Source organism: Pseudophryne corroboree, chromosome 1 (assembly GCF_028390025.1).
Source record: "Pseudophryne corroboree isolate aPseCor3 chromosome 1, aPseCor3.hap2, whole genome shotgun sequence".
Lineage (NCBI taxonomy): Eukaryota > Metazoa > Chordata > Amphibia > Anura > Myobatrachidae > Pseudophryne > Pseudophryne corroboree.
The window spans coordinates 1,052,924,119-1,053,212,476 of NC_086444.1; positions in this window are offsets into that span (position 1 = coordinate 1,052,924,119).

Sequence of the window (288,358 nt, forward strand, 5' to 3'; positions counted from 1 at the left end):
GCTACTCTGAGTAAACTCAGGCTTACTAGCCTGCAATCACAGATGAACATCGCGACCGATGGTTGCTATGTTAATCCAGAACTGCGATTGCATTACAGTTTAGAGATCGCAAATGCAGGAAGGCGGTGGCATGCACCTCCACCTGCAATTGCATTGCTAAGTTTTGCATTTGCAAAGCCCTATGTTCCCTACCACATGTACACGCACACACTTACACACTAGAGTTAATTTATGCCAAGAACCAATTAACCTGTGGGAGGAAACCAGAGCACCTGGTGGAAACCCACACAAGTATGGGGAGAATATACAAACTCCACACAGAGCCATTGTGGAAATCAAACCCACAACCTCAGTGCTGTGAATAAATGGAGTCATCTGTAACTTTATTATACATAAATTACCTTTAATATGAGAGAACTCCACCCCTCTATAATACACTTTCAGATTATCGACACAAGTTCCATTCTATGACAATACCAAGCACATCCTACATTAAGTTAGACCCATACCAAAATTCTGAAAATACTTGGGGTTAAATAAAATGAACCAATTTCATTTTTATGCAATTACTCTATAAAAAAATATGTATACAGTATTTAATTCTTATATGCCTCCTGCCTTCACTCCTTATATAGGCATGGATTCAGCTTGTGTTTAGGGAGGCCAATCCCGGGGCATTTTTTCAATCCCGGGAAACGGGATTGAAAAATGCTCAATCCCGGGATCCCAGGATTGAACCATGGCCCTCATTCCGAGTTGATCGGTCGCAAGGCGAATTTAGCAGAGTTACACACGCTAAGCCGCCGCCTACTGGGAGTGAATCTTAGCTTCTTAAAATTGCGACCGATGTATTCGCAATAATGCGATTACTAACTACTTAGCAGTTTCAGAGTAGCTCCAGACTTACTCTGCCTGTGCGATCATTTCAGTGCTTGTCGTTCCTGGTTGACGTCACAAACACACCCAGCGTTCGCCCAGGCACTCCCACCGTTTCTCCGGCCACTCCTGCGTTTTTTCCGGAAACGGTAGCGTTTTCAGCCACACGCCCCTGAAACGCCGTGTTTCCGCCCAGTAACACCCATTTCCTGTCAATCACATTACGATCGCCGGAGCGAAGAAAAAGCCGTGAGTAAAAATACTTTCTTCATAGTAAAGTTACTTGGCGCAGTCGCAGTGCGAACATTGCGCATGCGTACTAAGCGGATTTTCACTGCGATGCGATGAAAAATACCGAGCGAACAACTCGGAATGAGGGCCCATGATTCAATTTTTCTCCCACCCCGCCACGCCTATTTCAAATTTAGATTAAAAAATAAATAAATAACATACTCACTACAGGCATGAGCACAGTCTGGCGGCGTCCTCCTCCATTTAAGGTCAAAGAAGGCGGGCTGGAGGGCAGCCACGATGCAGACCAGATGCGGCGGTCCGCCGGAGGGAAGGTGTGCGGATGCGCAGCGTGACCTCGCTGACATCACGCCGTGTACAGCCGGGCAGCCGGGGCCGGCCTCCTCCACTGATCAGGTGGGCTGGAAGGCAGCTGAAGAGTAGATGCTGCGGGCCACCGGAGGAAAGGTGTGAGATGCGCACGCCACGCACAGCCAGGGCCGGGCAGCGTCTGAGGCTGAGCCGAGCGCTAGTGCTCAGCAGCGCTGCCTGGACAAGAAAACCAAAATGCGCATGTGCAGTTTAATCCTATGAATCCCGGGATTGGAGGCTCCAATCCCGGGATTCAAATCCCGGCATTTTTGGCCTCAAATCCCGGGATCCCGCCGATCCCGGGATTGGCCACCCTACTTGTGTTGTAGTCTTGCGAAAAATCGCAAAACTAAAACTCCTTTCTCTAGCATGCCGGGTCCTTCGCTAATTGCATTTTAAGGGAAGCCCCTTGTCAGTTGCTGGTCCGACAGGTTTTGGATCGCAGTGGCTGCAATGAATGTTACGCAGCCTGCCCCACAAACGGTCCGGACACACCTCCGTCGCCCGGACTGCACCCCTGCATCACAGAATCCAAAACGCCGCCCACACCGGGACTTACACTGCGTGCAATCACAATCTTAGACTTCACGCATGCCCGCAGTGGTGTGCATGCTCAGAAGTGCGGAATTCTCTTCTGCTAACGATACTGAATCGGGCCCGTAACGTCTCATTAATGTGTGCAACCTGTTCTCTTTTATGCTTAATTTTAATGTGTACTTTATTTAAGTCACGTGCTCTCCCCTCACATATATATATTTAAGTTGTACCCCCAGTCTCCTCTTAAATAATCAATTTGTGTCCCCTGCCCAGCCTTATATATTTATCTTGCGCTTCCAGTTCTCCCTTATATAGTTAACATATGCCACTGTCCCAGCGTTAGATAATATTGTTCTGCCACCTACACCCCACATTTATATTTAACTTGTGCCCATCCTTCCCTTATATATTTAAATTGTGCCGCTATCTAATCTTAAATAATATATTAATGTATGATTTTATTAATTTGTCACATGCCCCCATACATATTTAATTATATTGTCACTTGTCCCGTGATATGTATTTAGTTTGTACCCACATCCCCCCTTTTATATTTAAGTTGCGCCTCCTGAGTGACCCCGTTTATATTAAAATTGTGGCCCTTTTCCTCCTTATATTTAACTTATGCCCACTAACCCCCCTTTTATATATTTGTATAACTTGAGCTTCCTGTCCCCCCTTTTACAATATCATTATTTAACTTTTGCCCCGTTCTCTAATATATGTACTGATGTTATGAAACCTACCTTGCTCTTCTGCTGTGCTGTAACTTGTATTTATTATGTGCAGCCGCACACCATACAGGGTAAACTGAAGAGGCTTACTGTATGTGCTGCCAGTGCCACAAGCCACATCGAGTGCGGGGGCGGAGCTTCAGGTAGTCTGGGGGTGGAGCCTCGGGCGTGACTGGGGGCGGAGCCTCAGGCATATATGGCAGGGGAAGCAGCCCGTTCTGGACAGGCTTTGGGGTAGTCACTGTCAGAAGTCGGACTTTAGCCAGCCGATCAGGATCAGGGGTAGAGGTGAGTGAGCTGCTGGTGATAACAGGATTTTTTTTTTCTCCTGTCAACACTGGCTGCACTAGAGGGAGCCTGTGGGCCTATTTTCAATGGGGGGCCTGGAGCTGCAGCTCCATCAGCCCCATTGTTAATCCGGCCCTGACTGTATATCGACATTGATTAACAATCAGGTAGAAATGTATTTCATCTTTTAAAATATTATACCTTATCTAATTACCAGCCCATCAAAATGATGGACCAACATAACAGCAATGTCAACACACAATTGAATTGCTCCATCGGATGCCATCTAGTGGTAATCAGCGCTCAAGATACTTGAATTACTCCATAGAAGTGAGGCGCATCATTAGTCATTTATTATATAGGATTGTTCTACTCATAACTAATGATGAGCGGGTTCGGTTTCTCGGAATCCGTACCCCCCCCCCCGAACTTCACCCATTTTACACGGTTCCGAGGCAGACTCGGATCCTCCCGCCTTGCTCGGTTAACCCGAGCGCGGCCGAACGTCATCATCCTGCTGTCGGATTCTCGCGAGATTCGTATTCTATATAAGGAGCCGTGCGTCGCCGCCATTTTCACTCGTGCATTGGAGATGATAGGGAGAGGACGTGCAGCGTTCTCTCAGTTTCTGTGTTCAGTGTGCTGCAAATATCTGTGCTCAGTGTGCTGCAAATATCTGTGCTCAGTGTGCTTACAAATATATGTGCTCAGTGTGCTGAAAATATGTACGTTCTCTGCCTGAAAAACGCTCCATATCTGTGCTGCATTGTAGTAAGTAGAGATGAGCGGGTTCGGTTTCTCTGAATCCGAACCCGCACGAACTTCATGTTTTTTTCACGGGTCCGAGCAGACTCGGATCCTCCCGCCTTGCTCGGTTAACCCGAGCGCGCCCGAACGTCATCATGACGCTGTCGGATTCTCGCGAGACTCGGATTCTATATAAGGAGCCGCGCGTCGCCGCCATTTTCACACGTGCATTGAGATTGATAGGGAGAGGACGTGGCTGGCGTCCTCTCCATTTAGATTAGGGTTGAGAGAGAGAGAGAGAGATTGACCTGAGGCTGTGATACTGTAGAAGAGAGTGCAGAGTTTAGTGACTGACGACCACAGTGACCACCAGACAGTGCAGTTGTTTGTTTTATTTAATATATCCGTTCTCTGCCTGAAAAAAACGATACACACAGTGACTCAGTCACATACCATATCTGTGTGCACTGCTCAGCCCAGTGTGCTGCATCAATGTATATATATATATCTGACTGTGCTCAGCTCACACAGCTTATAATTGTGGGGGAGACTGGGGAGCACTGCAGTGCCAGTTATAGGTTATAGCAGGAGCCAGGAGTACATAATATTATATTAAAATTAAACAGTGCACACTTTTGCTGCAGGAGTGCCACTGCCAGTGTGACTAGTGACCAGTGACCTGACCACCAGTATATATAATATTAGTAGTATACTATCTCTTTATCAACCAGTCTATATTAGCAGCAGACACAGTACAGTGCGGTAGTTCACGGCTGTGGCTACCTCTGTGTCGGCACTCGGCAGCCCGTCCATAATTGTATATACCACCTAACCGTGGTTTTTTTTTCTTTCTTTATACATACATACTAGTTACGAGTATACTATCTCTTTATCAACCAGTCTATATATTAGCAGCAGACACAGTACAGTGCGGTAGTTCACGGCTGTGGCTACCTCTGTGTCGGCACTCGGCAGCCCGTCCATAATTGTATATACCACCTAACCGTGGTTTTTTTTTCTTTCTTTATACATACATACTAGTTACGAGTATACTATCTCTTTATCAACCAGTCTATATTAGCAGCAGACACAGTACAGTGCGGTAGTTCACGGCTGTGGCTACCTCTGTGTCGGCACTCGGCAGCCCGTCCATAATTGTATATACCACCTAACCGTGGTTTTTTTTTTCTTTCTTTATACATACATACTAGTTACGAGTATACTATCTCTTTATCAACCAGTCTATATATTAGCAGCAGACACAGTACAGTGCGGTAGTTCACGGCTGTGGCTACCTCTGTGTCGGCACTCGGCAGCCCGTCCATAATTGTATATACCACCTAACCGTGTTTTTTTTTTCTTTCTTTATAGTCATACTAGTTACGAGTATACTATCTCTTTATCAACCAGTCTATATTAGCAGCAGACACAGTACAGTGCGGTAGTTCACGGCTGTGGCTACCTCTGTGTCGGCACTCGGCAGCCCGTCCATAATTGTATATACCACCTAACCGTGGTTTTTTTTTCATTCTTTATACATACATACTAGTTACGAGTATACTATCTCTTTATCAACCAGTCTATATTAGCAGCAGACACAGTACAGTGCGGTAGTTCACGGCTGTGGCTACCTCTGTGTCGGCACTCGGCAGCCCGTCCATAATTGTATATACCACCTAACCGTGGTTTTTTTTTCTTTCTTTATACATACATACTAGTTACGAGTATACTATCTCTTTATCAACCAGTCTATATATTAGCAGCAGACACAGTACAGTGCGGTAGTTCACGGCTGTGGCTACCTCTGTGTCGGCACTCGGCAGCCCGTCCATAATTGTATATACCACCTAACCGTGGTTTTTTTTTCTTTCTTTATACATACATACTAGTTACGAGTATACTATCTCTTTATCAACCAGTCTATATTAGCAGCAGACACAGTACAGTGCGGTAGTTCACGGCTGTGGCTACCTCTGTGTCGGCACTCGGCAGCCCGTCCATAATTGTATATACCACCTAACCGTGGTTTTTTTTTCTTTCTTTATACATACATACTAGTTACGAGTATACTATCTCTTTATCAACCAGTCTATATTAGCAGCAGACACAGTACAGTACGGTAGTTCACGGCTGTGGCTACCTCTGTGTCTGCACTCGGCAGGCAGTCCATAATTGTATACTAGTATCCATCTCCATTGTTTACCTGAGGTGCCTTTTAGTTGTGCCTATTAAAATATGGAGAACAAAAATGTTGAGGTTCCAAAATTAGGGAAAGATCAAGATCCACTTCCACCTCGTGCTGAAGCTGCTGCCACTAGTCATGGCCGAGATGATGAAATGCCAGCAACGTCGTCTGCCAAGGCCGATGCCCAATGTCATAGTACAGAGCATGTCAAATCCAAAACACCAAATATCAGAAAAAAAAGGACTCCAAAACCTAAAATAAAATTGTCGGAGGAGAAGCGTAAACTTGCCAATATGCCATTTACGACACGGAGTGGCAAGGAACGGCTGAGGCCCTGGCCTATGTTCATGGCTAGTGGTTCAGCTTCACATGAGGATGGAAGCACTCAGCCTCTCGCTAGAAAAATGAAAAGACTCAAGCTGGCAAAAGCAGCACAGCAAAGAACTGTGCATTCTTCGAAATCCCAAATCCACAAGGAGAGTCCAATTGTGTCGGTTGCGATGCCTGACCTTCCCAACACTGGACGTGAAGAGCATGCGCCTTCCACCATTTGCACGCCCCCTGCCAGTGCTGGAAGGAGCACCCGCAGTCCAGTTCCTGATAGTCAGATTGAAGATGTCAGTGTTGAAGTACACCAGGATGAGGAGGATATGGGTGTTGCTGGCGCTGGGGAGGAAATTGACCAGGAGGATTCTGATGGTGAGGTGGTTTGTTTAAGTCAGGCACCCGGGGAGACACCTGTTGTCCGTGGGAGGAATATGGCCGTTGACATGCCAGGTGAAAATACCAAAAAAATCAGCTCTTCGGTGTGGAGGTATTTCACCAGAAATGCTGACAACAGGTGTCAAGCCGTGTGTTCCCTTTGTCAAGCTGTAATAAGTAGGGGTAAGGACGTTAACCACCTCGGAACATCCTCCCTTATACGTCACCTGCAGCGCATTCATAATAAGTCAGTGACAAGTTCAAAAACTTTGGGTGACAGCGGAAGCAGTCCACTGACCAGTAAATCCCTTCCTCTTGTAACCAAGCTCACGCAAACCACCCCACCAACTCCCTCAGTGTCAATTTCCTCCTTCCCCAGGAATGCCAATAGTCCTGCAGGCCATGTCACTGGCAATTCTGACGAGTCCTCTCCTGCCTGGGATTCCTCCAATGCATCCTTGCGTGTAACGCCTACTGCTGCTGGCGCTGCTGTTGTTGCCGCTGGGAGTCGATGGTCATCCCAGAGGGGAAGTCGTAAGCCCACTTGTACTACTTCCAGTAAGCAATTGACTGTTCAACAGTCCTTTGCGATGAAGATGAATTATCACAGCAGTCATCCTACTGCAAAGCGGATAACTGAGGCCTTGACAACTATGTTGGTGTTAGACGTGCGTCCGGTATCCGCCGTTAGTTCACAGGGAACTAGACAATTTATTGAGGCAGTGTGCCCCCGTTACCAAATACCATCTAGGTTCCACTTCTCTAGGCAGGCGATACCGAGAATGTACACGGACGTCAGAAAAAGACTCACCAGTGTCCTAAAAAATGCAGTTGTACCCAATGTCCACTTAACCACGGACATGTGGACAAGTGGAGCAGGGCAGGGTCAGGACTATATGACTGTGACAGCCCACTGGGTAGATGTATGGACTCCCGCCGCAAGAACAGCAGCGGCGGCACCAGTAGCAGCATCTCGCAAACGCCAACTCTTTCCTAGGCAGGCTACGCTTTGTATCACCGCTTTCCAGAATACGCAGACAGCTGAAAACCTCTTACGGCAACTGAGGAAGATCATCGCGGAATGGCTTACCCCAATTGGACTCTCCTGTGGATTTGTGGCATCGGACAACGCCAGCAATATTGTGTGTGCATTAAATATGGGCAAATTTCAGCACGTCCCATGTTTTGCACATACCTTGAATTTGGTGGTGCAGAATTTTTTAAAAAACGACAGGGGCGTGCAAGAGATGCTGTCGGTGGCCAGAAGAATTGCGGGACACTTTCGGCGTACAGGCACCACGTACAGAAGACTGGAGCACCACCAAAAACTACTGAACCTGCCCTGCCATCATCTGAAGCAAGAAGTGGTAACGAGGTGGAATTCAACCCTCTATATGCTTCAGAGGTTGGAGGAGCAGCAAAAGGCCATTCAAGCCTATACAATTGAGCACGATATAGTAGGTGGAATGCACCTGTCTCAAGCGCAGTGGAGAATGATTTCAACGTTGTGCAAGGTTCTGATGCCCTTTGAACTTGCCACACGTGAAGTCAGTTCAGACACTGCCAGCCTGAGTCAGGTCATTCCCCTCATCAGGCTTTTGCAGAAGAAGCTGGAGACATTGAAGGAGGAGCTAACACGGAGCGATTCCGCTAGGCATGTGGGACTTGTGGATGGAGCCCTTAATTCGCTTAACAAGGATTCACGGGTGGTCAATCTGTTGAAATCAGAGCACTACATTTTGGCCACCGTGCTCGATCCTAGATTTAAAGCCTACCTTGGATCTCTCTTTCCGGCAGACACAAGTCTGCTGGGGTTGAAAGACCTGCTGGTGACAAAATTGTCAAGTCAAGCGGAACGCGACCTGTCAACATCTCCTCCTTCACATTCTCCCGCAACTGGGGGTGCGAGGAAAAGGCTCAGAATTCCGAGCCCACCCGCTGGCGGTGATGCAGGGCAGTCTGGAGCGACTGCTGATGCTGACATCTGGTCCGGACTGAAGGACCTGACAACGATTACGGACATGTCGTCTACTGTCACTGCATATGATTCTCTCAACATTGATAGAATGGTGGAGGATTATATGAGTGACCGCATCCAAGTAGGCACGTCCCACAGTCCGTACTTATACTGGCAGGAAAAAGAGGCAATTTGGAGGCCCTTGCACAAACTGGCTTTATTCTACCTAAGTTGCCCTCCCACAAGTGTGTACTCCGAAAGAGTGTTTAGTGCCGCCGCTCACCTTGTCAGCAATCGGCGTACGAGGTTACATCCAGAAAATGTGGAGAAGATGATGTTCATTAAAATGAATTATAATCAATTCCTCCGCGGAGACATTGACCAGCAGCAATTGCCTCCACAAAGTACACAGGGAGCTGAGATGGTGGATTCCAGTGGGGACGAATTGATAATCTGTGAGGAGGGGGATGTACACGGTGATATATCGGAGGGTGATGATGAGGTGGACATCTTGCCTCTGTAGAGCCAGTTTGTGCAAGGAGAGATTAATTGCTTCTTTTTTGGGGGGGTCCAAACCAACCCGTCATATCAGTCACAGTCGTGTGGCAGACCCTGTCACTGAAATGATGGGTTGGTTAAAGTGTGCATGTCCTGTTTTGTTTATACAACATAAGGGTGGGTGGGAGGGCCCAAGGACAATTCCATCTTGCACCTCTTTTTTCTTTTCTTTTTCTTTGCATCATGTGCTGATTGGGGAGGGTTTTTTGGAAGGGACATCCTGCGTGACACTGCAGTGCCACTCCTAAATGGGCCCGGTGTTTGTGTCGGCCACTAGGGTCGCTAATCTTACTCACACAGTCAGCTACCTCATTGCGCCTCTTTTTTTCTTTGCGTCATGTGCTGTTTGGGGAGGGTTTTTTGGAAGGGCCATCCTGCGTGACACTGCAGTGCCACTCCTAGATGGGCCCGGTGTTTGTGTCGGCCACTAGGGTCGCTAATCTTACTCACACAGCTACCTCATTGCGCCTCTTTTTTTCTTTGCGTCATGTGCTGTTTGGGGAGGGTTTTTTGGAAGGGCCATCCTGCGTGACACTGCAGTGCCACTCCTAGATGGGCCCGGTGTTTGTGTCGACCACTAGGGTCGCTAATCTTACTCACACAGCTACCTCATTGCGCCTCTTTTTTTCTTTGCGTCATGTGCTGTTTGGGGAGGGTTTTTTGGAAGGGACATCCTGCGTGACACTGCAGTGCCACTCCTAGATGGGCCCGGTGTTTGTGTCGGCCACTAGGGTCGCTTATCTTACTCACACAGCGACCTCGGTGCAAATTTTAGGACTAAAAATAATATTGTGAGGTGTGAGGTATTCAGAATAGACTGAAAATGAGTGTAAATTATGGTTTTTGAGGTTAATAATACTTTGGGATCAAAATGACCCCCAAATTCTATGATTTAAGCTGTTTTTTAGTGTTTTTTGAAAAAAACACCCGAATCCAAAACACACCCGAATCCGACAAAAAAAAATTCGGTGAGGTTTTGCCAAAACGCGTTCGAACCCAAAACACGGCCGCGGAACCGAACCCAAAACCAAAACACAAAACCCGAAAAATTTCAGGCGCTCATCTCTAGTAGTAAGGAGGACAGTGCAGAATTTTGCTGACCAGTGACCAGTATTATATAGCAGTACGGTACAGTAGTCCACTGCTCTATCTACCTCTGTGTCGTCAAGTATACTATCCATCCATACCTGTGGTGCATTTTAGTTGTGCGCAGTATTATATAGTAGGAGGACAGTGCAGAATTTTGCTGACCACCAGTATATAATATATAGCAGTACGGTAAAGTAGGCCAGTGCTCTACCTACCTCTGTGTCGTCAAGTATACTATCCATCCATACCTGTGGTGCATTTTAGTTGTGCGCAGTATTAAATAGTAGGAGGACAGTGCAGAATTTTGCTGACCACCAGTATATAATATATAGCAGTACGGTACAGTAGTCCACTGCTATACCTACCTCTGTGTCGTCAAGTATACTATCCATTCATACCTGTGGTGCATTTCAGTTTTGCACAGTTTGCTGACCACCAGTATATAATATATAGCAGTACGGTACAGTAGGCCACTGCTCTACCTACCTCTGTGTCGTCAAGTATACTATCCATCCATACCTGTGGTGCATTTTAGTTGTGCGCAGTATTATATAGTAGGAGGACAGTGCAGAATTTTGCTGACCACCAGTATATAATATATAGCAATACGGTACAGTAGTCCACTGCTATACCTACCTCTGTGTCATCAAGTATACTTTCCATCCATACCTGTGGTGCATTTTAGTTGTGCGCAGTATATATAGTAGAGGGACAGTGCAGAATTTTGCTGACCACCAGTATATAATATATAGCAGTACGGTACAGTAGGCCACTGCTCTACCTACCTCTGTGTCATCAAGTATACTATCCATCCATACCTGTGGTGCATTTTAGTTGTGCGCAGTATATATAGTAGGAGGTCAGTGCAGAATTTTGCTGACCACCAGTATATAATATATAGCAGTATGGTACAGTAGGCCACTGCTGTACCTACCTCTGTGTCGTCAAGTATACTATCCATCCATACCTGTGGTGCATTTTAGGTTTGCGCTGTATTATATAGTAGGAGGACAGTGCTGAATTTTGCTGACCACCAGTATATAATATATAGCGGTACGGTACTGTAGGCCACTGTTCTACTTACCTCTGTGTCGTCAAGTATACTATCCATCCATACTTGTGGTGCATTTTAGATTTCCACAGTATTATATAGTAGGAGGACAGTGCAGAATTTTGCTGACCACCAGTATATAATATATAGCAGTATGGTACAGTAGTCCACTACTCTACCTACCTCTGTGTCGTCAAGTATACTATCCATCCATACCTGTGGTGCATTTTAGTTGTGCGCAGTATATATAGTAGGAGGACAGTGCAGAATTTTGCTGACCACCAGTATATAATATATAGCAGTACAGTACAGTAGGCCACTGCTCTACCTACCACTGTGTCGTCAAGTATACTATCCATCCATACCTGTGGTGCATTTTAGTTGTGCGCAGTAAATATAGTAGGAGGACAGTGCAGAATTTTGCTGACCACCAGTATATAATATTTAGCAGTACGGTACAGTAGGCCACTGCTCTACCTACCTCTGTGTCATCAAGTATACTATCCATCCATACCTGTGGTGCATTTTAGTTGTGCGCAGTATTATATAGTAGGAAAAAAGTGCAGAATTTTCCTGACCACCAGTATATAATATATAGCAGTACGGTACAGTAGGCCACTGCTCTTCCTACCTCTGTGTCGTCAAGTATACTATCCATCCATACCTGTGGTGCATTTTAGTTGTGCGCAGTATATATAGTAGGAGGACAGTGCAGAATTTTAATGCCCACCAGTATATAATATATAGCAGTATGGTACAATAGGCCACTGCTCTACCTACCTCTGTGTCGTCAAGTATACTATCCATCCATACCTGTGGTGCATTTTAGTTGTGCGCAGTATTATATAGTAGGAGGACAGTGCAGAATTTTGCTGACCACCAGTATATAATATATAGCGGTACGGTACAGTAGGCCACTGTTCTACCTACCTCTGTGTCGTCAAGTATACTATACATCCATACATGTGGTGCATTTTAGGTTTCCGCAGTATTATATAGTAGGAGGACAGTGCAGAATTTTGCTGACCACCAGTATATAATATATAGCGGTATGGTACAGTAGGCCACTGTTCTACCTACCTCTGTGTCGTCAAGTATACTATACATCCATACATGTGGTGCATTTTGGTTTCCGCAGTATTATATAGTAGGAGGACAGTGCAGAATTTTGCTGACCACCAGTATATAATATACTAGGTGCTTCATCGCGCCCTACGGGCGCTCTTCACACCGTCGCAAGGGGCTACGCCCCCTTAACCCTTGCATGCCTTTCTGGGGTTCAATATTTGTGTTATATGGAGTATCACCTGCATTCCTTTGTTAGTGGTTAAATATTGCACAATGAAAGGGCGTGCGATGGTGAAGGAGGCGCAGCCCCTTGCGACGGTGTGAACAGCACCTGCAGGCCACAATGTACAGAATGTAGCGGGTGCGGGGGGTACTGCGGATGGTGTCTGTAGATGCTGCGGATGGAGGGGGGGCGGAAGTGGGGGTGGGGCCCGGATGGGGAAGGGTTGGGAGGTGCTGCGGGTCGGGGAGGGGCAGAGGAGTGGGGGATGCAGATGGGGGAGGGGTCCGGAGGCACTGCAGGTGGGGGAGGGGCAGGGGTGCCATGGGTGGGGGAGGGGTAGGTGTGGGGATGTTGCAGATGGGTGAAGGGTTCCGGAGGAGCTGTGGGATGGGAAGGGGCGGGAGTGCCACTGGTGGGGTAGGGGTCCGTAGACGCCATGGGTAGGGGAGGGGCAGGTACGGGTGTTGCGGCAGATGGGGAAGGAGGTCCGGAGGTGCTGCAGGTGGTGGTGGGGCAGGTGCGGGGGTGCCATTGGTGGGGGAGGGGTGGGTGAGGGGGGGACGCGGATGGAGGAGGGTGTCTGCAGATGCTGCGGGTAGAGGGGGGCAGGTGTGGGGGGAGACATATAAGGGGGGTGAATGGTGGAGGGGGCCTGGAGATTGCTGGGGGTGGTGAAGGGGCGGAGGAGTGGGAGCCGCGGGTGGTGTAGGGGGTCTGGAGGCACAGCATGTGGGGGAGGGGTGGAGTGTCGCATGTGGTGGAGGGGAAGGTGCGGAGGTGTGGTGCATTGGGGAGAGGTCTGGAGGTGCTGCGGGTACTGTACCTGCCAAAAAGGTAGTTGGAGGGTATGCAGTAACAGGGTCAGAACAGGGGTGACAGGATCAGAACAGGGGTGACGGGGCCAAGACAGGGGTGACGGGGCCAGGACATGGGCGACGGGGCAAGGACAGAAATGACAGGGACAGGATAGGGGTGACAGGGTCAGTGTAGGGGCGGCAGGACCAGGACAGGGGTGACAGGGCCAGTATAGGGTTGACAGGGCAAGCACAGGGGTGACAGGGCCAGGATAGGGGTAGCAGGGCCAGCATAAGGGTGACAGGGCCAGGATAAGGGTGAAAGGGCCAGGATAAGGGTGAAAGGGCCAGGATAAGGGTGGCAGGTCAAGGCCAGAGGTGACAGGGACATGACAGAACACAGGGCACGGGAGAGATTGGTATTAGGGACAGAACAGTGGTGACAGACAGATGTGTCTTACCGGAGTCACTGCTGCTGGCTGCTGCTGCTGGTGGAGACTTGGCATGGCTGACTCTCTTAGGCTGTATTCCTGCTTCCTCTGCCCGTCCGCATCACTCACCCCCCTCCTCAGTCACACACCGCAGACCTCGCGCAGCTGCCGGGCACTGTGGTAAGGTGAGACTGGGAGTGACTGGTTAGCCCCCAGGAGATGCTGCGGCTGGAGGGAGGAGGGGGTCATAGCATGCACGTAGCGCGGACCTCACGGCTGCTGGGCACTATGGTAAGGGGAGACTGGGAGTGACTGGTTAGCTCCCAGGAGACGCTGATGCTGGAGGGAGGAGGGGGTCAGAGCCTGCAAGCAGCGCGGACTTCTGCAGCGCTACCCGCCGGCTAAAGTGTGTGAAGGAGCTGGGCGCAACTCACTGCGGGTGGCAGCGCTGCAGCTAGCGGTGGGGTCGCAGGGGCTGGAGATAACAGAGGCAGTACGGAAAGTGCACAGCGGCTGGTGACCCACAAAACTACAGCTAAGAAGCGTGGAGTGTGCCAGAATGTGACGCTCCTCCCCACCAGAGAGACCCTGCTGAGTATGCTGATGTGGGGGTCAAGTATGGCATACCCCCTCACACACCCCCATACCTCCCAAATGTCCCAATTTTCGCGGGACAGTCCCATTTTTTGGGGTCTGTCCCGCTGTCCCACCCGCGGGTCGCAGTGTCCTGCGGTGGGGGGGGGGAGCAGTTGGAAAGCTCCTGTACTCGCTGTTCTGCTTAGCAGAGCAGCTGTGAATAGTGGAAACAGAGGGAGAGGGGGCATCAGGGGGTACGGATTAAGGGGGGGTTCCAGCAGCAGAGCCGGATTAAGGGGGGGGGCAGGCGGTACGTACCGTTAGCCCCACAGTTTTAGGGCCCCCCCCGGCTCGAGTAGCTCTGTCCCAGCTCAGAAGCTCCCCCGTCCTGCCAGCAACAGCGGCAGCATTGTGCTGCAGTCAGCACACGCTGCTGCATATTGGCAGGTCTGTGGTGTTACAGGGAGGCAGCAGTCTCCCTGCTTTCTTCTGCCTGTGCAGGTGTGTAGGGGGGAGCGACCACCTTCTCTGGATTTAGCCCTAGCTGAGGGGCCAAAATTCCATAAAAAAACCCAAAAATAAATAAAATCCCGGAATTTGCATAAGGAGGCGTGGCTTCACGGGGCGCGATTAGGCCACGCCCCCAACCCCACAGCAGGCACAGCAATGAGATAGGGCTCCCCTGTCTCAAGTACCCTGTGCCCCCCGGACTCATAATCAGCCCCTGGGGGCATGCCAGCAGCTCACAGAGCGCTGGGCATGCCCCCTCACTGACGAAAACGGGGGCCCTCCCGTGAAGCCACGCCCCTTTTCGGTGTGTGTGTGTGTGTGTGTGTGTGTGTGTGTGTGTCTGTGTCTGTGTCTGTGTCTGTCCCTCCTTCTGCCTGAAGAAAGCTCATGAGGAAAGCTGGGACTGGGAGGTGTGCACCCCTGCCTGTGCCATGTCCATACTATCTGCTTCTGCAGCTGCTCCTAGTGTCCTATAGATTTGGCCAGATCTGTGACTCATTTGACTAACTCCGCCCACTGCTGTGACTCCGCCCAGCGTTAGCAAATGAATCACAAGATCACAGATCTGGGCTATTATATAGGAGATAGCAGTACGGTACAGTAGTCCACTACTCTACCTACCTCTGTGTCGTCAAGTATACTATCCATCCATACCTGTGGTGCATTTTAGTTGTGCGCAGTATATATAGTAGGACAATGCAAAATTTTGCTGACCACCAGTATATAATATATAGCAGTACGGTACAGTAGGCCACTGCTCTACCTACCTCTGTGTCGTCAAGTATACTATCAATCCATACCTGTGGTGCAATTTAGCTGTGCGCAGTATATATAGTAGGAGGACTGTGCAGAATTTTGCTGACCACCAGTATATAATATATAGCAGTACGGTACAGTAGGCCACTGCTCTACCTACCTCTGTGTCGTCAAGTATACTATCCATCCATACCTGTGGTGCATTTTAGTTGTGCGCAGTATATATAATAGGAAGACAGTGCAGAATTTTTCTGACCACTAGTATATAATGTATAGCAGTATGGTACAGTAGGCCATTGCTATTGATATAATACTGGCATATAATTCCACACATTAAAAAATGGAGAACAAAAATGTGGAGGGTAAAATAGGGAAAGATCAAGATCCACTTCCACCTCGTGCTGAAGCTGCTGCCACTAGTCATAGCCGAGATGATGAAATGCCATCAACGTCGTCTGCCAAGGCCGATGCCCAATGTCATAGTAGAGAGCATGTAAAATCCAAAAAACAAAAGTTCAGTAAAATGTTCCAAAAATCTAAATTAAAAGCGTCTGATGAGAAGCGTAAACTTGCCAATATGCCATTTACGACACGGAGTGGCAAGGAACGGCTGAGGCCCTGACCTATGTTCATGGCTAGTGGTTCAGATTCACATGAGGATGGAAGCACTCATCCTCTCATTAGAAAAATGAAAAGACTTAAGCTGTCAAAAGCACAGCAAAGAACTGTGCGTTCTTCTAAATCACAAATCCACAAGGAGAGTCCAATTGTGTCGGTTGCGATGCCTGACCTTCCCAACACTGGACGGGAAGAGGTGGCGCCTTCCACCATTTGCACGCCCCCTGCAAGTGCTGGAAGGAGCACCCGCAGTCCAGTTCCTGATAGTCGAATTGAAGATGTCACTGTTGAAGTACACCAGGATGAGGATATGGGTGTTGCTAGCGCTTTGGAGGAAATTGACAAGGTGGATTCTGATGGTGAGGTGGTTTGTTTAAGTCAGGCACCCGGGGAGACACCTGTTGTCCGTGGGACGAATATGGCCATTGACATGCCTGGTCAAATTACAAAAAAAATCACCTCGTCGGTGTGGAATTATTTTAACAGAAATGCGGACAACATTTGTCAAGCTGTGTGTTGCCTTTGTCAAGCTGTAATAAGTAGGGGTAAGGACGTTAACCACCTAGGAACATCCTCCCTTATACGTCACCTGGAGCGCATTCATCAGAAGTCATTGACAAGTTCAAAAACTTTGGGTGACAGCAGAAGCAGTCCACTGACAACTAAATCCCTTCCTCTTGTAACCAAACTTCTGCAAACCACACCACCAACTCGCTCAGTGTCAATTTCCTCCTTAGACAGGAACGCCAATAGTCCTGCAGGCCATGTCACTGTCAAGTCTGACGAGTCCTCTCCTGCCTGGGATTCCTCCGGTGCATCCTTGAGTGTAACGCCTACTGCTGCTGGCGCTGCTGTTGTTGCTGCTGGGAGTCGATCGTCATCCCAGAGGGGAAGTCGGAAGACCACTTGTACTACTTCCAGTAAGCAATTGACTGTCCAACAGTCCTTTGCGAGGAAGATGAAATATCACAGCAGTCATCCTGCTGCAAAGCAGATAACTCAAGTCTTGACAATTATGTTGGTGTTAGACGTGGTTCCGGTATCCACCGTTAGTTCATATGGAATTAGAGAATTTATTGAGTTAGTGTGTCCCCAGTACCAAATACCATCTAGGTTCCACTTCTCTAGGCAGGCGATACCGAGAATGTACACAGACCTCAGAAAAAGAGTCACCAGTGTCCTAAAAAATGCAGTTGTACCCGTATGTCCACTTAACCACGGACATGTGGACAAGTGGAGCAGGGCAGACTCAGGACTAAGTGACTGTGACAGCCCACTGGGTGGATGTATTGCCTCCCACAGCAAGAACAGCAGCGGCGGCACCAGTAGCAGCATCTCGCAAATGCCAACTCGTTCCTAGGCAGGCTACGCTTTGTATCACCGCTTTCCATAAGAGGCACACAGCTGACAACCTCTTACGGAAACTGAGGAACATCATCGCAGAATGGCTTACCCCAACTGGACTCTCCTGGGGATTTGTGACATCGGACAACGCCACCAATATTGTGCGTGCATTACATGTGGGCAAATTCCAGCACGTCCCATGTTTTGCACTTACATTGAATTTGGTGGTGCAGAATCATTTAAAAAACGACAGGGGCGTGCAAGAGATGCTGTCGGTGGTCTGAAGAATTGCGGGCAACTTTCGGCATTCAGCCACCGCGTGCCGAAGACTGGAGCACCAGCAAACACTCCTGAACCTGCCGCGCCATCATCTGAAGCAAGAGGAGGTAACGAGGTGGAATTCAACCCTCTATATGCTTCAGAGGATGGAGGAGCAGCAAAAGGCCATTCAAGCCTATACAGCTACCTATGATATAGGCAAAGGAGGGGGAATGCACCTGACTCAAGCGCAGTGGAGAATGATTTCAACGTTGTCCAAGGTTCTGCAACCCTTTGAACTTGCCACACATGAAGTCAGTTCAGACACTGCCAGCCTGAGTCAGGTCATTCCCCTCATCAGGCTTTTGCAGAAGAAGCTGAAGAGATTGAAGGAGGAGCTAAAACAGAGCGATTCCGCTAGGCATGTGGGACTTGTGGATGGAGCCTTAATTCGCTTAACCAGGATTCACGGGTGGTCAATCTGTTGAAATCAGAGCACTACATTCAGGGCCGGTGCTAGGGTGTTCGGCGCCCCCCTGCAAACTATAAATTTGCGCCCTCCCATATTCCTTTGGCGCGCGCCGGGAAAAGGGGTGTGGTCTCACAAGTAAGGGGCATGGGCACACAATAGTACCCCCATTTAAAATTACGCCACAATGTAGCACAATCTTATTAATATTATACGTAATGCTCCACCCGTAGTAGTAGCGTCCTTATATGTAATGCACCCCAGTAATAGTAGCATCCTTATACATAATGCCCCCCAGTAGTAGTAGTGTCCTTATACATAATCCCCCCCAGTAGTAGTAGCGTCCTTATACATAATGCCCCCAAGTAGTAGTAGCGTCCTTATACGTAGTGCACCCCCAGTAGTAGACGTGTCCTTATACGTAATACCCCCCAGTAGTTGTAGCGTCCTTATACGTAATGCACCCCAAGTAGTAGAAGCATCCTTATACGTAATTCCCCCCAGAATTAGTAGCGTCCTTATACGTAATGCCCCCCCCAGTAGTAGTAGCGTCCTTATACGTAGTGCACCCCCAGTAGTAGCAGCGTCCTTATATGTAATGTCCCCCCAGTAGTAGTAGCGTCCTTATACGTAATACCCTCCCAGTAGTGGTAGCGTTCTTATACGTAATGTGCCCCCAGTAGTAGTACCGTCCTTATACATAATGCTCCGCGCAGTAGTAGCATCCTTATACGTAATGCCCTCTCCTCAGTAGTAGCATTGTTATACGTAATGCCCTCCCAGTAATAGTAGCGTCCTTATACATAATGCCCCCATGTAGTAGTATCGTCCTTATACGTATTGCCCCCCCAGTAGTAGTAGCGTCCTTATACGTAGTGCACCCCAGTACTAGTATCGTCCTTATAAGTAATACCCTCCCAGTAGTAGTAGCGTCCTTATACGTAGTGCACCCCAGTACTAGTATCGTCCTTATAAGTAATGCCCTCCCAGTAGTAGTAGCGTCCTTATACGTAGTGCACCCCAGTACTAGTATCGTCCTTATACGTAATGCCCCCCCAGTAGTAGTAGCGTCCTTATACGTAGTGCACCCTAGTACTAGTATCGTCCTTATAAGTAATGCCCCCCCCACAGTAGTAGTAGCGTCGTTATACGTAATGCCCCCCCAGTAGTAGTAGCGTTCTTACATGTAATGCCCCCCCAGTAGTAGCGTCGTTATACGTAATGCCCCCTCAGTAGTAGCGTCCATAAAGCGCATGCACAGACATACCTCACACACACACACACAATTCACACATATATACACACACATACACACCCACCATATACACACACACACACTTCTCTCTCACCCTCCACTTACCTAAGCCAGCCAGTCTCCCTCTGTACAGCAGCCTGGTCCGTGTAGCTCCGCCCCCTTCTGGACTGTTTAGCCACGCCCATTCCGTCCCGTGTAGCTCTGCCCCCTTCTGTCCCGTACTCGGCGCTGTCACACAGCACAGGTGAGGGGAGGGAGGAGGCTTTTCATGCTGCAGGTGTCATACAGTGACAGACAAAGCACTGGCAGCTGCACCAGCAGCAGGGGGGACAGGACGGCGCAGCAGGGAAGGGATGCAGAGCAGGGGAAGCGCCTATCCGTCCCAGCGCCTCCCTGCACTGCATCCCTTCCCTGAGCGGGTAACGCCGGGCCTGACTACATTTTGGCCATCGTGCTCGATCCTAGGTTTAAAGCCTACGTTTTATCTTTCTTTCCGGCAGACACAAGTCTGCAGAGCTGCAAAGACCTGCTGGCGAGACACTTGTCAAGTCAAGCGGAACGTGACCCGTCAACAGCTCCTCCTTCACATTCTCCCGCAACTGGGGCTGCGAGGAAAAGGCTAAGAATTCCGAGCCCACCCGCTGGCGGTGATGCAGGGCAGTCTGGAGCGAGTGCTGACATCTGGTCCGGACTGAAGGACCTGCCAACGATTACTGACATGTTGTCTACTGTCACTGCATATGATTCTGTCACCATTGAAAGAATGGTGGAGGATTATATGAGTGACCGCATCCAAGTAGGCACGTCAGACAGTCCGTACGTAGACTGGCAGGAAAAAGAGGCAATTTGGAGGCCCTTGCACAAACTGGCTTTATTTTACCTAAGTTGCCCCCCCTCCAGTGTGTACTCCGAAAGAGTGTTTAGTGCAGCCGCTCACCTTGTCAGCAATCGGCGTACGAGGTTACTTCCAGAAAATGTGGAGAAAATTATGTTCATCAAAATGAATTATAATCAATTCATCCATTGAGACATTCACCAGCAATTGCCTCCAGAAAGTACACAGGGACCTGAGATGGTGGATTCCAGTGGGGACGAATTAATAATCTGTGAGGAGGGGGATGTGCACAGTGAAAGGGGTGAGGAATCGGAGGATGAGGAGGAGGTGGACATCTTGCCTCTGTAGAGCCAGTTTGTGCAAGGAGAGATTGATTGCTTCTTTTTTGGTGGGGGCCCAAACCAACCAGTCATTTCAGTCACAGTCGTGTGGCAGACCCTGTCGCTGAAATGATGGGTTTGTTAAAGTGTGCATGTCCTGTTTATACAACATAAGGATGGGTGGGAGAGCCCAAGGACAATTCCATCTTGCACCTCTTTTTTCTTTCATTTATCTTTGCATCATGTGCTGTTTGGGGACAATTTTTTGAAGTGCCATCCTGTCTGACACTGCAGTGCCACTCCTAATGGGCCAGGTGTTTGTGTCGGCCACTTGGGTCGCTTAGCTTAGCCATCTAGCGACCTTGGTGCACCTCTTTTTTTCTTTGCATCATGTGCTGTTTGGGGACTATTTTTTAAATCTGCCATCCTGTCTGACACTGCAGTGCCACTCCTAGATGGGCCAGGTGTTTGTGTCAGCCACTTGGGTCGCTTAGCTTAGCCATCCAGCGACCTTGGTGCACACCTTTTTTTCTTTGCATCATGTGCTGTTTGGGGACTATTTTTTAAATCGCCCATCCTGTCTGACACTGCAGTGCTACTCCTAGATGGGACAGGTGTTTGTGTCGGCCACTTGGGTCATTTAACTTAGACATCCAGCGACCTCAGTGCAAATTTTAGGACTAAAAATAATATTGTGAGGTGTGAGGTGTTCAGAATATACTGGAAATGAGTGGATATTATGGTTATTGAGGTTAATAATACTATGGGATCAAAATGACCCCCAAATTCTATGATTTAAGCTGTTTTTGTAAAAAAAAACCGAATTCAAAACTAGAGATGAGCGGGTTCGGTTTCTCTGAATCCGAACCCGCCAGAACTTCATGTTTTTTTTCACGAGTCCGAGCGACTCGGATCTTCCCGCCTTGCTCGGTTAACCCGAGCGCGCCCGAACGTCATCATGACGCTGTCGGATTCTCGCGAGGCTCGGATTCTATCGCGAGACTCGGATTCTATATAAGGAGCCGCGCGTCGCCGCCATTTTCACACGTGCATTGAGATTGATAGGGAGAGGACGTGGCTGGCGTCCTCTCCGTTTAGACACTTGATTTACTAATTTTGGGGAGCATTAGGAGTACTCAGTAGTGTACAGTGCAGAGTTTTGCTGATAGTGACCAGTGACCACCACTTTTATTTATAATCCGTTCTCTGCCTGAAAAAAGCGATACACAGCACACAGTGACTCAGTCACATACATACCATATCTGTGTGCACTGCTCAGGCTCAGGCCAGTGTGCTGCATCATCTATATATATTATATATCTGTCTGACTGCTCAGCTCACACAGCTTATAATTGTGGGGGAGACTGGGGAGCACTACTGCAGTGCCAGTTATAGGTTATAGCAGGAGCCAGGAGTACATAATATTATATTAAAATTAAACAGTGCACACTTTTGCTGCAGGAGTGCCACTGCCAGTGTGACTAGTGACCAGTGACCTGACCACCAGTATATAATATTAGTAGTATACTATCTCTTTATCAACCAGTCTATATTAGCAGCAGACACAGTACAGTGCGGTAGTTCACGGCTGTGGCTACCTCTGTGTCGGCACTCGGCAGCCCGTCCATAATTGTATATACCAGTGACCTAACCGTGGTTTTTTTTTCTTTCTTTATACATACATACTAGTTACGAGTATACTATCTCTTTATCAACCAGTCTATATATTAGCAGCAGACACAGTACAGTGCGGTAGTTCACGGCTGTGGCTACCTCTGTGTCGGCACTCGGCAGCCCGTCCATAATTGTATATACCAGTGACCTAACCGTGGTTTTTTTTCTTTCTTTATACATACATACTAGTTACGAGTATACTATCTCTTTATCAACCAGTCTATATATTAGCAGCAGACACAGTACAGTGCGGTAGTTCACGGCTGTGGCTACCTCTGTGTCGGCACTCGGCAGCCCGTCCATAATTGTATATACCACCTAACCGTGGTTTTTTTTTCTTTCTTTATACATACATACTAGTTACGAGTATACTATCTCTTTATCAACCAGTCTATATATTAGCAGCAGACACAGTACAGTGCGGTAGTTCACGGCTGTGGCTACCTCTGTGTCGGCACTCGGCAGCCCGTCCATAATTGTATATACCACCTAACCGTGGTTTTTTTTTCTTTATTTATACATACATACTAGTTACGAGTATACTATCTCTTTATCAACCAGTCTATATATCAGCAGCAGACACAGTACAGTGCGGTAGTTCACGGCTGTGGCTACCTCTGTGTCGGCACTCCGCAGCCCGTCCATAATTGTATATACCAGTGACCTAACCGTGGTTTTTTTTTCTTTCTTTATACATACATACTAGTTACGAGTATACTATCTCTTTATCAACCAGTCTATATATTAGCAGCAGACACAGTACAGTGCGGTAGTTCACGGCTGTGGCTACCTCTGTGTCGGCACTCGGCAGCCCGTCCATAATTGTATATACCAGTGACCTAACCGTGTTTTTTTTTTCTTTCTTTATACATACATACTAGTTACGAGTATACTATCTCTTTATCAACCAGTCTATATATTAGCAGCAGACACAGTACAGTGCGGTAGTTCACGGCTGTGGCTACCTCTGTGTCGGCACTCGGCAGCCCGTCCATAATTGTATATACCAGTGACCTAACCGTGGTTTTTTTTTCTTTCTTTATACATACATACTAGTTACGAGTATACTATCTCTTTATCAACCAGTCTATATATTAGCAGCAGACACAGTACAGTGCGGTAGTTCACGGCTGTGGCTACCTCTGTGTCGGCACTCCGCAGCCCGTCCATAATTGTATATACCAGTGACCTAACCGTGGTTTTTTTTTCTTTCTTTATACATACATACTAGTTACGAGTATACTATCTCTTTATCAACCAGTCTATATATTAGCAGCAGACACAGTACAGTGCGGTAGTTCACGGCTGTGGCTACCTCTGTGTCGGCACTCGGCAGCCCGTCCATAATTGTATATACCAGTGACCTAACCGTGGTTTTTTTTTCTTTCTTTATACATACATACTAGTTACGAGTATACTATCTCTTTATCAACCAGTCTATATATTAGCAGCAGACACAGTACAGTGCGGTAGTTCACGGCTGTGGCTACCTCTGTGTCGGCACTCGGCAGCCCGTCCATAATTGTATATACCACCTAACCGTGGTTTTTTTTTCTTTCTTTATACATACATACTAGTTACGAGTATACTATCTCTTTATCAACCAGTCTATATATTAGCAGCAGACACAGTGCAGTGCGGTAGTTCACGGCTGTGGCTACCTCTGTGTCGGCACTCGGCAGCCCGTCCATAATTGTATATACCACCTAACCGTGGTTTTTTTTTCTTTCTTTATACATACATACTAGTTACGAGTATACTATCTCTTTATCAACCAGTCTATATATTAGCAGCAGACACAGTACAGTGCGGTAGTTCACGGCTGTGGCTACCTCTGTGTCGGCACTCGGCAGCCCGTCCATAATTGTATATACCACCTAACCGTGGTTTTTTTTTCTTTCTTTATACATACATACTAGTTACGAGTATACTATCTCTTTATCAACCAGTCTATATATTAGCAGCAGACACAGTACAGTGCGGTAGTTCACGGCTGTGGCTACCTCTGTGTTGGCACTCGGCAGCCCGTCCATAATTGTATATACCACCTAACCGTGGTTTTTTTTTCTTTCTTTATACATACATACTAGTTACGAGTATACTATCTCTTTATCAACCAGTCTATATATTAGCAGCAGACACAGTACAGTGCGGTAGTTCACGGCTGTGGCTACCTCTGTGTCGGCACTCGGCAGCCCGTCCATAATTGTATATACCACCTAACCGTGGTTTTTTTTTCTTTCTTTATACATACATACTAGTTACGAGTATACTATCTCTTTATCAACCAGTCTATATATTAGCAGCAGACACAGTACAGTGCGGTAGTTCACGGCTGTGGCTACCTCTGTGTCGGCACTCGGCAGCCCGTCCATAATTGTATACTAGTATCCAATCCATCCATCTCCATTGTTTACCTGAGGTGCCTTTTAGTTGTGCCTATTAAAATATGGAGAACAAAAATGTTGAGGTTCCAAAATTAGGGAAAGATCAAGATCCACTTCCACCTCGTGCTGAAGCTGCTGCCACTAGTCATGGCCGAGACGATGAAATGCCAGCAACGTCGTCTGCCAAGGCCGATGCCCAATGGCATAGTACAGAGCATGTCAAAACCAAAACACCAAATATCAGTAAAAAAAGGACTCCAAAACCTAAAATAAAATTGTCGGAGGAGAAGCGTAAACTTGCCAATATGCCATTTACCACACGGAGTGGCAAGGAACGGCTGAGGCCCTGGCCTATGTTCATGGCTAGTGGTTCAGCTTCACATGAGGATGGAAGCACTCAGCCTCTCGCTAGAAAACTGAAAAGACTCAAGCTGGCAAAAGCACCGCAAAGAACTGTGCGTTCTTTGAAATCCCAAATCCACAAGGAGAGTCCAATTGTGTCGGTTGCGATGCCTGACCTTCCCAACACTGGACGTGAAGAGCATGCGCCTTCCACCATTTGCACGCCCCCTGCAAGTGCTGGAAGGAGCACCCGCAGTCCAGTTCCTGATAGTCAGATTGAAGATGTCAGTGTTGAAGTACACCAGGATGAGGAGGATATGGGTGTTGCTGGCGCTGGGGAGGAAATTGACCAGGAGGATTCTGATGGTGAGGTGGTTTGTTTAAGTCAGGCACCCGGGGAGACACCTGTTGTCCGTGGGAGGAATATGGCCGTTGACATGCCAGGTGAAAATACCAAAAAAATCAGCTCTTCGGTGTGGAGGTATTTCACCAGAAATGCGGACAACAGGTGTCAAGCCGTGTGTTCCCTTTGTCAAGCTGTAATAAGTAGGGGTAAGGACGTTAACCACCTCGGAACATCCTCCCTTATACGTCACCTGCAGCGCATTCATAATAAGTCAGTGACAAGTTCAAAAACTTTGGGTGACAGCGGAAGCAGTCCACTGACCAGTAAATCCCTTCCTCTTGTAACCAAGCTCACGCAAACCACCCCACCAACTCCCTCAGTGTCAATTTCCTCCTTCCCCAGGAATGCCAATAGTCCTGCAGGCCATGTCACTGGCAAGTCTGACGAGTCCTCTCCTGCCTGGGATTCCTCCGATGCATCCTTGCGTGTAACGCCTACTGCTGCTGGCGCTGCTGTTGTTGCCGCTGGGAGTCGATGGTCATCCCAGAGGGGAAGTCGTAAGCCCACTTGTACTACTTCCAGTAAGCAATTGACTGTTCAACAGTCCTTTGCGAGGAAGATGAAATATCACAGCAGTCATCCTACTGCAAAGCGGATAACTGAGTCCTTGACAACTATGTTGGTGTTAGACGTGCGTCCGGTATCCGCCGTTAGTTCACAGGGAACTAGACAATTTATTGAGGCAGTGTGCCCCCGTTACCAAATACCATCTAGGTTCCACTTCTCTAGGCAGGCGATACCGAGAATGTACACGGACGTCAGAAAAAGACTCACCAGTCTCCTAAAAAATGCAGTTGTACCCAATGTCCACTTAACCACGGACATGTGGACAAGTGGAGCAGGGCAGGGTCAGGACTATATGACTGTGACAGCCCACTGGGTAGATGTATGGACTCCCGCCGCAAGAACAGCAGCGGCGGCACCAGTAGCAGCATCTCGCAAACGCCAACTCTTTCCTAGGCAGGCTACGCTTTGTATCACCGCTTTCCAGAATACGCACACAGCTGAAAACCTCTTACGGCAACTGAGGAAGATCATCGCGGAATGGCTTACCCCAATTGGACTCTCCTGTGGATTTGTGGCATCGGACAACGCCAGCAATATTGTGTGTGCATTAAATATGGGCAAATTCCAGCACGTCCCATGTTTTGCACATACCTTGAATTTGGTGGTGCAGAATTTTTTAAAAAACGACAGGGGCGTGCAAGAGATGCTGTCGGTGGCCAGAAAAATTGCGGGACACTTTCGGCGTACAGGCACCACGTACAGAAGACTGGAGCACCACCAAAAACTACTGAACCTGCCCTGCCATCATCTGAAGCAAGAAGTGGTAACGAGGTGGAATTCAACCCTCTATATGCTTCAGAGGTTGGAGGAGCAGCAAAAGGCCATTCAAGCCTATACAATTGAGCACGATATAGGAGATGGAATGCACCTGTCTCAAGTGCAGTGGAGAATGATTTCAACGTTGTGCAAGGTTCTGATGCCCTTTGAACTTGCCACACGTGAAGTCAGTTCAGACACTGCCAGCCTGAGTCAGGTCATTCCCCTCATCAGGCTTTTGCAGAAGAAGCTGGAGGCATTGAAGAAGGAGCTAAAAGGGAGCGATTCCGCTAGGCATGTGGGACTTGTGGATGCAGCCCTTAATTCGCTTAACAAGGATTCACGGGTGGTCAATCTGTTGAAATCAGAGCACTACATTTTGGCCACCGTGCTCGATCCTAGATTTAAAGCCTACCTTGGATCTCTCTTTCCGGCAGACACAGGTCTGCTGGGGTTGAAAGACCTGCTGGTGACAAAATTGTCAAGTCAAGCGGAACGCGACCTGTCAACATCTCCTCCTTCACATTCTCCCGCAACTGGGGGTGCGAGGAAAAGGCTCAGAATTCCGAGCCCACCCGCTGGCGGTGATGCAGGGCAGTCTGGAGCGACTGCTGATGCTGACATCTGGTCCGGACTGAAGGACCTGACAACGATTACGGACATGTCGTCTACTGTCACTGCATATGATTCTCTCAACATTGATAGAATGGTGGAGGATTATATGAGTGACCGCATCCAAGTAGGCACGTCACACAGTCCGTACTTATACTGGCAGGAAAAAGAGGCAATTTGGAGGCCCTTGCACAAACTGGCTTTATTCTACCTAAGTTGCCCTCCCACAAGTGTGTACTCCGAAAGAGTGTTTAGTGCCGCCGCTCACCTTGTCAGCAATCGGCGTACGAGGTTACATCCAGAAAATGTGGAGAAGATGATGTTCATTAAAATGAATTATAATCAATTCCTCCGCGGAGACATTGACCAGCAGCAATTGCCTCCACAAAGTACACAGGGAGCTGAGATGGTGGATTCCAGTGGGGACGAATTGATAATCTGTGAGGAGGGGGATGTACACGGTGATATATCGGAGGGTGAAGATGAGGTGGACATCTTGCCTCTGTAGAGCCAGTTTGTGCAAGGAGAGATTAATTGCTTCTTTTTTGGGGGGGGTCCAAACCAACCCGTCATATCAGTCACAGTCGTGTGGCAGACCCTGTCACTGAAATGATGGGTTGGTTAAAGTGTGCATGTCCTGTTTTGTTTATACAACATAAGGGTGGGTGGGAGGGCCCAAGGATAATTCCATCTTGCACCTCTTTTTTCTTTTCTTTTTCTTTGCATCATGTGCTGATTGGGGAGGGTTTTTTGGAAGGGACATCCTGCGTGACACTGCAGTGCCACTCCTAGATGGGCCCGGTGTTTGTGTCGGCCACTAGGGTCGCTAATCTTACTCACACAGCTACCTCATTGCGCCTCTTTTTTTCTTTGCGTCATGTGCTGTTTGGGGAGGGTTTTTTGGAAGGGACATCCTGCGTGACACTGCAGTGCCACTCCTAGATGGGCCCGGTGTTTGTGTCGGCCACTAGGGTCGCTAATCTTACTCACACAGCTACCTCATTGCGCCTCTTTTTTTCTTTGCGTCATGTGCTGTTTGGGGAGGGTTTTTTGGAAGGGACATCCTGCGTGACACTGCAGTGCCACTCCTAGATGGGCCCGGTGTTTGTGTCGGCCACTAGGGTCGCTAATCTTACTCACACAGTCAGCTACCTCATTGCGCCTCTTTTTTTCTTTGCGTCATGTGCTGTTTGGGGAGGGTTTTTTGGAAGGGCCATCCTGCGTGACACTGCAGTGCCACTCCTAGATGGGCCCGGTGTTTGTGTCGGCCACTAGGGTCGCTAATCTTACTCACACAGCTACCTCATTGCGCCTCTTTTTTTCTTTGCGTCATGTGCTGTTTGGGGAGGGTTTTTTGGAAGGGCCATCCTGCGTGACACTGCAGTGCCACTCCTAGATGGGCCCGGTGTTTGTGTCGGCCACTAGGGTCGCTAATCTTACTCACACAGCTACCTCATTGCGCCTCTTTTTTTCTTTGCGTCATGTGCTGTTTGGGGAGGGTTTTTTGGAAGGGACATCCTGCGTGACACTGCAGTGCCACTCCTAGATGGGCCCGGTGTTTGTGTCGGCCACTAGGGTCGCTTATCTTACTCACACAGCGACCTCGGTGCAAATTTTAGGACTAAAAATAATATTGTGAGGTGTGAGGTATTCAGAATAGACTGAAAATGAGTGTAAATTATGGTTTTTGAGGTTAATAATACTTTGGGATCAAAATGACCCCCAAATTCTATGATTTAAGCTGTTTTTTAGTGTTTTTGGAAAAAAACACCCGAATCCAAAACACACCCGAATCCGACAAAAATAATTCGGTGAGGTTTTGCCAAAACGCGTTCGAACCCAAAACACGGCCGCGGAACCGAACCCAAAACCAAAACACAAAACCCGAAAAATTTCAGGCGCTCATCTCTATTCAAAACACACCCGAATCCGACAAAACATTTTCAGGGAGGTTTTGCCAAAACGCGTCCGAATCTAAAACACGGCTGCGGAACCGATTCCAAAACCAAAACACAAAACCCGAAAAATTTCCGGTGCACATCACTACTCATAACATACTGTAATCACTGAAGAGCAGGTTGGGTAAATGTATTTAGCAAACATGCACATTACATGTTGCACATGAGTTGAAAATAAATAAGATATCAATTTTAAAATTATCATTTCAATGAACATTCCCATTTATCCTAAGGCTGAAAATCTAATGTATAATACTCATGTTCAAACTGCTTCATTCAGGATTTGGAACAATGTCATATAAAGCGCCAAATTATTATGCTGTCAGATTGCCTGTAACAACACTTGAATATAAAGTTCAAACATAAAACTCATATCTACCTGTCAAGGGAGTTTTCTGTATAACTGAATGTTAATGCTATGCTTTCTGAATTTTATGTAACTTTTAGTTTCACATACAAATGAATGTAGGTTTAAATTAAATGTAAATGCAGAAGGTTATGTATGTGGTATACAGTGAAGGTTGGTGGCATAGGTGTAATTTTTATTCTGCAAACATTTCATATATTTATATATATATATATATATATATTTCTATATACAGTATCTATAAAGTGTGTATGCATGTGTGTAAATAAATACATAATCCCACCTATTTCTGAAGTTTCAAAGCTGCAGCCCTACAGTGTGAATGCTGTATCAATGCATTTTGCACCTATTATAAACCACCATGGCTTAGAATAACAGCATGGAATTGACGGTAGGGATGCAAGTTGTTGCTACTGATGAGAGGAGTTGGCCACATGGGGCTCATTAAAGAAATCCTCTTACACTATCCGCATAGTTAGACTGACCTCAGATTTGAATATTAATCTCTTACCACATTTCCATAAGAGAATGATACTAAACAGAGATGATTCTAACTATGCAAAGTAAGATGAAAGGTGGGGATGCAGTCATGTGACCGACGCTCGGGATCCCAGCGGTCACCATGCTGATGCCAGGATCTCGAGCAATCAAAATGCTGGCAGAAAGAATGCCGACCCGCAGGGACTATTCCCACTCGTGGATGTCCACCACAATCATAGGGGGATATTCAATTGTTTGAAAAGTCAGTTGGGTGTCTGTTTTTTCCTATCTAATAGACAGGAAAAAACAGACACCCAACCGACTTTTCAAACATTTGAATACCCCCCCATAGAATGGGAATAGAACCCAACCCAACAGGTGATATAGTTGCATATGCGTGAGTATGGGAGTAAACTTATTTAATCTATTGAGCAAAGGTTGAGCTTTTGATAGTTTGTGCACAGATCCTTCAGCATAGCCATCTTCTTACCATGACCATGCCTTGCTGGCTATGATGAGCAGCTGTTCTATGTCATTCAATAACTTCAGTTCAGAGCAGTGTAAAGCAGAATGAAATCATGCAATGAAAGCAATTTAAGATAATCAAAATAAATAGCTCAGTTTCTTATGAGAATTGACTCACACGAGTTACAGGTAATATTTCTTTTTTTTTTGGGGGGGGGTTGGAAGTTGCATAACATTGGGGGTAATTCTGAGTTGATCGCAGCAGGAACTTTGTTAGCAGTTGGGCAAAACCATGTGCACTGCAGGGGAGGCAGATATAACAAGTGCAGAGAGAGTTAGATTTGGGTGTGGTGTGTTCAATCTGCATCTAAATTGCAGTATAAAAATAAAGCAGCCAGTATTTACCCTGCACAGAAACAAAATAACTCACCCACCTCTAACTCTCTCTGCACATGTTAGATCTGCCTCCCCTGCAGAGCACATGGTTTTGCCCAACTGCTAACAAAGTTCCTGCTGCGATCAACTCAGAATTACCCCCATTGTCTGATAACTTTTGCATTTCAATGACTTTTCGGGTTTAGGATGTTATGCTGTTGAATAATGTAATTTACAGCAACACCAAAGTTTTGTAAAGGGATTTCCAACAATTTGTTACGAACTGAACCCCTCAATCTGAATATATTGGAGATATTTATTACAAATAGGTTTGCAACATGGAACCCACTTCAGCGGGATACAATGTGCTGCCTTATGGTGTTAAACCCCTGACTATGAGCCAGATCTGTAATAAAGATCACACAAAAATGGATCCAGGGCTTATCTGTTGTTGGAAGAGGGAGTAGTGGACTAAGTGGATTTTAATGAGGAGTCTTGTGTCGTGCACAAATGGCACCAACCACTATAGCCATTTTTGGCGGAACCTATGATCATACCAAGGGTGGCTCTTCCAGCTGCCCCAGCAGCAGGTATGGGACCAAAGTGGACATATGTTCCTCAGGCCAACATACCACCAGATGTTTTATGGTTGCCTATTCCAACCCTGTTGGTCCAGTAGTGCAGCTGGTCATAGTCTAGTCTGTTCACAGAAGTAGTATTGATCCTTCAGGCTTCAGAAGTCTACTGTTACCCAATACAGTCTCAGTGAATGTCATGTTTAAATGCAGAAAGGAGGATCACAAATTAGGTGTGGTGATTACCTGTAGAAATAATCACCAATAATGTTTTCAAGTGACTGTATATATATAATTTTGTATTCTTTCAACTTAGATGTGACAAAATGGCTGACAGGCGATGTCCTGCATTTGACCTCCATGCATCTAGGCTGGGGGAGATCTACAGACCATAAAGTTAGAGATGAAAGCAATGACCAGACCAGAGGTTATAAATACTGATAAGAGGGAGATGTCAGGGAAATCACAATTTCTCCTGTGAGATGACCTCAGAGTTGTGTATTGTCCAAAATATAAATTATCTGTGGTCGGGGTTCCTGACATGATGTTGTAAAAGGGGATTGCATTTCTACATCAAAAGCATGTGTTCAAAGCTGATATTGCCAAGCTCTTGACATTGAGGTATGATAAGCCGAATTAGTTTGTTATGTCAACAGGGAGGCTCTGTAAACAGACCAGGGAAGTGGTACAAATGCCCTGACTGGAATGTTCAGGAATCCTATTACCTGGCTAGCATCATAAACCTCTGAAACTTCAATCCACAACTCTATGCTTAGGAAGATGTGACACCCAGATCCCAGACATCACTCTCTTTGAAAGAAATTCATACAGTATGCCTTTGGGCTACACCTCCCCACTTCCTGTTGCCAAGCACCAACAGTATGTAAAAATGGTGTATGTTTATTGTCCAGCAGGGAAGTGGTTAAAAAATCCTAAGGTGGGGGTCTGCTGCAGTTGAGGGCTATATCTGTCCCTCTCACTGGGACAGAGAGGGCATCTCTTGGGGACTCAACTATATGTTGGAGATGACCAGGGCTATTCTGTGAAACTCCCCCACAACAGAACCATCTAACTTCATTTGGTTAAGTGTGTTAGGTTTCTGTCTTTTTTTATTTCTTTTCATTTGTTGAGATTGCTGTATTCTGTGTGTGTTTTTAAAATATTCTTAATAATCTTTGTAATATATTTTTGTAACTAAAGCTCTGAAGTATTCTTGAAATGAAACATCTAATTTTTAGTTCTGATTCTGTGATTCTTATGAACCAAGGTCTAGTGTGGCCCACGTCAACCTACTTTTCTAAGTATTGCAGTGTGTGTGTGACAGGTAGAAGCGAAGGCTACCTTGCATTTAGACGCTAAGTTTCCTCTTGCTGGTGGCAGCTAAGGTGTTTGATTAATCCTGTGTGTCAAAAGTGATCCCCACGTCGCATGTGGCAATTCTCAGATTGGCGTATTTGTAGAATTGGCTGGCAGCGTCATGACAGTGTATGATATGAGGGTCTGGGTGAGAAAAGATTCCTTAGCCTGGAATAATTTTCCATAGTTTTGGAGGGATGCCCACACCTTGATGCATACTAGTGTCGAGCCGAGTTGGGGCTGACAAACTGCGGAGGGAGCCTAAGAATCCTACAGCAGATACAGACCCTTCCTTCCTGGGAAAGATACAGAAGGCCTCTGAGTTCCTGCTCACCCGCTGTTCCCACCAAAACATTTCAACTATTTAAGTCTTTATCAACCTTTACAAAAACCAGATTTTGCCTGGAAGATGGTCCATTATCCATGTAGATTTGAGACTCCTTTGTCACTACAGTCCGGTAAACAAGTACATTTGCTGATGGTGGATGTTTTTACTGATATATACAATTGTTATGTGTTCTAATAAATTAAATTTACTACACTATGAGGAAAAATATCTATTTTGTTGAGACCATCATACTTGCGAGAAACCACATGAGCATGAGATGACTTTAACATGGTACAAAAATTGATATCTTGTGAGTAGGACCAATAACATCACCTAAATATTTTCTTTGAAAATTACTACACAGAAAGTGTGCTTTTCCCGCTTATAACTTGCTGTGTCAAGGTCAGAACTAACAAGAGAGAACATTTAACATTACATTGGACTAGATATGAATTCAATACATCTATATTGCTTTGCTACATTGTGTTACTAAAATATATATATGTATATATATATATATATATATATATATATATATACCAATAGAAGGATGACACTCTGAAACTGAAAAGATTGATGACAACTTTATGTGCTATGGTATATACTGTACAGCAGAACAAGTGAAAAAGTTGAATAACAGAGAAAGTCACTAGTTACTGTTGAAAGAGCAGTGCATTACTGTGCAAACTAGAGTATCGTCTTCCTTTTCTATAGAGAGGCTTTATACCCTATCCCAAGATGGCCACTGAGATCATTACTGTATAAGGTGACTTGGTGGGTGGCGGATCCTACTTAGCTCCTATGAGAGACCTTGTTAATACCTGCGCTTCTATGAGAGACCTGGTTAATACCTGCCATAAAGCTGTTCCAGCATTCCTGCTCCACTAACAGTTTGCAGTATATACTTACTGGCTGGTGAGCTGTATGAAACCAGCTCCACTTAAGCTACCCTCCATCACTATTATACATGCAACAGTTTATGGCTGTACGTGCTATTTATCAATAAACCAACCTCTCTGGTTAGCTAACTGGGTTGATCATAGTTTAAGTCCTCCACTGGTGTGTGCCTATATAACTGCAATATCAACACCTGCACACACATCATTTCCATCAGTTATAACTAGTGATGAGCGGGTTCGGTTCCTCGGAATCCGAACCCCCCCGAACTTCAGCCTTTTTACACGGATCCGAGGCAGACTCGGATCTTCCCGCCTTGCTCGGCTAACCCGAGCGCGCCCGAACGTCATCATCCCGCTGTCGGATTCTCGCGAGGCTCGGATTCTATCGCGAGACTCGGATTCTATATAAGGAGCCGCGCGTCGCCGCCATTTTCACACGTGCATTGAGATTCATAGGGAGAGGACGTGGCTGGCGTCCTCTCCATTTAGATTAGAAGAGAGAGAGTGAGAGTGAGACACTTGATTTACTGGAGCTTAGGAGTACTCAGAGAGTGCAGAGTTTACTAGTGACTGACCAGTGACCACCAGTGCAGTTTTATTATATTATTATTTAATATAATCCGTTCTCTGCCTGAAAAAAAACGATACACAGTGACACAGTAACAGTATACCATATCTGTGCTCAGCCTCAGTGTGCTGCATCATCTATGTATATCTGACTGTGCTGAGTGCTCAGTGCTCACACAGCTTAATTGTGGGGGAGACTGGGGAGCAGTAGCAGGAGTACATATTATTTAACAGTGCACACTTTTGCTGCCAGAGTGCCACTGCCAGTGTGACTGACCAGTGACCACTGTCTGACCACCAGTATATTGTGATTGTCTGCCTGAAAAAGTTAAACACTCGTCGTGTGGTGTTTTTATTCTATAAACGCATTCTGCTGACAGTGTCCAGCAGGTCCGTCATTATATAATATATACTTGTCCGGCTGCAGTAGTGATATATATATTTTTTTTTAATATCATTATCATCCAGTCTATATTAGCAGCAGACGCAGTACGGTAGTCCACGGCTGTAGCCACCTCTGTGTCGGCAGTCGCTCGTCCATCCATAATTGTATACCACCTACCTGTGGTGTTTTTTTTTTTCTATCTTCTTGATACTACTAGTAGCTTACTTTAGGAGTCTGCAGTGCTGCTGACAGTGTCCAGCAGGTCCGTCATTATATAATATATACCTGTCCGGCTGCAGTAGTGATATATATATATTTTTTATATCATTATCATCCAGTCTATATTAGCAGCAGACGCAGTACGGTAGTCCACGGCTGTAGCTACCTCTGTGTCGGCAGTCGCTCGTCCATCCATAATTGTATACCACCTACCTGTGGTGTTTTTTTTTCTTTCTATCTTCTTGATACTACTAGTAGCTTACTTTAGGAGTCTGCAGTGCTGCTGACAGTGTCCAGCAGGTCCGTCATTATATAATATATACCTGTCCGGCTGCAGTAGTGATATATATATATTTTTTATATCATTATCATCCAGTCTATATTAGCAGCAGACGCAGTACGGTAGTCCACGGCTGTAGCTACCTCTGTGTCGGCAGTCGCTCGTCCATCCATAATTGTATACCACCTACCTGTGGTGTTTTTTTTTTTTTCTATCTTCTTGATACTACTAGTAGCTTACTTTAGGAGTCTGCAGTGCTGCTGACAGTGTCCAGCAGGTCCGTCATTATATAATATATACCTGTCCGGCTGCAGTAGTGATATATATATATATTTTTTATATCATTATCATCCAGTCTATATTAGCAGCAGACGCAGTACGGTAGTCCACGGCTGTAGCTACCTCTGTGTCGGCAGTCGCTCGTCCATCCATAATTGTATACCACCTACCTGTGGTGTTTTTTTTTTCTATCTTCTTGATACTAGTAGCTTACTTTAGGAGTCTGCAGTGCTGACAGTGTCCAGCAGGTCCGTCATTATAATATATACCTGTCCGGCTGCAGTAGTGATATATATATATTTTTTATAACATTATCATCCAGTCTATATTAGCAGCAGACGCAGTACGGTAGTCCACGGCTGTAGCTACCTCTGTGTCGGCAGTCGCTCGTCCATCCATAATTGTATACCACCTACCTGTGGTGTTTTTTTTTTTTCTATCTTCTTGATACTACTAGTAGCTTACTTTAGGAGTCTGCAGTGCTGCTGACAGTGTCCAGCAGGTCCGTCATTATATAATATATACCTGTCTGGCTGCAGTAGTGATATATATATATATTTTTTATATCATTATCATCCAGTCTATATTAGCAGCAGACGCAGTACGGTAGTCCACGGCTGTAGCTACCTCTGTGTCGGCAGTCGCTCGTCCATCCATAAGTATACTAGTATCCATCCATCTCCATTGTTTACCTGAGGTGCCTTTTAGTTGTACCTATTAAAATATGGAGAACAAAAATGTTGAGGTTCCAAAAATAGGGAAAGATCAAGATCGACTTCCACCTCGTGCTGAAGCTGCTGCCACTAGTCATGGCCGAGACGATGAAATGTCAGCAACGTCGTCTGCCAAGGCCGATGCCCAATGTCATAGTACAGAGCATGTAAAATCCAAAACACCAAATATCAGTAAAAAAAGGACTCAAAAATCTAAAATAAAATTGTCAGAGGAGAAGCGTAAACTTGCCAATATGCCATTTACCACACGGAGTGGCAAGGAACGGCTGAGGCCCTGGCCTATGTTCATGGCTAGTGGTTCAGCTTCACATGAGGATGGAAGCACTCAGCCTCTCGCTAGAAAAATGAAAAGACTCAAGCTGGCAAAAGCACAGCAAAGAACTGTGCGTTCTTCGAAATCACAAATCCACAAGGAGAGTCCAATTGTGTCGTTTGCGATGCCTGACCTTCCCAACACTGGACGTGAAGAGCATGCGCCTTCCACCATTTGCACGCCCCCTGCAAGTGCTGGAAGGAGCACCCGCAGTCCAGTTCCTGATAGTCAGATTGAAGATGTCAGTGTTGAAGTACACCAGGATGAGGAGGATATGGGTGTTGCTGGCGCTGGGGAGGAAATTGACCAGGAGGATTCTGATGGTGAGGTGGTTTGTTTAAGTCAGGCACCCGGGGAGACACCTGTTGTCCGTGGGAGGAATAGGGCCATTGACATGCCTGGTCAAAATACCAAAAAATCAGCTCTTCGGTGTGGAAGTATTTCAACAGAAATGCGGACAACATTTGTCAAGCCGTGTGCTGCCTTTGTCAAGCTGTAATAAGTAGGGGTAAGGACGTTAACCACCTCGGAACATCCTCCCTTATACGTCACCTGCAGCGCATTCATCATAAGTCAGTGACAAGTTCAAAAACTTTGGGCAACAGCGGAAGCAGTCCACTGACCAGTAAATCCCTTCCTCTTGTAACCAAGCTCACGCAAACCACCCCACAAACTCCCTCAGTGTCAATTTCCTCCTTCCCCAGGAATGCCAATAGTACTGCAGGCCATGTCACTGGCAATTCTGACGAGTCCTCTCCTGCCTGGGATTCCTCCGATGCATCCTTGCGTGTAATGCCTACTGCTGCTGGCGCTGCTGTTGTTGCTGCTGGGAGTTGATGGTCATCCCAGAGGGGAAGTCGTACTCGTAAGACCACTTTTACTACTTCCACCAAGCAATTGACTGTCCAACAGTCCTTTGCGAGGAAGATGAAATATCACAGCAGTCATCCTGCTGCAAAGCGGATAACTGAGGCCTTGGCATCCTGGGCGGTGAGAAACGTGGTTCCGGTATCCATCATTACTGCAGAGGCAACTAGAGACTTGTTGGAGGTACTGTGTCCCCGGTACCAAATACCATCTAGGTTCCATTTCTCTAGGCAGGCGATACCGAAAATGTACACAGACCTCAGAAAAAGACTCACCAGTGTCCTAAAAAATGCAGTTGTACCCAATGTCCACTTAACCACGGACATGTGGACAAGTGGAGCAGGGCAGGCTCAGGACTATATGACTGTGACAGCCCACTGGGTAGATGTATGGACTCCCGCCGCAAGAACAGCAGCGGCGGCACCAGTAGCAGCATCTCGCAAACGCCAACTCTTTCCTAGGCAGGCTACGCTTTGTATCACCGCTTTCCAGAATACGCACACAGCTAAAAACCTCTTACGGCAACTGAGGAAGATCATCGCAGAATGGCTTACCCCAATTGGACTCTCCTGTGGATTTGTGGCATCGGACAACGCCAGCAATATTGTGTGTGCATTAAATATGGGCAAATTCCAGCACGTCCCATGTTTTGCACATACCTTGAATTTGGTGGTGCAGAATTATTTAAAAAACGAGAGGGGCGTGCAAGAGATGCTGTCGGTGGCCAGAAGAATTGCAGGACACTTTCGGCGTACAGGCACCACGTACAGAAGACTGGAGCACCACCAAAAACGCCTGAACCTGCCCTGCCATCATCTGAAGCAAGAAGTGGTAACGAGGTGGAATTCAACCCTCTATATGCTTCAGAGGTTGGAGGAGCAGCAAAAGGCCATTCAAGCCTATACAACTGAGCACGATATAGGAGGTGGAATGCACCTGTCTCAAGCGCAGTGGAGAATGATTTCAACGTTGTGCAAGGTTCTGCAACCTTTTGAACTTGCTCACACGTGAAGTCAGTTCAGACACTGCCAGCCTGAGTCAGGTCATTCCCCTCATCAGGCTTTTGCAGAAGAAGCTGGAGACATTGAAGGAGGAGCTAACACAGAGCGATTCCGCTAGGCATGTGGGACTTGTGGATGGAGCCCTTAATTCGCTTAACAAGGATTCACGGGTGGTCAATCTGTTGAAATCAGAGCACTACATTTTGGCCACCGTGCTCGATCCTAGATTTAAAACCTACCTTGGATCTCTCTTTCCGGCAGACACAAGTCTGCTGGGGTTCAAAGAGCTGCTGGTGACAAAATTGTCAAGTCAAGCGGAACGCGACCTGTCAACATCTTCTCCTTCACATTCTCCCGCAACTGGGGGTGCGAGGAAAAGGCTCAGAATTCCGAGCCCACCCGCTGGCGGTGATGCAGGGCAGTCTGGAGCGACTGCTGATGCTGACATCTGGTCCGGACTGAAGGACCTGACAACGATTACGGACATGTTGTCTACTGTCACTGCATATGATTCTCTCCCCATTGAAAGAATGGTGGAGGATTATATGAGTGACCGCATCCAAGTAGGCACGTCACACAGTCCGTACTTATACTGGCAGGAAAAAGAGGCAATTTGGAGGCCCTTGCACAAACTGGCTTTATTCTACCTAAGTTGCCCTCCCACAAGTGTGTACTCCGAAAGAGTGTTTAGTGCCGCCGCTCACCTTGTCAGCAATCGGCGTACGAGGTTACATCCAGAAAATGTGGAGAAGATGATGTTCATTAAAATGAATTATAATCAATTCCTCCGTGGAGACATTGACCAGCAGCAATTGCCTCCACAAAGTACACAGGGAGCTGAGATGGTGGATTCCAGTGGGGACGAATTGATAATCTGTGAGGAGGGGGATGTACACGGTGATATATCGGAGGATGATGATGAGGTGGACATCTTGCCTCTGTAGAGCCAGTTTGTGCAAGGAGAGATTAATTGCTTCTTTTTTGGTGGGGGTCCAAACCAACCAGTCATTTCAGTCACAGTCGTGTGGCAGACCCTGTCACTGAAATGATGGGTTGGTTAAAGTGTGCATGTCCTGTTTATACAACATAAGGGTGGGTGGGAGGGCCCAAGGACAATTCCATCTTGCACCTCTTTTTTCTTTCATTTTTCTTTGCGTCATGTGCTGTTTGGGGGGTGTTTTTTGGAAGGGCCATCCTGCGTGACACTGCAGTGCCACTCCTAGATGGGCAAGGTGTTTGTGTCGGCCACTAGGGTCGCTTAGCTTACTCACACAGCTACTGTTAGGCGCCGGGGTCCGCTCGGCCGTGCGGCCCGGCGCCTAGCAACCAGGGACGCCGTGCGCGTTCAGCCGCCGGCTCCCTGGCAACGCTAAGACGCCGGGCGCACGGAGCCGCTCTGACCTTAGCAACGGGGACGCCACGTTCAGCCGCGTTCCCCGTTGCTGGGTCTATTCTCATTACCCTGATTATGTGCTGGCCGTGCAGCATGCAAGCTGCACGGCATTTCTATTTGATTGTCCTGTCTGGATCCTGATTGGAGGGTGCCTGAATAAAGGCACCCTCAGGACTTCTTACAGACGCCGGTGATAGCTTCCTGTTTGCCTGTGTCTGCTGCAGAGAGTTCCCAGTCCCGGTCTTTTCGGTTGTTCCTGTCCTCAGAGATCCTGTACTCGGAAGTTACCATCTGTTCCTGGAGTCTGACCGAGCACCTTTAACATCTGGTGGTGTTCGTGAGTCGCGGCGCAGCCGTGTGTTGCGGCTTGTCCGCTTCTGTTTATTATTTTGTTTAATTGTGTTCTGGAGCTTTGCGGAGGATTCCGCTTCCACAGATCCACTCTGGTGTCCGGCGGTGCCGGATAGGAGTGTCGGATCAGTGGATCCTTGGTTGTCCTTTTTCCTGGCGGCTAGTCCGCACATACCTTTTGATTTAGTTAGTTAGCTTGTAACCCCTGGCCGGGTTGCTTAGTCAGAGGGCCCCTTGTTATCACCCTGTCTCGGACTTCCCCTTGTCTCCCATTAAGACCTGCGGGGGCATCGGGGTTGGGCAGACATAATCCGCCCTTCGAACGCGGCTGCCATGGGCTCAAGCAACCATAGTCTCGCAGGGGATTTCTGATAACACGGGCGAGACAACGGAGTTAGGGCGCCAGGGGTTACTAGGCTATCCAGCTCCCACAACCAGCTTATTTTCCTGTACTCAGATCCCTGCCATAAGATCTCCTCCGGTCTGGAGTACAGGAATCATAACATTATCACCGGCCAACAAAAGAAAAGATTTAACTTACAGTAAATTTTTTCACTTTTTAGTTGGGAGATTTTTGTCGGCCTTATGAATCCCACCGGTGTTGGGCCAAACCCTGGCCAGCTTCTTGTTAGTCAGATTCAGGAACTTACTCAGATGGTTCAGGATCTGTCCCTCCGGGTGAGGTCACAGGAAGATCTGTTACGGACTTCCCCGAGGGTCATCCCTGAACCAAAAATGCATCTGCCTGACCGTTTTTCTGGGGATAGAAAACAGTTTTTTAATTTTAAAGAATCTTGCAAACTGTATTTTCGTTTAAGACCAGTTACCTCAGGTACAGAGGCTCAGCGGGTTGGGATTATTATTTCTCTACTTCAGGGGGATCCTCAGACCTGGGCTTTTGGTTTAAAGACAGACGATCCGGCCTTATCGTCTGTAGACGCCTTTTTAAAATCTTTAGGGCTATTGTATGACGACCCTGATAGAGAGGCGTCCGCAGAAAGTCAGTTGCGTGCTCTTAGACAGGGTAGGAATCCCGCAGAGAATTATTGTACGGAGTTTCGCCGTTGGTCGAACGACTGTGGCTGGAATGACCCAGCCCTGCGCAGTCAGTTTCGCCTCGGCTTATCGGAATCTATAAAAGACAGTCTCCTCCAGTATCCCGCTCCTGAGACCCTCGATAACCTCATGGAGATATCTATTAAAATAGATCGTCGGCTCAGAGAGCGGAGGGCTGAAAAAGGGGCATCTGTCGGGTCCTCTCCCTGGGTTCCTTCCATTCCTGTAGACATAGAGGAGCCTATGCAGATTGGTCTCTCCGGAAGAAAGAACCAGGAGGCAAAATTATGGTCTGTGTTTATACTGCGGAGGTAAGGGACATTTTGCCCGTAGTTGTCCAAACAAGTTGGGAAACTTCCTGACCAAGTGAATTGTGAGGGGGTTCACTTTGGTCTGCAGCTCATCTCCTCAAATAATTCACTGTTGGTTCCTGCTAAAGTTTCCTATGGCAGCCTCTGTTCCTCTGTCTCTGCTTTTGTGGACAGTGGAGCTGCAGGAAACTTTATGGATTTAACATGGGCCAAGGCCTTAGGTATTCCTCAGCTAACCTTAGGTAGGTGTATCACCATGCATGGTTTAGATGGGAGTCCTTTATCCAATGGGGTTATTTCTCTATGTACACCTCCTGTTTTGCTCTCGGTGGGAGCTCTGCATTCTGAAAAAATTGAGTTTTTCCTTACCCATTGTCCAGCAGTTCCTGTGGTTCTGGGTCATCCTTGGCTGGCCTTTCATAATCCCGTCATTGATTGGCAGTCTGGGGAGATCCTACAATGGGGTACCATCTGTGATAAAGAATGTATTACGCTTCCTATCCGAGTAGCTGCCGCCAGTTCCGCACATATTCCTGGGGAATACCAGGATTTTGTTGATGTGTTTTCCAAGGGCAATGCGGATATTTTGCCTCCCCATAGGCCTTATGATTGTGCCATTGAGTTAATTCCTGGTGCCACGTTGCCTAAAGGAAGGTTATATGCATTGTCTGGTCCTGAAACTGTGGCCATGAATGAGTATGTGAAAGAAAGCCTTGGGAAAGGGTTTATCAGGCCATCTAAATCCCCTTTAAGTGCAGGTTTCTTCTTCGTAGAGAAGAAGGATGGTTCACTCAGACCCTGCATTGACTTTAGAGCTTTGAATAAAATCTCAGTAAAGAATACTTACCCTCTGCCGCTGATCTCTGTCCTCTTTGATCAGCTACGTTCGGCTGTTATTTTTTCTAAGATTGATCTTAGAGGAGCATATAACCTCATCAGAATCAGGTCAGGGGATGAGTGGAAAACGGCATTTAGTACTCAGTCGGGCCACTATGAGTATCTGGTCATGCCATTCGGCCTATCTAACGCTCCGGCAGTTTTCCAGGATCTCATTAATGATGTGCTCCGTGAGTTTCTGGGAAGATTCGTCGTGGTCTATTTAGACGATATTTTGATATATTCTGACTCCGTGGAACAACATGTTACCCAGGTGCGTCAGGTGCTAAAGAGATTACGTGAAAATCACTTATATGCCAAGCTGGAGAAGTGTGAATTTCATGTCACGGAAGTATCCTTTTTAGGGTACATTATTTCCCCTCGGGGATTCCGAATGGAACCAAAAAAGCTCCAAGCCATCCTTAGTTGGGCGCAACCCACCAATTTAAAAGCAATTCAGCGCTTTTTAGGGTTTGCAAACTACTATAGAAGATTTATTCACTCTTTCTCTGACCTAGTTGCTCCCATTGTGGCACTTACTAAGAAGGGAGCAGATCCTACCAATTGGTCATGTGAAGCGGAGTTATCTTTTCAGGCCTTAAAACAAGCCTTTGTCTCAGCCCCTGTCCTTAGACATCCCAACCCAGAATTACCTTTCATTATTGAGGTGGATGCCTCGGAGGTTGGAGTAGGGGCTATCCTTTCTCAGAAGGATCCAGATTCCCTTGAGTTACATCCTTGTGCCTTTATGTCCAGGAAATTCTCATCTGCAGAATCCAACTACGATGTTGGTAACCGGGAATTGCTGGCTATTAAATGGGCTTTCGAGGAGTGGAGACATTGGCTTGAAGGAGCTACCCACACCATTTCAGTTTTGACTGATCACAAAAATCTTCAATACATTGAATCGGCTAAACGACTGAATGCCCGACAGGCTCGTTGGGCTTTATTTTTTACTCGTTTCAAATTCATTATCACCTTCAGACCAGGTTCCAAGAATACCAAGGCAGATGCCCTGTCACGCAGTTTCCTTCCGGTTCAAGACAACAGTCCTGTTACTCCCATACTTCCGCCTTCAGTCATTCAGGCAGGTCTCACACAGGATGTATTTTCCCAATTAAAGCTGCTTCAACATCAAGCTCCGGGAAATACTCCTGCTAGTCGTCTTTTTGTTCCTGAGTTTTTGAGAGCAACTGTTTTGGCGGAATTTCATGATAGCAAAGTTGCAGGGCATCCGGGAATCGCTAAGACTTTGGAATTAGTATCCCGCTCAGTATGGTGGCCTGGTCTTTCCAAAGACATTAAAGAGTTTGTTTTTTCGTGTCAGGTCTGTGCACAGCATAAAGTTCCCCGTTCTTTGCCTATTGGTCAACTTATGCCCTTGAAAGTTCCTCTTAGGCCATGGTCGCATATCTCCATGGATTTTGTGGTGGATCTCCCTCTGTCAGCCGGATGCCGAGTCATATGGGTGGTAGTGGACCGTTTTAGCAAGATGGCCCATTTTATTGCTCTTCCCCGATTGCCATCTGCCCAGGGATTGGCAGTCTTGTTCCTCCGTCATGTTTTCAGACTTCATGGGTTACCCACTGATATTGTTTCTGACAGGGGTCCACAATTCATTGCGCAATTTTGGAAGTCTTTTTGTGCTTCATTAAAGATGAAATTATCATTAACCTCCGGCTATCATCCACAATCCAATGGACAGACTGAGCGAGTTAACCAATCTCTAAAACAATATTTGCGTTTGTACTCGGCCAAACTCCAAAATGACTGGTCTGAGTTTCTTCCATTGGCGGAGTTTGCTTATAATAATGCCTGTCATTCCTCCACCAATGTGTCTCCATTTTTTGCAGTTTTTGGTTTCCACCCCAGAGCTAATTCATTTTTTCAACATTCCTCTGTCTCCTCTCTGGCCCTGACCTCTCATCTTAAACTTATTTGGAAAAAAGTGCACCTGTCTCTCAGAAAAGCAGCTTTCCGGGAAAAAAAAATTTCTGACAGGCTCCGGCGGCCGTGCACTTTTAAAGTAGGAGACAGGGTGTGGTTGTCGACTCGCAACATCAAACTTCGACAAACCTCAGCCAGATTGGGTCCTAGATATATTGGACCATTTCTCATTATCAAAAAAGTCAATCCAGTTGCTTTCCGGTTACGTTTACCAAAAACTTTACGGATCGGAAATACCTTCCATTGCTCATTGCTTAAACCATATGTTTCGTCCAGCAGATTTCCTCGTAAAAAATCTCAGGGGAGATCACCAGTTAATGTACAGGGTCAGCAAGAGTTCTTGGTTGAGAAGGTTCTCGATTCCAAGTTGTCCCGGGGTTGGCTTTATTTTTTGGTGCATTGGAGAGGTTATGGGCCAGAGGAAAGGTCGTGGGTCCTGGATGAAGACCTTCATGCCCCAAAGCTCAAAAGGGCATTTTTTCGTGAATTTCCTCTGAAACCTGGCTTTAGGGGTTCCTTGACCCCTCCTCAAGGGGGGGGTACTGTTAGGCGCCGGGGTCCGCTCGGCCGTGCGGCCCGGCGCCTAGCAACCAGGGACGCCGTGCGCGTTCAGCCGCCGGCTCCCTGGCAACGCTAAGACGCCGGGCGCACGGAGCCGCTCTGACCTTAGCAACGGGGACGCCACGTTCAGCCGCGTTCCCCGTTGCTGGGTCTATTCTCATTACCCTGATTATGTGCTGGCCGTGCAGCATGCAAGCTGCACGGCATTTCTATTTGATTGTCCTGTCTGGATCCTGATTGGAGGGTGCCTGAATAAAGGCACCCTCAGGACTTCTTACAGACGCCGGTGATAGCTTCCTGTTTGCCTGTGTCTGCTGCAGAGAGTTCCCAGTCCCGGTCTTTTCGGTTGTTCCTGTCCTCAGAGATCCTGTACTCGGAAGTTACCATCTGTTCCTGGAGTCTGACCGAGCACCTTTAACATCTGGTGGTGTTCGTGAGTCGCGGCGCAGCCGTGTGTTGCGGCTTGTCCGCTTCTGTTTATTATTTTGTTTAATTGTGTTCTGGAGCTTTGCGGAGGATTCCGCTTCCACAGATCCACTCTGGTGTCCGGCGGTGCCGGATAGGAGTGTCGGATCAGTGGATCCTTGGTTGTCCTTTTTCCTGGCGGCTAGTCCGCACATACCTTTTGATTTAGTTAGTTAGCTTGTAACCCCTGGCCTGGTTGCTTAGTCAGAGGGCCCCTTGTTATCACCCTGTCTCGGACTTCCCCTTGTCTCCCATTAAGACCTGCGGGGGCATCGGGGTTGGGCAGACATAATCCGCCCTTCGAACACGGCTGCCATGGGCTCAAGCAACCATAGTCTCGCAGGGGATTTCTGATAACACGGGCGAGACAACGGAGTTAGGGCGCCAGGGGTTACTAGGCTATCCAGCTCCCACAACCAGCTTATTTTCCTGTACTCAGATCCCTGCCATAAGATCTCCTCCGGTCTGGAGTACAGGAATCATAACAGCTACCTCATTGCGCCTCTTTTTTTCTTTGCATCATGTGCTGTTTGGGGAGTGTTTTTTGGAAGGGCCATCCTGCGTGACACTGCAGTGCCACTCCTAGATGGGCCAGGTGTTTGTGTCGGCCACTAGGGTCGCTTAGCTTACTCACACAGCTACCTCATTGCGCCTCTTTTTTTTCTTCTTTGCGTCATGTGCTGCTGTTTGGGGAGTGTTTTTTGGAAGGGCCATCCTGCGTGACACTGCAGTGCCACTCCTAGATGGGCCAGGTGTTTGTGTCGGCCACTAGGGTCGCTTAGCTTACTCACACAGCTACCTCATTGCGCCTCTTTTTTTCTTTGCGTCATGTGCTGTTTGGGGAGTGTTTTTTGGAAGGGCCATCCTGCGTGACACTGCAGTGCCACTCCTAGATGGGCCAGGTGTTTGTGTCGGCCACTTGGGTCGCTTAGCTTAGCCATCCAGCGACCTCGGTGCAAATTTTAGGACTAAAAATAATATTGTGAGGTGTTCAGAATAGACTGAAAATGAGTGGAAATTATGGTTATTGAGGTTAATAATACTTTGGGATCAAAATGACCCCCAAATTCTATGATTTAAGCTGTTTTTTAGGGTTTTTTGAAAAAAACACCCGAATCCAAAACACACCCGAATCCGACAAAAAAAATTCGGTGAGGTTTTGCCAAAACGCGTTCGAACCCAAAACACGGCCGCGGAACCGAACCCAAAACCAAAACACAAAACCCGAAAAATTTCCGGTGCTCATCACTAGTTATAACATTTAACAAACAGTTTTCAATAAAGGCTATCTGACTATATTTGCAACTTAGATGATTTGTGGACTAATGTCCAATAAAATGACTCATGCAACAGTAAAGCTACTAAGTCACATGATGCATCTCTTTTACTCAATAATGTACTTCATTTGCCTTTATTTTCCCACTGCTAATGCATTAAAATCATAAGTTATACAAACCCTGTACACCCCTAGTGGATTTGCGTGCTATCGCTGTGCAATAAAGATGCTAACCTGAGTAAAACAAACAAGAGACTGTGCCTGATATGACGGAGTCGCGCAATGCATCCCACCACTAAGTTTGTGAGAAAAGAGCAAACCCCAAGTCCCCAGTACACTACAGGTCTGTTAGTATGAGGCTATTGTGCAAAAAAGTTACTATGTGGTGCTAAAAAGAAACATAAATGTTAAAGTAAGAAATTGGATATCTGTAGTACAGTATGGCATCTAAAGTATGTTGCGCCAAGCATTTCATGCCACGTGGCGCAAAAATTCTAGGATATGATTCAGTGACTTGCGGTGAGGTCAGGGACTGGGGAGGCACTGCAGCTAAACACCCCCCGCGGGAAAAAAAATGCAGTCCCCCCACACCGCTAAAACCGGCACCAGGCAGAACCAGCTAGGGGGGGTAATGCCATAGCAGGGGAGACACTCAGTGTGGGGTCCCCCTGCCATGCCATTATACACCCCCCAAACCAGTCAGCCCAGGGCTGGTATTCCTCGGAAAGTGGGGCCCCCAAAAAATGGAAATGTGGTCCCCCCTCCCGAGCAATAACCAGCACTGGGCTGATAGCCCAGTGCTATGCCCCGCACCCCTGGTGGCGGTGGGTGCGGGGTTCATTGTATGCTAATACTGTTCTTTTCAGGTGGCCTACAGGTCCCAGCAAGCCTGCGCCAGCATGCTGGCACTTGGAGAACCACAAGTGCCAGCATGCCCGGACATAAATGGCCCACTGGCACCTGTAGTCCACCTGTAAAAAATAGTAATATTGTTCTTTACAGGTGGCCTACAGGTCCCAGAAGCCTGCACCAGCATGCTGGCACTTGGAGAACCACAAGTGCCAGCATGCCCGAACATAAAGGGCCCGCTGGCACCTGTAGTCCACCTGTAAAGAAAATATAAAAAAAAAACCACTACACATACTTTAAAAAAAACCTTTATTAAACAGGGTCTTCACCTGGGGGCGGCAGCCTTTAAGCTCTTTTGCGTGGCCGCCGCCTTCCATGGGCTTCTGGCGTCTTCACCTGGGGGGGCGCCACCTCCCCAGGGCTTCTGGCGTCTTCCTCCGGCGTCTTCACCTGGGAGGCGGCGACCTGTAAGCTCTTTTGCATGGCCGCCTTCCCAGGACTTCCAGCATCTTCACCTGGTGGGCGGCGGCTGCTAAGCTCTTTTTCATAGCCGCCGCCCATCCAGGACTTCCGGCGTCTTCGGTCTTCAGGAGCTCTTCTCAGCTCCTCCTCCGCCGACGGACTGACAGCTGCTGCCTCGCGCTGACTTATATAAGTCAGCGGAGGGGGCGGGGCGATGACGAGGAGAGCCATGATTGGCTCGCGGCGGCCATCTTGAATTTAAAAAATGACGCTGAGGCGCCATTTTTGAAATGGGTACTGCTTCCGCTGCCAAACTCTGCTGAACTGTATGTACTGCCGCGTCCCACCGCCACTACCGCCGCTACCGCCGCCCGCCTCATTGCAGCCAGCACCTCCGCCGCCCAGCCCGCCGCATCCCGCACCTCCGCCGCCCGCGCCACCGACGCCCACACAGTGATTGACAGCGGATTCAGTGACGGATCCGCTGGCCAATCACTGTGGCCTCACTGACAGGGGACGTGCTTTCATAGGTAGAAAGCACGTCCCTGTAGGAAAGCGGCACCTCTAATGGTGCCGCTTTCCCATGCAATTTCAATGGGCTTTTCCTGCCCATTGCTAGGCCCCGCCCTCGCCCGCCCCCTGCTCCCATATCTTGTATCAATCACTATGGGAGGCACCACGATCGGTGCCTCCCAAACTGATTTTACACAGTTTAATCATGAGTAAAATAATAAAGAAGATACTTATGTGTCATAAGTATCTTCTTTGTATTATTTTACTCATTAATGACAGGGGAGGCACTGCCTCCCCTGCCTCCCCTGACTGCACGTCCCTGATATGATTACACATCTCTATGAAACTTACAATCATATACTGTACATGAGGAAAAAATATTCATTATAGCCAAGAAAAAAACAAAAACATTACATATGGATATTAACCAACCTTGAACATTAGTATAACAGTATTTATTCATCGTTATATTTTAAAGGGTTATCAGAAGGGCTAAGCAACTTACAACTACAAAAACAAGAACACGCATTTGATACAACTGCAGCATAAAAGAATGCAAAGGTTATCAGCATGGGTTTGCAGCCAAAGATCAGCCCTGCATTGTATTGCTACAGAGTCCCAACTTCAATGGGTCTCTCATGCTATTCACTGCCTGTAACTGGAGTGAAATGTAAGTTCGAAAAAAGGTATCAGTTGTCTTCCTTTTATACATACATATATATATATATATATATATATATACAGCATATATATATATACAGCATATATATTTTACATTGTACTGGAAGTCACTATAAAAACAATACTCATTATGCTTTTGATCAAATATTTAATATGCTTTCTAGTTTACCACACACAGAAACAAAACAAATTAAAAAGCACATACTGTACTGTACAATGTTGGTAGTTGTTGCTTTAACATACAAGTAGATCATGAAGCAGTGAAAAGTAGGGATGTGCGCCGGCCCAAATCATGGGTTTTGTTTTTTATTTTGGATTTGTATATCCTTCATGTTTTGGATCTGTATTTGCTTTTGCCAACACTGCCCTTGCAGGTTTTGGTTTTAGATCTGTATTTTTTTTTATACAAAAATCATAAAAACAGCTAAAATCACAAAATTTAGGCCTGTTCCTACAGTATTAGATGTGCGGCTGGCACTTTTCGTGTTTTGTGTTTTGGTTCTAATTCTACTTTCGTGTTTTGGTTTTGGCTTGGTTTTGTCAAAACCACCCTTTCGGGTTCTGGTTTTGGTTTTGGATCTGAATGATTTTTGAAAAAAACATAAAAACAGCTAAAATCACAGAATTTGTGGGTAATTTTGCTCCTACGGTATTATTAACCTCAATAACATTCATATCCACTCATTTCCAGTTTATTCTGAACACCTCACACCTCACAATATTGTTTTTAGGCCAAAAGGTTGCGCAGAGGTGGCTGTATGACTAAGCTAAACGACATAAGTGTGCGGCACAAACACCTGGACCATCTAGGAGTGGCACTGCAGTGTCAGACAGGAGGGCAGATATAAAAAAAGACCCCAAACAGCACATGATGCAAAGAAGAAAAAGAGGTGCACCGAAGCTGCTGTATGACTAAAACAAACATCTTGCTCATCTAGGAGTGGCACTGCAGTGTCAGACAAGATGGCACTTTTCAAAAACTAGGCCCCAAACAGCACCTCATGCAAAGATGTAGAAGAGGTGCAATGAGGTAGCTGTATGACTAAGCCAAGCAACACAAACAATTGGCCCATCTAGGAGTGGCACTGCAGTGGCAGACAGGAGGGCAGATATCCCCAAAAAAGGCCCCAAACAGTACCTCATGCAAACATGTAGAAGAGGTGCACTGAGGTAGCTGTATGACTAAGCCAAGCGACACAAACAATTGGCCCATCTAGGAGTGGCACTGCAGTGGCAGACAGGAGGGCAGAAATAAAAAAAAGACCCCAAACAGCACATGATACAAAGAGGAAAAAGAGGTGCACTGAGGTTGCTGTATGACTGAGCTAAGCAACACAACCACCTGGCCCATCTAGTAGTGTCACGCAGTGGCTGAATGTCGAAAGTGGGCTGCAATTATTCGGTCCACTGACAGCATCTCCTGTACGCCCCTGTCATTTTTAAAAAATTCTGCAATTGGTGGACTTATACAGCAGTACCCCAGGACTAATGCAGCAGTACCCCTGGACCCATACGGCAGTGTCAGATAGGATGGCACTTTTCAAAAACTAGGCCCTAAACAGCACCTCATGCAAAGATGTCGAAGAGGTGCAATGAGGTAGCTGTATGACTAAGCCAAGTGACACAAACAATTCCCTCTGGAATTACACGTCCAAATCACTGGAATTATACATCCAAATCACTGGAATTAAATGGCAAAATCACTGGAATTATACATCCAAATCACTGGAATTAAATGGCAAAATCACTGGAATTATACGTCCAAATCACTGGAATTAAATGGCAAAATCAGTGGAATTATACGTCAAAATCACTGGAATAAAATGGCAAAATCACTGGAATTATACGTCTAAATCACTGGAATTATACTGCAAAATCACTGGAATTATACATCAAAATCACTGGAATTATACGTCAAAATCACTGGAATTATACGTCAAAATCACTGGAATTATACGTCTAAATCACTGGAATTATACTGCAAAATCACTGGAATTATACATCAAAATCACTTGAATTATACGTCAAAATCACTGGAATTATACGTCCAAATCACTGGAATTACATGGCAAAATCATTGGAATTATACGTCCAAATCACTGGAATTATACATCCAAATCACTGGAATTAAGTGGCAAAATCACTGGAATTATACATCCAAATCACTGTAATTAAATGGTAAAATGGAGGTTGAGGGCTTCCATCGTCATTGTGAATGATCACTGAACTGACTGATGCACAGGACACTACCACTGGTCTGATGCAGGACAACACAGCAACACTGTAAGGGACTTCTTATTATTATACAGCAGCACTGGACATATGGCAGCAGTGTATACCACTGTGACTGCCTGGTCACTGGAATGACTGATGGCTGATGCACAGGACACTACCACTGGTCTGATGCAGGACAATACAGCAACACTGTAAGGGACTTGTTGTTGTTGTTGTTATAATTATTATATGGCAGCAGTGGACATATGGCATCAGAGTATACCACTGTGACTGCCTGGTCGCTGGAAAGACTAATGGCTGATACACAGGACACTACCTCTGGTCTGATGAAGGACAACACAGCAACACTGTAAGGGACTTCTTGTTGTTGTTATTATTATTATTATTATTATTATATTGCAGCAGTGGACATATGGCTGCAGAGTATACTGCTGTGACTGCCTGGTCACTGGAATGACTGATGGCTGATGCACAGGACAATACCACTGGTCTGATGCATGACAACACAGCAACACTGTAAGGGACTTGTTGTTCTTGTTATTATTATTATACAGCAGCAGTGGACATATGGCTGCAGAGTATACAACCACTGTGACTGCCTGGTCACTGGAATGACTGATGGCTGATGCACAGGACACTATCACTATACTGATGCAGCACAATACACCACCACTGAACTGATGCAGCAGAAAACGGCAGCAATGGACATATGGCAGCAAGAGTACACATCCACTGTGACTGTCTGGTCACTGGAATAACTGATGGCTGATGCACAGGACACTACCACTTGACTGATGCAGCACAATACACCACCACTGAACTGATACAGCACAACACAGCACCAATGGACATATGGCAGCAAGAGGACACAACCACTGTGACTGGACAAATACAGCACAGGACACGGACACTGAGGGAACGGAGACACGTCCTCTCTCTACACTCTCCAATGCCGGAGTGAAAATGGCGGGGACGCGCGGCTCCTTATATGGAATCCAAACCACGCGAGAATCCGACAGCGGGATGATGATGTTTTGCCTCGTTCTGGTTTCCGAGTCAGGCGGGAAAACCCGAGCCTGACTTGGATCCAGGCTCGAATGGGGAAGTTCGGTACGGTTCGGTTCTCTGAGAACCGAACCCGCTCATTTCTAATTATTAACCTCAATAACATTTATTTCCTCTCATTTTCAATCAATTGTGACCCCCTCACAGCTCACAATTTTGTTTTCATCCAGTTTAGGCTAAAAGGTTGCACCGAGGTAGCTGGATGACTAAGCTAAGTGACAGCAGTGGGCGCACAAACATGTGGCACTTTAACTTCCAACATGGCACATATAGAAAGCAGAATAGCACTGCAGTGGCAGACAGGGTGGCAGTTTAATAAACTATGAAAACGTTCGTCGTTTGCACAAGAAGACAGTCAGCAATGCTCCAAACAGCACATAATGCAAAGAAATAAGGTGCAAGATGGAACTTTCCATGGGCCCTCCTAGCTACCCTTATGATGTGCAGTATATATTGCCTCTAAAGGTGGGTACACACTGGAAAGATATATCTGCAGATCAATTGATCTGCAGATATATCTATGGATGGATCGGGCAGTGTGCTGTGCATACACACTGCCCGATCCGTCGGGGACTGACGTCATGAACTGGGCGGGCATGTACACACGTCCACCCAGTTCAGCTGTCAATCACTACCGGCCACCGCAGCATGTGTACGGACAGTCGGCCGACCGCCGTACACACACAGCGACGCGCCAATATATCGTTAGATATATTGGGCGTCAGCTGTGCTGCGGGGCCGACGCAATACGTCTGTGAACGACGGAGTTCACAGACGTATCGGCCGTACTCACTGGCCGACGGACCCGCGATATATCGGCCTTTCAAGAGAACAGACGATATATCGGCCAGTGTGTACGGGCCTTTAGTGAAACAGGTGACATACAGAGTAGCCTGCCTCTGAATGAGCTGGCATTTGAAGCTGCTGCTGTTGTTTGTGCTGCTGAAAGCAATACACCTACCCAGTGGCTGTCACAGTCATGTATCTTTTGTTTGCCCTGTCCTGCTTGTCCACATATCTGTGGTTAAATCGACAGTGGGCACAACGGCATTTTAGAGGACACTAATAAGGTTTTTTTTTATTGTCCTTATACAGACTGGGAATTGCTTTACTAGTGAAGTGGAATCTAGATGGGATTTGGTAGTGGGGACACAGGACCTCAATTAACTGTCTAAAACCCACTGGATTAATAGCAGGTATTAGACGCACGTCTAATAGCAGCATGGCTGTTATGGCATCAATAATCCACTGTGCAAACGGGTGACTATTGTCATGGTTGCTCTACCTTGAAAAGGATTGTTTAAAAATCAATTGTTTTGTTAAACTACTACAGGTAGTCTTTCTGGTCCCCTTCTGGGATGAAGATCCACTCCCAGCAGCAGCAGCAGCAACAATAGGCGTAGCAATCAAGGATCCTTCTGAGGAATCCCTGACAGGAGAGGAGTCAGTCCTGTTTATGAAACTGGATGCAGGACAACTTCTGATGATGATATAGAATGTGGATGATGAAGGTGTTGGTGGTGGAGATTGCAGAAACATGGATCTAATAATAATAATAATAATAATAATTACTACTATTATTATTATAGTGTTCTCTCTCCAATAGGACTCAAAGCACTTACCAGAATTAACATACAGTAATACAGTACAGAAACAATGAAGAACAGATAAGCTTTTCATAAAATACAGAGAGCATGGAGATATTCAAGGGACAATTATGGAAATGCTTGAATAAACAGAAAAGTCTTGAGTTCATTTTTGAAGGATTCTAGAATGGGGGCTCTCAAACTAGAGAGAAGGGAGCTAGCTGACACTGGACTGAATGTTAAGTTTTTAGCCAAAGTTTCAGAATTTGACAAAAACTTTGGATGAATGCGCTGCAAGTAACGAAACAGGGAGGAGGTTCCTAGATGGTTAAGGTCCTACCTCTACTTACTCTTGCTTTACAAATGGTACAGATGGCTTGACATCTGTTGTCCGGATTTGGGTAGAAATAATTCTGCACATAAAAGGTGGCTTTTTTGTCTTTTCCCTCGGCATGACAATGGGTTTTTTCATGTCATGGGCAACAACTGTTTCCACTAGTGCCTGATTTACTACACAAACAACATCCTCAGCCTCAACGGCCTTATCATCAACATCATCAGTGCCACAGTGTCACAATACTTGTGTGATACACTGTGGTCTGAGTGGCAGTGTCGCAGAAAAATAATGTATAGTACAATGGGGTATAATGCAAAAGAAATATTTTTTATATATATATATATATATATATACTGTAAAATATGCGAGAGGTGCAACACTCCAATGATTTACTCCGAGTTAAAGGTGTGAAGCAACGTTTCAATGCCTTTTAATAAAGTGGCATTTTCATCAGGCTCAACATGATGAAAATGCCACTTTATTAAAAGGCATTGAAACGTTGCTTTATACCTTTGACTCAGAGTAAATCGTTGGAGTGCCGCACCTCTCACATATTACATTCATCCATTTGTGAAGGCATCCAGTGTTAAGTATTTCTAAAGTGGCTGTGCTGGACCGTTTGTTTTGTCCTTTTCTTGCGCCAATATCAGAATGAGCAGCGCCTCTTAAACGGTTCCTTGGTAACAAGAACCAAATAATAGATATGTGAAAATGGTATTTAAATTGGGTGCTGATGGGAATAAGAGCACCAATTCCCCTTTAAATTTAACATATACCGAATAATTTATCAATATCCACCCAGTAAAGCATCCAATTACAATATCAGATTTATCAATCCAACAAATCACAGGAGTATAACAAATGTCAATTTCACACAAGTGACATAAGTGTTACAGAAGTAATTTTCAGGTGAATAAGAACTTCCTGGTTTTGTGGGTGATGCGTACAAAAACACTATGCGTTTCATCCAAATAGACTTCCTCAGGGGTAGATGAAGAAAACTGGGTGGAAAAATAATAAAGTTAGAAGGAGGACACATTATTTCTATGGGAAATATTGATGATTTCTTCTATATGTAGTATACCGATGTCAGGACAGAATTTATTTAAGACTGAAGTTGGGTCCCTTTAATAGATAAAATAAAAATATACATACCAAATAGACTGACTAGTTGGGGCTAATGAGATACTTCATCAAATTGATGGTTAAAATTCTCAAGAGATACAGAAAGTAAAAGTATATGGAATGGACCTATGTAATATATTTGTATAAGTCCTATGTCATTAAGATCACTGACATAACTAACTAGGAGATATACTGTACTTTGATTACATACCATTTAAAAGTCAATTCATTCGAGGAATATGATTGACGAGGAATCTCAATTATCCAAAACTGAATACGTTTTTATACAATTATAGTGGCTCCCACCTTGTGTGGAGCAGTATCTATGGAGATAGAGATATAACATTTATTTAAAAAGAGTGTTAGTTCTATTTGGGCTTTAAAGGTGTTAAAATGGATACATATCAAATAAACCAATTAGTTGAAATTAGTGGAAGACTTCATCTCAATGGTAGTTGAAAATTGCTGAGTGAGAGTATAAATGTAAAGTGGACCTGTAGAATATATTAATATAAGTCATATGCACTTAGAGGGAGATGGTACTAAGCAGTGATAAAAGTGGAGAAGTGAGCCAGTGGAGAAGTTACCCATGGCAACCAATCAGCATTGATGTAACAGTTATAATTTCAATACTATGAAAGTATACAGAGCAGCTGATTGTTTGCCATGGGCAACTTCTCCACTGGCTCACTTCTATACATTTATCACTGCTTAGTACATGTCCCATTAAGACTTTTACAGTCAAGAGCCCTCTGCGTCCCTGGAGAGCAGCTCAGTCTGCGCGTCTACAGAGACACTCGGGGGTCAATTTACCAAGATGGGAGTTCTATAAAAGATGGGATGTTGCCCATAGCAGCCAATGAGATTAGTACAGGGGACCCTCAGGGCTGTGTCCTCTCACCCTGCTCTTCTCCCTGTACACAAATGACTGCACCTCAGAGGCGCAATCAGTAAAGATAATCAAATTCGCCGATGACACCACCGTCATCGGCCTTATCAAGGATGGGGACGAATCGGCCTATAGACGGGAAGTAGACCGGTTGGCCCAGTGGTGCATCCACAACAACCTTGAGCTCAACCCCCTCAAAACTGTCGAGATGATAGTGGACTTCAGGAAGAAGTCATCTAGTCCACCTCCGCTAACGATTGCTGACAGTGTGGTATCGCTAGTGGACTCCTTCAAGTTTCTAGGGACCACAATCTCCCGGGACCTTAAATGGGGGTCCAACGCTGACACCACTGTTGGGAAAGCGCAGCAGAGGTTGTTCTTCCTCAGGCAACTAAGGAAGTTCAACCTCCCCCGGAGCTTCTGCTCCTCTTATACTCCGCGATTGGGGAGTCGGTACTGTGCTCCTCGATACTGGTATGGTACAGCTCCGCTAATACGAGGGACAGATGCAGGCTCCAAAAGGTGGTCAGAATCATCGGGCCGACCTTCCCTCAGTCCAGGACCTGTACCTGTCCAGAGCTAAAAAGCAGGCAACGAAGATAGTAAAAGACCAGCTACACCCCGGCCACAGCATGTTTAACTTGCTTCCTTCAGGCAGGCGTTACAGGGCCGTTCCCGCCAGGTCCACCAGAAGCCTCAAAAGTTTCTTTCCCCAAGCGGTCTGCCTGCTGAACTCCTGAACATTGACTGACTAAACGTACATGTAACTAACTTGTGTCCCTACGGTATACCTATCTGTGTGACTTTACTTGCCCCCCACCACCACCACCTGCTTATCTGTTACCTACTTGGCTGTTGTATAGCAAACCAGAGACAAATTCCTAGTATACGCAAGTATACCTGGCCAATAAAGCTGATTCTGATTCTGATTCCAGGGGATAAATTTACTAAGATGGGAGTTCTATTTAACATGGGATGTTGCCCATAGCAACCAATCAGATTCTACTTCTCATTTATCTAGCACCATCTAAAAGATAATACCTGGAATCTGATTGGTTGCTATGGGCAACATCCCATCTTAAATAGAACTCCCATTTTAGTAAATTTACCCCCAGGTATTCTCTTCTAGAAGGTGCTAGATTACTGAGTAGTAGAATCTGCATGGTTACTATAGGCAACATCCCATCTTAAGTAGAACTCCCATCTTAGTAAATTTACCCCTCAGGCTCTGCGATATGACCCAAGTTACGAAGATAGTACAGAATATCAGCAATTATATGCAGTCGGACGGAAATGATGTGACATCAGTGGGCCTCCCTATGCTCAGGTTAGCTTCTGCCCATATTACCGGCCGGCCCAAGCTTATTTTTTTAGTAAGCAAAAATCTATTTTGGCGCCCCTTGATGGGATAAAAGGGGTGTGGTCTTACAAGAAAGGGGTGTGGCTACACAATTGTACTCCCCGTGGTACAGGGTGATAGTGGGTGACAGGGAGATATTAGGTTACTGGTGAGGCAGGGGTGACAGGGAGATGGTGGGTGACTGAGGCAGGGTGACATTGAGATAGTGGATGACGGATGTCCCCAGTGCCAGATACACATGTACCCACAGTGCCAGATATACCCCCAGTGTAGATACACATATCCCCACAGTGCCAGATATGCCCCCAGTGCAGATACATATATCCCCGCAGTGCCAGATATGCCCCCAGTGCAGATACACATGCCGCCAGTCCAGATACACATCCTCCCACAGTGCCAGATGAGCTCCCAGTGCAGATACACATCCTCCCACAGTGCCAGATATGCCCCCAGTGCAGATTCACATGTCCCCACAGTGCCAGATATGCCCCCAGTGCAGATACACATGTCCCCACAGTGCCAGATATGCCCCCAGTGCAGATACACATGTCCTCACAGTGCCAGATATGCCCCCAGTGCAGATACACATGTGCCCACAGTGCCAGATATGCCCCCAGTGCAGATTAATATGTCCCCACAGTGCCAGATATGCCCCCAGTGCAGATACACATGTGCCCACAGTGCCAGATATGCCCCCAGTGCAGATTCACATGTCCCCACAGTGCTAGATATGCCCCCAGTGCAGATACACATATCCCCACAGTGCCAGACATGCGCCCAGTGCAGATACATATATCCCCACAGTGCCAGACATGCCCCCACAGTGCCAGATATGCCGCCACTGCTGATACACATGCCACCACATTGCCTCCAACAGTGCCAGATATGCCCCCAGTGCAGATACACATATCCCCACAGTGCCAGATATGCCCCCAGTGCTATTGCACATGCCCCCACAGTGTCAGATATGCCCCCAGTGCAGATACACATGCCGCCAGTGCAGATACACATCCTCCCACAGTGCTAGATGTGCTCCCAGTGCAGATACACATCCTCCCACAGTGCCAGATATGCTGCCAATGCAGATACACATGCCTCCACAGTACCAGATATGCCCCCAGTGCAGATACACATGTCCCCACAGTGCCAGATATGCCCCCAATTGCAGATACACATGTCCCCACAGTGCCAGATATGCCCCCAGTGCAGATACACATGTCCCCACAGTGCCAGATATGCCCCCAGTGCAGATACACATGTGCCCACAGTGCCAGATATGCCCCAAGTGCAGATTCACATGTCCCCACAGTGCCAGATATGCCCCCAGTGCAGATACACATGTGCCCACAGTGCCAGATATGCCCCCAGTGCAGATTCACATGTCCCCCCAGTGCCAGATATGCCCCTAGTGCAGATACACATGTCCCCACAGTGCCAGATATGCCCCCAGTGCAGATACACATGTCCCCACAGTGACGATATGCCCCCAGTGCAGATACACATGTCCCCACAGTGCTAGATATGCCCCCAGTGCAGATACACTTGTCCCCACAGTGCCAGATATGCCCCCAGTGCAGATACACATGTCCCCACAGTGCCGATATGCCCCCAGTGCAGATACACATGTCCCCACAGTACCAGATATGCCCCCAGTGCAGATTCACATGTCCCCACAGTGCCAGATATGCCCCTAGTGCAGATACACATGTCCTCACAGTGCCAGATATGCCCCCAGTGCAGATACACATATCCCCACAATGCCAGATATGCCCCCAGTGCAGATACATATATCCCCACAGTGCCAGACATGCCCCCACAGTGCCAGATATGCCCCCACTGCTGATACACATGCCCCCACAGTGCCTCCCACAGTGCCAGATATGCCCCCACTGCTGATACACATGCCCCCACATTGCCTCCACAGTGCCAGATATGCCCCCAGTGCAGATACACATATCCCCAGTGCCAGATATGCCCCCAGTGCAGATACACATGTGCCCACAGTGCCAGATATGCCCCCAGTGCAGATTCACATGTCCCCCCAGTGCCAGATATGCCCCTAGTGCAGATACACATGTCCCCACAGTGCCAGATATGCCCCCAGTGCAGACACACTTGTCCCCACAGTGCCGATATGCCCCCAGTGCAGATACACATGTCCCCCCAGTGCTAGATATGCCCCCAGTGCAGATTCACATATCCCCACAATGCCAGATATGCCCCCAGTGCAGATACATATATCCCCACAGTGCCAAACATGCCCCCACAGTGCCAGATATGCCCCCACTGCTGATACACATGCCCCCACATTGCCTCCCACAGTGCCAGATATGCCCCCAGTGCTGATACACGTGCCTCCCACAGTGCCAGATATGCCCCCACTGCTGATACACATGCCCCCACAGTGCCTCCCACAGTGCCAGATATGCCCCCACTGCTGATACACATGCCCCCACATTGCCTCCCACAGTGCCAGATATGCCCCCAGTGCAGATACACATATCCCCACAGTGCCAGATTTGCCCCCAGTGCTATTGCACATGCCCCCACAGTGCCAGATATGCCCCTAGTGCAGATACACATGCCTCCCACAGTGCCAGATATGCCCCCACTGCTTATACACATGTCCCCACAGTGCCTCCTCCCCCCCCCCCCCCCCCCCGAAAAAAAAAGTGCTGCTCACCTCTTTTCAGCTGCTGGTGAGAGGGGAGGAGAGCGCAGCGTGCGCCTCTCCTACCCCTCCGTCTCCAGCGGCGGTGTCTATCTTAAATTCGGAACCGGCCCATGAGCCAATCAGAGCTCGTGGTCCGGCAGCCAATCAGGAGCCTAAGCTGCCAGTCCGCGAGTTCTGATTGGCTCACGGGCCGGCGTCAAATTTAAGATAGACACCGTCGCTGTAGACGGAGGGGTAGGAGAGGCGCACGCTGCGCTCTCCTCCCCTCACAGCAGCAGCCGCTGGAGACCTCAGAGTGCACCGGGCAGCGGTGACCGGGAGCGGATCGAGCCGCTTGCTGGCCACCGCTGCTGCAGAGAGTGAGTCACTGTGACTCACTGTCTGCAGCAGCGCCCTCTACTGCCTGGCACTCAACGCGGCTGCGTAGCCCGCGTATGTGTTGGGCCGGCCCTGATCACCATATAATCGCAATTGCGTACAGCAAAAGCTAAAAACAGCAGCAGCAACAACAACATCTGAATTAGGGGGGTCATTCCGAGTTGATCGCTCGCTGCCGATCAGATAAAAAAACAGCAAAACTGCGCTTGCGTATGCAGGCGCGTTGTACGGGTACAAAGAGCATCGGTGCTGGGCAATGGAGTTAGTGAAGATTCCATTCGCACAGCCGAACGCAAGGTGATTGACAGATAGAGGGTGTTTATGGGTGTCAACTGACCGTTTTCTGGGAGTGTTTGGAAAAACGCAAGCGTGTCCAGGCCTTTGCAGGGCGGGTATCTGACGTCAATTCCGGGACCTTCGTCGCAGCAATCATCGCAAAGAATAAGTAACTACAGGGCTGGTCTTGTTTTGCACAAAATGTTTTTGTACCGCTCGGCTGCACAGGCATTCACACTCTTGCAAAGCAAAAATACACTCCCCCGTGGTCGGCGACTATGCGTTTGCACGGCTGCTAATAGTAGCTTGCAATGCTTTTATATACACTATTTTTGCTCGTTAGTGGATGCACCCCATCTATTTTTATTATTACATCTATCTCCTAATAAAAATTAACATTAAAGACCTAGAAAATTAAGTGGACAATGACACTTTACTTCCTAATGCCAATATATACTATATAATAGATCAATTACTTTATTTTTTTAGCAGTTTTTTTCAAAGCAATTACACAGTGCTTTTACATATAATATTTACTCACATCAGTCACACAGACAGACACAAACATCTACTGCATTAGGATTCATTTTGTCAGAAGCTGATTAACTGATCATTGTTTTTGGATTGTGGGAGGAAATCAGTGCAAACAAGGGAAACATACAAACTCCAGCACAACATTGAAATTAGAGATGAGCGCCTGAAATTTTTCGGGTTTTGTGTTTTGGTTTTGGGTTCGGTTCCGCGGCCGTGTTTTGGGTTCGAACGCGTTTTGGCAAAATCTCACCGAATTTTTTTTGTCGGATTCGGGTGTGTTTTGGATTCGGGTGTTTTTTTCCAAAAACACTAAAAAACAGCTTAAATCATAGAATTTGGGGGTCATTTTGATCCCAAAGTATTATTAACCTCAAAAAACATAATTTACACTCATTTTCAGTCTATTCAGAATACCTCACACCTCACAATATTATTTTTAGTCCTAAAATTTGCACCGAGGTCGCTGTGTGAGTAAGATAAGTGACCCTAGTGGCCGACACAAACACCGGGCCCATCTAGGAGTGGCACTGCAGTGTCACGCAGGATGTCCCTTCCAAAAAACCCTCCCCAAACAGCACATGACGCAAAGAAAAAAAGAGGCGCAATGAGGTAGCTGTGTGAGTAAGATTAGCGACCCTAGTGGCCGACACAAACACCGGGCCCATCTAGGAGTGGCACTGCAGTGTCACGCAGGATGGCCCTTCCAAAAAACCCTCCCCAAACAGCACATGACGCAAAGAAAAAAAGAGGCGCAATGAGGTAGCTGTGTGAGTAAGATTAGCGACCCTAGTGGCCGACACAAACACCGGGCCCATCTAGGAGTGGCACTGCAGTGTCACGCAGGATGGCCCTTCCAAAAAACCCTCCCCAAACAGCACATGACGCAAAGAAAAAAAGAGGCGCAATGAGGTAGCTGACTGTGTGAGTAAGATTAGCGACCCTAGTGGCCGACACAAACACCGGGCCCATCTAGGAGTGGCACTGCAGTGTCACGCAGGATGTCCCTTCCAAAAAACCCTCCCCAAACAGCACATGACGCAAAGAAAAAAAGAGGCGCAATGAGGTAGCTGTGTGAGTAAGATTAGCGACCCTAGTGGCCGACACAAACACTGGGCCCATCTAGGAGTGGCACTGCAGTGTCACGCAGGATGGCCCTTCCAAAAAACCCTCCCCAAACAGCACATGACGCAAAGAAAAAAAGAGGCGCAATGAGGTAGCTGTGTGAGTAAGATTAGCGACCCTAGTGGCCGACACAAACACCGGGCCCATCTAGGAGTGGCACTGCAGTGTCACGCAGGATGTCCCTTCCAAAAAACCCTCCCCAAACAGCACATGACGCAAAGAAAAAAAGAGGCGCAATGAGGTAGCTGACTGTGTGAGTAAGATTAGCGACCCTAGTGGCCGACACAAACACCGGGCCCATCTAGGAGTGGCACTGCAGTGTCACGCAGGATGTCCCTTCCAAAAAACCCTCCCCAATCAGCACATGATGCAAAGAAAAAGAAAAGAAAAAAGAGGTGCAAGATGGAATTGTCCTTGGGCCCTCCCACCCACCCTTATGTTGTATAAACAAAACAGGACATGCACACTTTAACCAACCCATCATTTCAGTGACAGGGTCTGCCACACGACTGTGACTGATATGACGGGTTGGTTTGGACCCCCCCAAAAAAAGAAGCAATTAATCTCTCCTTGCACAAACTGGCTCTACAGAGGCAAGATGTCCACCTCATCTTCACCCTCCGATATATCACCGTGTACATCCCCCTCCTCACAGATTATCAATTCGTCCCCACTGGAATCCACCATCTCAGCTCCCTGTGTACTTTGTGGAGGCAATTGCTGCTGGTCAATGTCTCCGCGGAGGAATTGATTATAATTCATTTTAATGAACATCATCTTCTCCACATTTTCTGGATGTAACCTCGTACGCCGATTGCTGACAAGGTGAGCGGCGGCACTAAACACTCTTTCGGAGTACACACTTGTGGGAGGGCAACTTAGGTAGAATAAAGCCAGTTTGTGCAAGGGCCTCCAAATTGCCTCTTTTTCCTGCCAGTATAAGTACGGACTGTGTGACGTGCCTACTTGGATGCGGTCACTCATATAATCCTCCACCATTCTATCAATGTTGAGAGAATCATATGCAGTGACAGTAGACGACATGTCCGTAATCGTTGTCAGGTCCTTCAGTCCGGACCAGATGTCAGCATCAGCAGTCGCTCCAGACTGCCCTGCATCACCGCCAGCGGGTGGGCTCGGAATTCTGAGCCTTTTCCTCGCACCCCCAGTTGCGGGAGAATGTGAAGGAGGAGATGTTGACAGGTCGCGTTCCGCTTGACTTGACAATTTTGTCACCAGCAGGTCTTTCAACCCCAGCAGACCTGTGTCTGCCGGAAAGAGAGATCCAAGGTAGGCTTTAAATCTAGGATCGAGCACGGTGGCCAAAATGTAGTGCTCTGATTTCAACAGATTGACCACCCGTGAATCCTTGTTAAGCGAATTAAGGGCTGCATCCACAAGTCCCACATGCCTAGCGGAATCGCTCCCTTTTAGCTCCTTCTTCAATGCCTCCAGCTTCTTCTGCAAAAGCCTGATGAGGGGAATGACCTGACTCAGGCTGGCAGTGTCTGAACTGACTTCACGTGTGGCAAGTTCAAAGGGCATCAGAACCTTGCACAACGTTGAAATCATTCTCCACTGCACTTGAGACAGGTGCATTCCACCTACTATATCGTGCTCAATTGTATAGGCTTGAATGGCCTTTTGCTGCTCCTCCAACCTCTGAAGCATATAGAGGGTTGAATTCCACCTCGTTACCACTTCTTGCTTCAGATGATGGCAGGGCAGGTTCAGTAGTTTTTGGTGGTGCTCCAGTCTTCTGTACGTGGTGCCTGTACGCCGAAAGTGTCCCGCAATTTTTCTGGCCACCGACAGCATCTCTTGCACGCCCCTGTCGTTTTTTAAAAAATTCTGCACCACCAAATTCAAGGTATGTGCAAAACATGGGACGTGCTGGAATTTGCCCATATTTAATGCACACACAATATTGCTGGCGTTGTCCGATGCCACAAATCCACAGGAGAGTCCAATTGGGGTAAGCCATTCCGCGATGATCTTCCTCAGTTGCCGTAAGAGGTTTTCAGCTGTGTGCGTATTCTGGAAAGCGGTGATACAAAGCGTAGCCTGCCTAGGAAAGAGTTGGCGTTTGCGAGATGCTGCTACTGGTGCCGCCGCTGCTGTTCTTGCGGCGGGAGTCCATACATCTACCCAGTGGGCTGTCACAGTCATATAGTCCTGACCCTGCCCTGCTCCACTTGTCCACATGTCCGTGGTTAAGTGGACATTGGGTACAACTGCATTTTTTAGGACACTGGTGAGTCTTTTTCTGACGTCCGTGTACATTCTCGGTATCGCCTGCCTAGAGAAGTGGAACCTAGATGGTATTTGGTAACGGGGGCACACTGCCTCAATAAATTGTCTAGTTCCCTGTGAACTAACGGCGGATACCGGACGCACGTCTAACACCAACATAGTTGTCAAGGACTCAGTTATCCGCTTTGCAGTAGGATGACTGCTGTGATATTTCATCTTCCTCGCAAAGGACTGTTGAACAGTCAATTGCTTACTGGAAGTAGTACAAGTGGGCTTACGACTTCCCCTCTGGGATGACCATCGACTCCCAGCGGCAACAACAGCAGCGCCAGCAGCAGTAGGCGTTACACGCAAGGATGCATCGGAGGAATCCCAGGCAGGAGAGGACTCGTCAGAATTGCCAGTGACATGGCCTGCAGGACTATTGGCATTCCTGGGGAAGGAGGAAATTGACACTGAGGGAGTTGGTGGGGTGGTTTGCGTGAGCTTGGTTACAAGAGGAAGGGATTTACTGGTCAGTGGACTGCTTCCGCTGTCACCCAAAGTTTTTGAACTTGTCACTGACTTATTATGAATGCGCTGCAGGTGAAGTATAAGGGAGGATGTTCCGAGGTGGTTAACGTCCTTACCCCTACTTATTACAGCTTGACAAAGGGAACACACGGCTTGACACCTGTTGTCCGCATTTCTGGTGAAATACCTCCACACCGAAGAGCTGATTTTTTTGGTATTTTCACCTGGCATGTCAACGGCCATATTCCTCCCACGGACAACAGGTGTCTCCCCGGGTGCCTGACTTAAACAAACCACCTCACCATCAGAATCCTCCTGGTCAATTTCCTCCCCAGCGCCAGCAACACCCATATCCTCCTCATCCTGGTGTACTTCAACACTGACATCTTCAATCTGACTATCAGGAACTGGACTGCGGGTGCTCCTTCCAGCACTTGCAGGGGGCGTGCAAATGGTGGAAGGCGCATGCTCTTCACGTCCAGTGTTGGGAAGGTCAGGCATCGCAACCGACACAATTGGACTCTCCTTGTGGATTTGGGATTTCAAAGAACGCACAGTTCTTTGCGGTGCTTTTGCCAGCTTGAGTCTTTTCAGTTTTCTAGCGAGAGGCTGAGTGCTTCCATCCTCATGTGAAGCTGAACCACTAGCCATGAACATAGGCCAGGGCCTCAGCCGTTCCTTGCCACTCCGTGTGGTAAATGGCATATTGGCAAGTTTACGCTTCTCCTCCGACAATTTTATTTTAGGTTTTGGAGTCCTTTTTTTACTGATATTTGGTGTTTTGGTTTTGACATGCTCTGTACTATGCCATTGGGCATCGGCCTTGGCAGACGACGTTGCTGGCATTTCATCGTCTCGGCCATGACTAGTGGCAGCAGCTTCAGCACGAGGTGGAAGTGGATCTTGATCTTTCCCTAATTTTGGAACCTCAACATTTTTGTTCTCCATATTTTAATAGGCACAACTAAAAGGCACCTCAGGTAAACAATGGAGATGGATGGATTGGATACTAGTATACAATTATGGACGGGCTGCCGAGTGCCGACACAGAGGTAGCCACAGCCGTGAACTACCGCACTGTACTGTGTCTGCTGCTAATATATAGACTGGTTGATAAAGAGATAGTATACTCGTAACTAGTATGTATGTATAAAGAAAGAAAAAAAAACCACGGTTAGGTGGTATATACAATTATGGACGGGCTGCCGAGTGCCGACACAGAGGTAGCCACAGCCGTGAACTACCGCACTGTACTGTGTCTGCTGCTAATATATAGACTGGTTGATAAAGAGATAGTATACTCGTAACTAGTATGTATGTATAAAGAAAGAAAAAAAAACCACGGTTAGGTGGTATATACAATTATGGACGGGCTGCCGAGTGCCGACACAGAGGTAGCCACAGCCGTGAACTACCGCACTGTACTGTGTCTGCTGCTAATATATAGACTGGTTGATAAAGAGATAGTATACTCGTAACTAGTATGTATGTATAAAGAAAGAAAAAAAAACCACGGTTAGGTGGTATATACAATTATGGACGGGCTGCTGAGTGCCGACACAGAGGTAGCCACAGCCGTGAACTACCGCACTGTACTGTGTCTGCTGCTAATATATAGACTGGTTGATAAAGAGATAGTATACTCGTAACTAGTATGTATGTATAAAGAAAGAAAAAAAAACCACGGTTAGGTGGTATATACAATTATGGACGGGCTGCCGAGTGCCGACACAGAGGTAGCCACAGCCGTGAACTACCGCACTGTACTGTGTCTGCTGCTAATATATAGACTGGTTGATAAAGAGATAGTATACTCGTAACTAGTATGTATGTATAAAGAAAGAAAAAAAAACCACGGTTAGGTCACTGGTATATACAATTATGGACGGGCTGCCGAGTGCCGACACAGAGGTAGCCACAGCCGTGAACTACCGCACTGTACTGTGTCTGCTGCTAATATATAGACTGGTTGATAAAGAGATAGTATACTCGTAACTAGTATGTATGTATAAAGAAAGAAAAAAAACCCACGGTTAGGTGGTATATACAATTATGGACGGGCTGCTGAGTGCCGACACAGAGGTAGCCACAGCCGTGAACTACCGCACTGTACTGTGTCTGCTGCTAATATATAGACTGGTTGATAAAGAGATAGTATACTCGTAACTAGTATGTATGTATAAAGAAAGAAAAAAAAACCACGGTTAGGTGGTATATACAATTATGGACGGGCTGCCGAGTGCCGACACAGAGGTAGCCACAGCCGTGAACTACCGCACTGTACTGTGTCTGCTGCTAATATATAGACTGGTTGATAAAGAGATAGTATACTCGTAACTAGTATGTATGTATAAAGAAAGAAAAAAAAACCACGGTTAGGTCACTGGTATATACAATTATGGACGGGCTGCCGAGTGCCGACACAGAGGTAGCCACAGCCGTGAACTACCGCACTGTACTGTGTCTGCTGCTAATATAGACTGGTTGATAAAGAGATAGTATACTACTAATATTATATACTGGTGGTCAGGTCACTGGTCACTAGTCACACTGGCAGTGGCACTCCTGCAGCAAAAGTGTGCACTGTTTAATTGTAATATAATATTATGTACTCCTGGCTCCTGCTATAACCTATAACTGGCACTGCAGTAGTGCTCCCCAGTCTCCCCCACAATTATAAGCTGTGTGAGCTGAGCAGTCAGACAGATATATAATATATATAGATGATGCAGCACACTGGCCTGAGCCTGAGCAGTGCACACAGATATGGTATGTGACTGACTGAGTCACTGTGTGTATCGCTTTTTTCAGGCAGAGAACGGATATATTAAATAAACTGCACTGTGTGTCTGGTGGTCACTCACTATATAATATATTATGTACTCCTGGCTCCTGCTATAACCTATAACTGGCACTGCAGTAGTGCTCCCCAGTCTCCCCCACAATTATAAGCTGTGTGAGCTGAGCAGTCAGACAGATATATATAATATTATATATAGATAATAGATGATGCAGCACACTGGCCTGAGCCTGAGCAGTGCACACAGATATGGTATGTGACTGAGTCACTGTGTGCTGTGTATCGCTTTTTTCAGGCAGAGAACGGATTATATTATGTACTCCTGGCTCCTGCTATAACCTATAACTGGCACTGCAGTAGTGCTCCCCAGTCTCCCCCACAATTATAAGCTGTGTGAGCTGAGCAGTCAGACAGATATATATAATATTATATATAGATAATAGATGATGCAGCACACTGGCCTGAGCCTGAGCAGTGCACACAGATATGGTATGTGACTGAGTCACTGTGTGCTGTGTATCGCTTTTTTCAGGCAGAGAACGGATTATAAATAAAAGTGGTGGTCACTGGTCACTATCAGCAAAACTCTGCACTGTACACTACTGAGTACTCCTAATGCTCCCCAAAATTAGTAAATCAAGTGTCTCTCTAATCTATTCTAATTCTAAACGGAGAGGACGCCAGCCACGTCCTCTCCCTATCAATCTCAATGCACGTGTGAAAATGGCGGCGACGCGCGGCTCCTTATATAGAATCCGAGTCTCGCGATAGAATCCGAGCCTCGCGAGAATCCGACAGCGTCATGATGACGTTCGGGCGCGCTCGGGTTAACCGAGCAAGGCGGGAAGATCCGAGTCGCTCGGACCCGTGAAAAAAAACATGAAGTTCTGGCGGGTTCGGATTCAGAGAAACCGAACCCGCTCATCTCTAATTGAAATAATTCAAATTTCCATCAATAAATAACATGCCCATTTTTCAATCATGCTTTTAAATCCACAAGATGATAGTATTAATTCTGCAACAATAAGGGATTTATTAATTTGTTAGATGAAAACATGACATTCAAAAACATGCACTGTATAGATAACTTGTACTGTACAGAAATGTGTTAAAGTGTCCACTGTAATCAATGGGATTAGCTAGGAATATAATTAAATCCCTAGTTCTCTACTGAGATTGTGGCGCTTCTTAAAGATACTAAGGGACATATTTGTTAAACTACGTTTGCAGACAGTCCCACGAAAACTAACATTTTTGGAGGATTGCTACATTTTTTATGCAGCATGACAACAATTATTACAGTGATATGAAACAATAAGAAATTATATCTAATAGTATCCTATATAATAAAAGGCTAATGCAGCCTTTTATTATATACCTCTATGGGGAAATTCAAGTGTTGTGCATGCTGGTGGCCCCTAGATGGCGCATGATGTAGCAATTCAACAGTTGCTGTGTTCGACATAGCAATTCAACTGTTGCTCTGTTTGCACCTGCACAATCGCCAGCGCTGACATTACTGTTATGTTGTTTGGCATTTTGACGGGCTGGTAACTAGTTGTTAAATATACTGCATCAGTAAATGGTACTGTTTGTTTCTTAACTGAACTTCAGCACATATAAACATTAAACCTCCTAATGATAATGTGTGGACCCTTATTCAAAAAGTAAAGCATTCAATACCTTTAATACCAAGAAATAATGACACGGAGACTTGAATTTGGCAGAAAATTGTTAGCTATTTATTGTACCCTAACCATTAGAAAAAACCTGTAAAGTAAAATTTAAGTTAACATGCCGATTCAGCCGGCATATGGTGGCAGAAAAAAGAACGGCTATATTCCACAGACGATAACCTCAAAAAACATTAAAACCCAAACGATCCTAATTTACCACAAACCATACATAGGTAATAGGTGCCCGACTCAGACCTCCACGCTGACTGCCCACCCTGATGGGTGATGACGCTGCCCCCTGATGGGTGATCTAGCGGCCTTAAAAGTCAATGGAGGTGAGTGCACCTAAACCACACCAATACTGTAAACAACTGTAACTAACAAGTCAAACTACAACCTGCTGCTCTTCTCCGCCAACAGCTAAAGACTCTTCCCCATAGTCTTCGCACCGCCACCATACCCTCAACCTAACTCCTGCAACACCAGAAACAGATCCTCCAGGAAAAACAACATCCCTTCCTTGGACAGATGCACACCATCAGGCCGAAAAAGGTGACTGGCACGAAACCGAATCCTAGGGTGGCGAACCACTTTCCCTCCGTGAGCCAACACCCACTTCGCCACCACCGCATTCACCTTTTGCCTGGCCTCATCAATCGGGCGACCGTCCGCCACTCCTTGCCAACGCAACCTTGGCACCATCATAGAGAACACCAAAACACAATTGGGCCACGCTGCGGCCACACTGGCCAGATCCTCCATCATGGCCCATCGCAGCTCCAAAGATGTCCTCTTCCCCAGATCGTTGCCACCCAAATGGACAACCAGCACCCTAGGGACTCCATGCTCGCTGACCTGACTGACCAATCTACTCTTCAGATCTTGCCACATCATCCCCCGCCAACCAAGCCAACGAACGCCATGAGCCCAAGGAAAGAACTGCGCCCCCTCCGAGGCCAAAAACCTGGCTGCCCAGTAAACATAAGAGTGGCCAACTACCCAGATTGCCAAATCGTCTTCTACCCAACCTGAAGAGAAGGAAAGGAGTAAAAATCGGTTAATAAGTATCCTAACAGGAGCTTATCGAATGCATTAACCTGAAGGATCTGCCAAAAGAAAAAAGGGGTTTTCGTGTCTTGTATAAGTCACGGCCTAGCCGATCTAAACAAGCTTCCAGCCAATCGAAGCATAACATAAAAACACAACGGGAAAGATCAAAGTAAAATAAGGAAAATAAAAGGGGGGGGGGGGTTAAAATGGGAAAAACATGTAAGAACTCAGCTGGAGGTGAAAGCGTAAAAACCTGCTGAGGGACTTCGCGTTGTAACTAATCAGCCAAATTGTAGATTGGAATTCAGTCCGTCAAGTCAGGCAAAAAATCGCAAAAGAACTCCAGACCCCCGCTGCCAGCAGCGGCGAGTAGCTAATCCCTGAGTAGGATGAACAAGGGAGACGAACAGACACAAACTGCACAAGGACGTACTTAACCTTGTAACATGAACTTATACAACGTCTAATAAAACTGAACTGTTAATCAAACTAAAAACTCATGAAACTGGGCGAATATATCGTTTGTAACTTGACGACTTCCATCGCCCCACTGCCTGAATCTCCGCAATGGAAAAAACCAGCCGACGCAGCCGACGTCGCCGCCCCGATTCGGAAAGAATGCGTACTGAAAGCCGCAGGTGAAAGGCCCAAGCTCGCCAGACAGCGGCTCAGCATCCAACGAAACTGATATTTCGTCAAAGGTAAACCGTCATAATGCAGCAGCCACGACCCCTGCACACCGGGCCGAACTGCTGCATATCTCGATGCCAATCTCACCGGGCAAATGCTCCCCTCCAGAGACGGTACCAGAGTGACCCATCGCCCTCTACCTACTTGATCCGTCTTAGAGCGACGCAATCTGCACAGCAAGGACCTCTCACCCACCACCACGTCATTAAGAAGCATGCGCGAGTCTGCCCGCTTAGATGGCGCTACCAGCTCCGAAACACGAAAGGCTCAGTGGTAAGCCATGGAGAACGCCAACTGGAACAAAAGCAATTCAAAAATTGACGACGCGATACTGCCTACCGCATCGATGACGGCCGGTAGCAAGGCCGCATCGATGGGGCGTCGCCTATCAGGTGGCGTTGGCGCCACGCGCGCCCACCCTTTCATCGCCTTTACAAGAAGCCCGCTCTTTGTCACGTCAGGGACACCCTTGATTCTATTAAAAAACTAAATTCCTGCTAAGTACCGGGACACCACCGCTCTGGACCGACCCGTGACAAAAAGCTGCCAAATAAAAGAAAGCATCATCCGATGCCCGCTCTTACCTTCTTGACTACGTCCTCGGACAAACTCTTCCCACTCGCTCCAAGCTTGACCGTAAGCCTTGAGCGTGTTCGGAGCCACTGACCGCATCGCTAGACCCTCCAGTCCGGTCCGATCACCTGCCAGACATAACCGGGACATTGAAACCCCCGCTCAACGGCCTTGGGTGCCAACAAACGAAATCTCTCCCACTGACCGCGGGACAACGCGCCGGCAATTCCGTTCTCAAGTCCTGGCACATGCTGCGCGCGGAACCATACATTCTTATGCAAGCATGTCAGCAGCAATCGCCCAAGCACCCTCAGAACCACCAGCGACTTCGCCCTCTGGTTATTGATCGCATGCACCATGCCCAGATTGTCACATCTAAACCAAATGCAGCGATGAGCCAGACGATCGCCCCAAACCTCCAGCGCTACCATAATGGGGAAAAGCTCCAGCAGCAAAAGGTCCTTAGTGAAACCTTCGCGATGCCATTCCTCAGGCCACGAGGCCACGCACCAAGATCCCTCTAGGTAGCAACCGAACCCAGAGGAACCCGCCGCGTCGGTAAACAGCTGTAACCTAGCATTGTCGATCGTTGGGACCAGCCAGATACGCACCCCATTGAAGTCCTCCAGGAACGAGGCCCAGACGGCCAAATCCCTCTTAATCTCGGAGGACAAGCGAATGAAATGATGCGGCCTGGCACACCCCGCCGTCACCCTCTCCAGCTTTTGGCAGAAAACCCTGCCCATCGGGATCACCCGGCAAACAAAGTTCAAGAGGCCCAGCAAGGACTGCGCCTGCCTAAGCGTGACTTTGCGTGACATCACGAACTGGCAAATAACCTTGCGGAGCTTCGCGACCTTGGCCTGAGGAAGGCGACACGATCCCGCCACTGTGTCGAATTCAATCCCCAAGAACGACAAACAGGAAACCGACCCCTCCGTTTTATCCTCGGCCACAGGAACGCCAAAGTGATAAAACAACGCTCGGATGCTGAACAGCAAGTCGCTGCAGCGCGGCGAATTCGCCGGTCCCACACACAGGAAATCATCGAAGTAATGCGCAACTCCATGACCCCCTGAAGAAGACTCCACGCACCAATGCAAGAACGTGCTAAACCTTTCAAAAAACGAGCATGAAACGGAACATCCCATCGGCAAACATTTGTCAATTAAATATTCCGCTCCGATTCGAAACCCATAAAACGGAATGAATCCGGATGCAACGGGAGCAACCGAAACGCGGATTCAACATCGATCTTAGCCATCAGAACTCCCGGGCCGTAACTACGAACCAACTCCAGCGCCTCGTCAAACGACTGGTACACCACCGAGCAGTGTGCCGGTGGTAACGCGTCGTTGACCGACGACCCTGACGGGTAAGAAAGATGTTGAATGAGCCGAAAGGCACCCAGAGTCTTCTTGGGAACTACCCCCACTGGGGAAATGACCAGGTCATCCACTGGGGGCGAGCTAAACGGGCCCTCCATCCTACCCATTCGCACCTCTTTATCAACCTTCTCGCGCAAAACAGATGGCAAGGCGCGAGCGGACTGAAGATTCCGGAGAGCCTTGACCGATAGTTCGCCCGCAACAGGCAAGTGGAAACCAAACTTAAAACCCTGAAACAAAAACTGAGCGTCCGTACTATTCGGATACCAATCCAACCATTTGGACATGGCATCCAAATCAATTGGCGTTGGGGCCCTGTGGAGCGATCCCGCTCGCGCCGGGTCTTGCGTAGCTCTGCTTTTCCCTCGCGCCTTGCCAATTTCCTTTAAAACAGTTGGAGGCCAGGTGGAAGCCGCCACATTGCAAGCACGAATGTCGAAACCGACACTGCTTGCCGAAGGAACAGGTTGCATTATTAAATGCAAAGCACTTCCCCCTCGCGGCGGCCTGCCCTCCCCCACGGATAGCCAACCTACTTCTCCTACCCGTTCCCCCTTCCGCGCTACTCCCCTGGGCGGATGACCCTGCGCGTTGCCCGTCCGCCCCCGGATTCCGGTACTCCTTTGCGGGTTGAGAAGCCCGGGTGACCTGGAGCCAGACCTCCACGTCCTTGCAACCAAAGTCAATAATCTGTAAGCAGTCCTGCTTCTCTCTGAACTTCTCATCATACATCCACCATTCGATTCCTGATGATGTGCGCTGCATATCGTGTATCAAGTGCAGGTATCGTATGACGTTCATATGTTCCTCAGGCCTATCTTCCAGATAACACACCGCAAAGACGCAAAAACCGGCCAGCCAGTTGTCGAAAGTACGGAAAGCTTCAGCTCCGATGCCTTTCTTAGCTGTCGCTGCCTTAAACTCCTTCTTCGCGACTTAGTCAGCACGAACATATCAACGTAATCGCCTCTGCAGATCTTCCTACGGCAGCTATCCCGCAACCCCCTCAACACTACTGTATAATCACAGTGGACTACTCCCGGCAAATCGCGGCGCTTCTTGGCCCTGCGAGCATCCTCGCTAAGCCGCTTGCGTCTCTTCCGCCTCTCCTGCTGCCCTGCCGCCCTCTTAGCGTACTTAGTCGCACGCTTTTTTGCCCTAGTCGTGCTACTGACGCCGGACGCTTGCGATGACAGGGATGAAGAAGAGGAGGAACTGAGAGAACTGGAGCGCGCGCTAGAGCCCGACGCCGACTGCTCAACCTCACCTGACGCTGTCGACTGTTCGGACTGGGAGTCCTCCGGTGTGGAAACTTCGAAATCCTCCTCATCGCTCACGTCCACCTCAACTCCTCCGCGATCACCTGAAGAAGACAAAGTACGGGACCCGGAAACCACTCCCGGGGCATGCCTAGCACTCCGAGGCAAAGACGTCCCCACCTCGCGTCCGCGCTCCGTCCGTATTGGACGGTGTCCCAACTGCGCCACGGCCGCCCCCAGGTCACGGCAAGCGTGCGCTATTCGCTGAGCCGCTGACCCCGGCTGCGTACCGGACGCCCTTGCTTCTGCGTGCGCCGGAATGCCTTGCTGCCCCCGGGGATGCGGCTGTGGCCAATGGGCCCAATGCCTCCACCACCGTCGACAGAGTCGACGCCAACTCTCCGGAAGCCTCCTGACTTCCCCAAAAGTTGCGGCCGGCACCGGCGGGAGCCCCTGCAGATGCCGGCGCACCTCTCCTGGCCCGTCGGCCGGCAGGCGCCGATAAGGGACCCGACGGCCAATGCGCCGCCTGGCCTGTTGGTGATCTGCTGGCCCCCCTGACCAAAATTGGCGTGGCCCCCCACCAATCATCTATCCTATCCCGTGCCTGCTGGCCCTCACCATCACTGCTGTGCCTACCACCGGCCCCCCGCGCGTGCCCTCCCCCCGCAGGCCGGAGCTCTCTCCGTCTGCAGGGAAGGTAGCTCTGCGGGGCTCAATGCTGCCACGCTCTATCCTGGGACCCCCCCCGCCACCGCTCCCCGCCGGACTCCGGCTGTCAGGGAGGCAGCAGGGGAGACGTTGAAACTGGCGGCTCCGCTGCGCGCACACGTGCGCGAACGGCGCCACTGGCTGAGAGCGCGGGCATGCGCGCACCCCGTGCGCGCGGCCTGCCGCTTCCCGCCACCCTCCTTCCAGCGTCTGGGCCACCGGAAAGGATCGCCGGACGAGACCCCGTGACAGGCCTCGTCCGACCCGCCGCCGCTCTCCGCCCACCCCGACCCCCTCACCTTGCATCACCCCGCGGCAATGACAAGGGGGACGGGTGGGGTGATGGGATGGGAGCTCCCATTGGCCGCCCGCTCTGGCGTGCCCGCGGGCGCATGCTCCCAGCAATGGTGCCTTACCCTCAAGAGGTGGAGGTGAAAGCCGATGCCCGGCCACCTCCGGTCGTCTCCCCCGTGCCCCCAGCCCCCCCTGCCGCTCGCGGCCGGAGGTTATTACTGGACCCGAAACCAGGGGCAGGGAAGACCGGGTCCGTCCAGCCACCGCCGCGCGGGCACCCGTGTCGGCGCCGGTGGACGGGGAACGGGCAGATGAGCCAGCAGGCCCATCCGCGGACCCAGCTTCACCGCCTGGTGAGCGGTAACGAGCTGGGGTCCCGGCAGAACGGAGGGGGCGAGAGGCGGCCATTATCCCAAGCAGTGTGTGGTGAGATGAGAGAGGAGGGTGAAGCTATAACAGTACAACAGTATAACAGTATAACAGCTATAATAGTATAACAGTATACTATATAACAGTATAACAGTTTTCAGTGTAAACCTGAATACTCTAACTAGCCTAGCTAAAACACTAGTGAATATGCAATTCAGCAACACTCACCAGAAGGCAAACCAGCAGCAAGAGAGACTCAGCTAGCCTATACATCCCTATATATACTGAACCCTCCCCTTTCTACCATTGGCTGTACTTTTCATAACATTTAGGTCCACCCCTCACAGGAGGTTTAACTCTCTCCATTCCTATGCCTGTCATTTCGCTCTCCAAATGGCTAGTTGTATGTCATTTATGTGCTGGCTGCTTGTCCCTGGGGATCAGCAGAGCTGTGCATCTCATAAACACCACTGCACCCAGAACGCAGCATTCCGTTTCACTTCTCCTTCTAAGCCCACCACCAGACTTCCATTGGCTAGTTTTACAGGAGTATGGGGGCGGGCTTAAAAAGGGAAGTGAAGCCGAAAAACTGCGTCTCGGGTCCAGCGGCTACTGTGAAACGCACCGCACTGCTGTTTCCTGAGGTAAGGCGGACAGCACATTTATTACATACAACATTGCATGTATGTTTATACTGTATGTGCTAACCAGGCTCCAATATGTGGTTAAGGTTTGTGGGGGCCACAGGGCAACTAACTTGTGGGCGCCCCTACCAATAAAATTACATTATGCCATACAGTGCCCCGCATATTCCACAGTGCCCCAGTAAAACATTGTGCCACACTGATTCCAGTATGAAACACAGCCCTCCTCAGTATGCTTTGCTCCCCAGTAGGCCACACCAAACCCCTATATATTAATATTATGCCCCAGTGCCCACTCAGTATGCCACATAGTGCCCCCATATATGCAACACAGAGCCCCATCTTAATATTATATTCTAGTGCCCCCCAGTATGCTGCGCATTGCCCCATGTATAATTATTTTGCTGTTTCCCCCAGTATGCTGCGCATTCCCCCCCAGTATGCCATACAGAGCCCACATACATATTATGTCATATTGTCCCCCCAGTATGCCACACAAAGCGTCCATACTAATATTATATCCCTGTGCTCCCCCCCAGTATGCCACATATCGCTCCCCCAGTAAGTCACTCACAGCACACACACACACACACACACACACACACACACACACACACACACACACACACACACACACACACACACATGCCCTTCCATCACTCTAGGGCAGTGGTTCTCAAACTGTGTGATGTGGTACCCTGGGGTGCCTCAGGACACTTGCAGGGGTGCCTTGGATTGGTGGTCCAGGACTAATTCAAATTATTTATGGTCAATGCAATAGCCAAAACCAGTGCTGGTGGCTGCTAATCATACAATATGTTTACAAATAGAAGCAAATCTATGTGGTCAAATAGAAGCAAACCACATAACTGAACCTAAGGATGACATATAAAAACACAATTTAGTTCATTTAATATTTCTTTCTAAATTTCTCAGTCAGAAACTTTTGGTCTAGGGGTGCTGTAAAACAAATTCTGATACTCTAGGACGCCGTGATTCCAAAAAGTTTGAGAACCACTGCTCTAGGTCCATAGTGACCTGAGAGGAGGTACAGCAGAGGCTGGTGTTGCCTAGCAACTGAAACTCAGCCATCACAGGGCAGGTAGGAGATGACATGGAACAGTGATCATCCCAACTTGGTTGTTTGAGGAGACTTCAGCACAGTTCATGATTCTGCAGTGGAAAATTTCCACATCTCAGGATGGGTGGTCTTCAGTATGCCGGCTGTCGGGATCCCGGCGCACAGTATACCGGCGCCGGGATCCCGACAGCCGGCATACCGACACTTATTCTCCCTCGTGGAGGTCCACGACCCCCCTGGAGGGAGAATAAAATAGGGGCTCATTTGCGCTCACCACACTGTCGGTATGCCGGCGGTCGGGGCTCCCGGCGCCGGTATGCTGGTCGTCGGGAGCCCGACCGCCGGCATACCATACTACACCCCTCAGGATTTAGATGGTCATTCCGAGTTGATCGCACCAAGCAACTTATTGCTGCTGGTGCGATCAATTAATCTCCGCCTATGGGGGAGTGTATTTTAGCATAGCAGGGCTGCGTTCGCTTGTGCAGCCCTGCTATGCTAAAAAGTTTCAATCAAAACAAGACCAGCCCTGCAGCTACTTACCCAGTGCGACGGATCCAGCGATGAATGTCCCGGCTGTGAAGTCAGACATCCGCCCTCCGTTCTCCTGGACACGCCTGCGTTTCTCTTACCACTCCCCAAAAACGGCTGGAAACGGTGAGAATCCACCCCGGAATGTCTCCCACCTGTCCATCTTCTTGCGATCGCAGCTGCGATCACATTTGTCGTTGGCGGCAGCGTTGCCAGGCAACGACGCACGTGCGCAAAGCGACTGCCGCGCATGTGCATTTCTGACCCATTCGCAACGCAGTGAAGAACCGCTGCATGCGAACGGGTCGGAATGACCCCTTAATTCTAAGGCTATGTGTGGGAAAGCAGTTCTGCTTGAGATAGCTGTTTTAAATATAATAGTTATTTGATAACTAGAATTGGGTGTGGTTCATCAAATCGACAGTATCTAGGTCGACAATGTTTAGGTCGACCACTATAGGTCGACAGTCACTAGGTCGACATGGATGGAAGGTCGACAGGGTTTCTAGGTCGACATGTGCTAGGTCGACAGGTCTAAAGGTCGACATGAGTTTTTTTGGGGGTTTTTGTGTCGTTTTCTTCATAGAGTGACCGGGATCCCAAATTAGTGCACCGCGTCCCCTCGCATAGTTCGCTTCGCTCGCCATGCTTCGGGCATGGTGCCTTCGCTCCGCTACCGCTTCGCTCGGCACACTTAACCGTTCCAATCGTAGTCCACGTGGATCGTTAAGTATGAAAAAATTCAAAAAAAGAAAAAAAAATTGAAAAACTCATGTCGACCTTTAGACCTGTCGACCTAGCACATGTCGACCTAGAAACCCTGTCGACCTTCCATCCATGTCGACCTAGTGATCGACCTAAACATTGTCGACCTAGATACTGTCGATCTTCAGACCGGATCCCCTAGAATTATGGGGTGATGACCTGGAGGAAGGGTCTGTACAGTGGCTGCTGAGGGGCTCATTCGGTGAAGAGTGAAAGCAGACGTTTCACCTGACATCCTGCTGTGGACACAAAGGAGAACAGTCAGTTTACATACAGTTAACAGCTGATTAACCCCTTCTGTCAACAGCGCAGGTACTTCCTTGGTGATTGTGACATTTAGTCAGATTAGGGTTGCTGGTGGATATTTAAAATTCCTAGGGCAATAACAAAGTAAAATAAAGTTGTACTTACTGAAAGAGGCAGTTCATACGTTAAAGATAGTAGAATTATATTTATAATAGAAGAACTAAAGTGAATGTTATTTATGTGTACCAATGGTGCAAGTAGAAAAAATGTCTTACAGGTACTGTGTGCGCGTGCCGAAGGCACGCACGCCAAAAAATGGGTGTGGCCAAATGCCACATGGGGCGTGGTCAATAAAAAATGTGGGCGTGATACACACATGGGGGAGGGGCAGATACACATATGACCCCCACAGTGCCAGATACACGTTGCCCCACAGTGCCAGATACACGTTGCCCCACTGTGCCAGATACACGAATGCCCCACAGTGCCAGATACACGAATGCCCCACAGTGCCAGATACACAAAAGCCCCACAGTGCCAGATTCACGAATGCCCCACTGTGCCAGATCTACATTGCCCCCCACCGTGCCAGATATACATTGCCCCCCACAGTGCCAGGTATACATTGCCCACAACAATGCCAGGTATACATTGCCCCCCACAGTGCCAGATATACATTGCCCCCCACAGTGCCAGGTATACATTACCCACAACAGTGCCAGGTATACATTGCCCCCCACAGTGCCAGATATACATTGCCCACAACAGTGCCAGGTATACATTGCCCCCCACAGTGCCAGATATACATTGCCCCCCACAGTGCCAGATATACATTGCCCACAACAATGCCAGGTATACATTGCCCCCCACAGTGCCAGATATACATTGCCCCCCACAGTGCCAGGTATACATTGCCCACAACAATGCCAGGTATACATTGCCCCCCACAGTGCCAGATATACATTGCCCCCCACAGTGCCAGGTATACATTGCCCACAACAGTGCCAGATATACATTGCCCCCCACAATGCCAGATATACATTGCCCCCTCCCCCCTTCCTCTGCTCACCGCTGCTGCTGTTGTCTTGTCTTCTGTGTGTGAGGGGAGGAGAGGGCAGCCTGCGCCTCTCCTTCCCCTCAGTCTCCGGCGGGTGAGTTCAATTCAGCGCCGATCTGTGAGCCAATCAAAGCTCCGCGAGCACTGATTGGCTCACGGGCGGCGCTGATTTGAAAGAAGACATTGAGGGGCAGGAGAGGTGCAGGCTGCGCTCTCCTCCCCTCACATCAGCGGTAGCGAGCGGCGGCCAGTCGGTGTGGGTACGGCGTACCCACTGCAAAATTCTTAAGGGTACGCCGTACCCACCCGTACCCGCATACTTGCACCGCTGATGTGTATATTAAAGAAGTCTGTGGGTTGGGCAGATAGTCAGCTAGCCAATGGGAGCTGGTTTCCAGTGACACTGGATTCTGAGGGCGGATTGATCTGCGACTGCTGAAGTGCTCCCGGCTGGTCCCCAGTGGAATGCGCTGCACCCTCTGCTTTGCGATCACCACTGAATTTAACCCACGCCAGGCGTACTCTACCTTTAAACTCTTCTGAACCAAGCATCTTTATTAGACATCAAAGGTTATTTTGATCATAACCTACTATAAATTATGGATCTTACATTCCTTCAACTTTTACTAAACACAGTTTTTAACCTTGTATCTTGATGATCAGATTGACTATTCTGCTAATTCTGGGATATAAATGAGCAGCATTGTGCTTTCTGCATTAACTATAACAGAATTTAATTTATTTTTATTTTCTGCAGCGGGGTACACTGGTATTCCACAGGGAATAACATCAGGGTGTAAAGTTGGATCTTGATCTGAGGCACCAACAGGCTAAAGCTTTGACTGTTCCCAGGATGCCTTGCACCGCCTCCTCTATATCCCCGCCTCCAGGCACTGGAGCTCAGTTTGTAAGTTGGTGCCTGCAGTGCAGGCAGCTAACAGGGAGGGCTGCACTAGGCAGCCATGGAAATAGCTTTTCTGAAGAAAGAAGACTTCAAGGGCTGCAGCACAGGCACTTAGAAGTGCTATATGTCAGTCTGACATAGCGTGCAGCGGACCCCTCACCTCCCCCAGCGGCGTTGTATACTCCCGCGCCCTGGTTGCCGGGTACCTTACAGCGGAGGCACTGCGACTTCATCAGGCACACACCCGCCGCTGCTATCCGGGATCGCGTGGCCGCAAGTTCAGGTAGGAGGTAGCCCCTCCCCCAGCCCCAGGCACCATTTACTGCAAATGTTCCCGCCCTGGAGCTGCATCTCTCTCTCTCCCTCACTCCCTGTCAGCGTTTGGGCGCCATTACAAGAGCTGCGCTGATCCTGGGACTGCTGGGCATTGTTTCCTCTGTAAAGCCACCTTCCTCATCAGCGCTGTGCATTTACAGGACACTTAAGCATTCTACATGTCGTTTAGACAGCGTTAGTTAAGAAAAAGTGCATAACTACAGGGATATTTCAGTACAAGTACCCTGATATATACATCCAGTAATTACTGTGCATTGTTATATTTGTATACATACATAGCTTTACTTAGTATTGCTAGTCCAGTGCAGTTTTATTGTTGTTTGTAATGATTTCTGCATTGTACATGTGACTGTGTGTGCCAATAGCAGGTGCTGTGCATAGACCCACTATAGCGGCTTCTTGGGCTGCGAAGGCTATTGAAGCCTGGGTTCAAAAAGTTGAAGCGGAGTTACCTTCTAATTTTTCTGATAATGCCCGACAGTGTCTTTCATATATTATCACAGCCTCTCATTATATTCAGGAGGCGGCCTCTGATGCCGGTGTCCTGGCGGCCAAGGTGTCTACTACGTCCATTCTGGCTCACCAGATTCTGTGGTTGCGGTTCTGGTCTGTGGATCTGGACTCTAAAAAGACCTTGGAGGTGATCCCTTTTAAGGAAGACATCCTTTTTGTGGAAGATCTGAACAAGATTGTAGCTGACTTAGCGTCTGCTAAAACTGCATGTCTGCCGAGTACTAATCCTTCGGCTCCGAAGGCTAAAAGTACCACCTTTCGTTCCTTTCGACCTCCAAGTAAAGAAAAGGGTCAGGCGTACCAGAAACAGGCTCGCACTTCCAAAACCTCCAAGCCCAAACCTAAACGTTCCTGGGCTGTCCGTCAGCCTGCTTCCAAACCAGACAAGCCTGCTGCATGACGGGGCGGGCCTCCTCCTTGGGGATCCCGGGGTGGGAGGCCAACTTCTACGGTTCGCTAAGGTATGTTTACAGACCACTTCAGATGCCTGGGTAAGGGAAGTCGTCTCTCACGGATACGCGATCTCTTTCAAGAAATGTCCCCCTCGCCAGTTTTGCTCAACAAATATCCCTTTGGATCAAGTTTAAGCACAAACTCTCTATTTGGTGGTACAATCCCTCCTGGACACAGCAGTGGTAGTGCCGGTGCCTCTGGCTCAGAGAGGCAGGGGGTACTATGCAATGCTGTTCCTTGTTCCGATACCGAATGGAACCTCACGGCCCATTCTCAATCTCAAGTCTTTGAACAAATTTGTGAAGGTTTCCAAATTCCGTATGGAAACTCTTCGCTCTATTGCCCTGGCCTTGGAGCCCAAGGACTATATGGTATCCATGAACATTCAGGATGCTTACCTACATATACCTATTGCCATGTCACATCAGCAGTACCTGCAGTTTGCTATTGGCAACCTACATTATCAATTCCAGGCCTTACCTTTTGGGCTGGCCACGGCTCCGAGAATTTTCACCAAGGTCATGGCAGTTATGACGGCCCTGCTTCACCGTCAGGGTATCAGGATCCTGCCGTATCTCTATGACTTGCTGATCCTGGCAAAATCCCCAGAGGTTCTCCTTCGTCATCTGCAAATGACGGTCCAATTCCTGCAAGCCCACCGGTGGCTCATCAACTGGAAGAAATGCTCCCTGGTCCCTGCTCAGAGCATGGTGCACCTTGGGGCATTGTTGGACACACACAACCAACGGTTGTTCTTGTCTCTGGAGAACATCCTGCACCCCTACAATGTTGATTTGTGTCAAGATTACAATTTTTAGTAATATTGCCATTTACAGAGTGACTACGGATCCCAGCAATCCTTCCACGCATGCCATCACTTGGAGATCCACAAATGCTATAGCCCTCCTGTAAAGGAAATATTAAAATAAGCATAATACAAACAAATACCGACTGTGAGCTTCTTTTATTACAGTCACACACACTGTACATACTTACCTTGTCCCTGGAACTGATCGGTCCTCTTGTCCAGTAAGAATCCTGGCGCCGTCTGATCCTCTTAACCAATAGCATCCTGGGGGATGTAAAAATAAAAAAAACGCAAACCCAATCCATGCGGATATAGAAGAGCTATATATACTGTATATACATATAGCTCTTATCCCGTAAGTGTCAGAATCCACGTAAGTCTCTTCTATGCCTGTCAGCCAATAAAAGCCCACTACCATGGCAACAGGCCACAGATAGCCTATCAACTGACTGGACATTGGTTGGCTAAGAGACAAACCACTCACAGCCAGTCAGCGGCCTGGTAGTGGGCGCTGATTAGCTTACAGGCATAGAAGTGACAGAACTCATGTGGGTTCCGTCACTTTCGGGAGAAGAGCTACTGTATATGTATATCAACATAGTCAACATCAACATGACCATGTCGAAATTTGCATGTCGACATGATGATCGTCGACATAGTATACCCAACTCCGGCATCATTGTATAAAATATGCAGCTTTAAAAGCTCACAGGTAAATGTAATCACTGCCTATTATTATAAAGACTATGGGGGTAATTCCAAGTTGATTGCAGCAGGAAATTTTTTAGCAGTTGGGCAAAACCATGGGGGTAATTCCAAGTTGATCGCAGCAGGATTTTTGATAGCAATTGGGCAAAACCATGTGCACTGCAGGGGAGGCAGATATAACATGTGCAGAGAGAGTTAGATTTGGGTGGGTTATATTGTTTCTGTGCAGGCTAAATACTGGCTGCTTTATTTTTACACTGCAAATTAGATTGCAGATTGAACTCACCACACCCAAATCTAACTCTCTCTGCACATGTTATATCTGCCCTCCTGCAGTGCACATGGGGGGTCATTTCGAGTTGTTCGCTCGTTATTTTTTTCTCGCAATGGAGCAATTAGTTGCTAATGCGCATGCGCAATGTTCGCAGTGCGACTGCGCCAAGTAAATTTGCTATGCAGGTAGGTATTTTACTCACGGCATTACGAGGTTTTTTCTTCGTTCTGGTGATCGTAATGTGATTGACAGGAAGTGGGTGTTTCTGGGCGGAAACTGGCCGTTTTATGGGAGTGTGTGAAAAAACGCTACTGTTTCTGGGAAAAACGCGGGAGTGGCTGGAGAAACGGAGGAGTGTCTGGGCGAACGCTGGGTGTGTTTGTGACGTCAAACCAGGAACGACAAGCACTGAACTGATCGCACTGGCAGAGTAAGTCTCGACCTACTCAGAAACTGCACAGAGAAGTCTTTTTGCAATATTGCGAATCTTTCGTTCGCAATTTTGATAAGCTAAGATTCACTCCCAGTAGGCGGCGGCTTAGCGTGTGCAAAGCTGCTAAAAGCAGCTTGCGAGCGAACAACTCGGAATGACCCCCATGTGGTTTTGCCCAACTGCTAAAAAATTTCCTGCTGCGATCAACTTGGAATTACCCCCTATATACTATAAATTGGTTATCATGTCCTTTGGTCGCAGTTTGCCTTCTTTGCTGGAAAAATGCTGCATAAATCTGATTTATACAATGCTGCTGAAATGTGTGAGGTTTTTTTTTTTTTTTTTCTCTTGTCAATAGAAGTTGTTCAGTGACAGGATTTCACAGACAAAGTGCAAAAAAGCTTTCTTGTTATAGGTCACTAACTAGAACATGTTGTCAGGATGAAAGTCTTGCCAAGCTATAATTTCCTGTAGTCCGGGTTACAAGAAAGCATACAGTAGGTTTCTTAAAGCTTTAAAAACAAAACCCGGCATTGTGTAAACTAAAAAGAACATTATTATTATTATTATTATTATTACATTTTATTATTTAGTCCATTTCCTTCTTCAAGTGTGGAGTTTGTGGCAATTTAATTATTAATTGCTTCATAATATTGTATGTGAATATTGGGGACTTAGAACTAAAAACATGAACTTGTTAATAAGTCCATGTGGGAGATTTTCTAAGTAGTGGTTTGGTATATGGTTTATAAAAAGCTACATATTGTGATCCTGATTCTGATCCCCACGCAGGTCTTTAAGTGGCTGCATCCAGTAGCGAATTTCCCACTAGGTACTTGAGGCACGTGCCTAGTGGCGGCACTTGTTTGGGGGCGGCATTTGGATGCTTGTATTGATACTGTCAGCGTAAACATATATATATATATATATTATCAGTAACCAGTGTGGGACTGAGGCATGAAGGGCCCGTCAGGGAAATGCAGTGGTAGGGGCCCATTCTTGAAGTCTTGGCTAACCATTTGTGCATGGTCTGGGCCCCTTGATAAATAATATATCTAGTAAATACTAGTGATGAGCGGGTTCGGATCCTCGGAATCCGACCCGCCCGAACTTCACCTTTTTTTTACACGGGTCCGAGCGACTCGGATCCTCCCGCCTTGCTCGGTTAACCCGAGCGTGCCCGAACGTCATCATCCCGCTGTCGGATTCTCGCGAGACTCGGATTCTATATAAGGAGCCGCGCATCGCCGCCATTTTCACACGTGCATTGAGATTGATAGGGAGAGGACGTGGCTGGCGTCCTCTCCGTTATAGTAGAACACAGAGTGACTTAGTTAGTTATAATTGTGGGGAGGATTGGGGACGGGGAGCAGCTGTTAGGGAGTACAGTGCAGGGTTTTGATTATACCACCAGTGAGTTTAATCCTTTGTTTCTCTGCCTGAAAAAAACGCTCCGACCACCATATCTGTGCTCACTCAGTGTGCTGCACTGCTGCATGATATATCTGTGCTGAGTGCACTGCTCTGCTCACACTGCCTAATTGTGGGGACTGGGGAGCAGTTATAGCAGGAGTACAGTGCACAGTTTTGCTGACAGTGACCACCAGTCCAGTATACGTTTGTCTGCCTGAAAAACACTCCTGTGTTTTTTTTTTTCTTCATACTAGTTTAGCAGTCTGCTGACAGTGTCCACCAGGTCCGTTATACAGTATATTATATATATAAGCAGCAGTACGGTAGGCCACGGCTGTACCTACCTCTGTGTCGTCAGTGCACTCGTCGTCCAGTAATATAATACTATACTATCCATCCATCTACATTGTATACCTGTGGTGTTTTTTTTTTCTTCATACTAGTTTAGCAGTCTGCTGACAGTGTCCACCAGGTCCGTTATACAGTATATTATATATATAAGCAGCAGTACGGTAGGCCACGGCTGTACCTACCTCTGTGTCGTCAGTGCACTCGTCGTCCATAAGTAATATAATACTATACTATCCATCCATCTACATTGTATACCTGTGTTGTTGTTTTTTTCTTCATACTAGTTTAGCAGTCTGCTGACAGTGTCCACCAGGTCCGTTATACAGTATATTATATATATAAGCAGCAGTACGGTAGGCCACGGCTGTACCTACCTCTGTGTCGTCAGTGCACTAGTCGTCCATAAGTAATATAATACTATACTATCCATCCATCTACATTGTATACCTGTGTTGTTGTTTTTTTCTTCATACTAGTTTAGCAGTCTGCTGACAGTGTCCACCAGGTCCGTTATACAGTATATTATATATATAAGCAGCAGTACGGTAGGCCACGGCTGTACCTACCTCTGTGTCGTCAGTGCACTCGTCGTCCAAAAGTAATATAATACTATACTATCCATCCATCTACATTGTATACCTGTGTTGTTGTTGTTTTTTTCTTCATACTAGTTTAGCAGTCTGCTGACAGTGTCCACCAGGTCCGTTATACAGTATATTATATATATATAAGCAGCAGTACGGTAGGCCACGGCTGTACCTACCTCTGTGTCGTCAGTGCACTCGTCGTCCATAAGTAATATAATACTATACTATCCATCCATCTACATTGTATACCTGTGTTGTTGTTTTTTTCTTCATACTAGATTAGCAGTCTGCTGACAGTGTCCACCAGGTCCGTTATACAGTATATTATATATATAAGCAGCAGTACGGTAGGCCACGGCTGTACCTACCTCTGTGTCGTCACTCGTCGTCCATAAGTAATATAACACTATACTATCCACCCATCTACATTGTATACCTGTGGTGGCTTTTAGTTGTGCGCAAAATAAGGAGAACAAAAATGTGGAGGTTAAAAAAATAGGGAAAGATCAAGATCCACTTCCACCTCGTGCTGAAGCTGCTGCCACTAGTCATGGCCGAGACGATGAAATGCCATCAACGTCGTCTGCCAAGGCCGATGCCCAATGTCATAGTACAGAGCATGTAAAATCCAAAACACAAAAGATCAGTAAAAAAATGACCCAAAAATCAAAATTAAAAGTGTCTGAGGAGAAGCGTAAACTTGCCAATATGCCATTTACGACACGGAGTGGCAAGGAACGGCTGAGGCCCTGGCCTATGTTCATGGCTAGTGGTTCAGCTTCACATGAGTGCGTTCTTCGAAATCCCAAATCCCAAAGGAGAGTCCAATTGTGTCGGTTGCGATGCCTGACCTTCCCAACACTGGACGGGAAGAGCCCACGATATAGGCAAAGGAGGTGGAATGCACCTGTCTCAAGCGCAGTGGAGAATGATTTCAACGTTGTGCAAGGTTCTGCAACCTTTTGAACTTGCCACACGTGAAGTCAGTTCAGACACTGCCAGCCTGAGTCAGGTCATTCCCCTCATCAGGCTTTTGCAGAAGAAGCTGGAGGCATTGAAGGAGGAGCTAAAAGGGAGCGATTCCGCTAGGCATGTGGGACTTGTGGATGGAGCCCTTCATTCGCTTAACCAGGATTCACGGGTGGTCAATCTGTTGAAATCAGAGCACTACATTTTGGCCACCGTGCTCGATCCTAGATTTAAAACCTACCTTGGATCTCTCTTTCCGGCAGACACAAGACCTGCTGGTGAGAAAATTGTCAAGTCAAGCGGAACGCGACCCGTCAACATCTCCTCCTTCACATTCTCCCGCAACTGGGGGTGCGAGGAAAAGGCTACGAATTCCGAGCCCACCCACTGGTGGTGATGCAGGGCAGTCTGGAGCGACTGCTGATGCTGACATCTGGTCCAGACTGAAGGACCTGCCAACGATTACGGACATGTCGTCTACTGTCACTGCATATGATTCTCTCACCATTGAAAGAATGGTGGAGGATTATATGAGTGACCGCATCCAAGTAGGCACGTCAGACAGTCCGTACGTATACTGGCAGGAAAAAGAGGCAATTTGGAGGCCCTTGCACAAACTGGCTTTATTCTACCTAAGTTGCCCTCCCTCCAGTGTGTACTCCGAAAGAGTGTTTAGTGACGCCGCTCACCTTGCCAGCAATCGGCGTACGAGGTTACTTCCAGAAAATGTGGAGAAGATGATGTTCATTAAAATGAATTATAATCAATTCCTCCATGGAGACATTCACCTGCAGCAATTGCCTCCAGAAAGTACACGGGGACCTGAGATGGTGGATTTTCCAGTGGGGACGAATTAATAATCTGTGAGGAGGGGGATGTACACAGTGAAAGGGGTGATGAATCGGACGATGATGATGAGGTGGACATCTTGCCTCCGTAGAGCCAGTTTGTGCAAGGAGAGATTGATTGCTTCTTTTTTGGTGGGGGCCCAAACCAACCAGTCATTTCAGTCACAGTCGTGTGGCAGACCCTGTCGCTGAAATGATGGGTTCGTTAAAGTGTGCATGTCCTGTTTTTACAACATAAGGGTGGGTGGGAGGGCCCAAGGACAATTCCATCTTGCACCTCTTTTTTCTTTCATTTTTCTTTGCGTCATGTGCTGTTTGGGGAGTATTTTTTTGAAGGGCCATCCTGCGTGACACTGCAGTGACACTCCTAGATGGGCCAGGTGTTTGTGTCGGCCACTAGGGTCGCTTAGCTTAGTCACACAGCTACCTCATTGCGCCTCTTTTTTTCTTTGCGTCATGTGCTGTTTGGGGAGTATTTTTTTGAAGGGCCACCCTGTGTGACACTGCAGTGCCACTCGTAGATGGGCCAGGTGTTTGTGTCGGCCACTAGGGTCGCTAAGCTTAGTCACACAGCTACCTCATTGCGCCTCTTTTTTTCTTTGCGTCATGTGCTGTTTGGGGAGTATTTTTTTGAAGGGCCATCCTGCGTGACACTGCAGTGCCACTCCTAGATGGGCCAGGTGTTTGTGTCGGCCACTAGGGTCGCTTAGCTTAGTCACACAGCTACCTCATTGCGCCTCTTTTTTTCTTTGCGTCATGTGCTGTTTGGGGAGTATTTTTTGGAAGGGCCATCCTGCGTGACACTGCAGTGCCACTCCTAGATGGGCAAGGTGTTTGTGTCGGCCACTAGGGTCGCTTAGCTTAGTCACACAGCTACCTCATTGCACCTCTTTTTTTCTTTGCGTCATGTGCTGTTTGGGGAGTATTTTTTTGAAGGGCCATCCTGCGTGACACTGCAGTGCCACTCCTAGATGGGCCAGGTGTTTGTGTCGGCCACTAGGGTCGCTTAGCTTAGCCATCCAGCGACCTCAGTGCAAATTTTAGGACTAAAAATAATATTGTGAGGTGTGAGGTGTGAGTGGAAATTATGATTATTGAGGTTAATAATACTATGGGATCAAAATTAGAGATGAGCGCCTGAAATTTTTCGGGTTTTGTGTTTTGGTTTTGGGCGGCCGTGTTTTGGGTTCGAACGCGTTTTGGCAAAACCTCACCGAATTTTTTTTGTCGGATTCGGGTGTGTTTTGGATTCGGGTGTTTTTTTCAAAAAACACTAAAAAACAGCTTAAATCATAGAATTTGGGGGTCATTTTGATCCCAAAGTATTATTAACCTCAAAAACCATAATTTACACTCATTTTCAGTCTATTCTGAATACCTCACACCTCACAATATTATTTTTAGTCCTAAAATTTGCACCGAGGTCGCTGTGTGAGTAAGATAAGCGACCCTAGTGGCCGACACAAACACCGGGCCCATCTAGGAGTGGCACTGCAGTGTCACGCAGGATGTCCCTTCCAAAAAACCCTCCCCAATCAGCACATGATGCAAAGAAAAAGAAAAGAAAAAAGAGGTGCAAGATGGAATTGTCCTTGGGCCCTCCTACCCACCCTTATGTTGTATAAACAAAACAGGACATGCACACTTTAACCAACCCATCATTTCAGTGACAGGGTCGGCCACACGACTGTGACTGATATGACGGGTTGGTTTGGACCCCCCCCAAAAAAGAAGCAATTAATCTCTCCTTGCACAAACTGGCTCTACAGAGGCAAGATGTCCACCTCATCTTCACCCTCCGATATATCACCGTGTACATCCCCCTCCTCACAGATTATCAATTCGTCCCCACTGGAATCCACCATCTCAGCTCCCTGTGTACTTTGTGGAGGCAATTGCTGCTGGTCAATGTCTCCGCGGAGGAATTGATTATAATTCATTTTAATGAACATCATCTTCTCCACATTTTCTGGATGTAACCTCGTACGCCGATTGCTGACAAGGTGAGCGGCGGCACTAAACACTCTTTCGGAGTACACACTTGTGGGAGGGCAACTTAGGTAGAATAAAGCCAGTTTGTGCAAGGGCCTCCAAATTGCCTCTTTTTCCTGCCAGTATAAGTACGGACTGTGTGACGTGCCTACTTGGATGCGGTCACTCATATAATCCTCCACCATTCTATCAATGTTGAGAGAATCATATGCAGTGACAGTAGACGACATGTCCGTAATCGTTGTCAGGTCCTTCAGTCCGGACCAGATGTCAGCATCAGCAGTCGCTCCAGACTGCCCTGCATCACCGCCAGCGGGTGGGCTCGGAATTCTGAGCCTTTTCCTCGCACCCCCAGTTGCGGGAGAATGTGAAGGAGGAGATGTTGACAGGTCGCGTTCCGCTTGACTTGACAATTTTGTCACCAGCAGGTCTTTCAACCCCAGCAGACCTGTGTCTGCCGGAAAGAGAGATCCAAGGTAGGCTTTAAATCTAGGATCGAGCACGGTGGCCAAAATGTAGTGCTCTGATTTCAACAGATTGACCACCCGTGAATCCTTGTTAAGTGAATTAAGGGCTCCATCCACAAGTCCCACATGCCTAGCGGAATCGCTCCTTTTTAGCTCCTCCTTCAATGCCTCCAGCTTCTTCTGCAAAAGCCTGATGAGGGGAATGACCTGACTCAGGCTGGCAGTGTCTGAACTGACTTCACGTGTGGCAAGTTCAAAGGGCATCAGAACCTTGCACAACGTTGAAATCATTCTCCACTGCACTTGAGACAGGTGCATTCCACCTACTATATCGTGCTCAATTGTATAGGCTTGAATGGCCTTTTGCTGCTCCTCCAACCTCTGAAGCATATAGAGGGTTGAATTCCACCTCGTTACCACTTCTTGCTTCAGATGATGGCAGGGCAGGTTCAGTAGTTTTTGGTGGTGCTCCAGTCTTCTGTACGTGGTGCCTGTACGCCGAAAGTGTCCCGCAATTTTTCTGGCCACCGACAGCATCTCTTGCACGCCCCTGTCGTTTTTTAAAAAATTCTGCACCACCAAATTCAAGGTATGTGCAAAACATGGGACGTGCTGGAATTTGCCCATATTTAATGCACACACAATATTGCTGGCGTTGTCCGATGCCACAAATCCACAGGAGAGTCCAATTGGGGTAAGCCATTCCGCGATGATCTTCCTCAGTTGCCGTAAGAGGTTTTCAGCTGTGTGCGTATTCTGGAAAGCGGTGATACAAAGCGTAGCCTGCCTAGGAAAGAGTTGGCGTTTGCGAGATGCTGCTACTGGTGCCGCCGCTGCTGTTCTTGCGGCGGGAGTCCATACATCTACCCAGTGGGCTGTCACAGTCATATAGTCCTGACCCTGCCCTGCTCCACTTGTCCACATGTCCGTGGTTAAGTGGACATTGGGTACAACTGCATTTTTTAGGACACTGGTGAGTCTTTTTCTGACGTCCGTGTACATTCTCGGTATCGCCTGCCTAGAGAAGTGGAACCTAGATGGTATTTGGTAACGGGGGCACACTGCCTCAATAAATTGTCTAGTTCCCTGTGAACTAACGGCGGATACCGGACGCACGTCTAACACCAACATAGTTGTCAAGGACTCAGTTATCCGCTTTGCAGTAGGATGACTGCTGTGATATTTCATCTTCCTCGCAAAGGACTGTTGAACAGTCAATTGCTTACTGGAAGTAGTACAAGTGGGCTTACGACTTCCCCTCTGGGATGACCATCGACTCCCAGCGGCAACAACAGCAGCGCCAGCAGCAGTAGGCGTTACACGCAAGGATGCATCGGAGGAATCCCAGGCAGGAGAGGACTCGTCAGAATTGCCAGTGACATGGCCTGCAGGACTATTGGCATTCCTGGGGAAGGAGGAAATTGACACTGAGGGAGTTGGTGGGGTGGTTTGCGTGAGCTTGGTTACAAGAGGAAGGGATTTACTGGTCAGTGGACTGCTTCCGCTGTCACCCAAAGTTTTTGAACTTGTCACTGACTTATTATGAATGCGCTGCAGGTGACGTATAAGGGAGGATGTTCCGAGGTGGTTAACGTCCTTACCCCTACTTATTACAGCTTGACAAAGGGAACACACGGCTTGACACCTGTTGTCCGCATTTCTGGTGAAATACCTCCACACCGAAGAGCTGATTTTTTTGGTATTTTCACCTGGCATGTCAACGGCCATATTCCTCCCACGGACAACAGGTGTCTCCCCGGGTGCCTGACTTAAACAAACCACCTCACCATCAGAATCCTCCTGGTCAATTTCCTCCCCAGCGCCAGCAACACCCATATCCTCCTCATCCTGGTGTACTTCAACACTGACATCTTCAATCTGACTATCAGGAACTGGACTGCGGGTGCTCCTTCCAGCACTTGCAGGGGGCGTGCAAATGGTGGAAGGCGCATGCTCTTCACGTCCAGTGTTGGGAAGGTCAGGCATCGCAACCGACACAATTGGACTCTCCTTGTGGATTTGGGATTTCAAAGAACGCACAGTTCTTTGCGGTGCTTTTGCCAGCTTGAGTCTTTTCAGTTTTCTAGCGAGAGGCTGAGTGCTTCCATCCTCATGTGAAGCTGAACCACTAGCCATGAACATAGGCCAGGGCCTCAGCCGTTCCTTGCCACTCCGTGTGGTAAATGGCATATTGGCAAGTTTACGCTTCTCCTCCGACAATTTTATTTTAGGTTTTGGAGTCCTTTTTTTACTGATATTTGGTGTTTTGGTTTTGACATGCTCTGTACTATGCCATTGGGCATCGGCCTTGGCAGACGACGTTGCTGGCATTTCATCGTCTCGGCCATGACTAGTGGCAGCAGCTTCAGCACGAGGTGGAAGTGGATCTTGATCTTTCCCTAATTTTGGAACCTCAACATTTTTGTTCTCCATATTTTAATAGGCACAACTAAAAGGCACCTCAGGTAAACAATGGAGATGGATGGATTGGATACTAGTATACAATTATGGACGGGCTGCCAAGTGCCGACACAGAGGTAGCCACAGCCGTGAACTACCGCACTGTACTGTGTCTGCTGCTAATATATAGACTGGTTGATAAAGAGATAGTATACTCGTAACTAGTATGTATGTATAAAGAAAGAAAAAAAAACCACGGTTAGGTGGTATATACAATTATGGACGGGCTGCCGAGTGCCGACACAGAGGTAGCCACAGCCGTGAACTACCGCACTGTACTGTGTCTGCTGCTAATATATAGACTGGTTGATAAAGAGATAGTATACTCGTAACTAGTATGTATGTATAAAGAAAGAAAAAAAATCCACGGTTAGGTGGTATATACAATTATGGACGGGCTGCCGAGTGCCGACACAGAGGTAGCCACAGCCGTGAACTACCGCACTGTACTGTGTCTGCTGCTAATATATAGACTGGTTGATAAAGAGATAGTATACTCGTAACTAGTATGTATGTATAAAGAAAGAAAAAAAAACCACGGTTAGGTGGTATATACAATTATGGACGGGCTGCCGAGTGCCGACACAGAGGTAGCCACAGCCGTGAACTACCGCACTGTACTGTGTCTGCTGCTAATATATAGACTGGTTGATAAAGAGATAGTATACTCGTAACTAGTATGTATGTATAAAGAAAGAAAAAAAAACCACGGTTAGGTGGTATATACAATTATGGACGGGCTGCCGAGTGCCGACACAGAGGTAGCCACAGCCGTGAACTACCGCACTGTACTGTGTCTGCTGCTAATATATAGACTGGTTGATAAAGAGATAGTATACTCGTAACTAGTATGTATGTATAAAGAAAGAAAAAAAAACCACGGTTAGGTGGTATATACAATTATGGACGGGCTGCCGAGTGCCGACACAGAGGTAGCCACAGCCATGAACTACCGCACTGTACTGTGTCTGCTGCTAATATATAGACTGGTTGATAAAGAGATAGTATACTCGTAACTAGTATGTATGTATAAAGAAAGAAAAAAAAACCACGGTTAGGTGGTATATACAATTATGGACGGGCTGCCGAGTGCCGACACAGAGGTAGCCACAGCCGTGAACTACCGCACTGTACTGTGTCTGCTGCTAATATATAGACTGGTTGATAAAGAGATAGTATACTCGTAACTAGTATGTATGTATAAAGAAAGAAAAAAAAACCACGGTTAGGTGGTATATACAATTATGGACGGGCTGCCGAGTGCCGACACAGAGGTAGCCACAGCCGTGAACTACCGCACTGTACTGTGTCTGCTGCTAATATAGACTGGTTGATAAAGAGATAGTATACTACTAATATTATATATACTGGTGGTCAGGTCACTGGTCACTAGTCACACTGGCAGTGGCACTCCTGCAGCAAAAGTGTGCACTGTTTTAATATAATATTATGTACTCCTGGCTCCTGCTATAACCTATAACTGGCACTGCAGTAGTGCTCCCCAGTCTCCCCCACAATTATAAGCTGTGTGAGCTGAGCAGTCAGACAGATATATAATATATATAGATGATGCAGCACACTGGCCTGAGCCTGAGCAGTGCACACAGATATGGTATGTGACTGACTGAGTCACTGTGTGTATCGCTTTTTTCAGGCAGAGAACGGATATATTAAATAAACTGCACTGTGTGTCTGGTGGTCACTCACTATATAATATATTATGTACTCCTGGCTCCTGCTATAACCTATAACTGGCACTGCAGTAGTGCTCCCCAGTCTCCCCCACAATTATAAGCTGTGTGAGCTGAGCAGTCAGACAGATATATATAATATTATATATAGATAATAGATGATGCAGCACACTGGCCTGAGCCTGAGCAGTGCACACAGATATGGTATGTGACTGAGTCACTGTGTGCTGTGTATCGCTTTTTTCAGGCAGAGAACGGATTATAAATAAAACTGGTGGTCACTATCAGCAAAACTCTGCACTGTACTGAGTACTCCTAATGCTCCCCAAAATTAGTAAATCAAGTGTCTCTCTAATCTATTCTAAACGGAGAGGACGCCAGCCACGTCCTCTCCCTATCAATCTCAATGCACGTGTGAAAATGGCGGCGACGCGCGGCTCCTTATATAGAATCCGAGTCTCGCGATAGAATCCGAGCCTCGCGAGAATCCGACAGCGTCATGATGACGTTCGGGCGCGCTCGGGTTAACCGAGCAAGGCGGGAAGATCCGAGTCGCTCGGACCCGTGAAAAAAAACATGAAGTTCTGGCGGGTTCGGATTCAGAGAAACCGAACCCGCTCATCTCTAATCAAAATGACCCCCAAATTCTATGATTTAAGCTGTTTTTTAGGGTTTTTTGAAAAAAACACCCGAATCCAAAACACACCCGAATCCGACAAAAAAAATTCGGTGAGGTTTTGCCAAAACGCGTCCGAACCCAAAACACGGCCACGGAACCGAACCCAAAACCAAAACACAAAACCCGAAAAATTTCAGATGCACATCACTAGTAACTGCAACATATTTCCACTGTACTGTTCCATATGCCATCTTGAATGAAATGTAAATGGGTAACACATGCACATACTGCCCCTGTAAGCTGTCCTACAAAGTAAATATGTATACATAATTGAAATGTTATAGTTAGTTTTTTTTTTTTTTTTTTTATTAAATTGGCAATCAAATGCGGACTTATTACCAATCATTAAAAATAATAAAATTAGGTAGGCGGTGGGCGCTTTTTACTGTTGTGCATAGGGGCACCATCACCCCTAGATCTGCCCCTGGCTGCATCTAGTGAATTATTCTACAAAGCTGAGCATGCGTAGTAGTGAACATACTCATCTTTGCATACCTCTAAGCGGATGGCTTTTACCTGTTTCTCCCCACACTGTATGTAAAATGCGTGCTTCAGGGTGGAAACTGGGAATGGACGAGGGAGTTTCATAGGCAGGTAGTCAGAATTTTTACCTATTCTGAGTCATTGGAATGCCAGGGGCAGGGCCATAATAAGAGGTTGGCCAAGATGGCACCTGCCAGAGGTGCTGGTCAAAGGGGAAGGAGGTTCATCTTGGCCAAAGGCAAAACCAGTGTTCAGATCCACCGACGCAGATGCACTGTTCATGGACACTAAACGTTGTTGTCTCAGCGCTTGTACTCTCTGTCGCACACTGGTGCACAAGGGGAAGGCTGAAAATAGCATTTGCATATTATTGGAAGCCGTGACTCTGAAAAAAAATCACAATAGAGAATGCAACTGCATTCACCCTCCTACCAGACTCAGTTTAGAAAATGTGCCCGGAGGAGCCGGTCACGTCTCTGGGAGCTTCTGAAGAGTTTTCTGCATTTATTTTATATGTTTGTTATTTTCAGGCAGGACTGGATGGCACCAGCCTGCCTGCTTCGTGGGACTTAGTGGGGGGAATGGCCCAAACTCTTGAAGGGTTAATGGTCCTGTTCCCCACTGACAGGACACTAGCTCCTGGGGGAACTATTCGCAAGCCCCACCACGGCGAGCGTACACTCCCGCAGTACGCTCCCACCCCTAACAGAGCCAGAAGAAAGAAGACTGGTGAGCACTAAGCCGGCATCCCATTTAGTGGGTCACCGGCCATTATGGCGGCATGACGGTACGGAGATGCACAGCTTCTGAACGGGGTGGACTGCGTCTCTCGCTGTGTAAGGACACAGACGCTGAACAACAGAAACAGTACCCAGACTGGCAACAAAGCCATAAAAGGAGTCTGTCTCATTTTATGCACTCAGACACAAACAGCCAGTATAAAAAATAGTGGGAAGACCGCGTGCCATTGGATGGGCGGGGCTTCACTATGAGCGGATCCAGCAGCTCACCAGCACCATTTTCGCTCTGCAGCTGACACAGACGCTGACTGACATGGACACGCAGCTCCTCCGGAGAGACTCTAGATTACCTCAGCGGTAACAGGGGGTCATAGCAGGGGGGGAGCGGTTATTAGTGTACTAAGTCCCTAATCTAGGTACTTAGTCTGCAACCCAGCTAAGCTTAGCAGTAGCAGTAAGGGCGCCATGTGCTGGCTCCATACTCTCTCTGTGTCTCCCTGGAAGTGCTCTTTGTGGGTTAATTGTGCATTTAACCTTTACTGTGTGTGTGTGCTGTCACTGTAAATGTATGTCAGTCAAAGAGTGTGTTTCATGTAAGGCACAGTGTTCCTCTTCACCAGGGGGTTCACTAGTGTGTACTAGTGATTAGCGGGTTCGGTTTCTCCGAAACCGAATCCCCCCGAACTTCCCCTTTTTCACACGGGTCCGAGGCAGGTTAGAACCTTCCCGCCTTGCTCGGCTAACCCGAGCGCACCCGAACGTCATCATTCCGCTGTCGGATTCTCGCGAGATTCGGATTCTATATAGCAGCCGCGCGTCGCCGCCATTTTCACTCGTGCATTGGAGATGATAGGGAGAGGACGTGGCTGGCGTCCTCTTCGTTTATTGTAGAAGTTGATTGGTTTACTTTATTTCTTATTTGTGGGGGGGATTGGGGAGCAGCTGTTAGGAGTACAGTGCAGAGTTTTGCTGATAAGTGACCACCAGTTTTTTTTATCCGTTCTCTGCCTGAAAAAAACGCTCCATACCATATCTGTGCTCAGTGTGCTGCATGATATATCTGTGCTGAGTGCTCACACTGCTTAATTGTGGGGACTGGGGAGCAGCTATAGCAGGAGTACAGTGCAGAGTTTTGCTGACAGTGACCACCAGTATACGTTGTCTGCCTGAAAAACACTCCATATCTGTGCTCACAGTGTGCTGCTTTATTGTGGGGACTAGGGACCACCAGTATAATTAATATTATATAGGAGTAGTACAGTGCAGAGTGCACTGCTGTACCTACCTCTGTGTCGTCACTCGTCATCCATTAAGTATACTATCCATCTGCATTGTATACCTGTGGTGCATTTTAGACAGTTTTGCAGTTTGCTGACAGTGTCCACCAGTATACTATATATATAGCAGTACGGTAGGCCACTGCTGTGTACCTACCTCTGTGTTGTCACTCGTCATCCATTAAGTATACTATCCATCTACATTCTATACCTGTGGTGCATTTTAGACAGTTTTGCAGTTTGCTGACAGTGTCCACCAGTATACTATATATAGCAGTACGGTAGGCCACTGCTGTGTACCTACCTCTGTGTCGTCACTCGTCATCCATTAAGTATACTATCCATCTACATTGTATACCTGTGGTGCATTTTAGACTAGTTTAGCAGTTTGCTGACAGTGTCCACCAGTATACTATATATAGCAGTACGGTAGGCCACTGCTGTACCTACCTCTGTGTTGTCACTCGTCATCCATTAAGTATACTATCCATCTATATTCTATACCTGTGGTGCATTTTAGACAGTTTTGCAGTTTGCTGACAGTGTCCTCCAGTATACTATATATAGCAGTACGGTAGGCCACTGCTGTGTACCTATCTCTGTGTCGTCACTCATCATCCATTAAGTATACTATCCATCTACATTCTATACCTGTGGTGCATTTTAGACAGTTTTGCAGTTTGCTAACAGTGTCCACCAGTATACTATATATAGCAGTACGGTAGGCCACTGCTGTGTACCTACCTCTGTGTCGTCACTCATCATCCATTAAGTATACTATCCATCTACATTGTATACCTGTGGTGCATTTTAGACAGTTTAGCAGTTTGCTGACAGTGTCCACCAGTATACTATATATAGCAGTACGGTAGGCCACTGCTGTGTACCTACCTCTGTGTCGTCACTCATCATCCATTAAGTATACTATCCATCTGCATTGTATACCTGTGGTGCATTTTAGACAGTTTTGCAGTTTGCTGACAGTGTCCACCAGTATACTATATATAGCAGTACGGTAGGCCACTGCTGTGTACCTACCTCTGTGTCGTCACTCGTCATCCATTAAGTATACTATCCATCTACATTCTATACCTGTGGTGCATTTTAGACAGTTTTGCAGTTTGCTGACAGTGTCCACCAGTATACTATATATAGCAGTACGGTAGGCCACTGCTGTGTACCTACCTCTGTGTCGTCACTCGTCATCCATTAAGTATACTATCCATCTACATTGTATACCTCTGGCGCATTTTAGACTAGTTCAGCAGTTTGCTGACAGTGTCCACCAGTATACTATATATAGCATTACGGTATGCCACTGCTGTACCTACCTCTGTGTCGTCACTCGTCATTCATTAAGTATACTATCCATCTACATTCTATACCTGTGGTGCATTTTAGACAGTTTTGCAGTTTGCTGACAGTGTCCACCAGCATACTACATATAGCAGTACGGTAGGCCACTGCTGTGTACCTACCTCTGTGTCGTCTCTCGTCATCCATTAAGTATACTATCCATCTGCATTGTATACCTGTGGTGCATTTTAGACTAGTTTAGCAGTTTGCTGACAGTGTCCACCAGTATACTATATATAGCAGTACGGTAGGCCACTGCTGTACCTACCTCTGTGTCGTCACTCGTCATCCATTAAGTATACTATCCATCTACATTCTATACCTGTGGTGCATTTTAGACAGTTTTGCAGTTTGCTGACAGTGTCCACCAGTATACTATATATAGCAGTACGGTAGGCCACTGCTGTGTACCTACCTCTGTGTAGTCACTCGTCATCCATTAAGTATACTATCCATCTGCATTGTATACCTGTGGTGCATTTTAGACTAGTTTAGCAGTTTGCTGACAGTGTCCACCAGTATACTATATATAGCAGTACGGTAGGCCACTGCTGTACCTACCTCTGTGTCGTCACTCGTCATCCATTAAGTATACTATCCATCTACATTCTATACCTGTGATGCATTTTAGACAGTTTTGCAGTTTGCTGACAGTGTCCACCAGTATACTATATATAGCAGTACGGTAGGCCACTGCTGTGTACCTACCTCTGTGTCGTCACTTGTCATCCATTAAGTATACTATCCATCTGCATTGTATACCTGTGGTGCATTTTAGACTAGTTTAGCAGTTTGCTGACAGTGTCCACCAGTATACTATAAATAGCAGTACGGTAGGCCACTGCTGTACCTACCTCTGTGTCGTCACTCGTCATCCATTAAGTATACTATCCATCTACATTCTATACCTGTGGTGCATTTTAGACAGTTTTGCAGTTTGCTGACAGTGTCCACCAGTATACTATATATAGCAGTACGGTAGGCCACTGCTGTGTACCTACCTCTGTGTCATCACTCATCATCCATTAAGTATACTATCCATCTGCATTGTATACCTATGGTGCATTTTAGACTAGTTTAGCAGTTTGCTGACAGAGTCCACCAGTATACTATATATAGCAGTACGGTAGGCCACTGCTGTACCTACCTCTGTGTCGTCACTCGTCATCCATTAAGTATACTATCCATCTACATTCTATAACTGTGGTGCATTTTAGACAGTTTTGCAGTTTGCTGACAGTGTCCACCAGTATACTATATATAGCAGTACGGTAGGCCACTGCTGTGTACCTACCTCTGTGTCGTAACTCGTCATTTATTAAGTATACTATCCATCTGCATTGTATACCTGTTGTGCATTTTAGACTATTTTAGCAGGTTGCTGACAGTGTCCACCAGTATACTATATATAGCAGTACGGTAGGCCACTGCTGTACCTACCCTTGTGTCGTCACTCGTCATCCATTAAGAATACTATCCATCTACATTCTATACCTGTGGTGCATTTTAGACAGTTTTGCAGTTTGCTGACAGTGTCCACCAGTATACTATATATAGCAGTACGGTAGGCCACTGCTGTGTACCTACCTCTGTGTCATCACTCATCATCCATTAAGTATACTATCCATCTGCATTGTATACCTGTGGTGCATTTTAGACTAGTTTAGCAGTTTGCTGACAGTGTCCACCAGTATACTATATATAGCAGTACGGTAGGCCACTGCTGTGTACCTACCTCTGTGTCGTCACTCGTCATCCATTAAGTATACTATCCATCTACATTGTATACCTGTGGTGCATTTTAGTTTTGCGCAGTAAATATAGTAGTAGGCCATTGCTATTGATACTGGCATATAATTCTACACATTAAAAAATGGAGAACAAAAATGAGGAGGTTAAAGGGAAAGATCAAGATCCACTTCCACCTCGTGCTGAAGCTGCTGCCACTAGTCATGGCCGATGAAATGCCATCAACGTCGTCTGCCAAGGCCGATGCCCAATGTCATAGTAGAGAGCATGTAAAATCCAAAACACAAAAGTTCAGTAAAATGACCCAAAAATCAAAATTAAAAGCGTCTGAGGAGAAGCGTAAACTTGCCAATATGCCATTTACGACATGGAGTGGCAAGGAACGGCTGAGGCCCTGGCCTATGTTCATGGCTAGTGGTTCAGCTTCAAATGAGGATGGAAGCACTCATCCTCTCGCTAGAAAAAAGAAAAGACTTAAGCTGGCAAAAGCACAGCAAAGAACTGTGCGTTCTTCAAAATCACAAATCCCCAAGGAGAGTCCAATTGTGTCGGTTGCGATGCCTGACCTTCCCAACACTGGACGGGAAGAGCTTGCGCCTTCCACCATTTGCACGCCCCCTGCAAGTGCTGGAAGGAGCACCCGCAGTCCAGTTCCTGATAGTCAAATTGAAGATGTCACTGTTGAAGTACACCAGGATGAGGATATGGGTGTTGCTGGCACTGGGGAGGAAATTGACAAGGAGGATTCTGATGGTGAGGTGGTTTGTTTAAGTCAGGCACCCGGGGAGACACCTGTTGTCCGTGGGAGAAATATGGCCCTTGACATGCCTGGTCAAAATACAAAAAAAATCAGCTCTTCGGTGTGGAATTATTTCAACACAAAGCGGACAACAGGTGTCAAGCCGTGTGTTGCCTTTGTCAAGCTGTAATAAGTAGGGGTAAGGACGTTAACCACCTCGGAACATCCTCCCTTATACGTCACCTGCAGCACATTCATCATAATTCAGTGACAAGTTCAAAAACTTTGGGTGACAGCGGAAGCAGTCCACTGACCACTAAATCCCTTCCTCTTGTAACCAAGCTCCTGCAAACCACACCACCAACTCCCTCAGTGTCAATTTCCTCCTTACACAGGAAAGCCAATAGTCCTGCAGGCCATGTCACTGGGAAGTCTGACGAGTCCTCTCCTGCCTGGGATTCCTCCGATGCATCCTTGAGTGTAACGCCTACTGCTGCTGGCGCTGCTGTTGTTGCTGCTGGGAGTCGATGGTCATCCCAGAGGGGAAGTCGGAAGACCACTTGTACTACTTCCAGTAAGCAATTGACTGTCCAACAGTTTTTTGCGAGGAAGATGAAATATCACAGCAGTCATCCTGCTGCAAAGCGGATAACTGAGGCCTTGGCAGCCTGGGCGGTGAGAAACGTGGTTCCGGAATCCATCGTTAATTCAGAGCCAACTAGAGACTTGATTGAGGTACTGTGTCCCCGGTACCAAATACCATCTAGGTTCCATTTCTCTAGGCAGGCAATACCGAAAATGTACACAGACCTCAGAAAAAGACTCACCAGTGTCCTAAAAAATGCAGTTGTACCCAATGTCCACTTAACCACGGACATGTGGACAAGTGGAGCAGGGCAGACTCTGGACTATATGACTGTGACAGCTCACTGGGTAGATGTATTGCCTCCCGCAGCAAGAACAGCAGCGGCAGCACCAGTAGCAGCATCTCGCAAACGCCAACTCGTTCCTAGGCAGGCTACGCTTTGTATCACCGCTTTCCAGAATAGGCACACAGCTGAAAACCTCTTACGGCAACTGAGGAAGATCATCGCAGAATGGCTTACCCCAATTGGACTCTCCTGGGGATTTGTGACATCGGACAACGCCACCAATATTGTGCGTGCATTACATCTGGGCAAATTCCAGCACGTCCCATGTTTTGCACATACATTGAATTTGGTGGTGAAGAATTATTTAAAAAACGACAGGGGCGTGCAAGAGATGCTGTCGGTGGCCCGAAGAATTGCGGGCCACTTTCGGCATTCAGACACCATGTACAGAAGACTGGAGCACCACCAAACATTCCTCAACCTGCCCTGCCATCATCTGAAGCAAGAGGTGGTAACGAGGTGGAATTCAACCCTCTATATGCTTCAGAGGATGGAGGAGCAGCAAAAGGCCATTCAAGCCTATACATCTGGCCACGATATAGGCAAAGGAGGTGGAATGCACCTGTCTCAAGCGCAGTGGAGAATGATTTCAACGTTGTGCAAGGTTCTGCAACCCTTTGAACTTGCCACACGTGAAGTCAGTTCAGACACTGCCAGCCTGAGTCAGGTCATTCCCCTCATCAGGCTTTTGCAGAAGAAGCTGGAGACATTTAAGGAGGAGCTAAAATAGAGCGATTCCGCTAGGCATGTGGGACTTGTGGATGGAGCCCTTAATTCGCTTAACCAGGATTCACGGGTGGTCAATCTGTTGAAATCAGAGCACTACATTTTGGCCACCATGCTCGATCCTAGATTTAAAACCTACGTTGTATCTCTCTTTCCGGCAGACACAAGTCTGCAGAGCTTCAAAGACCTGCTGGTGAGAAAATTGTCAAGTCAAGCGGAACGTGACCCGTCACCATCTCCTCCTTCACATTCTCCCGCAACTGGGGGTGCGAGGAAAAGGCTAAGAATTCCGAGCCCACCCGCTGGCGGTGATGCAGGGCAGTCTGGAGCGAGTGCTGACATCTGGTCCGGACTGAAGGACCTGCCAACGATTACTGACATGTCGTCTACTGTCACTGCATATGATTCTCTCACCATTGAAAGAATGGTGGAGGATTATATGAGTGACCGCATCCAAGTAGGCATGTCAGACAGTCCGTACGTATACTGGCAGGAAAAAGAGGCAATTTGGAGGCCCTTGCAGAAACTGGCTTTATTCTACCTAAGTTGCCCTCCCTCCAGTGTGTACTCCGAAAGAGTGTTTAGTGCAGCCGCTCACCTTGTCAGCAATCGGCGTACGAGGTTACTTCCAGAAAATGTGGAGAAGATGATGTTCATCAAAATTAATTATAATCAATTCCTCCGTGAAGACATTCACCAGCAGCAATTGCCTCCAGAAAGTACGCTGGGACCTGAGATGGTGGATTCCAGTGGGGACGAATTAATAATCTGTGAGGAGGGGGATGTACACAGTGAAAGGGGTGAGGAATCGGAGGATGATGATGAGGTGGACATCTTGCCTCTGTAGAGCCAGTTTGTGCAAGGAGAGATTGATTGCTTCTTTTTTGGTGGGGGCCCAAATCCAACCAGTCATTTCAGTCACAGTCGTGTGGCAGACCCTGTCACTGAAATGATGGGTTCGTTACAGTGTGCATGTCCTGTTTATACAACATAAGGGTGGGTGGGAGGGCCCAAGGACAATTCCATCTTGCACCTCTTTTTTTTCTTTCATTTTTCTTTGCATCATGTGCTGTTTGGGGACAATTTTTTGGAAGGGCCATCCTGCCTGACACTGCAGTGCCACTCCTAGATGGGCCAGGTGTTTGTGTCGGCCACTTGTGTCGCTTAGCTTAGTCACACAGCCACCTTGGTGCACCTCTTTTTTTCTTTGCATCATGTGCTGTTTGGGGACAATTTTTTGGAAGGGCCATCCTGTCTTGATTGACACTGCAGTGCCACTCCTAGATGGGCCAGGTGTTTGTGTCGGCCACTTGTGTCGCTTAGCTTAGTCACACAGCCACCTTGGTGCGCCTCTTTTTTTCTTTGCATCATGTGCTGTTTGGGGACAATTTTTTGTAAGGGCCATCCTGCCTGACACTGCAGAGCCACTCCTAGATGGGCCAGGTGTTTGTGTCAGCCACTTGTGTCGCTTATCTTAGCCATCCAGCGACCTCGGTGCAAATTTTAGGACTAAAAATAATATTGTGAGGTGTGAGGTGTTCAGAATAGACTGGAAATGAGTGGAAATTATGGTTATTGAGGTTAATAATACTATGGGATCAAAATGACCCCCAAATTCTATGATTTAAGCTGTTTTTTAGGGTTTTTTGAAAAAAAAAACACCCGAATCCAAAACACACCCGAATCCGACAAAAAATTTTCGGTGAGGTTTTGCCAAAACGCGTCCGAATCCAAAACACGGCCGCGGAACCGAACCCAAAACCAAAACACAAAACGCGAAAAATTTCCGGTGCACATCACTAGTGTGTACTCAGTGTAGTGTCCCTTCCCAGGCTAGCGGGCCAGAACCAGCATGGCTGGACTCCATTAGGGAAATGATATCCAACATTTCTACTAAATTGTCCCGCAATGAGAAAGGGATGCAATACTTAAGACAATCTATGACTGAGTTTATGAAAAAAGACTCAGTACCCAAACCAGCATCTCAGTCCCCTGCCATTTGTATGCAAAAACGTACTTTTGCCCATATCCTGCAGTCTGACTCTGATGATGAGGGGTCTGACATGGAGGAGGTGTTATGAACAACAGGTAGTGGTTCATTCCTATTTTATGTTTATAAGTTGTCTTGCAGGCCAGGATTTCCCGTTGCTCTGTTTAAGAATACTCTTGGTTGCTGCCGCTGGTTAGTCTGTGTAATTGCAGCTTGTTCCCATGTGTTCAGCCTCACCTGGCTGCTAATTGCATCTTGTCAGTTTGGAGTCATGCAACAGGGCAGCTGCATGATATTATTAATTAGGCCTCTCTGTTATATGCTGGCTCAGTGCAATTCACAGACGCTGGTGATATTTCTAAGTTTCCAGTCTGCTTGAGTTCTGAGCTTGTTCCTGACAGTTTCTGAGCTCCAGTCTAGCAGTGTCTGACTAGCTGCTTCCTGTGACGATTCCTGTGTCAGTTCCCATGTCGATTCCTGTGTCTGATCCCGTGTCCTGCCGTGAGGCGTTCCTGTTCAGAGGTCCTGTGGCTTTGCCTGTGCCTGGTCGAGTTTCTGGCTTCTTGGTGTCCACCGGTCTGTCGTTTGGGATTCTGCCTGTCCTCCAGTTCTGAGAGTCTGTGTCGGCAGCATCGGGGGTTCCTGTCCGTTTGCCAGTATTCATACCGGTTCCGTGAGTAGCGGCTCTGCCGCGTCCGTCGGCCTAGGCCGCTGTATTCTGTTATTATTTCTGTCACTGGTGTTTTGCAGAGGGTTCTGCTTATGCTGTCACCGCCGGTACACAAAAGTATTGTGTCGGCGTGTGGTCAGCATTTCCTTTGTTGTTCTTTTCCTTTGGCGGCAAGCCGCACATACTTTGGTTTTAGGTTTGTTAGTAGCCCCTGGCCTTGTTGTTTAGTTAGAGGGCCCCTTGTTATCACCCTGTCTCGGTTCACTCTTTGTCTCTCATTAAGACCTGAGGGGGCATCGAAGTTGGGCAGACGTAATCCGCCCTTCAAACGCGGCTGCCATGGGCTCAAGCAACCATAGTATCGCAAGAGTGTACTGACAGCACGGGCGAGACAACGGAGATAGGGCGCCAGGGGCTATTCCCTTTCCATTCCCCTTTCCCAGCATTACGTCCTGGTGCTCTGGACTCACTTCATAACAACTCCCTTGTTCTGAGCACCAGGAACCTAACATTATCACCAGCCATACCACAAAAAAGAAATAAAACTTTTTTCTTTTTTGGCCCAGTCCACTGTCTAGTCTAGAATCCAGTCCGGTGTTTAGAATCCAGTCCTGTCTAGAATTCAGTGTGCAGAATCCAGTCCGGTGTTTAGAATCCAGTCCGGTGTTTAGAATCCAGTCCGGTGTTTTAAAAAAATAAAAAAATCAGTCTTGTTTTGTCTAGTTTAAAAATTCAGTCTTGCCTTGTTTAGTCTTGCCTTGTCTAGTCTTGCCTTGTCTAGTCTTGCCTTGTCTAGTCTTGTCTTGTCTAGTTTTAAATCCTCCTATGTCAACTATGCAAGCCCTGCAGGCATCTCTCTCAGCCCTGAACTCTGCTTTCAGTGCTTTGAGACCAGAGTGACTAGAAGTTTTGCAGCAATCCTTAAAGCAACTGCAAAACCTTCTGACTAAAATCTTGCTCATCTTGCCAGAAGTCGTTGAGAGTACATCTATCTCTAAAGAGACTCTTGTTCACAGTATGGTGACAAGAGAATCCTCTGGTTTAATTGAAGAGAAAAGGTTTAAAAGTTTTCTGCGGCCCAGGCTCTCAGAAGAGGAGCGTCTGCATCGCAGAAACTTAAACTTATGCCTATATTGTGGGGGTTTAGGCCACTATCTGCAGACCTGTGAGTTGCGCAAGCCAAAGTGTGGTGACGAGTCTTGCCCTCTGGCCAAGTTGAGTCAGGATACAAGACCTACTCCTGTCTCTACTGTGGCAGAGGTACTTGTCACACAACCCACACTAAAAAGCTCTCTGTCCTATAATTGGGGTCCTTGGGCAAGGGAGCCCCATTATAGATTCAGGAATCAAAAGAGAATGTTTCTCTCCTCTCTTGAGGTTCCTGTTGAAGCAGAGTTGCAGGTTCCTGGAGTGGTGCCCGTTGCCCAGGTTCCTGGAGTGGTGCCCGTTGCCCAGGTTCCTGGAGTGGTGCCCGTTGCCCAGGTTCCTGGAGTGGTGCCCATTGCCCAGGTTCCTGGAGTGGTGCCCGTTGCCCAGGGTCCTGGAGTGTTGCCCAGGGTCCTGGAGTGGTGCCCGTTGCCCAGGGTCCTGGAGAGGTGCCCGATGCCCAGAGTGCTGGAGCGGTACCCGATGCCCAGAGTGCTGGAGCAGTACCCGATGCCCAGAGTGCTGGAGCGGTACCCGATGCCCAGAGTGCTGGAGCGGTACCCGATGCCCAGAGTGCTGGAGCGGTACCCGATGCCCAGAGTGCTGGAGCGGTACCCGATGCCCAGAGTGCTGGTGCGGTACCCGATGCCCAGAGTGCTGGAGCGGTACCCGATGCTCTAGCTTATAGAGGGACATCAAATATTATAGCTCAGGTTTCCATACCAGAAGGGGTCTCAGAAGCTGTTACCCCAGGTAGGGACTTGAAGAGCGCAACCCCAGAAAGGGTATCTGAAACCATAGTTCTAGAAGGGAACTCGAGAAGCAAAACCCCAGAAGGGATCTTTGAAGTAATATCCCCAAGTGGGGTCTCGAGAGACGCAGCCTCTAAGAAGGGTCTAGAGGTCGCTTCCCCAGGAAAGAACTTAAGAGGTGTAGCATTAGTGGAGGTGCTGAATGTTATAGCTTCAGCAAAAGTTCCGGAAGTCATAGTCCCGGGAGAAGTTTCGATAATTATCGACTCAGAGAGGGAGGCCAATGGCTCAGTCCCAGTTAGGAAGGTCAATGGCTCGGTCCCAGTTAGGGAGGTTGATGGCTCGGTCCCAGTGGGGGAGGCCGACGGCTCGGTCCCAGTAAAAGAATCCGAGGTGCTGACCCCAGCGGGGTTCCCGGAGGCCACTGCCCCAGCGGGGTTCCTGAAGGCCACTGCCCCGGGTGGGGTTCAGAAAGTCACTGCCCCGGGTGGGGTTCAGAAAGTCACTGTCCCGTGTGGGGTTCAGAAAGTCACTGTCCCGTGTGGGGTTCAGAAAGTCACTGCCCCGTGTGGGGTTCAGAAAGTCACTGCCCCGTGTGGGGTTCAGAAAGTCACCCCGGTGGGGTTCAGAGAGTCTCAGCCTCGAGTAAGGTCAATAGTGACCAGGTCCTAGCAAAGCACTCCAGTCAGTCAGATGGGAAGGAAATAGATCCTGACTCTGTTGATATCTCAACATCCATAATCTTTGATGGGGACTTAGCCCAATTTCTGGCGCTTTTCAAACACTATTACACTATTATGTTGTCTAGACCATTTCTGGGCATCACTTTAGAGAACCTTGGGCTCTATCTGATTTATTCTTTTAGAGGAGAGCCTTTTGATTGGGCGACCAGCCTAATGAAAGCGGAAGATCCCATTCTTCAGGACCCCCCAGCATTCTGTGATGCAATTAGTAAAAGATATGGTTCCAAAGAAATTGGTTCAGGTTCCTCTTAGTCACCCGTCTTGTCTGCTGAGAGTCCATCAAATACTGTAAACTCAGCACAAGAGTCTCAGCCCGTTGTTTTGACTGCAGGATGTGCTTTTCTGAATTCTTCTTCTAATAGGAGTACTTTGCCTGAAAGTTCAGCTCCCAAGGGTAAGAAACCTATCTCTGATTTGAACGCAGCCTTGCTTGGTGGTACCGTCAGTTCAGACAATGTTTGGGGAATTACCTTGGTCAGACCTAAAGAGCTTTGTAAAAAGAAGAAGAAGAAAAAGAAATAATTTTTGACTCTTGTCTTGATATAAAAAAAAAAAAAAAAAAGATTTTTTTTTTCCTAGTCTTGTGTCCAGTGGCCACCGTCAAGGGGAGGGCACTGTTACAAGATGTTGCTACAGCTTGTTTCTGTTTTCTTGACTGTTAGACCAGTGTGTCAGGTTTTTTTTTTTTTGTATCCCTTGTTTTGGATAGTCTGTATTTTGGGGTCCTTTGACCCCTCCTCAAGGGGGGGGGGTACTGTTATGAGCCACGGCTGTGGCTCATTCCTGTTTTGCATGTCAGTTAGGTATTTTATGTTATTCTTCTGTTCATGTTCCCCGTGGGTGTCATGGGGTGCTCGGAGCTCACCCTTAAGGAGGGGATACTGTTATGAACGCTGGTGATATTTCTAAGTTTCCAGTCTGCTTGATTTCTGAGCTTGTTCCTGCCAGTTTCTGAGCTCCAGTCTAGCAGTGTCTGACTAGCTGCTTCCTGTGTCGATTCCTGTGTCAGTTCCCATGTCGATTCCTGTGTCTGATCCCGTGTCCTGCTGTGAGGCGTTCCTGTTCAGAGGTCCTGTGGCTTTTCCTGTGCCTGGTCGAGTTTCTGGCTTCTTGGTGTACACCGGTCTGTCGTTTGGGATTCTGCCTGTCCTCCAGTTCTGAGAGTCTGTGTCGGCAGCATTGGGGGTTCCTGTCCGTTTGCCAGTATTCATACCAGTTCCGTGAGAAGCGGCTCTGCCGCGTCCGTCGGCCTAGGCCGCTGTATTCCGTTATTATTTCTGTCACTGGTGTTTTGCAGCGGGTTCTGCTTATGCTGTCACCGCCGGTACACAAAAGTATTGTGTCGGCGTGTGGTCAGCATTTCCTTTGTTGTTCTTTTCCTTTGGCGGCAAGCCGCACATACTTTGGTTTTAGGTTTGTTAGTAGCCCCTGGCCTTGTTGTTTAGTTAGAGGGCCCCTTGTTATCACCCTGTCTTGGTTCACTCTTTGTCTCTCATTAAGACCTGAGGGGGCATCGAAGTTGGGCAGATGTAATCCGCCCTTCAAACGCGGCTGCCATGGGCTCAAGCAACCATAGTCTCGCAAGAGTGTACTGACAGCACGGGCGAGACAACGGAGATAGGGCGCCAGGGGCTATTCCCTTTCCATTCCCCTTTCCCAGCATTATGTCCTGGTGCTCTGGACTCACTTCATAACATCTCCCTTGTTCTGAGCACCAGGAACCTAACAGGAGGGGGAGGTGGACTCAGAGGTTGGCCAGGGTACTCTGTCACAGGGTACAGAGGTTCTCATAGAGGCTGTCAGAGAAGTTCTGCATATCCCTGATAAGGTGACAGAGGAGAGCGAGGAATCTTATTTTAATATAAAAAAGAAATCCTCAGCCACTTTTTCTGTGTCAAAGGATCTAAATACCATGTTTGAAGAACCGTGGGTTAATCCTGATAGGAAATTCCAGATCCCTAAAAGGTTGCTATCATCTTTTCCTTTTCCTCCTGAGGATAGGAAAATATGGGAAAATCCACCAATACTGGATACATCAGTATCCAGGCTGTCACGAAAAATTGTATTGCCTGTCCCTGGTGCAGCCTCCCTGAAAGATGCGGCTGATCGTAAAATTGAGATCACACTCAAATCCTTGTATACAGCTGCTGGGATTGCCCAGAGATCCACTATAGCATGTGGGTAGATTACAAGAGCCATTGCCAAATGGTCAGGTAACCTAACTGAAGGGTTAAATACCTTACCTCAAGGGGAGATTGTTTTGCTCCTGCAACATATACAGTACTCTGCGAACTTTATGGTAGAATCCATAAAAGAAATTGGCTTTCTTAATGCACGCACAATAGCTTTGGCAGTGTCTACATGCAGGGGTCTATGGCTACACCAGTGGACTGCAGATGTGGACTCCAGGCGTGGAAGACCTACCTTTCAAAGGTGGGGCCTTATTTCGAGAATAACTAGACAAATGGATCTCCAAAGCTACTGTGCGTAAGTCCACATATCTTCCTTCTGCAGCTCCCCCAGCTAGCAAGGCTTACTCAGGTCCCACCTTACAGTCCTTTCAGACGTCCACGTTTAGGGGCAAACCCAGAGGTTCTTCTACAGCCACCAGAGGTGCTAGAGGTAAGCCATGCAAACCAGCAACTGCGGGTTCACAGGAACAGAGCTCAAGCTCTGCTTCCTCAAAGCCTTCAGCATGAAGGTGGACCGCAAGGCCTGGAAGAATGTTGAGTGGGAGCCCGACTAAAATTCTTCAGTCACATTTGGACAAGTTCGTGCCAGGATCCCTGGGTCATAGATCTTATTTCCCAGGGCTACAGACTGGAGTTCCAGGAGCTCCCACCTCACAGATTCTTTAAATCAGGCTTACCAGTTTCACAAGAGGCAAGTATAACTTTACAGGATGCCATTCAAAAACTGGTACAGACTCAGGTCATTGTTCCAGTTCCACCTCATCTACAAAACAAGTGGTATTATTACAACTTGTTTCTTGTTTATAGTACCAAATCCAGTTAGTTCGGTAAGAGTAATTCTGAACCTCAAGTCGTTGAACCCGTACTTACGAGTGTTCAAATTCAAGATGGAAACTCTGAGAGCGGTGATCTTAGGTCTGGAGGAGGGGAAATTCCTAGCATCTCTGGATATCAAGGATGTGTACCTTCACATTCCAATCTAGCCGCCTCATCAGGCTTATCTACGGTTTGCACTGCAGGACTGTCACTACCAGTTCCTGGCCCTGCCATTTGGTCTCTCCATGGCTCCGAGAGTGTTCACCAAAGTGATGGCAGAGATGATGTTTCTACTCCGCAAACTGGGAGTGAACATAATTCCGTACCTGGATGATCTTCTGATAAAAGCACCGCCCAGGGAACAGTTGTTGGACAGCATTGGCCTCTCAACCAGACTATTCCTGGATCACGGGTGGATTCTGAACTTACCAAAATCTCACCTGGAACTGACACAGAGGTCTCCTTTCCTGGGTATGATACTGAACACAGAGTCTCAGAGAGTGTTCCTTCCTTTGGAAAAGGGTATGGTTATCCAGTCGATGGCTCAGGCTGTCTTGAAGCCAACCCGGATCTCGGTGCATCTGTGCATTCGCCTTACGGGGAAAATGGTGGCCTCTTACGAGGTGCTTCAGTATGGAAGGTTTCATGCGAGGACTTTCCAGATAGATCTATTGGAAAAATGGTCCAGATCGCATCTTTACATACACCAGAGGATCCGTCTGTCACCAATAGCCAGGGTCTCCCTTCTGTGGTGGCTACAGACTTCTCACCTTGTCAAGGGTCGGAGGTTCGGGATTCGGAATTGGATTCTGCTAACCACAGATGCAAGCCTCAGAGGTTGGGGAGCAGTCACAAAGGGGGTGCAGTTTCAAGAAAGATGGTAAAATCAGGAAGTCGTCATTCCCAGTGGCGGAACTACCGCCAGTACAGGCATTGCCTTGCACTGGGGCCCGCCACTGTCTAGGGGCCCAAAGCAGCGTGGCATGTAATGAGTCAAACGGACTCATTACGTGCCGCTGTGTGCTGCAGGCAACCGCCGCCCGCAGCACACAGCCGCCGCCGAGGACAGGAGAGGAGCAGCGGCTACCAGGGTGAAGGAGGAGGAGGGAGGTGGAGGAGGGAGCCGCAGCAGCACACTGTAATTGGTGGAGGCGCTGCTGCTGCTGTCCCTTTCCTTCCCCATAGGCTGTCCTCCGCCGCTGTGAATGCTGGGAAGCGCATCCCAGCATTCACAGCGGCAGAGGACAGCCAATGGGGAAGGAAAGGGACAGCAGCAGCGCCTCCACCAATTACACAGCGCTGCTGCAGCTACCTCCTCCACCTCCCTCCTCCTTCTCTCCTGCCCGGGATATCTGCTAGAAGAAGCTGCACGAGGAGCCTGAGCCAGCGGAGACAGTACGTATAATTCCCTTTCTTTCTTTCTTTCTTTCTTTCTTTCTTTCTTTCTTTCTTTCTTTCTTTCTTTCTTTCTTTCTTTCTTTCTTTTCTGTCTGCCTTAATGTGTAAAAAGGGGATGCTGTCTGCCGTAATGTGTAAAAAGGGGACGATGTCTGTCGTAATGTGTAAAAAATGGGACGCTGTCTGCCGTAATGTGTTAAAAATGGGACGCTGTCTGTCGTAATGTGTAAAAAATGGGACGCTGTCTGTCGTAATGTGTAAAAATGGAGACGCTGTCTGCTGTAATGTGTAAAAAGGGGACGCTGTCTGCCATTATGTGTAAAAAGGGGACGTTGTCTGCTGTACTGTGTAAAAAGGGGACGCTGTCTACCGTACTGTATAAAAAGGGGACGCTGTTTGCCGTACTGTGTAAAAGGGGGACGCTGTCTGCCGTACTGTGTAAAAGGGGACGCTATCTGCAGTACTGTGTAAAAAGGGGACGCTGTCTGCCATACAGTGTAAAAAGGGGACGCTGCCTGCCGTACTCTATAAAAAGGGGACGCTGTCCGCCATACTGTGTAAAAAGGGACGCTATCTGCCGTACTGTTTAAAAAGGGGACGTTGTCTGCCGTAATGTGTAAAAAGGGGATGCTGTATGCCATACTGTGTAAAAAGGGGACGCTGTCTGCCGTACTGTGTAAAAAGGGGACGCTGTCTGCCATACTGTGTAAAAGGGGGACGCTGTCTGTCGTAATGTGTAAAAAATGGGACGCTGTCTGTCGTAATGTGTATAAAATGGGGCGCTGTCTGCTGTAATTTGTAAAAAATGGGACGCTGTCTGTCGTAAATTGTAAAAAATGGGACGCTGTCTGTCGTAAATTGTAAAAAATGGGACGCTGTCTGTCGTAATGTGTATAAAATGGGGCGCTGTCTGCTGTAATTTGTAAAAAATGGGACGCTGTCTGTCGTAAATTGTAAAAAATTGGACGCTGTCTGCCGTAATGTATAAAAAGGGGACGCTGTCTGCCGTAATGTGTAAAAATGGGACGCTGTCTTCCATTATGTGTAAAAAGGGGACGTTGTCTGCTGTACTGTGTAAAAAGGGGACGCTGTCTCCCGTAATGTGTAAAAAATGGGATGCTGTCTGCTGTAATGTGTAAAAAGGGGGCGCTGTCTGCCGTAATGTGTAAAAAGGGGACGCTGTCTGCCGTAAGGTGTAAAAAGGGGATGCTGTCTGCCGTAAGGTGTAAAAAGGGGATGCTGTCTGCCGTAACGTGTAAAAAGGGGTCGCTGTCTGCCGTAAGGTGTAAAAAGGGGAATCTGGCCGCCGTAAGGTGTAAAGGGGGCTCTACCTGGTGTAGTGGTGCTACTGTGCAGCGTAATTTGAATAATGGAGACTACTGTGCACCGTTATATGAATTGGTACTTTTTTGTGGCCACACCCCTTCCCCACAAAGTCACGCCCCTATATTTTTTGTGTGCGCCTATGCCTGTTATACATGGAGGTGGGGGGCTCCGATACCGTTTCTTGCACACAGTTACGGCACTGTTGCTAGGTATCCATTTCTCTGGCCCTGTGCAGGTCCCACTCTCCAGATCCTCTCAAGGGGCGAGGGGGTGGACTTGGATGGGATGGGATGGGATGGGGGGGCAAAAGCATTTTGTCGCACCTAGGCCCACCGCTCGCTAGTTCCGCCACTGGTCCTTCCAATAAACATCCATGAACTCAGGGCTATCTACAACTCTCTTCTGCAGGCCTCATCTGTACTTCAAAATCAGGCCATTCAAGTCAAGTCACACAATGTGACGGCGGTAACGTACATAAACCGACAGGGCTGAACGAAAAGCAGTGCAGCAATGTCAGAGGTGTCAAGAATTCTCCTCTGGGCAGAAAAACACGCCGTGGCGTTGTCGGCGGTCTTCATTCTGGGAGTAGACAACTGGGAAGCAGACTTCACCCGGAGGTGTTCCAGTGGTTGACACATCGTGGGGAAATCCACAGATCGACATGATGGCCTCTCAACTCAACAAGAAACTCAAGCAGTATTGTTCCAGGTCGAGAGACCTACAAGCAGTGTCAACTCTGTGGGCCTACCAGCTGGTGTACGTGTTTCCTCCACTTCTTATGATCCCAAGAATTCTATAGAGAATAAAAAGTGAAAAAGTTCAAGCAATCCTCATTGCTCCGGACTGGCCACAAAGGGCCTGGTACGTGGGTCTTCTTGAGATGCTGATCAAAGATCCGCGGACTCTACCTCTTCGCAAGGATCTTCTGCAACAGGGCCCGTTCATCTATCACGACTTACCACAGCTACGTTTAAGGGCATGGAAGTTGAATGGCTAAATCTAGCCAGGAGAGGGATTCTTGACAAGGTCATCTCGACTATGATCCAAACCAGGAAGGGGATAACATCTAAATATTACCACCGTATTTGGAAGAAGTTTGTCTCTTGGTGTGAAAGCAGACGATATTCTGCGGTGGAATTTCATCTGGGACGTTTCCTGCTTTTCTGCAGTCGGGAGTGGATGTGGGCCTATGTCTAGGCTCCATTAAAGTCCAGATTTCGGCCTTGTCTATTTACTTTAAGAAACAATTGGCTTCTCTCCCTGAGGTCCAGGGTGTTTTGCACATCCAACCTCCCTTTGTGCCTCCCACAGCACCTTGGGATCTCAATCTGGTTCTGCACTTCCTCCAATTGGACTTGTTTGAACAGTTACAGGAGGTGGACGTAAAGTACCTTACGTGGAGGACCGTCACACTGCTGGCCTTGGCTTCAGCAAGACGTGTGTTGGAGCTCGGGGCATTGTCTTACAAGTGCCCCAACTTAATTTTCTATGAGGACAGAGCTGAACTCAGGACTCATCAGGAATTTCTTCCTAAGGTGTTGTCCGCATTTCACATCAACCAACCTATTGTGGTTCCGGTTGTTACGGACACCTCTGCTACTTCAAAGTCTTTGGATGTTGTGAGGGCTTTGAAGGTGTATGTAAAGAGGACAGCTCATTATAGGAAATCGGACTCTCTGTTCGTTCCTTATGATCCCAATAAGATTTGGTGTCCTGCTTCAAAGCAGTCAATTGTGCGCTGGATCAGGCTCACTATCCAGCATGCTTATTCCAAGACAGGCTTGCCAGTTCCAAAATCTTTACAGGCCCACTTTAATAGGTTGGTGGATTCTCCTTGGGTGGCTGCCCAGGATGTATCGGCTTTACAGCTCTGCCGAGCAGCTACTTGGACAGGTTCCAACATGTTTGCAAAGTACAATACTTTGGTATCTGAGGACATTCAGTTGTGTGAATCAGTTCTGCAGGAACCTCAGCACTCTCCCACCCGGTTTGGGAGCTTTGGTTCCTCCCTATGGTACTAAATGGATTCCCAGTATTCCCTAGGACGTAAGAGAAAATAGGATTTTAATTGCCTACTGGTAAATCCTTTTCTCGTAGTCTCTTGTTTTGTGTGTGCTGGTTCGTAATCTCACCACATTCCTTATCCTTTCCTCAATGTATGTCCATCTCCTTGAGCACAGTTTCCTAGACTGAGTCTGGTAGGAGGGGCATAGAGGGAGGAGCCAGTGCACACTATCAAATTACTAAAGTGCCAAGGCTCCTAGTGTACCCATCTATACCCCATGGTACTAAATGGATTCCCAGTATCCCCTATGGACTACAAGAAAAGGATTTATTGGTAGGTGGATAAAATCCTATTTTTTTTTTAATACACAAACAAAAAGCTTATCTCACCTCATTTAATAAGTGGATCGCAGCGGTAGATATGAGTGTTATGTATGAGATAAACAAATACTGTAGCTGCCTCCTAGTGCAGAAAATCTTCCAAAAAACACAAGTGTAAACCAAATTAAATGTATGTGATTATATGGGTGGTCCTGTACCAAAAATTAAAATGTGAAATCATAGCATACCAAGGCAAATTCGGCAAACTCCAACTTCATTACATCCAGCCCAATGTATTACTATATAAAAATGCATACATACAGTAAAATAGTTCAAATGAAATAGAGCTTTTTTTCTTCAGAACACAGTTTAAGATCTGGAGGGGGGCATGAACGGGGCATTGACGCCACATTTTGTGGGTGTTGATGCTCCATTTTAGGGGCGCAGTCCGGACAACAGAGGCATGTCCAGACTGTTGGGGAGGCAGCCGCTATGACCCTTAAGATGGGTGTAAGCAGAGGGCTACTCGAAGCATGCAACGCACATCTACGATCAAGTCTGTATTAAGCCTGTTATCAGTAGGACATCATTTTGGGTAATATGTTAAAGTAACTACCGACAATGATGACAGAATGATAAGCATCTGGCTAATTCTAACCACTATCACTATTTAACAAATACTATAGTGTGGCTGCCTGCAAACAATCATTACAGTATGATGCAGAGTTGGACCTACAGTGTGCCTGTTTGCAAGGTGCGTCTTGCATTTTTTCTTACTGTGTGCAGTATGCTCCAGAACCAAGTGCATGCAACTACAGGCAATGCATGGTAGTATACATTTCAGCTGCATCTCCGCTTGCATCTAAAGGCAGGCTCGGACTGGCCCACAGGGGTACCGGGTAAATCTCTCGAGGGCCACATTGTTTTAGTGCCCCACCCTCTCCTCCAGGGATCAATTTCAAGAAATGTGCACTCAAATTGTACGTTGTTACTCTATCAGAGGGGGTCAGTTACCTGGTGCAGCAACGTAACTGGTTCATTTTTATGGAATCTACACAATTTGCTGCGGAGGGTTAGGATTAGGCTGTGGGTAGGGAGAGTACGGGTTAGGCTGTGGATAGGGAGGGTTAGGTAGAGGGTAAGGAGTAGGATCAGCTTACCTTTCAAAAAGTGTTGATATTCTAACCATCAGGATGCCCCTGGTATTGTGATTGTCGGCATCCTGACCGTCGAGATCCTGTACCGTACACAAAATACGCATGCCTTGGGTGGTTGGGCACACTTGACTTTCAGCATCATATATTGCTGAGCTTGACTAAGAATCACATGGAGCCACGTACTGCAGTTAGTATATTAATAAAGGGGCTCAGACCATCACTGCATTAACCATGTTCTCTACAGGCTATGTCCTTACTAAAGGTTGGCATAGCCTCCATAGTAGCTGAATACACCCCCTCTGGATCCTTGTCCCTATCACTGCATCACCCCAGTGGGCCCTTCATGGCCCATTCGGACACTGACTATACGGCTGTAACTGGGCTCTAATGGAGTGTTCTCATCTACTCAAAATTAGACAAAAGCATAAATATGCAGTACCTATTTACAGGAGCATCATGTGCACCATGTATTGGCTGGTGAAGTCTGACCTGATGATGATAATGAAGACTGAAACTAAGCATACAGTAAGGAAATCGACTGATGCATTACAGACTGGTAAATATAGATACTCTATGTGTGCAGCCCCCCAAGTTTTGGTTTTGTTCTAATTCATCATTGTATTTTGGTTCGATTTTGGATCCCTTTAAAATTGTTTACAATCTATAAAAACAGCTAAAAATCATGTAACTTGGACCTATTTACATGCAATCCAAAACCCGAGTATGGTTTTTAAATCCTAGTCTTGAACTGACAACAGAAGCGAGCCGAGAATTGGTTTCACTTGGAACCTCCAAAGTGATTCCAACTAGGACTTGATTCAATTTGAAACTCCTAAGTTTAGGCGTGTTCATATTTTATGAAAACCAAATTGCACATCTCTAGTAAATATATGTATGTAGTTCTGTGCACTCAGTGGGCTAGCTTTTAAACTGGACATGTGCACAGACCTCTAGGTTTTGATTCTAATGTTATCCTCAAGTGTTCTAGTTCAGATTGTTTTTTGGTTAACAATTGTTAAATAAATCGATAATCATTCATAAAAATCAATACAGATTGATAAAAAAATACAGCTACATGTAATTTTTGCAATCCAAAGCTTATAATTCAGATTTAAAATCCGAATTCCAAGCTGTGGGAAGATCCGAACTGGCACTCGGTTCGGACCAGATCTCCGGAGATTCAGACCGTGTTTTATTTCATGTCGGATCCACAAAATTCCGGTAGATTCGGATTTCTGGAGAACCAAACTGCACATCTCTACTTCATTTTCCACCAACCTATACCTTAAACTTGAACCCTATTTTAATTAAAAACAGTGGGTCATAAGTGTTAGTTAATGCTTGTGGTAATAATCTTTGCCAGGACCAACAACATAGTGCTTCCCTGGAGCATGATTGCCTGTTTACTATTTCCAAACTGATTTCAAATACATTTTTTCTTGTTTTTAATTTGAGAATTGTTATTGCTGACAAGAAATCTATATTTATTGAATTTCTAACATTGCTGTATTGCTTCGCTCATACTGTATATCATCCAAACTTATTGTTTTTCTCTGACCAATTTTGCTTTGAAAGTCGATGATTTGCTTCAGTACTGATGAACACAGTGGCCCTCATTCCGAGTTGTTCGCTCGGAGTTTTTCAATGCATCGCAGTGAGAATTCTCATAGTGCGCATGCGCAATGTTCGCACTGCGACTGCGCCAAGTAACTTTGCTATGAAGAAAGTAAGTTTACTCACGGCTTTTTCTTCGCTCCGACGTTCGCATTGTGATTGACAGGAAATGGGTGTTACTGGGCGGATGCACGGCGTTTTAGGGGCGTGTGGCTGGAAACGCTACCGTTTCCGGAAAAAACGCAGGAGTGGCCGTGGAAACGGTGGGTGTGCCTGGGCGAACGCTGGGTGTGTTTATGACGTCAGCCAGGAACGAAAAGCACTGAACTGATCGCACAGGCAGAGTAAGTCTGAAGCTACTCAAAAACTGCTAACTCGTTTGTGATCGCAATATTGCGCATACATCGGTCGCACATTTAAGAAGCTAAGATTCACTCCCAGTAGGCGGCGGCTTAGCGTGTGTAACTCTGCTACATTCGCCTTGCGAGCGAACAACTCGGAATGAGGGCCTACTGATGAACACAGTATCTGTCCCTGATAATAGCACACTTCTTCTCCGTGCTGCACATGGTAACACAAAACAGGCTATGAACACTGAATTAAAAACAATAGAAGAAAATGAAAATCTCCTTTCTGTGGAGACTTGTCAATTGGAACTTGTAGAAATGACAGACTTAACCTGTTTACACACTAGACAATATTTTGGATGATTTGCTAATTTCCAACAGATCAGGACGACAAATCGTTCAAATCATCCAGTGTGTATGCACTATTGAGCTCTCCAGTGAGTGGTGAGTCGCATCTATTGCTCAGCTCTCTATGCTGCTTAATCTGACTATGGGCCTAATTCAGATCTGGGGGGTCATTCCGACCCGTTCGCATGCATCGGTTCTTTGCTGCAGTGTGAACGGGTCGGAACTGCACATGCGCGGCGTGCACATTGCACATGCTCGTCATTGCCTGGAGACGTCCGTTGCCGGGCAACGATGTGCAAAGCGAAAAAAGAAGACAGCGGAGAGGCGTTCCGGGGAGGATACTCACCGTTTGATGCCGTTTTCGGGGAGTGGTCGTCCGAACGCAGGCGTGTCCAGGCAAACGGAGGGCCGATGTCTGACGTCAAAGCCGGGAGGAACGTCGCTGGATCCGTCGGACAGGGTAAGTAGCTCCAGCCTTACTCCTAGGTTGATGAAAACTTTTTTTGCTTAGCAGGGCTGCACAAGCGATCGCAGCCCTGCTAAGCTAAAATACACTCCCCCATAGGCAGGGATTAGTTGATCGCACCAGCAGCAAAAAGTTGCTGGCTGCGATCAACTCGGAATCACCCCCCTGATCGCAGCAGCAAATTTGTTAGCAGTTGGGTAAAACCATGTGCACTGCATGGGGGCAGATATAACATGTGCAGAGAGAGATAGATTTGGGTGGGGTGTGTTCAATCTGAAATCTAAATTGCAGTGTAAAAATAAAGCAGCCAGTATTTACCCTGCACAGAAACAAAATAACCCCCCTAAATCTAACTCTCTCTGCAAATGTTATATCTGCCTCACCTGCAGTGCACATGGTTTTGCCCAACTGCTAACAAATTTACTGCTGAGATCAGATCTGAATTACCTCCTATGGGGGTTATTCAGACCTGATTGCTAGGGTGCGTTTTTTGATTCCCTGCGATTAGGTAGTCGCCGCCTACAGGGGGAAGGGAAAAATCGCTGTGCAAGTGTGCGTTCGGATGTGTTGGAGAGAATGTACAAAATAATTTCTCATACGTCCTAGAGGATGCTGGGGACTCCAAAAGGACCATGGGGTATAGACGGGATCCGCAGGAGACATGGGCACACTATAAGACTTTGAATGGTTGTGAACTGGCTCCTCCCTCTATGCCCCTCCTCCAGACTCCAGTTAGACTCTATGCCCAGAGAGACTGGTCACACACTGAGGAGCTCTACTGAGTTTCTCGGAAAATACTTTATGTTAGGTTTATTATTTTCAGGGAGCACTGCTGGCAACAGGCTCCCTGCATCGTGGGACTGAGGGGAGAGAAGCAGACCTACTTCTGTGAGTTTCAAGGCTCTGCTTCTTAGGCTACTGGACACCATTAGCTCCAGAGGGTCTGATCACTTGGTACGCCTAGCTGCTCGTTCCCGGAGCCACGCCGTCAACCCCCTCACAGAGCCAGAAGAAAGAAGCCGGGTGAGTAAAAGAAGAACAGAAGACTTCAGTGACGGCAGAAGACTTCAGAGTCTCTGAGGTACCGCGCAGCAGTCGCGCTGCGCGCCATTGTTCCCACACACAAGCGGCACACAAGCCACTCTTCCTGCTGAGCATTATCTGCATAAACGACATTGTGGCTTGTAGTGAATTCAGCACTATAGTGTTATTGTTTGCCTCACTGAGTTGGCACATTCATTTTAGCTGTGAATTCAGCGCACTTTTCATTACATCCATTACTGCAAGCGTTTTTATTGATTATTTTTTTTTGAGGGATAAATTCGATCATATATCGGTCATCCATTCTTTTATGTTCTTCCGACCTTGTTGATAATGAGCCCCTTATGAAGTCCAGTTGGACGAAACGCGTTGGGTTTTGGTTCGGATATGAGAGCATCGGATATGTATTAATTAAGAGAGCATCTTCGGATTAACAAACTGTCTGCATTTAATTGTTTTATATCTGATGTCTGTATTTTAAATATGTCAGCCATTTGTTATTCAATGTGATTCACTGTCTAACACTTTTATACAAATAAATTGGAGTTTTTTAAGTGAACTGTGGTCAAATCCTGGAAGATAATACCTTGATTAAGCTCCCTTAAGACACCCCCTTTTCTTTTATCTGCACTTTTGTACTCCATCTAACAGGGAGTACGCCTTGAGGTTGAGCTCCATACTTAGAGCTTTCATTAGGTCTACCCCAGTTTCCATATATATATATATATATATATATATATATATATGGTATGGTTGCATTGAGCTGTAGCTCGAGCACAGACGTGGTAATATTTGTGGGGGCGTAATATTAAAATTATGTATATATATTTCCCTCAGACCCCTCGGGGTTGCAAAAATGTTATTTTGCCCAGTTACTACTCCCTGTTGTCGACCCGAATATTATGTCTTATGTCGACCATAATGTTTCCTGATTAGATCCACAACATCGGCATTCAGTACATGTTCATACACATTAAGAACGCATTAATGTCACTAGGGACCCTGCTGTTCCTGACAAAAAATAAGATTTTACTCACCGGTAAATCTATTTCTCGTAGTCCGTAGTGGATGCTTGGGACTCCGTAAGGACCATGGGGATTAGCGGCTCCGCAGGAGACTGGGCACAACTAAAGAAAGCTTTAGGACTACCTGGTGTGCACTGGCTCCTCCCACTAAGACCCTCCTCCAGACCTCAGTTAGGATACTGTGCCCGGAAGAGCTGACACAATAAGGAAGGATTTTGAATCCCGGGTAAGACTCATACCAGCCACACCAATCACACCGTATAACTTGTGATACTATACCCAGTTAACAGTATGATAACAACTGAGCCTCTCAACAGATGGCTCAACAATAACCCTTTAGTTAGGCAATAACTATATACAAGTATTGCAGACAATCCGCACTTGGGATGGGCGCCCAGCATCCACTACGGACTACGAGAAATAGATTTACCGGTGAGTAAAATCTTATTTTCTCTAACGTCCTAAGTGGATGCTGGGGACTCCGTAAGAACCATGGGGATTATACCAAAGCTCCCAAACGGGCGGGATAGTGCGGATGACTCTGCAGCACCGAATGAGCAAACTCTAGGTCCTCCTCAGCCAGGGTATCAAACTTGTAGACTCTTGCAAGAGTGTTTGAACCCGACCAAGTAACAGCTCGGCAAATTTGTAAAGCCGAGACCCCTCGGGCAGCCGCCCAAGAAGAGCCAACTTTCCTCGTGGAATGGGCTTTCACAGATTTAGGGTGCGGCAGTCCAGCCGCAGAATGTGCAAGTTGAATCGTGCTACAGATCCAGCGAGCAATAGTCTGCTTAGAAGCAGGAGCACCCAGCTTGTTGGGTGCATACAGGATAAATAGCGAGTCAGTTTTCCTGACTCCAGCCGTCCTGGAAACATATACTTTTCAGGGCCCTGACTACGTCCAGAAACTTGGAATCCTCCAAGTCCCAAGTAGCCGCAGGCACCACAATAGGTTGGTTCACATGAAAAACTGCTACCACCTTAGGAAGGAATTTGGAACGAGTCCTCAATTCCGCCTTATCCATATAAAATACAGATAAGGGCTTTTGCATGACAAAGCCGCCAATTCTGATACACGCCTGGCCGACGCCAAGGTCCACAGCATGACCACTTTCCACGTGAGGTATTGTAGCTCCACGGATGTAAGTGGCTCAACTCAATGCGACTTCTGGAAATCCAACACTACGTTGAGATCCCACGGTGCCACTGGAGGCACAAACGTGGCTGACTATGCAGCACTCCCTTAACAGGCAGTGAAGCCAGTTCTATTTTGGAAGAAAATCGATAGAGCCGAAATTTGGACCTTAATGGAACCCAATTTTAGGCCCATAGTCACCTCTGACTTGTAGGAAGTGCAGAAATCGACCTAGCTGAAATTCCTCCTTTGGGGCCTTACTAGCCTCACAGCACGCAACATATTTCCGCCATATGCGGTGATAATGGTTTGCGTTCACTTCTTTCCTAGCTTTAAATAGCATAGGGATAACTTCCTCCGGAATGCCCTTTTCCTTCAGGATCCGGCATTCAACCGCCATGCCGTCAAACGCAGCCGCGGTACGTCTTGGAATAGACAGGCCCCCTGCTGCAGCAGGTCCAGTCTGAGCGGCAGAGGCCATGGGTCCTCTGAGATCATTTCTTGGAGTTCTGGGTACCAAGCTCTTCTTGGCCAACCCGGAACAATGAGTATAGTTCTTACTCCTCTCCTTCTTATTATTCTCATTACCCTGGGTATGAGAGGCAGAGAAGGGAACACATACACAGACTGGTACACCCACGGTGTTACCAGAGCGTCCACAGCTATCGCCTGAGGGTCCCTTGACCTGGCGCAATATCTTTGTAGCTTTTTGTTGAGGCGGGACGCCATCCTGTCCACCCGTGGCCTTTCCCAACGGTGTACAATCATTTGGAAGACTTCTGGATGAAGTCCCCACTCTCCCGGGTGGAGGTCGTGTCTGCTGAGAAAGTCTGCTTCTCAGTTGTCCACTCCGGGAATGAACACTGCTGACAGTGCTAACACATGATTTTCCGCCCATTGGAGAATCCTTGTGTCTTCTGCCATCGCCATCCAGCTTCTTGTGCCGCCCTGTCGGTTTACATGAGCGACCGCCGTGATGTTGTCTGACTGGATCAGCACCGGCCGGTGTTGAAGCAGGGATCTAGCCTGACTTAGGGCATTGTAAATGGCCCATAGTTCCAGAACATTTATGTGTAGGGAAGTCTCCTGACTTTTCCATAGGCCTTGGAAGTTTCTTCCCTGTGTGACTGAACCCCAGCCTTGAAGGCTGGCATCCGTGGTCACCAGGACCCAGTCCTGTATGCCGAATCTGCGGCCCCCTAGAAGATGAGCACTCTGCAGTCACCACCACAGCGACACCCTGGCCCTTGGAGAAAGGGTTATCCGCCGATGCATCTGAGGATGCGACCCGGACCACTTGTCCAACAGATCCCACTGGAAGATCCTTGCATGGGACCTGGCGAATGGAAATTCTTCGTAAGAAGCTACCATCTTTCCCAAGGCTCGCGTGCATTGATGCACCGACACCTGTATTTGTATTAGGAGGTCTCCGTCTAGAGACGCCAACTCCTTGGACTTCTCCTCCGGGAGAAACCCTTTTTATCCTGTTCTGTGTCCAGAACCATACCCAGGAACAGTAGACGCGTCGTAGGAACCAGCTGCGACTTTGGAATATTCAGAATCCAGCCGTGCTGTTGTAGCACTTACCGAGATAGTGCTACTCCGACGAACAACTGCTCCCTGGACCTCGCCTTTATAAGGAGATCGTCCAAGTACGGGATAAGTACTTCGGCCATTACCTTGGTAAATACCCTCGGTGCCGGGGACAGACCAACGGCAAAGTCTGGAATTGGTAATGACAATCCTGTACCACAATTTTGAGGTACACCTGGTGAAGAGGGTAAATAGGGACATGCAGGTAAGCATCCTTGATGTCCAGTGATACCCTGAAATTTTCCAGGCTTGCAATAATCGCCCTGAGCGATTCCGTTTTGAACTTGAACCTTCGTATATAAGTGTTCAAGGATTTCAATTTTAGAATGGGTCTCACCGAACCGTCTGGTTTCGGTACCACAACAATTTGGAATAGTAACCCCGGCCTTGTTGAAGGAGGGGTACCTTGATTTCACCTGCTGGAAGTACAGCTTGTGAATTGCCGCCAGTACTACCTTTCTCTGAGGGCAGCAGGCAAGGCTGATGTGAGGCAACGGCGAGGGGGAGTCGCCTCGAACTACTACTTGCAGAACCTAGGGATCCACCTGTGGGCAAGCCCACTGGTCCCTGCAGTTCCCGAGACGCGCCCCCACCGCACCTGTCTCCACCTGTGGAGCCCCAGCGTCATGCGGTGGACCCTAAGGGATATCTCCCAACGTGACCTATCCTCTGGCGGGAAAGGGTACGCCATCAGTAACTTTTTAGAAATTACCAGTTTCTTATCGGGGGAAACCACGCTTCTTTACACACTTCATTCATTCATCTGATGGGGGAACAAAACACTGGCTGCTTTTTCTCCCCAAAAATAAAACCCCTTTTATGTGGTACTTGGGTTCATGTCAGAAAATGCGTAACACATTTTTCATTGCCGAGATCATGTAACGGATGTTCCTAGTGGATTGTGTATATGTCTCAACCTCGTCGACACTGGAGTCAGACTCCGTGTCGACATCTGTGTCTGCCATCTGAGGTAACGGGCGTTTTTTGAGCCCCTGATGGCCTTTGAGACGCCTGGGCAGGCGCGGGCCGAGAAGCCGGCTGTCCCACAGCTGTTACGTCATCCAGCCTTTTATGTAAGGAGTTGACACTGTCGGTTAATACCTTCCACCTATCCATCCACTCTGGTGTCGGCCCCACAGGGGGCGACATCCCATTTATCGGCCTCTGCTCCGCCTTTACGTAACCTTCCTCATCCAACATGTCGACACAGCCGTACCGACACACCGCACACACACAGGGAATGCTCTGACTGAGGACAGGACCCCACAAAGTCCTTTGGGGAGACCGAGAGAGAGTATGCCAGCACACACCAGAGCGCTATATAATGCAGGGATTAACACTATAACTGAGTGATTTTTCCCCAAATAGCTGCTTGTATACATATATTGCGCCTAAATTTAGTGTCCCCCCTCTCTTTTTAACCCTTTGAGCCTGAAAACTACAGGGGAGAGCCTGGGGAGCTGTCTTCAGCTGCACTGTGAAGAGAAAATGGCGCCAGTGTGCAGAGGGAGAAGCCCCGCCGCTTTTTCGGCGGACTTTCTCCCGCTTTTTCTGGAATACTGGCAGGGGTAATTTTACATCTATATAGCCTCTAGGACTATATATGATGTAGATTTGCCAGCCAAGGTGTCATATATTGCCCTCGGGGCGCCCCCCCCCCAGCGCCCTGCACCCATCAGTGACCGGAGTGTGAGGTGTACATGAGGAGCAATGGCGCACAGCTGCAGTGCTGTGCGCTACCTTGGTGAAGACCGTAAGTCTTCTGCCGCCGATTTTCCGGACTCTTCATGCTTCTGGCTCTGTAAGGGGGACGGCGGCGCGGCTCCGGGAACGAACACCAAGGTCGGGTCCTGCGGTCGATCCCTCTGGAGCTAATGGTGTCCAGTAGCCTAAGAAGCCCAAACTACCACCTGTTAGGTAGGTTCGCTTCTTCTCCCCTTAGTCCCTCGCTGCAGTGAGTCTGTTGCCAGCAGAACTCACTGTAAAATAAAAAACCTAAATATACTTTCTTTCTAGGAGCTCAGGAGAGCCCCTAGTGTGCATCCAGCTCAGCCGGGCACAAGAATCTAACTGAGGTCTGGAGGAGGGTCTTAGTGGGAGGAGCCAGTGCACACCAGGTAGTCCTAAAGCTTTCTTTAGTTGTGCCCAGTCTCCTGCGGAGCCGCTAATCCCCATGGTCCTTACGGAGTCCCCAGCATCCACTTAGGACGTTAGAGAAATATATATATGTATATGAGATGTGTATATATAGATATACATGTGTATATGTGTATTTAAATGTGTATATTTATACAAAAGATTTATAATGAATGCTGAAGTAAACTTTTCCTTCTCATGGGCTGATCGCTCTGTTAAATAACTCTAGGTCAGCCGTGACAAGATGGTTTCAAATGATCACGAGGAGTCCGAGTGTTTATTCTTTTCCCACCATGGATAGAATAAAGTGAGAGTCAACCCCTGTTCTGCACGGGGCCCTGTCACAAAGGATCGTTTACAGGAAGCTAAGTGATTTTTTAATTATATGCTTTGATTATACTTGCATTGCATGCGCAGGGGGGAGTGATTGTATTCAGAAATGGTCGGTTACTTGGTCATCCGATATAATTACCCCGAGGAGAGATGTTTTACCCCTTGAGTTGGGTCATGTCTAGAGCATTGTAACATACTACCGTGCGACTACAAGGTATGGGACTCTTGGGTGCACGGACCACTTCCATGGCGGTCTCGGCTAGGAGGGCGTTGTGGATTCACCAAAAAGATGCAAGTGCTGAATCCGAAAAGAAGTGGAGTCTCTTCCCCATGAAGGGAAGCCTGGTTGGTGATGGCCTTGTTAATATGCTCTAGGCAGGTGCCACGGGTAAGTTTACCTTTCTTGCCCTATGTTCCCTCACAATGGTTGGTGACGCATTGTTGTAGGATGCAGTCATTTTGACCGAATAGATAAGGATAGATAAGGATTCCCCTTTCTTTGCAGCTGCCTATTCAGGTTCACAGGAGCAGAAATCATCCGTTGCTTTCTGCCACGTCCACCGTGGGACGTTGGGTCTATCTTGTGGGGGCCCACACAGGTGGGACCTCATCTAAAACTCTTCAGTCATTTCTGGAAAGGACTTGGACCAGTGAGTTAAGGATAGAGTCCCTAGAGGGACATACAGGAGTTCCAGACGTTCCCCTCACTGATTTTTTCAAATCAACCTTACTGATCCTCCTCATGACAGGGAGGTAGTATGTGACGCAATACAAGAGTTGTGTCTGGATCAGGTCATTGACCTGCTGTTCCGGTCATAAATAAAAATAAAAAAAAAGAAGAAGCTGTGGTTCAAGCTTTTTCGTGCTCCCGAGGCCGGACGACTCGGTCAGACAAATCCCAATTTTTCCTACTTAATCTTCATGAGGGAATCTCTCATGGCAGGGTTCTCCACTCTGAAAGTGGAGTAAGGAGGTCTAATTACGGTTTCTTCCGATTTAGGCTTACCTGAGGTTTGCGATTCAGGATTGTTGTTGCCATTTCACCAAGGTGATGCCGGTGTGATGGGTTTCCTTCGATAGTAAGGAGTCATATTTATTCTGTACTGGATCGGTCTCTGAATTATGGAGAAATCAAGATGACAAATGGTGCGTAACGTTGTTTTCTCCTTGACAGTCCTTCATCAACAGGACTTGCCAGAATCCCTGTTGGTCCCAACGACGCGGTGATCGGCTTGGGCAATGTTATTAGAGGCAATACTGAGAAGAGTTTATTTGCTTCCCAAAAAAAAGGGGAAGCTCTGAGAATTCAGAGTCTGGCAGACCTGCAACGGTGTCAATCCGTTGATACAGTCAGTTGCTGAAAAATATGGTTGGGGCCTATGAGGCTTTTCAGTGGGCAGGTTCCAGGCCTGAGTGTTTAGCGGGACCTGTTGGACAAGTGGTCCGGATTCCACCTGGGATAATCATCGTTTCAAGACCAGTATGTTGATCCTGTGGTAGCGGCACAATTCTCACTGAGGACAAGTGTCATGTTAGGATACTTGTCGCCCCATTAACGGTCTAGAGTTAAGGACAGTTTTCTACAGACAAAAACCAGAGAAGAAAGGGCAGAAGCCAGAAAGATTCTCCGCTGGGCGATGAAAACATTTACGCACTCTATCAGCAATGTTCATTCCAAGAGTGGACAACTGGGAAGCAGACTTCCTCGGCGGACACATTCTCCGTTCGGGAAGGTTGAGTCTTCATCAAGCAGTTTTTCACAGAAGTGATAAGTCTTTGGAGAATTTTGCAAATAGACAAGATGGTGTCTCGCCTCGACAAGAAACTTCAGAAATTTTGTTATGGGTCGGGGGTCCCCTCAAGCAATAGCGGTGGACACCCTAGAGACACCGTGGGTGTTTCGGTCGGTCTATGTGTTCCCTCCACTTCCACTCTTTCCAAAAATGTTAAAGATTATAAGAGGAACAAGAGTTCAGATGATCCTCTTTGTTCCAGACTGGTCAAGGAGGGCTGGTATCCGGATCTTCAGCAATTTTCTCATAGGAGATTCCTGACCTTTTTCCTCTGCGAGAGGATCTGTTATGGCAGGAGCCGTGTGTGTTCCAAGGCTTACCGCGATTTCCATTGACGACTTGGAGATTGAACGTCGGATCCCAGCCCGGAAGGGTATTTCCAGTGAAGTCTTCCCTACTCTCTTCAGTCAGAAAAGAAGTAACGTAAAAACATTACCACCATATTTGGGGGTAAATGTTGTGTCTTGGTGTGAATCCAAGAAGGTTCCTACGGAAAAATTCCATTTGGATCGTTTTCTCTTTGGTTGGGCTCGATTACGGTTCAGATTTCAGCCTTATCGGGTTTCTTCCAAGAAACAATTGGCCTCCTTTCCAGAGTTTAATACTTTCGTAAAAGGAGTCTAACACATCCATCCTCCCTTTGTGCCTCTGTGACACCATGGGATCTTTACGTGGTGTTGCAGTTCCTGCAATTTCTTTGTTTAAACTTTTCAGTATGGTTAAGTTGAAATTCCTCAATTGGAAAGTGGTCATGCGATTGACCTTGGCATCCGCAAGGCAGGTGTCTGAGTTGGCGGTTTGGTCTCACAAGAGCCCTGTTTAATATTCCATGAAGATAGAGCGGAGTTGAGAACTCGGCAGCAGTTTCTGCCAAAAGGGGTTTCATCGGTTTCACTTGAACCAACCTATTGTGGTGCCGGTGGCTACTGACGCCTGGGTGACATCGGAGTATCTCGATGTGGTCGGAATTTTGAAAATTTGGGTTGCAAGATTGGCTCAGATCAGGAAAACGGAGGATCTGTTATCCTATATGCTCCCAACAAGATTGGGGTTCCTGTTTCCAAGCAGACTATTGCACACTGGATCTGAATTACGATTAAGCTTGCTCATTTTATGGCTGGATTGCCATTACTGAAATCGGTGAAGGCCCATTCTACCAAGAAGGTGGGCTCATCGGGTTGAAACTATTTTGCAAATATTCTACGAGTTTGATACCCTGGCTGTTGAGGCCCTCTTGTTTGGGCAATTGGTGCTGCAGAGTCATCCGCACTCTCCCGCCCGTTCTAGAGCTTTGGTATAGACCCCATGGTCCTTTTGGAGTCCCCAACATCCTCTAGGTCGTATGAGAAAATAGGATTTTAATACCTACTGGTAAATCCTTTTCTCTTAGTAGAGGATGCTGGGCGCCCGTCCCAGTGCGTACTGTATCTGTAGTTATTGGTTATGGTTACACATGTTGTGTTTCCTTTCAGTCTGTTGCTGACGTTATTCATGCCATGGCATGCGGTTTTCTATTATTGGTAGTGTTTACACAAAGGTTGGGTTACATTTTCGGTCAGCATATTGCTATATATATTTTTCATGCCGTCGGCTGGGGTTCTATTGAATACCACGTTCTGCAGCATGTTTGAGGTGTGAGCTGGTATGACGCTCACCATGTTTAAACAATAAATTCTTTCCTCGAAATGTCCGTCTCCCTGGGCACAGTTCTATAACTGGAGTCTGGAGGAGGGGCATAGAGGGAGAAGCCAGTTCACACCCATTCAAAGTCTTATAGTGTGCCCATGTCTCCTGCGGATCCCGTCTATACCCCATGGTCCTTTTGGAGTCCCCAGCATCCTCTATGGACTAAGAGAAAAGGATTTACCGGTAGGTATTAAAATCCTATTTTTGTGCAGTCTCTGTGCAGCCCAAGAATTACTCTTTCAGTGCGATGAACGGGGCTGGAGATGATGTGAGAAACCCTCCCACCAAATGCCTGGTCCGTCCTGCGTTTTTCCGGGCACTTCTCAAAAACAGTCAGTTGCCACCCACAAATGCCCTCTTCCTGTCAATATCCTTGCGTTCGCTGGTGCGATTAAATTTTACACACCATCCCATCGCTGCCCAGTGCTCCCCGGTGCGGTGCTGCGGACTGTTGTGTCTGCGCAATGTGGTGCATACACATGTGCAGTTCAGACGAAAACGCACAGCAGCGATCAGGTCTGAATCGGCCCCTCTGTCATTAACGATGTTTAGCACATTGTGCAATGTGTACGCTCTACCGGACGACGAACAGTTGGTGAATGGTAGACAGTTAAAAGGTTGACAATCAAAAGGTCAACATCATAGGGTCGACAATCAATAGGTCAACACCATGGGGTCAAAGGTCAATAGGTCGACACCATAGGGTCTATAGCCAATAGATCAACAGGGTCTAAAGGTCAACAGGTTCAAAAGGTCAACATATAAATGGTTGACAGTATAAAAGGACTACAGGTACATTAGGTCGATTCAAAAGTTCAACATGAAAATTGTCGCCCCACATATGGTCGACACAACTTTTTCTGCATTTACTATCTATGTCATAAACTATTATCTTTGTAATCATTTGGCAAGCAAAGGGGACCGGAGCGAGCTACTGCACCCGAAGTGTGGCATGAAGGGACGCATTTTAACAGATTTGGGTCAAATATGTTAAAAACAAAATATAACACCCCAATTTTTTTTTTTACTTTTTTATGTCAACCTTTTCCATGTTCCCCTGTAGATCCTGTCAACTTTTTGTACCTATGGACCTTTTGTATCTGTCGACCTTTTGACCCTGTTGGTCTATTGACTGTTGAGCCAATAGTGTAACCAGGTGTCTTTTCCTTGCAGCTTCACTGAATTGGGCATTGTCAGCAAGACTTGAAAAGGACCTTCAAACCTGGGTTCAAGAGCTTTTCTAATGTGTTTTTGAACGACCGCCCAATCTCTGGGTTGCAACCGGTGAGTTCCTGTATCAAGATTGGGGTCTGGAATAGAAGAAAACACCTGACCATGTATTTTAGTTAACTGTTTCTGTAAAGCAGACACATAATGCACCATGGGGGGCATTCCGAGTTGTTCGCTCGTTGCCGATTTTCACAACGGAGCGATTAAAGCGAAAATGTGCATGCGCATGGTACGCAGTGCGCATGCGCTAAGTATTTTTTGCTCAAAACTTAGTAGATTTACTCACGTCCGAACGAAGAATTTTCATCGTTGAAGTGATCGGAGTGTGATTAACAGGAAGTGAATGTATCTGGGCGGAAACTGACCGTTTTCAGGGAGTGTGCGGAAAAACGCAGGCGTGCCAGGATAAAACGCGGGAGTTTCTGGAGAAACAGGGGAGTGGCTGACCAAACGCAGGGTGTGTTTGTGACGTCAAACCAGGAACAAAATGGGCTGAGCTGATTGCAGTGTAGGAGTAAGTCTCGAGGTACTCAGAAACTGCTAAAAATTTTCTATTCGCAATTCTGCTAATCTTTCGTTCACAATTCTGCTATGCTAAGATACACTCGCAGAGGGCGGCGGCCTAGCGTGTGCAATGCTGCTAAAAGCAGCTAGCGAGTGAACAACTCGGAATGACCCCCATGTCACCATGAGAGTGTTGCAATTGCTGTGGAAAATAGCAACCCAATCTATGTGCTGTGCCAAAGAGAATCTCATAAGGAGTCAGCCCTATCTTTTTCCTTGGGCTGTTTCTCACTGAGTGTAAGGCCATGGGCAGACATTGCACCCACATTAGACCTGTCTCTGCCATTCGTTTTTGGATTTTTAACTTTAAGGTGCCGTTAAGGCATTCCACAAATGCACTCCTTTGCGGTCTGTGAGAGACATGGAGGGTGGAGACTATATTAAGGTCTTTCAGTAACTCTTGAAATACCTGCCCTGTGAAGTGAGTTCCTCTATCACTTTCTATGGCCTCTGGTACATCGTATCTGCAGATAACCTGTCATGATTTTCTTAGCTGTTGTCTTTGCATCTGCCTTCCTACATGCCCACACCTCTGCCCAGTGATCAAAGAGGTCCATACAAATGAGGGCATACTCATATCCTGTGCATTTAGGCAATTATATGAAACCATTCTGTATTCTCTGAAAGGGGTACCGAGCCTGGAGAGTACTTTTCAAAGGGGTTGGGGCAGACTTACCCGGATTATTCAATGCACAGATCAAACACCCATTTAAAAAGGCTTGCGCTGCTTGGCCAAAGGCTGGAGCTATCCAATTATGGTTGGTGATAGCCACCATTGTATCCTTCCCAAGGTGCACCTTACCATGCATCATCTGGGCCATTACTGAGTAAAGTGCTCTTGGCAGACACAAACGTTGACCTTCCCCCCAATCACCATTTGTTTCTTTGGCTCCCAATTTCAGCCATGCTCTTTTTTCCTTTTCTGGGGCTTGAGCCCGGAGCCTTATGAGGGTACTAAGGTCAAACTTGGGGGTGGGCTCTACCACAAAAGTTGGCATGCCCTGGGCACAGAGACTTATGGTGGCAGCGCGTGTGGCTTGGTCTGCCAATCTGTTGCCTTCAGCCTAAGGGGTAGCCTCTCGAATGTGTGCCTTTATCTTTATCACTGCAAACTTTTGGGGCAATTGAGGTGCAGTAAACAGTGCTCTGATGTGGCTAGCATGTTTGACTGGTTTACCTGCTGATCCTAGGAAGTCTCTTCTTTTCCATATCAGGCCATAAACTTGCGCAATTCCATATGCATACCTAGAGTCGGTGTAAATGTTTGCTTTTTCTGCCTTCTGTCAGGATGCAGGCATGTGTAAGGGCCTTGAGTTCTGCCTCCTGTGCAGACAAGTGATTAGGTAGAGCTTCTTGTTTTAGTATCTCGATTTGTGTGGTTGCAGCATATCCTGTGTATGGGACCCCATTTACATAATATCTGGACCCATCTACAAACAGGGTAAGGTCTGCATCGTCTAGTGGGACGTCTGAGATGTTAGACATCGTCAGGGATTCTTGTTTAATGAGTTCCACACAATCATGATCAGCATTGAAAAAATTGTCAGTATTTTCATCATCACTGTCATTGCTAGTATTGTTACTTGTATAGGGAGAGATAACAGTTCTACCGTTTTTTGACTCTTGCGATAATAGAGATGGTAATAAAGTTGCTGGATTCAACACTGTGCAACGCTTCAAAGTGACATTACTTAGTGTCAGTAGGGCTACCTCATACTTAGTAAGTCTAGCAGCAGGCGGAGGCTTTGTTTGAGCCTGAATGAGAATTTCTGTGACTCCATGCGGTGCCATAAGTGTTAAGGGGTGTCCTAGCACTATGTCAGCACACGTCTCCAGCATGAGAGCTGCTGAGGCAACAGCCTTTATGCAAGTTAATGATGCCCTGATTATAGGGTCTAAGCGACAAGAGTAGTACGCCAAAGGCTTTAGTTTTTGTGCATATAATTGCGTCAGGAACCCCTGAGCATGGGAGTTAGATTCATGACAAAACAATGTAAATGGCTTACTATGGTCAGGTAACGGCAGTGCTGGAGCACTAACAATGTCTTGTTTCAACACATGAAAAACTTCAATCTGTGGAGGTGTCAGTGTAAGAGGACCCTGGTGTGTGGGCCCTTTAAGTGCATCATACAACAGTTGCAATTTACTGGACGCAGAAGGTGTCCACTCTCTGCAGTATGTGAGTAAGCCTAATAAGGCTCTAAGTTGTTTGTATGTGCGAGGTATATCGGCTTGTTTTATCACACGCTTTCTCTCTTCAGTGAGGTGTTTAGCTTGATGTGATATGCAGTGTCCTAAAAACTCAACTCTGGTTTGAACAGCTTGCAATTTTCCTTTGGACACTTTGCAATTTTTACTATGCAGGAAGTTCAGTAAAGATACGGTGTCATGCAAGCAATTTTGTTCTGTGTCTGCACACAATAACAAGTAATCCACATATTGTATTACTATAGTGCACAGGTTCTCAAACTCGGTCCTCAGGACCCCACACAGTGCATGTTTTGCAGGTCTCCTCACAGAATTGCAAGTGAAATAATTAACTCCACCTGCAGACCTTTTAAAATGTGTCTGTGAGTAATTAATACACCTGTGCACCTGCTGGGTTACCTGCAAAACATGCACTGTGTGGGGTCCTAAGGACCGAGTTTGAGAACCCCTGCTATAGTGGATGCTTTGGCAGGAAGCCAGTCTTTTAAAACAAGTGACATTGCTTCTGAATATTCAGACAAACTTACAGCGGCTCCTTGTGGAAGCTGTGTCCATGCATAATGTTTGTCATTGTGTGTAAAAGGAAACAATAGCTGAATTTCTTCAGTTATAGGAACTGAGAAGAAGGCATTGGCGAGATCGATGGCAGTGAAATAATGTGAGGTAGGTGGTATACCATTTAACAAGGTGTGTGGATTAGGCACAAGAGGTGTATTGAGTTGCAACCTTTTGATAACCTCTCTTAGATCATGCACCATCCGAAAATTGGGGGTGTCAATTGAATTTGGGGTTTGCTTCTTTAAACTGGGAAAGAGAAGTGAGGACCAACTAGAACAGCATTCTCTTAGAACCCCTGCTTTGAGGTAACCTTCGATTTGTTTGGTCACCGCAGTCACTTGATCTGGTCTTATGGGGTATTGTTTAACCTTAACTGGTTGCGTATGTGGCTTAAGTTTAATTTGGATGGGCTGGATGGGCAATAGCCCTACATCCAATTTACCCTTTGCCCACAGTGTATCAGGGACTTTTGCAAAAATTTCACTTAGGTATGGGCTGTCAGTTTTGACATCATTAACAAGACTCATCAGTACACTACTGGTATCAAAAGTTATGTTTCCCATGAGTCCTGGTCTGGAAGTTAAAAATGCCTGCCCGTCTTTGTATTGTATTGTGGCATTTAAGGCTGATAATAGATCTGCTCCTAAGAGGTTAAGTGAGCAGTCATCTGATACCAAAAACTGTGTATCAAGTGTCAAGGCATTATTTACAGTAACATGTAATGGTTTTGTCTTTTGCAAATATCGTATTTGACCATCCAAGACAGTAGACAAAAGGTCTGGTGGGATTAATTTAGACTGCAAAACTGACATGGCTGCCCTGGAGTCTGCAATGGCAGTAGTATTATGTTTGCCATCAATTGTAGTAGGTACAGTACATTGTGGACCATTACTACAAGTAACATTTGGCAATATATGACTCTGGGGGCCGTTTTCCTAGGCTTGGTTGTGCCCTGGGTTCACTGAGGCGAGGACAGTATTTCATAAGGTGTCCTTTTTGGAGGCAGTGAGAACACATACCTCCTGCATAACAGGTTTGAGTTGTGTAACACTGTGCTCATGCAAGTGGCGCCATTTGTTTAGATTTAACTGTAGGACAGGCACCAGCACTACCTTTCCCAAATGTAACCAAGTTTTAAACAGGATGTATTACATAAACAGGCTGCTGCTGTGGGGTCAAGGGACCTTAGAATTGGGAGGAGTACATCAGTGGATATGGTGGTATATTCAGGGCGGCTGGCCTTAAGGGCTTTGAGTAAGTCAGGTTTCAAGCCACTGAGAAATGTGTTTTTAAACATTCTCTGGTCTCGGGGGGCATTAAGATTGTCCCCATAATCCTTATGTTTTTGTCTGTATTGCTGATAGTAATCGGTGATAGATTGATCATGCGATTGTTGGAGATCTTGAGCTGGCATAGTGCTGATTTTAGTGTTGCAGTGTGCCTCACATTCTTTAACCAACTTTTTCCACTTTCAACTTCCTTCTTTCCTGCTTCAGTTGGGGTGTCCACTGCAACACTAGCTTTGTCTGTTGGCTGCCTTGATATCTGGTCAGCCTCAAAATTACCCACTGTAGTCTTAGCCATTTGATCCAAGTCTAGCCAAATGGCTTCATAGAACACTTGGAGGTGTTTCATATATTGATGAAAACCCATAAGATCTTTAGTTATGCTGGGTACATCTCTTGCTAATGTCATCTGATCAGTAGGGGACCAGGTCTTGTACCAGTGGACTTCTCTGGCTGGTGTTGTGCCTTCTGCAGGTGTGATGCGGGTGTGTACGGAGTACAGTGGCGCAGGTGACTGAGTGTTAGAGGCTGCACCAACTGCTCCTTCATAGGAGGGTGGTGCTGAGGGAACAACCACATCATTTCTCTTGCCTATTACAAACATTGCAACTTAACTCTGTCCACAGCTTTATCTGCGGACAGTTATATATCCGTGTATTCTGTTTATGGGGATCAACCCATGTGCCTTTTCCATCCCAGCTTCTAGTGTCTTTCTTGGGTGCCGTGTATGCTGTGTATGGTACTCCTAGCTGGCAAGGCTTGCATTCTATGGACCAGGGAACAGTGTAATGCCAACAAACTTCATTACTAGGATCATTACATGCTTGACAATCTCTGCAGGGGCATAGCCTCCCCCTTGCATTTGTAGTAACCATTGAATAACTAGGACCTGCAGTCCCAGCGGGTGACCCTTTAGAAAAATCAATGGGGAGTGTGTCATCAAAATCCTCATTTATGTCTTGTGATTCTTTTTCAAACTGGAGCTTTTCAGATATCAGTATCCAGTCTTGCAGTTTGCCTGCAAATTGGTTTGCCCTTATATAATGACCATAAGAATTATACACCTGTTGCAATTTGACCAGGTCAAGTGTGCCGTCTTTATGAATGCAAGCTTTTACAAAAAGTTTGGACATTCCCACTCTTGATTCTGGACCTAAAATCCTACTTATCACGTCCATTGGGGTCCGGCATTGGAACAGACACTAACTGTCTGTATTACCCATTATACTGTATTGGCCAAATCCAGTATATCACTGCACAGTTAAAAACCCTGTGTATCTCTGTGGGTTAAAAACCCTGTGATTCTGTGGGTCAAAGCCCTGTGAGTGAGTGTGTGTGTGTGTGTGTGTGTGTGTGTGTGTGTGTGTGTGTGTGTGTGCCCGTGTGTGTGATTGTGTATGTGCGTATGTTTTCTCTGCAGGTTAACTAAACCTTGTTATGGCATGTTAGATAACTGCTTGCCAAGTTTAGGAACCATGTACACTTTCCTTATTAAATTATTTGGTATCAAGTTAGGTGTACTTAGTACCTCTGGGCACACTATGACCGTTCCTGAATGAAACAAATTTACAGGCAAATGATTTGCAACAGAATCCCAATATACTCCTACTCTAGTCTGAAAGTAATCACCATCAATATGACATCTGACAAGAATACAATAAGCACTTCTGCTCCTGCTCACTCTATTTCTGGGAACATACAGATCACAAGGTGTATCAACAGGCAGTACTCCCATCAACCGGAGTCTTTTGCAAATATCGTATTTGACCATCCAAGACAGTAGACAAAAGGTCTGGTGGGATTAATTTAGACTGCAAAACTGACATGGCTGCCCTGGAGTCTGCAATGGCAGTAGTGTTATGTTTGCCATCAATTGTAGTAGGTACAGTACATTGTGGACCATTACTACAAGTTACATTTGGCAATATATGACTCTGGGGGCCGTTTTCCTAGGCTTGGTTGTGTTTGAGTTGTGCCCTGGGTTCACTGAGGCGAGGACAGTATTTCATAAGGTGTCCTTTTTGGAGGCAGTGAGAACACATACCTCCTGCATAACAGGTTTGAGTTGTGTAACACTGTGCTCATGCAAGTGGCGCCATTTGTTTAGATTTAACTGTAGGACAGGCACCAGCACTACCTTTCCCAAATGGAACCAAGTTTTAAACAGGATGTATTACATAAACTGGCTGCTGCTGTGGGGTCAAGGGACCTTAGAATTGGGAGGAGTACATCAGTGGATATGGTGGTATATTCAGGGCGGCTGGCCTTAAGGGCTTTGAGTAAGTCAGGTTTCAAGCCACTGAGAAATGTGTTTTTAAACATTCTCTGGTCTCGGGGGGCATTAAGATTGTCCCCATAATCCTTATGTTTTTGTCTGTATTGCTGATAGTAATCAGTGATAGATTGATCATGCGATTGTTGGAGATCTTGAGCTGGCATAGTGCTGATTTTAGTGTTGCAGTATGCCTCACATTCTTTAACCAACTTTTTCCACTTTCAACTTCCTTCTTTCCTGCTTCAGTTGGGGTGTCCACTGCAACACTAGCTTTGTCTGTTGGCTGCCTTGATATCTGGTCAGCCTCGAAATTACCCACTGTAGTCTTAGCCATTTGATCCAAGTCTAGCCAAATGGCTTCATAGAACACTTGGAGGTGTTTCATATATTGATGAAAACCCATAAGATCTTTAGTTATGCTGGGTACATCTCTTGCTAATGTCATCTGATCAGTAGGGGACCAGGTCTTGTACCAGTGGACTTCTCTGGCTGGTGTTGTGCCTTCTGCAGGTGTGATGCGGGTGTGTACGGAGTACAGTGGCGCAGGTGACTGAGTGTTAGAGGCTGCACCAACTGCTCCTTCATAGGAGGGTGGTGCTGAGGGAACAACCACATCATTTCTCTTGCCTATTACAAACATTGCAACTTAACTCTGTCCACAGCTTTATCTGCGGACAGTTATATATCCATGTATTCTGTTTATGGGGATCAACCCATGTGCCTTTTCCATCCCAGCTTCTAGTGTCTTTCTTGGGTGCCGTGTATGCTGTGTATGGTGCTCCTAGCTGGCAAGGCTTGCATTCTATGGACCAGGGAACAGTGTAATGCCAACAAACTTCATTACTAGGATCATTACATGCTTGACAATCTCTGCAGGGGCATAGCCACCCCCTTGCATTTGTAGTAACCATTGAATAACTAGGACCTGCAGTCCCAGCGGGTGACCCTTTAGAAAAATCAATGGGGAGTGTGTCATCAAAATCCTCATTTATGTCTTGTGATTCTTTTTCAAACTGGAGCTTTTCAGATATCAGTATCCAGTCTTGCAGTTTGCCTGCAAATTGGTTTGCCCTTATATAATGACCATAAGAATTATACACCTGTTGCAATTTGACCAGGTCAAGTGTGCCGTCTTTATGAATGCAAGCTTTTACAAAAAGTTTGGACATTCCCACTCTTGATTCTGGACCTAAAATCCTACTTATCACGTCCATTGGGGTCCGGCATTGGAACAGACACTAACTGTCTGTATTACCCATTATACTGTATTGGCCAAATCCAGTATATCACTGCACAGTTAAAAACCCTGTGTCACAACTGAGGGCCTGAGCTGACGGAAGGCAGCCTCAGTTGTAGGGGCTGAGATGTACCGGAACCTGGGAGGTTGTATCAGACCCCTGGACATGTAAGTAACATGAAGAGAAAACCGCCCGAAGGCGTGACCATGACAACTTGAGTAAAAGTCAATGATATTTATTTATGACAAACTCCATGCATTACAGTAGCAGTAAAAAGAAACATAAAAATCAGCAGAGAAATAATAATACAGTTCCTGGGTACTACAGGGTGGCAGGGGCCACAGAGCTCTGGTGGTATGAGACAGTTCTTATTATCTGCAAGTTGGAAAGTCCTTACCAGGCTCCACTGTAGCAATGAGGAAAGCCCAGGGTCGTACCAGCTGGTGTTCCAGGGAAAGCTGGACTGCTGTAGATAAAATGCTGCTGTGGGTACTGGTTAGAACCAGACAGGTGTTGGCACGGAGTGGATACTGGCTGGAACCAGTTAAATAATAGATAAAGCTTGAGAGCGATGCAATATAGATGAAATGTAGAATTTGAGAGCGGAGAAATAATAATACCGGTGGAGAGTGGTAAACTGCAGAAAGGACACCGGCCCTTTAAGAGAAGATGTACACTGCTGGAAGCTGAGCTGGAAGCAGGTGATATTGTAGCTGGAAACAGGTGAGTCCAGAATGGATCGGAGAGTCAGGCTACACCGCAGATGGAATGCTGGTGCGGGTCTCTATAGCAGAAGTCTGGAGACAGGAGCTGGAACCTGGAAGACATTCACAGGAGAGAGACAAACTGGAACTAGGTTTGACAACCAAAGCACTGACGCCTTCCTTGCTCAGGCACAACCTATTTATACCTGCAGCAAGGAAGGCATTGGCTAGGCAATTATGCAAATTAATAATACAGACAGCAGATTGGTGAATATGATCAGATGACAGAATCCAAGATGGCTGCGCCCATGCAGACACTTGGAGGGAAGTTTGGTTTGTAATCCATGTGGTCTGGAAAACAGTAATGGCGGCGCCGGCCATCGGAGACAGGAGACGCCAGGCTGACAGGTGCACATCCAACCACGCGGACACAGCGGAGGCCGCGGCTGACGTAATCGCCACTCTGAATGCAGAAGCTCAGGAACGGCGGCGGAGGCCGCGGGAGACGCCATGCCAGATGTATAAGGCGTTACTGTGACAGCGTCCAGAGAGACAGGAGAGGATGCGGGAATATGCACATCAGGATAACAGATGGGATCCGGTCCTGGAGCGCTGAGCCAGCCTTAGGAGGCATCTGATGGGTAAGAAATGGCGTCCAGATACCCGGATCGTGACAGCACCCCCCCCTTTAGGAGTGGCCCCAGGACACTTCTTTGGCTTTTGAGGAAACTTGGAATGGAATCTCCGGACCAAGGCAGGAGCATGGACATCAGAAGCATTGGTCCATGAACGTTCCTCAGGGCCATAACCCTTCCAGTCAATAAGATACTGAAGTTGACCGTAACGGTGACGTGAGTCCAGGATCTTGGCCACTTCATACTCAACGCCTCGTTGAGTTTGGACTTTCGGAGTTGGAGGAAGTGAGGAATGAAACCGATTCAAGATTAACGGTTTCAACAGGGAAACATGGAATGTCCTGGGTATTTTTAAGAAAGGAGGTAACTGGAGTCTGTAAGCAACAGGATTGATGACTTGATCAATTTTAAAAGGACCGATGAAGCGAGGTGCAAACTTCATACTGGGAACTCTCAACCTCAAATTCTTCGTGGATAACCATACCCGATCACCCACCTTGAGAGCAGGAACTGCTCGACGCTTCTTATCCGCAAACTTCTTGTACCTGAACGATGCCTTGAGCAGAGCTGATCGTACGCTCTTCCAGATATTGGCAAACTGATGCAAGGTGATATCCACTGCGGGAACAGAAGTTGCTGGAAGCGGTTGGAACTCAGGGACTTTAGGGTGGAATCCAAAGTTGGTGAAGAATGGTGTTGAAGAAGATGAAGAATGATACTGGTTGTTATGACAGAACTCGGCCCAGGGAAGTAATTGAACCCAGTCATCTTGAGAGGAGGACACATAGATGCGGAGGAAGGACTCCAAGTCCTGATTCACCCTCTCAGTTTGACCATTGGTCTGAGGATGGTAAGCCGTGGAAAACTTTAGCTTGACTTGGAGGACTTGACATAAACTTCGCCAGAATTTGGCTGTGAATTGAACTCCTCGATCTGAGATAATTTCTTCTGGAAGACTGTGGAGTCGGAAGATCTCTTGTATGAATACTTGAGCCAACTTGGAAGCTGACGGAAGACCGGTGAGAGGAATGAAGTGTGCCATCTTGGTGAACCGGTCAACTACCACCCAGATGGTATTGAACTTGTTGCACATGGGCAAATCAGTAATAAAATCCATCGACAAATGGGTCCATGGTCGACGGGGAACAGATAGTGGAACCAGTTGCCCCGCAGGCGACTGGCGGGATACTTTATGTTGAGCACACTTTGGGCAAGATGCAATAAACTCCAAAACGTCCTTTTTCAGAGTTGGCCACCAATAGGACCTAGAGATAAACTCCAGGGTTTTTTGGATACCTGTATGTCCGGCAAAGCGGGAAGCATGGGCCCAATGCATGAGTTTCTTCCTTAGTGTCGGCTTCACAAAACTTTTCCCTGATGGGGGCGTAGAGTCCATCCCTACCGTGGAGAATGCCAACGGATTTATAATAGGATGCTTGTCTGAAGACTCGGACTCATTTTCTTGCTCCCATGAGCGGGAAAGGGCATCGGCCTTGCGATTCTGAGAGCCCGGACAGAACTGGAGTTTAAAGTCGATCCTGGAAAAGAAAAGTGCCCATCTGGCCTGACGAGGGTTGAGACATTGTGCGCCTTTCAGATATAGAAGGTTCTTGTGGTCTGTAAGGATGGTGATTGAATGAGAGGCTCCCTCCAACAGATATCTCCACTCCTCTAGAGCGAGCTTGATGGCCAGCAACTCCTGGTCGCCAATGGCATAGTTGCGTTCCGCTGGGGAGAACTTCCGTGAGAAGAAACTGCAAGGATGTAAATGGCCATCTTTAGCCCTCTGAGATAACACAGCTCCTACTCCAACGGAGGAGGCATCCACCTCTAAGATGAAAGGAGAGTCGATGTCAGGCTGTTTCAGGACAGGCGCAGAGATGAACCTCTGTTTTAAAAGATGAAAAGCTTGCATGGCTTCTTCAGACCACTTGGACGGGTTAGCACCCTTCTTGGTGAAAGCAGTAATAGGCGCCACAATGGTGGAAAAGTCTCGTATAAACTTTCGGTAATAATTGGCGAACCCTAAGAACCTCTGGACCCCTTTGAGGGTTAAGGGTACCGGCCAATTCTGGATTGCTTGTAGTTTCTCAGGATCCATCTCTAGTCCGGAACCGGACACAATGTACCCTAGAAACGGAATGGACTTGACTTCAAAGACGCATTTCTCTAATTTGCAATAGAGATGATTGACACGGAGACGGGACAGAACCTCCTTTACCCAAAAACGATGTTCCTCTAAATTGTTGGCAAAAATGAGGATATCATCTAGATAGACCACGACATGACGGTATAGAATGTCTCTGAAGATCTCATTGACGAAATGCTGGAAGACAGCTGGAGCATTGCTCAATCCGAAGGGCATGACGAGGTACTCATAATGTCCGTCACGGGTGTTAAATGCGGTCTTCCACTCGTCACCCTCACGGATCCGGATGAGATTGTATGCACCTCTCAAGTCCAGCTTTGTAAAGATGGTAGCTCCGCTAACTCTGTCAAAGAGCTCAGTAATCAGGGGTAAAGGATAGCGGTTCTTGATGGTAATGTCGTTCAAACCTCTGTAGTCGATGCACGGCCGCAGACCACCATCTTTCTTTTTTACAAAAAAGAAGCCTGCGCCGGCTGGAGAAGAAGAAGGTCGAATGAACCCCTTTGCTAGGTTCTCTTTAATGTATTCCTCCATAGAATGCGTCTCGGGCAGAGACAACGGATAAGTTCGGCCTCGAGGTGGAACCTTCCCTGGAACGAGATCAATCGGGCAGTCCCATTCTCTATGAGGAGGAAGGATATCAGCAGAAGCCTTACTGAACACATCCGTGAAATCTTGATATGGAGGAGGTGGAACATCAGACGACCTGGGGGAGGAAGAACAGACAGGCAACACTTTAAACAAACATGTCTCAGCACAGGAGGAACCCCATGCCAGGATTTGCGTAGTCGTCCAATCAATTGTAGGATTGTGAAGACGGAGCCATGGAAGGCCCAGGACCACAGGATGTGTGGCTCTTGGAATCACTAAAAGTGAAATAAGTTCGGAATGAAGAACTCCCACTCTCAGACGAACTGGTAGAGTCCTTAGAGCAATAACTGTATCAAAAATTTTACTGCCATCCACGGCAGTTAAGGAAAAGGAGGAAGGAAGTCTCTCGGTGGGTAGGGACCACCGTTTAACATAGGCTTCGGTAATAAAGTTCCCAGCTGCTCCGGAATCAAGGAGGGCAATGACGTTCTGATAACGTTGAGCAACTTGAAGCGAGACTGAGAGATTACAATCTTGAGGGGATGGAGAGGAGATCATTACTCCTAGCCGGCCCTCTCCTTGGCGAGCTAGGGTCTGGAGTCCCGGACGTTTGGGACAAGCATTAATGGTGTGAGACGGAGCTGCACAATAAAGACAGAGAGACTCGGAGAGACGTCTTCGGCGCTCAGCAGGAGTTAAACGGGAACGGCCAATTTGCATGGGCTCATCTTTAGTTGGTGACAGTTGGCGAGGAGGAGGAGCAGAAGATTTTGGAGCAGATGATCTTCCACGCTCAGTTGCTCTCTCTCTGAAACGTAAGTCAACTTTTGTACAAAGTGAGATTAGCTCATCTAACTTGGAGGGTAAGTCTCTGGTAGCTAACTCGTCTTTAATACACTCAGATAAACCATGCCAGAATGCAGCATACAGGGCCTCGTCGTTCCATGCCAGTTCGGATGCCAGGATCTGGAACTGTATAAGATATTGTCCTACAGTACGTGATCCCTGGCGTAAACGGAGAATCTCAGACGAAGCTGAAGTTACCCGGCCTGGCTCGTCGAAGATGCGCCTGAATGTTGACACGAATGCAGTGTAAGAAGATAGCAGGGTGTCGGACCTCTCCCATAACGGTGATGCCCAATCAAGGGCTGAGCCACTGAGAAGAGAGATGATGTAGGCAATTTTTGTACGGTCACTGGGAAAATTGCCAGGTTGTAGCTCAAACTGAATCTCACACTGGTTGAGAAATCCCCTGCAGAATCTTGGAGAACCGTCAAATTTTGCTGGCGTTGGAAGATGAAGACGTGGAGCAGAAACGGGTAAGGTGGATTGGGTTATAGCTGGAGTCACTGTGGTTGACGCACCGGACGCGTCTGATCCACGGAGAGTTGTCTGAATCCCATCCAGCCGAGTAGAGAGATCCTGGAGACAGCGGATGATGTGGCCCTGTGCAGCCTCCTGATGTTCAAGACGGGCTGCCAGTTCTTGCATCGGCCTGGCCGCTTGATCCTGGTCTCCGGCTGGATTCATTTGGTCAGTGCTTACTGTCACAACTGAGGGCCTGAGCTGACGGAAGGCAGCCTCAGTTGTAGGGGCTGAGATGTACCGGAACCTGGGAGGTTGTATCAGACCCCTGGACATGTAAGTAACATGAAGAGAAAACCGCCCGAAGGCGTGACCACGACAACTTGAGTAAAAGTCAATGATATTTATTTATGACAAACTCCATGCATCACAGTAGCAGTAAAAAGAAACATAAAAATCAGCAGAGAAATAATAATACAGTTCCTGGGTACTACAGGGTGGCAGGGGCCACAGAGCTCTGGTGGTATGAGACAGTTCTTATTATCTGCAAGTTGGAAAGTCCTTACCAGGCTCCACTGTAGCAATGAGGAAAGCCCAGGGTCGTACCAGCTGGTGTTCCAGGGAAAGCTGGACTGCTGTAGATAAAATGCTGCTGTGGGTACTGGTTAGAACCAGACAGGTGTTGGCACGGAGTGGATACTGGCTGGAACCAGTTAAATAATAGATAAAGCTTGAGAGCGATGCAATATAGATGAAATGTAGAATTTGAGAGCGGAGAAATAATAATACCGGTGGAGAGTGGTAAACTGCAGAAAGGACACCGGCCCTTTAGGAGAAGCTGTACACTGCTGGAAGCTGAGCTGGAAGCAGGTGATGTTGTAGCTGGAAACAGGTGAGTCCAGAATGGATCGGAGAGTCAGGCTACACCGCAGATGGAATGCTGGTGCGGGTCTCTATAGCAGAAGTCTGGAGACAGGAGCTGGAACCTGGAAGACATTCACAGGAGAGAGACAAACTGGAACTAGGTTTGACAACCAAAGCACTGACGCCTTCCTTGCTCAGGCACAACCTATTTATACCTGCAGCAAGGAAGGCATTGGCTAGGCAATTATGCAAATTAATAATACAGACAGCAGATTGGTGAATATGATCAGATGACAGAATCCAAGATGGCTGCGCCCATGCAGACACTTGGAGGGAAGTTTGGTTTGTAATCCATGTGGTCTGGAAAACAGTAATGGCGGCGCCGGCCATCGGAGACAGGAGACGCCAGGCTGACAGGTGCACATCCAACCACGCGGACACAGCGGAGGCCGCGGCTGACGTAATCGCCACTCTGAATGCAGAAGCTCAGGAACGGCGGCGGAGGCCGCGGGAGACGCCATGCCAGATGTATAAGGCATTACTGTGACAGCGTCCAGAGAGACAGGAGAGGATGCGGGAATATGCACATCAGGATAACAGATGGGATCCGGTCCTGGAGCGCTGAGCCAGCCTTAGGAGGCATCTGATGGGTAAGAAATGGCGTCCAGATACCCGGATCGTGACACCCTGTGTATCTCTGTGGGTTAAAAACCCTGTGTTTCTGTGGGTCAAAGCCCTGTGAGTGAGTGTGTGTGTGTGTGTGTGTGTGTGTGTTTGTGTGTGTGTGTGTGTGCCCGTGTGTGAGATTGTGTATGTGCGTATGTTTTCTCTGCAGGTTAACTAAACCTTGTTATGGCATGTTAGATAACTGCTTGCCAAGTTTAGGAACCAGGTACACTTTCCTTATTAAATTATTTGGTATCAAGTTAGGTGTACTTAGTACCTCTGGGCACACTATGACCGTTCCTGAATGAAACAAATTTACAGGCAAATGATTTGCAACAGAATCCAAATATACTCCTACTCTAGTCTGAAAGTAATCACCATCAATATGACATCTGACAAGAATACAATAAGCACTTCTGCTCCTGCTCACTCTATTTCTGGGAACATACAGATCACAAGGTGTATCAACAGGCAGTACTCCCATCAACCGGGGATACCAATTACGAGTTTGTTGAAGGCCAATAACACATTTACACTCTGCACATTTGAGATTCTGGCTGCATGTAAGAGCTCTCAGATCTGCAACAATTTTTAAAGGTACATCAGACATGTCATTTCTACACCTACACAGTACTGCAACAGTAAGCAATTTGAAACCGGGAAACTGAAACACACAAACAAAACAGTATTCTGTACAGTAAACCCTTACACACACAAAACAATTGTCACAACAACAGAGACCAGCACTTGGAGTAGAAATCTACTCACCCGGGTATGCAAGTTATGGAAGTCCGCTGTCCCGATTATACCTTTGATGTCCGTGCACAGGTTACCGTAAGAATCTCGGTGGGACCTCCAATTGATAGATCTAAAATAAATAACTTTCTTGGATCACTGGTGACCAGAGTACTACTGTATGTGTGTGTCAGAAGTACCATAAGTATCAGCGCTGGGAGAGTACAGACATGTTCACAGCAATTGCGTCAGGCAGTCTCTAATTTATTTTGCGTGGTGTCATGCATTATATTCTTTCTTAACAAACAGTTGCATATGTAGAATAATATTTGTGAGTCATACAATTAATTGGATACATAAGGCTCATTATACAGAAAATCTCTTATCGTATTGCTACTTCTAAGATATGTGTGAGCTATGGGGTTCATCATTCTACATCTGGTGAACAACTCCTTATCTATTTTCTCATTATTTCTGTGTGTAGTGAAAGTTATAGGCATTCCAATACTATGAAGTTAACAAAACAATCTACATGGTTACATGAGACTATTTCTTGTGTATTGAATACTTAAAGGTGTACTGCATAAAATAACATGTTTTGCCTTTCCAAGATGGAGTCTGTATGGGCAATACTTATCTTAGATGTATCACCCTCCTCCACCAAACTTCGCAGTTGGCATAATGCAGTCAGGCAGGTACCGTTCTCCCAGCATCCACCAAACCCAGACTCGCCCATCTGACTGCTAAACAGAGAAGCATAATTTGTCATTCCACAGAACACATTTCCACTGCTTCATAGTCCAGTGTTGGTGTTCTTTGCACCACTCCATTCAACGCTTGGCATTGGACTTGGTGATGTGAGGCTTGCATGCAGCTACACGGCCATAGAAACCCAATCTATTAAGCTCCTGCCACACAGTTTTTGTGCCTACATTAATGCCAGTGGAAGTTCGGAACTCTTCAGCTATGAAATCAGCAGAGCAACCATTTTTACACACCTTTTATGTATCTTTTATGCACCATGTGCCTCAGCAGTCGTTGACACAACTCTGTAATTTTATGCGGTCTTCCGCTTCATGGCTAAGTTGCTGTTGTTCCTAAATGCTTCCACTTTCTAATAATATCACTTACAGTTGACCATGGAATATTCAACAGAGATGAAATTTCACAAACTGTCTTTTTGCAAAGGTGGCATCCTATCACAGTATTATGCTTGAAGTCACTGAGCTCTTCAAAATGACCCATTTTGTATCACAAATGTTTGCCAATGGAGACTGCATGGCTAATTGCTTGATTTTATACACCTGTGACAACGGGTCTGATTGAAATTCCTGAATTCTGATTGAAATTCCTGAATTCAATAATTAACAGGTTTGGCCAAATACATTTGTACATAAAGTGTAACATGGATACAGCATGAGCTAAACCCTATGGTGAGATTGCTGCTAGCAGATTCTCTTATACAGGCTATACTAACTCTACTACTTTTTAACGTCTCCACAGAGACTGATTATTTCATATATTGTTTTGAGCTGCTTGACCATCCCTGTCTATGAGACTCAATAACCAGTCATGTGACCTAAAATTTAATCTAAAAGGGAAATAGGGTTTTACTTCATGAATGGTCAGGGATTAATGGTCTCAACTACTGAAAGACAGATTTCAGTTTTAGCTACATATTTGTTTACATTTAACAACTGTACTGTTGTACTTTAGATTCCCAAGTATATGATGCATTACATGTCATCTTATAATACAGTTACCATAACTCCAAATATTTTAATAAACACTGTATAGCATTGTATGCCTTTGCATATGACATATAATAAATGAGCAGGTCTGTTACTAAATAAACATGAGCAGTCCAATGTCAATGCAATGACATTTTGAAACTTATACTCTAACTTCTTTTTACCCCTTCATGACAAGGTACATATTGTTTGGTTAATGTTAAAATTAATACAAATGTTCCTATGTAAGATATTAAAGTGATAGCTTACCGGCTGTTATGGAACTCCAGCACAATTGTATGAGACCCCTACAGCCACCAGAAGGGACTTCCACCTACAACAGCCACCCAATGTTCCCTTAGTGTATTACGTACACACTGGTACTTAGGACACTGCCAGGTCTTAAACCTCAAGCAGTAGAGGCTTATACAATTGACTGGAGACTGCAGGATATTGGCTGGAGTAATAGACAATAGGCTAATAGTCAGAGAGGAACAGTATATGGACCGTTAACCCGTAGAGCAGGGTCTAGGTCACAGCTGAGGTACTATGTGTGTTGGTACTGCAGAAAACAGTGCAGCATGTATACTGTATGTACTTGCAGGCCGAGCTGCGGGAGAAAGCACAATAAAGAAAAGGCTTGGATAGGCAAGGATAATTACAATGGCAAGGCAAGTGTGAGGAAATTAGGTCTGTGTCAGTTAATATAGCTATGCCTCCTTTTTCATGTCAAATATGTACTTTTTATACCCATATCCATATACATTCAATTTGTCTGTTTGTTCATTCTCCATAACATGTCCATTACTGCTCACCCAATATTGTGTTTAAATCAACCTTAATATTGTTAATATATGCAATTGTGTTATGTTATCTGTTACCCTTTAGATAATGTATTTATGTTAGACCTAGTTTCCTATTGTACTCATACACCACAGTGGACACTCAAAGGTTGAGTCATATAAGGTCCCTTTTTTGTTTACTCCCTATTGTCCAAAAGTTAGCTGACCAGGCAAGGTGGCTCCCTGGCTGATGTAATCACCTTGATTAGAATATATGTTGTATTCCAATGCTGTAAGATCCTAAGACAAAGAGGTCACACACACCCCGGCAATATGAAGCTTCCTAGGGAGCTTAAGGACAGGTTCTTTGACCCTAGGCTAAGAAGTAATGTTCTGCCAGGGATCTGCTGTGAAACCCATTATATTGGATTTATCTGGGACTCTGTGTTGCTGAGAGAGATTGTCTGCTCCAAGACTAAGAAGTAATGTTCTGTCAGGAGTTTGTGGTGGGAATTGTGTGGAATTGGATAACAGAAGTGTGCTGAGCTGTTTATAACCCATTCTGTTCAATAAACCACTGTTGGTTTCTCATCTACCAATGTGCCTCAGTGATTTGGAACGTGGTATCTTCACAGTAAGGTTCAGGCATGACCGGAAATCCGTGGTTCAGATATATAAAGTATCCATAGGATTGCACAGGCTATCCAAAGGAACAGGTACAGAGTACTGGAATCCAGGACACAGACCAGCTACTTACACACAAGTATAAGCTATAACTGGCAGGAGTAAGACTGCCTTATCACAGGAAACACATTCTATTGTATTATATGGTTGTCATTAATGTTCTATGTAGTATATGGTAGTAAATGAGGCTCTCTGCATTATATTAAAATCAAAAATGTTCTACACTAAATTATGATCACTGCAATGCTTTCTACATTATATGGCAGTCACTGAGATGCTCTCTGTATAGTATGGCCACTACTGAAAGCCCTGTGCAGGTGCGGTAATGTAATACAGGCAATTATAATTACCTTTGTGTCGTAAGAGAGTGAAGCCTGCCTTGTCCATTTAAAAGTGAAGACATCCCAAAGCAATAAAATAAATGTAATAGAAGCTGGCCTTAATGTAATGGGGCTTTGCCCTCACGTTGGGGGCCTTTCTTTACATACATTTAATTTTTCTACAACATTAGCTGAATCTTTGCCCTGGTATACAAAGAGTCTAGCTTTATCCCTGACTGGTGCCATGTGTTCAATTACAGCCAGTGCACTATCTGAGTTATTAAAGGCAAATAATTGATTGTCTGATCCATTTGTAGTTCTCCAAACAGTTCAAAGTGTAGTTTATTGCTAAATTTATCATATGTCAACTGGAACGCAGTAAAGCTAATATAATCTTGAGATTCAATCCTGAATGCTCCCCATCCAGCAGGCATAGCCACCTTAAATGCACAATAAAAAGGATAGATGAAGTGGATAGAGGGAGAGAGCAGTACCATCATACTGTATTTATAACAGAGTTAATAACAGGTCTAAAGCATGTCAATCAAATTACATGACTCTCAACTTTTGGTTCTTCTGTCTTTTCTTCCTTTAATGTCACTCGCATTTGTAGAATGTACCAATAGTGAGGCTGGAAACATAGTTCAATGTGTTCATATAAAGACGTTGGTATACAGTTATCCATAATGTGTGCTTTTTTTCTAGTACTTCTTGTGTAGACGTGTTATTAGTTAATAATGTGTAATTTCAGTGTAAACTCAGGACCTGTCAATATATGGTCACCATTTACTGTAAGTGTTTCTCTTTTTAAGAGTAAAAAATATTACTTAATTGAAAGCCAAGCCAAGCTTCAATAGAATTCTGATGAACTCATGTTGGCTGGGCTGGAGGAAGAGGCCAATTACCTGATGGGACAGTCTTTTGTCTTTGTTTGCATCTAAAGGAAGCAACCCAGCTGTTAATCAGAGTGCATGTGTATTTAGATGCACACATTGGTAACTACTGTACCTAGGCTAAAGACATATCATATTGGATGTGGGCTATGACTTATTTATTTATTAACATTTATTTATATAGCACACACATATTCCCCAGTACTTTACAGAGAATATTTACCAATTCACATCAGTCCCTGCTCCAGTTGAGCTTACAATCTATATTCCCTACGCCACATATCCGCGCACACATACACACTTGGGTTCATTTTTTTGTCAGGAGTCAATTAACCTACCAGTATATTTTTGTATTGTGGGAGGAAACCAGAGCACACGGAGGAAACCCACGCAAGTACGGGGAGAATACACAAACTCCACACAGTTAGGGCTATGGTGAGTATCGAACCCATGACTTCAGCGCTGTGATACAGTAATGATAACCATTACACCATCCATACTGCCCGACTTGAAATTATATGTTCATAATAGGAGAGCGTGTGGAAAATATGAAACACAGCTGAGGTCTATTTGCAGGTGGGGTGCATTTGTCATATCCCTCAGAAATACATTTTAAAAGATATGAAATATCTCAACAATCCCACATCATAAAAGCTTGACATATACACTCATATGGTCTCTAAAATAGCAGAGAGTAATATGAACACCCCATTGGGGTCATTCCGAGTTGATCGCACGTAGCAACTTTTTGCTGCTGGTGCGATCAACTAGACGCCGCCTATGGGGGAGTGTATTTTAGCATAGCAGGGCTGCGATCGCTTGTGCAGCCCTGCTATGCTAAAAAAGTTTTTTTGCAGAAGTAGACTAGCCCTGCAGTTACTTACCCTATGCGATCGATCCAGCGATGAAGGTCCCAGATTTGACATCAGACATCAGCCCTCTAAACGCCTGGACACGCCTGTGTTCGGATCTCCACTCCCGGAAAACGGTGAGTAGATGCCCCGGAACGCCTTCCCACCCCACTGTCAATCTTCTTGCGATCACGCTAGTGATCACTTTCTTCTTTATTCTGGCCGCTGCAATGACGCATGTGCGCAATGCAGCCACCGCGCATGCGCAATTCTGACCCGTTTGCACCGCAGTGATGGACCGCTGCATGCGAACGGGTCGGACTGACCCCCAATATTCTAGATCAGGCCTAGCCAACCTGTGGCTCTCCAGCTGTTATAAAACTACAAGTCTCATCATGTTTTGCCACAGTTTTGCTATTATGGGATGCTAACTCTATGTAGGGGCATGCTGGGATGTGTAGTTTCACAATATCTGGAGAGCCACAGGTTGGCCAAGCCCGTTCTAGATAATCATATCACAGAGGAAGTTATGCACATTTATGGGGATCTAAGTTAAAAGTGAGTTGACCAGTTCATGGATGACCCCAGTCCTAATAATCAAATCAGCCAATCGGCAGGGAATTGGGTGACATCATCCAAATTATGATGTTCTGCTGATAAAAAGTATGAGAACCTGTTGTTCTGTGTTCAAACTGGGGGAACAATGATGCATTGAAGTTTAACCTGCTTTTCCCAGCATTCCCTACCCTTCCTTCTAGACAGATTTTCTGCAAATTATCTTGAAAGTTTTGTCCTGTTTTGTTTGAAATATACTTGCAAGCATATACTTTTGTAACCATTCCATTGTCATTCTAACATTCCTTTCTAAATAAGCATTGTACCTTTTATGTAAATAAATAAATCATTTATTTGTTAGTTAGTTAGTTAATTCATATATGCTCCAGAACACAATCCTTTAAAGAGATGGTCAGGATGCTAGACTATGGCATAAACTGTTATTAATTGCCAAAGTAGGGTGGTGATATCACAGACTGCGTGGATGTGTAGTATCTCTGAGCTAATGCACAATTGTTTATAAAGGAGTTGGGGGACCTGTGATCCCTTTTTAATGTTTTCACTGGCGGTGAGAGTGCGTTGTGTTGAATTAGTGTGCTCAGACCAATAGTCCAGAGTGCAGGGTCATCCAAACAGGCAGGGATAATAGTGAAGTCCCTGACATACCCCTTTCACACCGAGCATCTGACCCGGGATCTCGTAACCAGGGTCAAGGACCTCATTCAGTAACGATTGCAAATTCTGCTTATTAGCAATCCCGTTGATCACATGCTGGGTCCGCCCATTGCAGGGCATGGCCGCCCAGCATGCTAAACGCCAGCACCCCCTGCAACCACGCTGATATTGCAGTGATCGCAGCGGCATCTTTGTGATCACAGCAGCTGCTTGGGACATCATGCAGCCGCCCCAATCACGCCCACACCACGCACCCCATTCACGCCACCACGCCTCTGTTTCCACGCCCCTGCAATGCTCTGTCTCTGCCTTGTAAATGGAGCGTTGCCGCCCCCTCCCGACCCGCGAATGCTTCCGTCTGATTGACAGGCAGAGGCGTTCACATTTACTGCGTAGCGCCTATAGAAAATGCGGTCGCATGTGCAGTACGGGCCCTACGCACGCCCCCACATCATGTCATTTTTGCGGATGAATCGCGTTTTGCGATCCAACCTGAATAAGGCCCCGAATCCGTGACTGACCCGGAAAGAATGCAGTCTGAAAGGTACGACCCAGTACTAATTAGTTCTGCAGGAGGTTTATGTGAAATATCCTGCATTAGGCTATTAGTAAATATATGACCAATGCATAAAATTAAGCGAAACTGCAGTTTTTACATAATTTTATGAAAATCAATATGTTTGATAAACAGAACCCTTAAACTTTTTAGTGATGAAGTTGCCAATAGTTTTAGTAAAGTTGAATTATGGATTATGCCTCTTCCATCTATGTTCTCCTGTTTTTGTATAGATTAATGTCCTTTCTGCCAGGACTCACCAAGGAATTGTTCTTTTTTTTTTTTTTTTTTGTAAGTGTATTTGTAAATGTTTTTTTGCAATATCTTTCGATCGTTCTCCAGAAATAAAATTGAAAATGTTATCTCCAGATACTGGCGTAAAAATCTGCATTGAACAAAGAATGTATTAACAATACATTACTCCTAAGAGAGCACACAGTGGAGTTGCTTTGTTTGTCAATGACAGCAGTGTTTTGGTATGCAGTAGTTAAGCTGTCACATTTATGATGGGACTTTTTTCCAGAATATTTCCTTTGAAATAACAAATTATATATAAAATGTTTTCCTCCTGAATACAATGTAATATTCTGAAATAAGCAGAGTTCCAAATGAACACAGTGTATTGTTCCCATAATACATGACATTATTTTTTCACTTTGCAAATAGATTAATATTTATTTTCCAGCACATCTAATGCATTTCAGCTCATATTAAAATGTGTATGCTTTATAGTTGATGTAAAAGTGGGAAAAGAAACAAGAATATTTTTTTCCTTAAACACTTGTAGAACCTCATATTTAAATATACACTACAGTATAAATACAAAAAAAAATTCTTACCAACTAATAACATGAAAACAAAGTTTGTTGCAGAAAGTTGTAGTAAAAAAATAAGACTGACCATAAAAGGTCGAGCAAAGAGCACTAAAGAGGTTTTAGAACCAACTTTATGGCATACACATAAAACACCACTATTCCCGGAGGCAGTAACGACACTAACACCAGCGATCCCAAATCTTATGCTACTTATAAGCAGCATTCCTAGAGGGGTATAAGTACCTTTCATAGTCTGCAGTGTCATTAACAAGAGCTTGCCATACATGTAGGAAAGGGAGATATGGTGCAAGCCAAGTTCTAACTATTACAACTCTGGCCAGAGAGGTCAGCCACATAACATATTTGAATAAAGCATTATGAAAAGCCTCTTTAAGTGCAATACCAAAGAGGAAAACTCTTGGTTGTAGATGGGGAGAACTGGAGCAGTATCTCTGACACAAACCGAAGGATGCCTGGCATATGCCAGAAGGCACTGTCCATGAACCCACTCTTGGACAAACCGAGTCAGCCTTGAGACCGATAGCAATACTGTAATATATAGAAATATACAGTTGCCGATGATTATACCTAAAATTCACTACATTAGTTTGTACAGGGTCTATATAACCCCTTCAAGCTTGTAAACTGTGATCTTATATGGTTCATACCAGGTAAACATCCTTTTCAAGCAAACCATTATTAGCTAATATTGCGCCATATAACAACAATGATGCTAATTCCAAGTTGCACACAAGCCCAACAAGTCTTGTAATATTTAATGGTGCACATGCTCCCTAACTGAGTTGTCATGCAGTGCTCTGGAGATCCCAGCCACAGACCCCGACACTTACCTATCCGGGTGCTGACAGATCTTCTGCGCAGATCACCGAAGGTCTGACCCTGCTGTCTCCTGAGGCTGCTGCATCCTCTGTGTTCCCTACTGCAGCATCTTCTATGTTCACCCAATGGCATCTGTATTGTGGAGGGTCAGGTGTCTTTTCCCTGCTTCCTTCCAGCTCTGGACTAAGGGTGCAGCCATCTTCTCCTACGTCAGCTGACTACAGCACTGCAAATGGGAACCTAGTTCCTGGTTCTCCAGAGCTCTCAGCCAATCAGCAGCAAGCAGTCCCTATAAAGGGACTTCCTGTAGTGCTGGCAGTTTGCCAATACAATGTCTCTTCCAGCTAGGAATGTGAGCAGACCCTCTTTAGCATTTATTCACTGAAACAACCATTGTGGATACTTGTTCCTGCCTTTTGTCCTGTCCAACTGGTTCAAGCCCAGTGTCAATTACCACCAGTACCAGCCCAGAGTCCAGCTCTAATCCCACTGTTTCCAGCCCTGCATCCAGTACTACCAGTACCAGCCTGCTGTCCTGCTCTCATCCTACTAGTTCTATCCCAGTATCCAGCACCACTAGTTTCAGTCTAGTGTTCCGCTCCTGTGCCACTGTTTCCAGTCCATTGTCCAGCTCATGTATCACTGATCTCAGCCCAGTTTTCAGTCCCTCTGGTCCCTGCCCAGTGTCCACTTCTCATCCCACTGGTTCCAGTCCAGTGTTCAGATCAAGAACCACTAGTACCAGCCCACCATCCATTTCCACTTATTTCTGTCTGGTGTTCAGCTCAAGAACCACTGGTCCCAGCCCAGTGTGCAGTTCCACCAATTCTAGCTCAGTGTTCAGCTCAAGAACCACTGATCTCAGCCCAGTGTCTAGATCCACCAGCTCCAGCCCAGTGTTCAGCACAGTAACGATACTTTCAAGTCTAGTCTCTAGTACCTCAAGTTCCAGTCCATAGTGCAGCATTCTGGACTCTCAATCCACTAGTCCCAGCATGTACAGAACTTTTGGACTTTATTTGGCATCCAGTTTTACAGACCACAGTCATGTTCCTAGTACCATAGACTCTGATCATACCAAGTTTCATTCATATCCTATCCCTGTATTCTAATGGTCCAAAACTTTACCTAGAGTCAAGCCTTGGTGGTCCTAACCAGCTTCTACATAAAGCCTTGCCGGGTTGCCAGTTCATTTTTTCCGAGTTCTACAGATCTTCAGAATTTACTACAGCTGTTCCTCCAGCATTTTCTATGTGCTTCCATAGTAACTCCAGAATTCTAGGCTATGAACAGGAACTTCATAAAACCACCAAGCTTACTACATACAGCCTCTCCTCCTACTTCAATATTAGACTCCTGTCAGGGAACACAAACACACCCAGACCTGACACGAGTGCTTGCTTGCATGCATGGATGATCCAAAGTCATTTTGGCAGCAATATCACTTGATTGGGTATAACTGTGCAGCAGCATGGTATTTGTGTAAGTATGCTGAGTTTAATGGCGGTGTTTAGAATATGTGTAGTCAGAGTTAAAAGCTATGATAAGTTCTGCATATGCAGAGATCCATCTGATATCAAAAGGATCTTTTGAAGTAGCTTTTTTAGAAAACATGTCTTGGATGAGTGCTGAAGATTAATTTGTACTGGATAGACGCATTGATCACAATCTTATTGCATCCAGCTTTCAGTTTAATATCTATGGTTAGCACAATATATTCATATTTCTGAAGTGTGTTTAAGCAATAAAATCCACATCACAGCCAAAATATTGTAGTTATAAGTGCTTATTGCAACTTGCCCTTTTAATTAGCTGGTCATTCAATTAGCAGTGAAAAGTTTTCATGGGTGAAAAAAGGGAGGTAGCCTTGGGCTGTAAACCTGTGGCTATTCAACTACACTCCCTTTTTCACCTGACAGATTTGTTAATTCCTGTTAAGGCAACGTGTTAAAAGGCGTTAGCAAAGGTCAACACACAAAATCTGTGAAAGTTCAGGGATTCACGTGTTAATAGGATCACAGCACCTCTTAACTCGTTACTCATCTGGGAACTTTATTTTTGAGCCGTTGAGGATGGTGAAAAAAAAAATCCCACATAACTCTTTGGTGGTTGGGGGAATTAGATAGCATCAGGGGACTAATTAGCCTGCTGTAATGTACCACGGCAAATTGAATTCCCCATTAAGTACTCATCAAGACTTAAAACTACGGGAAGTTTTCTTGGTAAAAGCTTTTGGGATTGAAAAAGGGGCCTGTTTTTGGAAACACAAGAACAGTACAGTATATTAATAGTCCAAATACAGTACACTGGAAAAAGAAAAGTATCCACAACAGGAACACTTTCACTGTACTAGTAAAGGCAACATATTGAAATTCTGTACAAATGTGTACTCTTGCAAGGCTTAGACCATATGAATTATTAACTATGGAAAAAGTGAGAAAAATAACAAGTGTGTAACAATGAAGGCTGAGATATGTCAGTCTTGTCAACAAGTTTATTATTGTCCTTCTTGAAGACTCTTGGGTTAAAAAAACATCTTGGAATCACATGTTTCAGCTGCAATACAACATCCTCTGTCCTACAAAGAACACAAATCAATATGTTTTAAGAACAACTTAGTGTGCAATGAAATGGAACGCTGTCAGTAGTTTTACTCAACCTTTGTTTCTATGTTTTGGGATGACATGTTGATAAAACCCTATTTAAAAACCACCTTAAAATACATTTTGTGAGATTGAAACCTGGGTTTAAAGAAACAATAATATAAGTTGTGGCTCCTACTTTAAGACTTAAGGGGGGCTGCATTTTCTTTGCTCAGTCCTCAAGGCACCTGAACGGTCCAGGTTTTAAGTTTATCCATGCTTGGCAACAGGCGACTTAACTAGCACATCTGTCATTTTGATTTAGCAATCTGTGCTGAGTCATGGATATACCTAGAACCTGAACCATTAGGGATGCCTTGAGAATGGCATTTGAGAACCTCTGGCTTAGCTACAGTTGGTTGCATGCAGTATACCACATACAGATAATCCACTCAGTGCAACTGAGAGGGGGAAGGGAGCTGGTACTAATTACCCAGGTTCGGGCTTGTTGGAGGGGCACGTGTCTACCCCACAAACACCTGCCCCACCCCTTCTTACCTGTCAGCAGAGGCAGCAGTAGTTTCCTATCTGCCTGCGCAGTGGGAAGGGAGTGATTACACTGCTCATCTTCAACCCCCTTCAGATTAAGCCTTCGGGGGACACCTAAGGTGGGAGGTTTTTTTAGCAACCAATCAGATTCTACTTAACATTTATCTAGCTGCTTCTAGAAGATAATAGATATAATCTGATTGGATGCTATAGGCAACATAACCAGTTCTAAAACAAAACTCGTATCTTAGTAAATTAACCCCACTTTGTGGGTTTGGCGCTCACCTCTCCCAAGTCCAGACTACCTGGCTTACTTGACCTTTAACATTCATTATAAGCTGCAGTCGGAGGTCTGTTCAGACTCCACTCTAGTCCCCTGGGTCTGTCTCTCCTCAGTGACGCTGTGATGAAGAGTGGTCCCTGCAAGCAGACAACTGCTGCCTGCTACTGCTATATCTATGTAACCCTTCTTGCATCCATTCAGCAGAACTGTGTGCAGGCAGAAGGGGGCAGCTGTGTCAGATCAACTCCGGCAAGGGGGCTACTCACCCCCTGTGCACCCCCCCCCCCATTAATCCAACTCTGACCCCTTGGATTTACACAATTGTCTATGGTCCTGGATCTACTTCAAATCACATTAAGCTATGGCATACATTGACACTCATAGCATGTCCATAAGACAGTCACCACCCAGGAACCGTGTGTCTCAATCACTTATGCACCTCTGTGCGCACACATTTGAAGGCACTTGAAAACTGGCATTGGATGCTACGCAGAATCAGGCCCAATGTGTTTGTGTGCTATGGATAGAGCTGTTAGGGATTTACTACAGCAACATAAAATAAGTCACACATTACAACTAATTGTCAACCGTAGTGTTTCAAATACATTGATAGACAGAATTGGGAATGGATACCGATGCTGGAGGTCAGAATACCGACAGTGGCATCCTGACGGTTAGAATCCTGACACATTTAGGCAAGTAGGCTAACCCTCACCTTTACCCTCCACCTAACCCTAACCCTCCCCACTAGCTTCCTAACCCTAACCCTTACTTTCCACAGCCTTACTCTAACCCTCTGCTCCTTCAGCCAAACCCTAACACACGCCCTAGTGCCTAATCCTAACCTCCCATCCCACAGCTAAACCTTCCTCTAGTGCCTAAACTTATTCTTCTTTCTCTGCAGCCTAACCCTGACCCTCCCCAGCACACTTATGTTTATGATGCTGACTGTCTGTATTCTGGTGTCAGGATTCTGAGCAGTGTCAGGATTCCGAATCTTTTCCTCTGACCACCAGCACCAGCATTCACCTTAGTTAGCTCACTCACCTTAATACATCACTACATAAATAACTAATGGGGTTTTAGTTTATGGATTGTACAATGCATTTAAGTTTGCAGACCAAGGGGGTGATTTAGACTAGATGTGCTAAATTTAGCACATCTACGTTCAGTCTTCAGACATGCGGGTCATGTCAGGCCCGATCCCCCCCCCCCCCCCGCGCACAAGTACAAAAGCATCGCACAGCGGCAATGCCCTTGTACTGGAAGAGTAGCTCCCAGCCAGCGCAGCTCCTGCGCACTGGCAGGGAGCTACTCATCACTGTCTGGGTCACAGCGGCTGCGTGTGATGTCACACAGCCGTAGCAGCCCACCCCTCAATGGTCCAGGCATGCCTGCATTGCTCGGACTGCGCCCCCTAAATGGTGGCCAAATGCCACTGGCCCGCCCCCTCCCACCCAGAGACCACCTTTGCCTGTCAATCAGGCAGAGGTGATCGCAGGGCTAAGACAGCCATCGGTCTGGCATGCCCGGTGCACTGCGGCACCAGCGCATGCGCAGTTCAGATCTGATCAAAGCTGTGTGAAAATTCACAGCAGTGATCAGGTCTGAATTAGCCCATCAGTCTGAAGTCTCTTGTGATTGTCTGGCTCCCTTTCATTAGGGATTCTGGCCAGTTCCTGTCTGTGGTGATATTTCCTAGTTCCTTACCCTGGTGAGCTTGTTACGCAGTTGCTGTACCCTTTACAGTTCCCAGTCTCCCCATCTGTTTCTGTGTCCTGGTGCCCTGTTACTGTGTTCCTGCATCCTCGTATCCTCGTATCCTGCGTCAGTCCTCAGTGTGTTGTCCCTGCCAGTCCTGCACCCATGCCATGTTGGATTCCACCCTCTACCTGCTATCATGTGTCCAAGTCTCCAGGAATATATCCTGCCAGTTCTGTTTCTGTTTCTGTGTACATCCAGCCTGTGTGTTTATGGTCACCAGTGTGAGTGGTGGGGTGAGGCAGAGGTTTTCCTTCCATACTAATATTTAAGCCAGAGTTTTGACTATATAATGTATATAAAATACAAAGAATTTATTATAAATATCTTCTTTGTATTATTGTAATCATTTTTATAGTTAAAACACTGGTGTCAAAAGTCTATGGCAGGTGAGGCAATGCCTACCCTGTCTACCTTTTCCATACATCTCTGATCAAAACTCACCATATTTCCAGCAGTATATAATGTTTCACCTGTGTATAATGCTAACATAAACCCTTGGGCTCATATATTGTGTGTAAACCTGGCTCTGATTCTAGCCAGTACCTCCTCAACCATTTATCTCACCGTACGTCCCTGGTTGTCACCAACTGCAGCAAAGTCATAGGCATTCACACGGGTATGCCTGGTGCTCACAGGCACCCCCTAATGTCTGGCACCACCTCACACATGCCTGCTGCAACGATTCCTGGACCCCCCCACCAATGTGGCAGGCCAGCCAGCCATTCTAATGTGGTGTGTAACTGGCACTACACTGTGGGCATTGTGTATCTGCCACTACACTGGGAACATTGTGTATCTGGCACTACACTGGGGGCATTGTGTAACTGGCAATATACTGGGGGCATTGTGTAACTGGTACTATGTGTTTTTAAAAAAAGTTTAGGCACCACACCTCTTTGGTAGCGCCACCCACATCACTACTCAGCTTTGCCCTGCCCACAGTTCCTGAACTTTTACTGGGGGCATTACATGTATATTGTACTACTGGGGGCATTACATATATCTGTTATTTCTGGGGCATTATGTGTATCTAGCAATGCTGGAGGTATTATGTGTATCTGGCACTGGTGGGGGCATTAGGTATATCTGGCACTGCTGGGGGCATACTGTGTGGGCATAATGTGAATTTCAGCTCATACTGTCTGGCATAATGTGTATTTCAGCTCATACTGTATGGCATAATATGCATAATGACTCATAATGTATGGCATAATGTGAATAAGGGGCACTACTGTCAGTGGCTGGTGAGCATGGGGACAAATGCTGGTGCCCTGCAGAGGAGGGGCTGATGGCACAGAAAGAGGCAAATGTGGATCTGATAGCACATGTGTAAATTTTAAACTTATACTTGTGTTATATTAAAACTCAAATGTATGACCCCTAAATCTACTGTACCTTTTAGAATGGCCCACTCATGATGCATGTGGTGGGATGTGAGTGTGGGGGGGGAATACATATGCAACTAGGCACATTTAGGTGAAGTCCCCCAGATTTTATGTGACTGTATGTTATGTATGTCACCACTGCGGCTCATTCCTGTATGTATTCTGGCTGTCTCCTTGCAGCTAGGATGCTGGCTGCTTCGTGCAGCAGCACACCTGTTTGGAATGCCTTGTTACCTGACCAGCCTGATAACTCCTGTGATTGGTCTGTCTCCCTTTTATTAGGCATTCTGGTTAGTTCCTCCCTGGTGGTGATATAGTTCAGTTTTTGTTACCTAGTGAAGCCTGACATGTGGTCTCTGTACACTGTGCAGCTCCCTGTTTCTGTACCTTAGCCTCTGTCCTAGTCCTGTATCATGATACTCTTCCCCAGTCCTCAGTGTGCTGTTCCTGCCAGTCCTGCTCCCAAGCCCGGAAAAAGTCTTCTAATCAAGAAGAAACAGGTGCTTTTTATGGAGTCGCTGCACCAAGCAGCTGCTGAAATAACAGAAGGGTCAATCCTGAGAAAGGTACAAAATACAGAAATTAGCAGCGCTAAAATGAAGTGATTGGATAATTATAATATTAACAATATCTCAATTTATTAAGTTAAAATTACTTAATTGAAAAAGCATTTTAAAAATAATCAAAACTATTTTATAACAATTTTCTTCTCATATGTCAGGTAGGATAGAATGCATACACCTTTTTCAGTTCTCATGTATATTTGTTTGCAGTTAGACCGATTGGTGTCTGTTCCTAGTTATTACCCAGGAAAGTCCACTAGTCCCAAAGAGGATGCAAATAGTGTCAGCACAATTCAGCAGTAGAATAGTTACTGGTCACCGTGATTAGAGGTGGAAAGGCTTTGATAGATTAGAGTCCACAATGCAAATTGTTTGTCCTCATTAGAAAGCGGTGGGTGCTGTAAGTGTCCTCTTTAAGGTGCAAAGCTGGGCTGATTAGTGGATCCTGGGTTGGTCCAGATGTCCAAACTCGGTCAAAAGTACTGAAAGGTGATTAAAGGGGGTCTGCTGACGCGTTTCGCTGCGCCCCAGAATTTGCAGCTTTATAAAAGGATACCTTACTGTGTGTGAATGGGGTTTATATACCCTTGTTAATGAGAATACCTGACACCTGTAACAGGAAGTTAATCCAATCACTTCAAATATTTATAAAACAAATGCAAAATAATTTGGAGGCAGACCTATTATATACTTTTAGTGTATTTAACCCATAGATGACCTATTTTTAAGAGCTATTCAATTAATAAAACCTGTTGTTTTTATATTATATGTATGAGAAAAGAATAGATGGATCGATTTCCCACCAATAGAAACTATTATTTACATTTTGTCTCTATGGTGATTGTGTTGTATGAAGTCCCATTGGTGGTTCAGACAGATGGACTGAAATTACAGCCTATCAGGCACTGGCTATTAACTAGCCGTTCATGGTCATGTAACCGCAAGTATCATGTGACAATTAATCCTATGTCCCGGCTCTATTCTTACTTCCGGGTCACGTGCCGCACGCCGGTCACGCGGCCGGGTCACGGGGTCCGGCGGTGACACGCTACCCGGAAGTGTCTGTATATTCTACAAAGATTAAGTGTAAATCCACAGTTTAAACTCCTTAGCCGGATTGTTTTAATGTCACAGCGGTATCCGTTTCTATATGGAACACTCACAATCAGTAAAGAAATTCTATCAAGACATTAATATGTCACGTGATTCGGACTAGTCCGGTCATGTGATAGTAAGGGAAAACATCATACCATTCCTTCAATTATCTCGACAAATAGCAAAGTTATTTATACATAGGACTATAAGTATATGGCATATTTAAATTATAATGAAGTATGGTTACAAAACAGAGAAATAATATTAAAGCAACAAAGAAAACATCAACATTATATTGCATATATTGCAAAAATTAGTTATTACTATGATTGCTTTCTAATGTTCATGAAAACATAAACAGCATTATTGTTAGTAATCTATTTTCATATATTTAGGACCTAATAAAATATGATTTAATGAAAGGCAGATGAGATGTAAATTAACTAATAAGATAAATAACTGAGTGTTATAATAATACATTCAGTTCTACTGCTTCGTTCAGACCTTCAGGATAGATGGAACCTACAGTACTTTATGCATCCAATATATTTCTTGTTTACAAAGTTTTTTGAAACGATCCCCTCCCCTGCTGGGGGTTGTTATATATTCTACCCACACCACTTTGGGGCTACTTGGATCGCCCTTATGGTGTTCAGAAAAATGATTGGATACACTGTGTGTCATAATATGGTTTAAGATATTTCTCCTGTGCTCTAAAAATCAAACCGTAGTTTTCTGGTTGTTCGCCCTACGTATTTCAGATTACAGCTGCAGGTAAGTATATAGATTACATAGGAACTATTGCAATTTATAAAGCTCTTACTGTCTATGGAGTTTTGATGACTAATACTAAGCTTAGACTTAGTTTCTTGTACATAATTACACGTAATGCATTTGGTACCTGCACATTTATAGAAACCTTTAGGTTTTGGTGGGAGCCAAGAAAGGTTATCACCAAGTTGTATGGTTCTATCCTCCCCTTTTAAAAACTTGGAGCTAATAAGTTCGTTAGAGATACATTTTTTTTTAAATGAAGCACGGTTCTGAGGGTATGTTTCCTATTAGTAAGTGGTCCTGTTTTTACCATTATAGGTAGAAATGAAAGCTACCTGTTTGTCTATCCTTTGTAAAGGTTTTTCTTTTTGGATCAGTAGTTCCTCCCTATCTAATGCCAGTACCTCTTTAAAGGCGGACTGCAGAGTGGTTTTTGGATAGCCCCTCTGTTCAAAGGAGTTTATCATATACTCTGCTGGTTTAACAGAATCTTTTTTCTCCGTACAATTCCTCCTTTGACAGATTAGCTGTCCTTTAGGGATATTTTGTTTCCAAGGTGGGTAGTGGGCACTTTTAAAGTGCAGATATGCATTTGTGCCCACTTCTTTCATATAATTAGTAGTTATAATTGTGTTATCTTGAATTGTTAGAGTCAGGTCCAAAAAATGTATTTGAGAAGAGTGAAAGGAGTAAGCGAACTGTAAATTATAAAAATTGTGGTTAAGGTGATCTACAAAGGCTAGTGCTGAATGGAGGTCCCCATCCCAAATAATAAATAAATCATCAATGTATCACCCATAGAGGACCAGGTTCGTGCCAAAGTCCTCGACCTCCCCCATGTAGAGGTTGGTGTAACTTGGCGCAAACCTGGTCCCCATGGCTGTGCCCATGATCTGTAAGTGATAAGTGTCTAGAAATAAAAATTAATTGTGACAAAGTATGAAAGCTATTGAATCCAATATAAATTTGCGGTGATCCTCTGTAAGGTCATCATCCACGCACAATCGATTTGCAATACTTTGTATGCCCAGATCATGTGGTATATTTGAATAGAGACTCTGGACATCCAGAGTCAGGAAGTTGTAAGAGTCTTTCCATTTTAACCCATTGATTAATTTCTAAAAGTGAGAGGTATCTTTGATGTGTGACCTGAGGGTGGGTATTCGTGGCTGTAAAAAAGAATCAACATAAAAGGAAAGATTAGATGTCAGGGACCCTATACCGGAAATTATAGGACAACCAGGGGGTGACGTAAGTGATTTGTGTATTTTGGGTAAGTGATAATAAATGGGTACTACAGGGTGTTCTAAGTAAAGAAAGTGAAATTCCTCTTTGGATATGACTCCTTTCATTTTTGCTACATCCAGGAGTTCAAGTAGCTCTACTTTAAATCCCTGAGTAGGATCCCCTGCTAGTTTTTTATAAAAAGAAGGGTTATTTAATTGGTGTCTGGCTTCTAGGATATAGTCTGATCTATATTGTATAACTAGACCCCCCCCCCCACTTTGTCCGTCTCTTTAATTATGATGGAGGTATTGTTAGTTAGGTCTCGGAGGGCTCTTTTCTCTCATCTGGTTAAGTTGGAATGTTTAACCTTTTTTGTTTGTGAATCTAGTTTTGAGCACATACTGTATTTTTAAAATCGCTCAAGGTAGTTTTATAAAAACTTTCAATGTTAGATCCTTTTGACTTGATTGGATAGAAGTCAGACTTGGTCTTAAACTGACCTCTTGAAAAATCAAACAATTTTTCAGTTTTTAAAGTAAAATTGGCATTGTTTTCTTCCCATAATTCATTAAGAGTATCTATAGCTGGTATATTATTATGTCCAATAGTATAGGTGATGCTTCATCCCTCTTTTTTATTAAATTTAGTTTGGGGAAAAAAAACGTTTTCGACATAGGGTCCTGACGAATCTATTTAGTTCTACATATAGCAAAAACATGTTTGGAGTAGATGTTGGGGCAAATTTCAGATCTCGACTTAGTAGGGAAGTTTTTGCTTTGGTAAGTTTTTTTGATGATAGATTAAAAATGTTATTAGTTTTGGTTCTGCTCTTTGTGAGTCTGTCTCTTCTTAGTCTCTCTCTCTCTCTCTCTTTCCTGCCCTCCTACATCTGAACTTCTGCTTCTTTGTCTTCTTCTTTTTGGTGTTAAGTCCTCTCTCTGTTTATGTTTGACTCCCTGAATGGTTTCTTGGAACATTGGTATAAGAAATGGGATTCCTCATTGGTCACTCTCTCTAGGTTTGATCCTCTATCTTTTAATCTAGCTCCCATTTAATTGGGGGTGGTATGTGAATATTCCATCCACCGGTCTTTCCTAGTTTCTCTCTTTCTGGGGGAATGGGGATCTAAATGGTGTTCTAATCTCTCTCTTTTTCCTCTATTTGGGGGATAGGTATGGGTCCTGAAATTATTCTGTTTCCCTTCATAACTCTTCCCCTGTTTGTTCGAATGGAAACTGGTATTTTGTTCCCTATTGGTATATGTTTGTCGTTGATCTCTTTGATAGGATCTATTGTTTTCCCTACTTCTGTTATTCTTTTTGTCTCTGTAGGTCCTAACTTGTCCTTCTTTATAGTCCTCTAGGTCTTGTTTTCTTACACTTAGTTTCAAGTAGGGTTTGTTCAAATTTATCAACCTTTTCCATAATGGTACGGTCTCTTTCTTTGTATTCCCTAGTGTGACTGTGAGGTTCTAGACTTTTTTTCAATTGTTCAATCTCTGATTCTATTGATTTAATTTTTTCTTTTCTATATTTGATGACCACCTCCATTAGAGAGAGGGAGCATCAGTCAAGTATACTCTCCCACTCTTTTTGGAAGTGGTCGTCATTTTGAAATACCGAGGGTTTGAATAGTCTGAGTTCTTTTGGAAAAAATTTTTTGTCCAAATACTTTTGTAAATTCACACTGTCTAACCAGTGTTTCATTTCAGACTTTAACAAATCGTCCAGTTTAAACGTCCAGTTTAAAAAAATCCTCTCTCAATTCACAACTAGGTTTCTCTATATCATCCCCTTGTATAGATTCCCATTGGGAAAAATAGGTCAGCCTCCTTTAGGTTCTATTTTTCAAAATTGGTGAAGCAACTCATAATAGCAGCCTGAGGGACTATGTGAAAATACGGAAAATGTCTTCTAATCAAGAAGAAACAGGCACTTTTTATGGAGTCGCTGCACCAAGCAGCTGCTGAAATAACAGGAGGGTCACTCCTGAGAAAGGCACAAAATACACAAATTAGCAGCACTAAAATGAAGTGTTTGGATAATTATAATATTAACAATATCTCAATTTATTAAGTTAAAATTACTTAATTGAAAAAGCATTTTAAAAATAATTAAAACAATTATATAACAATTTTCTTCTCAGATGTTAGGTAGGATAGAATGCATACACCTTTTTCAGTTCTCATGTATATTTGTTTGCAGTTAGACCGATTGGTGTCTGTTCCTAGTTATTACCCAGGAAAGTCCACTAGTCCCAAAGAGGATGCAAATAGTGTCAGCACAATTCGGCAGTAGAAAAGTTACCGGTCACCATGATTAGAGGTGGAAAGGCTTCCATAGATTAGAGTCCACGATGGGAATTGTTTGTCCTCATTAGAAAGCGGTGGGTGCTGTAAGTGTCCTCTTTAAGGTGCAAAGCTGGGCTGATTAGTGGATCTGGAGTTGGTCCAGATGTCCAAACTTGGTCCCAAGAACTGAAAGGTGATGAAAGGGGGTCTGCTGATGCGTTTCGCTGTGCCCCAGAATTTGCAGCTTTATCAAAGGATACCTTACTGTGTGTGAATGGGGTTTATATACCCTTGTTAATGAGGAGAATACCTGACACCTGTAACAGGAAGTTAATCCAATCACTTCATATATTATATAAAACAAATGCAAAATAATTTGGAGGCTGAACTATTATATACTTTTAGTGTATGTAACCCATAGATGACTTATTTTTAAGAACTATTCAATTAATAAAACCTGTTGTTTTTATATTATATGTATGAGAAAAGAATAGATGGATCGATTTCCCACCAATAGAAACTATTATTTACATTTCGTCTCTATGGTGACTGTGTTGTATAAAGTCCCATTGGTGGTTCAGACAGATGGACTGAAATTACAGCCTATCAGGCACTGGCTATTAACTAGCCGTTCATGGTCATGTGACCGCAAGTATCATGTGACAATTAATCCTATGTCCCGGCTCTATTCTTACTTCCGGGTCACGTGCCGCACGCCGGTCACGCAGCCAGGTCACGGGGTCCGGCGGTGACACGCTACCCGGAAGTGTCTGTATATTCTACAAAGATTAAGTGTAAATCCACAGTTTTAACTCCTTAGCCGGATTGTTTTAATGTCACAGCGGCATCCATTTCTATATGGAACACTCACAATCAGTAAAGAAATTCTATCAAGACATTAATATGTCACGTGATTCGGACTAGTCCGGTCATGTGATAGTAAGGGAAAACATCATACCATTGGTCAGCCTCATCATGTGATATACATAAACCTTCTTATACATTCCTTCAATTATCTCGACAAATAGCAAAGTTATTTATACATAGGACTATAAGTATATGGCATATTTAAATTATAATGAAGTATGGTTACAAAACAGAGAAATAATATTAAAACAACAAAGAAAACATCAACATTATATTGCATATAGATGAGATGTAAATTAACTAATAAGATAAATAACTGAGTGTTATAATAATACATTTAGTTCTACTGCTTCGTTCAGACCTTCAGGATAGATGGAACCTACTTTATGCATCCAATATATTTCTTGTTTACAAAGTAGAGATACTTTTTTTTTTTTTAAATGAAGCACGGTTCTGAGGGTATGTTTCCTATTAGTAAGTGGTCCTGTTTTAAAATGTTATAATTCTTTTTTATGATCCGTTTGATATCTGAGCAATTACCATTATAGGTAGAAATGAAAGCGACCTGTTTGTCTATCCGTTGTAAAGATTTTTTTATTTTGGATCAGTAGTTCTTCCCTATCTAATGCCAGTACCTCTTTAAAGGCGGACTGCAGAGTGGTTGTCGGATAGCCCCTCTGTTCAAAGAAGTTTATCATATACTCTGCTTGTTTAACAGAATCTTTTTTCTCCGTACAATTCCTCCTTAGCGCTGCTAATTTCTGCATTTTGTGCTGCTCCCAATACCTGCTGGAATCTGCTCTGCACCTATGTCCTGTGTTTATCCCAGCTCTGTGTCCTTGCCTTACCCTCTGTGTCACCTTCAGTCTGTGTCCTGTTCCAGTAAGTTCCTGTGGATTCACCCTGACAGTCCAAGTCATACCTAGTCCTGGATCTGTGCACATACAGCCTGTGTGTCTGTGGTTATCCATTGCAGCAAAGTACATTAATTTCTGCCATACCTTTAACATCAAGCCTGCAGCTACCTCTTTCTAATCCACCAGGACCAGTTCTCAAGTCACAGCTTAGTCACTCTGCTGTGTCTTTTGTTATTACAGATTGCAGCCTGGCCACAGGTGATTCAGCATATCTCTGCAGTGGATTGCCATTTTTTTAAGGGGGGTACTCACGGAGCGATATTCTAACCAATCTGACTAGATTGCTTAGAATATAAGCCTGATCGCTCCGTGTGTACCCCTTACAGCGATAGCGATGCGCAGCCCCGCGCATCGCTATCGCTGCTGCTAGATTGGCCTGCCGTGCAGGCCAATCTAGCGGGACGCTCACTTCACCCGCTGGGTGAAGTGAGCGCCCCCGTCTCTTCCCGCACGCTCAGCACACATCGCGCTGTGCTGAGCGGCGGGAGAGATGTGTGCTGAGCGGTTCGCTCAGCACACATCTCTCCCCGCATCGGCGCGTCTATATGGGCCTTTAGTTTCAGCCTGAGTTCCCAGTACACATCCTGCTCCTGATTGCTACTACAGATAACCATTGCCATTGTCTTACTGTGTCCTCACTATACATTACACTCACCTTCAGATTGTTTTACAGTTAACTCCTGCCCAGTCCTGCATTTTTCAGTTGTTATACCTTGCCTTATAGCCTGCAGTTACCATTCCTTTGTTCTGTCTACCTTCAATTAACTTTCACTCTGCCAGCTGCTCTAGTCCAGGTTATTATCCTGTTGCCTCCAGTCTATTATGTGAGCCCCTACTGCTAAGACATTTAAGTCCAGGTGGTATCTCAAGTACTGGTGAGCGCATACAATTCTATAGGAACAGGAGTGGCTGTTATTGGTGGAAGACCCTTTCAACTGCTCTAGGGGTCTCACACAAATAGTACTGGAGTTCCTTAACACTGTAGTAGCTAAATAAATACATTAGATAAAATACTACAATAAATAATTGTAGACTAGATCTCAGGCATCTAGCAACTACAGTATATTTAGAGTTATTTGCTCTATAGCAAGACTTTGCCAAAATCTGAGAATACTGGTACAAGCTTCATATATAACTACTACTGCTATGTAGCTGTTGTCAAACACAGAGATGTATGGCCTTTTATTACAATAGTCTTTTAAGATAAACGACAACTTTGTTTTTCTCAGATAATACTCTTATGTTTTATCTTTACTCGAAGCAACATTTTAGTAGTTTTTGACTTTGACAAGTAATAACATGATGCTTAGAGATAAAATAATGATTTTTATATTTTATTTTTTTTTACTATTCAAAATTAGATTTTCATAGATGCTGTTCTTGAAATTGCTTTTTCTGTTATTGTCAAAGCACAGCGTATAAAGTTGTATATATTTCTCATGCACATTACATACTGGAAGGCAATGCAATGTCAAATAAAGCAATTGCTGTAAAAACAATATAAAATGTATCTACACAGAACAGTATATGCTGTACATACATACCAAAACTTTCAAAAGAACACCTATTTATTATAACTTTAAGCAGACTTGTCAAATTCACAATATTATCACAATATTAAATATTAATTGCAGTATCTAGGAAAATATTTTAACTCTTTGTAGCACTTTGCTAAAGAACATTGTTGAAGCAGAACAAGCACAGTAGTAATACCATAAAGTCATGTTTGGTCACTCATTTACAGTATGTGCCTATTTCTGTGCAAATCAATTGTACACAAGGAATGAGACTACCATTGCAAGGTGTGAAGATATAGATAACCAGTGGCGGATCCAGGGGGGCGGCACTCATCATTTGTAGCCCCATCCGTCCCTTCCCCCGCTTGTGTCACTGAGACACGCTGTCGCTCAGTCCAGCGGCAGCGTGTCTCAGCTGTCAGGAGGAGAGCACGGCTATCTGGCGGCGTATTGCGGACTTCAAACCAGCCGCCGTTCGTGAGCCAATCAGAGCTCGCGGACCGGCAGCCAATCAGGAGCCGCCGGTCCGCGAGCTCTGATTGGCTCACGAACTGGCGGCTAGTTTGAAGTCCTACACGCCGCCAGACATAGCCGAGCTCTCCTCCTGACACCCTCAGAGCCGGCAGAGAAGCAGCAACAGCGGTAAGCAGCTGCAGAACTGGAGTGGGGGCATTTGTATAGTATACCTGCGGTGGGGTCATTTATATACCTGGCACTGTGAGGGCAATTGTATACCTGGCACTGTGGGGGCAATTGTTTACCTGGCACTGTGGGGGCATTTGTATACCTGACACTGTGGGGGCATTTTTGGATCTGGCACTGTAGGGGCATTTGTGGATCTGGCACTGTGGGGGCAATTGTGGATCTGGCAATGTGGGTGCAATTGTGGATTTGGCACTGCACTATTGGGGGCATATGTCTGTGTATTACGTCTCATTTTAATTGGCCACACTCACTAAATGACTGCGGGCATTACTACAGGCAACATTACTACTGGGGGCAATACGGGCATTGCATAAGGGGCACCACTACTATGGGGTCTATATAAGGGGCACTACCAGTACAGTGGACATTGCATAATGAGCGCTACAACTGTGGGCATTGTATAAGAAGCGCCACCTCACATGCACCGAAGCCGCACGCAAATGTACTTCCCCTTCCATGGTGTCCCCCCTATCATTTTCTTCTGGATCCGCCCCTGTAGATAACACTACACTTTTTTTAAGTGAGTAAAATACTGTATGTTGTTGCTTTAATTCTGATACTTTTGGTGTGCCCAATGGAAAATAAATAGATCACGGCTGTGTGACTCATTAATAGTGTGGGACACTGATAGAGAAATCAAGATCGTTGGTGTCCGTAGGCTCGTCGGAAATACAGTAAGCAGCAGCGATGAAATGCAGGATTGGGTGCTGAGCAGGCTTTGTGTACAGGCCTGGTGGGTTTCCCCTGCAGACATCAGAGTGCTAGCAGAAATGGAAGATGGTAGGCTTACAGGATTTGTTAATGCTGTGTTCCCAAATATGATGTAACAGAGGTCGTAATACAGCCAGTCCATCCTTGCAGCGCCCCATTTCTTTCTATTATGGTCATGGACCTCAGTGAACATCTTGCGCAGGGATTTTAGTTTATTAACTACCTGCTGCTGAGACCTTTTGATTCCCCTGGATGCAAGGATCTTTGAGATATTGTGGTAGACAGTGGCATCTTTTACTGTTCCAGTCATTTGGCACCTGTTCTCCTCCTTTCCCCTGATGTTGAGAAGCTTTATAATCTCCTCCTCTGACTAGTTAGCCATGCTGCTGTTGACATCACCTGCCAGCACCCCAGGAAGCACCAATCAGCGGCTTTTGTGGTGACCTGGGTCAGATAAGCTGGGTCGGCCCTGTTTCCACTGCAGCGTTACTGGGTCATTCCCGTATTCAACCGAGGTAGATAGCTGTTTTTTGTTGTTGCTTTTTTTTTTTGTGTGTGTGTGCTGGCATTCCACTGAGCTGTTCTCTGCGTGACATGGCAATAACCTTTTAGAAAAGGGGTATAAATGTCTGTGAAACTGTCAGTTTTTCAAACACATCCTGTGTATTATATGAGATTGTGCATTGATAAGCCTTTGGCATGCTTATGGTTGATATAGGTCACGCACCGAACTCTTAGATCCTGTTAGTTGCCTCTCCCAATTATCTCAGAGCTCTGCAGGCTACCATTGGGGTACATTTGGTGGGAGTTTTTTTTTTAGAACTGGTGATGTTGCCTATAGCAACCAATCAGATTCTGCCTAACATTTATCTAGCTGCTTCTAGAAGATAATAGATAAAATCTGATTGGTTGCTATGGGCAACATTACCAATTCTAAAAAACTCCCATCTTAGTAAATTTACCCCCTAGTGTCAGGTCCCATCTGCCCCATCTGTCTCCATGATATTAGAGAAAGACAAAAATACTTTTTTTCGGAGCACTCTTCAAAACTATGAATTGTCAACAAGTATATAGGTATCAATGTTGATGATGTATTGGTGGATTACTTTAAAACTTAACGTTTATTCTGTTGATATATTAAAATGAAAAATTAATTATCCAATCATAAATTTGGAGTCTTTTAAAAAAATCTTGATTGACCTGGTAATTCAAGATAAAAGTGGTGAAAGTATGGTAACAGGATGCTAATCCATATGCTCTGTGATATTATATTCAAGCTGTGATAGAGGACAAGGAATACATTTAAAGTATTTCTCCACTATTTGGAGAAATAATTGTCTTTCTCTCTATAACATCATTGCAGTTTAAAGGCCCATACACACTTGACGATGCACACATCGTTAACGACCGTCGTTAACGACTTCCCTTGAACTTCCCTTGAACAGCTGAGCAAACGACATGAGCATACACACTACCAACGACCAAAAACGAAAGACCAAAGACCATAGACCATTCATCGTTGAAGCATCCAAGCTGAACAGTTTATTAAAATAATGAGCTGGGAACAGGGCTGGTGAACAGTGGCTTGGTCGTTGGTCTTTCACACCATACACATTCAACGACGTCTCTGGTCGGTAACGACCATAGTGAAAATTGAGCATACATGCTCCACAGATAAGCGAGGGTCGTTAACGTCCCGCGGGGCCGCGCATCGGTGGTCGTCGGATGCATACACACTTGACGATATAATGAGCGACGTCGTTGATGAGGGCTGAAATGAACGACGTCGCTCATTTTATCGTCAAGTGTGTATGGGCCTTAAGTCTGCAAAAACTTTTGGGAGCACCACCAATAATATACTGTTATAATTTGATAACAACGGTTTCTATATTGGTCTTTTATTATTGTTATCATTGCTTCTGTATATGTTCAGTTGGTGTGGAACTAAAAACCCTCTCTTTGGTACCATCTGTCTCCTTGCCGGAGTTCTCTCCAGAACCAGCACATGGGTGTCACCATGTTGGGTTCAGTCATCCTCTTCTATCTCAGATGGGTGCTGTTTCTGCCCATCTGACTGCAACATCCAATCAGCAAACTGCAATCCCTATAAAAGGACTTTCTGGAGCACCAGTGATTTGCCAGTGCAACTTTGATTCCTCAGACGCTAACTTGGTTTCTAGCGGTGTGCAGTCTAATCAGTCCCAGTCCGGTTCAGCAATCCAGTTCCAGTCCAGCTCAGCAATCCAGTTCCAGTCCGGCTCAGCAATCTAGTACCAGTCTGGTACAGTTGTCTGGTAATTTTGCCTTCACAGGGGATCCCAGTATAAAGGGCCGGCTGTATTGATGCCCAAGATCGCCGGAGGTGTAAGATGCCTTGTAAGTGATTGCCCCTTTAAAAAAAAAATGTCCAAGATAAGCCGGCATCTTGCACCTTCAGCGATCTCGGGCATCATTTAACCTGGCCCAAAGTCTTTAATGCTTCATTTTCTTATACAAAATAAATAATATAATGTACATAAAACAAACATAGTAACGTAGTAACATAGTAACATAGTATTTGAGGTTGAATAGAGGCAAATTGCCCATCGTGTTCAACCTGCACAAACACACATTTCTTATTTCTTATATCTCAATCAATGTATTCTTTTGCAATGTGTAGGGCAATGTTCAATATTTGTAATCCAGTTGGGAAATGTCCTTATTATAATCCTTGGGAAAATGTTATATTTTTAATCAACTTGAAATAAAACCCTTGACAGATGACAGAGCTGCTCTGCTCTGAGTCAGTCAGCAGAATGAGAGGAGACACAATTGCACAGGAGTGTCAGTAGCCCATCAGCCAATAGCGAGGGGTTACTAACAATGGCTGCTTGTAATTGACTTGTAATGTAGGGAGTGTCATGGATGCCCTGCTTTGGTCACACACGAAAAGAGATGAATTGGACTGTGCAGCTCTATTGATGTATATATTAACAAAATTACAATTAATGAAGTCCATATTGTCACAATCCTGACTGTAGGTTTCATATTTGGTGACTTACCCCTGCCATCTGTCCCGGATCCTGTGTCTTTTACTCACTGAGTTAAACAGCTTGTCAGCACTATGAGTTTTCCTGAGTTCTCTGCCTGAAAGGTAATAGTTAATTAGCTCCACCTGGGGTGAGCTCCTGTGTGAGCTCCTGTATGAGGCTGAATTCAGTAATCTGAAGTTTAGGCCTAAAAGCCAGTATCTTATGTTTTGCAGAAGTTCAGGCTTCAGGGTTCTCTCGGCCTGCTAGGCCTCATTCTACATCACAGCCTAGTCTACAGTAGTCACATGACAGTGACTGTTTACCTGACCCAGAGTTGTCCAATCCTCTGCCAGCCTGAGACTCTCTGCATCACCTAATCCTGCTCACCAATCACCAAGGACCAGGAAGTATAAGTCGGGAGGCTGAGTTGGAAACTGGGCCAGTTCCTACTGTCATGACTGAGGTTTTGTGAACCCGGTGTTAGTGAAGTCTCTGCGGGAGACTGGAGGACTATGTAAATACTTTCACTGACCTGGCTTGGGGTTGTTGTGGGCTCGGGGTTTCTTCCGGTGACCAGGAAGAGGGACCGCAGCGGAGATGACTGAATCTAGGTTTTCCTCATGCAGGATTTGGTCGGCAGAGAGGAAGCAGGTATGGATGCTGAAGGTCTCCTGAAAGACAGAACTTGAAAAGGTGCTGAGGAAAGAACTAAGGAGTACCGGATGCTGGAGACACCAACTACGCTTGTGAGCACTGGGTTTTTGGAGGCACTGAGGTGCTAGGAGGCACTGAGGTGCTAGGAGGCACTGAGGTGCAGAAGTGCCTGGAGGCACTGAGGTGATTGGAGTCACTTCTGCACCTCAGTGCCTCCAGGCACTTCTGCACCTCAGTGCCTCCTAGCACCTCAGTGCCTCCAAAAACCCAGTGCTCACAAGCGTAGTTGGTGTCTCCAGCATCCGGTACTCCTTAGTTCTTTCCTCGGCACCTTTTCAAGTTCTGTCTTTCAGGAGACCTCCAGCATCCATACCTGCTTCCTCTCTGCCGACCAAATCCTGCATGAGGAAAACCTAGATTCGGTCATCTCCGCTGCGGTCCCTCTTCCTGGTCACCGGAAGAAACCCCGAGCCCACAACACCCACAAGCCAGGTCAGTGAAAGTATTCAGATAGTCCTCCAGTCGCCCGCACAGACTTCACTAACACCGGGTTCACAAAACCTCAGTCATGACACATATAAATTCTTCATTCAGAGAAAAACATGATTCTTTAGAATCTCCCTTCTATATTATAAACTCCGGAATTAGAGATCAAAAAAGCAAGTACAGTATAAACTAAATGGGAACAAAGTTTACAGGAAATCCTTTTCACTTTTTTTCACTGTTCTTTATTTATTATTCATGATCCTCATTTAGAACATTCCCCACAGAGCTGTAACTAGACATTTTGATGTCTTGTGCCAGAAATAGAATTGGTGACATGCCCAACCCCCCCACCCCTACTACCACACACATATACACACACAATATAAGTAAAAGAAGGTCAATGCGTGCCGAAGGCATGAGCCAAAAATATAGGGGCGTAGTCACAAAATAATACCAATTCATATTACGCCACACAGTAGTTTCCATTATTTAAATTACGTCATACAGTAGACCCACACATTACACCAGGTAGAGCCCCTTATATACATTACGCCAGGTAGAGCCCCCTTTCACACATAAATTAAGCTTTCATAAATTAGGAGGGAGCTCCAGGAGCAGAGCATTCTGTCCCTCCTGGAGAGGGTACTGTTGGGAGGTATGCTAGCATATATCCTCAGCACACCATTATATTACAGTTAAATGTACTCACCTCCCAGCTACAGAGGGGAACATCTTTACCCTAGGTGTGCTGAGAATATATATGCTAGTGTTCGGGCTTGCAGAGAAATTGTGTCTCTTGACGTGGGCTGCAAGCTTAAATGTTTTGGTCAAAATATGACAAAACCCCCTCTTTTTTATTTGCAACATACACACATATTTGTAGTATATCATTGTTAGCGCTGATAGTAAAAGTCTTTCTGACAAGTATCAGTTTTCAAAAATGTTATGCAACCTCATTCAAAACTATTGGTTAGTTTATTGAAGGTAAAGTGTGGATGTGATGCTGGCCAGGCTACAGAGCAGGCAGTTACTTGCAGATGTGAGTGAGGAGATTCCCCGTTTCGTGATTATGTGACAAAACAATTTAAGATTTTCGATACACTAAAAGTGTAAGATATCCTCCCATCTATCTACAGATGTCTCCACAGTATCTATTAAACTAATGTTAGTACATTATTCACTATTAACTTAACTGTACATAACCCACTTGATAGAATTGTCCCCAGACACTAATAATACCCTGCTGCTATGTCACATTCAGACTTTACATGCCTGACATATTGAGGATGCAGCTTGTGAAATAAAATGTTTTCATAATAATTAAATGCCTTTCGTAATCAATGGTGCAATTACCACTTCTATGCCAGAGGTTCGAGAGAGGCATATATTACATTGATCTAAAGTATGGCAACAGTTCAGTTTCAACTTACAAAAGGACACACAATACCATTGAGAAGAGGTAGCAATTAACAGTCCAATATATGAATGTTGTCTACGTCCATACAAATATGTTCCTAGGCTCCGGTGATACTCATTTCTGTATTGTATTGCACAGTTTGCACTTTGAATGTGATCACATTAATATTTGTGCAGTAGCTATTCCTATGAACATTCCTTTGTAGAGATGTTAATAAAAGCTCTCAGTGAATAAAAGTGCTGGCAGCTTTGATGACTCCTTTATGTGATTCCTCCATGAAAAAAAAGTTCCCATTCCATTAATCACAATTCTTAAGTATTCATTTATTTTATTGCTTTAGCTTTACAAAGCTTTCTGCTTTCTTTCCTTCCTAGTGTCTTTTTAAATTCACATCCTGTCTTTTCCGTGCCCCTCTCTTCTGCACATAAGTTATTATCTACTGCTTACTTACAGAATACAAAACTCCCTCTTAAGTAAAGAAATTCCTTACACAACCTGGAAGACTTGTCCTTCACTAGTTAAATTGGGTAATGAAGTGCAGCAGCTCATGCTTTCCGATTTCTCTTCCTCCATATATCAGCATTTAATTAGCATTTCAAATTCCATTAAATATAAGTAACTGTCATAGTAGGCGGGAAGATTCATTATTATCTCTATGACATTGAACAGCAAGGAAACTAGAGCAGACATCTATTATCGCAGGGGTAGTCTGAGTAATTACTGGGAGCCCTGTTTCCGCAGAAAGTAGTGAACTGACTGCGATTCCAAGCAGCATCAAGGCTCAGACAAAATTAAATCGGACTCATTGTACTGTGTCATATAGAGCTAAGGACTCTTATACTCTGTAACCTTTGCAGAAAGAGATACCAGTCACCTTAAAAAACAGAGATGCTGATTCAATTTGGGAACAAAACGTAAGAGTCTTATTTAAGTAAATGTGTTTTTTTTATTTCTAATGAATATAGTTAATGGATTATTTATTTTATTGATTTTATGATATTATCTCCTATATATTAGCCCAGATCTGTGCTCTGTGACTCCTTTCCTAACGCTGGGCGTGGCTAGGAGCTCTCATTGGGTTAGCAGCAGGTCTATCATACCCAGCCCACAGCTGATTGGGCGAGAAATGCCTTCCCACACAGGTTACATCCAATGGGAGGCACTGCCCTTTCGCTGCTGTGTGTTCCCTGGACGCCACTCAGCTGCAGAGGGACTCGCCGTCGGGGGGAAGCTGCGGTGCCTGGCCCGGGCAAAGGAGCCTTCACCGCCTGCTGCAGGGAGCACCAACAAAGGTATGCAGCATAGCTGCTTCCAGGAGGAGAAGCAGGAGCAGCATTACCCACCCCTCCCCCACTCGTAGCACCTCCGGGCCCACTCTCCCATCCACGGCACCCCCGCACCCACCCCTCCCCCACTGGCGGTGGCTCTGGACACTCTCCCCCACCTGCGGCACACCCGCCCCTCACCCACCAGTGGCAACCCCGCACGCACCCCTCCCCCACCCGCGACACCAACACACCTGCCTCTCCCCCACCCGCATTGGCTCAGGACCCCCTCCCCGACCCGTGGCACCACCACACCCGCCCCTCCCCGCAGCACCCGTCCCCAACCTGCGAGGTTTAAGGGGGCATAGCCCCTTGTGATGGTGTGAAGAGCGCCCGTAGGGCACGATTAATCACCTAGTGTTTCATAAGAGATAAGCTATAAATAAAATCTGGGGCCGATTGTAATGCCACCCGAGTTCGGCAGCTGTGCAGGATGCCGGTCAAACTCGGACATTTTTTTAAGGGGGCAACACTTACAAGGCAAAACCATGACCTGTAAGTGAGTGCTCCTTTAAAAAAACATCCAAGTTCGGCCAGCATCGTGCACAGCTGCTGAACTCGGCGGCATTACATCTGGCCCATAATCTTTATATTACTTAATAATTTTTTGAATTCTTAAAAGAGATACTGAAAATCACTTTTCTGTTTCCACCATAGCCTTCCATTAGAAGGCTAGAATTCAGTTCCAGCTACCGTGTTAATGAGACAAACCAGATCCCATGTGCAGTTAACCATATAAACATAGAATCTGATGGCAGATAAGATCCGCTTGGTGCATTTAGTCTGCCCATGTACATGCACACTCTTACTAGGGTTATTTACTTATTTATTTATTGTCGGGAGCCAATTAATCTGCCAGTATATTTTTGGATTGTGGAAGAAACCCAGTGTACCCAGACGAACAGGAGCGGTTATTGTGCGGGCAAGAAGTGCCTGCGCCCGGGGTGCTGCGGCCTGGGGCACGGCCACAGTCACCGCCGCCTACCCGCACCCCGCTCCCCTGCTGCAGCGGACGCCATGGGCTGTGTGGGAGTCCGCTGCAGCTGGCTCCAGGGACAGACACTAGAGGTCATTATTGACCTCTAGTGTCTGTGCGGCGCTGCTATGGGAGAGACGTCATGATGTCTCTCCCCTAGCAAGGAGCTGCGGGAGGCCAGAGACAGAGCATCAGCAGCAGTATCAACGGTCGGGAAGCAGGAGCGGGGCAGTGGTAAGTTGTTGTTTTTTTGTGTGTGTGTGTTTGACAGCGACAGGGGGCACAGCAGCAGAGGGCACAACTACAGGGGGAACAGCAGTAGAGGGCACAACTACAGGGGGCACAGCAGCAGAGGGCACAACTACAGGGGACACAACTTCTGGGGCCAAACAACAGGGGGCACAAATACTGGGGCAAATCTACTGGGGGCAAAGCAACAGGGGTCACAGCAACAGAGGGCACAACTACTGGGGCAAAGCAACAGGGGGCACAACTACTGAGGCAAATCTACTGGGGGCAAAGCAACAGGGGGCACAGCAACAGATGGCACAACTACTGGGGGCAAAGCAACGAGCGACGGGGCACAACTAATGGGGGCACAGCTACTGGGGGCACAGATTGGGGGCAAATCTACTGGGGGCAAATCAACCGGGGGGCACAACTACTTGGGGCAAATCTGGGGGCATAACTGTGGCCACGCCCCTCCCCTATGAAGCCACGCCCCTTTTTATGCGTGCCTCTGGCGCTCACTAAAGGTTTTGCTGCGGGGGGGGGGGGGGCGCCAGTGGAAAGTTTTGTACTGGGCGCCACAAGGTGTAGAACTGGCCCTAATTTATATATAAAAACTTTTATGTGCAGCATTGATTGGTGTATCTGTTTTGACACTCAGTGGCTTGTATTTGCATTTTTAATCAATTATTCAATTAGGGTTTATTCAATCTTCTGTTTAATCCCGGGCGCAGCTGTATTTTTTCCTTTCTGTAGAACCGGCCCTGCAGACGAAACCCATGCAAGTACAGGGAGAATATACAAACTCCACATAGGGGGTGATTCCGAGTTGTTCGCTCGCTAGCTGCTTTTAGCTGCATTGCACACGCTAAGCCGCCGCCCTCTGGGAGTGTATCTTATTTTAGCAGAATAGCGAACGAAAGATTAGCAGAATTGCGAATAGAAATTTCTTAGCAGTTTCTGAGTAGCTCGAGACTTACTCACACATAGCGATCAGTTCAGTCAGTTTCGTTCCTGGTTTGACGTCACACACACGCCCAGCGTTCGGCCAGCCACTCCCCTGTTTCTCCAGACACTCCCGCGTTTTTCCCTGAAACGTCTGCGTTTTTCCGCACACTCCCAGAAAACGGTCAGTTTCCACCCAGAAACACCCACTTCCTGTCAATCACACTACGATCACTTCAACGATGAAAAACTTTGTTACGCCATGAGTAAAGTACCAAACTTTTGTGCTAATTTACTTGGTGCAGGCGCACTGCGTACATTGCGCATGCGCAGTTTGTGACTAATCGCTCCATAGCGGAAAAAAATAACGAGCGAACAACTTGGAATGACCCCCATAGTTAGGTCTGTTATGGGAATTTTATATATAACCTCAGTGCTATGAGTGCTATAATATTATGAAATTCCTATCAATATTTTCTGAAAGATGGACTCAATTTATTAATTTTCATTCTGGAGGGCAATCAGATATCCTACAGCACATGCAATCATTACACAGCATGCACACAAAGCAGCATGTCATGTTGGATGTACTGTACTTGCATGGTGCACTATGATAATAATCATACCAGTGCCTATATACAGTTTGATCTCTAATTATAAAAGTCACTGACTGTGATGGGTGGGTGGGGGGGGGGGGGGCACTGTCACCGCCCCTTGGCACCTGCAATTGGCTTATAGGGTGACTGGAACGGCACCCTACAGCCAGTAGAGACACCCAGATCATTCTTAGCACGCTTCAGGCACTCACTCTGCAGCTGGTAGAGCGTCCCACAGTGCCCTTAGGATACCCTAGGTACTCACCTTGCAGTCTCTGGGTACTTTTCTTCTTACTGGTCCCGGGCGTATTTTAGCGCTGCTAGTGCTCTCCTTTAGTGCTACTTGTTTTAAGAGAAATGAGGGCTTCTGTAGGTGAAGAGCAAGCCTAATTTCAGTACATTACAATTGGGTGGTGGACCTAGCTGTGGAATTGTTTAACTTTGTGATCTCCACCCAAAACTATATTTTCAGTTTTATACGTTAGAAGCCATTCTAATGAAGTGATTTGTTATGACAAATTATTCGCCTAAACTAAGATTAATTTGCATATAAACTAAGACACTTTAGAATACCTATACAAAATAATATTTAATCTTATATACAGAGGAAAAATATGTTAATTTATATGAAGGCTCGATTTTACTGTTCTAGTGCTACATATTGGTACAAACAACATGTTCAAGTAAGGCATCGTATTCATTCATGTGCAGAACTTTTTCAAACTATTTTCAAATGAAATTTCCCTCAGTATAAAACTCCTGTAATAATTTATTTACATCAACATATCACCCAGTTTTACAAAGAGTGATGCAAGATTTATTTAGCTGAAACAGCCTCTGCCGGCTGCCTGCACCATAACTACAAACATGTCAATATCAGGGGAAGCTGATTTACCGTCTCCCTCCTGTTTGTGGCAAGTGACAAATGACTTCAATCTTGGTGGAGCTCTGCGCAGCTGCACAGTCTATACACACCAAGAGCCCGTCGTGTTAACAATGTGACCATGTTACCACGTTAGTTGTAACAAATATACTATTAGACAGACAAGTTATTTTTATAGCCATTAACTCTGATTAACTTAGGGGCCATTAAAAGTATTCTGGGTTTATTTTCTGATAATTGCTAACTACTCCCCCTAAAGAAGGTTAACTCCAAAGTAAATATACAATTTTATGAAGTGGATCACATACTGAAATCTATTTACCTGAATAGTTGAGTTTAATCTAATGCTGATTGTATAGCTATTTATATAGCTTTATTAATATTTTCAGAGCTTTTTGATTATACAAGATATGTTTAGCTGGAGGTCCAGGTGACTTTCTCATGGCAGATGCTACTAATGTTGAAAAACGCTATCTAGTTTTTCTGTTTTGTTCTAATTTTGTTATGTTAATTGTTGCACATACTGTATATTGGTGAATAAATGAGTACAGTTTGATTTCTCAGCGAACGGGATGTCGGCAGTCAGAATACTGACGCCAGCATCCCGATAGATGAAGTCCCGACAGGAGGAAGGTAAGACTGTTCCCCACTCTCCTCTACCCCCTAACCCTCCCTTTCCACAGCCTAACCCTAACCTACCCCCTTAGTGCCTAACCCTAACCTCCACCCGGTCATGCCTCAAGCTACCCCCCCCCCCCCCGCCCCACAGCCTAACCCTCCCCCCTTAGAGCCTAAACCTAACCTTCCCCTTGTGGTGCCTAACCCTACCCCCTCCGCAGTCTAACCCTAACCTCCCGCTCCAGGCAACCTACCCCTAACCCCCTCAGGTGCTGCCTACCCCTAACACCCAAAACCAACTCCCCCCTCCCCCCCCCCCCACGGCCCTATCCCGGCTGCTATACCTATGGTCGGAATGCCTGCTGTCAGGATACTGACAGCTATCAGGATCCTGGCATAGGCATTCCAACTTGCCGGGATCCCGAAGGCCGGCATCTTAACTACATCACAAATAAATATTATTCCATATTCAATTAATGTTTCTTCATCAGTTCATATGTACTCATATTTACTTTTTTTTGTACCATCTGTTAAGTGAATATTGCATTTGGAGGGTATAAAATATATATGGAATGGTTATTAGATTTTAAGTTCCTTAAGGCAAGCTAACCAGTGTCTTATACAATGTTTCATCCTAAGTACACCACACACAGGGGGTCACTCCGAGTTGATCGCACGCTGCAACTTTTTGCAGCCTGTGCGATCAACTAGACGCCGCCTATGGGGGAGTGTATTTTTGCATAGCAAGGCTGCGATCACTTGTGCAGGCGAGCTATGCAAAAACGTTTTGTGCAGTTTCTAAGTAGTTCTGAACTTACTTACCCACTGCAATGACTTCAGCGTCTCAGGTCCCGGAATTGACGTCAGACATCCGCCCACCAAACGCCTCGACACGCCTGCATTCGGATCTCCACTCCCCGAAAATGGTCAGTTGATGCCCCGGAATGCCTTCCTCCTGTTAATCACAGTGCGATCGCGGCAGCGATCGTTTTCTTCTTTAATTCAGTCGCTGCCCGGCGTTCCCTGTCGCCGAGCAGCAACGCGCCTGCGCATTGAGGCCGCTGCGCATGCGCATTCCGGACCCGTTCGCACGGCTGTGAAGAAAAGCAGCATGCAAATGGGTCGGAATGACCCCCACAGTCTGATGATCTGAAGTGCAATCACATGCTCATTTTGCATTAACATGCCCAGGAGCTGTATCCATTGATCTGTCAGGTATCAGTGAATGTATGGTTCATATATAGCACACACTTTTGTGCATATATCTGTAAAGTGCTTAAGACTTACAGCGAGCTTTCTCATCCTGCCTCAATTTGTGCTTCTTTCAGTGTAAAGCCATATATATCTCATCCACCAATTTAGTCTTTTAGTACTGTAATTGTGTTAGGTGACATTTTTAAAGAAAAAAAAAGGGCATGATATAAAATAAGCTACTTAAAATCATGGGTGAATATGTCATGTATTTTATTCTTGCAGTTTAACTTTTGTCACGGACATAACAGGTGTTAGAATGTAGAACACAGGATTTGGCTATTCTGCATATTTCATCTCACTGTTTCCCACAATCTGTGTAGGCATTTTTGTCACAATGTGTTAACATTCAATTGTCTTTAGAAAGGCACTAGTAACTCTGAAATATTTATGCTACATATAATCAATAAATCTTGTTTTTAAGGCATGAAGCCTTTTGAGTACCAATCTATTCACCCAATTCTGTAAGTACATGTACACATTCACAGACAGGTGTTGCTTTTATCAAAATACATCAATATTCCATTTTCTCCAGATGTCTACTGTGTGTTCAATATACAAAATGCATATTTTTATGAATTGTGACACATGATGTTAGCACATAATGGGGGTTATTTACAACATTCTGGTGCAGTTCAAATAGGCTTGGCTATTTTCCCATGCTAGCTATTTCCATGCATACACTTGAGTAGCCATCTAGGTTGTATGAATGCATACAATGCTCACAGCTGGTCATTGCTGATATATGCTAAACATATGAATGTTTCATGATCTCTAAGTGCAAAGTCATTCAGCACCTTGTCCTCCAGTGGTTCACCTCCTGCACTAACTCTTAGAGACTTTAACGCTAAAATGTTACTGTCGTTTCTAATTTTTTACTAAACAACAAATATTGAAGATCGTGTGTCTGGTACTTGACTTTAATCTTGCAGAAAAACTGGTTTAATTACCAATTCAGGGTTAAAAAAAACTATCCTGATTGGCTATCTGGCACTCCATTGCATGCAAGGCATCTAGTGACACTAATTTTATTGTATGCATTAATCATACTTTCCTACTGTCCTGGAACAGCCTGAAGCCTCACGAAAATTATGTGGCATTCCCTGGCAACCCAGAAGAGTGGGTAAGTCTTCTGGAGCCACCACTCACCCACAGTTACCCACATACTGAGCAAAAGGTGGCTGTCCAGGTGGGCATTGATGCAATTCATGTTAATTTGCGTCATTGTGGTCCCATTCCCACTTCACAGTGCCTATTATCATGGCATTGTGTAGGGAAGGCAGTAGCACAGAGAACAATTGCGTCATCATGCCAAACAGCACACCCACTTTCGTGTGACACCCCCTGCTGAGCTGACCAGGCTGCCCCCTCTAGCGCCAGAGCAATAAATCTCTTTCATGAGAGATATCTTGCTATCTGAACTCTTGCTTATTGCAAGCCCATGGCAAGTGCTGCTGCAGGGCAATCCCAATCTGCAGCAGAGATCCTGGTTACCTGTTGTGCTGTTAACCCCTATATCACCAGCCGCAAGGTTATGCTTTTGTGAGTACATTTCCTCTGCTCCCAGCCTTTGTATTAACGTCCAGCAGCACAGGCTCCAGTTGCCAATACCCTGCAATCATTCCAGTCCTTATAGACTCAGCTATATTAGTTGGCGTTAAGTGTAACACTCTTCCTACTGTGTGAGTTTGAAAGTGCTACACTCAGTATCTAGTATATACCAGTGCAGTTACCTCCTAAGCAGCATTGTCAGTTCCAGTCAGTTCAAACCAAGATTCCACTCAGGTTCAGTTTAAGCCAGGATCCAGTCTGGTTCAGTTTAAGCTGGTATCCAGTCCAGTTCAGCTCAAGTCCTGATCCAGTTTAGTTCTAGCCTGGATCCAATCTGGTTCAGCTAAAGCCCGGATCCACTCCATTACAGATCAAGACTGAATCCAGTTCAGTTCAATGGCAGACTCACTGTCACCACTGCATCCATTATTATAGGTAACAGCCCAGTGTTTAGACAAAGGTCCACTGCTATCACAGCGTCTAGTACCACTCAGAACAGCCCAGTGTTTAGCCAAAGATCCGCTGTCATCATAGTGTCCACAATGTCCAGTTCCAGCTCAGTGTCATGCTGGAATTCCACTGCTACCACAGGGTACAGAATCATCGGTGTCAGTCTGGAGGAGCTTAGCTGCAGTTCCGCTGCTCCCACAGTGTTTGGCACCAACTGAAAGCTTACTTGCTGTTCTACTGAATCTACAATGTCCAGTTCAAGGCCGCACTGAGCACCTTCCAGCCCACAGAACTTTCTCTGATTCAGAGTAAACGAGAATCCAGTTCTTGAGCAGTATATACTCAAGAGCATCCAGTTTAACATCTATTGCCTCAGACTCCATTCCAGCCAGAGACACTACTCCAGTTCCACAAATAAATTCAACTCCAAGAGTAACAGATGTATGTTAAACTTTAATAACAAGGTGCATTCACCTTCTTGCAGCTTTAGAGGTTTAAGGATTCCTGGAAGGGTGAAACCAATGAGTCTGTCTACAAGCTGCTTAATATGGTAGTGCTTTATAGCTAAACTACTGTATCATAATAAGAATAATATAAATAATGCAATATTATATAAGCCTGTGAAAAACAAATGCCTAATCTCATCGTTAGATTCTAATGCATTTACTGATGCATTTCATCTTTGTATAAGACTCAAAGTTATTCACATGAGAGGTTAGTGCTTGGATATACGGCCCTTCCTGGAATTCCTTCTCTGTCTGAGTATTTTTTGGAAATTTTATTTATTATTAACCTTCTGAAATGTTATATTTTATACCCTTTATTGATTCCTATCCTTAGTTGAGCAGAATTTTTTAAATCATAATTATTTTCTTTGATACGCCACTTTTTTTTTTATTTCACTGAATTTGATTTTATTCTTGAAAGTGCAACCATTATTTAACTATTATTTACAGTAAATACAGAAATTAAAGTCAAGTTTTAATTACACCAGACAAGTGGACTGCAACTTTCTCTCTTTTCCTTCTGTTCAAGCTCGTTGAAGCCTGTTGGAGAAAGAGCGCTATATAAATAAAATGATCATTATTATTATTCAGTATAATTAGTTCTGTTGCAGGCTATAGCACGTCTTACCTGAGACGGATTACTTATTAGTAGAAATGCAATTTAAAAGCAGTCTTGTGGCAACACTGATGCAGTGACCCAACCCCTCCATGTAAGATTCCTTCTCCTCCCACAGGATAATGAATTAGCTGGTCACTTTATATGTTAAAATTGCAACTCCACAATATAAAACACAGTAGGAATCTAATTCTAAAAAGAATGAAAGGCTAATTCTTTAAATGTAACTTTATAATTATTTCATTATTCTTATTCAGGTGTTACAATGGTTGGCAATAAGACACAGTAGAGGCTTACAATGCTGCTTTCCAATATTCACCTGAATATGAACAGCTCTTTATTCTTTTTTAGACAGGAGAATAACTGCTTTAGGATGATTATAGTCTTTTTACCATATATCATATAATCCTGTGACGCATAACAGAGAACTAAATGTTTCTAAACGAAACAATATTCTTAGCACACTAATTAATATATCAGAAATGATTTTTGCTCTATGCTCTAATAAACCAATCCATTTTAACTCCACTATTTCCAGTCTCCTAGAATCATTATTCCAATTGGGAGCTTTTAGTAAATTATACCGTAAATTATAATAGGAACAAAAACAGTGACTTAGCACAGCTAATATGAAGATAAACAATACAGAGTGATCATTCAACCATGTGTTCTACTATGTTTACTGTGTAATCAACTCTCGCAGTCTCTAATAGCTAAATACTGTACACAAACCAGGAAACTCCTATTTAGCCAACAGGTCTAAAGGGTTTCACTCTATGGTTACTTTAATAAACTATAGCATGATAAATACTTCTCTGTATATACAAACTACCAGCTGTTTTTAACCAAGATACAAGTGTTGCAAAATTGCAAGTGTCTCATTATAACTATAATGAAAATTAAACGCGATGAGCCCTTTTTATGATCCCTTATGGACCCATTTCATTATGTTATTTATAATGAGCCCTTTTATTGTTAGTGGCCTGATGGGGCCACCTAATAATCAGTACATTCTGAAAACTGTAAAGTAGTTTGCCAATGGGAGCTGTCACCATCTCCAGGTGGTACCCAGAGTCCTACTCCTTCCTATGAAAAGGAGCATCGGCTTGCAAAGAAGGATCCAGTTGGATCCATCTGCCATCTATGCACTGTGTATGTATTTGTAATCATAGGGTATGCATGCACTGTGGGTAGGAAGGGGTAAGTAACATTGCTACTTAGCAGCAGTGTTAAGGATCCAAAAAAGTAGTTGTCCCTGCACATAGGCAATATAGAAGTGCTCTGATGGTTAGATATCCATCGCTGCAATTTGCAGCACGTTGGATACATAATTATAGGGAGTCAATGGGCTCATGATAATCAGTAGTCCACATCATTTTAATTCCATTTTAAAAAACTGTATATTGATTTGCAGTATGGCCCTAGTTCTGATTTGGAGGTAAAGAAAAACAAGCAAGTAAATTTGAACCTGGACAAACCATGTTGCAATACAATGGGTGCTAAAACACTTATTATTTTTGCATGCAGGACAAATACTGGTTGCTTTTTGAGCACAATTGCTGGACACTAGTCAACAAAATGTAATCGTTAATTGCATACCATTATTTTGTACAAGTTGTAGTAGGCCTTAATATATATAAAACTAATTCATACAGAAATTAATAAAAAAAGCTATCAGAAAATAAAATCATACATCAATAGGTCAAATTATTGCCAATTGGGATAGCATCTCTGGGTGAGATACTAGGAAAAATCATAATATTGCTTATATCTAAATAAGATCGGAGAAACTGGCTCAACCAAGAGCTTGGACTTAATTAGTCCTCAACTGGGCACTTTATACTGTTAATGAGCAGCTACACCTTGTTTAACTGGGACTTAAGATCGATGTACCTTATCATCACTATTTGCTTTAACTGTCAGTGACCTACTGATATATGATTTTGTTTGCTGATAGTCCTTTTATTCATTTATTTACTATTGTATGACTTTTTTTAAAATATTAACGCCTATTGCAATTTGTTCTAAATACCGGTTTGCAATTAGTGTTTACATTGTTGTTGACTAGCACAGTGTTTGTCTTTTTGTTATCCTTTCCACAGGTATTTGCAGTGCCCCATCAGACTGTTGTTAATAGGAAACAATATGATATATGTACTATAGGTTGGTTGTCTACGAAACCTAAGGGCTGTTATAAATATGGTAGAGCCTAATGAATCACGTGTAATTTTATTCTACACAGAAGGATTAATTATACCTCTTCAACCTTCTATCTTTGAGATAGAAGAGTTTATCAGTTGTAAGTCTTTCTTTGTGATTTACCTAATTACATGCATGTGTAGCAAGCAATATGTGGACAGAACGACCAGATGTATTAATATAAGATTTCTGGAGCACAGAAGAAATATACAGAAAATAAATTGTAATCATAGTCTATCTAGACATATTTCTGCTAACCTCGATGGTAATGTATCAGTACTCAGAATTCATGGGATGGAGCATATCACCCCAACAGTGAAAGGAGGGGGCAGTTACACCCAGTTATGCAAGAGGGAGGCATTCTGGATCTTTTCCCTGGGAAATCTAGTACATAATAGACTTAACGAGATCATAGAATTGAATAGTTTTAAGAAAGACTCCTTGTTAGAAGGGTTGGTATCTCATGTTAAGATTAATACTACAATAATTATTTGTATGAAGATTATTAAAAGAAAGGGATAATCTTTGATTCGACACAATGATCCTGGTGGCTGGAGTTCAGCCCAGTGGACTAAAGAGAGTGTTACAATTGTTAGGTGAGGCTTTAAAGGGTGTTGGTTATTGTGGTCTAGAAATCATGATTAAGATTTTATAATAAGTCTAGAGACATCACAAAAAGGAAACAACAGGTTTTAACTAATATCAGCTTCCGCTTGATAAATGTACACGTTTATATTGAGAAAAATGAAAAGAAGATTCAAACTCGGGACTTGAACATAGAAATGACACTTACAATGCAAAACCATGGCTTGTAAGTAATTGCCCCTTTCAAAAAAAGCCAGAGATCGGCCGGCACCCCGCAATCCCGGACTCAATTGCATCCCATCTATGAATCTTTATTATTCTGCCTGTCTTGGGGATTAAATGGTGATGATGTGCAGTACTGTTCACTTACAATTTACAAAACAATATTATAGTGGCCAATTTGTACTGTGATGCTTACATGAGCTTTTGTGGTGATAAGTGTTATCAAGAACTTGTTTGTCTAAATTTATGACTGCAACCACTACTAGCGAATCTGTAACCGGGGATATATTCTTGGAGCAAGTTATACTAATTACAAGGGGTGTGCAATAAGTTTCTGAATGTGCTGCTGGTCTCTTATCCAGACAGACCGCTACACCACCCGCTCCAGACAATGGAAATTAATTCAGAAGGGACCCCATTACAAGGTGAGACCACTGCATAAGTAACAGCCTACAGTGCTCCTGACACTGCCAGCTGGGGGGCACTATGAGGAGAGTACAGGTAAGGGGGAGGGCACTATGAGGATAGCGCAGACAAGGATGGGCACTGTGAGGAGAGTACAGACAAGGGAGGTACTGTGAGGAGAGTACAGATTAGGATGGGCACTATGAGGGGAGTACAGACACAGATGGAAACTATAAGGAGAATACAGATAAGAGGGGCACTATGAGTAGAGTCTAGACAAGGATGGACACTATGAGAGTACAGAGAAAGGGGGTACTATGAGGAGAGTCCAGACAAGGGTGGACACTATGAGAGTATAGAGAAAGGGGGTACTATGAGGAGAGTTTACACCAGGATGTGCAATATGAGAGTACAGAGAAGGGGAGCACTATGAGGAGAGTACACACAAGGTGGCAACTATGAGCAGATTATAGACAATGGTGGCACTAAAATGAGAATACAGAAAAAGGGAGGGCTCTGTATGTTTTGTTGAGTACCAATAAGATATGAGAACTCAGTCAGAATTTTAAATAAGAAATTAAGGGGTGCCATTTTTCAATTTGCATGGGCGCAGTTTTTCAGTTTGCCTGGATGCCTAGTTACACCTCTGTCAACGACACCATTTTCTGGGAATAATTACTGGTTGTTCACCTTATTTTACTGCATTAAGGACTACCTTTTACACTGAAAAATAATAACATTGCCTCCAGAATTATAGAAAGAACGTTCTGCAGAAATGACTTCCTCATTGTCTATTGTATTATCGGCTTAATGCTAACAGTATACTACATAGGATAACTGAAAAATAACTGAGGAATAACCGTCCCTGCCCAGATCCCTGGGTCACCCTCAATATAGTCAAATTTGTTTTAATGTAGGGCTGAAGATCTATATTAGACAGCCTACTGGAGAAAACATAATGTAAATGTCCAGAGAATGTCCAAATCCCTGAGTTCTTCAGTTACGTGTGAATTAGGATTTAGTATAGGTTTTATACTGTTGAAAGATTACATGCATATACCAATATCAATGTCATTGGTGTGTGAAGTCTAATGGCTGGATAAAAAAGTGCAGGTCCCTGCCCAGGTCCCTGGGTCAGTCTGGAGTTAACAGGATCTAGAGAGTGCTCCTCACGTCCTTAGTCCATGCTGGAAAACGCGTTTCACCCGTCCTGCGGGCTTGTTCACTTCCAATGCTGCTAGTTTAGGTGATAGCTCGGGTTTAAATACCTGTTTGAACAGTCCTCAGCCAATAGTTGCAGTGTACTTAATTAGCCGAGTTAATCCTCAGAGCTCAGCTTTGCTCAGCGGAAATGACGTGATCTATCAGGTTGCTAGGCAACCCTTACATCGTGCCTTACTCTAAAATAGAGAGATTAGTGCTGTTCCTCTGATTCTACCTAAATTGCTGGTGTGGTAGGTTTTTGCACAGTATCATTACGGCCGCGAAAGGTTGGAATCTGACACCATATAAAAATTTTAGATATCATAGCCCCGGCTGCTCATGCAGTGGCGTCACGTCATATCCGGTTGTCAGATAGAGCATCGGGTTCTGGGCGTTGTGTTGCTGGGCAACTACATGTACTCGGAGTATCATATCCGGCTAACGGATCTGGCTGGATCTATGCGTCATGTTGCTAAGCAACAATGCGCAGTGTGTTGGTTTATCTGTGAGTGGCTGGTAAGCTTCGTGTTTAGTTTGTTGGGTGCCCCAATGTCCGTTCTGTTGGCAAATTAGCTGTGAGATGTCTGCATGAAGAAAATATTTTTTATTTTTTCTCTCTCTGGCCGGTATATGGTGTCATAGCCGGCTGTAGATTTCTAGGTGAGTTAAGGGCATGAAGTGGCTAAGCAAATGAGATGCTATAAGTATGATATCTTAATAGTCGCCATTGCTACTTACGAAAAAAAACCATTTCTTTATATATATATTCCCGATATATATATACTCCCGCCCCGAGTATATTCAAGCGGAGTGATGATAAAAGATAAGAAAATAAGTTAAATTGTCCTGGTTCCGGCTGACCCCTGTCCTAGGTCCTATGTTAAAGATAGAGGACTAATGATTGCTTTACTGGTATATGGTCACAGGGACCAAAGAAGGTTTTTTTTTGTTAGTTAAAGGTAGGTTCGTGTGAGCCATGGGAGGCTGATTCTGGTTATTATTAGGTCTATAAGAAATTGACCTGTATCGTGCCTCGATTTAGGACAAGTGTCTATATGGGAATAGAGGTAGGGGGAAAAACACTTGTTTAATATAAGGATACCTAGTTGTTACACAATGATAGGCTTAGTTTTAAAACTTATAAGGTAAACCTGGGCACGGTGATGAGTCACACTGTGAGGAATGGGGTGGTTGATATATTCTCCTTGATGATGTGAGGAATTGGTAATGAAAGATTGGCCATGAGGGCTAGTGATTCTTAAATTGTTACTGGGTAGGGGAGTGAATATGACAACCCAATTCAGTTGGGTGTGAGGGATAGTGAGCAAGCCTACAGGGGGGGAGGGGGGGAGGGTTTGTGAGACACGTGAAAGGTGCAATAAACCAAACTGGTAGTGACAAGTGAGAAGTGTGAAAAACTGGTGTGAGAGATGTGTGGGGTCTGGGTGTGGGTCATTGTAGACCGAAAAGTGAAGATGTTAGAGTGAGGATATTGGGTGTTAGGTGAGAGGCTCCGTTAGTGAACAACTACGAGTTCGGTGATATAGTTTATTATGCGGTTACTGCATAGTGCTAGGGAAGGGGAAGAGAATATATAACAAGGAAGGCACTATAGTTTATGCTTTCTCCTTCATCCACTAGGGGCCACTGGAGCGTAGTTACAATGGGGAAATAGTAGGCAGTAATTGGGAGATGGCACTTTAAAAACTCTAACCCTGTGGCTAGCTCCTCCCCTACTATCTCCCCTCCAAGCCAGTCTTAGTTTAGTGCCCAAGGGAGCTGGTTCACTTGGGTTTAGCTGAAGAATTTTTTTCTTTTTTCTTTATTATTTTATTTTTCTTCCACGCACACACAGACTGGCAGCTCTGCCACTGCCAGTCTGCACTGCGGGAGCTGCCAGCGGGGTCCCATCGCAGCTGCGTGCGGCTCGGGATGGGCCCCGGCTGAGGGAGACACTAAGCTCTCCTGAGCTGGCCGGACACCGCTGCGTGCGGCGCGTGTCGGGGCCACTCCATCCAGCAGAAGATTCCGGCAGCATGGCAGCGGTGAGTATCAGCGGCCGGACACCGCTGCGTGCGGCGTGTGTCGGGGCCACCCTCCACCACTGAAAGGTGAGTGTGTGCATTCCCCCCTCTTCCCCCCAGAGTGTTGGGATGACGGGGTGGCAGGGGGGTTTGAATAGAATTAATTTTCTTAACTTTAATGATGACCAAAGATAGAGAACCTCTGACTTCCAATCAGTCGTCCTTGGACTCTATCCTTAATATAGACTTTCATTTTGACTAACAGGGGGACAGTGACAGTATGCACCCCTCCAGATCCGCCCCCCCCCCTCTAACTCCCACATCGAATTTTTATTATTTATTATAAAAAAAAAAAAGATGCAACGCTCCCGCCCGCCCGCCGCCCCCCTCCCTGCTCAGATCCCCGCCAGCGCGGCTCACAGAGCCGCTACGGGGATCCGGCATAAGGGTGCATAGCATTTTTAAATTTGGCGCCATAGAGGAGGGGGCGGGGCTTAGTCCCGCTCTGCGCGCCCGGAAGTAGCGCGCGCTGGGGACCCGTCCTTTTCCCTTCAGCAGCAGCGCGGGACGGAGGCCACGCGACCACAGTGAGCAGTTATAGTGGGGAAGGGGGGCACTCGGGGGCACTGCAAGGCACATATATTTAGCTTGCTTCAGCCTGTCACTGCACAGAGTATCGTGCAGGACAGATCGGGCTGCTGTGGCTGGGTTTTTTTCCCTGCTCCCCCCCCCCTCCCTCCCATTCTGCCTATTACTGTTTTACCTGTGGGGGAAGGGTTTCAAGTTTAGGTGCTGCCATGGCCAGCAAAGGCTCCAAGGCAACACAAAAGCAGGGTCAGGTTTCAGGTGAGGAGTCACAGCCATTGGCTCAGCCCTCCACAGAACCCCAGAGCGCCCCGACATGGACGACACAACTCACAGAGGTGATGTCCCTGCTGACTGGGGAACTTAAAGCCTCTCGTGAAGATAGGGAGGTGGCCCGGTTCCGACAGCTTGTCCCGGTACCGGCGCCAGAACCTGCATGGGCAGTCTCATTGGCAAAGTCAGTGGAGGGGCTTTCCAGGGCTGTAATCCCTTCCCAAGCCCCGTCCTTTAGCCCCCCTCAACAGGCTTCAAAAAAGAGATTGCTAGCCTCTGTGTTACAGGACTTTGACGATGATATGCCTCAATTAGATGAGGCGGGGTTAGATGTACAGGATAGACAGGATGTGGATATCCAGGATACTGAGGACGATCAGGTATATGAGGACTCTGAACCAGTAGCTCAGGGTATAGATGCTCTTATTACTGCTATTCGCTCAGTGTTACAGGTGGAGGAGACTGAAGACACCTTATGCCCTTCAAGGTTTGGCACCGACCAATACCTGCCGGTGACCTTTCCAGTTTCGGAGGAGCTGGATGCGCTCATAACGACAGCCTGGAAGCATCCAGACGCAAAATTTCAGGTATCAAGAAAACTGTTGTCTTCCTATCCTTTTCCCGCAGATAGCAGAACGCGTTATGAGACCTCTCCGATTGTGGATCCTTCGGTGTCTCATCAGTCCAAAAAGACGGTCCTGCCTGTTCCGGGGGCAACTTCACTTAAGGAGGCGTCAGATAGGAAGTTGGAATCTACCTTAAAGAATATTTACACTGCGGCAGGGGTATTACATCGCCCGGCGCAGGTAGGTTGTTGGGTCAACAAGGCGATCGAAGCATGGGCGGAACATTTGTCCTCTGGAATTCGTGACGAATTACCGGCGGATCAATTGATAGAGTTGGCGGAACACATCCGTGAATCAGACCTTTATCTTTGCGAAGCGTCCAAGGACATAGGTGTTCTCGGAGCTAGAATTTCCGCTTTAGCAATTGCGGCCCGGAGAGCTCTATGGCTCCGGCATTGGCATGCGGATACGAATTTCAAAAGGGCGGCAGAGGCGTTGCCCTTTACGGGTGAGTTTCTGTTTGGTAAGGATCTGGATGCCTGGATCTCTACGGCCACCGGGGGTAGGTCGGCGTATCTTCCTTCTGCTGCTCCAGCCGCTCGCAGGCCATATAGGGGTCGCTCTTTTCGATCCTTTCGTGCCCCTTCCAGGTTTCGAGGACAGGCCAGGGGTGGAGCTTCTACCTTCCGTGGCCGTAGAGGTAGAGGCGATGGCAGGGGTAGAGGTTCCCCAGCCTCAGCCCAGTCAGACGCTAAGTCTTCTACCACTGCCACCGCATGACGGGCCTCCCTCCCACCTGGGAGATCACAGGGTGGGAGCTCGTCTGTGGGATTTCAAGGAGGTCTGGATACAGTCCTGCCCAGATGCTTGGGTCCGGGATCTAATCACTTGCGGTTACAAGCTCGTTTTTCAGGAGCAACCGCCCCAGCGGTTCTTTACCACGGGTTTGCCTGTTTCCGACAACCGGGGAGTTGCCTTACAAGCCGCGGTCCAGAAGCTTCTATCCGCAAGGGTAGTGATCCCTGTTCCCTCGCATCATCGGAAACAGGGCTATTACTCAAGCCTGTTTCTAGTACCGAAGCCGGACGGCTCGGTCAGACCAATCCTGAACTTGAAAGATCTCAATCCGTATTTGAAGGTATTCAAGTTCAAGATGGAGTCCCTCCAGTCTGTTATTGCGGGGTTGGAAAAAGATGAGTTTCTGGCATCCTTAGACATCAAGGATGCATACTTACATGTTCCCATTTGGCCTCCTCATCAGGCTTTTCTCCGGTTCGCAATACAGGACGCTCATTTACAGTTCCAGGCCCTTCCCTTCGGTCTCTCTTCTGCTCCCAGAGTGTTCACAAAGGTCATGGCGGTCATGATGGCCCTACTTCGGAAGCAGGGTGTGACAATTGTTCCCTATCTGGACGATCTGCTCATAAAAGCAAGCTCAGCAGAACGGTTACTTCAGAATATCCGGATGACACAGGACCTTCTGATTCGTCACGGGTAGATCCTGAATTTCCCGAAGTCTCACTTATGCCCCTCACAACGGCTGTTGTTTCTGGGAATGATTCTCGACACAGTCCATCAGAGAGTTTTCCTTCCGCAGGACAAGATACTGTCTCTGCAGACACTGGTAAGATTGGTCCTTCAACACCGTCGGGTGTCAGTGTATCTGTGCATTCACCTGCTGGGAAAGATGGTAGCAGCGTTCGAAGCTCTTCCGTACGGTCGCTTCCACTCTCGACCGTTTCAGCTGTGTCTTCTATATCAGTGGTCAGGATCTCATCTGTTCCTTCATCAGCGGGTGACGTTATCTCCAAAGGCAAAGTCGTCGCTGCTCTGGTGGCTCCAGTCGACCCATCTGTTGGAAGGAAGACTGTTCGGGATATGGGATTGGACTCTCCTCACCACGGACGCCAGTCTGCGAGTCTGGGGGGCAGTGACCCTGGGACATCGGTTTCAGGGGCGCTGGTCAATCCACGAATCCTCTCTCCCCATAAACATTCTCGAACTAAGGGCGGTGTACAACGCCCTGCTTCAGGCACATCAACTCCTACGCGGTCGAGCGGTCAGAATTCAGTCCGACAACGCCACGACGGTAGCGTACATCAACCGTCAGGGCGGCACTCGCAGCCGCGCGGCGATGCGGGAGGTCACCAACATCCTTCTCTGGGCGGAGAAGTATGCTCTGTCCTTTTCGGCGATATTCATTCCAGGAGTGGACAATTGGGAAGCCGACTATCTGAGCCGACAGGACATGCACCCGGGAGAGTGGTCGCTACATCCCCAGGTGTTTTGGCAACTGGTACGTCGGTGGGGGAAACCACAGATCGACCTCATGGCGTCCCGCCGGAACCACCAGTTGCCTCTTTATTACTCTCGGACAAGGGACCCGGCGGCGGCGGGCGTGGATGCCCTCACGGCTCCTTGGAATTTCCGGTTCGTTTACCTCTTTCCTCCCTTCCCGCTGTTGCCGAAGGTTCTGCAACGCATCAAGAGGGAAGACACTCTGGTCCTCCTAGAGGCTCCGGATTGGCCACGCAGGGTTTGGTACTCCACCCTGCACCTGTTGTCGGTGGCCGAGCCTTGGCCCCTGCCACTACGAGACGACCTTCTACAACAGGGTCCTTTTCTTTATCCAGACTTACGCAGGCTACGTTTGACGGCGTGGCTGTTGAGAAAGCCATCTTGACAAGGAAGGGGATTCCTCGTACAGTTATACCAACTATGCTTCGGGCTAGAAAGTCAGTTACATCTTCTCATACTACTACCGCATTTGGAAGGCTTATGTAGCATGGTGTGAACGTCGAGAATTTTCTCCTTCCGTGTATAGCTTAGCCCGTCTTCTCCATTTTTTGCAGGCGGGTTTTTCAGCAGGCCTAAGACTGGGTTCGCTAAAGGTGCAGGTATCTGCTCTTTCGGTTTTCTTCCAGAAAAAGTTAGCCTTGCTACCTGAGGTTCAGACCTTCTTTCAAGGGGTTCTTCGCATACAGCCTCCCTTCCGTCCTCCGACAGCGCCATGGGACCTCAGTCTGGTCCTGTCTTTTCTGCAGTCTTCATTGTTTGAGCCCCTGGAATCAGTAGAGATAAAATATCTCACCTGGAAGGTGGTTCTTCTCCTGGTGCTGGCTTCAGCTAGACGGGTGTCGGAACTGGGGGCTCTCTCTTGTAGGTCTCCTTACCTGGTATTTCATGCGGATAGGGCCGAGCTTCGTACTCGTATGTCCTTTCTACCTAAGGTGGTGTCTGATTTTCACATCAATCAGCCGCTTGTGGTCCCGGCCCTCTCGGGGGACTCTCCGGATGCGAGATCATTGGACGTTGTAAGGGCGCTCAAGATCTATGTGGATAGGACTTCAGCTATTCGGAAGTCAGATTCCTTATTTGTTCTGTACGATGCTGCCCGCCGTGGTTGGCCGGCCTCTAAGCAAACCTTGTCTCGATGGATTCGACTGACCATCAGACAAGCTTATTTGGCAGCTTCTCGGGAACCTCCATCTTCCATTTCAGCACACTCCACGCGCTCTGTGGGACCTTCGTGGGCGGCTGCCCGGGGGGTATCTATGACTACTTTATGTCGGGCGGCTACTTGGTCCGGCCGTCATACGTTTGTCAAATTCTACAAGTTTGACACTTTTGCGGCCTCTGCATCTCAGTTTGGCCGAGCGGTTTTACAGGACTCTCAGCGTTCTCCCACCCGTTCTGGGAGCTCTGGGACATCCCCATTGTAACTACGCTCCAGTGGCCCCTAGTGGATGAAGGAGAAATCAGGATTTTGGTACTTACCGATAAATCCCTTTCTCCGATTCCACAGGGGCCACTGGACGCCCGCCCAGTGCTGTTCCTAATTGTTTTTTGCGGTTCAATAAATGACCGCATGTTGAGTTCAGGTTAGCCTGTTTGTTATTAGGTTCTATTCCAGGTTTAGTTTGGGTTATCCTGGTTGACTGGACGTCATTAACCTCCTCTACCTTAAGGTTTTATTTATTACAGCTCTCCTTGGGCACAGTTTTACGTAGACTGGCTTGGAGGGGAGATAGTAGGGGAGGAGCTAGCCACAGGGTTAGAGTTTTTAAAGTGCCAGCTCCCAATTACTGCCTACTATTTCCCCATTGTAACTACGCTCCAGTGGCCCCTGTGGAATCGGAGAAAGGGATTTATCGGTAAGTACCAAAATCCTGATTTCATTAAGACCCATCGGTTTGTATGTGTTAAGTTTGAATATCCATTCTGCCTCTTTCTTCAGTAGTTCTTTGGTAAGATCCCCTCCTCTGATGCCTAGCTGAACTTTTTCCAGGCCAAAGACTTTAAGTTCTTTTAGGAAGTCGGTATGGCAGGAGTGAAAGTGCCTGGCAACCGAAGTCAATTTCCTCATCCGCATGAGATCGCTGGCAGCATTACAGCAAGTTCCCACAGGTTCCAATATCCGTTCCTTGAATTTTTGGGTCGTCATTCCTACGTACCTCAAGTTACAGCTGCATTCAATGTAATAAATCAGACCTTGTGTGCTACAGTTGAAGAATTGTTTGATAGGTATGAGTTGGCCATAACGGTCTGATATTGAATTTATTTTTGCTATCTGAGGACAGGCTTTGCAATGTCCACATGGAAAAGTGCCTCTCATTGTGTTTAACCTGACTGTCCTGGTTTGAAAATGGCTCCGTACTAGGAGATCCTTGATATTCCTTGATCTCCTCCAGCTCATTTGAATGTTGGTATCTATCAATGGTTCCAGGGCCTTCTCAAGTTGAAGTATAGGGAGATGTTTTTCAATAGCTTTCTTGATCTGTCTCCATTCCCGGCAGAAGGTTCCAATGAATCTGATCTTATCATCTGGTTTACTGGGAGCCTTGGTTGGGAAGATAAGAGTATTCCTAGGTATCCTGGTTACTTCTTTGCAGGCTCGTTTCAGAGATCTTTTACTGTAACCTCTCTCGTGCAACCGGCGGGATAGTTCCTGGCTTTTGTTTTTTAATACTTCTTCCTCAGAGCAATTTTTTCGGAGTCTCAGGAACTCCCCTTTCTGTATATTTTCTACCGTTGGCGGGAAGTGTGCACTAGTTTGGAACAATAAACTGTTAGTGGATGTTTCTTTCCGGTAGAGTTCTGTAGATAGACTGCCAGTAGTGGATTTGTAAATATTGATGTCAAGAAAGGCTACCTTTTCTCGGTTGATGGTGTGTGTGAGCTTTATGTTGAGGTCGTTGTTATTGAGGAGCTTGCTAAAATCCATCAGAAGATTTTGTTCCCCATCCCAGATAACGAAGATGTTGTCTATATATCTGAGCCACAACATAACATGTTCCGTGTAATGGTCATTGGTATCAGTGAACACATACTTCTTCTCCCACCAACCCAGAAACAGGTTTGCATATGTGGGCGCACATGCTGCCCCCATGGCTGTACCCCTGACCTGGAGGTAGAATTGTTCCTGGAATGTGAAATAGTTCTTCTCTAGCATGAAGGCCAGTAGATTATATAGGAAGTCACCAAATTCCCCTCGCTCATTATTCTCCAAGAAAAACTTTGTTGCATTTAGACCAGCCTGATGATCAATACTGGTGTAGAGAGCTTTGACGTCCAAAGTCACCAGTAGGAAGCTGTCCTCAAATGTAATATCATTGATTTTTCGAAGTAGAGCTGAGGTATCTCTCAGATATGAGGGTAATTGCAGGACGTATTCTCAGAGATGTAGGTTCAAAAACCGACTAGATTGTTCAAGGAGGCCACCGTTCCCCAACATAATGGGTCTCCCAGGGGGCTTCTTCAGATCTTTGTGTGTTTTTGGAAGGAGTTAAAACATGGGTGTTTGGGGATTTTTTACTGAGAGGTAGGCATGTTCTTGTTTCGTGATGGTACCTGATGTCAATGCTTCTCCAATGAGACTGGTATATTCACTCTGAAAGCGTACAGTTGGGTTGCTTAGCAGTCTTTTATAACATGCAGTTTGTTTCAATTGTCTTAGTGCTTCTGTCACGTACATATCTGTCGGCCAGAGCACTATATTGCCTCCCTTATCCGATGGCTTAATTATCACGTCATTCCATTCTCTTACCTCTCTCATTGCTTCTCTTTCATCATGAGGCAGATTTTGAGGGAAGTAATAATATTTCTGATCCCTTCGATGTTTGATCAGATCGAATTCTTTAGAGACCATATCTAAGAAGACCCGAATTTCGGGACTATTAGTGTCCGGTGGGAAGAAAGTTGACTTAGCTTTACACTTTGGGCGATCTCTTGAGCCTGCCTCCTGACTCTGTTCTGATTGAAGGTCTTCTAGAATTGCCACCATCTCCAAATCAATAGTAAAAAAATGTGCATTAACAGTAGCGCTCTCCAAACACCATATTTAGACGTTAACCACCATAGTGAAACAAGGACATAAGTAATACAAATGATTCACCATGGATATGAAGGAAGTCTTTTGCCCTCCCTTAACTTGAATCGGGACAGGCAATTCCACCTGCTCCTCTATTTAGGTCACAGAATCAAATACAAATACTCCAATAGCCAAAAGGGAATCCGCAATGGAATGAGTGTTTCCTTCTCACTGGACACCTTAGGCGACACTTTTAAGAGAGATGGACATAGTGTAGCAATCCTTAAAATTGACACAATTTATTTCATAGATTGCACTTACAAGACATAAAGATAAAATGGCATTAAAAGATCAACTCCCCTGGACATATCACCAAAATTAGCGTCTCTCCTCCTGGGGAATTCCTGGAACACCAGATGGACACGGTGAGTGTAATACCGGGCTCCGGATCCACAGCTCCACAATAGCCAGAAAGTCCCCCAAAACGGATGGAGAAAGTCCAGGAGTAAATAAAAACCAAGCAGCGCTCAACGCGTATTGGACATTAAGTCCTTCGTCAGGAGCATACATGCGCTTGCTCGGTCAACAGTACTTATACCCTCAGGCACCCTATACACAGCTGGATTCCATTACCGCTAACCGGCAATCTCCAGTAACGTCACTTCCGCTTTGGTCACCGGACCGGAAGCGGAAGTTCTGTGTGCGGGTCACATGCATTCCAAAAGACAATCCTCATCAGTGCCGCGTTCCACTTCACATAATTTGCATTCCACGGGCATCAGGGCTCTTAATACCCTCATGGGGCAGTTCCTTGTAGTTCATACCCACAAGTCCACAAGTCCCACAGTCTCCAATACAGACGGAACCATCAAAAAAGAAGAAATAAATAATTACCATAAAAACATCCTAATTAACAGATAAAACATAGATAATTAACAAAAAAATAAACATGGTGCAGTATGGAAGAGGAAACCTATGAGGATAGAAAGAGGAGAATTATTCCAAAAAACATTTCAATTCGAATTCACCGTTAAGTCCCCTGGGCACCAGAGTACCCAAACGGTGAATCCATTGCATCTCTGCCCTCGCTAATCTCCTCTCTAAATCTTTTGTTCTCCATTTTGGTAGAACCGTTTGGATTCCGCAAAAAGATTTTAAAAAGCATTCCTTTGAATCATGAACCCTTTTAAAATGCGATGAGACGCATGTTGTAAATGTGTTCGGCCCACTTCACCTTAACACACCTCCCTGTCCTTCCAACATAAAATAAACCACACGCACACTCCAGAATGTAAACCACATTCTTGGTGTGGCATGTGATGAATTCCCTGATAGGAAAGGACTTACCATTAACCATAAATTCAGTGATTTTTCGTATTGGTGATTTGACCGTTTTATACATCAGGCAATCACCGCAACGGTGGAAGCCCTTTGTTCTTACGCTCTGTCTAAGATCGGTTTCCACACTACTCCTCACTAGTTGATTCTTTAAGGACGGTGCTCTTCTGTACACAAAAACCGGGTCCTCAGCTAATAAGGAACCTAGAACAGAATCCTGTTTTAGAATGTTCCAGTTATCCCTGAAAACCCATTCTATACCTCTAAAAGATTGATTGTACTGGCTAATAAATGCCCACTTGAACTTATCATCAGATGGACCTGAGTTGACTTTAGTCCTTAATAAAGTATCTCTTTCTATATTGGATATTTTATTTCTTGCCTTTTCCAATAAGTTCGGGGAATATCCCTTTTTCAAAAATCTGTCTGCTACTTCGTCCAGCTGTTGATCACATACCTGTGCGTCTGTACAATTTCTCTTTATCCTTGCAAACTGGCTGAACGAAATACCATCCAGCCAGTTTGCATGATGCTGGCTGGTCCTGTCTATAAAACTGTTAGAATCAGTTAACTTCCTATAGGTCCTGGTATTCATTTTCCCATCTGAAATGTAAAGGCCTAAGTCCAAAAATGAAACTTCTGTCTTACTTTTCGTAAAGACTAGTTAAATGGACATATCGTTGGAGTTTAAATCATCACAAAAAGTATTCAAGGATTCGTCATCACCTCGCCAGACGAACAACACGTCGTCTATATAGCGCTGCCAGGACACTAGGCCCGCCACCAGACCATCACCACACCAAATCCGATGGTCTTCCCAGTATGCCATAAAAAGGTTAGCGTAGCTGGGGGCGAACCTAGTGCCCATGGCAGTGCCAACCATCTGCAAATAAAATGTCCCATCAAAATAGAAATAATTGTTTAATAAAATAAACGTAATGCTATCCAGAATAAAACTTTTGATAGTGACACTGAGAGAGCTCATCTCTAGAAAGTAGGAAACTGCAGCCAGCCCTTTCTCAGGGTCTATGATTGTGTACAAAGTACACACATCAGCTGTACATAGAGTGTCCCCCTCTTCCCAATTATGCATGTTAATCCTCCTAATTGTATCGCCGGTATCTTTCAAAAACACTTTCGTTTTCTGCACCAGCGGTTGCAGATGGTGATCAACCATAGCTGACAAGTTGTTGGTCAGGCTATTACACCCGGACACTATAGGCCTTCCTGTTGGGTGGAGGGGGTTCTTGTGTATCTTAGGGAGGACATACAGCGTTGGAATTGATGGTGTAGATATATTGAAAAACTCAAATTCTTTTTTTGTAATCGCTTTCGCTTCCAGTGCTTTGGTACTCAATTCCAGTAGAGCCTTAGATATTTTTTTGCAATTGGATCAGATTTGAGTTTAGAATATGTTTTACCATCATTAAGTTGTCTATAAATTTCCTGCATGTATGCCTCCCTTTTCATCAGGACCACACCTCCACCCTTATCTGCCGGTTTAATGATTATGTCTTTATCACTTTTTAGGTTTTGAATTGCCTAAAATTCTTTTTTGGTTAGATTAGGTCTCATACTTTTGTTTTTAACACTTTTCTCCACAACCCTTTCAATTTCATCACAAACCACTTTATTAAAGACATCAAGACAATTTCCTCTCATGTTCATCGAGTGCTCTATCAGAGAGAGTGAAAATTTTGCCCTCTGATGGATTCTCTATTACAGAACACCCCTCAGTCGTATTTCGTACATTAGACTTTGTTACTTTCTTAAATTTGCGACTTTTGCCTGCCCTCTTACCCCTTTTGGTAGGCTTTCTAATCTTTTTAAGTACTAGATCTCCTACCATCTGTTCCTTGGGGTTCTTGGGCCACACTCTAAAAAAGAGGAAGAGGAGGTATCCTGTTCACCATCTCGAATAGGCTGAAATCTATTGAAAGTTTTTACTCCCGGTGACCTATTTTCAAACCTCATGTGACTATTTAAACTCGTTGTCTGAGCCCATCTCTTTAGACTATCTACATCAGGGACCTGACCAAAGTTACCCCCAAAATTCTTACGGGTCCTCTCCGGGTCCCTATCTCTACAGTACTGATTATCAAATTCTCTATTCATATGCCCCGAAGATCTTTCCCTCCTCTTCCATGGGACAAATTTCCTGTTAGAAGGAGGTTCTTGAAATGAACTCTCCATATTAATCGTTGGGACCTGTTGGGGAAACCTCACCTTTCTTCTTTTAGGGATGGCCGTAGATACCTTCTCCATTTCCTCTTGTTTCTCGGGTAGTTCTACTATCCCTATCTCCTTTGCTATTACAACATTTGAGTCCCTTTCTAGTTTTTTTTACTTTCTCTCTCTCAGTTCCTTCGTACTCTTACTAATTTTTTGTAAAAGTACTTTCTCCCGAGTTTGAAACTCCTCTAATTCCTTATGGGGATGGACCAGAGTTTGCATTGTATTAATCTCGTCAATTAATTTACTCATATTCCTTTTCCTTTCCCTGATGATTAAATCCATCAGTGCTGCATAGCAGGAATTGATTATGGTATCCCATTCATTTTTAAACTCTAACTCAGATGTACCAAAAGAGGGGGGTTTAATAATTTTTAGACCTTTCGGTATGAGATGAGCGGATTGGTAGTATTCTAGAGTTATCACCTCCCACCACATCCTATTCTCTTTGAGCGTCATTATTTCCAATTTCTTAAACAATGAGGATAAATCCTCATCACAGATCTCAGCCCTTTTATTTACCTCCTTAAATGTGGTCTGAATTAATTCATTTCTATTTTCCCTATAACTAAACATGATTGCAGCACAGTTCTGATGAAATGGATAGAAAATACACAGAAGAAAAAGTGGACTTCAGACTTCGTGCGCACTAGATTGAAGTGCAGCTACACAATACACAGGTGTGTGTATCCACCAATCACACAAAAAGACAGTTAATGGTAAAAAAATGTGCATTAACAGTAGCGCTCTCCAAACACCATATTTAGACGTTAACCACCATAGTGAAACAAGGACATAAGTAATACAAATGATTCACCATGGATATGAAGGAAGTCTTTTGCCCTCCCTTAACTTGAATCGGGACAGGCAATTCCTCTCTGCTCCTCTCTTTAGGTCACAGAACCAATTACAAATACTCCAATAGCCAAAAGGGAATCCGCAATGGAATGTGTGTTTCCTTCTCACTGGACACCTTAGACCACACTTTTAAGAGAGATGGACATAGTGTAGCAATCCTTAAAATTGAAACAATTTATTTCATAGATTGCACTTACAAGACATAAAGATAAAATGGCATTAAAAGATCAACTCCACTGGACATATCACCAAAATTAGCGTCTCTCCTCCTGGGGAATTCCTGGAACACCAGATGGACACGGTGAGTGGAATACCGGGCTCCGGATCCGCAGCTCCACAATAGCTAGAAAGTCCCCCAAAACATATGGAGAAAGTCCAGGAGTAAATAAAAACCAAACAGCGCTCAACGCGTATCGGACATTTATCGGTTTATCTGACATTTTGCCGTTATCGGCTCCCAATACCAGAGACATAACTAGGGTCTTCGGCACCCAGGGCAAGATGGTAAATGGCGCCCCCCCACCATACACGCACACACACATAACATCTACAACTATGTGTGCACCAAAGGCACGCAGTGAAAAATGGGCATGGCCAAATGTCGGAAGGAGCATGGTCAATAACAATGGGGCGTTTCTCATCTCTCTTCATTCTGGGAACATTCCTTTACATTCCATATGCACCTTACCTATATGATGGTTTCTCACAATAAGGAACCTCTGAAGAAGTGTATCCTCCCTGGAAAGACAGCATCTTCAGTCGATATTCAGTATTCATGTAGGAAATCACATCGTCTGGAAGATGCCTGTGTGTTTAGGAACAAGGTCATCATTATACAACACCGGTTCAAGAAGACTTGTCACTTGGTCACTTCCTGCCCCCTGCGTTGTCTCTCAGCACGCCATCATCTCCCCCATGCATCTCTCAGCCTCACCATCTCCCCTTGCGCTTCTCAGCCACACCATCTTCCCATTGCATTGCCTCTGATCCATACCATCTCCCCCTGCATTTCTCAGCCACACCGTCATGTCCCCTGCTGCATCGTCTCTCTGCACAACATCTCACCCCTGCATCGTCTCTCAGCACACCATCTCCCTCCTACACCTCTCTCAACCACATCATCATCTCCCATATCCTTTTACCACATATAGCAGCAGCACACGGGCGCACTCACACACACCTCTCTTACCACTTATAGCAGCAGAACACTGGCACACTTACACCTCACTCACACACACACACACACACACACACACACACACACACACACACACACTCCTCTTAGCACATATAGCAACACACACACATCTGAGCAGTGCTTAAAGTGGTCCTAGAGAGGTGGTGGACTTCACTCCCCCCGGCGCCCATTCAATAAAAGCATTGCGACGCGCTCCCCCAAAAAAGGGGGCATGGTCTCAAAAAGAAAGGGCCGTGATCACACAATAGTAATAATGCCCACAGTAGTTGCACCCCTAATACACATAATGCCCACAGTAGTAGCACCCCTTAATACACAATGGCCACAGCAGTAGCACCTCTTTTACAATGACCAAAGTAGTAGTGCTCCTTATGAAATGTCCACTGTACTGGTAGTGCCCACAGTGGTATTGCCCCTTATATAGAGCCCATAGTAGTGGTGTCCCTTATGCAATGCCCCCAGTAGTAGTGGCCCTTATGTCCCCAGGAGTGATGCCCCTTATGAAGTGCCCCCTTTACAATGCCCTCATTAGTAGTGGCCCCCATTAGTAATGCCCTTAATGGTAATGCCCCTGTGTAGTATTGCCCCCAGTAGTAATGTCACCTGTAGTAGTGCCCCCAGTCATTTAGCCCCCTGTAGTTTAGCCCCAGTAGTTATGCCCCTGCAGTTATGACCCCGGTAGTTTACCCCCACTTTAGTTTAGCTTCCCAGTGGTAATGTCCCCAGTAGTTTAGCCCCTGTAGTTTAGTCCTCATGTAGTTTGCCCCATGTAGTTTAGCCCCCAGTGGAAATGCCCCTGTAGTTTAGCCCCTGCAGTTATATCCCCAGTAGTATAGTCCCCTAGTAGTAATGCCCCCTGTAGTTTAGCCCCATGTAGTTTGCCTCAAGTAGTAATGCCACAAGTAGTTTAGCCCCTGTAGTTATGCCCACTGTAGTTTGCCCCTTGTAGTTTAGCCCCCCTGTAGTTTAACCCCCCTGTAGTTATGCCCCTGTAGATATGCCCCCATTAGTAATGCCCCTGTAGTTATGCCACAGTAGTAATGCACCCCTGTAGTTATGCCCCCAGTAGTAATGCACCCCTGTAGTTTGCGCCCTTGTAGTTTGTGCCCCAGTAGCTTGCCCCAAGTAGTTTAACACCCAGTAGTTTAGTTCCCTTGTAGTTTAGCCCCCTTGTAGTTTAACCCCCAGTAGTAATGCCCCCTGTAGTTTGCCCCCTTGTAGTTTAGCCCCCAGTAGTTTTCCCCAAGTAGTAATGCCCCCCTGTAGTTATGTCCCTAGTAGTAATGTGCCCCTGTAGTTTGCCCCATGTAGTTTAGCCCCCAAATAGTAATGCCCCCTGTAGTTATGCCCCCAGTAGTAATGTGCCCCTGTAGTTTGCCCCAGTAGTTTACCCATTGTAGTTTGCCCCCAGTAGCTTGCCCTCAGTGGATAGCCCACTGTAGCTTGCCCCCAGTGGTTATCCCCCTGTAGCTTGCCCCCAGTAGTTTGCCCCCAGTGGATAGCCCCCTGTAGCTTGCCTCCAGTGGAAAGCCCCCTGTAGCTTGCCCCCAGTAGGTTGCCCCCATGTAGCTTTCCCCCAGTAGATGCGCCGCTAACAAAAACACCATACTTACCAAGCCCGCTCCCACGTCCGACCGCTGTGATCCTCCTGGCTTCCGGCTCACCAGCACTATGAGAAGTCATGACGTCTCTCCCATAGTGCGCATTGACAGAGCCAGGACCCGGAAGCCAGAGCTCAGTAGTGAGCTCCTGACACCGGCTTCCACTGTGGGGAGAGAGCTGGGCGCCCGCTGGTAACACAATCTCAGCGGGCGCCCAGCATCTCCCTGCGGCACCGGCACACATCGGTTTATGGGGGTAATTCCAAGTTGATCGCAGCAGGATTTTTGTTAGCAATTGGGCAAAACCATGTGCACTGCAGGGGAGGCAGATATAACATGTGCAGAGAGAGTTAGATTTGGGTGGGGTGTGTTCAATCTGCAATCTAATTTGCAGTGTAAAAATAAAGCAGCCAGTATTTACCCTGCACAGAAATAAAATAACCCACCCAAATCTAACTCTTTCTGCACATGTTATATCTGCCTCCCCTGCAGTGCACATGGTTTTGCCCAATTGCTATCAAAAATCCTGCTGCGATCAACTTGGAATTACCCCCTATGTGAGCCGGAGGAAGCGGAACTGCGTTCCGTCTCCAAGTGGAACTGACGGAATGCAGTTCCGCCCCGTTCCGGCTCACTTTAACCCCTGCATCTGAGCAATTCCGGGATCATGTGTCATGACACATTACAGGAACATGACATATGAGGCGGAGTGTAACAACGGCAGCCATAAATGTAAAAAGACTTCTTGGACCTGCGGGCTGCATTCTTATAATCCTCTAGTCACTGACTCCACAATGCACCCCAGTACAATACGACTCCACAATGCACACCATTCATAATCACACACACACTCACCCCCAACTCACATGCTGTCCTACCTTGCTGTCCTGCTCCAGCGGTGGCCGTCTTTGGAGTCTGCAATGCATCATGGGATTTATAGTTCCTTTTTTACTGCTTAGAGTCTAAGCAGTAAAACTTAAACTTTAAATCCCATACCACTGGGTATCATCCAGCACAGGCAGTGAGAGCCTGTCCCTGCAATGTGCTGAGTGTGGTGCTGGGCCTTCTGCACATGCGCGATCACCTGACCAGGGTTCACTTCCGGGGAGGGTTCCTGGGAAACCCTGCCGGAACTATATATCGCAATGTGTAGCCCATTGGAAATAATGGGATACCGCAATCAGGAGATCAGGGTAGATGATGGAAATTGATACATCGGGCAGAATCGCATCCCCATAGAAATCTGTGTTGGCTGCGGAAGCAATGGAGGGGTCACAGCAGGTATCAGAGATAACTGCTGCGCCTGCAATCCCTCCTTCATACATTCAGGGTATACATAATGGCCCTTATTCCGAGTTGTTCGCTCGCTAGCTGCTTTTAGCAGCATTGCACACGCTAGGCCGCCGCCCTCTGGGAGTGTATCTTAGCTTAGCAGAATAGCGAACGAAAGATACGCAGAATTGCGAATAAATAATTCTTAGCAGTTTCTGAGTAGCTCGAGACTTACTCCTACACTGCGATCAGCTCAGCCCGTTTCGTTCCTGGTTTGACGTCACAAACATGCCCTGTGTTCGGCCAGCCACTCCCCCGTTTCTCCAGACACTCCCGCGTTTTATCCTGGCAAGCCTGCGTTTTTCCGCATACTCCCAGAAAACGGTCAGTTTCCGCCCAGAAACACCCACTTCCTGTCAATCACACTCCGATCACTTCAACAATGAAAATTCTTTGTTCGGACGTGAGTAAATCTACTAAGTTTTGTGCTAAAATACTTAGCGCATGCGCGCTGCGTATCATGCGCATGCGCGCTGCGTATCATGCGCATGCGCATTTTTGCCTTAATCGCTCCGTTGTGAAAATCGGCAACGAGCGAACAACTCGGAATGACCCCCAATATTTGTGACTAGCCCATGAAAATGTGTGTTTTCGGTAGTGATGAGCGGGTTCGGTTCGTCGGAATCCGAACCCCCCCGAACTTCACCCATTTTACACGGTTTCGAGGCAGATTCGAATCTTCCCGCCTTGCTCGGTTAACCCGAGCGCGCCCGAACGTCATCATCCCGCTGTCGGATTCTCGCGAGATTCGGATTCTATATAAGGAGCCGCGTGTCGCCGCCATTTTTCACTCGTGCATTGGAAATGATAGTGAGAGGACGTGGCTGGCGTCCTCTCAGTTTTATTCAGGTGGCTGCAAATATCTGTGCTCACTGCTTTATTGTGGGGACAGGGGACCAGCAGTATTATATAGGAGGAGTACAGTGCAGAGTTTTGCTGACCAGTGTCCACCAGTATTAGACGTTCTCTGCCTGAAAAACGCTCCATATCTGTGCTCAGTGTGCTGCATATATCTGTGCTCACACTGCTTTATTGTGGGGACTGGGGACCAGCAGTATTATATAGGAGTACAGTGCAGAGTTTTGCTGACCAGTGACCACCAGTATTATACGTTCTCTGCCTGAAAAACGCTCCATATCTGTGCTCAGTGTGCTGCATATATCTGTGCTCACACTGCTTTATTGTGGGGACTGGGGACCACCAGTATTATATAGGAGGAGTACAGTGCAGAGTTTTGCTGACCAGTGACCACCAGTATTATACGTTCTCTGCCTGAAAAACGCTCCATATCTGTGCTCAGTGTGCTGCATATATCTGTGCTCACACTGCTTTATTGTGGGGACTGGGGGCCACCAGTATTATATAGGAGGAGTACAGTGCAGAGTTTTGCTGACCAGTGACCACCAGTATTATACGTTCTCTGCCTGAAAAACGCTCCAAATCTGTGCTGCATTGTAGTATATAGTACAGTGCATAATTTTGCTGATCACCAGTATATAATATATAGCAGTACGGTACAGAAGGCCACTGCTCTACCTACCTCTGTGTCGTCAAGTATACTATCCATCCATACCTGTGGTGCATTTCAGTTTTGCACAGTTTGCTGACCACCAATATATAGTATATAGCAGTACGGTACAATAGGCCACTGCTCTACCTACCTCTGTGTCGTCAAGTATACTATCCATCCATACCTGTGGTGCATTTCAGTTTTGCACAGTTTGCTGACCACCAGTATATAGTATATAGCAGTATGGTACAGTAGGCCACTGCTCTACCTACCTCTGTGTCGTCAAGTATACTATCCATCCATACCTGTGGTGCATTTCAGTTGTGCGCAGTATATATAGTAGTAGGCCATTGCTATTGATACTGGCATATAATTCCACACATTAAAAAATGGAGAACAAAAATGTGGAGGGTAAAATAGGGAAAGATCAAGATCCACTTCCACCTCGTGCTGAAGCTGCTGCCACTAGTCATGGCCGAGACAATGAAATGCCATCAACGTCGTCTGCCAAGGCCGATGCCCAATGTCATAGTAGAGAGCATGTAAAATCCAAAAAGCAAAAGTTCAGTAAAATTACCCAAAAATCAAAATTAAAAGCGTCTGAGGAGAAGTGTAAACTTGCCAATATGCCATTTACGACACGGAGTGGCAAGGAATGGCTGAGGCCCTGGCCTATGTTCATGGCTAGTGGTTCAGATTCACATGAGGATGGAAGCACTCATCCTCTCGCTAGTAAACTGCAGTGCAACTCCTAGATGGGCCAGGTGTTTGTGTCGGCCACTTGGGTCGCTTAGCTTAGTCACACAGCTACCTCATTGTGCTTCTTTTTTTCTTTGCATCATGTGCTGTTTGGGGACTATTTTTTTGAAGTGCCATCCTGCCTGACACTGCAGTGCCACTCCTAGATGGGCCAGGTGTTTGTGTCGGCCACTTGTGTCGCTTAGCTTAGCCATCCAGTGACCTTGGTGCACCTCTTCTTTTCTTTGCATCATGTGCTGTTTGGGGACTATTTTTTAAATCTGCCATCCTGTCTGACACTGCAGTGCCACTCCTAGATGGGCCACGTGTTTGTGTCGGCCACGTGGGTCGTTTAGCTTAGTCACACAGCTACCTCATTGCGCCTCTTTTTTTCTTTGCATTATGTGCTGTTTGGGGACTATTTTTTTGAAGTGCCATCCTGTCTGACACTGCAGTGCCACTCCTAGATGGGCCAGGTGTTTGTGTCGGCCACTTGGGTCGCTTAGCTTAGTCATCCAGCGACCTCGGTGCAAATTTCAGGACTAAAAATAATATTGTGAGGTGTTCAGAATAGACTGAAAATGAGTGGAAATTATGGTTATTGAGGTTAATAATACTATGGGATCAAAATGACCACCAAATTCTATGATTTAAGCTGTTTTTGAGGGTTTTTTGTACAAAAACACCCGAATCCAAAACACACCCGAATCCGACAAAAAAGTTTCAGGGAGGTTTTACCAAAACGCGTCCGAATCCAAAACACGGCCGCGGAACCGAATCCAAAACCAAAACACAAAACCCGAAAAATTTCCGGTGCACATCACTAGTTTTCGGGGACATACTGTAGCTGCAAATATTATTTGATTAATGGGCCTCTAAGTCACTATTTTTTCTCATTGTCTGTAAATCTCCCTTAGCTCCTTTTCTCTCGGTCCCTATTTTTTCCACCATGTCTCTTATTCCTGATTTTTCCATAGGGTTTACCTGTCTCTCAGCCCCCACTATTTCAGTCTCTATTTTTTCCTCTGTGTCTTCACCCCCTTCCCTTGTCACTAAATACTCAGCAATCTCTCTCTTTCTTTGATTCTCTCTAAATCCCTATTTATTTCCTCCATCTCTTCTCCTCTTTCAGCCCTTTTTCTCTCATTCCCTAATTTTCTTCAGTGTCTCCATCTCTCCCACAGCCCGTCTCTGTGATTTTTCCTCAGTGTCTTCACCTAACCCTCTTTTTCAAACTGTCTTTAATTCTCTCTGCCCATATTTTTTCCTCTGTGACTTCACCTCTCACTCAACTACAAATCCCATACCACCCCTCTTCCCTCTGTGACTGGCCGGGTGGGCAGGGCTGTAAGATGTCGTGGCTGTATGACGGGGGGGGGGGGGCGATCGTTGGTGGACTTTGGGGGGGAGATAGGTGGCAGACGGGTTTGAAGGCAGTGCGGATACTATGCTCTGGGCAACGGCGCCCCCACTCTGCTGGTCGCGCCATGGCGCCCAGGGCACGCCCCCTGCTCGTGTGTTACGCCACTGCCCAATACATCACAGCCTATGTGTCTTCAATTTTTATTTTTATTTTTTTATAACTAAACATTCTATGGAGGGAATTCAACTGTAGGGGGCTTGTTCGCCCGGCCGATTTCCCACGACTGCCCACACACTTTACGGCAGAAATATGTTGCTCAAAAATGTTTGCTACCCCATAGGGTAGTGAGCACTTTTGAATGAATAGGGGACAAATTGGGCAGGCAAAGGGTGTGAGTCGAGCTGCCAATGCTGGCTGGTAAATGTCGCAGCAACGGCAACACGCTCCCTTCCTCAGCAATTAAATCCCTCCGTATAAGAAACATTTTTCACTGTAAATATTTTGTTTTAAACAGAAAATAACATTGAAAAAGCCAGTGTTTTGGCTTAATTAACGTTTCAATTATATTCAGAGGAGACAGTAATTACTGTTTAAATTTAAAGCACAAAATAATGAAATAGTTAATTATGAAATGCTCCTGAATAAATGTTTTCTGCATTAACTCATCTGGTTTTGACATTAATATATAATTAAGTCTTTCAAACTGCATTATAATTCTAATATTTCAAACAACAAAACTATAATGAAGAAAAAGACAAAATAAACAAGCACAGCAAACAGCATATGTACACAATTTTACATTACATTTACATTTAACATTTCAAACTAGTATATATACTGTATTATTATTCATATTGTTTTGGACATACTGTACACATATTTAAAACAAAGTAAGCCAAAATGTGGTGGTAAGCCATACTGCCACTTGTACTATTTAAGTTATTATACTATCTAATTTTATCCAATTGCACTTTCCATACCAACACTCAGGGCCACTAAGATCTGAAACAGGTCCCAGGTACTGGGCGCATGGGCAAATCCGGGAGGCATGGCTATGTCCCCATCTGAAAAAAAAGAAAAAATATTATGCGTGTCACCGTGCATATTATTTCGGGTTTTGGATTTATATGGCAGCACCACTGGACTGGACTTATATGGCAGCACCACTGGACATACTGTATATGGCAGCACCACTAGACTGGACTTATACAGCAGTACCCCTGGACGTATACGGCAGTACCCCCGGACTTATATGGCAAAACCACTGGACTGAATTTATACGGAAGTACCCCATGACTTATATGGCAGTACCACTGGACTTATGTGGCAGCACCACTGGACTGGACTTATACGGCAGTACCACTGGACTTATACGGCAGTACCCCTGGGCTTATATGGCAGCAACAATGGACTGGACTTATACGGCAGTGCCCCTGGACTTATACGGCATTACCCCTGGACTTATATGGCAGCAACACTGGACTTATATGGCAGCACCACTGGACTTATACGGCAGTACCACTGGACTTATGTGGCAGCACCACTGGACTGGACTTATACGGCAGTACCACTGGACTTATACTGCAGTACCCCTGGGCTTATATGGCAGCAACAATGGACTTGACTTATATGGCAGTGCCCCTGGACTTATACGGCATTACCCCTGGACTTATACGGCAGCAACACTGGACTTATACGGCAGCAACACTGGACTTATATGGCAGCACCACTAGACTGGACATATAGGGCAGTAGCCCTGGACTTATACAACAGCACCACTAAACTTATATGGCAGCACCACTGGACTTATATGGCAGTACCCCTGGACTTATATGGCAGCACCGCTGCACTTATATGTCATCACCACTGGACTGGACTTACACTGCAGTACCCCTGGACTTATACGGCAGTACCCCTGGACTTTTATACGGCAGCACCCCTGGACTGGACTTATAAGGCAGTAATTCTGGACTTATACGGCAGCACCACTGGACTTATACGGCAGTACTGCTGGACTTATACGGCAGTACCCCTGGATTTATGCGGCAGTACCTTTGGTCTTATACGACAGTACCCCTGGACTTACATGGCAGTACCACTGGACTAATATTATTATTATTATTATTATTATTATATAAGAACCTGTGGCTTGGAGGCCAAAGGGATGTGGGATGGACTATGAAGCCACATCAACTGACATTCCAGAGAAAAAAAAGCATAGGTTCCCTCCTAAGCAGAACCATCCCTAGTACTACTGCCTAGGCTGGTATTGGAAATACAGTATTGAGGGGACAAAGAGTGTGGGGCACCACAATTGTACTGGCAACTTTACCAGGACCAGGGGCTTTGGGTACGCAGGCTATAGTTATTTAGTAGTTTACAAATATAGTATCTCCAATGTTTGTGGGACTGTGCATGCCCAGGACCCCTTCTTCACATGTGCAGAAAGAGTCCTTCGAGATCTTACACAGTGTCCAAAAAGCCATTTGGGGCTGCACTGCCTGCGTTTCCTGAAAGTGGGGGCGTGTTGGCCCCGTTTTCTGGCCCTGGTGAGGGCAGTGTCTGCATCTTCTGAAGCAGATTTACTAACCTCGCAAGTGGGCAGGAAGGTCAGGTTTACTCAGATAGCCGATGCTGCTTCCATTGCCGATGGTCATGATGGTGATCCAATCCTGCTTTTTCAAATGCAGGCATCAGATCTGAGGTGCTGGCAGGAAGCGTCTTCTACCTACAGATGTCTCCTGCACAGTGGTGTAACAAGGGCAGGGCGAGCAAGGCATATGCCCTGGGAGCTGTAACAGACCTGGCGGGGGAAGAGGGGGGCTCCAGCCAGGGCAGTATACTACCCGGCAGAGTACAGTACATTGTGGATGGCTGCTAACCATAACAAGAAGCAGCAGGAGGCCCCTCCTTTCCCTCCCCTCTCCTCCATGATTTTTTAGTGAATTAGGACAGAAGCACTCTGCATCTCAGCCAAACAAGCATGGTCCCTACAGACAGAGAAATCAAGCACAGAGGATACAGATCGAGGTGTCCCTAGACTGGAGACCTCGGTGGGGATATGAGAAATGGAGGCAGTAAATGACACCCAAATACAGGGCCGTAACTAGGTGTGGGCGAATGGTGCATACCACACCGCGCATCTGCGCTGTGGGCACACCATCAGCATCCACCCTGTTTGGCCACTGCCTGTAGCAGCGCTGAGCACTGTAATATATCATAGCAACATTGCGCACAGCTCCTTCTCTGCTGGATGCACAGCTGCTGATACACTTTACAGGTGGCAACAGCAGAGCTCTCCCCCCTTCTTCTTTGACTCCAGCAGCATGCAGTACACACCGGGGAACCATGTGGACACTGACGTATCTATAATGGGTGCAGTGTGTGGTGCACACGGGCCCCTGGGTCCAGAGGGGTCCCACACCGCACACACTGCACCCATTTCTCCTATACTTACCTTTCCGGTGTCCACCGGTGACTGTGTGTGAGCCCCCTCCTCTCCCATAGCCGTCACGGCCGCTGTTAGCGCACTGAGCGCTAGAGACTCTGGCACAGTGCCAGAGTCTACATCACATGCGCAGGACTACGGAAAAATGGTGCGGCTGCCATTTTTCGGAGTCCTGTGCATGCGCTGTAGACTCTGGCACTGTGCCAGAGTCTGAGCTCTGAGATCGCTAGCAGTGGTGGTGACAGCTACAGGAGAGGAGGGGGGCCACACACGGAGTCTACACATTGGTCCCCTCCTCTTTAGAAATGCCGCTGCGTGTGGAGGATGCTACAGTTTTAAGTAGTGGACCGCAGCAGCTCCATACCGTGTCATCTGCACGGAGACATCCCTCACCACTGCTATGGCCGCCCGCACTCCGAGGAAGAGCAGGTCCGACACCGCTGATAGGTGAGTGCTCTGCAGCAAGTCCTGAGGTGAGAAGGGGTCTAGCTATGGCAGTCGCTGGGTGGTTGGATGGGTGTTTACAGCGGCAGCCATACCTGGGGGAAGGGGGTACTTGAGGTGGCAGGTCCATGGAGGGGTGGTGGGGAAATTGTAGCTGGCCAGGTTTTAACTGTCTCCACTGATTGTGTGTGTCTCTCACATGCTGGGGGGGGGGGGGGGGACAGGGAGGGTCTGGTGGGCACTCAGTGTCTCTGTGGTCCGATAGCCGACAGCAGCTATGTGTCTGTGCGGGGGGAGAACATGACATCTTAAATATATTTGTCTATTCAGCCCCCCACAAAATAATCCCCTGTGTGAATATATATCATAGCCATAACTAGGTGTGTATGTGGTACACACATGCCACATAGGGCCGCACCACACAAGGGAGACAGGCGTGCAGTCCACCAGTGTGCAGCTTACAAGCTGCAGTGCCCGGTAACCTTGTCAGCATGTGATATAAATTGGTTGCTGGGCACTGTAGCTTGTGGTCTCCATGCTGGTCTCCCCCACTGTGTCAGGAGTAGCTGCAACCCCCATGTTGTTGTCCTGTGGTGCCGGGCTCTAGGAGTGGTGACTCCCCCCATGCTGTGGGCTTACCGAAGAGTGGCGGATCCCCTGATGGCAGGCAAGTCTCTCTCTCTCTCTCTTTCTTACTCACTCTTTCTCTCTCTCTCTCTCTCTCTCTCTCCCCATGCCTATTGTGTAAAAAGGGGGACTTTGTCTGCCTAATGTGTAAAGTAGGGGGACTCTGCCTGCCTAAAGTGTAAAAAAGGGGACTCTGCTGCTGTAATGTGTAAAAAGGGGACTTTGCTGCCTAATGTGTAAAAAGGGGGACACTGCTGCCTAATATGTAAAAACGGGGACTCTGCTGCCGTAATGTGTAAAAAGGGGACTCTGCCTGCCGTAATGTGTAAGAAGGGGTACTCTGCTGCCACAGTGTGTAAAAGGGGGACTCTGCCTGTTGTAATGTGTAAAAAGGGGGCCTCTGCTGCCTAATGTGTAAAATGGGGACTCTGCTGCCGTAATGTGTAAAAAGGAGGACTCTCCTGCTGTAATGTGTTAAAAAGGGGGACTCTGCCTGCTGTGATGTGTAAAAAAGGAACTCTGCCTGCCTAATGTGTAAAGAAGGGGGACTCTGCCTGCCTAAAGTGTAAAAAGGGGGACTCTGCTGCCGTAATGTGTAAAAAGGGGAACTCTGCTGCCTAATGTGTAAAAAGGGGGACACTGCTGCCTAATATGTAAAAACGGGGACTCTGCTGCCGTAATGTGTATAAAGGGGACTCTGCCTGCCGTAATGTGTAAGAAGGGGTAATGTATAAAAAGGGGACTCTGCCTGCCTAATGTATAAAAAAGGAACTGCTGTTGTAATGTGTCAAAAGGGGGACTCTTCTGCCTAATGTGTAAAAAGAGGGCCTCTGCTGCCTAATGTGTAAAAAGGGGACACTGCTGCTGTAATGTGTCAAAAGGGGACTCTGCTGCCTAATGTGTAAAAAGGGGGCCTCTGCTGCCTAATGTGTAAAAAGGAGGACTGCCTGACTATTGTGTAAAAAAAGGGTACTGTCCTGCTGTAATGTGTAAAAAAGGGGGACTCTGTCTGCCTAATGTGTAAAAAGGGGACTCTGCCTGCCGTAATGTGTAAAAAAGGGGGACTCTGCCTGTCGTAATGTGTAAAAGGGAGACTCTGCCTGCCTAATGTGTATAAAATGGTGATTCTGCTGGCCTAATATGTAAAAAAGGGGGACTCTGCTGCCGTAATGTGTAAAAAGGGGGACACTGCTGCCTAATATGTAAAAAGGGAGACTCTGCTGCCTAATGTGTAAAAGGGGGACTCTGCCTGCCTAATGTGTAAAAAAAGTGGTACTCTCCTGCTGTAATGATGCATATGCACACAGACAAAGCCTGAAAGTGTGGATGACTGAGCAATCCATTAGCATACCACTCTTTCTGATACATGCTTACCCATCCGGAACAGCCCAGAAGGCTCACGAATCTGTAAGACTATTGCCGAGAACCCCCAGGGGGCAGGTGAACTACAAATCACACAATGTAGTAATTAATTCAGGATTTTCATTGAGGGAAAATACAATGGCAGGGGAGTGCAGGTAAACTTGATAATGCAGGTATACTTAAAAAGCAGGTTACTGGAAATTGCATGAAACTAGGAATGTAGGTTACACAGGAGTCTTCCAATAAAAATGGAAGAAGCAAACAGAGCGCCTAATTCAGACCTGATCGCTGCTGTGTGTTTTTGCAGAGGTCTGCGATCAGATTGTCACCGCCCATAGTCAGTGATAATACGCCCTGTGCAAGTGTGCGAATGCATGCATATGCCGTGCGAAAACTTCATCAGACAGCAGATCAGCTGCAAATCCATTTGCAACTCGCTCACCATTGAATGATTTTTCCATACTGTACAGTCGGTGTGTAGCCCAGGACTTACTCCTACAGTGCGATACAAACCGGCTGATCGGGTCTGGAGCTAATGTCACACACCTGCCCTGAAAACGCTTGGGACGCCTGCTATTTTCCTGACACTCCCAGAAAATATCCAGTTACCACCCACAAAAGTCTGCTTCCTGTCAATCACCTTGCGAACGCCTGGCAATCAAAATTATTGCACCATTCTGTCGCTGTTTACCGTAATGCCTGTGCATTGCAGTGCATACACATGCGCAGTCATTCCATAATCGCACGCTGTGCGATTTGCACATCAGGTCTGAATTGGGCCCAGAGTCCAGAAACAAACATCTGATTAATGCTGGGATCAGCCAAACTAGGAGGAACATGTCGGGGCCTAGGTCTGCCGTCCCCCTCTAGTGTACATGCACCATCCTTCCAAATGTTATTTCGCCTCTGCATGGTGCCCATTCGTGGAGGTCAGGGGGCCTCAGTTAATTTCTTGTGATATATTTGTATATGTCCTCTCTGATTAGTACATGCTCCCTATAGTACGCAGGCCCAGCACCGCTCTCTACGGCTCTGCCCACTTCACTCAGTCCAGGTGTACAATGATGTGATTCGTGTTGGATCACGTCTTTGTAGCCTCACTTCCGGCTTTAAAGTGCCGGTAATCTCTGCGTTGTATAATGCCCCACGATGACGTGACTGCGCCACAATGTTCCATCCCCCCGTACAGCCCACTTATGCTGCACCACTCTGCCCTCTATGCGAAGGAGGCAGCCAGGTAGTCTGCTAGTATGCACTTTCCATAAAATAAGCATTTGGGGGCAGTAACGAGGTAGCGACCATGCAATCAGACGGAACTGATCTGTCTTGTGGGATCGTCATGCAAATGTTGTGTAATCTGATTTCTGTGCTCATTTATAGATATGCATTTCCATACTGCACATGTGCAACAAAAACATACGTACAAATACTTTCTATGCAGTTTGTAAGGTCAGCCCAAACAGCAGATCTCTTCTCAGTAGGTGCTCAGCTGCAAAGTGACCTGGAAATTTGGTTGGAGATGAAATCCGGTTAGTTGTTGGCTGTTTTTATTTTCCAGTATACATAGTAACATAGTAACATAGTATCTAAGGTTGAAAAAAGACAATTTGTCCATCGAGTTCAACCTATTTGTGGTCTCCTATGCGGTATTATTAATTTATTATTGGACTAATTTTGTCTAATGCTGATGTCTGCCGTTGTGTTTTATTCCTCTTTTTTTAATAACTATAGTGCATGACTATGCAGCATAACCCTGGATATCCTTATCCATTAGAAATTTATCTAACCCATTCTTAAAGGTGTTGACTGAGTCCGCCATTATTACTCACTTAGGCAGGGAATTCCAAACACGTTTTGTCCTTACTGTGAAAAAACCTTTTTGCCACTTTGTGCGGAATCTCCTCTCCTATAACCTAAGCGAGTGTACATACGTCCTCTGTGCTGATCTTACCAAAAACATGAAGGCGCAATCTCTGTGTATGTCCCCTTATATATTTTGTAAATGTTGATCATGTCCCCTTTTAGTCTCCTCTTTTCCAGTGTAAACATGTCTAGCCTTGAAAGTCTTTCCTCGTATCCAAGCATCTCCAAGCCCTTAATTAGTTTGGTCACCCGCCTCTGAGCCTTTTCTAGCTCCAGAATATCCTTTTTGTAGTATGGTGCCCAAAATTGTACACAGTATTCAAGATGTGGCCTCACTAGTGATTTATATAATGGGAGTATAACACTCTCGTCCCTTGCATCAGTTCCCCATTTTATGCATGCTAATATCTTATTAGCCTTCTTTGCTGCAATCCTACTTTGGGTACTGCTGCTTACTTTGCTATCTATGTGAACACCTAAGTCTTTTTCTAGTACAAAATTCCCTAATATTACCCCATTTAGTATGTAGGTGTTATTTTTGTTCTTGCTACCACAGTGCATTACCTTACACTTGTCTTTATTGAAGATCATTATCCATTTTGCTGTCCTTGCTTCTAGTTTAACTAAGTCGTTCTGAAGAGACTCAGCGTCCCCCCGGGTATTTATCACCTTACATAGTTGGTATCATCTGCAAAATTGACACCATGCTCTCTAGACCTACTGTTAGGTTGTTAATGAAAATGTTGAACAATAGTGGTCCAAGTACAGACCCTTGTGGCACACATATATGCTTGCCCATATATATATATATATATATATATATATATATAGGGTGTAGTATGGAATGCCGGCAGCTGGGCGAGCGCAAATGAGCATATACACATGTGCTCTCATTTAACTATAATTCTGTCCAGATGTATATTAGAGTGGATTTGAGTGCTAACAAAAAGAAAAGCATAATGTTATATTGTATCACATCTCATGATAAGGTGTAACAAATGTTGTATTCTATAGAGTTCTATGGGATATTGGATCCCGACACTTTATCATGAGATGTGATTGTGACAAGATGAGGGTCCATCATCCTGTTATAAGCCCTTTTATCTCATCTTGTGCAGTGTAGCGACACAGATGCTATACTTTTTACTAGAGATGAGCGGGTTCGGTTTCTCTGAATCCGAACCCGCCAGAACTTCATGTTTTTTTTCACGGGTCCGAGCGACTCGGATCTTCCCGCCTTGCTCGGTTAACCCGAGCGCGCCCGAACGTCATCATGACGCTGTCGGATTCTCGCGAGGCTCGGATTCTATCGCGAGACTCGGATTCTATATAAGGAGCCGCGCGTCGCCGCCATTTTCACACGTGCATTGAGATTGATAGGGAGAGGACGTGGCTGGCGTCCTCTCCGTTTAGACACTTGATTTACTAATTTTGGGGAGCATTAGGAGTACTCAGTAGTGTACAGTGCAGAGTTTTGCTGATAGTGACCAGTGACTGACCACCACTTTTATTTATAATCCGTTCTCTGCCTGAAAAAAGCGATACACAGCACACAGTGACTCAGTCACATACCATATCTGTGTGCACTGCTCAGGCTCAGGCCAGTGTGCTGCATCATCTATTATCTATATATAATATTATATATCTGTCTGACTGCTCAGCTCACACAGCTTATAATTGTGGGGGAGACTGGGGAGCACTACTGCAGTGCCAGTTATAGGTTATAGCAGGAGCCAGGAGTACATAATATATTATATAGTGAGTGACCACCAGACACACAGTGCAGTTTATTTAATATATCCGTTCTCTGCCTAAATAAAAAGCGATACACACAGTGACTCAGTCAGTCACATACCATATCTGTGTGCACTGCTCAGGCTCAGGCCAGTGTGCTGCATCATCTATATATATTATATATCTGTCTGACTGCTCAGCTCACACAGCTTATAATTGTGGGGGAGACTGGGGAGCACTACTGCAGTGCCAGTTATAGGTTATAGCAGGAGCCAGGAGTACATAATATTATATTAAAATTAAACAGTGCACACTTTTGCTGCAGGAGTGCCACTGCCAGTGTGACTAGTGACCAGTGACCTGACCACCAGTATATATAATATTAGTAGTATACTATCTCTTTATCAACCAGTCTATATTAGCAGCAGACACAGTACAGTGCGGTAGTTCACGGCTGTGGCTACCTCTGTGTCGGCACTCGGCAGCCCGTCCATAATTGTATATACCACCTAACCGTGGTTTTTTTTTCTTTCTTTATACATACATACTAGTTACGAGTATACTATCTCTTTATCAACCAGTCTATATATTAGCAGCAGACACAGTACAGTGCGGTAGTTCACGGCTGTGGCTACCTCTGTGTCGGCACTCGGCAGCCCGTCCATAATTGTATATACCACCTAACCGTGTTTTTTTTTTCTTTCTTTATACATACATACTAGTTACGAGTATACTATCTCTTTATCAACCAGTCTATATATTAGCAGCAGACACAGTACAGTGCGGTAGTTCACGGCTGTGGCTACCTCTGTGTCGGCACTCGGCAGCCCGTCCATAATTGTATATACCACCTAACCGTGGTTTTTTTTTCTTTCTTTATACATACATACTAGTTACGAGTATACTATCTCTTTATCAACCAGTCTATATATTAGCAGCAGACACAGTACAGTGCGGTAGTTCACGGCTGTGGCTACCTCTGTGTCGGCACTCGGCAGCCCGTCCATAATTGTATATACCACCTAACCGTGTTTTTTTTTTCTTTCTTTATACATACATACTAGTTACGAGTATACTATCTCTTTATCAACCAGTCTATATATTAGCAGCAGACACAGTACAGTGCGGTAGTTCACGGCTGTGGCTACCTCTGTGTCGGCACTCGGCAGCCCGTCCATAATTGTATATACCACCTAACCGTGGTTTTTTTTTCTTTCTTTATACATACATACTAGTTACGAGTATACTATCTCTTTATCAACCAGTCTATATATTAGCAGCAGACACAGTACAGTGCGGTAGTTCACGGCTGTGGCTACCTCTGTGTCGGCACTCGGCAGCCCGTCCATAATTGTATATACCACCTAACCGTGGTTTTTTTTTCTTTCTTTATACATACATACTAGTTACGAGTATACTATCTCTTTATCAACCAGTCTATATATTAGCAGCAGACACAGTACAGTGCGGTAGTTCACGGCTGTGGCTACCTCTGTGTCGGCACTCGGCAGCCCGTCCATAATTGTATATACCAGTGACCTAACCGTGGTTTTTTTTTCTTTCTTTATACATACATACTAGTTACGAGTATACTATCTCTTTATCAACCAGTCTATATATTAGCAGCAGACACAGTACAGTGCGGTAGTTCACGGCTGTGGCTACCTCTGTGTCGGCACTCGGCAGCCCGTCCATAATTGTATATACCACCTAACCGTGGTTTTTTTTTCTTTCTTTATACATACATACTAGTTACGAGTATACTATCTCTTTATCAACCAGTCTATATATTAGCAGCAGACACAGTACAGTGCGGTAGTTCACGGCTGTGGCTACCTCTGTGTCGGCACTCGGCAGCCCGTCCATAATTGTATATACCACCTAACCGTGGTTTTTTTTTTCTTTCTTTATACATACATACTAGTTACGAGTATACTATCTCTTTATCAACCAGTCTATATATTAGCAGCAGACACAGTACAGTGCGGTAGTTAACGGCTGTGGCTACCTCTGTGTCGGCACTCGGCAGCCCGTCCATAATTGTATACTAGTATCCAATCCATCCATCTCCATTGTTTACCTGAGGTGCCTTTTAGTTGTGCCTATTAAAATATGGAGAACAAAAATGTTGAGGTTCCAAAATTAGGGAAAGATCAAGATCCACTTCCACCTCGTGCTGAAGCTGCTGCCACTAGTCATGGCCGAGACGATGAAATGCCAGCAACGTCGTCTGCCAAGGCCGATGCCCAATGGCATAGTACAGAGCATGTCAAAACCAAAACACCAAATATCAGTAAAAAAAGGACTCCAAAACCTAAAATAAAATTGTCGGAGGAGAAGCGTAAACTTGCCAATATGCCATTTACCACACGGAGTGGCAAGGAACGGCTGAGGCCCTGGCCTATGTTCATGGCTAGTGGTTCAGCTTCACATGAGGATGGAAGCACTCAGCCTCTCGCTAGAAAACTGAAAAGACTCAAGCTGGCAAAAGCACCGCAAAGAACTGTGCGTTCTTTGAAATCCCAAATCCACAAGGAGAGTCCAATTGTGTCGGTTGCGATGCCTGACCTTCCCAACACTGGACGTGAAGAGCATGCGCCTTCCACCATTTGCACGCCCCCTGCAAGTGCTGGAAGGAGCACCCGCAGTCCAGTTCCTGATAGTCAGATTGAAGATGTCAGTGTTGAAGTACACCAGGATGAGGAGGATATGGGTGTTGCTGGCGCTGGGGAGGAAATTGACCAGGAGGATTCTGATGGTGAGGTGGTTTGTTTAAGTCAGGCACCCGGGGAGACACCTGTTGTCCGTGGGAGGAATATGGCCGTTGACATGCCAGGTGAAAATACCAAAAAAATCAGCTCTTCGGTGTGGAGGTATTTCACCAGAAATGCGGACAACAGGTGTCAAGCCGTGTGTTCCCTTTGTCAAGCTGTAATAAGTAGGGGTAAGGACGTTAACCACCTCGGAACATCCTCCCTTATACGTCACCTGCAGCGCATTCATAATAAGTCAGTGACAAGTTCAAAAACTTTGGGTGACAGCGGAAGCAGTCCACTGACCAGTAAATCCCTTCCTCTTGTAACCAAGCTCACGCAAACCACCCCACCAACTCCCTCAGTGTCAATTTCCTCCTTCCCCAGGAATGCCAATAGTCCTGCAGGCCATGTCACTGGCAAGTCTGACGAGTCCTCTCCTGCCTGGGATTCCTCCGATGCATCCTTGCGTGTAACGCCTACTGCTGCTGGCGCTGCTGTTGTTGCCGCTGGGAGTCGATGGTCATCCCAGAGGGGAAGTCGTAAGCCCACTTGTACTACTTCCAGTAAGCAATTGACTGTTCAACAGTCCTTTGCGAGGAAGATGAAATATCACAGCAGTCATCCTACTGCAAAGCGGATAACTGAGTCCTTGACAACTATGTTGGTGTTAGACGTGCGTCCGGTATCCGCCGTTAGTTCACAGGGAACTAGACAATTTATTGAGGCAGTGTGCCCCCGTTACCAAATACCATCTAGGTTCCACTTCTGTAGGCAGGCGATACCGAGAATGTACACGGACGTCAGAAAAAGACTCACCAGTGTCCTAAAAAATGCAGTTGTACCCAATGTCCACTTAACCACGGACATGTGGACAAGTGGAGCAGGGCAGGGTCAGGACTATATGACTGTGACAGCCCACTGGGTAGATGTATGGACTCCCGCCGCAAGAACAGCAGCGGCGGCACCAGTAGCAGCATCTCGCAAACGCCAACTCTTTCCTAGGCAGGCTACGCTTTGTATCACCGCTTTCCAGAATACGCACACAGCTGAAAACCTCTTACGGCAACTGAGGAAGATCATCGCGGAATGGCTTACCCCAATTGGACTCTCCTGTGGATTTGTGGCATCGGACAACGCCAGCAATATTGTGTGTGCATTAAATATGGGCAAATTCCAGCACGTCCCATGTTTTGCACATACCTTGAATTTGGTGGTGCAGAATTTTTTAAAAAACGACAGGGGCGTGCAAGAGATGCTGTCGGTGGCCAGAAAAATTGCGGGACACTTTCGGCGTACAGGCACCACGTACAGAAGACTGGAGCACCACCAAAAACTACTGAACCTGCCCTGCCATCATCTGAAGCAAGAAGTGGTAACGAGGTGGAATTCAACCCTCTATATGCTTCAGAGGTTGGAGGAGCAGCAAAAGGCCATTCAAGCCTATACAATTGAGCACGATATAGGAGATGGAATGCACCTGTCTCAAGCGCAGTGGAGAATGATTTCAACGTTGTGCAAGGTTCTGATGCCCTTTGAACTTGCCACACGTGAAGTCAGTTCAGACACTGCCAGCCTGAGTCAGGTCATTCCCCTCATCAGGCTTTTGCAGAAGAAGCTGGAGGCATTGAAGAAGGAGCTAAAAGGGAGCGATTCCGCTAGGCATGTGGGACTTGTGGATGCAGCCCTTAATTCGCTTAACAAGGATTCACGGGTGGTCAATCTGTTGAAATCAGAGCACTACATTTTGGCCACCGTGCTCGATCCTAGATTTAAAGCCTACCTTGGATCTCTCTTTCCGGCAGACACAGGTCTGCTGGGGTTGAAAGACCTGCTGGTGACAAAATTGTCAAGTCAAGCGGAACGCGACCTGTCAACATCTCCTCCTTCACATTCTCCCACAACTGGGGGTGCGAGGAAAAGGCTCAGAATTCCGAGCCCACCCGCTGGCGGTGATGCAGGGCAGTCTGGAGCGACTGCTGATGCTGACATCTGGTCCGGACTGAAGGACCTGACAACGATTACGGACATGTCGTCTACTGTCACTGCATATGATTCTCTCAACATTGATAGAATGGTGGAGGATTATATGAGTGACCGCATCCAAGTAGGCACGTCACACAGTCCGTACTTATACTGGCAGGAAAAAGAGGCAATTTGGAGGCCCTTGCACAAACTGGCTTTATTCTACCTAAGTTGCCCTCCCACAAGTGTGTACTCCGAAAGAGTGTTTAGTGCCGCCGCTCACCTTGTCAGCAATCGGCGTACGAGGTTACTTCCAGAAAATGTGGAGAAGATGATGTTCATTAAAATGAATTATAATCAATTCCTCCGCGGAGACATTGACCAGCAGCAATTGCCTCCACAAAGTACACAGGGAGCTGAGATGGTGGATTCCAGTGGGGACGAATTGATAATCTGTGAGGAGGGGGATGTACACGGTGATATATCGGAGGGTGAAGATGAGGTGGACATCTTGCCTCTGTAGAGCCAGTTTGTGCAAGGAGAGATTAATTGCTTCTTTTTTGGGGGGGGTCCAAACCAACCCGTCATATCAGTCACAGTCGTGTGGCAGACCCTGTCACTGAAATGATGGGTTGGTTAAAGTGTGCATGTCCTGTTTTGTTTATACAACATAAGGGTGGGTGGGAGGGCCCAAGGACAATTCCATCTTGCACCTCTTTTTTCTTTTCTTTTTCTTTGCATCATGTGCTGATTGGGGAGGTTTTTTTTGGAAGGGACATCCTGCGTGACACTGCAGTGCCACTCCTAGATGGGCCCGGTGTTTGTGTCGGCCACTAGGGTCGCTAATCTTACTCACACAGTCAGCTACCTCATTGCGCCTCTTTTTTTCTTTGCGTCATGTGCTGTTTGGGGAGGGTTTTTTGGAAGGGCCATCCTGCGTGACACTGCAGTGCCACTCCTAGATGGGCCCGGTGTTTGTGTCGGCCACTAGGGTCGCTAATCTTACTCACACAGCTACCTCATTGCGCCTCTTTTTTTCTTTGCGTCATGTGCTGTTTGGGGAGGGTTTTTTGGAAGGGACATCCTGCGTGACACTGCAGTGCCACTCCTAGATGGGCCCGGTGTTTGTGTCGGCCACTAGGGTCGCTTATCTTACTCACACAGCGACCTCGGTGCAAATTTTAGGACTAAAAATAATATTGTGAGGTGTGAGGTATTCAGAATAGACTGAAAATGAGTGTAAATTATGGTTTTTGAGGTTAATAATACTTTGGGATCAAAATGACCCCCAAATTCTATGATTTAAGCTGTTTTTTAGTGTTTTTTGAAAAAAACACCCGAATCCAAAACACACCCGAATCCGACAAAAAAAATTCGGTGAGGTTTTGCCAAAACGCGTTCGAACCCAAAACACGGCCGCGGAACCGAACCCAAAACCAAAACACAAAACCCGAAAAATTTCAGGCGCTCATCTCTACTTTTTACTAGAGATGTGCGCCTGGCCATTTTTCAGGTTTTGTTTTTGTTTTGTTTTTTTCTGTGTGTGTTTTTTTGTTTTGTATTGGTTTTGCCAAAACAGCCCTTGTGTGTTTTGGTTTTGGTTCTAACTTTTAAAAAAGAAATCATAAAAACAGCTAAAATCAAAGAATTTGGGGGTGTTTTTGTTTCTACATTATTATTCACCTCAATAGCATTCATTTCCACTTATTTCCAATCTATTTTGAACACCCCACAGCTCAAAATATAATTTTTATCCAGTTTAGGCCAAAAGTTTGTACCGAGGTAGCTGGATGACTAAGCTAACCGACAGAAGTGGGTGGCACAGACACCAGGCACATCTAGGAGTGGCACTGCAGTGGCAGACAGAATGCCAGTTTTATAAACTTTGCCCAAAAAATACTCCAAAGAGCAAATAACTCATAGAAATAAGGTGCAAGATGGAATTGTCCTTGGACTCTCCCACCCACCTTTATGTTGTATATACAGGTTGAGTATCCCATATCCAAATATTCCGAAATACAGAATATTCCGAAATACGGACTCTTTTGAGTGAGAGTGAGATAGTGAAAACTTTGTTTTTTGATGGCTCAATGTACACAAACTTTGTTTAATACACAACGTTGTTATTAATAATATTGTATTAAATGACCTTCAGGCTGTGTATATAAGGTGTATATGAAACATAAATGAATTGTGTGAATGTAGACACACTTTGTTTAAAGCACAAAGTTATAAAAAATATTGGCTAAAATAACCTTCAGGCTGTGTGTATAAGATGTATATGTAACATAAATACATTATGTGCTTAGATTTAGGTCCCATCACCATGATATCTCATTATGGTATGCAATTATTCCAAAATGCAGAAAAATCCCATATCCAAAATACCTCTGGTCCCAAGCATTTTGGATAAGGGATACTCAACCTGTATTAAACAGGAAATACACAGTTGAACAAACCAATAATTTCAGCGTCAGGGACCGTCACTTGTGGCTGAAATGATTGATTTGTTTTGGCCCCCACAAAACAATTTTTAAGAAGGACTTCTGTTAAGTAATTACTCTGAGGATGTTGATGATGACGTGTTAATTACTAGTGATGATCGGGTTCGGTTCCTCGGAGTCACCCATTTTACACGGTTCCGAGGCAGACTCGGATCCTCCCGCCTTGCTCGGTTAACCCGAGCGCGCCCGAACGTCATCATCCCACTGTCGGATTCTCGCGAGATTCGTATTCTATATAAGGAGCCGCGCGTTGCCACCATTTTCACTCGTGCATTGGAGATGATAGGGAGAGGACGTGCAGCGTTCTCTCAGTTTCTGTGGTCAGTGTGCTGCTAATATCTGTGCTCAGTGTGCTTGCAAATATCTATGCTCAGTGTGCTGAAAATATCTACGTTCTCTGCCTGAAAAACGCTCCATATCAGTGCTGCATTGTAGTATATAGTAGGAGGACAGTGCAGAATTTTGCTGACCAGTGACCACCAGTATTATATAGCAGTATGGTACAGTAGTCCACTGCTCTACCTACCTCTGTGTCATCAAGTATACTATCCATCCATACCTGTGGTGCATTTTAGTTGTGCGCAGTATATATAGTAGGAGGACAGTGCAGAATTTTGCTGACCACCAGTATATAATATATAGCAGTACGGTACAGTAGTCCACTGCTCTACCTACCTCTGTGTCATCAAGTATACTATCCATCCATACCTGTGGTGCATTTTAGTTGTGCGCAGTATATATAGTAGGAGGACAGTGCAGAATTTTGCTGACCACCAGTATGTAATATATAGCAGTACGGTACAGTAGGTCACTGCTCTACCTACCTCTGTGTCATCAAGCATACTATCCATCCATACCTGTTGTGCATTTTAGTTGTGCGCAGTATATATAGCAGGAGGACAGTGCAGAATTTTGCTGACCCCCAGTATATAATATATAGCGGTATGGTACAGTAGGCCACTGCTCTACCTACCTCTGTGTCGTTAAGTATACTATCCATCCATACCTGTGGTACATTTTAGTTGTGCGCAGTATATATAGTAGGAGGACAGTGCAGAATTTTGCTGACCACCAGTAAATAATATATAGCAGTATGGTACAGTAGTCCACTGCTATTGATATATTAATGGCATATAATTCCACACATTAAAAAATGGAGAACAAAAATGTGGAGGGTAAAATAGGGAAAGATAAAGATCCACTTCCACCTCGTGCTGAAGCTGCTGCCACTAGTCATGGCCGAGACGATGAAATGCCATCAACGTCGTCTGCCAAGGCCGATGCCCAATGTCATAGTAGAGAGCATGTAAAATAAAAAAAACAAAAGTTCAGTAAAATTACCCAAAAATCTAAATTAAAAGCGTCTGATGAGAAGCGTAAACTTGCCAATATGCCAATTACGACACGGAGTGGCAAGGAACGGCTGAGGCCCTGGCCTATGTTCATGGCTAGTGGTTTAGATTCACATGAGGATGGAAGCACTCATCCTCTCGCTAGAAAAATGAAAAGACTTAAGCTTGCAAAAGCACAGCAAAGAACTGTGCGTTCTTCTAAATCACAAATCCCCAAGGAGAGTCCAATTGTGTCGGTTTCGATGCCTGACCTACCCAACACTGGACGGGAAGAGGTGGCACTTTCCACCATTTGCACGCCCCCTGCAAGTGTTGGAAGAAGCATCCGCAGTCCAGTTCCTGATAGTCAAATTGAAGATGTCACTGTTGAAGTACACCAGGATGAGGATATCGGTGTTGCTGGCGCTGAGGAGGAAATTGACAAGGAGGATTCTGATGGTGAGGTGGTTTGTTTAAGTCAGGCACCCGGGGAGACACCTGTTGTCCGTGGGACGAATATGGCCATTGACATGCCTGGTCAAATTACAAAAAAAATCACCTAGTCGGTGTGGAATTATTTTAACAGAAATGCGGACAACATTTGTCAAGCCGTGTGTTGTCTTTGTCAAGCTGTAATAAGTAGGAGTAAGGACGTTAACCACCTAGGAACATCCTCCCTTATATGTCACCTGGAGCGCATTCATCAGAAGTCATTGACAAGTTCAAAAACTTTGGGTGACAGCGGAAGCAGTCCACTGACAACTAAATCCCTTCCTCTTGTAACCAAGCTCCTGCAAACCACACCACCTACTCCCTCAGTGTCAATTTCCTACTTACACAGGAAAGCCAATATTCCTGCAGGCCATGTCACTGTCAAGTCTGACGAGTGCTCTCCTGCCTGGGTTTCCTCCGATGCATCCTTGAGTGTAGCGCCTACTGCTGCTGGCGCTGCTGTTGTTGCTGCTGGGAGTCGATCGTCATCCCAGAGGGGAAGTCGGAAGACCACTTGTACTACTTCCAGTAAGCAATTGACTGTCCAACAGTCCTTTGCGAGGAAGATGAAATATCACAGCAGTCATCCTGCTGCAAAGCAGATAACTCAGGCCTTGGCAGCCTGGGTGGTGTTAAATGTGTGTCCGGTATCCACCGTTTATTCACAGGGAATTAGAGAATTTATTGAGTTAGTGTGTCCCCGGTACCAAATACCATCTAGGTTCCACTTCTCTAGGCAGGCGATATCGAGAATGTACACAGACCTCAGAAAAAGACTCACCAGTGTCCTAAAAAATGCAGTTGTACCCAATGTCCACTTAACCACGGACATGTGGACAAGTGGAGCAGGGCAGACTCAGGACTATATGACTGTGACAGCCCACTGGGTAGATGTATTGCCTCCCGCAGCAAGAACAGCAGTGGCGGCACCAGTAGCAGCATCTCGCAAATGCCAACTCATTCCTAGGCAGGCTACGCTTTGTATCACCGCTTTCCATAAGAAGCACACAGCTGACAACCTCTTACGGAAACTGAGGAACATCATCAAAGAATGGCTTACCCCAATTGGACTCTCCTGGAGATTTGTGACATCGGACAACGCCACCAATATTGTGCGTGCATTACATGTGGGCAAATTCCAGCACGTCCCATGTTCTGCACATACATTGAATTTTGTGATGCAGAATTATTTAAAAAACAACAGGGGCGTGCAAGAGATGCTGTCGGTGGCCCGAAGAATTGCGGGCCACTTTCGCGTGCCGAAGACTGGAGCACCAGCAAACACTCCTGAACCTGCCCCGCCATCATCTGAAGCAAGAGGTGGTAACGAGGTGGAATTCAACCCTCTATATGCTTCAGAGGATGGAGGAGCAGCAAAAGGCCATGCAAGCCTATACAGCTACCTACGATATAGGCAAAGGAGGGGGAGTGCACCTGACTCAAGCGCAGTGGAGAATGATTTCAATGTTGTGCAAGGTTCTGCAACCCTTTGAACTTGCCACACGTGAAGTCAGTTCAGACACTGCCAGCCTGAGTCAGGTCATTCCCCTCATCAGGCTTTTGCAGAAGAAGCTGGAGAGATTGAAGGAGGAGCTAAAACAGAGCGATTCCGCTAGGCATGTGGGACTTGTGGATGGAGCCCTTAATTCGCTTAACGAGGATTCACGGGTGGTCAATCTGTTGAAATCAGAGCACTACATTTTGGCCACCATGCTCGATCGCAGATTTAAAGCCTACGTTGTATCTCTCTTTCCGGCAGACACAAGTCTGCAGAGGTTCAAAGACCTGCTGGTGAGACACTTGTCAAGTCAAGCAGAACGTTACCCGCCAGCAGCTCCTCATTCACATTCTCCCACAACTGGGGCTGCGAGGAAAAGGCTAAGAATTCCGAGCCCACCCGCTGGCAGTGATGCAGGGCAGTCTGGAGCGAGTGCTGACATCTGGTCCGGACTGAAGGAACTGCCAACGATTACTGACATGTCGTCTACTGTCACTGCATATGATTCTGTCACCATTGAAAGAATGGTGGAGGATTATATGAGTGACCGCATCCAAGTAGGCACGTCAGACAGTCCGTACGTATACGGGCAGGAAAAAGAGACAATTTGGAGGCCCTTGCAGAAACTGGCTTTATTTTATCTAAATTGCCCCCCCTCCAGTGTGTACTCTGAAAGAGTGTTTAGGGCAGCCGCTCACTTTGTCAGCAATCGGCGTACGAGGTTACTTCCAGAAAATGTGGAGAAGATGATGTTCATCAAAATGAATTATAATCAATTCCTCCGTCGAGACATTCACCAGCAATTGCCTCCAGAAAGTACACAGGGACCTGAGATGGTGGATTCCAGTGGGGACGAATTAATAATCTGTGAGGAGGGGGATGTACACAGTGAAAGGGGTGAGGAATCGGAGGATGAGGAGGAGGTGGACATCTTGCCTCTGTAGAGCCAGTTTGTGCAAGGAGAGATTGATTGCTTCTTTTTTGGTGGGGGCCCAAACCAACCAGTCATTTTAGTCATAGTCGTGTGGCAGACCCTGTCGCTGAAATGATGGGTTTGTTAAAGTGTGCATGTCCTGTTTATACAACATAAGGGTGGGTGGGAGGGCCCAAGGACAATTCCATCTTGCACCTCTTTTTTCTTTCATTTATCTTTGCATCATGTGCTGTTTGGGGACTATTTTTTGGAGTGCCATCCTGACACTGCAGTGCTACTCCTAGATGGGCCAGGTGTTTGTGTCGGCCACTTGAGTCACTTAGCTTAGCCATCCAGCGACCTTGGTGCACCTCTTTTTTTCTTTGCATCATGTGCTGTTTGGGGACTATTTTTTAAATCGGCCATCCTGTCTGACACTGCAGTGCCACTCCTAGATGGGCCAGGTGTTTGTGTCGGCCACTTGGGTCACTTAGCTTAGCCATCCAACGGCCTTGGTGCACCTCTTTTTTTCTTTGCATCATGTGCTGTTTGGGGACTATTTTTTAAATCGGCCATCCTGTCTGACACTGCAGTGCCACTCCTAGATGGGCCAGGTGTTTGTGTCGGCCACTTGGGTCACTTAGCTTAGTCATCCAGCGACCTCGGTGCAAATTTTAGGACTAAAAATAATATTGTGAGGTGTGAGGTGTTCAGAATAAACTAGAAATGAGTGGAAATTATGATTATTGAGGTTAATAATACTATGGGATCAAAATGACCCCCAAATTCTATGATTTAAGCTGTTTTTGAGGGGGTGTTGTAAAAAAACACCCGAATCCAAAACACACCCGAATCCGACAAAAAAATTTTCAGGGAGGTTTTGCCAAAATGCATCCGAATCCAAAACACAACTGTGGAACCGAATCCGAAACCAAAACACAAAACCCGAAAAATTTCCGGTGCACATCACTATTAATTACATTATAATCCTGTACAATAAATTTCATATCTTGATGCAAATGACGTACCATGGAGGAGGTGCCTAGATGGCTAACTTTCCTACCTCTACTAAATTTGGCCTCACAAATGGAGCAGATGCTTTCATAAACATTGTCAAGACTGGAGTTAAAATAATCCAACACCCAAGAAGTGGCTTTTTTGGTCTTATGCCCAGGCATCGCAATGGCTTTCTGTTTATCATGATTAACAACTGTAGCCACTGGTGGCTGACTTACACAAACAACATCATCATCAACATCCTCACTATCAGATAGTACACACATATCCCCCCCAACCTGTCCCACTTCCACACACAATTTCTCAATTTGTATTATGTCCTCCTCGTCAGATTTATCACCCTCCTCATCAGATTCATCACCATCTTTACTTGTACTGCTCCCCAAATGTTCAGATGGTTCAGAAATGGTGGAACGGGGTGAAAGAGGCATCTCTATGAGGACAGTGTGAAAAATGTCATCTGACGTGGACACCCCTAAACGTCCCTGTCTGATGGTTCTGATTCTGAATGCGCAGTTTGTCTTACTGCCTTTGCAGCTAACGTTCCCTTCACCACTCTAAAATTAAATTATTTTACATACCCCTGCGTAAGCCGTCTATGCCCCTGGGCATCTGTCTTAGCAGATGACGTTGACGGACTTGCATTGTCAATGTCATAACTACTGGCAGCAGCTTCAGAACTAGACATAGCCTCTATTTCTATCAACATAAAGTGGGGTTGACCTTCACCGACAGTGTCACACAAATGAGTCATAAATGTATATAATAATTACATAATGCGGTTTACTTCCCCATCAGCGTCGCACAAATGAGTCAGAAATTTATATTATAATAATTACACACTGCGGATGACTGCACCGACAGCGTTGCACAAATGATTCAGAAATGTATAGAATAATTACACACTGCAGTTGACATCACCGACTGCATCGCACATGGACTTATATAGAATCCAAAACCCACGAGAATCCGACAGCAGGATGATGACGTTTTGCCTCGTTGATGTAGTCGAGACGGTCGAGAAAACCTGTGCTGGGCTAGGATCCCAGGTCGAATTGCAAAGTTCCAGAGAACCGAACCCGCTCATCTCTACTTTTTACAGCCATTTAAAGCTTCCCAGATTATAAGTACAGAGAGATGGTGCTACATGACCAATGACTGTCCTCATTGCCGAGCTAAAGATGGCTGATACTGCAATGTAATAGTAATTGTTATACAAGGTTTACTACTAGTTCATGACTATTCTTTATTTGGGTAGTTGGCTTTGTCCTCTATACTGTAAATGTATGGTTTTAGGATGCAAGACAGAGAGCCTCCCTCCTGGTAGCTACTGTAACTCCACCCAAGTCACCAGAGCTAGAGGTAGCTGGAAGCACAGTGGTGTATGTGTTATGCACACCAGTGCCAGCAGGAAAGTACTGGTGTCAGAACTGTTATGCACTCCAGTGTCTGCAGGAATGTACTGGTGTTTGAACTGTTATGCAAAACAGATGGACTCACAGACAAACTGGGGGATATGACATAACATACACAGAAGGTGATAGGGTAACAAAATACACACAAAGTGAACAGAGAAGCCCAGAGGCTAAGGAACTGGGTATCTCCCTTGTATTAGAACTGCTAAGATGGAAAAAGCAAGATGTTGTGTTTTAATACGTAGAGTACCCGAAATGCTGTTGCTAAGGGCAACAGCAAAACCCTAAAGGGTTACCAACGGGTGTGGCAGTAAACTCCTTGGTCAGAGATGGAATGATAGACACAAGGAGAATCTCCACAATCCAAATTCTCACTTGCAGTACACAGGTTTTAGCTTACTGCCACTAAACTGACCCCTGACACCTAGCACAGTGAGACAGGATTAGACAGGCAAGTCTTAGAATACAGCCGCAAACTTGCTAAGTTCACAGAGTAGTAACAGAACCCCAGCAAGCTAAACGACTGACTCCAGTCTTACTGCTAGGTCTGGATTGGCAGAGTGTAATACCAAATTCCCAGGCCTATTTGCAGTAAGCAACAAACAAATACAAAGCTACACAGTACTGGCTAACGTTCATGAACTGACTAACCAACAAAGATTCAGCAGCATCTGCTTACCCTGAAAAGAGGCCTTATAAAGCAGGTGCTGTCCACGCCCCACTCAGACCTCACAGACTGTGAGCACAAAAACCAGCACCGGATCCCCTGCCGTGCACAGAGCCTATAACCACTGCACAGCAAAAGACCCGAACCGGAGTATCAGCTGCGCTCAGGTTACTCCACTAGCACTTGTCTCCCGGTTGCCATGACGACGTGGCAGCACAGGGCAGGAGACCCTAACAGTATGTTCATTCCCTCATTTCTCTTAAAATTTGCCTATTGTTCTCGGTGATGACATCACCAGACTTTAGGGCAGGCATTCCCAACCACGGTCCTCAAGGCACACCAACAGTGCAGGTTTTAGTGATATCCAGGCTGCAGCACAGATGGTTAAATCAAAATAACTGAGCTACTAATTAAGTCACCTGTAAAGCCTGGATATCACTAAAACCTGCACTGTTAGGGTGCCTTGAGGACCGTGGTTGGGAATGCCTGCTTTAGGGCATGGTTGAAACAGGAGGGAGAGAAGAAGTCACAAGCACTTATAATTGTTTGCCACTGTGCAGCTCAAATGTTTGCACTGACCAAAAGCTATACTGAAGGGTTAGGTGGAGGGTAAACCCAGACCGGACAAGAGAGAGAGGGTAAAAGAGGCTAACTGTAGAGCTTCAGGTAATGGTCATTTTCTAGGAGGAACTGGCATTGAAGTTATGGCTTTTCTCAGGTGCAGTCAGATCCTACAATATACTGTATACTGGAACAGGATGGACTAGGGCTCAACACCGGTAATCCGTTGCTATTCCATGTCAACAGCAGAAGATTCTCAGCTACCTGTGACACATCTTGCTCCAATGGGAGCTCAGGATTAAGCCAGTAACACAACAGAAGAGAGATCTCTCTCAGTATAATTCCGAACAAAAGGAGGTATTGTGGATGGCACACATCGTGTGAACTGATACTACAGAATATTACACAGTATATGATGTGTGTATATATTATATAAAGAAGTTACCATTTTTCATTGTTATATAATGGGATGTGAAATATAAAAGTATTGTCCCTTTGCTTTTGTCACCTTCCTGTATGATCCGTGTGACGTGGTCAAAATCCTGGCAGTCGAGATCACGAAAGTGAGAAGGCCGACAGTGGGATCCCAATGGATAGAATCCCAATGGAAAAGTAGTAGGGTTAGGTTTAAGCTGCATGGCTGGAGGAGGTTAGGTTAGGCTGAGGGTGGGGGTGAGGGGTGGTTAGGCTGTGGCTGGTGATGGTTGGGGTTAGCTTGCGGGAGGGGTGGGTTAGGGGTGGGGCAGTATTAAAATACTTACTGGGATGCTTCAGAATTCTTTCTATCAGGATTCCATTGTTGGTCTTCTGACTGATGGGAAACCGACTGCTGGGATTTCATACCCAATCCTGATCCAGAACCCTTTGGATGCTGGGGTACTTTGCGCTATATAGATTGTTTTTTTAGAGACAGGCTTGAATACTGCTTTAGCCAACTGGACAAAACTAAGGAAAGCGAAGCTTAGTAAATAGGGAGGAGACCGCAGTCCACGTTAAGAATAGAGATGTGCGGCTGGCACTTTTCGTGTTTTGTGTTTTGGTTTTGGTTCTCATTCCACTTTCGTGTTTTGGTTTTGGCTTGGTTTTGGCAAACCCACCCTTTCCCGTTTTGGTTTTGGTTTTGGATCTGGATGATTTTTGAAAAAAACAAAAAAACTGCTAAAATCACAGAATTTGGGGGTCATTTTGCTCCTACGGTATTATTAACCTCAGTAACATTCTTTTCCACTCATTTCCAGTCTATTCTTAACACCTCACAATATTGTTTTTAGGCCTAAAAGTTGCACCGAGGTGGCTGTATGACTAAGCTAAGTGACACAAGTGTGCGGCACAAACACCTGGCCCATCTAGGAGAGGCACTGCAGTTGCGGACAAGATGGCACTATTCAAAAACTAGTCCCCAAACAGCACATGATGCAAAGAAAAAATAAGTTGCACAGAGGTTGCCGTATGGCTAAGCTAAGCGACACAACCACCTGGCCCATCCAGTAGTGTCACGCAGTGGCTGAATGTTGAGAGTGGACCGCAATTGTTCGGTCCACTGACTGCATCTCCAGCATAACCTTGTAATTTTTTAAAAATTCTGCAGTTGGTGGACTTATACGGCAGTACCCCAGGACTAATACAGCAGTACCCCTGGACTCATACGGCAGTGTCACACAGGATGGCACTTTTCAAAAACTAGGCCCCCAAACAGCACCTCATGCAAAGATAGGTGCAATGAGGTAGCTGTATGACTAAGCCAAGCGACACAAACAATTCCCACTGAAATTATACGTCCAAATCACTGGAATTATGTGTCCAAATCACTGGAATAAAATGGCAAAATCACTGGAATTATACGTCCAAATCACTGGAATTAAATGGAAAAATCACTGGAATTATACGTCCAAATAACTGGAATTATACGTCAAAATCACAGGAATTATACGTCAAAATCACTGGAATTATATGTCCAAATCACTGGAATTAAATGGCAGTACCACTGGACATATATACGGAAGTGTCAGACAGGATGGCACTTTAAAAAAAATAGTACCCAAACAGCACATGATGATAAGAAAAAGAGGTGCAAGATGGACTTGTCATTGGGCCCTCCCACTCACCCTTATGTTGTATAAACAGGACATGCACACTTTAACAAACCAATCATTTCAGCGACAGGGTCTGCCACACGACTGTGGCTGAAATGACTGGTTTGTTTGGACCCCCACCAAAAAAAGAAGCAATCAATCTCTCCTTGCACAAACTGGCTCTACAGAGACAAGATGTCAACCTCATCCTCCTATTCCTCACCCCTTTCACTGTGTACATCCTCCTCCTCCTCACAGAGTATTAATTCCACCATCACAGGTTCCTCTGTACTGTCTGGAGGCAATTGCTGGTAAAGGTCTTCCCGGAGGAATTTATAATTCATTTTGATGAACATCATCTTCTCCACATTTTGTGAAAGTAACCTCCTACGCCGATCGCTGACAAGGTTACTGGCTGCACTAAACACTCTTTCGGAGTACACACTGGAGGGGGGGAAACTTAGGCAAAATAAAGCCAGTTTGTGCAAGGGCATCCAAATTGCCTCTTTTTCCTGCCAGTATACATATGGACTGTCTTACATGCCTACTTGGATCCTGTCACTCATATAATCCTCCACCATTCTTTCAATGGTGAAAGAATCATATGCAGTGACAGTAGACATGTCAGTAATCATTGGCAGGTCCTTCAGTCCGGACCAGATGTAAGTTTTCGCTCCTGACTTCCCTGCGTCTCCGCCAGTGGGTGGGCTAGGAAATGTTATCCTCTTCCTCGCAGCCCCAGTGGTGGGAGAAATTGAAGGAGGAGCTGTTGACGGGTCACGTTCCGCTTGAGTTGCAAATTTACTTACCAGCAGGTCTTTGCACCTCTGCACACTTGTGTCTGCCGGAAAGAGAGATACAGCGTAGGCTTTAAACATAGTATCGAGCATGGTGGCCAAAATGTAGTGCTCTGATTTCAGCAGATTGACCACCCTTGAATCCTGGCAAAGCGAATGAAGGGCTCCATCCACAAGTCCCACATACATTGCGGAATCGCTCCATCTTACCTCCTCCTTCAATTTCTCCAACTGCTTCTGCAAAAGCCTGATGAGGGGCATGACCTGACTCAAGCTGGCAGTGTCTGAACTGACTTCACGTGTGGCAAGTTCGAAGGGTTGGAGAACCTTGCACAAGACGGAAATCATTCTCCACTGCGCTTGAGTCAGGTACATTCCCCCTCCTTTGCCTATATCAAAGGTGGATGTATAGACTTGAATGGTCTTTTGCTGCTCCTCCATCCTCTGAAGCATATAGAGTGTTGAATTCCACCTTGTTACAACCTCTTGCTTCAGTTGATGGCAGAGCAGGTTCAGGAGTGTTTGCTGTCGCTCCAGTCTTCGGCACGTGGTGGCAGAATGTCAAAAGTGGCCCTCAATTTTTCGGGCCACCGACAGCATCTCCTGTATGCCCCTGTCATTTAAAAAACAATTCTGCACCACCAAATTAATTGTATGTGCAAAACATGGGCCGTGCTGGAATTTGCCCAGATGTAATGCACGCACAATATTGGTGGCGTTGTCCGATATCACAAATCCCCAGGAGAGTCTAATTGGGCTAAGCCATTCTGCGATTATGTCCCTCAGTTTCCGTAAAAGGTTGTCAGTGGTGTGCCTCTTACGGAAAGTGGTGATACATAGCGTAGTCTGCCTAGTAATGAGTTGGCGTTTGCGAGATGCTGCTACTAATGGCGCTGATGTTGCTGCGGGAGGTAATACATCTACCCAGTGGGCTGTCACAGTCATATAGTCCTTAGTCTGCCCTGTTATACTTGTTCACATGTCCGTGGTTAAGTGGATAGAGGGTTCAACTGCATTTTTTAGGACACTAAGGACACTTTTTTTTGACGTCACTGTACATTCTCGGTATCGCCTACCTAGAGAAGTGGAACCTAGATGGGATTTGATACCAGGGACACACTATCTCCATCAATTCTGTAAGTCCCACTGAACTAATGGCGGATACCAGATGCACGTCTAACACCAACATAAGTGTCAAGGCCTCAGTTATCCGCTTTGCAACAGGATGACTGCTGTCATATTTCATCTTTATCACAAAGGACTGTTGGACAGTCAATTGCTTACTGGAAGTAGTATATGTGGTCTTCTGACTTCCCCTCTGGGATGACGATTAACTCCCAGCAGCAACAACAGCAGCGGCAACAACAGCAGGCGTACCACTCAAGGATCCTTCGGAGGAATCCCGGTTAGGAGAGGAATCCTCAGTCTTGACAGTGACATGGCCTGCAGTACTACTGACATTCCTGACTGAGGAAGTTGACATTGAGGATGTTGGTGGTGTCAGTGGCGGAACAACTGCCTGTGCAAGCAGTGCCTTGCACTGGGGCCCACCGCTGTCAAGGGGCCCAAAGCCAGCGGCATTTCACCTCTTCAGTGGCATGCCAGTGAAGAGGTGAAATGCCGGCAGCTTTGGCCCCTTTAACAGCTGTGGGCTCTTTGACAGCGGTTGGCCCCTCTCCCACTCCCTCCCTCCTCCTTACTCCGCTCGGCCGTCCCAGTGAATGACGCGATTGCGTCATTTCAGAAATCTCTGACATGCTGCCTGTCACCTCTGTCATGCTGCCTGTCACAGAGGAGCCGAGACTGCGGAGGGTATGAAGGAAGCAAGACCTTCTACTTTGATGAGTAAATAATCTCTGTCAGCCGAGCGGAGTACAGGGGAGGAGGGAGTATGGAAGGGGAGAGCATTATAGTGCTGGCAGGCTAGTGCCCACCAGTAAATGCAAATGCTAGGGATGGCCATCGGTGGGTTATCCATCGATGGTCACCATCGATGGATAACATTGATGGTCAGTGGCCATCCCTAGCTACCCCTAGGCAACAAGCATTCCCCGTGGCAACGAGCATGGATCCCAGAGCATAAAACCTTCAGGAACGAACATAACACAGCAGATAAAAATATCTAAACTGGCACTGTGGGGGCATATCTGGCACTATCAGGATAGATCTGGCACCTTGGGGGTATGTTTATTTGGCAATGTGGGGGCATATCTGGCAACATGGGGGAATATGTGTATCTGGCACTGTGGGGGCATATCTAGCACTGTGGGGGCATATGTGTATCCAGCACAGTGAAGGGCATATCTAGCACCATGGGGGGCATATCTGGCACTGTGGGGCATGTGTGTATCTTGCACTGTGGGGGCTTGTGTGTATCTGGCACTGTGCGGGCATATCTGGCACTGTTGGGGCATATGTGTATCTGGCACTGCACTATTTGGGTCATGTGTATTACGCCCCCATTTTCATAGGCCACGCCCCATGTGGCCACACCCATTTTTTGGCGTGTGCGTGCCTTCGGCGCACGCACACAGTACAACTAACATTTTATTTTCTACTTGCACCACTTTGTATATCTATCTATCTATCATCTATCTATCTATCTATCTATCTAACTATCTATATATATATATATATATATATATATATATATATATATATACAAAACTGGTAAGGTCGGCACTCCCTTAAATCAACAGCTGCCCTGGTGCCTTCCTAATGTCCAATGTATAACAATACCGTTCTTGTAGAGAGGGGTATGCATCCATCCACTCCCATGTGTAAAGAACAGGCGGCACTCCAGGGTCTTGGTGAAAAGTCAGTGTATTGAAAAAAAATCAATCATATGATTGATTTTTTTTCAATACACTGACTTTTCACCAAGACCCTGGAGTGCCGCCTGTTCTTTACACATGGGAGTGGATGGATGCATACCCCTCTCTACAAGAACGGTATTGTTATATATATATATATATTCGGGAGCATGCAAAGAATCTCTAATTTGTAGTTGGGGGGAGGGGGGTGGACTTGGATGGGATGAGAGGGGGGCCCAAAGCATTTTGTTGCACCTGGGCCCACCGCTTGCTAGTTCCGCCACTGGGTGGTGTGGCTTGCAGGAACTTGGGTACAAGAGGAATAAGGGATTTAGGTGTCAGTGGACTGCGTACACTCTTACCTAAAGTTTCACAACTTGACACTGACTTCTGATGAATGCGCAGCAGGTGACGTATAAGGGAGGATGTACCTAGGTGGTTAACATCCTTACCCCTACTTATTACAGATTGACAGAGGCAACAGATGGCTTGACACCTGTTGTCCAGATTTGTGGAGAAATAATTTCACACCGAAGAGGTGGCTTTTTTGGTAGTTTGCCCAGGCATCACAATGGGCTTATTCATCCCACGGACAACAGGTGTCTCCCCTGGTGCCTGACTTAAACAAACCACATCACCATTAGAATCCTCATTGTCAACTTCCTCCTCAGCGCCAGCAACACCCATCTCCTCATCCTGGTGTACTTCAACAGTGACATCTTCAATTTGAATATCAGGAACTGGTGCTCCTTTCAGAACTTGCAGGGGGCGTGCAAATGGAAGGAGCCACCTCTTCCCGTCCAGTGATCCAATAAGTGATCCAATAAAGTTTCAAGGAAAATTCTTAGTGCGCATATAATGAGCTGCTGGACACACCCCCTTCAAAGAAGGTTCCCACTCCCTTCACCCAAAGGTGTACATGCATCAAAAATTAAAGAAGGGGACTTTTCCTGCGCTCCACAATAAGGTCACAGTCACAATGGGCTTCTGGAGTTATTTGCAAACTCACACGGATACCATATAGAAAGAAAATATATAAATAATAACAATGATTAAAAACATTCCATTAAGATATTCATCTTAAATGGAATGTTTTTAATCATTGTTATTATATTGGATCATGCTGATGTTTAATTAAAACGTCACTATATTTATATATTTTCTTTCTATATGGTATCCGTGTGAGTTTGCAAATAACTCCAGAAACCCATTGTGACTGTGACCTTATTGTGGAGCGCAGGATAAGTCCCCTTCTTTAATTTTTGTTGCATATCTTCCCGTCCAGTGTTGGGAAGGTCAGGCATCGCAACCGCCAACACAATTGGACTCTCCTTGGGGATTTGTGATACCATCTCAGAACGCACAGTTCTTTTCTGTGCTCTTTCCAGCTTAACTCTTTTATTTTTTATAGTGGGAGGATGAGGGCTTCCATCGTCATGTGAAGCTGAACCAGTAGTCATGAACATAGGCCAGGGCCTCAGCCGTTTCTTGCCACTCCATGTCGTATATGGCATATTGGCAAGTTTACGTTTCTCCTCAGACCATTTAAATTTCTTTTATTTGGGGGCTTTTTACTGAACTTTGGCTTTTTGGATTTTACATGCCCTCTACTATCACAATGGGCATCAGCCTTGGCAGACGACTTTGATGGCATTTCATCATCTATGTCATGGCTACTGGCAGCAGCTTCAGCACTAGGAGGAAGTGGTTTTTGATCTTTCCCTATTTTATCCTCCAAATGTTTGTTCTCCATTATTTTTCTTGAGTTATATAACACAATATGCGGCACAAGAGAGCATACCGCTACACCTCACAGGGCAATCAGCAGAGACCAGCTATTATGGGTGAGACCAGTGCCTCGTAAAACGAGGAACCTTACAACAAATACAAAGTATCATTTACAAAAGTTGTGGGACGTTCTCTTTATCCCTCAAATCATATTAAATTGGAGGACTTCCTGACTACAAAATTGGACTGCAGAACTGCTTTTTTTTATATGAGCTAATCAGCTGATTTATATATTCATTCTATTTTTATTATTGTGGTATATGTTACCTTGTAATCATCTGGTTAATTGGCAATTCTGTGGTAATTAATTTTCTTTTTAAAAAACTCTTTTTAAAAATTAAATAAAATATTTTCTATTAATATATCACTAGCGCTCCTTAGTGTTTCTATTTGAAATTCAATTCACTCACAGGGCAAACCCTGTAAAAATTATTTGAATTAAATATTAATAACCCCTTTATTTGGAGTAAATAATATACAGCACAGGACAGCACCACTGAATTTATATGGAAGCACCACTGGACTGGATTTATATGGAATTATATGGATTATATGGAATTATACGACAGGATAACTGGAATTATATGGCAGCATTCCGAGAATTATATGGCAATATCACAGGAATTATGCGCCAATGTCAAGGGAATTTTACACCAGTATCACGGGAATTATATGACAGTATTACAGGAATTATACGACAGTATTCCGAGAATTATACGGCAATGTCACAGGAAATATATGCCAATGTCACAGGAATTATACGCCAGTGTCACAGAAATTATATGGCAGTATCACAGGAATTTATATGTCAGTATTCCGAGAATTATATAGCAATGTCACAGGAATTATACGCCAGTATTCCGAGAATTATACAGCAATGTCACAGGAATTATACGCCAGTATTCCGAGAATTATATGGGAATATCACAGGAATTATATGGCAATGTCACAGGAATTATACGACAGTATCACGGGAATTATATGGCAGTATCACAGGAATCATACGCCAGTATTCCGAGAATTATACGGCAATGTCACAGGAATTATACGCCAGTATTCCGAGAATTACATGGCAATATCACAAGAATAATATGGTAATGTCACAGGAATTATACGCCAGTATCACGGGAATTATATGGCAGTATCACAGGAATTATACGCCAATATTCCAGGAATTATATAGTAGTATCACAGGAATTATACAACAGTATTCCGAGAACTATACGGCAATATCATAGGAATTATACACCAGTATTCTAAGAATTATACAGCAATTTCACAGGAATTATACGGCAATGTCACAGGAATTATACTCTGGTATTCCGAGAATTATATGGCAATATCACAGGAATTATACGGCAATATCATAGGAATAATACGCCAGTATTCCAAGAATTATACGGCAATGTCACAGGAATTACTTGCCAGTATTCCGAGAATTATATGGCAATATCACAGGAATTATACGGCAATGTCACAGGAATTATATGCCAGTATCACAGGAATTATATGGCAGTATCACAGGAATTATACGCCAGTATTCCGAGAATTATACGGCAATATCATAAGAATTATACGCCAGTGTTCCGAGAATTATATGGCAATATCACAGGAATTATACGCCAGTATTCCGAGAATTGTATGGCAATATCACAGGAATTATACGGCAATGTCACAGGAATTATACGCCAGTATCACGGGAATTATATGGCAATGTCACAGAAATTATACGCCAATTCCGGGAATTATATGGAAGTATCACAGGAATTATACGGCAGTATTCAGAGAATTATACTGCAATATCATAGGAATTATACGCCAGTATTCCGAGAGTTATACGGCAATGTCACAGGAATTATATGCAAGTACTCAGAGAATTATACGGCAATGTCACAGAAATTATACGCCAGTTTTCCGAGAATTATATGGCAATATAACAGGAATTATATGGCAATATTCCGAGAATTATACGGCAATATCATAGGAATTATACGCCAGTATTCCGAGAATTATACGACAATTAAACAGGAATTATATGGCAGTATTCCAAGAATTATACGGCAATGTCACAGGAATTGTACGCCAATGTCACAGGAATTATACACCAGTATCACGGGAATTATATGGCAGTATCACAGGAATTATACGCCGGTATTCCGAGAATTATACGGCAATGTCACAGGAATAATACAGTAATGTCACAGGAATTATATGCAAGTATTCAGAGAATTATACGGCAATGTCACAGAAATTATACGCCAGTTTTCCGAGAATTATATGGCAATATAACAGGAATTATATGGCAATATTCCGAGAATTATACGGCAATATCATAGGAATTATACGCCAGTATTCCGAGAATTATACGACAATTAAACAGGAATTATATGGCAGTATTCCAAGAATTATACGGCAATGTCACAGGAATTGTACGCCAATGTCACAGGAATTATACACCAGTATCACGGGAATTATATGGCAGTATCACAGGAATTATACGCCGGTATTCCGAGAATTATACGGCAATGTCACAGGAATAATACAGTAATGTCACAGGAATTATACGCCAGTATCACTGGAATTATATGGCAGTATCACAGGAATTATACGCCAGTATTCTGAGAATTATACTGCAGTATCATAGAAATTATACGCCAGTATTCCGAGAGTTATACGGCAATGTCACAGGAATTATACGACAGTATTCCGAGAATTTTACGGCAATGTCACAGGAATTATACGCCAGTATTTCGAGAATTTTATGGCAATATCACAGGAATTATACGGCAATATTCTGAGAATTATACGGCAATATCATAGGAATTATATACCAGTACTCCAAGAATTATACGGCAATTTCACAGGATTTATATTCCAGTATTCCAAGAATTATACGGCAATGTCACAGGAATTATACACCAGTATTCTGAGAATTATATGGCAATATCACAGGAATTATATGACAATATCATAGGAATTATACACCAGTATTCCGAGAATTATACGGCAATGTCACAGGATTTACACGCCAGTATTCCGAGAATGATATGGCAATATCACAGGAATTATACGGCAATGTCACAGGAATAATACACCAGTATCATGGGAATTATATTGCAGTATCACAGGAATTATATGCCAATATTCCGGGAATTATGTGGCAGTATCACAGAATTATACGCCAGTATTCCGAGAATTATACGGCAATATCATAACAATTATACGCCAGTGTTCCGAGAGTTATACAGCAATGTCACAGGAATTATACTCCAGTATTCCGAGAATTATACGGCAATGTCACAAGAATTATACACCAGTATTCCAAGAATTATATGGCAATATCACAGGAATTATATGGCAATATCATAGGAATTATACGCCAGTATTACCAGAATTTTACGCCAATGTCACAGGAATTATATGCCAGTATTCCGAGAATTATATGGGAATATCACAGGAATTATACGGCAATGTCACAGGAATTATACGCCAGTATCACTTGAATTATATGGCAGTATCACAGGAATTATATGCCAGTATTCCGAAAATTATACGGCAATATCACAGTAATTATACGCCAGTATCACTTGAATTTTACGGCAGTAACACTGGATATATGGCAGCAGAGGACACCACCACTGTGACTGGTCACTGGACTGATGCTGCACAAGACACTACCCCTGGTCTAATGCAGGACAACACAGCACCACTGAAAGGGACTTGTACAGCTACACTGGATATATGGCAGCAAAGGACACCACCACTGTGACTGGTCACTGTACTAAATGCTGCACAAGACACTACCACTGGTCTGTTGCAGCACAACACAATAACATTGTAAGGGACTTATACAGCTACACTGGATATATGGCAGCAGAGGACACCACCACTGTGACTGGTCACTGGACTGATGCTGCACAAGACACTTCCCCTGGTCTAATGCAGGACAACACAGCACCACTGAAAGGGACTTATACAGCTACACTGGATATATATGGCAGCAGAGGACACCACCACTGTGACTGGTCACTGGACTGATGCTGCACAAGACACTTCCCCTGGTCTAATCTAGGACAACACAGCACCACTGAAAGGGACTTATACAGCAGCACTTTATATATGGCAGCAGAGGACATGACCACTGTGACTGGTCACTGGACTGATGCTGCACAAGACACTACCCCTGGTCTGATGCAAGACAACACAGCAAAAATGCAAGGGACTTATACAGCAGCACTGGGGACATATAGCAGCAGAGGACACCAACACTGTGACTGGCTGGACTGATGCAGCATAAGACACTGACTACACTGGACTGGACTGAGCAGCACAACACAGCACAAGACTCGCCATCCCATTTTCCCACCCCCACACAGACACTGAGGACAGAGACACACTCACTACACTCTCCGAAACTGGAGTGAAAATGGCCGTGACGCGCGGCTCCTTATATGGAATCCAAATCCAGCGAGAATCCGACAGTGGGATGATGATGTTTTGCCTCATTCGGGTTTCCAAGTCAGGCGGGAAAACCAGAGCCTGGCTCGGAACCGGACTCGAATGGTGAAGTTCGGTACTGTTCGGTTCTCTGAAAGCAGAACCCGCTCATCGCTAGCTAAGAATAAAGGAAACTGCGATCTGCAGCGATACTTTACCTTTGCAAGTGATTTCTCTGATGTTTCCTGTTAGGCAATTGTTACATACTGCAGCCCTGATAATTAAATCATGATGATTTGTAAATAGAGGCTTGTAAAATAGGCCTCTTCTGTTTTTGATATTTACCCGTTATATGAGGTGTAGCGTATATTAACACTGGCATTTATCATAACAAATTTGTCTGTAAACAAAAGTTAATTAACTGCCCATTTTCTGTAGTTCTTTAACATTTTATTGTATTTCATAAAACTGTTTCATGATGTAATGTCAAATCTGTAACATTTATTGTATAAACTATGATTATTAACAAGAATAATAATAGCAGTGATATGTTTAGCACATTACAAAGTGTTCCAACTGCAATTTAATCACTTCCACAATTTAATTTATTCTTATTTACTGTGGGTAAGACATTACTTTTATACACATAATGTTCTAAAGTAGTAATAATTGTTAGTCATTTGACTACAGGTGCTGCAGCCTGTCAAGGTTGAAATACATCAAAAATAATAAAACTTGATCTATCCAGCTGGTACCAAATTATCAGTTTGTGTATGTGTGTACAGGAAATTGCTGGACTGTGCCGCATAAAAACAAAATTAGAAGAAAAGCTATCAAATGTATTCACAGCTCCTGTTATATCCAATACTCACCGCTATATTATATCCTGTAAAACTGACGTAAACTTGTTGCTTTATCGATTTTGCTCTAAAGTAACTGTCAAGTAGTCTGTTTTCAAATTTATTGTAAAATTAATATGTAATATTTTTGATTTGTATAGAAAAAATAATAATATTATAAATCTCAGGTTAGATTGTGCTTGCAAGCAACGTAGAACAGAAACTGGCAACTTAACAAAGAACTACTGCCTCTGTGTAAAACAAAAATCAAAAAAACAAAAAAAGGAGTGTAAGTTTATTTAGGAAACAAAATAATAGCATGAGTTTAAAAAAATAAATAAAATTGGATGCAACTTGCATATGTTTACGTACCAGACATTACGGACCAGGGAATGTTGTTCATCTACCTAAAGGTTTAGTGTAATCATTATAGATTTTTTACTGTGACTCAGACGTGCATGGTTTGCAAAAGTAGAAAGGTCAGATCAAATCACTACCTAGTAGAGATGAGCCAAGTTGCGGCAAATGTTGCACTAATTGAGTTTTGAGTTTGATTGGCTGTATTGCAGAGGTGCGACGTTCCAGCTACACAATCCAGTTCTGCTTTTACTCATCATTCTTCAAAAATGCCTTTTTTAAATGTACGGTATTTCTAACCTCGAATTACCAGAATTTATAGTCTGTTAATAGAGATGAGGTGATGCCAGTCAATTTAGCATGCTATGTGATGTTATTTAGGTAGTAGGAGAGAGAGAACTAGCAAATCATTGCAATAGCTAAAATAAATGCAGAAGCTAAAATGTTAAAAAATATTAATAGTTTGGTGTATCAGAATGAATACAACTAGTACTGGTTTTCTTTTATTGTCCCATGGCTGGTGTCTATCACATCTATGGGCCCAATTCAGTAAGGATTGCAAATTCTGCAAATTAGCAGATATTGCAATCCTTTTGGTAGCATGCTGGGGGCCGCCCATCGCGGGGCAAGGCCACCCAGCATGCTGACCACCGCCTTCCCCCCTTTCAACAAGCAGAAAGTGCGAACGCATCACATTTTCTGATTCTTTAGCAGAAATTAAGGATGCCTCCTGCCTGCACAGCTTAGCTGCACCCGCAGGAGGACTACGCCATGTTTCATATTGCGGAGGCGGCATGTGACATCACGCAGCCGCCATGATCACGCCCCTGCCACGCCCCCGTTCACGCCTAACCGCCACCATTTGGCCACCTAAGCCCCCCGCAGCGCTCTGTTTCTGCCCTGGAAATGGAGCTTTGCAGCCCCCCCCTTCCCCGTCCCCGCCTCCGCCTGATTGGCAGGCAGAGGCGATCGCATTATCTGTGCCCCTCCCCCTTCTCTCCACTATACTATGTAGCCCATATGTCGGCCTGTTCTGCCGGATCGGCTAGTGTGTACCCAGCTTTAGTGTGCCTTGAGGACTGTGGTTGGCAAAAACTGGAGTAAGGGAAAGGGGAAGTGTGCTAATTACACATGGCAATTTTATTTCAGTAAAACTTTTTAAATGCATTGTTAGTATTGCACCTGAAAATGTGCTTCTCTGCTGAAGTGCAATATTAAATTATTTCTATTAAACATATGTATACGTCTCATAATAAACCTGCCAGATCTGCAAAACTCAAGATTTCTGTGGAATGAATATTATAGATGTGCACTTGAAATTTTTCGGGTTTTGTGTTTTGGTTTTGGGTTCGGTTCCGCTGCCGTGTTTTGGGTTCGACCGCGTTTTGGCAAAACCTCACCGAATTTTTTTTGTCGGATTCGGGTGTGTTTTGGATTCGGGTGTTTTTTTCAAAAAACACTAAAAAACAGCTTAAATCATAGAATTTGGGGGTCATTTTGATCCCAAAGTATTATTAACCTCAAAAACCATAATTTCCACTAATTTTCAGTCTATTCTGAACACCTCACACCTCACAATATTATTTTTAGTCCTAAAATTTGCACCGAGGTCGCTGGATGACTAAGCTAAGCGACCCTAGTGGCCGACACAAACACCTGGCCCATCTAGGAGTGGCACTGCAGTGTCACGCAGGATGGCCCTTCCAAAAAACACTCCCCAAACAGCACATGACGCAAAGAAGAAAAAAAGAGGCGCAATGAAGTAGCTGTGTGAGTAAGCTAAGCAACCCTAGTGGCCGACACAAACACCTGGCCCATCTAGGAGTGGCACTGCAGTGTCACGCAGGATGGCCCTTCCAAAAAACACTCCCCAAACAGCACATGACACAAAGAAGAAAAAAAGAGGCGCAATGAGGTAGCTGTGTGAGTAAGATAAGCGACCCTAGTGGCCGACACAAACACCTGGCCCATCTAGGAGTGGCACTGCAGTGTCACGCAGGATGGCTCTTCCAAAAAACACTCCCCAAACAGCACATGACGCAAAGAAGAAAAAAAGAGGCGCAATGAGGCAGCTGTGTGAGTAAGATAAGTGACCCTAGTGGCCGACACAAACACCTGGCCCATCTAGGAGTGGCACTGCAGTGGCACGCAGGATGGCCCTTCCAAAAAACACTCCCCAAACAGCACATGACGCAAAGAAGAAAAAAAGAGGCGCAATGAGGTAGCTGTGTGAGTAAGATAAGCGACCCTAGTGGCCGACACAAACACCTGGCCCATCTAGGAGTGGCACTGCAGTGGCACGCAGGATGGCCCTTCCAAAAAACACTCCCCAAACAGCACATGACGCAAATAAAAATGAAAGAAAAAAGAGGTGCAAGATGGAATTGTCCTTGGGCCCTCCCACCCACCCTTATGTTGTATAAACAGGACATGCACACTTTAACCAACCCATCATTTCAGTGACAGGGTCTGCCACACGTCTGTGACTGAAATGACGGGTTGGTTTGGACCCCCACCGAAAAAGAAGCAATTAATCTCTCCTTGCACAAACTGGCTCTACAGAGGCAAGATGTCCACCTCATCATCATCCTCCGATATATCACCGTGTACATCCCGCTCCTCACAGATTATCAATTCGTCCCCACTGGAATCCACCATCTCAGCTCCCTATGTACTACTTTGTGGAGGCAATTGCTGCTGGTCAATGTCTCCACGGAGGAATTGATTATAATTCATTTTAATGAACATCATCTTCTCCACATTTTCTGGAAGTAACCTCGTACGCCGATTGCTGACAAGGTGAGCGGCGGCACTAAACACTCTTTCGGAGTACACACTTGTGGGAGGGCAACTTAGGTAGAATAAAGCCAGTTTGTGCAAGGGCCTCCAAATTGCCTCTTTTTCCTGCCAGTATAAGTACGGACTGTCTGACGTGCCTACTTGGATGCGGTCACTCATATAATCCTCCACCATTCTTTCAATGGGGAGAGAATCATATGCAGTGACAGTAGACGACATGTCCGTAATCGTTGTCAGGTCCTTCAGTCCGGACCAGATGTCAGCATCAGCAGTCGCTCCAGACTGCCCTGCATCACCTCCAGCAGGTGGGCTCGGAATTCTGAGCCTTTTCCTCGCACCCCCAGTTGCGGGAGAATGTGAAGGAGGAGATGTTGACAGGTCGCGTTCCGCTTGACTTGACAATTTTGTCACCAGCAGGTCTTTCAACCCCAGCAGACTTGTGTCTGCCGGAAAGAGAGATCCAAGGTAGGTTTTAAATCTAGGATCGAGCACGGTGGCCAAAATGTAGTGCTCTGATTTCAACAGATTGACCACCCGTGAATCCTTGTTAAGCAAATTAAGGGCTCCATCCACAAGTCCGACATGCCTAGCGGAATCGCTCTGTGTTAGCTCCTCCTTCAATGTCTCCAGCTTCTTCTGCAAAAGCCTGATGAGGGGAATGACCTGACTCAGGCTGGCAGTGTCTGAACTGACTTCACGTGTGGCAAGTTCAAAAGGTTGCAGAACCTTGCACAACGTTGAAATCATTCTCCACTGCGCTTGAGACAGGTACATTCCACCTCCTATATCGTGCTCAATTGTATAGGCTTGAATGGCCTTTTGCTGCTCCTCCAACCTCTGAAGCATATATAGGGTTGAATTCAACCTCGTTACCACTTCTTGCTTCAGATGATGGCAGGGCAGGTTCAGGCGTTTTTGGTGGTGCTCCAGTCTTCTGTACGTGGTGCCTGTCCTCCGAAAGTGTCCCGCAATTCTTCTGGCCACCGACAGCATCTCTTGCACGCCCCTGTCGTTTTTTAAAAAATTCTGCACCACCAAATTCAAGGTATGTGCAAAACATGGGACGTGCTGGAATTTGCCCATATTTAATGCACACACAATATTGCTGGCATTGTCCGATGCCACAAATCCACAGGAGAGTCCAATTGGGGTAAGCCATTCCGCGATGATCTTCCTCAGTTGCCGTAAGAGGTTTTCAGCTGTGTGCGTATTCTGGAAACCGGTGATACAAAGCGTAGCCTGCCTAGGAAAGAGTTGGCGTTTGCGAGATGCTGCTACTGGTGCCGCCGCTGCTGTTCTTGCGGCGGGCGTCCATACATCTACCCAGTGGGCTGTCACAGTCATATAGTCCTGACCCTGCCCTGCTCCACTTGTCCACATGTCCGTGGTTAAGTGGACATTGGGTACAACTGCATTTTTTAGGACACTGGTGAGTCTTTTTCTGACGTCCGTGTACATTCTCGGTATCGCCTGCCTAGAGAAGTGGAACCTAGATGGTATTTGGTAACGGGGGCACACTACCTCAACAAATTGTCTAGTTCCCTGTGAACTAACGGCGGATACCGGACGCACGTCTAACACCAACATAGTTGTCAAGGCCTCAGTTATCCGCTTTGCAACAGGATGACTGCTGTGATATTTCATCTTCCTCGCAAAGGACTGTTGGACAGTCAATTGCTTGGTGGAAGTAGTAAAAGTGGGCTTACGACTTCCCCTCTGGGATGACCATCGACTCCCAGCAGCAACAACAGCAGCGCCAGCAGCAGTAGGCGTTACACGCAAGGATGCATCGGAGGAATCCCAGGCAGGAGAGGACTCGTCAGAATTGCCAGTGACATGGCCTGCAGGACTATTGGCATTCCTGGGGAAGGAGGAAATTGACACTGAGGGAGTTGGTGGGGTGGTTTGCATGAGCTTGGTTACAAGAGGAAGGGATTTACTGGTCAGTGGACTGCTTCCGCTGTCGCCCAAAGTTTTTGAACTTGTCACTGACTTATTATGAATGCGCTGCAGGTGACGTATAAGGGAGGATGTTCCGAGGTGGTTAACGTCCTTACCCCTACTTATTACAGCTTGACAAAGGCAACACACGGCTTGACAAATGTTGTCCGCATTTCTGGTGAAATACTTCCACACCGAAGAGCTGATTTTTTTGGTATTTTCACCAGGCATGTCAACGGCCCTATTCCTCCCACGGACAACAGGTGTCTCCCCGGGTGCCTGACTTAAACAAACCACCTCACCATCAGAATCCTCCTGGTCAATTTCCTCCCCAGCGCCAGCAACACCCATATCCTCCTCATCCTGGTGTACTTCAACACTGACATCTTCAATCTGACTATCAGGAACTGGACTGCGGGTGCTCCTTCCAGCACTTGCAGGGGACGTGCAAATGGTGGAAGGCGCATGCTCTTCACGTCCAGTGTTGGGAAGGTCAGGCATCGCAAACGACACAATTGAACTCTCCTTGTGGATTTGGGATTTCGAAGAACGCACAGTTCTTTGCGGTGCTTTTGCCAGCTTGAGTCTTTTCATTTTTCTAGCGAGAGGCTGAGTGCTTCCATCCTCATGTGAAGCTGAACCACTAGCCATGAACATAGGCCAGGGCCTCAGCCGTTCCTTGCCACTCCGTGTGGTAAATGGCATATTGGCAAGTTTACGCTTCTCCTCCGACAATTTTATTTTAGATTTTTGAGTCCTTTTTTTACTGATATTTGGTGTTTTGTATTTTACATGCTCTGTACTATGACATTGGGCATCGGCCTTGGCAGACGACGTTGCTGGCATTTCATCGTCTCGGCCATGACTAGTGGCAGCAGCTTCAGCACGAGGTGGAAGTGGATCTTGATCTTTCCCTAATTTTGGAACCTCAACATTTCTGTTCTCCATATTTTAATAGGCACAACTAAAAGGCACCTCAGGTAAACAATGGAGATGGATGGATACTAATATACTTATGGATGTACCAGCGACTGCCGACACAGAGGTAGCTACAGCCGTGGACTACCGTACTGTGTCTGCTGCTAATATAGACTGGATGATAATGAGATGAAATTTATATATATATATAATATCACTAGTACTGCAGCCGGACAGGTATATATATTTATTATGTAAGGACTGATGACGGACCTGCTGGACACTGTCAGCTCAGCAGCACCGCAGACTGCTACAGTAAGCTACTATAGTAGTATGTATCAAGAAGAAAGAAAAAAAAAAAAAACACGGGTAGGTGGTATACAATTATGGATGGACCAGCGACTGCCGACACAGAGGTAGCTACAGCCGTGGACTACCGTACTGTGTCTGCTGCTAATATAGACTGGATGATAATGAGATGAAATTAATATATATATATATATATATATAATATCACTAGTACTGCAGCCGGACAGGTATATATATTTATTATGTAATGACTGATGACGGACCTGCTGGACACTGTCAGCTCAGCAGCACCGCAGACTGCTACAGTAAGCTACTATAGTAGTATGTATCAAGAAGAAAAAAAAAAAAAAAAAAACACGGGTAGGTGGTATACAATTATGGATGGACCAGCGACTGCCGACACAGAGGTAGCTACAGCCGTGGACTACCGTACTGTGTCTGCTGCTAATATAGACTGGATGATAATGAGATGAAATTAATATATATATATATATATATAATATCACTAGTACTGCAGCCGGACAGGTATATATATTTATTATGTAATGACTGATGACGGACCTGCTGGACACTGTCAGCTCAGCAGCACCGCAGACTGCTACAGTAAGCTACTATAGTAGTATGTATCAAGAAGAAAGAAAAAAAAAAAAAAACACGGGTAGGTGGTATACAATTATGGATGGACCAGCGACTGCCGACACAGAGGTAGCTACAGCCGTGGACTACCGTACTGTGTCTGCTGCTAATATAGACTGGATGATAATGAGATGAAATTAATATATATATATATATATATAATATCACTAGTACTGCAGCCGGACAGGTATATATATTTATTATGTAATGACTGATGACGGACCTGCTGGACACTGTCAGCTCAGCAGCACCGTAGACTGCTACAGTAAGCTACTATAGTAGTATGTATCAAGAAGAAAGAAAAAAAAAAACACGGGTAGGTGGTATACAATTATGGATGACCCAGCGACTGCCGACACAGAGGTAGCTACAGCCGTGGACTACCGTACTGTGTCTGCTGCTAATATAGACTGGATGATAATGAGATGAAATTAATATATATATATATATATAATATCACTAGTACTGCAGCCGGACAGGTATATATATTTATTATGTAATGACTGATGACGGACCTGCTGGACACTGTCAGCTCATCAGCACCGCAGACTGCTACAGTTAGCTACTATAGTAGTATGTATCAAGAAGAAAGAAAAAAAAAACACGGGTAGGTGGTATACAATTATGGATGGACCAGCGACTGCCGACACAGAGGTAGCTACAGCCGTGCACTACCGTACTGTGTCTGCTGCTAATATAGACTGGATGATAATGAGATGAAATTAATATATATATATATAATATCACTAGTACTGCAGCCGGACAGGTATATATATTTATTATGTAATGACTGATGACGGACCTGCTGGACACTGTCAGCTCAGCAGCACCGCAGACTGCTACAGTAAGCTACTATAGTAGTATGTATCAAGAAGAAAGAAAAAAAAAAAAACACGGGTAGGTGGTATACAATTATGGATGGACCAGCGACTGCCGACACAGAGGTAGCTACAGCCGTGGACTACCATACTGTGTCTGCTGCTAATATAGACTGGATGATAATGAGATGAAATTAATATATATATATATAATATCACTAGTACTGCAGCCGGACAGGTATATATATTTATTATGTAATGACTGATGACGGACCTGCTGGACACTGTCAGCTCAGCAGCACCGCAGACTGCTACAGTAAGCTACTATAGTAGTATGTATCAAGAAAAAAAAAAAAAAAAACACGGGTAGGTGGTATACAATTATGGATGGACCAGCGACTGCCGACACAGAGGTAGCTACAGCCGTGGACTACCGTACTGTGTCTGCTGCTAATATAGACTGGATGATAATGAGATGAAATTAATATATATATATATATAATATCACTAGTACTGCAGCCAGACAGGTATATATATTTATTATGTAATGACTGATGACGGACCTGCTGGACACTGTCAGCTCAGCAGCACCGCAGACTGCTACAGTAAGCTACTATAGTAGTATGTATAAAGAAGAAGAAAGAAAAAGAAAAAAAAACGGGTAGGTGGTATACAATATTATATATATATTATATACAATTATATATATATATATATATATATATATATATATATATATTAAACTGGTGGTGATTATTAAACTGGTGGTCAGGTCACTGGTCACACTATCAGCAACTTGCAAGTAGTACTCCTAAGCAGACAATCACAATATATATTATACTGGTGGTCAGTGTGGTCACAATGGCAGTGTGGCACTCTGGCAGCAAAAGTGTGCACTGTACGTTATATGTACTCCTGAGTCCTGCTCTCAGACTCTAACTGCTCCCCACTGTCAGTGTCTCCCCCACAAGTCAGATATACATTATACAGTCACACTATCTATCTATCACTTCAGCAAGTAGTAGTACTCCTCCTAATGCTCCCCAAAATTACTACCGTGTCTCTCTCTACTCTAGTCTCACTCTCTTCTTCTCTTCTCTATAAACGGAGAGGACGCCAGCCACGTCCTCTCCCTATGAATCTCAATGCACGTGTGAAAATGGCGGCGACGCGCGGCTCCTTATATAGAATCCGAGTCTCGCGAGAATCCGACAGCGGGATGATGACGTTCGGGCGCGCTCGGGTTAACCGAGCAAGGCGGGAAGATCCGAGTCGCTCGGACCCGTGTAAAAAAACCTGAAGTTCGGGCGGGTTCGGATTCCGAGGAACCGAACCCGCTCATCTCTAATGAATATGTCCTTGTGCCCCTGCATATATCAAGGAATACCCCAAAATATGGGCACATTAACCTAATTTATTCCCAGGATCATAAAATTAAGCACACTGGTAAATGAATCTAGAAATTATTAGGTCCATCCACAGCCCTCTACTCAGCTAGTACAGACTTCCCAGACTTTTAATCTCCACACTTTAGGATAAATTCAAGGGCCTATATTTACTAATAATCCGAGTATGTCCGATTTGTGGGGGGTTTTCTAAGTCCCAACATGGGAATTCATTATGCACAAATCTCTACAGTTTTTGGGCTATTTGTAATGGTTTTAACGGCAAAGTTCAGAAATATGAATGAATAGACCATCGGTCAAACGCAGCTGTTATTTCATACTATTCATTCGTATTTGGGTGTTAGTCTCTGAATGCTCAAGTGCGGGTGTATGTTTTTGCGATTCGTTAAAAAAAGCAGCAAAAAAATAGACCTGCTTTTTCTTGGCGAGTTTGGATAATCATGCACGGATCAGTGAGATCTGTGCATGGTTATCTATGGAAAAGGGTCTGTTTAGTGTAAAAACTGGAAAAAAAATAGCGAGGGGTCCCTCCTCCTAAGCATAACCAGCCTTGGGCTCTTTGAGACGGTCCTGGTTGTAAAAATATGGGGAAAAAATTGACTGGGGATCTCCCATATTTTTACAACTAGCACCGGGCTCTGCGCCTGGTCCTGGTGCCAAAAATACGGGGGACAAAAAGCGTAGGGGTCCCCCTGTATTTTTAACACCAGCACCGGGCTCCACTACTCAGAGAGATAATGCCACAGCCGGGGGACACTTTTATATAGGTCCCTGCGGCCCTGGCATTAAATCACTAACTAGACACCCCTGGTCGGGGTACCCTGGAGGAGTGGGGACCCCTTAAATCAAGGGGTCCCCCCTCCAGCCACCCAAGGGCCAGGGGTGATGCCCGAGGCTGTCCCCCCCATCCAAGGGCGGCGGATGGGGGGCTGATAGCCAAGTGTAAAAATAAGAATATTGTTTTTCGTAGCAGTACTACAAGTCCCAGCAAGCCTCCCCGCAAGCTGGTACTTGGAGAACCACAAGTACCAGCATGCAGTGGAAAAACGGGCCCACTGGTACCTGTAGTACTACTACAAAAAAATACCCAACAAAAAACAGAACGCACACACCGTGACAGTAAAACTTTAATACATACATGCATACCAACACACACATACTTACCTATGTTGACATGAAGCAGTCGGTCCCCTTCTCCAAGTAGAATCCACGGGTTACCTGTCAATTAAATTATACTCACACAATCCAGAGTAGCTCTGTCCTCTTCTACTTGTAATCCACGTACTTGGCAAAAAAACAAACCGAAAAACCCGATCCACGCACTGAAAGGGGTCCCATGTTTACACATGGGACCCCTTTCGCCGACTGGCGGGACCCCCCGTGACTCCTGTCAAAGAGGCTCCCTTCAGCCAATCAGGGAGCGCCACTCTCCTGATTGGCTGTGTGCTCCTGAGCTGTCAGTCAGTCAGGCTGCGCACTGAAGATACAATGTAGCGCATGGGCTCTCCATTGTATCCAATGGTGGGAACTTTGCGGTCAGCGGTTGACCGCGAGTAACCTCAACCGGTGACTAGTTAGTGATTTAATGCCACGGCCGCAGGGACCTATATAAAAGTGTCCCCCAGCTGTGGCATTATCTCTCTGACTAGTGGAGCCCGGTGCTGGTGTTAAAAATACGGGGGACCCCTACGCTTTCCCCCCCCCGTATTTTTGGCACCAGGACCAGGAGCAGAGCCTGGTGCTGGTTGTTAGAATATGGGGGATCGCCAGTCAGTTTTTTCCCCATATTTTTACAACCAGGACCGGCTCAAAGAGCCCGAGGCTGGTTATGCTTAGGAGGGGGGAGCCCACGCAATTTTTTTCTGTTTTTTAACTCTTTAAACTCTTTTTTTAAGGTACACAATGAAGCCCTGCACAGATCTCACAGATCCGGCAGGGATTCCTTGTGTTTTGTCAGGCAGTGTTTTACTCATCACTCCAGTAAAACACTGCCTGACATTACGAATCACATCGACATCGGAAAAGACGAATGAGGAAAACTCGGCAGCTTAGTAATTGACCGTATCAGGATGCAAAAAGTTGCAGTAAAATGCACTCGATACCATTCGAGTTCAAACACCCTTAAAAACGACTAAAACACGAATATTAGTAAATATACCCCAAGGATGGACACTGTAGCACAGCAGCTGAGTCTTTGTACACAGTGGCTATGCTATAATATGTGAAAGCAGCAGGAGGGGTTGAGTAGAAAGACGCCCACTGCATGCTTTTGTGATCCGCTGCTGCATACGCAGATGTAGCATCCCTCCCACCCTCCATGGTGCCACTGCCTATGTGTCAACATAGGTCATCTCAATAAACCTGAGGTAACTCCGGATGGTCAGTGTTTTCATGCTGCATCAGAAGACACAGATATTGACCTCAGCACTCCTCGAAAATGGGGACAACATGCCCTGTTCAAGAATGTTGCCCATCACTGCCCCCTCCCTGCTCCCAAATGTCCACAGCATGTCAATCATGCTGCAGATTACAGGACATTGTGTACGAACTCTCAGTAGGACGTATGCAAATTCACACCTCAGTATCTCTATATGCACAGACCGGAAATGTATATAAAAATATAATTTGCATACATCTCTGAATTAGGCCCACTGCTAGTTATTCAGACACACCTGCACAAATTACAGCCACAGTTGCTTTGCACCCACAGCTGGCACAACCCACTCAGCAAAAAGATGCAAAGCAGGGAGGCACCAGGCTAGAGATGTGCTCTCTCTGTTCTGTGCCTGTCAAACAGTATGACAGGCAGCAGCGGTGGCAGTTCCCACCACCCTGTGACAGCATCAGTGCTTTGGTCCAAAAAGGGGGTTGAGCTACATGGGAATGAGGGGGCAGAGCTACATGGGACCAGGCTGCTGTATGTCAGAGGAAGAGGATAAACTGCTAGGGAGCTGACCAGCTAGAGTTTGTTAGGTAAGTGGAGAAAAAGAGCGTGAGCGTGAGAGAAAGTGTGTGGGCGCATTATGTGTATACGTGGCTCTATTGTGGGCATTATGTATAAGAGGCACTACTTTTGTGGGAATTATGTGTATAACTGGCACTTCTGCAGGCATTATGTGTATTACTGGCACTTCTGCGGGTATTATGTGTATAAGAGGTGCTACTACTGTGGGCATTATGTATAAGCAAACAAAAGAAATTTAAAGGAGTGACAGTGGTGCATACCAGATAAAAATATGTATAGCAGCAGCCCTCTGACCAGTGGTAGTCCCCACTACCAATAGAACAGCAAATAAAGAAAGGAAATTGATCAGATAGGTAAATTCCATATAGAGGGGATATATGAAAAACAATAATATAGTGTAGTATGTTCAGGTAAGTTTAATATGCCAAAATCTTGCTTTTGATGATAAAAATATAAAACACGCTGATTTCTCCACTTGATTAATACAATACTGATAATGCACAACAAAATAAACTGTGTAGCAAAGGTAAGGGTGAAGGTTTACCAAAATTTTATATGACTCAGGCCTTAAGATGTAAATAAGGAGCACCAGCTCTGGAACCTGTCTCCTGGGACCCAGCCGCACTTCAGTCTGGACAGCCTTACACATTCCAATGCCAAGTTTATGCTCCTGTCTCCTGCTGCCGACGCGTTTTGGGACCTCTCCCTTCCAATTAAAGAGGCTGACACTTTTGCTGATCAATTCTGATTTAAAGTTTGTGCCAGTCTTAGTAAGAAAAGAATCAGCCACTGCAGACAGTAAGGTGCATTATCTTATGGCTCCTCTGAGTCTCTCTTACGGTATGTAGACAGACAAGCCAGGAATCCAAGAACTACTGTGGCTCAGCTTTGCAAGGTATTGGCAGACTGGTATAACAGGAACAGCTCCAAGATCAGTAACCTCCTCACATCAGACCAGGAAATGTAATGACCATGGCTGGTCATATAAGGGGTGACCAGCCATGGGGTGTATAAGAGGAGCTACTACTGGGGCATAATGTGTATAAGGGGTGCTACTACTGTGGGCATTATGTATAAAGGGAACTACAACTGTGGGAATTATGTGTGTAAGGGACACTACTAATGTGGGCATAATATATTATGGACACTACCATTGTGGGAATAATGTGTATAAGGGTCATTACTACGGTGGGCATTATGTGTATAAGCAGCACTACTTCTGGGGGCATTATGTGTATAAGTGTCACTACCAGTGTGGGCATTATGTGTATTGGTGATGCTACTGTGGGCATTATGTGTAAGTGGTGCTATTACTGTAGTCATTATGTGTATACGTGGCACAACTGTGGGAATTAGGTGTGTAAGTGGCATTACATCTGTGGGCATTATGTATAAGCAACCCTGGGTGCTTTGAAAGTTCATATGTATGAGAATACGTTCCTTCTCTTTATTATTGGGTGTCTTCGTGCTTCTCTCTTATTCCACTCTGCGCTTGATTCCACTCAAAGTGATGCGGTATGTAGTCAGAGTTTTGAATGAGAGGAAAGAAAAAAAGGTATATAGTGTAATACAGTCTGTATGCAGACTTCTATATGTATAAAACAGGGGGGTTTATAGATGGAGCGTACCACACTCACTATAGACACATGGGGAGTCAAACTTGTAAAGGTATCTTTAACCAAAGGAAGGTAAGCGTACCCCACTCACACTGTCACTGGAGATTATGAAGCGCATCAAGGTATCTTTCACATTTGTCCCCTTATATCTCCTCCGGTTATCCCAGTTTCAATATTGAACTCATTCATAGGGAAAAAAATAAAAGATATCCAATGTGTAGTATCATCAAACATCTGCCAATTTCCAGAATAATGGGCCAGATGTATTAACCTGGAGACTGCATAAGGAAGTGATAAACCAGTGATATGTGCAAGGTGATAAAGGCACCAGCCAATCAGCTCCAATATGTAAATTAACAGTTAGGATCTGATTGGCTGGTGTGTTTATCACCTTGCACATATCACTGGTTTATCACTTCGTTATGCCGTCTCCAGGTTAATACATCTGCCCCATTGTTTTTTCAAGAAACTATGCGTACTTTAATCAAATTATATTCCACCACTGTGTAACCGTAGTGGCAAACGTACCCGACTTACTATAAATCGGGAAAAAACAAGCACATCAAGGTATCTTTAAAATTCTTTGAATTATGAACACAATCTGCGTACCCCAACTCACAGTGTTGTTTCTGTAATAAGCATATCAAAATATCTTTTCCATCAGTAATCTTCACCCGAAAGGTTCCTCCACGATTTATTTCTCCAGGAAAATATTATATCCACCAATCGAGTGAAAAATGACAGAATTTTATTATACAAAAAGTCCCAAAAACTGGGAGGATCCAACAATTTAAGACACAGGGCACAGTCCAAACGGCTTGACAGGTAAAAAAAATTACCATAAAATACACCAAAGTTAAAATGAATAAAAATGAAAAATAAAATGAAAAATAAAAGTTACCACACACACCCCGGCTGATCTCTGGGATAATTAGAAAGCAAAACTTCTGTCGTCCTGTGAACAGCCAGCTTTTTCCCACACCATCCCAACACACATTGCTGACTCTGGAAGGAAGGTAATTTTTTGATTATAAGTTTTGCTTTCTAATTATCCCAGAGATCAGCCGGAGTGTGTGTGGTAACTTTTATTTTTCATTTCATTTTTTCATTTTTATTCATTTTAACTTATATTATGTATAAGCAGTACTACTACAGGGGACATTATGTGTATAAGTGGCACTACTGCTGTGGGCATTATGTGTATAAGTGATGATACTGTGGGCATTATGTGTAGCGGTGCTATTACTGTAGTCATTATGTGTAAAGTGGCATGAATGTAGGCATTAGGTGTATAAGCAGCACTACTACTGGGGGCATTATGTATATGAGTGGCGTTACTACTGTGGGTATTATGTGTATAAGTGATGTTACTACTGTGGGCATCATGTGTAAGCAGTGCTATTACTGTAGTCATTATGTGTATAAATGGCACTACTGTGGGCATTATGTATAAGGGGTGCTACTACTGTGGGCATTATGTGTGTAAGTGGCAGTAGTGTGGACATTATGTATAAAGGGCACTACTACTGTGGGCATTACTATGGGGGTCATTCCGAGTTGATCATGGTTGTGCTAAATTTAGCACAGCTACGATCATTCACACTGACATGCAGGGGGATGCCCAGCACAGGGCTAGTCCACCCAGCATGTCAGTACCGGCCCCCCTACCCATAGAAGTGCAAAGGCATCGCACAGCGGCGATGCCTTTGCACTTCCAGAGTAGCTCCCGACCAGAGCAGCTTTAGCGTGCTGGCCGGGAGCTACACGTCACTCCCCAGCCCGCAGAGGATGCAAGTGACTTCACACAGCCGCCGCGGACCCCCCCCCCCCCAAAGGTCCGGCCACGCCTGCATTGTCCGGACCGCACTGCCGTCCAGCCTCCTCCCACCCAGCGACCACCTCTGTCTCAGGCAACGACGGCTGACATGTGCCGGCGCACTGTGGTGCCGGCACATTCGCACTTCTGAACCGATCGCTGCGCTGCGAGAAACTGCAGCGAGTGATCAGGTCGGAATGAACCCCTATGCGCGTTGTATTGTGAAAAAGATCGTGCTACTTTGTGGCGTAATTTAAAATGGGGCTACTATTGTGTGGCAACACCCCTTCCTTGTGAGACCACACCCCTTTTTTAACCCACACCAAAGGCGCATACTAAACCTTTGTAAAGAGGGTGCTAATTTATAGTTTGCAGGGGGGGGGGCACCAAACACCCTAGCACTTGCCCTTTTTGCACCAGTGCTTTTTTCATGGTAGTACTAATGGGGTATTCCGTACCAATAGCTTTTTTGGGGGGTCTAATTTTTAGTTTTTATACCTAGCTCAAGAAACAGGGAGAAAAAAGAGAGATCATGTCAGAAATTAATAAAATAAAAATCTGCACAATTACCCACAGTGTGAGAGCTGCTGTAATTCTTGGATCAACTTGAAAGTTTAGGTGAGTACAGGCCCTGCAGTTTTTTTGTGAGTAAGGCCACATTATTTCATAGAGAACGCACTGATTTGCACTGTGCAATAGAGATGAGCGCCTGAAATTTTTCGGGTTTTGTGTTTTGGTTTTGGGTTCGGTTCCGCGGCCGTGTTTTGGGTTCGAACGCGTTTTGGCAAAACCTCACCGAATTATTTTTGTCGGATTCGGGTGTGTTTTGGATTCGGGTGTTTTTTTCCAAAAACACTAAAAAACAGCTTAAATCATAGAATTTGGGGGTCATTTTGATCCCAAAGTATTATTAACCTCAAAAACCATAATTTACACTCATTTTCAGTCTATTCTGAATACCTCACACCTCACAATATTATTTTTAGTCCTAAAATTTGCACCGAGGTCGCTGTGTGAGTAAGATAAGCGACCCTAGTGGCCGACACAAACACCGGGCCCATCTAGGAGTGGCACTGCAGTGTCACGCAGGATGTCCCTTCCAAAAAACCCTCCCCAAACAGCACATGACGCAAAGAAAAAAAGAGGCGCAATGAGGTAGCTGTGTGAGTAAGATTAGCGACCCTAGTGGCCGACACAAACACCGGGCCCATCTAGGAGTGGCACTGCAGTGTCACGCAGGATGGCCCTTCCAAAAAACCCTCCCCAAACAGCACATGACGCAAAGAAAAAAAGAGGCGCAATGAGGTAGCTGTGTGAGTAAGATTAGCGACCCTAGTGGCCGACACAAACACCGGGCCCATCTAGGAGTGGCACTGCAGTGTCACGCAGGATGGCCCTTCCAAAAAACCCTCCCCAAACAGCACATGACGCAAAGAAAAAAAGAGGCGCAATGAGGTAGCTGACTGTGTGAGTAAGATTAGCGACCCTAGTGGCCGACACAAACACCGGGCCCATCTAGGAGTGGCACTGCAGTGTCACGCAGGATGTCCCTTCCAAAAAACCCTCCCCAAACAGCACATGACGCAAAGAAAAAAAGAGGCGCAATGAGGTAGCTGTGTGAGTAAGATTAGCGACCCTAGTGGCCGACACAAACACCGGGCACATCTAGGAGTGGCACTGCAGTGTCACGCAGGATGTCCCTTCCAAAAAACCCTCCCCAAACAGCACATGACGCAAAGAAAAAAAGAGGCGCAATGAGGTAGCTGTGTGAGTAAGATTAGCGACCCTAGTGGCCGACACAAACACCGGGCCCATCTAGGAGTGGCACTGCAGTGTCACGCAGGATGTCCCTTCCAAAAAACCCTCCCCAATCAGCACATGATGCAAAGAAAAAGAAAAGAAAAAAGAGGTGCAAGATGGAATTATCCTTGGGCCCTCCCACCCACCCTTATGTTGTATAAACAAAACAGGACATGCACACTTTAACCAACCCATCATTTCAGTGACAGGGTCTGCCACACGACTGTGACTGATATGACGGGTTGGTTTGGACCCCCCCCAAAAAAGAAGCAATTAATCTCTCCTTGCACAAACTGGCTCTACAGAGGCAAGATGTCCACCTCATCTTCACCCTCCGATATATCACCGTGTACATCCCCCTCCTCACAGATTATCAATTCGTCCCCACTGGAATCCACCATCTCAGCTCCCTGTGTACTTTGTGGAGGCAATTGCTGCTGGTCAATGTCTCCGCGGAGGAATTGATTATAATTCATTTTAATGAACATCATCTTCTCCACATTTTCTGGATGTAACCTCGTACGCCGATTGCTGACAAGGTGAGCGGCGGCACTAAACACTCTTTCGGAGTACACACTTGTGGGAGGGCAACTTAGGTAGAATAAAGCCAGTTTGTGCAAGGGCCTCCAAATTGCCTCTTTTTCCTGCCAGTATAAGTACGGACTGTGTGACGTGCCTACTTGGATGCGGTCACTCATATAATCCTCCACCATTCTATCAATGTTGAGAGAATCATATGCAGTGACAGTAGACGACATGTCCGTAATCGTTGTCAGGTCCTTCAGTCCGGACCAGATGTCAGCATCAGCAGTCGCTCCAGACTGCCCTGCATCACCGCCAGCGGGTGGGCTCGGAATTCTGAGCCTTTTCCTCACACCCCCAGTTGCGGGAGAATGTGAAGGAGGAGATGTTGACAGGTCGCGTTCCGCTTGACTTGACAATTTTGTCACCAGCAGGTCTTTCAACCCCAGCAGACCTGTGTCTGCCGGAAAGAGAGATCCAAGGTAGGCTTTAAATCTAGGATCGAGCACGGTGGCCAAAATGTAGTGCTCTGATTTCAACAGATTGACCACCCGTGAATCCTTGTTAAGCGAATTAAGGGCTGCATCCACAAGTCCCACATGCCTAGCGGAATCGCTCCCTTTTAGCTCCTTCTTCAATGCCTCCAGCTTCTTCTGCAAAAGCCTGATGAGGGGAATGACCTGACTCAGGCTGGCAGTGTCTGAACTGACTTCACGTGTGGCAAGTTCAAAGGGCATCAGAACCTTGCACAACATTGAAATCATTCTCCACTGCACTTGAGACAGGTGCATTCCATCTCCTATATCGTGCTCAATTGTATAGGCTTGAATGGCCTTTTGCTGCTCCTCCAACCTCTGAAGCATATAGAGGGTTGAATTCCACCTCGTTACCACTTCTTGCTTCAGATGATGGCAGGGCAGGTTCAGTAGTTTTTGGTGGTGCTCCAGTCTTCTGTACGTGGTGCCTGTACGCCGAAAGTGTCCCGCAATTTTTCTGGCCACCGACAGCATCTCTTGCACGCCCCTGTCGTTTTTAAAAAAATTCTGCACCACCAAATTCAAGGTATGTGCAAAACATGGGACGTGCTGGAATTTGCCCATATTTAATGCACACACAATATTGCTGGCGTTGTCCGATGCCACAAATCCACAGGAGAGTCCAATTGGGGTAAGCCATTCCGCGATGATCTTCCTCAGTTGCCGTAAGAGGTTTTCAGCTGTGTGCGTATTCTGGAAAGCGGTGATACAAAGCGTAGCCTGCCTAGGAAAGAGTTGGCGTTTGCGAGATGCTGCTACTGGTGCCGCCGCTGCTGTTCTTGCGGCGGGAGTCCATACATCTACCCAGTGGGCTGTCACAGTCATATAGTCCTGACCCTGCCCTGCTCCACTTGTCCACATGTCCGTGGTTAAGTGGACATTGGGTACAACTGCATTTTTTAGGAGACTGGTGAGTCTTTTTCTGACGTCCGTGTACATTCTCGGTATCGCCTGCCTAGAGAAGTGGAACCTAGATGGTATTTGGTAACGGGGGCACACTGCCTCAATAAATTGTCTAGTTCCCTGTGAACTAACGGCGGATACCGGACGCACGTCTAACACCAACATAGTTGTCAAGGACTCAGTTATCTGCTTTGCAGTAGGATGACTGCTGTGATATTTCATCTTCCTCGCAAAGGACTGTTGAACAGTCAATTGCTTACTGGAAGTAGTACAAGTGGGCTTACGACTTCCCCTCTGGGATGACCATCGACTCCCAGCGGCAACAACAGCAGCGCCAGCAGCAGTAGGCGTTACACGCAAGGATGCATCGGAGGAATCCCAGGCAGGAGAGGACTCGTCAGACTTGCCAGTGACATGGCCTGCAGGACTATTGGCATTCCTGGGGAAGGAGGAAATTGACACTGAGGGAGTTGGTGGGGTGGTTTGCGTGAGCTTGGTTACAAGAGGAAGGGATTTACTGGTCAGTGGACTGCTTCCGCTGTCACCCAAAGTTTTTGAACTTGTCACTGACTTATTATGAATGCGCTGCAGGTGACGTATAAGGGAGGATGTTCCGAGGTGGTTAACGTCCTTACCCCTACTTATTACAGCTTGACAAAGGGAACACACGGCTTGACACCTGTTGTCCGCATTTCTGGTGAAATACCTCCACACCGAAGAGCTGATTTTTTTGGTATTTTCACCTGGCATGTCAACGGCCATATTCCTCCCACGGACAACAGGTGTCTCCCCGGGTGCCTGACTTAAACAAACCACCTCACCATCAGAATCCTCCTGGTCAATTTCCTCCCCAGCGCCAGCAACACCCATATCCTCCTCCTCCTGGTGTACTTCAACACTGACATCTTCAATCTGACTATCAGGAACTGGACTGCAGGTGCTCCTTCCAGCACTTGCAGGGGGCGTGCAAATGGTGGAAGGCGCATGCTCTTCACGTCCAGTGTTGGGAAGGTCAGGCATCGCAACCGACACAATTGGACTCTCCTTGTGGATTTGGGATTTCAAAGAACGCACAGTTCTTTGCGGTGCTTTTGCCAGCTTGAGTCTTTTCAGTTTTCTAGCGAGAGGCTGAGTGCTTCCATCCTCATGTGAAGCTGAACCACTAGCCATGAACATAGGCCAGGGCCTCAGCCGTTCCTTGCCACTCCGTGTGGTAAATGGCATATTGGCAAGTTTACGCTTCTCCTCCGACAATTTTATTTTAGGTTTTGGAGTCCTTTTTTTACTGATATTTGGTGTTTTGGTTTTGACATGCTCTGTACTATGCCATTGGGCATCGGCCTTGGCAGACGACGTTGCTGGCATTTCATCGTCTCGGCCATGACTAGTGGCAGCAGCTTCAGCACGAGGTGGAAGTGGATCTTGATCTTTCCCTAATTTTGGAACCTCAACATTTTTGTTCTCCATATTTTAATAGGCACAACTAAAAGGCACCTCAGGTAAACAATGGAGATGGATGGATTGGATACTAGTATACAATTATGGACGGGCTGCCGAGTGCCGACACAGAGGTAGCCACAGCCGTGAACTACCGCACTGTACTGTGTCTGCTGCTAATATATAGACTGGTTGATAAAGAGATAGTATACTCGTAACTAGTATGTATGTATAAAGAAAGAAAAAAAAACCACGGTTAGGTGGTATATACAATTATGGACGGGCTGCCGAGTGCCGACACAGAGGTAGCCACAGCCGTGAACTACCGCACTGTACTGTGTCTGCTGCTAATATATAGACTGGTTGATAAAGAGATAGTATACTCGTAACTAGTATGTATGTATAAAGAAAGAAAAAAAAACCACGGTTAGGTGGTATATACAATTATGGACGGGCTGCCGAGTGCCGACACAGAGGTAGCCACAGCCGTGAACTACCGCACTGTACTGTGTCTGCTGCTAATATATAGACTGGTTGATAAAGAGATAGTATACTCGTAACTAGTATGTATGTATAAAGAAAGAAAAAAAAACCACGGTTAGGTCACTGGTATATACAATTATGGACGGGCTGCCGAGTGCCGACACAGAGGTAGCCACAGCCGTGAACTACCGCACTGTACTGTGTCTGCTGCTAATATATAGACTGGTTGATAAAGAGATAGTATACTCGTAACTAGTATGTATGTATAAAGAAAGAAAAAAAAACCACGGTTAGGTCACTGGTATATACAATTATGGACGGGCTGCCGAGTGCCGACACAGAGGTAGCCACAGCCGTGAACTACCGCACTGTACTGTGTCTGCTGCTAATATATAGACTGGTTGATAAAGAGATAGTATACTCGTAACTAGTATGTATGTATAAAGAAAGAAAAAAAAACCACGGTTAGGTCACTGGTATATACAATTATGGACGGGCTGCCGAGTGCCGACACAGAGGTAGCCACAGCCGTGAACTACCGCACTGTACTGTGTCTGCTGCTAATATATAGACTGGTTGATAAAGAGATAGTATACTCGTAACTAGTATGTATGTATAAAGAAAGAAAAAAAAACCACGGTTAGGTCACTGGTATATACAATTATGGACGGGCTGCCGAGTGCCGACACAGAGGTAGCCACAGCCGTGAACTACCGCACTGTACTGTGTCTGCTGCTAATATATAGACTGGTTGATAAAGAGATAGTATACTCGTAACTAGTATGTATGTATAAAGAAAGAAAAAAAAACCACGGTTAGGTGGTATATACAATTATGGACGGGCTGCCGAGTGCCGACACAGAGGTAGCCACAGCCGTGAACTACCGCACTGTACTGTGTCTGCTGCTAATATATAGACTGGTTGATAAAGAGATAGTATACTCGTAACTAGTATGTATGTATAAAGAAAGAAAAAAAAACCACGGTTAGGTCACTGGTATATACAATTATGGACGGGCTGCGGAGTGCCGACACAGAGGTAGCCACAGCCGTGAACTACCGCACTGTACTGTGTCTGCTGCTAATATATAGACTGGTTGATAAAGAGATAGTATACTCGTAACTAGTATGTATGTATAAAGAAAGAAAAAAAAACCACGGTTAGGTGGTATATACAATTATGGACGGGCTGCCGAGTGCCGACACAGAGGTAGCCACAGCCGTGAACTACCGCACTGTACTGTGTCTGCTGCTAATATATAGACTGGTTGATAAAGAGATAGTATACTCGTAACTAGTATGTATGTATAAAGAAAGAAAAAAAAACCACGGTTAGGTCACTGGTATATACAATTATGGACGGGCTGCCGAGTGCCGACACAGAGGTAGCCACAGCCGTGAACTACCGCACTGTACTGTGTCTGCTGCTAATATATAGACTGGTTGATAAAGAGATAGTATACTCGTAACTAGTATGTATGTATAAAGAAAGAAAAAAAAACCACGGTTAGGTCACTGGTATATACAATTATGGACGGGCTGCCGAGTGCCGACACAGAGGTAGCCACAGCCGTGAACTACCGCACTGTACTGTGTCTGCTGCTAATATAGACTGGTTGATAAAGAGATAGTATACTACTAATATTATATACTGGTGGTCAGGTCACTGGTCACTAGTCACACTGGCAGTGGCACTCCTGCAGCAAAAGTGTGCACTGTTTAATTTTAATATAATATTATGTACTCCTGGCTCCTGCTATAACCTATAACTGGCACTGCAGTAGTGCTCCCCAGTCTCCCCCACAATTATAAGCTGTGTGAGCTGAGCAGTCAGACAGATATATAATATATATAGATGATGCAGCACACTGGCCTGAGCCTGAGCAGTGCACACAGATATGGTATGTATGTGACTGAGTCACTGTGTGCTGTGTATCGCTTTTTTCAGGCAGAGAACGGATTATAAATAAAAGTGGTGGTCACTGGTCACTATCAGCAAAACTCTGCACTGTACACTACTGAGTACTCCTAATGCTCCCCAAAATTAGTAAATCAAGTGTCTAAACGGAGAGGACGCCAGCCACGTCCTCTCCCTATCAATCTCAATGCACGTGTGAAAATGGCGGCGACGCGCGGCTCCTTATATAGAATCCGAGTCTCGCGATAGAATCCGAGCCTCGCGAGAATCCGACAGCGTCATGATGACGTTCGGGCGCGCTCGGGTTAACCGAGCAAGGCGGGAAGATCCGAGTCGCTCGGACTCGTGAAAAAAAACATGAAGTTCTGGCGGGTTCGGATTCAGAGAAACCGAACCCGCTCATCTCTACTGTGCAACAGCCACTTTGAATACAAGAGAAACAGTTCTGAGAGTGATTTTCTTCTCAAGTGTTTAATATTCCCAGTAAATGATTTGTGTTTTAATAAATAAATGCACAGTGCATCATGGGCCTGATGCAGATGTGGTTGGAGACAGTGGCGTAACTTCATCCCAGGTGCCCGGAGGCAAGATAAATGTTGTGCCCCCTATCCCACGCCCCACCCCATGACCCGTAAAAAATTATTTGTATTTTAACTGAACTCCTCTATACTCGGCACTGCATCACTCTTCCCATTGTAGTTAAAAAACACACACACACCTTGGCACAGATAGAAAAATAATACAGCACATAGGCCACCACAGCAAACATTAAAAAGCACATAGGCCACCACAGCGAACATAATAAAACACGTTGGCACAGATAGAAAAATAATACAGCACATAGGCCACCACAGCGAACATTATAAAGCACATAGGCCACCACAGCGAACATTATAAAACACGTTGGCACAGATAGAAAAATAATACAGCACATAGGCCACCACAGCGAACATTATAAAGCACATAGGCCACCACAGCGAACATTATATAGCACATAGGCCACCACAGCGAACATAATAAAACACGTTGGCACAGATAGAAAAATAATACAGCACATAGGCCACCACAGCGAACATTATAAAACACATAGGCCACCACAGCGAACATTATAAAGCACGTAGGCCACCACAGCGAACATTATAAAACACGTTGGCACAGATAGAAAAATAATACAGCACATAGGCCACCACAGCGAACATTATAAAGCACATAGGCCACCACAGCGAACATTATAAAGCACATAAGCCACCACAGCGAACATTATAAAGCACATAGGCCACCACAGCGAACATAATAAAACACGTTGGCACAGATAGAAAAATAATACAGCACCTAGGCCACCACAGTGAACATTATAAAGCACATAGGCCACCACAGCGAACATTATATAGCACATAGGCCACCACAGCGAACATTATATAGCACATAGGCCACCACAGCGAACATAATAAAACACGTTGGCACAGATAGAAAAATAATACAGCACCTAGGCCACCACAGCGAACACAATAAAACAGTGGGGGATATCCAATTACCCACGGCCAATGGCTGTGGGTAATTGTATTGCCGGGGGCTATCCTATTAGCCTCGATGCAGCGCTTATCAGGGATTAGCCACCCGAAGCATAATCCGCGATAAACTTAATCCCAAAGCCGCTATAATAGTTTAATTTGTTGTGCCAGTGCCCACTGCTTCTCTCCTGACACCTATCGCCACAGACAGTGATGGCGCATCAGTCACCACCCTCCACTTTGTGCACTGTCTCCAGTCCAGGTCGGCTCCTCAGTACAGCCAACTGCTAGGGTCACGGTCGGATGTCACATGACCAGGGCTGTCTCAACAGCAGTGTAGGACTCTGGGCAAGGCAATGCATTGGGGTCCCTACCTAGCCTCCAGTGGTGATGGGTGGCGGTGCTATTGGCGGCGACTGCTATGTCACACAGGCAGTAGTGGGAGGTCATCTTACGTGACCACATCCTCCAATGGCGAGGGGGGGGGGGGGTTCCTGTCCTGTTTGGGAAGGGTGTTAGTGAGATGGGGGCGGGAGGGAGAAAACTAAACTGGAGAAGGGCGGGCATTAGGCTGCATGTGGGGTGTCACTGTGACTGGACTATCTCTGGGGTGTTAGGTGAGTGGGCAATGATATGGGGGAAGACACTGGGACATTGGGGTGTCAATAATATGGTGGGGGACACTGTGCTGGAAAAGAGTAGGGCACTGGGATGAGTGGGGGAGGGGCAGTGAATTGGGTGGGGGGGGGGGGTAGGGGGAGCATTGGTATGGGGGGATTGGAGCACTGACCTGTAGACAGCCTGCCTGCCCACTCCAAACTGGCCCCACAGTTCACGTGAATGAAAAAAGACATCCAATGTAGTATGAATTAAAGTTGAACAATAAGTAACCTAATGACAACTACTCACTTTTTAGAGCCTTCCCCTTTTTTATCTTCGGCCTCCGCTTCCGTGACCCTGCATGGCTATCACCTTGCCTAAGAGTGCATCTCCCCAACGCATTGCTCCGGGTGCTGCAGCTGCCGGCCGGGGCTCTGTACATGGTGACGCAGCTCTCAGCTTCCGTCAGCCTTATGTGTGTGTGAGACACTGCTCCGCACTACGCTCATCTGTCTCTAATATAATGCTCCATCAGCTCTCTCCTCTGACTGGGTGGCTGCTATCAGCGCGGCTACCGCCGCATCCTCAAGCTGGACAGCTGCGCTGATAGCATCCATTCATCAGAGGAGAGAGCTGATGGAGCAATATATTAGAGACAGACGAGCGTAGGGCAGTGTCCCACACACACAGGCCAATAGTATCCAATGGAAGGAGCGGCCCTGCACATGATGGCCGTGACCACCACAACGCTGCTGACTCAGTTCCGGTGTCACAGAGGGGGTGCACCGCGCTGATGATAATGGGCACTCCGCCTCGGCTGGGTGGCTCAACGCTTCATGTAAAACAGGAAGGGCATGGTCAGTGCAGGAGCCAGGTGCCCCCTTCAGGGCTGGAGCCTGGCGGCAACTGACTCCGTTGCCTCCGGGAGTTCCGCCCCTGGTTGGAGATGCAAATGTTGCTGCTTACATGGAAGCAGTAGCCATAGCACTTATATGTGAATGCAGCAGCGGACATCTGATATAAGTAGATGCCTCCTGCTTGCATTAGTGATTTTAACATTGGCACTTTGTGGCATGAGCACTACCATCGGGACCTGAATTAGGCCGCGTGTGCATACAGATTAGGGTATATTACACCATAGTCGCCTACCCTCCCTCATTCTATAGGAGACTCCCTGAAATAGTAGCAATGTCCCTCACTCCCTGAATAGTCCCTCAATCTCCCTGAGAAAAAAAAAAAGAGAAATCAGAGATACATACATTCAAATGGGCTCATCAGCGCCATTTCCCTGTATTGGTTATAAGGCACAATGGGACAGATGTATTAACCTGCAGAAGGCATAAGGAAGTGAGAAACCAGTGATAAATGCAAAGTGAAAAATGCACCAGCCAATCAGCTCCAATATATAAATTAACAGTTAGGAGCTGAATGGCTGGTACGTTTATCACCTTGCATTTATCACTGGTTTATCACTTCCTTATGCCTTCTCCAGGTTAATACATCTGCCCCAATGTATCCTATGGCTGCATGCATTGTAAAGGTTTCTTGTGGCCACTTTCAGTATATGGAACCTCTTGTAAAACACAATACACAAACAAATCCTGCAAAATATCAGTGTCTTTTCATCAACAAGTAGATCTTACTAACTCTGGGGCTCATTTACATGTGGATATAAGTTATCTTCATGACACGCTCCTCAGATGTAACAGTACACGTACGTGCTGATAGGTGTTACTTTCACGATCTCCCTGAAATGCTTTTTCAAAAGTAGGTAAGTATGTATTACACACAGGGCCAGTTCTACACCTTGCGGCGCCCAGTGCGAAAGTCTCCACTGTGCCCCCAGTTGATTTGCTCCCAGTAGCTGTTCCCCCTGTAGCAGTGCCCCCTGTAGATCTGCCCCAGTAGCTGTGGCCCTTGTAGCTGTGCCCCCTGTAGTAGTGCCCCCAGTATGTGCCCCCTGTATTAGCGACGCTTTCAAACTCTAAAAGAAAAAAAACAATACTTACCAGCCCCGCTCCTGTTTCCGGACCGCTGCTGCTGCTGTCTCCGGGCGCCAGCTCCTCTCTATGGGAGAGACGTCATGACGTCTCTCCCATAGCAGCGCCGTACTAACACTAGGGGTAAATTTTGACCTCTAGCGTCAGTCAGGGACGCCGGCTGCAGCGAGTGCACACGGCGCTCGCTGCAGCTGGGGAGCGGGGAGGGAGGATTTGTAGCGGCTCTTGGCTTGGCGGCGCCCTCAGGGTAGCGGCGCCCCGGGCAAAAAGCCTGCTTGCCCGTGGCAAGAGCTGCTACTGATTGCACAGTCTGTTACAGAGGGTGTGAGCCAACATACTAAAGAGGAGCCCCTGCTCCATGGAATCATGGCTACAGAAGCACACTGAAGCTTTTTCACAAAAAGTCCCTGGAAAGATTAGTGCACATTCACCACATTCATAGTTAGGTAGTTACAGATTGCAGATAATCAGGCTGATGCAGACTGTTCACAATAGCATCGAATGGAGCTATTCTAATGTGGCTCCGTTCGGGCATGACTGGCTGCCGGCATTTACATTTCAGCTCACACCCGCCGGGGTTGGTGAACTAAAATGTGTGAAAAGTGATCCGTTTGGGTGCCCAAATGGCTCTTTTCCCAATCGCGCCCATTAGTTTAGTCGGGTTTAGCCACGTAAAGCGCAACTAATGGGTACGATCAGCGCGATAGGGGACATCAATTGTATATGCGATCTCCCGAACATTGTATATGCGATCTCCCGATCATTGTATATGCGATCTCCAATCACTTTAGACGGGAGATCGGGGGTGATAACATTTGAATTCCCCCCAAAATGTTTGTAAATATATATATATATAGACCACAGGCGGTGCGGCACTCCAAGCGACGGGGACAAAGTAGCTTGGAGTGCCGCACCTCCTGTGGCCTGTATTTTACTTCTGTGGAGGCACCCAGCGCTATTGTCTATACTAATGGGAGAGTCGGACCGCTTGTTGTCTATATATATATATATATATATATATAGTCAGTTGGAATAGGCGGCACTCGTAGGACTTTTCAATATTGAAGATAATCAGACTCAGCAGTCAATGTAATGATTACATTGACTGCTGAGTCTGATTATCTTCAATATTGAAAAGTCCTACGAGTGCCGCCTATTCCAACTGACTATGCATTACTTTTTTGGAGGGCACCTAGGTTGATGCAATGTATAAGGTGGAGTGCCGGGCATTTGTCTGCATATATATATATATATATATATATATATTTTAAACTGTACGCAAAAAAATAATGCACTTTCTCACAAGTCTACAAGGTCGCATTTTTTTTCTACTGTACACAGCCATTGTTAAGATCTCTCCTTCACTCCCCCGTTCCTCCTCTCCAGCCATATGATGGGATCCAGTCTGAAGATCAACAGTGTCTATGGGGGTGTCGATCTAATGATCCACACCCCCATACAACATAACTCCCAACAGCCCCGCTTTTCAAAGACTATCCCACTTTCTCACAGTGTCCAGTGGAGGCTGGCAGGTTGTGGGTCGTGCATGAACACGGCATCTGTTCACAGTGCGGGAAGAGCACAGGGGCATTCCGTGAAGCCATGCCCCCTTCTCACAAGGCTAAGCCACCTCTTTGGGCACACATCATCCCAAATTTATACTGTTGTTTTGGGAGGTACATGTACGGAGTCGTCTGTGCCACATACGCATGTTGGCATGCGCAGGGCAATTTCATGCTACTCCAACTGGAGCAATATATAGGTTATATATTTCAGTTATTTGCATCTACTGTACACTTTAATGATTATATTGCGGTCACAAATTATCAATTATCATTATTTGCCATGAAGATTGCTAAAAACAAAAATATGAATTTATTTTCGATAGGAAATATTTCAGACTCACACACAATGGTTACACAAGTTAAGAGTACAAAATGTGTCAAGCGTGGATGATTTTCGCTAACTTGGCAGCAAATGACATAAACCACTATAATAATATGTGTCAGTGTATAAGCCATGCATTAAACAGAAAGGCTCATTTAGTGAAGTGCAGCATTCTCTCTTACCAATGATGATCAATATTGCCTGCCACAAGCTAGTAAATAAACTGCTAATAATATATGAGGACCATTCTGGAAATGCTTAATGATACTTACTGAGCATGTGAGGAAATTAAATATGAGGCTACTTCAAGTAATTTCAAGTCTATAGAGAATATTAATGGCTTCAGTATGCCACTTTGATTTAATATGGGCCAGACTCGGCGGCCACAGATCTGGAAAACATGCAGAACGCTTCATCAAGAGTCAGGACAGAGAAAACATAGAAAGCGTATTTACAGTTCCAAGTGCCCTTTTTTGCAGGATTTCTCCCATATGCCAGGTGTCTCTTGCTCTAGAAAATAACAAATTGTTTATTGCAGCCTGCAAAGCTAAATCAGGATGCAGCAGATACTAGTGCACTACATGTTGCACCCTTGTACGTGCTATAAGGTCATGTAACAGGATACAGTCAGAATATCAACAGCGGGACCCTAACGGTCAGAGTCCCGACGGTAAGTACTGGGGTTACGGATAGTCCTTAGGGGGGCAGTTAGGGTTAGTCTGTGGGGCTGTGGGAGGTTAGGGTAATGTTGCTGGGGGGGTAGGGTTAGGCTGTGGGAGGCGATGTTAGGGTTAGGCTGCCGGTGGGAATGGATAATGTTAGGCTAGGCAGGCCAGTGGAGAGCCTGGCTGGGCCCAGGTACTTTTCAGGGGTCATGGCCTAACCACAGGAGGCGTGGCCATGCACCCTTAGAAAAAAATAGAGAAAAATAGTATTTTAAGCGCCTCCCTGGCCACACTACAGCCCAGCACACAGCAGCGTGTGCTGGGCTGAGGAGAAAAGCAGCTGCTACCAGGTAAAGAGAAGGAGACCTGGGCCCCCACTGTACCCCTCCATTCAACCTGGGCCCAGGCAATTAGTACCCCCCCCCCTCCCCTCAGGGCCACTGGCTGCGGAAGGGTAGGTTAGCGGTAAGGATAAAATACTTACCAGGATCCGTCAGGATTTTGACCATCGAGATGCCGCTGTCAGCACCCTGACCATCAGGAAATTGATTGCCAGGATTTTATACATAGCCCCATGAAACACTTGTGGCAGATACACATACATTTACTTATCACTGAAATACAACAAACTAACAAAAGTAACTGGGGTGGATGCTAGAGTACTTGGTTGATTCTGTTCTATACAGGACTACAAGGAAACTAGGCATAGGCATATTTATTAATTATCAGGTTTTAGATAAGATAATTATAATTTCTTATCGCTACTTATTGGGCTTTACTGCAAAGCCCTCATTCTAGGGCTGCAACGTTCACTGTTCCTTTGTAAAGTATGGGAGGTAGGGCACACATTCATAGTTTGCAGGGGGGTGCCGGGCATGCTCCTCCTAATGAAAGAGGGGAAGGGGGGGGAGTGATGAGTTCCACTACCTCTCCATGACCACTTTAAGTCCTGGGTTTATAGATCCATCTGTGCATAGTGAGAAGCTGAAAACAAACTTTCAAAGTCCAGTCTAATACAACTATAAAATCGCCCATTTAAAACAATGTCGACTCACTGTCTTTTTATGGCCGACACAAATCCGGAGTAAGGGGATTTTTGGTGTGTCCTTATCACATGAGTCATTTTGTATGTTTGAATGTTTTTGTTACATCCCTCTAAGGGCCTATTTAATATCTGCACAGAATAAAGTGTTTATCGGCACACTGCGCATGTACTGCGATCACGATGTGCATGCATGAGGGTGCCGCTGCAACTCTGCTTGCACTGAAAACTGAGAGCAGAGTGATCGTCGGGAAGTGGCTGTTTGGAGGTGTTAACAGGGAGTATAAGGCGAGTGGTAGGAAAAACGCAGGTGTGTCATGGCCGTTTTGGGGGCGTAAATATTCTGATGGCTACGTGATCATACGTGCAAATACGTGGCATCTGAGTTGCTACTGCTGTGGCCAGTCTGTGTAGCAATAGACCAACCCTTAGCTTCGATGTTCTCCGTAATTGAGTATAGTCCGTTAATGCGTATGTAATCGTGATTGAGTCTACGATGGCACCGGTGGGCGTCTCCTGGGTGGCAACTTCCCTTGCTAACATTAGCAGTTCCATAGCCTAGAGAATCGCAATTGCAATGCATTTGCATACAAACATGAATTACGCCCTCAGTGAACTTAAAAATGTGCTTTTAAGCTAAAAATTCCACTGAAAGGTATACAATTCATCCCAATAAAAGTATAAGATGATGCCCAAACTTTGCAACCTCTGAAGTAATGAATAAATCAAGTACAGACACAAATGGTGTGTGCTCTCCTCTAATGGTTGTGCATCATTAATGCATCTTCTCCATTCAGTAAACTTTTATAAATAAATCCTCTGGAATGCCCCTCCAGCACTTTATCAGACACTAACCCAGCCTTTAAATGCCCCAAAACCCACCTATTCACCCATACTGCGCCTCCTCATAACCCACCAGCCTCTGCAATACCCAACTCTGTTCTCTTCTCCCTCTATGGTTAATATGAAATAGCCCATAAGCAAAATCTGAGGATAAATTGCCAAAATCTTGCAGCTGCCTGAAAGTTTGTAATTTGTCCTATAACTGTCCTGTCTGATCACCCTTGTACCTGTGGCATATCTATAATGGGTTCAGGATGTACTGTTCACAAATGCCCCAGGGCCCATACTGCCCAATTGTGTGGCACACTTCAGTGTGTTGCACTGTACTTGCTGTATTGGCCGCATTTTACTCAAGTGCACTTTGTTCATGTGCATCTATAAGCTCTGTGATCCGCACAGTACGAACCAAGATGCAAGTTTAATATAGGAAAATAAAATATTTATCTATTGGTTTTGTACTGGTTGATTGAAGTACTTTACTCAAGTGCACTTTGTTCCCATAAGTTCAGTATGGTATGCCGGCGGTCGGGCTCCCGGCGACCAGCATACCGGCGCTGGGAGCCCGACCGCCCGCTTACCGACAGTGTGGCGAGCGCAAATGAGCCCCTTGCGGGCTCGCTGTGCTCGCCACGCTATTTTAATCTCCCTCCAGGGGGGTCGTGGACCCCCACGAGGGAGAATAAGTGTTGGTATGCCGGCTGTCGGGATTCCGGCGCCGGTATACTGTGCGCCGGGATCCCGTCAGTCGGCATGCTGAAGACCACCCGTACACATGTATCTATAAGCCCTGTGATCTGCACAGTGACCTGCGACTTAACAAATGGATAACTCTCAGTTTAGAGAAGAGCAAGCAAATACTAGTGCAGCAGCTGCTGCCACCAGTCATGATGAAGATGCTAGTCCAGCAATGTTATCTACTAAAGCTGACGCTCAAGGGCATAGTGGGTCTAAGTCAGGGCATCTAAAATAAAAAATCTAATATTCAGTGTTAAAGAAAAGGACAGCTATCATAAAGAGAATCTTTGGTGCAGTAAAAGATCAAATTGCCAACATGCCATTCACCAAGGAAAGTGACAAGGAAAGGCTCAGGCCTCGGCCTTTATTTCTGAGCGATGGTTCTGCAACTGTCAGTGAGGCATCTTCTTCTGCTTCTCATGATGATGCAAAAACTTTTCACTC